Source organism: Physcomitrium patens, chromosome 24 (genome assembly GCF_059467195.1).
Source record: "Physcomitrium patens ecotype Gransden chromosome 24, ASM5946719v1, whole genome shotgun sequence".
Lineage (NCBI taxonomy): Eukaryota > Viridiplantae > Streptophyta > Bryopsida > Funariales > Funariaceae > Physcomitrium > Physcomitrium patens.
In genome coordinates this window covers 9,125,563-9,413,920 of record NC_143433.1, presented here as the reverse complement: position 1 = coordinate 9,413,920, position 288,358 = coordinate 9,125,563, and the positions used below count along the sequence as shown (strand labels likewise).

The 288,358-nt window shown below is 38.9% G+C and overlaps 11 protein-coding genes, 1 long non-coding RNA gene and 28 pseudogenes across 45 annotated transcripts; 19 read left to right on the top strand and 21 right to left on the bottom strand.

Annotated features, from left to right (window-relative positions):
- Positions 1-61,597: 61,597 nt before the first annotated feature.
- Positions 61,598-62,583, top strand: LOC112276488 (uncharacterized). Its single transcript, XM_024507865.3, has one exon. The coding sequence runs from the start codon at positions 61,750-61,752 to the stop codon at positions 62,158-62,160; it is 411 nt and encodes a 136-aa protein (XP_024363633.1). The 5' UTR covers positions 61,598-61,749; the 3' UTR covers positions 62,161-62,583.
- A 4,728-nt stretch (positions 62,584-67,311) lies between these two features.
- LOC112276463 (1,4-dihydroxy-2-naphthoyl-CoA thioesterase 2) lies at positions 67,312-68,366 on the bottom strand. Of its 2 annotated transcripts, none has more exons than XM_024507826.3 (3): positions 68,173-68,366; positions 67,686-67,873; positions 67,312-67,560 (listed from the first exon to the last, which is right to left on the bottom strand). In XM_024507826.3, the coding sequence occupies exons 1-2, from the start codon at positions 68,353-68,355 to the stop codon at positions 67,700-67,702; spliced, it is 357 nt and encodes a 118-aa protein (XP_024363594.1). In that variant the 5' UTR covers positions 68,356-68,366; the 3' UTR covers positions 67,312-67,560; positions 67,686-67,699. The 2 variants fall into 2 exon arrangements, with proteins under 2 accessions (XP_024363594.1, XP_024363595.1); XM_024507827.3 differs by having other exon boundaries at positions 68,212-68,366.
- Positions 68,367-83,148: 14,782 nt separating this feature from the next.
- On the top strand, positions 83,149-87,037 carry LOC112276901 (asparagine synthetase [glutamine-hydrolyzing] 2). Its single transcript, XM_024508706.3, has 9 exons — positions 83,149-83,521; positions 83,983-84,223; positions 84,346-84,583; positions 84,727-84,824; positions 84,926-85,087; positions 85,232-85,750; positions 85,948-86,034; positions 86,202-86,309; positions 86,468-87,037. The coding sequence occupies exons 1-9, from the start codon at positions 83,442-83,444 to the stop codon at positions 86,729-86,731; spliced, it is 1,797 nt and encodes a 598-aa protein (XP_024364474.1). The 5' UTR covers positions 83,149-83,441; the 3' UTR covers positions 86,732-87,037.
- A 7,035-nt stretch (positions 87,038-94,072) lies between these two features.
- LOC112276578 (uncharacterized) lies at positions 94,073-95,768 on the top strand. Its single transcript, XM_024507993.3, has 2 exons — positions 94,073-94,484; positions 95,100-95,768. The coding sequence occupies exons 1-2, from the start codon at positions 94,379-94,381 to the stop codon at positions 95,642-95,644; spliced, it is 651 nt and encodes a 216-aa protein (XP_024363761.1). The 5' UTR covers positions 94,073-94,378; the 3' UTR covers positions 95,645-95,768.
- A 3,457-nt stretch (positions 95,769-99,225) lies between these two features.
- LOC112276549 (uncharacterized) lies at positions 99,226-104,107 on the bottom strand. 2 transcript variants are annotated; one of them, XM_024507957.3, is made up of 9 exons: positions 103,049-104,106; positions 102,339-102,585; positions 102,013-102,042; positions 101,666-101,726; positions 101,310-101,442; positions 100,765-100,852; positions 100,491-100,559; positions 99,957-100,273; positions 99,226-99,767 (listed from the first exon to the last, which is right to left on the bottom strand). In XM_024507957.3, the coding sequence occupies exons 2-9, from the start codon at positions 102,540-102,542 to the stop codon at positions 99,644-99,646; spliced, it is 1,026 nt and encodes a 341-aa protein (XP_024363725.1). In that variant the 5' UTR covers positions 102,543-102,585; positions 103,049-104,106; the 3' UTR covers positions 99,226-99,643. The 2 variants fall into 2 exon arrangements, with proteins under 2 accessions (XP_024363725.1, XP_024363724.1); XM_024507956.3 differs by having other exon boundaries at positions 102,339-104,107.
- Positions 104,108-106,835: 2,728 nt separating this feature from the next.
- On the bottom strand, positions 106,836-109,682 carry LOC149986417 (naringenin-chalcone synthase pseudogene; annotated as a pseudogene). Its single transcript, XR_016500772.1, has 2 exons — positions 109,542-109,682; positions 106,836-109,326 (listed from the first exon to the last, which is right to left on the bottom strand). The product of XR_016500772.1 is annotated as a naringenin-chalcone synthase pseudogene (transcript).
- A 214-nt stretch (positions 109,683-109,896) lies between these two features.
- Positions 109,897-112,460, top strand: LOC149986416 (phenylalanine ammonia-lyase pseudogene; annotated as a pseudogene). Its single transcript, XR_016500759.1, has one exon. The product of XR_016500759.1 is annotated as a phenylalanine ammonia-lyase pseudogene (transcript).
- An 806-nt stretch (positions 112,461-113,266) lies between these two features.
- LOC149986415 (naringenin-chalcone synthase pseudogene) lies at positions 113,267-116,108 on the bottom strand (annotated as a pseudogene). Its single transcript, XR_016500777.1, has 2 exons — positions 115,968-116,108; positions 113,267-115,752 (listed from the first exon to the last, which is right to left on the bottom strand). The product of XR_016500777.1 is annotated as a naringenin-chalcone synthase pseudogene (transcript).
- A 214-nt stretch (positions 116,109-116,322) lies between these two features.
- LOC149986414 (phenylalanine ammonia-lyase pseudogene) lies at positions 116,323-118,886 on the top strand (annotated as a pseudogene). The gene has a single exon (XR_016500758.1). The product of XR_016500758.1 is annotated as a phenylalanine ammonia-lyase pseudogene (transcript).
- An 806-nt stretch (positions 118,887-119,692) lies between these two features.
- On the bottom strand, positions 119,693-122,533 carry LOC149986413 (naringenin-chalcone synthase pseudogene; annotated as a pseudogene). The gene is made up of 2 exons (XR_016500778.1): positions 122,393-122,533; positions 119,693-122,177 (listed from the first exon to the last, which is right to left on the bottom strand). The product of XR_016500778.1 is annotated as a naringenin-chalcone synthase pseudogene (transcript).
- Positions 122,534-122,747: 214 nt separating this feature from the next.
- Positions 122,748-125,310, top strand: LOC149986412 (phenylalanine ammonia-lyase pseudogene; annotated as a pseudogene). The gene has a single exon (XR_016500765.1). The product of XR_016500765.1 is annotated as a phenylalanine ammonia-lyase pseudogene (transcript).
- An 806-nt stretch (positions 125,311-126,116) lies between these two features.
- Positions 126,117-128,963, bottom strand: LOC149986411 (naringenin-chalcone synthase pseudogene; annotated as a pseudogene). Its single transcript, XR_016500776.1, has 2 exons — positions 128,823-128,963; positions 126,117-128,607 (listed from the first exon to the last, which is right to left on the bottom strand). The product of XR_016500776.1 is annotated as a naringenin-chalcone synthase pseudogene (transcript).
- Positions 128,964-129,177: 214 nt separating this feature from the next.
- LOC149986410 (phenylalanine ammonia-lyase pseudogene) lies at positions 129,178-131,740 on the top strand (annotated as a pseudogene). The gene has a single exon (XR_016500764.1). The product of XR_016500764.1 is annotated as a phenylalanine ammonia-lyase pseudogene (transcript).
- Positions 131,741-132,546: 806 nt separating this feature from the next.
- LOC149986409 (naringenin-chalcone synthase pseudogene) lies at positions 132,547-135,829 on the bottom strand (annotated as a pseudogene). The gene is made up of 2 exons (XR_016500782.1): positions 135,253-135,829; positions 132,547-135,037 (listed from the first exon to the last, which is right to left on the bottom strand). The product of XR_016500782.1 is annotated as a naringenin-chalcone synthase pseudogene (transcript).
- LOC149986408 (phenylalanine ammonia-lyase pseudogene) lies at positions 135,608-138,169 on the top strand (annotated as a pseudogene). Its single transcript, XR_016500770.1, has one exon. The product of XR_016500770.1 is annotated as a phenylalanine ammonia-lyase pseudogene (transcript).
- Positions 138,170-138,975: 806 nt separating this feature from the next.
- On the bottom strand, positions 138,976-142,258 carry LOC149986407 (naringenin-chalcone synthase pseudogene; annotated as a pseudogene). Its single transcript, XR_016500779.1, has 2 exons — positions 141,682-142,258; positions 138,976-141,466 (listed from the first exon to the last, which is right to left on the bottom strand). The product of XR_016500779.1 is annotated as a naringenin-chalcone synthase pseudogene (transcript).
- Positions 142,037-144,598, top strand: LOC149986406 (phenylalanine ammonia-lyase pseudogene; annotated as a pseudogene). The gene has a single exon (XR_016500769.1). The product of XR_016500769.1 is annotated as a phenylalanine ammonia-lyase pseudogene (transcript).
- An 806-nt stretch (positions 144,599-145,404) lies between these two features.
- Positions 145,405-148,687, bottom strand: LOC149986405 (naringenin-chalcone synthase pseudogene; annotated as a pseudogene). Its single transcript, XR_016500781.1, has 2 exons — positions 148,111-148,687; positions 145,405-147,895 (listed from the first exon to the last, which is right to left on the bottom strand). The product of XR_016500781.1 is annotated as a naringenin-chalcone synthase pseudogene (transcript).
- Positions 148,466-151,027, top strand: LOC149986404 (phenylalanine ammonia-lyase pseudogene; annotated as a pseudogene). The gene has a single exon (XR_016500768.1). The product of XR_016500768.1 is annotated as a phenylalanine ammonia-lyase pseudogene (transcript).
- An 806-nt stretch (positions 151,028-151,833) lies between these two features.
- LOC149986403 (naringenin-chalcone synthase pseudogene) lies at positions 151,834-154,680 on the bottom strand (annotated as a pseudogene). Its single transcript, XR_016500774.1, has 2 exons — positions 154,540-154,680; positions 151,834-154,324 (listed from the first exon to the last, which is right to left on the bottom strand). The product of XR_016500774.1 is annotated as a naringenin-chalcone synthase pseudogene (transcript).
- A 214-nt stretch (positions 154,681-154,894) lies between these two features.
- On the top strand, positions 154,895-157,457 carry LOC149986402 (phenylalanine ammonia-lyase pseudogene; annotated as a pseudogene). Its single transcript, XR_016500763.1, has one exon. The product of XR_016500763.1 is annotated as a phenylalanine ammonia-lyase pseudogene (transcript).
- An 806-nt stretch (positions 157,458-158,263) lies between these two features.
- Positions 158,264-161,110, bottom strand: LOC149986401 (naringenin-chalcone synthase pseudogene; annotated as a pseudogene). Its single transcript, XR_016500775.1, has 2 exons — positions 160,970-161,110; positions 158,264-160,754 (listed from the first exon to the last, which is right to left on the bottom strand). The product of XR_016500775.1 is annotated as a naringenin-chalcone synthase pseudogene (transcript).
- A 214-nt stretch (positions 161,111-161,324) lies between these two features.
- On the top strand, positions 161,325-163,887 carry LOC149986400 (phenylalanine ammonia-lyase pseudogene; annotated as a pseudogene). Its single transcript, XR_016500762.1, has one exon. The product of XR_016500762.1 is annotated as a phenylalanine ammonia-lyase pseudogene (transcript).
- Positions 163,888-164,693: 806 nt separating this feature from the next.
- Positions 164,694-167,545, bottom strand: LOC149986399 (naringenin-chalcone synthase pseudogene; annotated as a pseudogene). The gene is made up of 2 exons (XR_016500771.1): positions 167,405-167,545; positions 164,694-167,189 (listed from the first exon to the last, which is right to left on the bottom strand). The product of XR_016500771.1 is annotated as a naringenin-chalcone synthase pseudogene (transcript).
- A 214-nt stretch (positions 167,546-167,759) lies between these two features.
- On the top strand, positions 167,760-170,322 carry LOC149986398 (phenylalanine ammonia-lyase pseudogene; annotated as a pseudogene). The gene has a single exon (XR_016500761.1). The product of XR_016500761.1 is annotated as a phenylalanine ammonia-lyase pseudogene (transcript).
- An 806-nt stretch (positions 170,323-171,128) lies between these two features.
- LOC149986397 (naringenin-chalcone synthase pseudogene) lies at positions 171,129-173,975 on the bottom strand (annotated as a pseudogene). Its single transcript, XR_016500773.1, has 2 exons — positions 173,835-173,975; positions 171,129-173,619 (listed from the first exon to the last, which is right to left on the bottom strand). The product of XR_016500773.1 is annotated as a naringenin-chalcone synthase pseudogene (transcript).
- A 214-nt stretch (positions 173,976-174,189) lies between these two features.
- LOC149986396 (phenylalanine ammonia-lyase pseudogene) lies at positions 174,190-176,752 on the top strand (annotated as a pseudogene). The gene has a single exon (XR_016500760.1). The product of XR_016500760.1 is annotated as a phenylalanine ammonia-lyase pseudogene (transcript).
- An 806-nt stretch (positions 176,753-177,558) lies between these two features.
- On the bottom strand, positions 177,559-180,841 carry LOC149986395 (naringenin-chalcone synthase pseudogene; annotated as a pseudogene). Its single transcript, XR_016500780.1, has 2 exons — positions 180,265-180,841; positions 177,559-180,049 (listed from the first exon to the last, which is right to left on the bottom strand). The product of XR_016500780.1 is annotated as a naringenin-chalcone synthase pseudogene (transcript).
- On the top strand, positions 180,620-183,181 carry LOC149986394 (phenylalanine ammonia-lyase pseudogene; annotated as a pseudogene). The gene has a single exon (XR_016500767.1). The product of XR_016500767.1 is annotated as a phenylalanine ammonia-lyase pseudogene (transcript).
- Positions 183,182-183,987: 806 nt separating this feature from the next.
- Positions 183,988-187,266, bottom strand: LOC149986393 (naringenin-chalcone synthase pseudogene; annotated as a pseudogene). Its single transcript, XR_016500783.1, has 2 exons — positions 186,690-187,266; positions 183,988-186,478 (listed from the first exon to the last, which is right to left on the bottom strand). The product of XR_016500783.1 is annotated as a naringenin-chalcone synthase pseudogene (transcript).
- Positions 187,045-189,606, top strand: LOC149986392 (phenylalanine ammonia-lyase pseudogene; annotated as a pseudogene). Its single transcript, XR_016500766.1, has one exon. The product of XR_016500766.1 is annotated as a phenylalanine ammonia-lyase pseudogene (transcript).
- An 806-nt stretch (positions 189,607-190,412) lies between these two features.
- Positions 190,413-192,863, bottom strand: LOC149986391 (naringenin-chalcone synthase pseudogene; annotated as a pseudogene). Its single transcript, XR_016500784.1, has one exon. The product of XR_016500784.1 is annotated as a naringenin-chalcone synthase pseudogene (transcript).
- Positions 192,864-193,469: 606 nt separating this feature from the next.
- On the top strand, positions 193,470-195,944 carry LOC149986390 (phenylalanine ammonia-lyase pseudogene; annotated as a pseudogene).
- Positions 195,945-200,173: 4,229 nt separating this feature from the next.
- LOC149986389 (phenylalanine ammonia-lyase-like) lies at positions 200,174-202,621 on the top strand. Its single transcript, XM_090247240.1, has one exon. It carries the CDS (start codon positions 200,232-200,234, stop codon positions 202,275-202,277), a length of 2,046 nt encoding a protein of 681 aa, XP_090103366.1. The 5' UTR covers positions 200,174-200,231; the 3' UTR covers positions 202,278-202,621.
- An 806-nt stretch (positions 202,622-203,427) lies between these two features.
- LOC112276938 (naringenin-chalcone synthase) lies at positions 203,428-205,699 on the bottom strand. Its single transcript, XM_024508763.3, has one exon. The coding sequence runs from the start codon at positions 205,206-205,208 to the stop codon at positions 204,015-204,017; it is 1,194 nt and encodes a 397-aa protein (XP_024364531.1). The 5' UTR covers positions 205,209-205,699; the 3' UTR covers positions 203,428-204,014.
- A 554-nt stretch (positions 205,700-206,253) lies between these two features.
- LOC112276937 (phenylalanine ammonia-lyase) lies at positions 206,254-209,040 on the top strand. The gene has a single exon (XM_090247239.1). It carries the CDS (start codon positions 206,489-206,491, stop codon positions 208,694-208,696), a length of 2,208 nt encoding a protein of 735 aa, XP_090103365.1. The 5' UTR covers positions 206,254-206,488; the 3' UTR covers positions 208,697-209,040.
- An 806-nt stretch (positions 209,041-209,846) lies between these two features.
- LOC112276939 (polyketide synthase 3) lies at positions 209,847-211,402 on the bottom strand. Its single transcript, XM_024508764.3, has one exon. It carries the CDS (start codon positions 211,400-211,402, stop codon positions 210,434-210,436), a length of 969 nt encoding a protein of 322 aa, XP_024364532.1. The 3' UTR covers positions 209,847-210,433.
- Positions 209,847-220,064, bottom strand: LOC112276935 (E3 SUMO-protein ligase SIZ1). Of its 5 annotated transcripts, none has more exons than XR_016500757.1 (17): positions 218,889-220,029; positions 218,660-218,740; positions 218,199-218,259; positions 217,874-217,940; positions 217,424-217,562; positions 216,930-217,063; positions 216,732-216,800; positions 216,372-216,459; positions 215,892-215,967; positions 215,482-215,555; positions 215,218-215,325; positions 214,835-215,008; positions 214,484-214,588; positions 214,195-214,275; positions 212,927-213,868; positions 212,531-212,739; positions 209,847-212,287 (listed from the first exon to the last, which is right to left on the bottom strand). XR_016500757.1 is itself a non-coding variant. In XM_024508760.3 (17 exons), the coding sequence occupies exons 1-17, from the start codon at positions 218,913-218,915 to the stop codon at positions 212,151-212,153; spliced, it is 2,547 nt and encodes an 848-aa protein (XP_024364528.1). In that variant the 5' UTR covers positions 218,916-220,064; the 3' UTR covers positions 211,840-212,150. The 5 variants fall into 5 exon arrangements, 3 of the variants coding, with proteins under 3 accessions (XP_024364528.1, XP_024364527.1, XP_024364529.1); XR_002968205.3 differs by having other exon boundaries at positions 211,840-212,287; positions 217,874-217,943; positions 218,889-219,053; XM_024508760.3 differs by having other exon boundaries at positions 211,840-212,287; positions 212,531-212,714; positions 218,889-220,064.
- Positions 220,065-270,736: 50,672 nt separating this feature from the next.
- On the bottom strand, positions 270,737-271,449 carry LOC112276957 (uncharacterized). Its single transcript, XM_073531124.2, has 2 exons — positions 271,112-271,449; positions 270,737-270,954 (listed from the first exon to the last, which is right to left on the bottom strand). Exons 1-2 carry the CDS (start codon positions 271,394-271,396, stop codon positions 270,775-270,777), a joined length of 465 nt encoding a protein of 154 aa, XP_073387225.1. The 5' UTR covers positions 271,397-271,449; the 3' UTR covers positions 270,737-270,774.
- Positions 271,450-275,751: 4,302 nt separating this feature from the next.
- On the bottom strand, positions 275,752-276,851 carry LOC141044908 (uncharacterized). The gene is made up of 2 exons (XR_012216705.2): positions 276,344-276,851; positions 275,752-276,195 (listed from the first exon to the last, which is right to left on the bottom strand). It is a non-coding gene; the product is annotated as an uncharacterized LOC141044908 (long non-coding RNA).
- Positions 276,852-288,358: the final 11,507 nt, after the last annotated feature.

The window sequence follows — 288,358 nt, the reverse complement described above, 5'->3', positions numbered from 1 at the left end:
TGTGTTTATCATTTAATTTTTTAATATACTTTATTTTTCCTTATTTATGGTTCTATAAAGTAAATAGAAGCCCATTTTGCAAAAAAGAAGTATTAGAACTTTTTAGTTTTATTATCTTTTTGACTATTATCTATATTTTTAAGATAATTTGCTATAATATTTAAAAATAAGATCTTCTATGATTTGAATTTTTCTTCACTCCTTCGTTTATTTATTATATTATATTGTGACAATGTGCCATATATATTTGTAGCTTGTTGAATAAGTTAACTATGTGGCACTCATATAGAAAACTTGCCTTGTAAGTTAAGATATGTGCTATGCAAAGTCAATATGTTTTGAAATTTCTATAGAATATTGCTACATAGCTCCTAGATAGATAGTATATATAGTAGCAAGAGTGAAGCCTTCTTCATTCTTTTCAATTCTTTTCTTGCTTCCAATCTAGTTTCAAGAGTCTCTAGTTTTTTTATCTTTTGATAATAGCCATTTTAATTTTCTTTATATATATATATATATATATATATATTGATTTATTTTAATTTTTCATACTTCTTTGATAAAATTTTACTTATTTATTTACTTTCATCTAATTCTTGTTCTTGATATATTAATAAGGATATACTTATTATATCAAAGTTTTGTCTTTTTTTGATTAAAAGTGGATTTTTTTTTTTTTTTTTTTTTTTTAATAAGACGTAAGTATATTAGAAGTTGTGAATTATACTTTTCTAAATTGATATTATTTTTAATTTTTTTTTATTCTCAAGTTCTTTCTTTTACTTCTCTTGAGTGATATTAGACATTTTTTTTAAGTGTTATTATAGTAGAGCTTGTGAAAATGAAAATTGCAATGATACAAATGCAAAACAATTAAAGGAATTAATACTTGCAATGAATCAATTCAATTTATTATCTTATGAAAGAAGAAAAATGGCAAAAAATAGAGATATAGAGATAATTGGAATTGCTTTAATATGTGTATTAAATCATATCTCTTCTTCCATGGTGGAATACTATTCAATCATTAGAGAATCAAGAATTACCTTACTTAAGAAATTTGATGGTAGAAGATCAAAGTTACAAGGATTCTTCAATCAACTATAACTAGCAATTGTACTTAAATTCCAAAGCTATCCAATTCCAAGATCACAAGTAAGGTTTGTTAGAATACTACTTTCCAATTTTATATTGTCATGGTTTTTATCTTTTTTTTAATGACATCATCTAATATTGGATAATTTGAAAGTTTTTTTTAACAAATTTTTGATTTATATATGGAAAATATGATATAATTTATATTGCAACAAGTAAGATTTGTATTTTGTGACAAAAAAATCAATCTATAATATTGTATGTCTCACAATTTTGACAACTTATAATTGATATTAAGTGGAATGATGCTTCACTCATTAGCCAATTTCTTTATGAATTATAATATAAAGTAAAGAAATTGATGCTTAATTTATCTTATCTTCAAATATTAAGTCAAGCAATTGATTTTTTTATAAAAGTGTGATAATTGGCTTTTTAAATTTTGGTCTAAGAATTGCATAAGTAAGCATCAATGTTGTTACAATTCAATGGCAATAATAATATCTTTTCAATACATATCTTCAAAAGTACAGGATATGAAAATTAATGCAATACATTTCAAACTTCATACTAAGCAAAAAAAAACTTATCATTGTCAAGAACAATTATGTTTATATTATAGAAAATCAAAGCACATTACTCAAGATTATCCAAAAAAGTGATGCAATCATAAAATAAGAAGTATAATTATCAAAAAAGATAGTATATTAAAAAATAAATTTGTCCAATTATAATAGGAACCATGTGATTAGAACCTTATATAATACCTAATAAAGGTCTTATTCTCTTTTCATAATTATCTTTTTATTTTATAATAGATATTAGTTTAAGACCTAAATATTACAAAGCCTCTACCTTACTAGATTCAAGCGCCTCAACTTATTTTTTAGATGAAGAATTTATTAAAAGACATAAAAAATATTTAATAAAGAAAATAAAATATATTCATGTAGAAGTCATAGATAATTATTTGTTGTCCTCTAAAGCTGTTATTTATGAATTATTTCTTCTAAAAGTAATAATTAACGATCATAATAGCTTTGTGGTATTTAATATCATTAGATCTCTTTTTAATCTAGTCATTTTAGATTTATTATGGTTAAAAAAGTATAATCTTCAAATAGACTAATTTTTTTGTAGTCTTGATTTTTTTGAATATATAAATAAGAGTATAATTAATTAATTATAAAGACATAAATTTAGTACAACCAAATTTGTATTTTTAGATGGAAAAACTTTTTTGTATGTTGTAAGAGAAAGATCACCTTATGTTATTCATGCCACATCCATTTTTAATGGTAGAAAGTCTTCAAATGGCATTTCTAGCTAATATTAAAATTTTTAAAATATATTTAAAAAAAATACAAATATTCTTTCAAAACATCATCCCTATGATTGCTCAATTGACCTTCAAGAAAGAGCTCAACCGCTATTTGGACTAATCTACAATTTATCACAAATAAATTATTTCAACTCAAAAGATATGTTGAAGAAAATTTGGCTAAGAATTTCATATGCCATTTCAAATCTTGAGTAGGAGTTCAAATTCAATTTGTAAAAAAAAAGATAGATCATTTTAGATATGTGTCAATTATCAAGGACTCAACAAAATCACTATAAAAAATAGGTACTTGTTATTTTAGATATCTAAATTTATTAATTAATTAAATAAAATTAAAATCTATATAAAATAAATCTATAAGGGGTATATAATTTGGTATGCATCAAAGAAGGAGATGAATAGAAGAGTGCACTTTGAATCAAGTATGGACATTTTAAATATAATGTTATGCCTTTTGAATTAAAAAAATGTACCATTAGCTTTTCAATATCTTATGAGTGATGTCTTTTGAGAGTTTTTGGATGATTTTATTGTCTGTTATCTAGACAACATCTTAATTTATTCTAAGAACATAGAAGAACATATGAATCATCAAATTGACTCATTAATTGTTTTAAGACAAAAGAATATATGTAGAGTACGAAAATTACAATTTTTAGCTAAAGATGTGCTTAAAAGATGTTAAATGAAGGAGAATAGTATTAGTGGAGAAAAAATGGAGTCTTAGTATATCTTGGAGGCAATTATCTTAGTTGATTTAGTATTTTTTATTTATTATTGAATATTAAGGAATATTTACTAAGGTCAATATTTATATTGGCCTTCTATCTATACATATTACTTATAAGAAAAACTATAAATTTTAATTGATAGTTAGAAGAAGTATGAGAAAGAACCTCATGTCTTTTTAGTTAGTTATATAAAAAATATGATTTATAATAGATTTAAATTGATTTTATTACTATAAAAATAATAAAAAAAAAAAATCATAGAATTAAACTGATATTATTATTATTATTATAAAATCATTATAGAAATTTTTAGAATTTATTTAAAAATTTACAAAACAATTTCTGAGACTTTGGTAAAAATAAATTTTACCATTTAGGGAGCTATTATGAAGAAATGGAGCAAGATTTGAAGGCCATGAGAGGTTTCTAGGCTAATTGGGTGTTTTAAAACACCATGGTGAAGTTAGAAAAGTAAAATTATGGATTTTACTAGTAGGAAATAGGAGGACCAGCAACTAATATAGTCTTTATAAGAAGGAGGTGCACAAGTCCCATATGGGTTGTAGCATGTTGAAGGTAGTTAAGAGGATAAGACTTAGGCCTTGTGGCCTCTCTTAGAATAGGTATTTACATTACTTTTGAGGCTTGGTGAGGCTCAAACTCTTGATGTCTTAAGCAAGTTATCCTTGATGTACAAATTATTTACTGAATTTTTAAATTTATTTATTTGTTATTTTTCAAACCTTCATAACTTACTTATAGTAATTTGGATTTATATGTTTTTTATGCCATAGAAAGATTAAAAAATTAAATTTCTAAAAATATAATTTTTATTTTTATTTTTTTACTTTTTATTGGATAAAAATTCAATGAACAAATTATGACTAGTTTTGTAGTGTACAATTGCTTGATTGTACTTATTCCAATTGTTTTGTGTTTTGCTTCTTTTATTCTTATTTTTGCTACTTCCACTTCATACCACCCATTACAAGCAATTCTTAATTGAGGCCATTTTGTAATTGGTTTGAGAAGTGAATTTTACACTCATATGAATCATAGAGGTACTATTCCTATATCTATAGAAAAAATTTAGAATTTGCACCAAGAAGTTCTATAGTTGAACAATGCAAGTAAACCAACTTTTCAAACAAATCTAAAAAGATTTTCTTCTACAAGTATGATAAGAATAAGGATTAATATGCCTAAGAAGTTTGATGGAACAAGATTAAAATTTCAAGGATTTTTGCAATAAGTCAAGGTCTATCTAAGGTTGCATCCCTTCCAATACTCTTTTAGTTTGTACCTTTAATCAAAAAGGATTTGTAATTCTTTTATGATTTGAATTCATTCCTAAAAGTATTTATATCCACATTTGAAAAAAGTGATAAAAAAAGAGTAGCAAAAACTAAGCTCTTATGTTTATGGCAAAAATCATGATCAACCACCATATATGCTGCTGAATTTCAAAACCTCACTTGCAATGTAGACTGGAATGACAAAGCTCTTATCAATCAATTTTAATATGGATTAAAGAGTAATATCAAAGATTTTTTTATTAATAATGCTAAAGGCAAAATATTTAGAACAATATATTGCTTAAGGTATTAGATGCAACAATTGATTATTTTAAAGATATTAAGAATAAGGACTTGGCTAGAGAGAAACAAGTCAAATAATGACAATAGCTCACAAGTTTTTAGAAAATTATTCATCAAGGCGAGAATCAATGTAAATTGATAAGTTATATTTTAAATCCCTTATAAAGTAGGAAAAGACTTGATGACATCAAGAAGGCTTATGCTTATATTGTGGAGAAGCTAAATATACTACTCAACATTGTCCAAAAAAATAATGCATCCACAAAATGAGAAGCATAGTTACCAAAAAATACAATATATTAGAATATGAATTTTTCTTGCTACAATAGAGACTATTGTCATACTGTAAATGCTTATAATATGTAAAAATTAGTTAAAACATATTTTATATTCATAAATCTTGATATGAATTAGAATGGTTAATAAATTAATTTAAAAGAAGTAGATATAAGAAACTTTATTTTAAATTTTATCTATTTTTATTATAGTATTTAAATTATATAAGATTTAGATGTTTAGTATAGAACTTTAAGAGAAGGTGGAAGCCTAAAGATGAAAATCTAAACTACTAGGAAGCTTATGGAAAGGGATGAAATCAAAGCATGGTCGGATGAAGGCAAAAGGTAAAGATCTTTATCCCTATTGATTGAGGGCCATGCCCAATGGGTACTCAGGAAGCTATGGACGCCCACAATAAGAGTTTTGGCAACTTTAGAAAGAGAATTTGAGAATCAAAAGTAAGGACTATAAGGTTTAGAGTTTGAACTACAATTTATGTACAAATTTTAGAGGATTTGAAATTAGGGTGATAAAGTTATAGCCATTTAAAATCAAGGTATTGTTTAAGATATATTATTATTGTTTTGAAGATACAAGGAGTTTTATGATAGATTTTGGAGATCGAAATATGCAACCACAAAAATAATTTCAAGATCTACATCTTTTATAAAAGAATTTTTGTATTTAGAGTTTATATAAAGAAATTATAGAATGTCAAAGACAACACATGTAATTCAAAGGCAGTAAGTAAGTCATTTTATTGATAGTAATGTTTGGAACCATATCTTGAATTTCTAAATGGATTTTTAGCTCAAAATTTTTAAAAATATGTATTATTAAGTTTAAAAGTTATATATCAAAATTTTATGGTATTTGAATATTTGGTTTGTGAGATATGAAGAAATTTGTACATGAGTATATGTAAGCAAGGATTTGAAGCTACTATTAGAGTTTTGGCAATATCTCAAGATCCGTAATAAATTTATGATTGAAATTTATTGTGGTAGTTGTCAAAAATACATCAGTATTTCAAGTAAAATTTGGATTTATTTGGACAGTCCAATCATGAGATATGAGCTATTGAAGTTTTGAAAGAATTTATCTTAAGAATATACAAGTTTTATATGATATTTTTATCACATTTTTTGTGAAATTTGGTACTTAAGGCTTATGTATTAATATAATTGCTCCAATAAGAAAAAATCTATGTATAGACTTGCTGTTTCTTTTATCTAGAGGCTTAATTGAGCATTTAGTGAGAGCCAAAAGTCTAGTGCTTTCTTAAGGCAAATTCTTTCTACCTTAATATTATTTGGCCGAAATCTTGTATAATTCCTAGTAAAGGTCTTATTCTCTCCTCAAATCTCTCATCTTATTTTACAATAGAAGTTTATTTAAGACCAAAAAATCACAAAGTCTTAGCTTTATTAGATTTAAGAGCCTCAGTTTGTTTTATAGACAAAGATTTTACTAAAAAAAAAGATATATCATTAGTCAAGAAAACTAAATTCATATATGTAAAAGTCATAGATGATCATTTGCTATCTTTTGGAAATGTTATGCATAAGATTTTTCTTTTAGATGTAGCAATTAAAGATCATAATAGCATCATAATATTTGATGTAATAAGATTTCTATCTAATTTGATTATTTTAGGATTATCTTGATTAAAAAAATATAATCTTTCAATAGATTGGATTATTCATAATTTTAATTTTTATAGTAGTTTAATTCAAAATCTCATTAATCAAGTAGAAATACATAAGTTTAATACATTCAAATTCATATTAGTAGGTACAAGAGCTTTTATACATGTTACAAAAAAATGATCATCTTTTGCTATATATAATACATCCATTTTTAATGGTAAAAAGATGTCAAGTAATATTCCTAGCCAATATCAAGATTTCTTTGATGTCTTTGAAAAGAATAATATAAATATTATTCTAAAGCATTGTTCTTATGATTGTTCTATCAATCTTCAAGAAAGAATTCAACTACCATTGGGACCAATTTATAGCCTATGACAAAATAAGATGATTATACTCAAAGAGTACATTGATGAGAATTTGGCTATGAATTTCATATGCCATTTTAAATCTCCAACTAAGGCTCCTATCTTATTTATGAAGAAAAAAGATAGATTTTTGCAAATGTGTGTAGACTATTGAGGACTCAACAAGAGCACCATCAAGAATAAATATCCTTTACTTTTAAGTTTAGGACTTCTTGATCAACTCAATCAAGCAAAGATTTATACAAAAATAGATCTATGATGAATATATAATTTAATATGCATTAAAAAAGGAGATGAATAGAAAACTATGTTTTAAACCAAGTAAGAGGCCAAATTTCACCACATGATGAAACCTATGCCACACAACAAGTCCAAGAGATAGAATTGGAGAGCTCCCAATTGTGTAATTGTTAGATTAATTTAAATCTTTATATTAAAAATTCAATTAGTTTTAGGCCTTCCAAGCAATGGTTACCAACATTAAATTAACATGTTAAATGAAATTTACTATGCAAATACAATAAAAATAATTAACTAAGTTATTACTATTAACTAACCATAAGAATAAAAACTTAAGTTTGAATTAAAAGCTAAGTTAAAAATTAAGTTAAAAAAGTTATAGTTAAAAATTAAGATTAAAAAGTTAAGTTAAAAGTTAAAATTAAAAGGTTAAGTTAAAAGTTAAAATTAAAAGATTAAGTAAAAAAAATAAGTGAAGATTTAAAATTAAAGATTAAATAAAAAGTTAAAATTAAAAGTTAAAGTTAAAAGTTAAAGGGAGAATATTAAAGGTTAAAAGTTAAAGTTAAAATTTATTAGCCAAAAAGTGAAATGTGGAGCTTACAAGTCACTGTGAAGACGATAGTAAAAATAAAGTGAAAGAGGTAAAAGCGAAGGTATCTTGACAACACATAAGGATTGAAGGCAGTGACCCCCTTCTACTCCAAAATTCGCCAAAATTTGTAATCGGCTTCAATTTAAATGATTCTTAGCTTGTTGCAAGGATGACTTAAAGGCGCTTTTGATCCAACAATCTTTGTTGCAATTTAATGATCCAATCGTGAGAATTCCTCCTTTGAAGTTGAATGATCCAAACTACTACGGTGACCAACCCTCTTCACTTAGAAATTCACTTAACATTCAGATTGTCTTAAAATTCAACAAAACTTGTGCCTTTCAGAGCTTAGCTTAAAAAGATTGGTGCTCCCAAAATTTCAAATAAATCCAATTACTAGGCACTGAGAAATGCCTTTCCAAACTCGATTGATTCAAACTGCAAAGGCAGTCAACTCCCTCAAACTCAGAAATTCACCAAAAATTTCTTCTTACTCCAAATCAAGCAAGTCTTATCTTGTTGGAAAGCTAACAACAAAAGCTATAAAAATTCAGAATCTTACATTGAAAAAACAGAAATTGAGTGACTGATTGAAGAAAATCCGAGACCCTTGAAACCCTTGGAATATTTGAAAGGCCGAGGAGATATCTACCTCAATGAAACATATTTTAAAACTTAATGACCATCCTTCACAATTCAAAATCCATACATACACAATCACAAGGTTCACAATGAGAATTAAAATCTAAATAAAATTAAGATTAGGATTTTGGCCAAATTTTGGCATAGCTCCACCTTTCACCCAAAAGAGGAGAGAGAGAGGGCTTGGAAAACCAAGCCTCTCTTATACAATTGAGTGGAGGCTCATAGAAGGGTGGCTACATCTCCACCCTTGATTTTTAAGATCCCTAATCTAGATCTACAGCCTTCATTCATCTAAGAGCCAATCTCGTTACCAAGGCTGATGGCTCTTGTAAGTGGTCAAGAAAGCATTTTTTTGTAAATCTAACTTCACTATTGTCTTCAAAACACCTTTTTAAGCTAAGTTCGACTACTCACATGCCTCAATCCATGCTCAATTATAATTTTCATGGAAGTTTTTACTTACAAGGATCTTGGCAATTTTTGTGAAATTCTTCAAAATGAGAATTTCATTGCTTCTCTTGTATTTTGAAGGAGAGATTGCTGATCTTATTTTCTTCACTCCATGAGGTAAATCTGGTGCCACTATTGCATTAAAAAGACTCCCATTAAGTAGAAGAACCACCATGCCGCTTAAATTCGTCAAATTTGGAGGAAAATCCAAAATTATCATAGCTAACTTTCCTAAATCTTTTAGAGAATTACAATTCCAACTCCTAAATCATGTGAATGATTATAGACACACTCATAGGCTTTTAGTAAATCCTTATAGTAATGACTAACAACCTCTAAATTATTAAACTAACTAAGTTATTATTCTAATTTTCTAACTCTTATTACTTTAGTCCTAATTAATCTAATTCAAGGAATTAGACTATAATTTATACAATCAAGGATTTTAATCTTAAAAATTCTATAAAACTAAATTCTACTTATATAAATCCTAATCTAACATGTTTAATTATCATAAAATAGGAAAATAACAAAAATTTAAATTTTAGAGTATAATTAAGAACTCACACTAAGTTAGATATTTTGAATATAATTTCATGCCTTTTGGATTCATGAATGCACTAGCTATTTTTTAACATCTAATGAATGATGTCTTTTATGAATTTCTCAATGATTTTGTTATCTATTATTTAGACAATATCTTAATCTGCTCTAAGAACATATAAAAGCATGAAGTTCATATTTGTCGTGTGTTATAAAATTTAAAGATGCAGGATTGTATACTAAGTTAGAAAAGTATATATTCCACACTACTCTAGTTGATTTTTTAGGATACATCATTTCCAACAAAGGACTAATAATGGATCCAAAGAAGGTTCATACTATCATGGATTAAAAGATTTGAAGAAGAATAAGAGATGTATAATATTTTTTAGACTTTGCTAATTACTATTGCATCTTCATTAAGAATTTTTTTCAAATTGCAGTTCTATTTATATGTTTGATTTATAAAGATAAACTTAAGTGGAGTAAAGAAGCCAAAGCACTATTTTATGCTTTAAAAAAATAGTTTATTTTTTCATCAATCTTATATTTTGTTGACTTCTTCAAGATATTTTTTATGAAAATAGTTGCATCAGATTTTGCCTTGAGTGCAATATTTTCACAAATGGGAGCAAATAAAAAATTCCATCTAGTAGTTTTTTATTTCAATTTTTTTTTTAATAATCAAGATTAATTATGAGATCTCTAATAAAAAATTCCTTGTAATTATGGCTTCATTTCAAGAATGGCATCATTATCTAGAAGGCACTTTAAATCTAATCATTGTGTATATAGATCATAAGAACCTTGAGTATTTTCATGTTGGCATATGTTTTAAATCACTACTAAGCTTGTTGGAATATGTCTTTATTAAGATTTGATTTCAAAATCTCTTATTGATATGATAAATAGCAAGATTTGTCAAATACCCTTTCTAAATATTCTTATCTTACATTAAAAAAATGAAATACATCTTTTGATTAATAAAAAATAATTCTCTTAAAGCTTGAGCATTTTCATCTTCAAACAATAAAATCAATATTAACTATTGATTCAACCTTTTTCAAGCAAATTTAATTAAATATATCCTCTAATTGTCTTATCCATAATATTAAGAATTCTTTTAAAACTTATAATACTTCTAAATTTGAGTTCAAGAACAACCTATTCTATTTAAAGAGATGATTATATATTCCAAAAGATAGAATATAATTATATATTCTTCAAACTCGTCATGACTTTCTAATAGTTGGACATTTTTGATACAATAAGATTTTGAAACTAATATTAAGAGATTTTTGGTGGCTTCAAATGTAAAAGGTAATTAAATACTTTGTACAATCAAGTGATATTTGTTTAAGATCCAAAACTCCTTGCCATCAGTTTCATGAATTTTTTCAGCTATTACTTATTTAAAAATAATTATAATCTTTTGTTTCTATGGATTTTATTACGGATCTTCAAATCTCAAATTTGTATAATTCTATATTCATGATAATAGATTTTTTTACCAAAATGGCATATTTTATACTATGTAAAAAATCTATAAGAAGTGAAGTAACAACTAAACTTTTTCTTGACAACATCTATTGCTATTATAAATTACTTAAGGATATTATATTAGATAAGAAGATTCAATTTATATTAAGATTTTTAAAAATCTTTTTTAAGATTCTAAAAGTGGATATAAAGTTTTATATATATATATATATATATATATATATATATATATATATATATATTATTTAGATAATATGAATAAGTAGAAGTGGATAAAAATAGATTAATTTCATAACATCTTCTAAAAAAAATTTTAGAAGCATTCTAAATGTTATTTTGATTTTACATGTGTTTTTAGTTGATTGATAGACTAAAAATTAAGTTAATTAATTAACCACGTACCACATATATTGGTAGCTTGTAAGACAAGCTAATTATGTGGCATCCATATAAAAAACTTACCTTGTAAGCTAAAATATGTGTTATACAAAATTAGCATATTTTTAGAGGTCCTATAAATCTTCGCTACATAGATCCTAAGTAGATAATATATATAGAAGAAAATATGAAGCCTTCTTCACTCTTCTTAATTCTTTTTTTGCTTCTAATTTAGTTTTAAGAGTGTCTAATTTTTTTGTCTTTTGATAATAGCCATTCCAATTTCTTTTTTAATATATATACTTTTCTATTTCTATTTTTTCATATTTTATTGAAAGAGCCTCACTTGTTTATTTGCTTTCATCAAGTTCTTATCCTTGATAGATTAACAAGAATACACTTATAATATCAAAGCTTTGTCTTTTTTCAAATAAGAATAGATTATTTTTTTATCTTTATGAGACTTAAGTATATTAGAAGTTGCTGATTATCCTTTTCTAAATTGATATTATCCTTAGTATTTTTTCTTTGTTTTGAAGTCTTTTCTTTTATTTTTCTTGAGCATCTTGAACATTAGACATCTTCTCTTTTTTAAATATTATCATAGCAAAGTTTTTTGAAGTGAAGAGTCTAATAGTATACATGCAAGAGCAATTCAAGGAGTTAATGCTTACAAAGCATTAATTCAATTTATAGCTATAGAGAGTAATAAGAATAGCAAGGAGCAAAGATATACAGATAATAAGAATTGCTTCAACATCTATATCAAATTATATTCCTCCTTCTATAGTGAAATACCCTTCTAATATTAATAAACTAAGGATTAAATTATCTAAGAAGATTGATAGTATAAGATCCAAGTTTTTATGATATTTCAATCAAATATAACTTGTGATTTAACTTCAATCCCAAAGCTATCCAACTCCAAGATTGCAAGTTAGATTCATTAATATATTCATTTTAGATTTAACATTATCATGATTTTTATCTTTTTTTAAATAATAAAATCTAATATTAGATAATTTAGAGACTCTTTTGATGGAATTTTGATCCATGTATGAAGCATATGATGCAATTTGTATTACAACCAATAAGATCTATATTTTGCAATAAGACAATCAATCGATAACATTATATGCTTTATAATTTTGACAACTTGTAACTAATATCAAGTAAAATGATATTGCACTTATTAGCCAATTTTTCTATGGATTATAATATGAAATTAAAGAAATTGATGCCCAACTTATTTTTTCTTCAAACATTGAGTCAAGCAATTGACTTTGCTGTGAGGTGTGACAATCATTTTTTTGAATATTTAACTAAGAGTCATACAAGTAAAACTTCAACATTACCATAATTCAATGATAATACCAATGTATTTTCATTCCATACATTCGAAATTAAAAGATATATAAATTAATGTAATATATTTTAAATTTTTTATTGTACAAGAATAGACTTATTATCATCAAAAAAGATTATTCTTATATTATAGAAAATCTAACTACACTACTCAAAATTTTCCAAAGAAGTGACATAACCACAAAATAAGGAGTATGGCCATCAAAGAAGATAATATGTCAAAAAATAAGTTTATCTAGTCGCAATAAGAATTGTACAAATGGAATCTTGTACAATATCTAGTAAAGGTCCTATTTTCTTTTCAAAATCCTTTTTTTGTTTTATAATAAATATTATTTTTTGACCTAAATATCACAAAGCCTTTGCCTTGTTAGATTTAAGAGCCTTAGCATTTATCTTAGATGAAAAATTTGGTAAAAGATATAGCATATTTTTAGTAAAAAAAACTAAACCTATTTATGTAGAAGTCTTAGATGGTTGTCCATTGTCTTTAGAAAATGTTACTCATAAAATCCTTCTTATAGTAGTAATAACTAATTGTTATAGTAGCTTTGTAATATTTAAAATCATTACATCTTGCTCTAATCCAAATATTTTAGATTTATCATAGCTAAAAAAATATAATCCAAAAATATATTAAATTTTTTGTAGTCTTGAATTTTTTAAAAGTATAACTAAGAGTATAATTGATTAAGTAGAAAGTCATAAGTCTAATGCAATTAAACTTATATTTGTAGGTGTAAGCTTTCTTACATGCTACAAAAGAAAGTTTGTCTTATATCATTTATATTGCACATGTTTCTAATGGTGGAAAGACTTCAAGTAGCATTCTAAGCCAATATTAAGATTTTAAAGATGAATTTGAGAAAATAATGTAGATATTCTACCAAAATATTATTTCTATGACTACTCAATTGACCTTCAAGAAAGAACTCAATTTTTGTTTAATAATATTCAAGTCGACTTCTTAGGATATATCATTTGAAATGATGAACTTATGTTGGATCCTAAGAAAGTTCAAATGATTATAGATTGGAAGATCTTAAAAACAATAAGACATGTCTAATAATTTTTGAGATTTGCGAAGTATTACTAGATCTTCATCAAGAACTTCTTTCAAGTTATAGCTCCATTTACATGTTTGACTTGTAAAGATAAAATTTAATAGAATCAAAAAACAAAAGTAGCATTTAAAGCTTTAAAGACAACTTTTATTTCTCCACCAATCTTCTATTGCGTCAACTTTTTTAAGCCATTTTTTATGAAAAAAAATGCATTAGACTTTGCTTTGGATGTTGTATTAATACAAATGGGAACAAATAATAAACTTCACCTAATAGCTTTTTATTCAAGAAAATTTTCAATAACTAAGATCAATTATAAAATTCACAACAAAGAACTTCTTGCAATTACGAATTTATTTTAAGAATGGCACCATTATCTAGAAAATACTTTTAATTTAGTGATTATTTATATTAACTATAAGAATCTTAAATACTTTATATCAGCACATATTTTGAATCATTCTCAAGTCTATTTGAGTATATTTTTTTATCAAGATTTGATTTTAAGATCACTTATCAATTCAAAAAACAACAAGATTTATTGAACATCCTTTCTAGATGTTCTTATCTTGCATCAAAAAAAAGAGATGCATCTTTTCATCAACAAAGAATGATTTTCTTGAAGCCAAAGCATTTTCATCTTTAAGTAATAAAATTAGCATTAATTGTTGATTCAACTTTTATCAAACAAATTCAATCAAATATATCTTCTCATCATCTTATTTATAATATTAAAAATCATTCTTTTAAGTTTCATAATGCTTCCAAGTTGAGTTTAAAAACAACCTACTCTACTTTAAAGAATGCTTATACATTCCAAAAAGAGAAATATATTTATGTATTCTTCATGCATATCATGATTTTCTAGAAATTGGATATTTTGGATGTAATAAGACTTTAAAACTTATATTTAGAGATTTTTGGTGGTTACAAATATAAAAGGTAGTAGAAGCCTTTATTTAGTCATGTGACATTTATTCAAGGTCAAAAACTCCTTATTATTGATCTTATAAACTTTTCCAACCATTATCCATTTGAGAACAACCATGGTCTTTTTTTTCTACGGATTTTATCACAAATCATCCAATCTCACATTCTTATGACTCTATATTTGTGATAGTAGATCATTTTACCAAGATAGTAGATTTTGTACTATATACAAAAGCTATCATAGGTGAAAAAATAGCCAAATTTTTCCTTAATAATATCTATCGCTATATTAGATTGCCTAAGTATATTATATCAAATAAAGAAATTTAATTTGTATTAAGATTTTGAATAATAATTTTCAAGATTTTAAAAGTAGATATAAAACTATCTTTGGCTTTCTATCCTCAAATTGATAGACAAACAAAGTCTGCAAATCAAGTTTTAGAATATTATTTGAGGTGTACCATTAACTACCAATAAGATAATTGGACAACTCTTTTGCCATTGGTAAAGTTTGCTTATAATAAGACGGTACATTCTTTTATGCAATAAACATCTTTTTTTGTTAATTATGGTTATCATCCATGACTTGATGCTTTTGACTTTTTAAAAGTTGATAATCCTACAGCAAAAGATTTAGAAAATCATTTATCTAAGCTACATACAACAATGAAGGCGTGACTAAACGAGGCTCAAGAACAATAAAAGAGTAACGTAGATGCTTATTGCAAGGAACAACCTCATTTCTATGTTGATAATAAGATATGGTTAATTTGTCATATTATTAAAATTATTCATCCTTTTGACAAGTTAGATTATTGTAAACTTGGACCATTTTTTATTTATGTACAAGTCAATTCAATTACTTATCGATTACATCTACTACAATTTATGAAAATCCATCACATATTTCATGTATTTCTTTTAAAGCCATATAAGATGGTGAATATTCTAGAAAGAAAACAAATAACATCACTTCCTATAGAAATGGATTTTAATCAAGAATTCAAAGTAGAAGAAATCTTAAACTTAAGGCAGTGCCAACATAGGTTGGAATATCTTATTCATTGGCATAGATACAATATTAGCAAATGCACATGGAAGCCAAAAAAAAAATCTTACAAATGCAATAGAGAAGGTTAAAGCTTTTCATCAACAACATTCATCAAAACCAAGATGTAGGATAGAAAACTTTTGTTATAAAAGAAACACAATTTAAAAAGATTAAATTCTACCTTTTATCCATATTTGTAATTTTTATATAATTATAGCATTAAAAAGATAAATAATCAATAATCAATAAATATAACTCAAGAACCATCATTTATTATTTTATTGGATAAGATATTATAATTATCACAACCTTCAAGATGGCATAATAAGAATGATGATCTTTAAAAATAACATGTTCTTCTTAAAATAGATGGTAAGATATAAATTGTTTGATATCACAACATTAGAAGAAACTCTTGATGTTTGGTGATTTTATTCAAAGTAGAAATAACTCTTAATGGTATTATAAATATTTTAATTGAAAGAAGTTACAAAGGTTTCAACAATGATCAAATAATAGGATAATCTTTTCATCCTGAAATGAGACATTATTGATGGTTAAGAGGACTTATTAATTATCTTCAAAAAGAACAAAAATCAAAGTATGTGGCAAATTAATTTGCGGCATTGTAAACTTCCTCAACATATGATCACTGCTCCTTATAGAACTTATCTCTAGAAAGGAGAATAATATCACATATATATATATATATATATATATATATATATCTACTATAAATATTATCTAGGTAATATAAATAGTTAGAAGTAAGTAAAAATAGATTAATTTCATAATACCTTCTAGAAAAGCTTCTTAGAAGCTATGTAGAATTTTTTTTGACTTTACATGTGTTTATAGTTGATTGATAGATTAAAAACTTAATGAAGAAGCTAACCACATGTCTTATATGTTGATAGCTTACAGAACAAGTTAATTATGTGGTGCCCTGTGAGCCTAAAATCTAGCATTATATGAAATTAGTACTACACAACAAGCTCGAGAGGTAGAATGGAAGAATTTCCAACTGTGAGATTGTTAAGTTAATTTAAATGCATGTATTTTTAATTCAATTAAAATTAATACCTTTCAAGCAATGGTTATCAATATTAAATTAAAATATTAAATAAAATTTATTATATAAAAATAATAAAAAAATATAATTAATTAATTTATTATTATTAATTCATAATAAGAATAAAAACTTAAATTTAAGTTAAAATTAAAAGTTAAAAGTTAAATTTAAAAGTAAAATTTGAAAATTAAATTTATAATTTGAAGTTAAAAATTAAAGTCTAAGTCAAAAATTAAAAGTTAAAAGTTAAAGTGAGAATATTAAAGGTTAAAACTTAAAATTTAAAATTTATTAGCCAAAAGTCAAAATGCGAAGATTATGAGTCACTGTAAAGATGAAAGTAAAAATAAAATAAGAGACATAAAAAAGAAGGCACCTTGACAATGTCCAAGGATTGAAGGCAATGATCCCCTTCTACTCCAAAATTTTCTAAAAATTATAACTAGCTCCAAATTAAATGATTCTTAGTTTTTTGCAAGATTAACTTAAATATGTTCTTGATTTAATAAATTTCGTTGCAATCTAGTGATTTAATCGTGAGAATTATTCCTTTGAAGTTGAGTGATTCAAACTGTTGTGGTGACCAACCCCCTTCACTTAGAAATTTGATAAAAATCCAAATCATCTTCAAATCCAAAAAAACTAGTGAATTTCAAAGCTTAGCTTACAAAGCTCTATGCTTCCAAAATTTCAATTGAATCCAATTATAAAGCACTGAGAAATGCCTTCCCAAACTCGATTATTCCAAACTACAAAGGTAGTTGACTCCCATGCATTCAAAATTCCACCAAAAATTCAATTCAACTCCAAAATGAGTGAGCCTTGCCTTGTTGGAAAGCTAAAAACAAAAGCTACAATTACAAGGAATTTTTCATTGAAAAAAAAATAACTGACTGACTGATTGGAGAAATCTAAGGCTCTTGAAACCCTCAGAGTACTTAGGAGGCCAAGGGAGCTATCTACTACAATGAAACATGTTTTTAAATCCAATGATTTTCATTCACAACTAAAAATCCAGGCACACTTGCCTATAAGTTCATAATGAGATTTAACAATCTAAATAAAATTAAGATTAGGATTTTTGGCCAAATTTTGGCATGGCTTCATCCTTTACTAAAAGAGGAGAGAGAGAGGACTTGGAAAACAAAGCCTCTCTTATATAATGGAGGCTCATGGAAAGGTGGTTGCATCTCCACCCTTGATTTTTAAGATCTCTAATCTAGATCTATGACCTTCATTCATCCAAAAGCTAATTTCATTTCTGAGGCTGATGGCTATTATAAGTGGTAAAAAAAAGCAATTTTTGATAAATCTAACTTCACCATTGTGTTCAAAATATCTTTTTATGCTTAGATTGACCACTCACATGCCTCCATCTATATTTATTTGAAATTTTTATGAAAGTTTTTACCTCTAGAGATTTTAGCAATTATTGTAACATCCTTCAAAAATAAAAATTTCAATACTTCACTTATATGTTGGAAGAGAAGGTGCTGATCTTGTTTTCTTCAGTCCATGAGGTGAATTCAATGCCATCATTGCATTTGAAAGCCTCCATTAATTGAAAAAAACTACTTTGTCACTTGGATTTGTTGAAGTTGAAGAAGAAGCTTCAAAGCTATCATTACTAAACTTCAATAAATCTTTTAGAAATTTCTAATTCTAATTCACTTTAAATCATATGAGATGATTGTAGGTGAACTCATAGGCTCATAATCAACTATTATAGTAATGACTAACAGCCTCTAAATTATTAAAATTAAAAAAATTACTATTCTAATTTTTTAATCTTTATCGTTTTGGTCTTAATTAACCTAAGTTAAGGAATCAAGCTAGGATTTATACCATCAAAGGTTAAAATCCTAAAAATTTAATAAATTCAAATTCTACTTATATAAATCTTAATTTACATGCTTAATTATCATAAAATAAGAAAATAAAAATTAAAAAATAAAAATTTAGAATATAAATGAGAGCTCACACCCTCATATAGAAAACTTGCCTTGTAAGTTAAGATACGTGTCATATAAAGTCAATACATTTTTAGAGGTCTCATACAATGTCACTACATAGATCCTAAGTAGATAGTATATATAGAGGCAAGAGTGAAGTCTTCTTTACTCTTTTCAATTCCTTTCTTGCTTCTAGTCTAGTTTCAAGAGTCTTTAGTTTCTATTTTTTGGCAATAGCCAATTGAATTTCTTTTTTAATATACATACTTTTTTATTTCTATTTTTTCATATTTTTTTAGAAGAGCCTCACTTGTTTATTTTCTTTCATTTAATTTTTTTCCTTAATAAAAGCTCTCTTTAACTTTTTATCTTCAAATTGATGGACAAATAGAATAGATAGATTAAATTTTGGAACAGTATTTGAGATTTACTATCAATTATCATTCAGATGATTGAACAAGTCTTTTACTATTGAAAAAGTTTGTAAATAATAATTCAATATACTCTTCTACTTAAAAAATAATTTTTTTTACCAATTATGGTTATTATCTTAATACTTTTGACTTTTTAAAAGTTGATAATCTTGTGGCAGAAGTTTTGGCAAATCATTTGTTAGAGTTATATGCAATAACAAAGATTCGGTGAAAGGGAGCTCAAGAACGACAAAAGATCAATGCTAATACCTATTACAAGGAAGAACAATAATTCAACATGGATGATAAGGTATGGTTATTTTGTCATAATATCAAGACTACTTAGCTTTGTAATAAGTTGGATTATTGTAGGCTTAGACCTTTTCTTATTTGTGAACAAGTCAATCCTATTACTTATTGATTAGATCTATCAAAGTCTATGAAGATCCACTCCATATTTTATGTGTCTCTTCTCAAGTCATATAAGACAGTCAATATCTTGGAAAGAAGACAAATTTCATGTCCACTTATAGAAGTAAGTAATAAATAAGATTTTAAGATGAAAGAAGTCTTAAATTCAAGGCAACACCAAAATAGGTTGAAATATCTTCTTCATTGGTGGAAATATGATGTTAATAAATATACATAAGAGCCAATAAAGAATCTTGCAAATACAATAAAGAAAATTGAGGCTTTTCATTGATAACATCTATCAAAATTAAGTTAAAAAATAATAAATCTTCACTATAAAAGAAATAAGATCTAATGAAGATAGCATTCTACTTTCTACTCTTGTTTATAGATTTTGTATATTTATGATATTAAAAAGATAGAAAACCAACAACCAACATATTTAACTTAAGAGCTTTTATTTGCTGACTTACAAAATGAGAAATTACAATTCTAACAACCTTTAAGACAATATAATTAAGATAAAGATCTTCAAGAACAATATATTTTTTTTGAATAGATGGCAAAATACAATGTGTTTGATATCACAACCTTGGAAGAAACTCTCAATGTTTGGTGATTTTATTAGAAGTAGGAACAATTCTTGATAGTGTTTAAAATATTTTATTTGAAAGAAGTTATGAAGGCCTCAACAATGACCAAATAACATGGTAGTCTTCTTGCCTTGATATGGGACATTATTAATGGCTAAGAGGACCTATCAACCATCTTCAAAGAAAACAAAGATCAATGTATGTGGCAAATAGAATTTCCTGCATCTTAGATTTTTTCAACATATAAAGACTATTCTTTATAGAACTCATTTCTAGAAGGAGGAATAATATCATGGACATACATATTTATTCTTATATTTATCTATATGATTAAGTAAAAATATATAAAAGTAGATTTATTTCATAATATTTTCTAAAAAAGCTTTTTAGAAGTTTCAAAGGCAATGATTTGATTTTACATGTGTTTATAGTTGATTGATAGATTAGAAACTTAATCAATAAGTTAATCACGTATTTATAGCTTATAGAATAAACTAATTGTATAATATATATATATATATATATATATATATATATATAAAACTTACCTTGCAAGTTAAGATATGTGTCTTATAAAGTCAACATATTTTGGATATTCTATAGGATATTGTCATGTAGCTCTTAATTAAGAATATATATAGAAGCAAGAGTGAAGCCTTCTTTATTCTTATTAATATCTTTTTAATCTTTAATCTTATTTTAAAACTTTTTAGTCTTCTTATTTTTGGCAATAGTCATTTTAGTTTAATACTATATCATCTTTGAATGATTTTCTTGTCTTTTTGAATATCACGAGAGAGTATTGATATTTTAGTTCTTTGAAGTTTATATCCTTGAACTTAATTATTTGAATACCAAAAATATGAAGGAGCTCCAATCTATAGTAAGTAGCTTAGATCTTAGTCAATTTAGCTACAATGCCATACCACTTGCTTGTGAAGGTTATATTCAAGGCAAATAACAAACGGCTTCATTTTCAAGAAGAATTGCAACTCGTGCTAGTAAATTATTAGAGATTGTATATTTTGATGTTTGTGGACCAATGAAGATGCCATCAATTAGATTAGCAAGGTATTTTGTCACATTTATTAATGATTTTTTAAAAAAATTATAGATTTACATCCTTAAAGCCAAAAATGAATGTTTTTCAAGATATAAATAATTTAAGGCACTTATGAAAAAGCAATATGAGTGTTACATCAAAATATTGTATACAAATAATATAAGTGAATATATATCAAAGCATTTTGATGATTTTTTAAAGATTCAAGATATTATAAGATAAAATTCTATTTTTTATATTCTACAATAAAATAGAGTTGTTAAAAGAGTAAAACATACAGTTGTAGAAATAGCAAAGAATATGCTTCAAGCACAAAATCTTGGGTATGAATATTGGATTGAAGCCATGATTATAGTAGTATATACAAAAAATATATATCTTACAAGTGCATTGTGATTGCTCGTTTTACTTATTCTGGAAGAAACCTCCCAGAATAAACCCATATAGGAGGGAATTCGAACACGGGGAATGACTAGTCGCTTAAGCGTTTACGTTAGGGTCATACAATCAATTACCTCCTGAATGTGTCGTCTCTATTTCTAATATCTGAATACACAAGGAAACTATAATCTCTTCTTTCACCTTATCAGTGTCGTATTACGTGCTTTCCTGCTCGAGAACACACCAGGCTTCTGGCTGTAGAAGATAGTATGGAGATTCACTAATATTCAAGCAGTCTATCGGTTCTTGACTGTTGGAATATAAACAATTGTAAGAATATACCGTAAATCTATACGGATGTCCTTCGACTGCTCGTCGAAATCCTTTTTGCTCCAACCGGTAGGTCTCTAGACGTTACAGAGAACCCCGAACAGTCCAATCTGCTAATCTCTGATATTGCTTTATACTCATGACCTTCTATCCACTGACTGTCTTATTAGATTAATCCAAAAAATTTCATTCACTCCGCATACTCAATCCTATAGACACCCTTTTAATTCTTCAATCACAGACGTAACTTCGATTTCACAAAACAGTCAAGAGTAATCACACCCACTTCATTAAAACCCCGATTCACCAGTACAACATTGACTTTCACCAACGATTGCCTCCGTCTTTCTCAAAACCCTATGAAGAAAAAAAAAAAAAAAAAAAAAAAAAAAAAAAACCCAATTCTCTGTCTTTTCCCCGAAGCATGAAGCTAGCTCTCCGACCCTTAAAACCCTAATTCTTCTCCCCCCCCTTTATTTCTTAACCTATCCTCCCCTTTAATCTTAATTCTCCTCTCTTTCAAATCATAGCCTCTGAATTTTTTCAATCTTCCATCTTGGATCTAGAATTGGCTCCGTCGTCAGAGCTTTCTCCTCCATTTTTTGCCTTTTAAAAGGTTTTTTTTTTTCTGGAAACAACGTTCCCTGATATGGCACAGAGAACAAGACAGCCTGAAACGGAATCGAAACCCCCGTAATCGGGACCAAATTGAGTCACCCGACCAAATCAGGTCTCATATTGACTAAGAGGCCCATAGTAAGACCTAGATGTTCCCGTAATTGGGTCAAATTGGTCCTTCGCATCAGGCTCGCTCAATCATCGATTTAGTCCTTTCGATTCTGTTGACTCCCACTATTGGACTCGAATGGAGCATTTCGTTACTGATAAGTATGCCCTGACTGACTGTGATGGGCTGTCTGAACTGGCCCCTGAATATTGGCACTGGAATCGGTCGTTGCTCCCAATATTCGAGGTAATTGAACATTAATAAAAGTCCCCTTTTTTTATATTTTCATGGTATACTCGTGTTACAATACGACATCGGTCTCTTCCTCACAACAATTCAGTCATACCAATAACTACTATTTCTACCAATATATTCACCCTCATAATCTCCAATTGTAATACTACGCCCTCACAAATTTCAACACACAATTACCCTCATTCCAATCACTGGAATTCTTCACACAGAACTGCCATTCACATTATGGTGTTTCACACAAACACAGACTCAGTCTCCATGCTGAACTACAATCAAATTTCAGCATTCAATCTTTCTTCTTCTCAAATAATATCAATCACATTTTCATTCCATAATTCACTTCACAATATTCAGAAACTCTCAATCCTCTTATTCAAAGAAAATAACAAACAAAAGAAAAGAGGTAGCACCAAGCTTATCCTAGCTCACAACTATCACAACGATGGCCCTCGACTCATGACTATCACAATCTGGCATTTTCTTCCCCTCTCCCATCCTCCTTATACTATCCCGAGATACCAACTCCTATACTATATATGATAACTACTTTTCCTGACTATTCATCCATTCTACCTGCTGAACCACCTTTTCAACAGTTATCTATCCCTGTTTACAGTATACACTAGGTATCTACATTCTGAAAATAAGTACTTATTCTACATAGTCCCACTCCTGACTTTGTAGTGTCCTCCCAAACACTCAATTGATACCTATCTAAAAATTATCTAACAAATCTCTACAAAAATTGCGATCCCTCTAGCTTATCTAATTAATCAATTGCCGCAGTATCTGTTATTGGTTCCACCAATTTTGGTTCCAACTGCAAATCTTTGTCCTCCTCCAATCCTTCCATCGACTTTGGCCTCAACTGACTTGAAAGGTCTTTCTTGTACTCACCGAATTTACGGACTTGAGCTTCCAGTTTCAAGATCTGAACATCTCGAAGTTCCAATTGTTGCTGCTGTTGACTCATCCATTCTAGAACATCTTCAATCGATACTTGTGACTCACTCCATACTGTTAACTTTTATTTGGAACTACTACTCTCAAAAACACAAGAAATACAAGAAAATGGCACTCCAGCCAATCCAAAACAACACCACAAAATGACTTTAACTGGTGCCCCACTCCTATTCTTTTACTACCTAGTGATAATGACAACATGTTATCCATATTATCTGTGAAAGGTAATGAGAAGTAATTTTTCTTGGTGGCCACGTTTAACTTTCAAAAATCTTGACATATCCTGATTTTTCCATTCTTCTTTGGCACCAACACGATTGGCGATACTCATGCATTATGCGGAATAGGATAAATAAAACCCACGTCGACAAGTTTATCTAATTCTTCTTTCACTAAAAGGGAATATTTTGGATTAAGCCGATATTATCTTTGACTAATTGGCATAACACCCTCCTCCAAAATAATCTAGTGCTCACACACGTCAAATGGAATCCTTTTCAAATCTGCATACGACTACGCAAAGGTAGATTTGTGACAGACGAAAAACTATTTTCAAGCATCTAATTCTGCACTAATAATATCAGCATATATTTTAATTAGTTGTGGCATTTTGTTGGTGCTCAGGTTAATAGATTGACACACAAGGTCTTCAACAACCTCTGATTTAATTGTCTTCTCCTAATCTGAATATCTTGTATTATCCGACATATAGAAACCACCCAAATCTGGTTCCAATGTGCTAACTCTATTAATTACGGAATTATTCATCTATTCGGCAATAGCATGATCCGAGTTAGTCGCATCCTCCTGATGCAGTAAATATTAGCCAGGACTTTTACATTGGTAGACTCCTGCCTTTGCTATTGAAGTATTTTGTCCTACCCCAAATTGTGGTGAATCTATAGCATCAGCATCTTCTTCAATCCATTGACTCTCGTTGTCCGATGTAAATTTTGATTCTGGCAATTGAGATTCTCCATGATATTGTACCAGGTACATCTGTAAAACAATCTGGTCACAACCTTTTCTAATTGTCAATGTGCCTTGGCCCCAATCAATCTTAGCTTTGGCTTGATAAAGCCAAGGTCTGTCCAATACAATGGGATACGATAATGTAGAACTCTTTAATCGGAATACAATATAATCAATTTTGTATGTCAATCATGTGATTATAGTGGCAATATTTTGTAAGATTTCCATTGGCTTTATCCGATGTCGTATTACGTGCTTTCCTGCTTGAGAACGTGCCGGGCGTCTGGCTATAGAAGGTAGTATGGAGATTCGCCAATAGTCAAGCAGTCTATCAGTTTTTGACTGCTAGAATATAAACGACTGCAAGAATACACCGTAAATCTATACGGATGCCCTTCGACTGCTTGTCGAAGTCCTTTTTGCCCCAGCCGATAGATCTCTAGACGTTACAGAGAACACCGAACAACCCAATCTGCTAATCTCTGATACCGCTTTGTACTTACGATCTTGTATCCACTGACTGTCTTGTTAGATTAACCCAATAAATTTCATTCACTCCGCATACTCAATCATATAGACATCCTTTTAATTCTTCAATCACAGACGTAACTCGATTTCACAAAACAGTCAAGAGTAATCAAACCCACTTCATTAAAAAAAATCCCGATTCGCCATTACAACATTGACTTCAGCAACGATTGCCTCAATCTTCCCAAAACTCTATGAAGAAGAAAAATCCAATTCTCCGTCTTTTCTTCTCAGACCCGAATCATGAAGCTCCTCTCCAATCCCCTTGATCTTCAAAAAAATCTCCAATGAAACCAAACTAGTAACCTTGAAAAGAGCTTGAAGCTAGCTCTCGATCCAAAAAAAAACCCCCCTAAAAACTTATTCTCCCTCTAACCTTATCCTGTAAATTTCTTCAATCTTCCGTCTTAGATCCGGAATTGGCTTCCACCGTCAGAGCTTAGATCCAAAATTGGCTCCCGTTGTAAGAGCTTTTCTCCTCCGTTTTTACCTTTAAGAGATCCATTTACCGAAAACAACGTTCCCTGAAACGGCACAGAGAATAGGACAACCTGACATAGAATCGAAACCCCATACTCGGGTCCACATTGAGTCGCCCGACCAATTCAGGTCTCATATTGGGTAAGATGCCCATAGTAACCTGGATGTTCTCGTAATTAGACTGCATTGGGTTGCGCGACCAATGCAGGTCTCATATTGGGTAAGATGCCCGTAGTAACCTGGATTTTCCTATAATTAGACTACATTGGGTTGCCCGACCAATGCAGGTCTCATATTGGATAAGATGCCCGTAGTAACTTGGATGTTCCCGAAACTAGACTACATTAGGTTGCCCGACCAATGCAGGTCTCATATTGGGTAAGAGGACTCGGATTGGATTCTTGAAATTGGATCCAATTGGCTCTTCGAACCAAGCTCACCCGTCGTGTGAATTGGTCCTTTTTCTTCCTGCTGACTCCCGTTATTGGAATCGAATGGAACATTTTAGTATGCCCCGGCTGACTGTAATGGGGTGACTGAACCTGGCCACTCAGTATTTGCACTGGAGTTGGTCGTTGCTCCCAATATTCGAGGTAACTGAACATTAATAAAAGTCCCCTTTCTTTATATTTTCACAGTATACTCGTATTACAACACGACATCCACCCCCTCTGAACCTGTGCATCCTCCGATATGTACCAATTTATCCAAATGCTGTTTGATTCAGAATATATCCTCTACGTCTTTGTCCTGTTCGTCTTCGTCACCTTCATTATCCAAATCACTTTCATCTTCTTGCTGCGGAATCTCTATACCTTCATTAAGGTCTTCCATATTCATCTCCGCGTGTCTTCGTTTAAATATTTTTACTCGCTTCCCTGCAATTGGTATTTTCAATTTTGTACCATCTAACTCCCGTAATGAGTAAGTCGCATTATCATGAACAGTTGTTACTACATATGGTCCAAACCAAGGTTTTGAAAATTTCCGCAAAGTACTATGTTGATTATCCAGACTATTATCATAAACAAGTACCCAGTCACCTTCCTCGATTGCTTTTGGTCTCAATCAATGTTGCTTATCGAATCGTGCCTTATTTTGTAACCTTGCTCTTTTTAACCTTCCCAATGCTATCTGGACATCTTCCGTTCTTTGCTCCAATTGTCGAATCCTAATAGCCAAAAGTTCTTCTCTTATCAATCCATCTTCCCATGGTAGCATACTCCAAGTAAGTACCTTTTCTTCAATCGGCATAATTGGTTTCTGACCTGTCATAAGTTCTACTGGCATATATCCTGTCACCGAAGTATGTGTTGTTCGATTAGTCCATAATGCAAATGACAAAAGGCGTGGCCACTCTTTAACTTTTCCATTACAAGCTTTAACTAATGCTTTCACAATCCGTGGGTGACCGCGTTCGCTTTTTGCATTCCCTTCTGGATTATAAGCAGTAGTCAGTGATAGTTTAACTCCACATCTTTCAAAGAACTTACGAGCTTCTTGTGCATTTAATTCTCCATGATCTGTAGTGATTTTTTCTACGCATCCGTAGCGGCAAATGACATCTTCAAGCAAAAACCTACAAATCTCCTCTGTAGATTTTGTCCTCAATGCTCTTCCTTCTACTTGATTTGATAAATCTTCGCGAGCTAAAACCAAATATCTCATCTGCCATAACCCAACCGGCATAATAACCAAATCAACAACCCATTTAAAATGAATAGCCAGAGGATACGTAGGATGAAGACCATCTCGATGTCGGATATTAGAATACGATTGATAGATTTCACATGACTCTACAAATGAGAGCACATCTCGATACATATTTTTCCACCAATATCGTTCCTTGAGTTTAGCAAAAGTAGCCCAGATTCCTCTATGCCCTGTCCATAAACTATCATGAAACTCCTTTAATAATTTTAGTCTTTCTTCCTTTTTGCCTATCACTCGTTGTGGCATCCTAATTCCTTTCTTCGGTCTCTTCCATAAGAATCCATCTCGAAGTAAAAATCCATATGCTTTTTTTCTTATTTGTTTGAATTTTTCTGTAGACCAATTCCCTTTCTTAGTCAAGGTATTCAAGTAATGACCAATATCCAATAATTCTCCTTCATAAGATTCTTCAAGAAATAGCTTGTCTTCTCTGTTGAGATTTGATAATGAATAGAATTTCAATCCGACGTCATCAATGTCTTCAACCATTTCGTCCTCCCTCTCGTATCTTGCTCGAGATAGCATGTCTGCTACTAAATTGTCCTTCCCAGTGATATGCTTAAATTCTGGATTTAGTGACTTAATATAAGCAATCCATCTCAACATTGCAATATCTGGCGTTGAACAGTTAGTAATCATTCTAAGCAATGGCAAGCAATCTATTTCAATTACTACTACTGCCCCAATCAAATAATCCTTTTCACCTTTCATAGCCGAAACGACTCCCCAAAGTTCTCTTTTGACTTGCGAATATGCACGTTGACGAATACTTAAAACTTTAGCCTTAAATCGAACTGCAAATCTACTCCCATTTGAATCATCTTGACCCACAGCCCATCCAATGGCAATTGGACTAGCGTCCACAGTAAGAATCACTGGTCTATTGCACTTATAATCAACCTTCCTCAATATTAGAGGTGACATCAATAATTTCTTCAATCTTTGCATTGCCTGAATATGCCTTTCTTCCCATTTAAATCGGTAACCCTTGCGTAACAGTTCATATAATGGATCCGCTATGTGAGCAAAATGAGGGATCCAGATTCGATAAAATACACATGCACCCAAAAACCTGCGAACCTCTGTTAAAGAATCACAATCCTCTTTCATCCTTCCAATTGCATCAACTTTAGTCGGATCTGGTTTTCTTCCATAAGATCCACATAAATATCCAACAATTACAACCTCTCGTACTCCAAATACGGACTTCATACCCGATAATGTAAGATGAACTTCTCCAAGCCGAGTTAAAATCTTTTCACAATCTTGTATATGATCAACAACATATTTGTAACACCCCCTCGTATCTAAAGTTTCATCCTTGTCTCCTTCTCTGCACCCTTTTATAAGAACATCATCCAGAAAAGGCATAGTCTTTTCTGGAATAAAATCTCTCAATACCTTATTCATCCCATTCATCATATGCGTAACTGAGTTGGTCGTGCCTTGAGGAAGAGTGCACATTCTAACCAATCCAAGTGGTGTCTTCATTGTTGTCATATCTCTACTTCCTTCGGCAAGTTGAAATTGATCATAACTTGAATACAAGTCACCCATTGAATAGATCGCCCTTCCAGCAAACGCCTCAGCAAATTCATCCACAATAGGTCCAATTCTTGCAATCTTGACAGTTATTGTATTGACCGGTTGCATATCTGGAATAAACCGTAGTGACCCATTCTTCTTAGGTACCGTAAACCATCGACTAGAATACGGTGCAAATGAAGGTCCTAATATTTTAATCTTTATCTTTTCTTTTAATAGTTCAATTAATTTAGGTAAATGTGTCCTCAGTACTGGAATCGGTCTTAGATTCCAAGGTACATGCAGTACAGTGAAGATAACCATAGGTGTTATAATATTTGGATCCACACACCCAATTTCATGAGATTCGAAAGCAAACGATCTACCTTGTTTAGCCAACATTTTTTTGAAGCAAGTAATTTCCTTCGGCAATAAAGAACCATCAGAACCAATCTTCAATTCTTCAAAAGTCTCTTTAGTAAACTGATGTCTAATACTCATTGGATCTCTTAAACTTGCTTCTCTTCATGCTTCTCCCATTTGTTCTTTAGAATCTTCTGATAATGGTCCGGCAACAGGCTTTACCTTCTTATCTGCCGTTTTATATCTCGTCTCTACAGTGACTTCTGGTGCTTGAAAAGATTCAAGCATGGTATAAACCTCTCTTGAATGAATCTCAACAATCTTATCATTATCCCCTAACCCAATAGATGTAATCAATTCCAATGAATCTTCAAGTCCATTTTCTTCATAAATACCTAAAATCCTCTCATCATCTTGCAATGTACCTAACTTGCATAATTGTCCTTCAATATCATATAATCTTTTTCTTTCTTTTCTTTTAAAATCATCAACTTTCTTATACATAATATTTCCATTCTCCAATATACCAATAAAACTCGCATCAAAGGTACCTTCATCTCGCGAGAGTACCTCCTCTTTTGTACCTCCATAATCTCGCTTTACAGTGGTACCTCCCCAAAATCCTTAAATCCTTCAACAATCTTTGGCAATGGTTTCTCCCTCAATCTATCTCGATTCCGTTCATGGTTAGGAGGTACTATTAGAAATTGTACAGCTTTCCTCCCATCTTCGCTCCGTACCCTTGCATAAGCAGAACCATCGTCAAATACTTTTGTTTCCATCCGTGTTGCCATGATATAAGCTTGTCCTAAAATCAACGGATAAGACGTTGTATCTTGAATAAAGAAATGTTGCTCCGTCGCAACATCCCCAATCCGAATTTTGACATCTGGACAAGCTCCATATAATTCGTCCCGTGTGTTATTAGCTGCTCGAATTGCCCATCCATGTTCCATATCAATTGGCCATTTTTGCTTCTTATAAAGATCTTTAGACATGAGATTTATTTCAGAACCATGGTCGACTAAAGCAACTATTGGTTCTTCTATATCTCCTACTTTCACCAATACCTCAGTAGTTGCCCTTGCCCAATGTTTTCGAGTATAATGGCTCAAAGTTTTCATTTCCTTGTCACCAAAATCTTCGAAATGTACTCGTTGATTATACCCATTCTTTTCATTTGTTGGTTGCTTGTAACCAATATCAACCTCTTCTTCATCTCTATATATTCTTGCATCAATAGCATGACTCATTCCAGTTTCACCCATTAATTGTCTCTTTCGCTTAATGCTGTCAATGATAACATCATGAAACTCCTTCTTTGCAATTCCCAAAACTTCTTTCAATGTGAATTCCACCTTAGTATTTAATATACGTTCTTCCAACACCCCTTTCAAATTTATTGCTGCTTCAATGTCAGAAAGTAGCTTATAAGCAATTGATTTGTCCTTATCTTTTGTCTCCTTTGTTTTTTCTCCCAATGATGCTGAGGTATCCTTTACAAGCAATTCTTGTGAAGCTGCCTCCCGAGCCTTGTCTCCTCGAGTTTGTCTCTTAAAAGAATTTCCTTCTCTAGTATCATCAAAATTTCCTCGTCTTTTTTCTTCCATCAAAGCTTCATGTTGGCTCTTAGCAATATATGCATGAACTGAAAGAGACTCCACAGGATCCTCCCATCCTGTTCTACCTCGTATTGTAGCTGCAGTTCTCAATAACGCTTCTCAAGGTAATTTTCCTTTTTGCATTGTAGAAACGGCAGAAGCCCAAAACTCACTAGTTTCCGTATTTCTACCAATTTCATCATCTACTCTAGCACCATAACTTGCACTTTTCTCGTGCTGCTGTTTCATGCTCTTTTAGGTAATCTTGAACCAATGCTCTCATTCCTCCCTTGCCAAAATTGGTTTGAAGAAGATCCTCTCTATTTTTCAATGCTATCTTTCCATCTTTCCAGCAAATAATTTCTTGCCGTATCATATTATTAAATTCATTGCAATCTTTTCTAGTGTGTGAAGCATCATCACACCAAATGCATCTTTGTACATATCCTTGTTTTGAAACATTCTTCGAATTATTTATAGAAGTATTCTCTTCAAGTCTTGCCAATTTGATTTGAAGATCTCACATTCCTCGTATAATTTCTTCCATCCCCATATCTGCTTTCTTTGATAAGGATGTCGAAGGTTGAACTGTAGGCATTGTTGGTGGTGTTGTACGTACTGGAGCTTTGGGTGCTTGTACTGTTTTTGGAATATTGCTTCTATCCTTCCTCCTTTCTCTTTTTACAAGCAACCCCACCGCATCTTCAACGTTCTTCCACTTTGTTGTCAATCCTTCATCTTCTTCTTTGTCTTCAAGAAGAAGTTCTAATTTCCCTTGCAATTCTCCATCAGCAGCTTGAAGAAATAGATCAACTTTGTTCGGCTCTAATGTCAATTTTTCTACCTTCGATAATTGAGAGTACTGCCTCTCAAATTCCCTTAGTAGCTCTGTTGCTTGTAAATTCTTATTGGGCCGTTCAATCCATTCCAGAAACAACTTCTTAGTAACGCGATCAGCATCTTCCAAGAAATATTTGTCTTTCAATGCATGTGAAAAAACCTCCCATGAATTCCCATAACGATCCGTAATCGATGTAATGTGGTCTCTTATCTCCGGTATCATGGCAAGTCCAAATAGTGCAACCATTTTCTTCTCAGAAACCCGATTTAATTCCATTTCATGAACATAACATCTTAAATACCTTGAAATATTCCTTCCATCAAATTGATCAATTTTATTGACCACTGCTTGCAATGCTTTGGTTGCCAAAGCTTCCTTTCGATCATTGCTTTGCTATTGCTGCATTGACAATGAGAAGGCTTGAAACATACTAGCAATAGACGGATCCATGTGCATACCTTGTCCTTTAGAAGAATTCCTACTTGTTTATTGGCTTTTAACTAATTCATATCTTTGACAGACATAATATTAAACTAAGATGGCTATTACCAAAGACAAGAAGATTACAAAGTCTTGAAATAATATTATAAACTAAAAAAGCATTGACAAGAATGACGAAGGCTTCACTCTTGCCTTCATATATACTATTCAATTAAGATCTATGTACCAATGTTCTATAAGACCTCCAACATATGTTCAATTTGTGAAATACATGTTCTAACTTACAAGACAAGTTTCTAATATGTGCACCACATTGTTAGCTTATATGATAAGCTATTCACACATGTAATACATGGCTAATTTATTAGCCAAGTTTCTAACCTATCAATTAACTATAAATATATATAAAGCCAAATATGCATCTATGAAGCTTCTAAGAAGTTTTACTATAAAATAATATAATATCTATTTATATTTATCTTCTATTTAGTACTTCTTATCTAAGTAAATATATATGTCTATGACATTATCTTTCCTTCTAACGACAAGTTCCATAAAGAACAATCATCATATGTTGAAAAAGTCTAAGATGCAATAAATTATGTTTGTTATATACTTTGATGTTTATTTCCTTCAAAGTGGTTAATAGGTCCTCTTAGCCATCAATAATATTCTATTCCAAGGCAAAAAGACCACCCTATTATTTTATTATTATTAAGGCCTTTATAACTCCCTTCAAATAAAATATTTGAAATACTATTAAGAGTTGTTCCTACTTCCAATAAAATCACCAAATATTAAGAGTTTCTTCTAAGATCATGATACAAAATGCATTATATCTTACTATCTATTTAAGGAAGAATATATCATTTTTGAGGATCTTCATCTCTATTATATCATCTTATAGACTAAGACAATTACAATGTTTTGTTTGATAAGCCAAAAAATAATAGTTCTTGATTTGAATTTATTGATTTTTGATTTTTTATCTCTTTAGGGCCACAAATACACTGTCGTATTACGTGTTTTCTTATTTAGAAATGCACCAGGCACCTAGCTGTGGAAGGTGAGGTTCTGTTTCACGAGTATCCAAAAAATCCTAATAGGTTTCATCTATATAAGAATATAATTTGAATTTCAATTTAGAAGTGCTAAAAAATACTCTTCTTAGTAGTCTTAATCATACATAAATCCTAATTATCTTGTTACTTTCATATTTAAGTAATTTAGATTTTTCTTATAAATCCCTATTCTAATCAATAAGCTTTAATAAGCTGTAACATCTAATCTGACTATCCACTTGATGAAAAAATTTGCATGCAATTGTCAATGTAAGTCTTCTATATGCTCAAGAATTTTCAATCCAATCCAACTTACAAATTGTGAAAAAACCTCCAAAAATTGCACAGATGTCACTTGGCCTCCAACTTGAAAAGTGAAGCAAAAATCTCAACAATGATTTCTCCTTCTCCAACCATTAACTTTGACTCAAAATTCATATACAACTTGATCTTTAAGTCCTTCAACACCATGCTAAATTTCAGCTTGATCCGACAAGTAGATCTCTAAATATCATAGAAACCCTATCCAATCCCAAATTACCAACTTCCGAAACCCTCTTGTGCTAAAAACTAGATATCTCTAAACTACACTATTAGATTATCACAAAATTTTGTATACACTTAGCACACCCAATAATCCAAATAATATCAAATTTTGAACTATAGATGCTATACCAGTTGCACAAACTAGCCAAAATTGCTAGCCCTAATTATATTATATAAAATCCAAATCAAAAATACATACATTGACTTTGAACAATGATCTCTAATTCCTCAAAAATCTTCCAGAAACCACTCTTATGCTTCTGGAAAGAGCTTCAAGCTAGTTCTCAAACCCTATTCTTTAATCTTTGAATGAAATCCTATTTTGTTCTAGGCCGTTGTTTTAGTGGCCAGAGGTCTGATTTCAATCCTGTTTCACAAACAGTCGACCCCTGGGTATCAATCTATCTTATTCTAAGGATTTTTTAGCCCAATCCTACTCTCAAATTAATTCTAGTACCAATTATATTAATTATTTACCTCTTCTAATCTGATTTTATCAATTTATGGTCTTTCTAAGGTCGTAGAAGAGTCTCTACAACCTAGAAGATAAAATTACTAACTAACCTTCAACCTACTAACTATTAAGAAAATAACCTAAGAGGCTTTTATTAAAGTCATGTTTAGATACCTAAAATTATAATTGAACTAAGATAATTAGATATTAATTAGAAATTCAATTTTGATTATAATTTCACTATATAGTCGTATCACATCATGACAACGTAAAAACTACAAACAAAGATAGATGGTAGAATGCTATCTCTTCCACATCTTTTTCTTTTATAACAAAGATTTGTTATTCTTAATTTTGATAGATGTTGTAAATTAAAATAACCTCCACTAGTTAGAAGGCAATTCTAATTCACAACAAGTGAATAAAAAATAAAAACCTTAGAATTTTTAGTTCTTATTTAAATCTTAATCAATGCACCTTTATAATTTTTTTAAACATCCATGTAATCAAGAAAAATCTCTAATATCAACTCAAACTTATAATAATAAATTACTCAAAAATTCCATGCAATTTAAACTTAATAATATGATTTTTATTTTATTTTTTTATTTTTTAAAATTTTAATTTATATTTAATTAAAATTTATCCATTAATAATTTTCATCCTTAAATAAAAATTCATCCACATACTTCATCTATGATTTAATTTCATCCTTGAATTAAAATTCATCCAATAATTTTCATAAAAAATCTTAATTTGATTGAATTCTAAACTAACATCATCCACTCTCTATCCTTACTTCGTCCAATGTTGATTTTCTCAACCGCCTACAATGTAATCCCCTCTGGAAATTTTCATCGAGGTTGTTCATGACGAGCTTAGATGAAGGTGATAATTGCAGCACAGCTACCGCTCAAGTTGAGTCGTTGATCTCGTGGAGTATAGCGCCCAGTTGAAAATTGAGATGATCTTGCAATTGGTGGCGTGGAACAGTAATGACAAGATCAACTACGGCAAATTCTCTAACTCTTCTAGTGCATACAAAAGTATGTATTCTTTGCAAGGCAAGTGCATTAATCAATCTGCCAAGGGTAGCTACCTCACTAGGTCACTACGCTTCCCAACCAACTTGATTCTGCCAGTCATTATTCACTGTTGAAGACAAGCCCGACGTTTCCTAAGAAGAGCTTTGAAGGATCAACGAGTAATATGTAGCTCCTGGGTCTCCAGATATAATGCGCGAGGACCAAAATAAGGCAAGGCATAGAGTCCTCACACTGTCCCTAATGTGCCCTGTTCTCAAAATTGATCTACGTCACCTTTTACCACTAACCAACTTCAATAGGCTGATTATCCCTTTATGAAGTTGTCTATTAGCTGGGCAGTCACATATTTACTAACAGCAATGTGAAGAAGAACCGAGCTTCGACTTTCGCACACGAAATCGACGCGGTATACACTAGCAACCGCAAAATCACGTCCACACCAACAATCCTTGCAACTACATGGCAGCGCCACTAAATCAAGAATCTCAGCAAAACCTTGTTGAGAATGAAAGAACCAAGTGCCGAACACCAATGTGGATGAACTGTCGCTTCAAAACCGTCGCTACTAGACTCCAGCTCTCTAGCGTTGCACTGATTGAATAAGATCTCGAGCACAACACAATCGCAGGTCTTTCCCTTGGTTTCGGGACTCCACTCGGATCACTGAAGGAACAGGGTGCAGCAGGAGAGAAGAACCACTTCTTCTAGGCAGTGCGAAGCTCCACCTCTAACGAAAAAAAAAACAAAATAGGAGGAGGGAAGTGCTGCACCACAGCACCCCCACAATGCGAAGGAGACAGAAAATGTTTCGGAGCGGCCAGAGCTCGTGAATATGTCAAGAGGAAGAAGAACACGATGAAGAGAGGAGTCTCCGGCGGCCCGGACCCCTGTCGGCACACTACCCAAGATCAGAGGCAGCCTCTCATCCTTATCACCATCTTCTTTTCTTCTTCTTCTCCGTTTTTCTTTTTTTCTTTTCTTCTTCTTCTCCTTCTTTTAATTTTTTTTTTTTTTTTTGGATTGTTTTGAATTAAGAATTTTATTAAGCTCTCAACTAATTCAACTTTTAATAATAATAATAAAACTTCTATATATAAAAAAACTTAAATCTATATTAGCTAAATTTAAGAAAAAATATTTATTTTAAAATTCTTTTTCTAGGAAATTCTATAAGAGATCTAGTCTTGTATTGAAATCCTATTTTTTGCTTCTTATCTCAAAACTCCTACACTAATTCATTAAAATAGTGATTTTAAGCATCATAAAAGCATTTTTTGTACTAAAACAGATTAATGAATCAATTTTGTAACTCACATATGGCGACCATCTTAGACAATGCAAAGAGGTAGAGAATCCAAAATCTCTTGCTATTAGGCAAGTCCTTATCTAAAGTTAATTTCTCTCGTTATAATATCCTATTAAAATTAAGAGAAATAGTACTAAAGAACCAAAATAAAATGCTTATAAAAGATTATGATTAGTATTAGGTTTATTTTATCTTCTAATATTTTTTTCTTAAGATAAAAAGATTCTTAATAAAAATAGTCTACTTACTAAAGCAAGATGAAATAATTCTATAGAATAAGAAAAAATAAATAAATAAAAGAGATAGAACAATAGGAAAGAGAAGAAAAATAAAATACTTGGAAGTAAAAAATCTAAAAGCTAGTGCAATATAATTCTTATCTAAGAAAAAGAATTTAGGTTAGAAGCCATGAAGCCTATATATCCTTTAGATTAACTAGATTGGCTACTTTCTTGCTCACACACTAGCTTGTATGGATAAATGCCTATGTGGACCAAATTTGAATCCAAATCACTCCTTTCATAACTACATTTGTAGCCAACTTCCAACAATCCTAAGATATTAATCTATTCTAAATTATATCTAAATACTATAAAATAAAATATATATATATATATATATATATATATATATATATTTAGATTTATTACCTTTTTATAAGTAAAAAATTAATATTCTAGTAGAATTAAAATCATGTAAAGAATTATTCTTACCTTCTTGATGAATCAAGATTTCAAATTTTCTTGATAAAAATCAAATTTGATGTTGTATGGCTAGAATTCCACTTAATTTTAGTAATAAGAGTATTTTTTTTTTTTTTTTACTATATAATAATTTTTTCACACTCTATATTCTATAAATCTATTTTCAAAAGTTTTTGTTGGAAATATATACCATTTAATGTTTATAACTATAAAAATTTATTATCAAAAACTTCCAAAACATAATAAAGACCTAATTAGAGAGCATCAAATTTTCCAGGAAAATCCATTCTTCTTGCATCTTATAATAATACTAGCATTTTTAATTATAAAACTCTCTTCTTTTGTTTTCTTTATCAAAACCAATTTTTTTTCTTTGAATTGCTTCTATATATTGAGTTCAAATCCTTTGAATTTCAACAAGACCTTCTAATTGTTTTAATCTATTATTCAAGGATTTTTGGATAGTTAATCTATCATTTATCGCTATCTTAAAAGAATTTATTTCAAATTCTATTCATAGTATAGTTTCTACTTCATATACTAAGAAAAATGGAGTGGCCTTAATTGTGACCTTAAAAGTTGTATGGTAAGTCCATAAGGTTGCTACTAATTTTGTGTTCCAATTCCTTTTAGAGTCTTATACTATTTTTCTTAGGATATTAATTAAGATTTGGTTCATTCTTTTTGTATGACCATTAATTTGTGGATGATAAAGAATAGTTATATGATAATTTACATTAAATCTATTAGTCATTTTTTCTATCACATTATTCAAGAGGTATATACCTCAATCACTAATCAAGATTTTAAGACAGTCGAATCATGTAATAATTTGATTATATATAAAATTAGTTATATAAATAGTATTATTGGTTTTGACAACTATTGCTTTTGCTAATTTTGTTAGATATTCTATGGCCACTATAATATACTTTATCCTTCTTGAAGAATCTGAATAAAAAAAATTTATGTAATTAATTCCTTATTTTTCAAAAAAAACTAAAAATAAGAATATGTAGACAAGAAGTACCATATACAAATCATTTTTGTAATAATGTTGGCAAGCATTAAATTGTTTAGCATAATCATGCATATCTTAAAATATAGTAGGCTAATAATATCCTACTTTTATTACCTTTTGAGTCGTCAATCTATCTAAGAAGTATCTTTCATATGCACTATCATTGTATGCTATTAATATGGCTAATATTTCATTAACCACCACACATTGTTTAAGTAGACCATCTATTCCTTGATAATATAATTTTTTTCTATAATAAAAAATTAAGTACTATTAATTCAAATCTTATATTATTTCTATTTAAATAATTTTTATAGAAATTGATTGGAATTTAAAAATTCTACAATGTGGTTGTATTAAATAGGATAGATGGAAATAATAAAAAAAAAAATCATCTATCAAGTTGTCATCAATAAGAATAGGACTTAATTCACCATCTAACCTTGAAAGATAGTTGGTTTGGTTATGTAATTTTTCACATTTATATTCTATCTTGTAGTTAAAATTTCTTAATAATAATATCCATTAAGCTATACAACTATTCAAATTTTCCTTGTTGATTAGATATTTGATGGCCATATATTCAACAAAAAACACCACAAAATTTAGTAGAAAGTAATGTCAAAAAAAATTCACAAAAAAGAAACTAGCAAAATATTTTTTTTTGGTACTATGATTTTGTTCTATTGCATTTAATTTTTTGCTAACAATTGCCATAGGATAATATTTATGTCCACTTTCCATTGATTGGCATAATACACTATTTACTACTGAAGATAAAGAATCATAATAGATATAGATAAAAAGATTCTAATTAGATGGTTTTAAGATAAATTAGGAATTTAATGTTACCTTTGTCCAATCAAAGACTTCTTAATAATCTTTTTTTTACTCAAACTTAATCAACTTCCTTTGAAGTTGGTAATAGATAAAGTTTTTGTGGCATAGTTGGGAATTAATTCTTGTTACTATCTAAAATGTTCAAAGATTGTCAAAGACAAGAACATGATAAAAATAAATAAACAAATGAAACTTCTCTCAAAGAAAGATGACAAAATAGAAATAACTTGATATGTATATTAAGAAAGAAACTAGAATGGCTATTGCCAAAAACCAAGAAAACTAGAGACCCTTGAAACTAGACTGGAAGCAAGAAAGAAGTTGACAAGAGTGAAGAAGGCTTCACTCTTGTCTCTATATATACTATCTAACTAAGGCTATGTGGCGATGTTCTATAAGACCTCCAATATATGTTGACTTTGTAGGACACATGCCTTGACTTACAAGGCAAGTTTTTCTACGTGTGGGCCTCATAATTAGCTTGGTCTTCAAGCTAACAACATATGTGGTACATGGCCAACTTGTTGACCACGTTTCTAATCCAAAAAGTCAATTAAAGACACCTATAAAGTCAAAATAGCATCTATGAAGCTTTTAAGAAGCTTTTATAGCAAATATTATAGAATTAACTTATTTTTACTTATTTTTACTTACTTCTATCTATTTATACATGTAATTACTGGCTAACATATGTATGTCCATGACATTACTTCCTCCCCTTCTAGGAACGAGTTCTACGATGAGCGGTCATCATATGTTGAGAAAATCTATGATGCGACAAATTATATTTGCCACATACTCTGATCTTTGTTCTTTTCAAAGATGATTGATAGAGCTTCTCAACCATCAATAAAGTCTTATACCAAGGCGAGAAGACCACCCACTTATTTAATCATTGTTGAAGCCTTCATAACTTCCTTCAAATAAGACATTTAGAATACCATCAGGAGTTGTTCCTACCTCTACTAAAATCACCAAACATCGGGAGTCTCTTCCAAGGTCCTGATACCAAACGCATTGTATCTCGCCATCTATTCAAAGAAGAACATGTTGTTCTTGAAGATCATCATCTCAATTGCATCGTCTTGAAGGTTGTGATAATCATAATATTTCATCTGACATGTGAACAAATAAAGACTCTTGAATTGAATCCGCTGGTTATTGGTTCTCCATCTTCTTAGCTTCACAATTACAAAGAAGCTACAAACAAGAATTGAAAGTAGAATTTTATCTTGCCTAGATCTTGTTTCTTTTATAAAGAAGGTTTTCATCTTGATTTTGATGGATTTCATTGATAACAAGCCTCCATCGCCTTTGCTGCATTTGTAAGATTCTTTACTGGCTCCCATGTGCATTCACTAATATCATATCTGTGCCAATGGACAAAATATTCAAATTTATTTTGGCATCGCCTTGAATCTAAGACTTCTTCCACTTCAAACTCTTCATTATTGTCCACATCTATAGGAAGAGGTAGAGCTTGTCTTCTTCTTGGTATGTCCACCATCTTGTATGGTTTAAGAAGAGACATGTGGAATATTGGATGGATTTTCATTGACTCTGGTAAGTATAAATGATATGCAACTAGATTGATTTGTACAGAAATAGAAAATGGTCCAAGCCTTTGATAGTCCAACTTGTCACAAGGATGAGTGGTCTTAGTATTGGAACGAAGTAACCATATCTTATTATACATATGGAATGGTGGTTATTCCTTTTGATAGACATCTGCATTTACCTTTTGTTATTCTTGAGCTTCTTTTAACTACACCTTCATCATTGCATGTAGCTCTAATAAATGAATTACTAAATCTTTTGCAGCAAGATTATCAACTTTTGAAAAGTCAAAAATATCAAGTCGTGGATGATAACCATAATTGGTAAAGAAAGGTATTTGTTTTGTAGAAGAATGTACCAGGTTATTGTAAGCAAACTCTGCCAGTGGCAAAAGGGTTGTCTAATCATCTTGTTGGTAGTTGATGGTACATCTTAAATACTGCTCCAAAACTTGATTAACACACTCCATTTATCCATCAATTTGAGGATGGAATGTCAAAGATAGTTTTATATCCACTTTTACAATCTTAAAAAAAATCCGCCAAAATCTTGATACAAATTGAGTTCTCCTATCTGATATAATATCTTTGGATAATCCATGATAGCAATAGATATTGTCAAGAAAGAACTTAGTTGTTTCTTCACCTGTGATGGATTTTGTATATGATACAAAATGTGCCATCTTGGTAAAACGATCTACTATCACGAATATAGAGTTATAAAAACTTGAGATTGGAAGATCCGTAATGAAATCCATCACAGGTGATAAGTGATATTGAATTTGAATCTTGATAAAGACATACTCTAACGAGCTTTGCAACGATTCAAAGACGTGCTGATATAAAATATTTAAGGTTCTTCTGATCCATATATACTATGACTAGGCTAGAAGTACCTTCTAGATAATGGCACCATTCTTGAAATAAATCCACGATTGCAAGAAGTTCTTTGTCGTAGATCTCGTAATTAATCTTGGCTACTAAAATTTTTTTGGAATGAAAAGGTATTGGATGAAGTTTATCATTTGTTTTCATTTGTAACAATACGACATACAAAGCAAAGTCTAATGCATCTGTTTCTATAAAAAAAAATAACTTAAAAAAATTGATGCGATAGAAGATTGGTGCAGAAATAAAGGTTGTCTTCAAAGCTTTAAATGTTACTTCTGCTTCTTGATTCCATTGAATTTTGTCTTTATAAGTCAAACATGTAAATGAAGTTGCAACTTGAGAGAAGTCTTTGATGAAGATCTGATAATAGTTGGCAAATCCCAAAAAGCATTGGATATCTCTTATCGTTTTTGAGATCTTCCAATACATAATAGTTTGAACTTTTTTAGGATCCATCATAAGTCCATCATTTGAAATGATATATCCCAAGAAGTCGACTTGAGTAGTGTGAAATATACACTTTTCTATCTTAGTCTCACATCTCTTAGTTTTTGTAATACATGACAAATATAAAATTCATGTTCTTCTATATTCTTAAAATAGATTAAGATGTCGTCTAGGTAATAGACAACAAAATCATCTAAAAACTCCCAAAAGATATCATTCATTAGATGTTGGAATACTGCTGGTGCATTTGTAAGTCCAAAATGCATGATGTTGTATTTGAAATATCCATACCTTGTTTGAAACGCAATCTTTCATTCATCTCCTTCTTTGATACGTACCAGATTGTATGCTCTTTATAGATCTATTTTTGTATAGATCTTAGCTTCATTCAGTTGATCAAAGAATCCAGATATCAAAAGTAGCAGATACTTGTTCTTGATAGTGATTTTGTTGAGTCCTCGATAATCAGTACACATCCGCAATGATCCGTCTTTTTTCTTCACAAATAAAATTGGAGCTCTTGCTAGAGATTTGAAATAGCATATGAAGTTCTCAGCCAAATTCTCTTCAATATACTCCTTGAATTCAGCCAACTCATTTTTGAGATAAATTGTAGATTGATCCAAATAGCAGTTGTGCTCCTTCTTGAAGGTCAATTGAGCAATTATAGGAACGATGTTCCAAAAGAGTATCTACATTCTTCTTCTCAAATACATCTTGAAAATCTTGATATTGGCTTGGAATGCCACTTGAAGTCTTTCCACCAGTAGGAATAGGTGTGGTATAAATAACACAAGATGATCCTTCTTTTGCAACATGCAAGAAAGCTCTTGCATCTACATATATAGGTTTAATTATACTAGACTTATGACTTTCTATTTAATTAACTACGCTCTTAGTTATACTTTTAAAATAGTGAATACTACAAGAAGTCTATTCTATTTTAGGATAATATTTTTTTAGCCATGATAAACCTAAAATGATTGGATTAGAAGGAGATCTAATGATATTAAATATTACAAAGCTACTATGACTATTAGTTGTTATTTCTATAGGAAGGATTTCACGAGTAATATCTCGTGAAGACAACAGACGACCATCTATGATTTCTACATGAATAGGTTTAGTTTTCTTCACTAAAAATATGCTATGTCTTTTAGCAAATTCTTCATCTAAGAAACATGCTCAGGCTCCGAAATCTAGCAAAGCAAAGGCTTTGTGATATTTAGGTCTTAGAATAACATTTATCGTAAAACATGGAGAGGGTTCTAAAGAAAAGATAGGACCTTCACTAGACATTATACAAGTTTCTAGCCGCACAGTCCCTATTGTAGCTAGCCAAATCCATTTTCCAACATGCTATCTTCTTTGATCACCGTACTCCTCATTTTATGGTTGTGCCGCCTCTTTAGGCAATATTAAGTAGTGTGCTTAGGTTCTCCATAATATAAGGACAATCCTTCTAAACAATGATAAGTCTTTTCTTATTTAGTAAGAGGTTTGAAACATACTGCATCAATTTACATATCCTCTACTTCCAAATATATGTGTTGAAGAGATGTTGATATTACCATTGAATTATAGTAACGTTGAGGTCTTCTTGTACGGTTCTCAGATCAAAATTCAAAAAGACAATCATCGCACTTCACAGCAAAGTCAATTACTTGACTCAATGTTTGAGGATCAAATAAGATGAGCATTAATTTTTTTTACCTCATATTATAATCTATAGATAAATTGGCTAATAAGTGTAGCATCATCCTACTTGATATCAATTGCAAGTTGTCAAAATTGTGAAGCATACAACGTTACTGATCCATTGTCTTGTCGCAAAATATAGATCTTATTGGTTGCAACACAAATTGCATCATGTTCTCCATACATGGATCAAAACTCTGCCAAAAAAGCCTCTAGATTATTCAATATTAGATCTTGTCATTCAAGAAAAGGTAAAAACCATGATAATGTTCAATCTAAAAGAAGCATATCAATGAATCTAACTTGCGATCCTGGAGTTGGATAGCTTTGGAGTTGAAGTTCAATTACAAATTGTACTTGATTGATAAATCCTCTAAACTTTGATCTGGTGCCATCAAACTTCTTGGGTAGGGTAGTTCTTGTTTTTCTAACACTGAAAGGACGTTCCACCATAAGAGAAGGGACATGATTTGATACAGATGCTGAAGCAATTCCAATCATTTCTATATCTTCACTTCCTACCAATCTTATTTCTCCTTATGGTCGTAAATTGAGTTGATGCATCACAAGTATTAACTCTCTCAATTGCTCTTGCATTTGTGCCATTGCACTCTTTATTTTAGCAAGTTCTGCCATGATAACACTTAAAAAAGAGAAGATATCTAATATTGCTCAAGACAAATAGAAGAGAGGACTTAAGAACAAAGAAAATACTAAGGACAATATCAGTTTAGAAGAGGGTAATCTATAACTTCTAATATGCTTATGTCTTATCAAGAGAAAGGGATAATCCACTCTTAATCAAGATTAGACAAAGCTCTAATATTGTAAGTTTACTCTTGTCAATTTGTAAAGGATAAGAACATGATAAAAATAAATAAACAAGTAAAATTTCTCTCAAAGAAAGATGGCAAAATAGAAATAACTTGATATGTATATTAAGAAAGAAACTGGAATGGCTATTGCCAAAAACCAAGAAAACTAGACACCTTTGAAACTAGACTGGAAGCAAGAAAGAAGTTGACAAGAGTGAAGAAGGCTTCGCTTTTGTCTCTATATATACTATCTAACTAGGGGCTATGTAGCAATGTTCTATAGGACCTCCAATATGTATTGACTTTGTAGGATACATGCCTTGATTTACAAGGCAAGTTTTTCTACATGTGGGCTACATAGCTAGCTTGGTCTTCAAGCTAACAACAAGTGTGGCACATGGCTAACTTGTTGACCACGTTTCTAATCCAAAAAGTCAATTAAAGACACCTATAAAGTCAAAGTAGCATCTATGAAGCTTCTAGGAAGCTTTTATAGCAAATATTATAGAATTAACTTAATTTTACTTATTTTTACTTACTTTTACTTACTTCTACCTATTTATACATATAATTATTGGCTTACATGCATATGTCCGTGACAAAGATCCTCTCTATTATGGTAATATTTTTAAGCAATTGAATTTTAGTCATAACTTCTATTTTTTTTGAGTTGGATTTTTTTTTTTTCTTTTTAGATACCACTTAATCCAATAAGACTTCTTTTTAAACTAACAAGCAAATTTTATTGTAAATTACGTGCTAAAATCATCTATAAATATTTTCATTGATTTGTATAGCAATTTTAAAAAGACAAAGGTTATAGTTCTTTAAAACATAGAAGGGATATTATAAAATCCAAATGGCATGATTAAAAAAATGAAGGTATCTTAGGGAGTAATAAAAAAGAATTTATGGCAAGCTTCTAAAGCTATAGTAATTTGATTATAATCCAAATAAACATCTATAAACATGTAGGTTTTATGATTTGCCACTTTATCTAAAATACTATTAATAAAAAAAAGAAGCAAATGATTTTTTTTAAGTATAATCCTTGAATTTTTTATAATCTATGTACACTTTTAATTTATCATTGTTCTTTTTTTATAAAAACCATAAGAAATATCCAATTTTTTTATTTCCATTGGTTTAATAATATCAACTTGTAATAGTTTTTCTAACTCTCTTTTAATAATTACTTGGAGTTGGAGATTCATACATCTTTTTTTTGTGTAATTTCCTTAGTATCAAAAATAAGAGGAATATGGTGTTGAGCTACTTTAGGTAGTATATCTTTCAAATCTTTGTATGTTCATGCTAAAATATCTTAATATTTCATGATCAAATCACAATATCTAAAGACTTTTCTTAATTTAAATGAGTTCCAATCTTAATATTTTTGAACTCTTTTTCTTTGTGAAATATATTTATGAATTTTTATTTAGATTTTCATATTGGAGATTATTTTAAAGAGTTCTTATGACAATCATTAGTTATAAGAGAATATTTGATAACTCCATTGCCAATTAAAATTCCTTATGAAGTATTTTAAAATCTAAGAGGTAGAAGTAAGTTGTTATCTATTTTAAGGACTTCAATTTTTCTTCTAATATCCCATCTATGTTAATATTAAGGACTTGGATTTTTTCAACTTCTACAATCTCTAATATTTCTTTCATAAAATTAATTGATTCAAAATAATCAAATTTGGAGTCATGATAATTATTTAATTATTTTTTAAATTTTCTATCATCTTTCTAATAATAAAGGTTAAGACCTAAGTATTCTATTTTCTTTAAATCTTAATCAATTAAATTGACCACCTTTGTTAATTTATTTAGTATTTTAGATAGTTGGTTATCTTTTCAAAAGTCAATAGAATTATATTTTTTATGATCAAATATTAATCATATAGAGATTTTGGTTCTATTTTTGTATGAATCAAAGATAATGTGGAGCTTATTTCTTTCCTAGTTGACTATGGCTTCTAAATCCCTCAACTATGGCCTACTAAGCAATAAGAAAAAAACATATTTTGATGTATATATCAAAATGACATGATATATCAAAACATATTCTTCTCTTTGAATCTAAGTCTTACAATTTTTTATTTGGTCCAGTGAAATTGATGGACTTTGATTTGCCATCTTGATAACAAAAAGAGACATCCAAGTGATATTCAATCCTAATTTTTCCATAGTTTGGAAGGACATAATGTTTAAACCATTGCCACTATTTATAATGATATAAGGTATTATTTTGTCCATAATATAAATCTCAATTTCTATTGCTTTCACCTCACTTTATTTAGTATTGGCATCTATTTTTGCTGCCATCTTAATCTTATGTCTTCTTTGGTTTTTCATTGGAATGTAATTTTTTAGTGCCTTCTTTACCATTGGAAAAATTTCCAATAGTTAAGCCAAAGTGATATTATTCTTTAATTTGCTAAGATTATCCCATAAATTATACTTTTATAAATTAGATTCTTCTAAATTCTTGTATTGAGGGATTTTACATGTTAAAATTTTAGGATCCTTTCAACTATGATTGTCTAAATTAACACTTAGCTTGTGTTCAATTTCAAGATTATTCTTCTATCAAAGAATCAAATCTTACAAATTTAATAGTATTATTTTGAGTTTCCTTAATTGTGTCCTTTGTGACTTATTTTAAATCCAAGAAGTAACGTGGACTCTCTGAGGTATTAATTTCTTCTTCTTGATAGATAGATAAAGATGCAGCTTTAGATTTAGTCATTATTGTAAGAACTAGTACTAAATGTAAGTTTTTTTTGTCTTTGATTAGTTTTTTTTTAAATTTATCAAATTTAATTTTTTAAAAAAAACTTAATAAATACTAGATTATACATGATTTTAAATAACTTCCAAATTTTCTATAGGCTAAGATACAAATTCCATGTCTTAAGATCTTTGGCCTTATCTTGGTTGATTAGAAGGATTTTGACCTTCATTAGGATTTAGTAGAATATATTGAAAATCAATTTGAAGCCTTTTAGTTATATTTTGGTTCTATCTATTATTTTCATAGTCATAGTACAAATTTGGATGTCTTAAGTTGTTATATATTGAAAGTTGTCTTGCTCTCCTATGATTGTCAAATGATTATTATAGATAATTACTAGGTAGAGGTTGTAAGAGAACCACTCTATCTAATTTTCTACAAAATTCTATGGAATAGTTAGCACCAAAATTTTCACACTTTATTAAAGTTCTTCTTATTATAGTTGTTTAATTTAATCTAAAAATATACCAATTAGATATCATAGTATTTATAAGTATAAAAGTATAAACAATTTTATAGAAGAAGACATCTATATGACTATTTCTAAATATTTATCTACTATACATATTAATATAGTATATAAGTTAAACAAATCCTTATATGGTCTAAAACAATCTTTTAAGGCATAGTATCAAAAATTAGATCAATACTTAATTCTTCACAAATAACAGTATCTAAAATCAGATGCAAACATATATATATATATATATATAAAGATATAATGATAAGAATTTTATCATAATAATAGTCTAGAATGATGATTGTATAATTATCAATAGTAAGATTATATTAATTTAGTATGTTCAAGATATTCTACAACAAGAATTTGACCTATGAAATGAAGGTGAAATCTATTACATTTTATACAATGCATCATAAGGAAAAAATAAATAAATAAATAAATAATCTATTATTAAGAAAGATATTTAATAAATAAACTTAATAAATTTAATATATTGAATTGCAATCCATTAAGTATATCAATCCAACCAAGAATTTATTTAAATGATGAAGAAAATCTTATGTCACAAGATTAATCATATTCTTATGTCGTTGGAAATTTCATGCATGTCATTGTTAATTCAACACCAAATTGTACTTATGCCATTAGCAATTTAGTACAATATCTCTCTAAACTAAGATCCATACACATTCAAACTTCAAAAAAAAATAATAAGAATTATAAAATATATATTAAATTTTAGAATAAAATATTAAAAATTATCACAAGGCAATTTTTACATTGATATTTTGATGTTGACTAGACAAAATAAAAAAAAATGATATCCATTGCTCTACTTTTGGATTTTGCTTCTTAGCAACTAGAGGAAATATCTTTTAAAGCAGTAAGAAACAACAATCTATTACTTTATCATCTACAAAGTCAAAATATATGGCCTTAACTAAAGCAACAATTAAAGTAATGTTGTTGCAAAAATTATTATATAAACTTAGATTTTTCCAACATGAATTAATAGTAATATATTTCAATAGTCAAAGTATAATTATTCTTAGTAAAAATTTCAAATATCATTCTAAAAGCAAATATGTGGATATACAATACAATTTTGTAAGAAAAATATACTTATCAAGGAAATAAAACTATACATATGTCAACAATTATATGTGCCAACCATACATATGTCAACAAATTTATTTATTAAATCTCTTCCAAAAAAAACATTTCCAATATATATTTCAACTTGGTATATATAAAATTCTTCTACATCCAAAACAAGAAACTTATATTACAAACATTCAAACATTCATGGTCTACTCTAAACAATCATAATATAAACAACTTCTATATTTTGATATTTCATAGAGTAGGAGACCACTTAATAAGCCAACTTACTCAATATGCATGAAATATCAAAATATACAACGAAATCCAAACAACTGTTGAGAATACATGTACTTGTAGTTGCACCATAGCATACCTTAGTAGCCATACCAATATCTAGATAAGTAGTTGTAATGGTTGCATCAACAACTAAGCTTGCACCAACAAATATATTAATAACAGAGCTTGTAGTGGCACCTACATCTATAGACAATCTTTTTGTAATACTTGCATTAGCAAATAACTTTGTAATAGAAACTAAATTGGTAAGAAGATCAATTATAAAGCAAGCAATGAAGTACATGCAGACTCAAATGTACATGTAGATATTGAACTAGCAACCTTTATAAGACTAATAGTAGTATGTTTTTGCAGTTTGATTTATTGATGAAGCCCACTTTACAACCCAAAATCTATTGATGAGAATGCACATGAGTTTGTTGGCAAAAGAAAGAAAGTTCAATATCTCCTCAAATCACATTACCTTCTCAAATTTGAAGAAGTAGTGAGAAAGCTGCAAAAGAACATCCCATCAATACAAGACAACAACACAGAAAAGAGGCAAAAATCCTAAATCTTTCATATATATCCATTTTCAATGCATGAACTTGTGCTATGGATGAAGTTTAATATGAGGATGAACACTAAAGTTCTAGTGGGAGTGTTGGGAGTATTATATAGTTTAGTACACTAGTCTTCCAATATAGTAAACAATCTACTAGTTGTGACTCTACACCAAGAGTCACACTCTTGTCACACTCCAATATTATGTGTGATGTTGATTACATATAATATAACATATGATGTTTGCAACACATCTAGTATCACATTAGGATACTGGAGACCTCGCTTAAATTGGAGAAGGGCTTCCATCTCACTTGTAGTCGCCTCCTCTAATCGTCATGCAGCCAGCACCTCCACTCTGTCACCCAACCTCTTTGTCATCAACAAAAATCCATCACTGTAATGTCCTGCGTCTCTTCCGGAAAACACGTGCTCATTGTGGTTGCTGCCTAGAGTCAACCTCACGTGCACAGGTTCGGTGTTCTCATGACCATTGACCTGCATCGGCTAAATTCCGGTTTGACAGCACAAGAGAACACACTTCCCTCACTTGACACGCACTAGCTACGCACACAAATTCTCATTGATAGAAGAACTTTACCACCTTATGCTTTTATGGTCACAATTAGTTGGATTGCATTGAATTTGTAAACATCAACTTCCATTCAAAGCATGCAAGGTCTTTACTTTTTATATAGTTGAGAGACTCTCCGTCCAAAAAAGAAACCTTTGTATGAGTTGTTTGAATGAAGAGCAATATTTATTTTCTGATGTTGTTGTATTGTCTCTGAGCTTCTGGAGACTTTTGTTACATTGTGGTTTGTTTTTGCGGTTGTTCTAAGCGTCCAATTTGATTACTTGACTTGTTTAGTTATTTTCTTTCATGAGAGGCGTGTGAGTTGCTTTCAATGGCAAGAAACACAGCCCTAGAAGATAAAGCAGCTTTGGTTGGAGCCTACTCGTGAGGTTGGGAAGGGTGGAAAATCAAGGAGAAGCCTCAGAACATTGCTGAGGTTGTGCATTCGGTGGAGTGGATCCCGTAGCGAGGAGCGAGAATGAGAAGCTGAGGTACAATTGTTTTTGATGTGGACATTTGCAGCGACATGTAGAAGAACGGTGTGTGAGAAATCCGCGCATGGTGACACGGAGGAGATGCGGCGTTATGGGTTATTTGACAATTTGGCTACCAGCTGCTCACTAACTTGGCTTGCAGTTGCACATCTCGCATCCATCCCTCATCGTCTGCACGCTTTCTGCGCTTGCTCCTCCAGCATTTCTTCTGAAAGGGAACAAAACGGAGGACTCATGGGGCACCGCATCTTTCATTGAATCCGATGGCAAAAGAGCAAAGAGCACGTTGTGTCCTCGAACTCGTCGCGGTCGCCACACCCACTTCACGGAATGCGACGCTGAGGGAAGATATTATAAATATGGTATGCAAACATCATCGTGTTCTACTGGCAATAATGTTTGGGAGTCTTTCATCCCGGAGGATTTTAGACATTTTTCTTCTGTGATTGTATGAAAGATTTTGAATTAAAAATCGTCAAGATGTTTTATACTGTTGACTATTTATAAAGTTAGAAGTACTTTGATTAATTAAATTATCAACTCACATGTAGAAATAGTTACAAGAAACTTACTTTTAAAAATAAAAGATATAAATAGAACCTTATAAAATTTATATACTTTCACACACTCTTTTTTAGATTTTTACAACTTAAAAATAAAAGTTATAAATAGAACCTTACAAAATTTACATACTTTCACACACTCTCTTTTAGATTTTTACAACTTAAGTTTTATGAATCTCAAGAATAACTTTTTGATAATTGTAGATGATTTTAAATAGAGTTAAAATTTAAGATGGTGTTGTTTATTATTATTGAAATATTTTTTTACCATATTTGAAAAGATCCAACTTTTACTTTGATTATTAACCTTTATAAATATAAAATATTAATATAAAATTTTAATTAAATTTAAAATTTCTAAAAAATAGATTCAAAAGAAGGAGAGAAAGAGATAGAAGAATGTTAAATAGATCCAATTTTATTAAATCAAAGTATCTATAATGAAGAATATGATAATCATGATGAATGTAGTTGGTTTTTATTCGTTTTTAATTTGATAGTAGAAAAATAAATCTAGAGGTCATTTTTTTTTCCTTTTATTATGGTTAAAATTAATGGATAAATTTAATAGAATCATAGATCTATTGAAAAATTTCCTATACATATATGTAACTATATTTATATATTGCAATCAAATTTACATGAAAATTATCAACTTCATAATAAAAGACAATATAAAAAGATCATAAGAACTAACTTAAAAAAAAAAAAAAAAAAAAAAAAAAAAAAACTAAAAAAAAACTAAAAACTAAAAACTAAATATATAAAACTATCAAAGAATTTTTTATTAGAATTATTTTTAATATATAAAAATAATAAAAAACAAAAAAAAAACAAAATTATTAATCACAATTGTTATTCTTTTAAATTCTTCTTTCTTATGCTGGAATCTTTTAATTTACAGAGTGCTTGTAATTGCGGTCTTTTTCTTCCGACATATTGATTGAAATTCCAATTCTTTGCTAGTAAATTGATTAGTGAGTTTTTTTAATCTTAGGCATCAAAAACTTGACATATATATATATATATATATATATATATATCATTACTCTTATAATAGAGTGTTCTAAAATTGCTACATTAGGATGTGACAACCTATCTATGGTGTTTAAATATCTAGAATCAAATCCATGTTTTAAAGTCTTGATATAAAAGATAGAATTGGTATGAATTTTTATGTAGGATGAATTTCGTTTTGTTCTTCAACAAGACCTTCAACAAGATCTTAATTGTATGTGACTCTAAAATTGTTTAGAACATGGTGTACACAGCTACTTTTAGAGCTAACATCATGCATCAGTTCTACAAATATATCATATATTTAGATTCTAATACAATGATGGCCATCCACAGCAACCACTCATTTCCACACTAATGTATTATATGTCTTTATTGATATTTCATTCATCTCATGGATGATGACTATTAATCAATCTCATTCTCATCTTAAGTATTATTGGATTCAAACAAACAAAGTCTTATATGGCTTTAATCACAATTCTTTGGCTTGCCTAGTAATTGTTCAAAAGACCTTGTTTTCTTTCTTGCCTGCATTTCCATACCATATGTCTGATATTGCTCTCTTTGGTGCAAGTAACAACATTATTAGAATAGTTGACAAAGATTGCTTATCTCACTTGCTACCTCTAAAAAAATATATAGTTATATGAATTTTCTTAGACTAAAAATTTTTACTTTGATTTATATTGCAAAATTACATGGTTTTTTGAGTTGTCAAATAATTTCTAAATTAAATTTTGTATGTTGGTTTTATTGGTACAAGTAATAATGTTGTTAGAGTAGACAACAAAGATTTCTTTTGGCTTGAATGTCTTTTCCAAAAAAAAGAGATAGTTGCATAAATTCTAGAGAATAGAAAGTGGTCTAATGAGGATATAATAGAACAAATGGATTACAATTTAATGGCAAGTATTTGAGAAGAACATCCTCAAGATTGAATTTATCTGATAGTTGATATCACAACAAGTTTCTAAGAAGATTTGCATTAGTAGTAGCTTAATTTGCATATATTTTTTATTAAATAATTACGCCTTGGCTTTAGTTATAGAATCATATCATTTATTGGAGAGTTGTTGAACTAGGTTTTATATATTGCTCTTATTGGTGCAAGTAGCAATGTTGTTAAAATAGTCTATGAAGATTGTTTTGACTTACCTATTTCTTCTAGATAATAGACAATTGTGTGAACTCGTTTGAACTAAGGATTTATACCTTGGCATGAGTTGCAAGTCACATAGTTTGTTGAATTGTTTAGCAATTGTTGAACTAAATTTTGTATATTATTCTTATTGGTGTGAGTAATAGTATTGTTGGAATAATCAACAAAGATTTCTTTACTTCACATGTTTTATCAATATCTTAATTTATATATATTTGTTCATAAGGATTTGTAGCTTGGCTTGAGTTTTAGGATCACATAGTTTATTGAGTTGTTAAGATAGTAAATGCTAGTAAAATTTCTATAATTATTTATAAAAACATTATATCTTATTTTGGTTTTTCAAAAATCTTTATAAGTAATAATGGTATTTATTTTTAAAAAAAATAATATAAAAACCATGTTATTTATCATCAATTATAGAAAGTTTATTTTCTATAATTTTTAAATAAATAGTCTTACAAAAAGAGTCAATCAAATCTTAATTTGGATATTTAAAAAAATTATGATGGATTCTAAGTGTGATTAAGATCTCAAGTTTAATTTTGTGCTTTGGACTTATCAAACTACTTACAAAGTTTCTACAAGGGCTACACATTTTTTGTTGGTATATGGAATAAAAGTCATTCTATCCATAGAATTTGAAGTTCCATCTTTAAGTATTGACAACAACAAAAGATTGAATATTTTTCAATCTTTAAAAGAATGATTAGAGCATTTTTAAGGACTAAGTAAAATCCAAAGTTCTGCAGCCTAATATATAGAAACTACTTATATGAGAAGAAATGAGAACTTTTATAAAAAAATAATAAAAATAATGAAACATTTTCTTACTTCATAGATGTAGGTGATGGTACAAGATACAAGAAAATTAGAATTTTTCGCTAAATTCAATATACTTCGAAAAAGATTGTATATTATTAAAAATATATTTGATAACTATTTAGTCCAATTCAAAATATTCAATGGAAAGGATTTTTTTATACAAACTAATGGAAATCATTGTAAAAAATATATGGTATAAATATTGGTTATAATACCAATATATCTAATTATTTAATAATGATTTAAAGTCAAATCTATGAATTTCTTTTATTTCTATTAAAATTTGAAGTTAGACTTAAGAAAAAAGCAACAAGTATTGTTAATTACTTTTTTTTTAAGTCATAGTCATTTCTAATGTGGCTCTTAGAACTAGATTAAATTGTTAGGAATTTATTACGATGTAGTTTTTAATTCAAATATCAATAGAAATATATGTACTATTAAATTTTAAGCTAGCAATTAAGTAAGAAATTGCTATATGTAGAGATATATTGAATTAAATAAAAACAATTATTTTTTCTTTATATACTCTATTTCTTTGAATAAAAAATAATGTTAAATTTTTTATATGTTTTTATAAATTATATAAAAAAATAAAAGTATATTTTTCTATTTTTATAAATAATCCTAGATGGTCACCATACATAAATTCTACTAATTGATTTTAATTGGTGGAACTATTAAAAATATAATTTTAAAGTATTTAAATACAAAATATCAGAATTAAAGAATTTTTTTGATTAATTAAGTATTTATTAGAATTTAGATGGATTTATAAGTTTATAGAGTGTTATGAGAGAAAATATTATAAAAATAGAGTCTTAATAAGTCTTAGAGGCAATTATCTTAGTTGGATTTTTATATTTACTTATTATTAAATATTAATATTTATTTATTAATATCACTATCTATATTGACTTTCTATCTATATAAATCACTTATATAAAAATCCATAACTAATAGTAAGTAGGTAGAAGAAGAATAAAAAATAATTTTATATTTTATTTAATTATTTATATAAGAAATAAGATTTTTAATTGATTTAAATTATTTTTATTATTATATAAAATTATCAAGGTATAAATATAGCTTTAATTTAATATTATTATTTTAAAAAAATATATTATTATTTTCAGAATTTATTTATAATTTATTTAGAATTTATTTAGAATTTAAAAAAATAGAGTAATTTTAAAGATTTTGATTAAAAAAATAAGATTTATTACTTTGGAAGGCCATTATAAAGAAATAGAGCAAGACTTGAAAGACTTTTAAGATTTCTAGACCAATGTTTTATTTGTGAATACCATAGTAAAGTCAAAAATTTAAAAATATTAGTTATTTTATTAAAATATAGAGAGACTAGTATAGTCTTATGTGGATTATAGCACATTGGATGTAGGTAGAAGAATAAGACTAAACCTCTCTATAACATCTATATTCACTACTTAGAAGCTTTAATGAGGCTTGAACTCTTAATCTCTTAACCAAGTTATCCTTTAGATAAAAATTATTTACTTAAATTTATATTAATTATATTTTATTTTCAAATTATTATAACTTTTTCATAATAATTTAAATTTATATGTTTCTTAAGTCACTAAAAAGATAAAAAATTACATGTCTAAAATAATTTGTATTCTTACTTTTTAAAGGATACAAATCCAATAAATAAATTGTGATTAGTTTTATAGTATGCAATTGCTTGATTATACTTATTTTACTTGTTTTGTGTTATCATTTTTTTTTATTAATTACTTCTTTTACTTTACATTATCAATTAGAAGCAACTATTAAATAAGGCTATCTTATAATTTAGATTGAAGGGTGAATTTTATCCTTACATGAAATTCATCCATGTAAAATCTACCTATGTAAAACTCTTAGGTTCAATTCTAATTTAATGAAAGCAAGAAGGTGAGAATCATCATTATGGTGTTCAAGAGCCAAAATCTAAGAGTGCAGTAGATAGCACTAATATTATACCAACTTAACATTATAGACAAGGTATTGAAGATTAGTAATAAAGTTAGGATAAATTTTCCAAGCAAGATTTTTTGGATATTAGAATTAAAATTCCTTCTTAATAGTAATGTGAATTCATGTTTGATAATAGATGGGCAAAAGAGATGTGTAGATAAAATTATTAAAGTTGGTGAATTAAAAATTATTTGATTAATACTTTGAAAGGTGAAAGTTGAAAAGACTTCATATAATTAAGATAGTCTTTGTCATCATTACATAGTTATTAAGTAAGAAAGTAAGAATTAGTAACTATTTATACTTTGTTATTTAATAAAAATAAACTTTTAAGTTCTAAGGCTTCTTTTTGTATTTTAAATTTCATTCTACTTAATAGTTTAGTAAGAAATTTTGTTGGTTGTGCATTGGTTTTAATACAATGATCAATATATATATATATATATATATATATATATATAAATCCATATATAGACCTTTACAATCTCCAAGAACAAAGTTATTGGAATTCTACAAATTTCAATAATTGCTTCTTGGTTCACTAAGATTGTGGCTCAAGTACAAAGTATTGTACTTTAAGTTGTATTGTGTTTTCTATTTTCAATTGTATTATGTTTTTTAAGATCTTATAGCATGGCTTATAAAGGCTCTTGCAAAAAGCAATAGCCTTCCTTGAATTAGAGTTGTTGATTAAGATGAAGATGTACATTTGCAGATTTTTTAATATAAAGAATGAACTAATTCCATATTAAATGGACTAGAGAATGGATGCAATATTTTTTATAATGGCACATGAGACATAATGCTATTACCATGTATTTGAATATAGTTGGTATGATTTTTTCATGACCATTTCTAGAGCTATAGAACCAAGATTATTGAAATATACCACAAAGTTTTGAAGAAAGTAGCTGCATCTATTGCCATTGTAACAATCAATGTATTGATATTTAATATCACTAAGAATGTACAAATAAAGCAAAGAAGGCTTAGAAATTTAACACAAGAAATTTCTAATGGAATACAAAGTAACTTGAATTTTATGACAAACTATATAAAATTCCAATATTTTTTATTTTAAACATTGCAAAAAAGTTTTAAAAATAAAGCTATTGACATATGCTACAATAAGTCAAGTGCTGAAATCCTAGTATTTATGACAAGTATATCTTATTTGTAGCATAAATATAATCCAATACTCTAAGAAAAATGCCATATCTTATAAAGCTATGATATTTGATGACAACATAAGTATATCAATGATAAGAGTCATTAGAAATTAATGTTTTCAAACTTGCCATTCTTTAATTTACAATTTCACTTTTTTATTAAAGGAAAAATTTCATAGCATGTTGCATAACTAAAAGATACAAGCAATTAAACCTCTTTAGCTTCATAATGCATCAATAGAATATATTTCACTATTATTGCAAATATAATCATCTTCAAATAGCTTGAAAGTGCTACCACTATAAGCAAATTTGACCATCTCAAGCAATCTATGATGATCAAAATATAAATGTTATATATTTTAAATTTGGTCCATAAAAACAACTATAGCAAAGAAATGCTTTAGGCATGATTGTTGAATGAATTGACTTATTTGGACTTTACATGGAGTCCTAGATTTAGTAGTGCATAAGCTAATACCAATACCATAATTAAGAATACTACATTAATCAATCCTACTTTGGCTAAAATCTACAAAATTCTACTAACAAGGATTATATGTGTATCTATACACTGAAATTTGAATCTATAATTATAAAGTGCTAAAAGATTGATATGTGATAAAATCATAGTGTACACATTATGTTGAATGCTTTGAAACATCTAATGTATATACTAACATATAACGTGCATTTAGACATGTATAAGTGCACATATCCTCAGGTACTTGGCTATGGTGCAAGTTCCAAGATGTTATAGTAGAAGATGAATTGGCAAATGTGAGATGATATCTAGCTTCATGCCATGATTCTATAAAGAGTAGCACTACTCCAAATTGTTGGCAAAGTACATGAATAGCAAGCAATTGCAATGATTACCTTGCATGGGTATGCAAACGAGCCAAATATATAAATGGTGGTGCCAATGAATCACATGGCAAGTAGAAGTAGTGCATACATGTGGAGATACTAAGGGCCTAAATAAATAACAAAAGTTTTGGCATAGAGATTATGATTGTGTGGTGCAATTGTGAGAATTTGATTAAGTTGTGGAAGTGGTTTAGAAGAACAAGTGTGGTATTATTAGTCTTTGAGGGGGTAAAAAAATAAGGAAAAATATCATATATCCTTTACATTTATTGAAATATCAAGAATACCCCTCATATTGATAATAGTAAGTATACCCCTCAAAATTTTGATAATAGCAACAATACACTTGATAGCATATTTCCAATTTGTCAAAATGATAAGTTATTTCCAATTTGACAAAAGCCCCTAGATTCAGTTACTTTTTTTTTGTTTTATATACAGCACAAATCTAGTGCCCTAAATGTTTTGTTTCTTTTGCACTCTCGGGCAGCTGCGGCTGCAGCCTCCCTAGTCATCCGTCCTCCTTCCCCACAGTGCCTTAGTCATCCGTCCTCGCTTCTGTCTGTGGAATTGACAAGGAGTTGAGAGCTCTTGGTCTGGAATTTCACATTGTTCATGCACACAACTTGCGAAGTGATAGTTTCAAAGTTTTGTAAAGCGGACGTTTTGATCCTTACTTGAGCATTAGCCACAGTTCATTACAGTTGTCTAAATCTGAAATTTATCTAAAAAGACAAAGACACAGAGCTGGCTGCATGTTATTATCACGCGAAGCTATTGGTCGTGACCAGGTTGCAAGGGATTTGCAATCCACCCACGCGCCTCTCCTGGAGCCGATTTGCAAAACTTTGCCGTTGTTTTGCAGTCACTAACGAGCTCTTCAGCGACCCTTATATTTTTATATCAACCCCATGCAAACATGGCCTCACCAAATTACACAAAACGTCAAAGGTCTCATCCCGAGTCACGGCATCAATCTTCTCCAGCGGTGGTGGCCCTCGTCATTGTGAGCGCATCCCTTCTCCTACCCCTAACCCACGCCCAGCTCCTGCATCCAGTTAATATGCTTGCGCTGCGCTCCACCAAGGCCACCATGAACAATCTCCCTGGTGGAAGCTTCTCTCCACATGGGTCATTGCACTACAAATCAACCTTGCCAGTCATTCGCTGGGTTGCAGTGCGTCAAGGTCGGCAGCTTCAACCGCGTCTCCTTGCTGTAACTTGGCCCACCTACCGTCGGCTTACCGGGCATCAGCGGCTCCTTTCTTCACTCCCTCGGTGACCTCTTCTACCTCCAGACCCTAACAATCTCATCCGGAGCTCTTGGTGGATCTATTCCCGACTTCATTGGCAGCCTTCAAAACCTACGCACCTTCTCCCTCAGTCAAATTATCACTCGAGACCAATCCCCACCTCCTTCGCAAACCTCCACAACTGAAAAACCCTCCAGATCCACATCCACATGCCCAGCGAGCACACAATCATGAACCAATGGTATGTCACGACATGCTGCCACGAAGTTGCAGGTTTTTTTTGGGAATTGAATTAGTTTGTGACTACGAGGTCGGTGTGTGTTCATTGCAGACGCGCGAACCACTGTTAGGTTGGCACTGCTCCAGTTTCCCTCTGGAGTTCCACTTGGTGCACAAGTCTGATGATGGGAAGCTTACGGTAATCGGCTTCTTGTTTGCGGAAGGAGGGAGAGCGAATTCTTGGCTCAGGTATGACGGAGGATGGATGACGAAGGTGTTGTGGAGAAGGAGGACGGATGACTAGGGGGGCTGCTGCCTCAGCTTCCCGAGGGTGCAGAACAAACAAAACATTCAAGGCACAAGATTTGTGCTGCCTATAAAACAAAAAAAAAAGTAATGGAATCTATGATCCAGGGCTTTTGTCAAATTGGAGGTAACTTGTCTTACTCAAGGGTATTTTTGCTATTATCAAAATTTTGAGGGATACATTTGCTATTACCAAGAATGTAGGGTTATTCTTAATATTTCAACATGTTTGAGGGGTATGTATGATATTTTCCCAAAAAACAATGAAAACGACGAGGGGCCTTAATGCGAAAGCGCATGGTGGTGGTGCAAAGAAAGAGTGATGCTGAAGAGTCGTTCAAGGAGTTTATAGATTCAAATTACAAAAGAAATCGTACACCCAATTGGTTATGAAATGCCTTTACTAAATTTAAAACTTTCATGTACTCCATGGAATCGTAGCATTGCTCAGGAATGGATGATTGTAAACTGCATTGCAGGATCTTAGGAAAGAAGTAATATTCTTGAACCATGCAGCGCTGGACTTTCTTCAGAAGCAAAAACTATTTTGGCGTATGTCCAACTCTTTTGCGTCCAATCTTAATTTTGCCTCAAACTTTGAGATCTATGTTCAGGCACTGTGTGTGGTTGAGTTATGTCACCCTTTCTAATCTATATTACTTTCAAAACTATTTCCTCAAAATCCACCTCCAACGAAGTTGCATAAGGTCTGCTTTCGATTATCAATACTGAAGACAAGGCAAGGGCAGCGTACATGACCATATATAGAGGAGTTATGTATAGGTTCATTTTCGCCATAGCTCCTTGTTTTAGCATATATATATGTACATTTATATATGTAATGAAAATGGCTTTAAAATCCTCATTTCATTACATTAAATGACATTTTGAAAAGACTGAACAGCTGGCTTGGAACGGATAGGAGCTGATCTCGCGTTCACACCTACGCCCACTGATCTTCGCGCCAACCCCAATCAGGTTCGACCCCAATCTCAGGTTCGGTCATAGCTTCGGAATCGCGCCAAAAAGCAAAGACCCTGTTCGAACTTCCCGCTCAAAATTCCCGCGCTGGGCGGTGGTCTCTTTCACCACCAGTCCATCACCCGCCCTCCTCACATAAGTAGACGGAAGCCCCCCCCTTTCTACACCATCCTCCTTTACTTGCTCTCTTATCTCTGTACTGTCTTTCGCTGTCAACTTCAGTCGCTTTAGGTGCCTTCCTGTGTCATTTTGTTCTAAAGTTCGTGCGTTTAGGGTTTCGGAAGTTAGATATGGCGCGCACCAAGCAAACTGCCAGGAAGTCCACTGGAGGCAAGGCGCCCCGGAAGCAGCTGGCGACCAAGGCAGCCCGCAAGTCTGCGCCGGCTACAGGAGGTGTGAAGAAGCCTCATCGCTACAGGCCCGGGACGGTGGCCCTACGAGAGATCCGCAAATACCAGAAGTCGACGGAGCTATTGATTCGTAAGCTGCCCTTCCAGCGGTTGGTGCGTGAGATTGCGCAGGACTTCAAGACAGATCTCCGATTCCAAAGCTCCGCGGTGCTGGCCTTGCAAGAGGCGTCGGAGGCGTATTTGGTTGGTTTGTTTGAGGATACGAATCTGTGCGCTATTCACGCGAAGCGGGTGACCATCATGCCAAAGGACATCCAACTTGCTCGTCGTATCAGAGGAGAGCGGGCTTGAGGCGGAGGTAGTCCTGTTGATCTGCGATGCAATGGTGTTTGATAACACCACCACCGTATCGGAATTGTGTCGACTCTGTGTTCTAACCCTAGGCTTGTTGCATTGCTTAGACACTTTCTTAGGGGTATTTAAGTGGGGGCCATTACTTACAAATCTCTGACTTGTGCACCTAAGTGGCCAGTTGTTGGATGTTGCTACTACGAACGACATTGATCTGTAACTCCTAGTACTAACCAGTCGTCGGGAATCCTAGGAAATTAAGCGCGCGTCTAATTGAGCTCAATTGTATTAACCAGTTCGCTCGCACAGCCAACCCGCAAGAACACCGTGACTTTTAGCACACAGAGTTCCTGCAAGATACTTAAGTAAATGTCATTATGAACAAGTCTGTTTAAAAGTGGTACCATTTCGATCTACCTATAACTTTGTGAAAATACAATTGTTGAAATATCTTCAAAAGTTAATCGGTCCATTTCTGGCAGAACTACCGAGAAACAAACTCCTAATTCTAGATATTCTCCTAAACTATCAATAGGCCGTTTCGAAATAGAATGAACTTATTTAAAAAAGCCGTAATTAATATTCAATACTTGATCTAAAATCTATTGATGTTAAGTAACATGTTAATGTTGATGTCTACTCAGACAACTATCCTGACATGTATTGAAACATGCGCCGTGAACCTCTGAAATCTAAGTTTAGTGAGTTATACCAATACCAATACTTTGGTAGAATCTTTCAAATGTACCTTGAAGATCATTTGTATGCGTAAATTCTACTTACCCACAATCGAATATAATAATTTCTTATTAAATAATGCAATTCTAAAATAAATACACTCTAAAATTTTACTCTTGGGAGAGTATCATTTACACCCCCCTAATATGTTAAAATATCAAAAATACCTTTAAACTCTTGATAATATCAAATCTACCCATCAATACTTTTGATATTATCAAAAGTATCAAAAGATTGGAGATTGAGTATAATATCTCCAATCTCACAAAAGACAATGGATTCTATTATTTTTTGTGTTTTATATGATGTGCCTTGAATTTTTTGTTCGTACTGCACCCTCGGGCAGCTGCAGCCTCCTCGTCATCCATCGCCCTCCATCCACCTCCGCAGCGCTCGCGTGGACTGTTCAAGCAAGATTGTGATGTCCCCTAGTTTTCCATCGCAGCACAGATGCGGCCAAACAATTATTGAGTGACAGTGCTGGTCTGCATGTCCAACTGATGCATGACTCCAACCAATGCTATCTAGAGACTCCCTCGATCTTGTAGAAGTGACGAGCTTCGCGGGAAAATCGCAGATGGCGCTTGCAACCTCGCGGACCTTAATATCTGCTGCAGACACCGAAATTGACCTTCATGACAAAACAAAGGCTTTAAATGTCAACTACGAACTGCTACTTGCAGAGCTGGAGGCACTGCGGGGAGAACCTTCTCAATGGGTGCTGGATACGAAGAAATGTCACTAAACTAATTCCTCTGTTTCAAGCACGACACACCACAATCCAACTGAAACCTCAAAGTCTGGGTCTTTAAAAGACTGCTCCAAAATGTTAAAGAAGGAGGTTGATAACATGAAACATGAAAATGAAAATCTATGGGCTCAAATGTACGATAAGGACAACACTGTCATATCATTGCGCATGGAGCTGCATGAACCATTGAAAATAGTAGGCAGGTTGAAGGCGAATTGAAATGCTGTTTTGATGAAAGGAACATCCTCGAACTGGAGATCGAGAGCATTGGCAGAGCTCTCACAAATACCGAAGATGAAGTTCGAAGCAGAGAGTTGCAAGTGGATCAATTTGACACTGAGTTACAAAAAGTGATAGCATTGCTGGTGGAGACCGAAGAGAAAACGGATGAATCGGCACGTGAGTGGCTCAAGCAGATGGAGGAAGTGAAGGCTGAGAGAGAAGCTGCAAAACACTGTGCAACCGAAAAGGGCAGAGAAGTGACCATGCTAAGGAGACAATGAGGAAGGACAAGCTACTTTGCCGGAAGCAGAAATCCTTGTTAATGCCTTAGTTAGAGTGAATGAAATCTCTAAGCGCGATGTATACGAATGGAAGTTAAGGAAAGAGGAAGCGTCTCTTTAGAGTATTGAGATGCTTAGCATCATTCAAGAAGAAATGTCTGTGACCATGGATCTTGTGGAGAAATACATGGAATTCCTGGGTTCAGAGAATCATGGAAACATTCGGTTGTTTGAAAGGAGTATTTGCATTAGAGTTCCGATTCTCTCAACTCCGTTGTGCGATCCGTGATGGGTGGCGATGGCTCTGGGAACTGATTACAGCACCAAGAATCCTGAATTAAGAGTACCTTCTTTGTTTTCTTGCACAGCCTTGTGTCCCATTGAAGTCCTTAGTTCATCCTATTCTTGAAAATCTTTGATAGTTGAGTTGGACAGGGACGATCGTTCCCTTCAGTTGCACAATGTATTTCGTCATTTGTGATTTTAGGTGGCGTTGTACTATAGATGTCATGAATTGAAAGCAATCAGCTCAGTGATCAATTCAATGAATCCCAGTTCGCGACAAGGGGATGGTGTAGACAAATTACTTGTAGTTTCTGCACCATTTACGTGCAGGATTCACCACCTTTAGGTTTCGTCATCTGCGCTAGTGCTCTGGCTATGAACAGAAGAATGAGGACAGTGTCCAAGAGGTAATCAAGTCAATACCTCGTCAAACAGGAACATGATGCTTGGATGGAAGTCTGTGCGTGGAGGGTGTCACGGAGGACGGATGACAAGGGTGTTGCGGGGATGGAGGACGGATGACGAGGGGGCTACAGCCGCAGCTGCCCGAGGGTGCAGAATAAACCAAAAATTCAAGGCACAAAAAAAAAATGGAATCCAGTGACTTTGTCAAATTGGAGACAAATTCTCATATTCAACGCTATTTTTACTATTATCAAAACTTTGAGGGGTACATTTGCTATTATCAAGAATGTAGGGATATTCTTGATATTTCAACATATTTGAGGGGTATAAATAATATTTTCCCTTTATTCTTTTCTTTCTCTACTGATACAATAATTAATGATAACACTATATGTGTACACTTCTAAAACAAATATACTAGAAATGTAGAAGAATTTAATTAGATTTTTTATTTTCTTTTTCATTTACTAAAATTATATAGTAAAAGTAGAAAATAAAAAACACTGACATAAACACACACACACACACACACACACACACATATATACATATATATATATATATATATATATATATATATATATATAAATACTGTTTTTAAAATTTTATATTATGAAAAAATTATGGTTTTAATAGTTTGTAATTAAAAAGCATAAATAATATCCATCAAGAATATAAAGTTTTGTATGACACCAATTAAGTTAAATATAATATAACTATAATAATGTCATTGATACATTCCTCAATGATAATTCACAACCTTAGGGCATATAAAATCCATAAGATGTTGTTCAACATGTTACAAATTTAATTTCATAAATTTAATTTAATATAATTTAATTTTATAAATAAAATATATTAAATTTAACAATCAACCTTCATTATAGTTAATGTGTTTGTTATCATTTAGTGTTTTAAAAATTACATTTTTGTTTGAGATATTTATACTTGCACAATTGTAGCATGAGTAAGATGTTAGAAGACATTAATTTTTTAAATTTTTTCTAAATACTTGGAGGCAAACAAAATCCTGTATGCAATTTATATATATATATATATATATATATATAGAAACTTATTTGCTAGCCATTTGAAAATATCTTATTTCTATTTAATATTCTATATTTTATTAGTTTTTTATACCTTGTTGCAAAAAAAATTTATTTTTATTTTTATTTTGTTTTATATTGATTTTATTAACCAAAATGAAACTTCTATAAAATTTAAATTTAATATTTGAACTTTACATTGGGATGTATTAATCAATAAAGAGAGAATTAAAAGAGTATATATATATATATATATATATTAATATTTCTAATGATACATAATATTATTTAATTTTAAAAATATTAATTTAAATTATAAATTTTTATCTCTTTCCGTATGATCACTAATGCTATAGATTCTTGTTAGTAATCTACCAAGTTTTTTTTCTCAAGTTTGATACAAGTGGTGCACAACAATGAATTACAAGAATTTGTCTGTAATAGTAAAAAAATGACGCATCAAAAGAATGAGATAATTTGTAAAAATTCTTTATTTAATAGTTTTGAGATTTTGTTATAAAATTCCAAGTACTTTAATAAATAAATAAATAAATAAACAATAGGATGTTATTCTCAAGTTGCTCATGCGTACCAACGATCGTATGATTTTCGACTTGGCTACTCTGTGCTTGAGCATCCAAATTGTGTTGGCTGCAACCTGGAACTGACCATGTCTCGTCGCAATCCAACACTTCATCCCTGAATGCTCTCCATTGAAAGTCTTGGAGTTGGGGTTGCCGTCATCGTTCCAATTTTGAGTGGCCTCTAGGTGAGTGAAGCATGGGCATGACGATGGATAGGACAATGCGCTGCTAAGATGAGGCAGCAGCCGAGGAAGTGAGAGCAGGTATATTCTGCCTTCTTCGAGCTCCATGTGTAAGGGCAGCATGCTACTGTGGTGAAGAGGTCCAGTTGAGCTGGGCTCGCAGACGAAGTGATGAGGGTGACATTTAAGCAAATCTCCCACTGTTACCGGTCGAGTTAGGCTTCGGACATGATCGTCACCATGCATCACTCGGACTGGTTACATAAAAATCTCCTCCTTTCCTGTGAACACGTCTAGGTTGCCAGTCATCATCCTCTGAGATCTCCTTATAACAAAATCTTTTGGAGAGTCTCATGCTCCACTGTGCGCTGATTAAGCAGCCTCGTATGTTATTGCAGGTTTCAAGCATATCGGTTAAGGGAGGACAAATTTATTGGGCTGCAGACAAGATGATTTGCTAGAATTGACACGATGCAGTTTCGTAAAAGAAAACTTGTTTGTGATGCCTTCAAAGCCGCAACACTTCAAGACGTGAATCAGGAAGATTGAACACCACACTGTTGAGACACGATTAGGATTCATCATTCGGGCCATCCCTATGAAGGATTTTCTTTACAGCGCATTGGTTGTACACATCACGATGACACGAGAAACTGTTTGGAATGATACACTTCAAGTGAAATCGTGTTACATTCTTTGCTACAGCTTTGGTACATGGGACACCGATTCCGCTTTTCTTCTGCTAGAAAGAGCCAACAGATCCTCCAAAACTTTGGGCAATCTAATCGGAGCAGGTCGTCCTACAATCAGAATCAGACGTGCAACCGCGATGGTTGTGAATTCTTGAGCTTCATTTGGTGATGAATCCCTTGATTTGGAAGTAGTGAATTTGACATCCCAGACCTGCAATACATGGAAGCATAGGTCACCACTCATCCTACAGGAAAAACCCAAATCGTAGGACATGGTAAAAGGGATGTGATATATGGTATTAAATACACGATTTGGAGGATAGACCACAGTCTCACCTGAACATTTTTGCCTACTCGGAGTGGAACCGCCTTAGCTCTGTCCTCGGCACCAATGGGCGCAGACTGCAAATGATTGACAGCTCAAGCCCGGAGACCGCATACTCGCGAGCAGCAATTCCGGCTCCGAAGCTGGCCAATGATTCGGCCAGAAACGCTGTGACGCCACCATGAAGGACTCCAAACGGCTGCGCTAACAAGAACTGTGGTCAGGGACGAAACAGAACATGGTCCGTCTACTACATTATTGCTCACAACAGGTTTCACATACAGCAAAACAATTTCACACATATACGTTACGTGGGTTAAACCCTGTGTTGCCTACGCAAATGTATAATGAAACGCTTCTGATTCTTAAGTTCAATCAAACAATTTACCGATACGAATCACGCGGGGCACAAAGCGGAGAACACGCCAACACTCGATCTCTGGAAGCATGAATGTGGGGATGGCGCGAGGAGAACTGAATGCATCAGTGACCACTCACTTGAGAGGAATTTGGCTTGACGAGTAAGCTCCCACTGACCTCTGTGGCAGAAAGTTCAGCCCACACGAATCCAAGATAATTCAGCAAATCGAAACCAGAACCCTTCCCATCCCCACCTTCGCCATCTTTCACAGCGCCATCTCTCACGCCGGGAATCTCACCCATGGCGGCCCCGCTGGCCATCCCTCGCAATTACAACTACAACTACATCTCAAGCCAACGAAGCAGCTTTAAGACCTCAAGCTTCGTCGTCTTCTTCTTCTTGTTCACCGTGGTATCGATTTCGAGAGAGGTCACCGTAACCCAACAATCGGCGATACAATGCACCGAAACGATGCTACGTGCAACACAAATAATTAATGAATTTTACTAGGAGAAGATCTTTGTTGGTGGACTTGGTCGCTGAATTTGACTTGCCGCACTATTTTGAGTAGCTGAGATGAGTCCCTGGTTGTTGGATCGACGAAGTCCTATCGACGGCTTGTGGAGTTGATTCGTACCTCCCCGTTCACACCTGACTCTTGCGAAATGGGATGTGCTGACGGTGTGAATGTCTTGAACCAATGTAATATGTTGTCGTCAATGGCATTACGTCATCATTTTATCATCTTAATTTTTTCATTATTTTGTTCTTTATTTACAGGGTTAATTTTATCATCTTAAATAAATCATTTTTTTATTTTTTATTTTTCTAATTACATTATTAAATCTTCAAATAGATTAATAAGTTGGAAATATAGACATAAAACACCTTATTTTAAAATCTAAAATCGAATTTTTCAAATCAATTTTTTTTATCATTTTAATAAAATATTTGGATTTTAAATATTTTTTGGTGTCTCAAGCCTTAAAATATTATGAGAAAAAATGTTTGTAGATTGAAATGATTTTCTTAGAATTTTTTTGATCAATACCTAGATTTAAATATATAAAATTTGAAGTTAAGAACTTGGTTTTCAATTGAAAATATTATAATACTTCAAATTAGGTAATTGAAATCACTATGCAAGCTAATGGAAGTATATATGTTGAAAATCTAATGTTATAAGAGTATTTTTTTATTTTTTTATTTTAAATTCTTGATACCATAGTTTTAAAACTTGTACTGATGTTATAATTTTTTGTAAAAATTAATGTGCAATGAAATTGTAAAAAACATAATACTAGTGAAGACTTCAAAGTATAAGTGTGTGCATTTTAAGAAATGGATAAATAAGGTATTTTAAAGATATAACTTATGCAAAGTATATTTCTTTTAAATAGAGATTAAAAAATCTTTTCACATTTTTATCTTCACAATTTTAAAGTATATTTAAATTAAATTATATATAATTATTATATGTATATTTTTTAAAATATAATTATAAATTTGTTATATATATTTAGATTTATTTATTTATATAAGATATTATATTTTAATGATTAAATATCTTTTTAAAAAATTGACGTCGTAATTACTATATATTTATAGTAGTAAAAAAATTCAAATATTATATAAAATAATAATACAAAGACTTATAAGTATCTTACATTAATTTTTATAGAATGTAGAAAATCAAGATTAAAAGAAATGTACTACCTTCTTAATAAAGATTAGATTTATTAAATGAATATATACATATAATTATTTTCTAATTTCAATTGTAATTCTTCAAATCTAAAGCAATAAATAGAAGTATCTAGAAACATGTTGGAAAGATAGATTTTTTATTAAGAAGCTTTAATAAAATTTCTTAGATTTAGCTTACATATTCAAACAATTATAGATATGTCATGTAGCTATAGAAACTTTTACCACATGTTTCTTTCTTTTAGGAAGTCAAGTTGGAAGTGACCAATAACTAGACAATTGGACAATAAGCCTTACAATCCTTTAAAAGCGTTTATTACATCTTCTTTATAGTTAGTTTATATAGAAGCAAAATTGGGACTATCTTCAATCTCATCAATACCTTTCTTATACTCTAGTTATAATTCAAGATTCTCTAGTTTTTTTCTTTTTTTCAATAGCTATTTTAGTCTTTATGACCATTTCTTCTTTTATTAATGTTTTTTAGTAATATATAAATTTATTGTTTCTTCAAGGTTTTATCAAGATTTATGTCCTTTATAAGATCTAATAACAAGTTCACGGAATCATCCATTTTAATAGAGGTATTTATAAAGACTATTTAAATAATTCTTTAAGCTAAAAAAAACAATAAACTTTAATATACTTTAAAAGTTAAAAAAATATATAAAAGAATTAGTAAAGGCATCTTGAAGATATTACAATAAGTCTTTGATAATTCTAAAATATATTATTAGAATATAAAATTTGATTTAATAATATATATAGTAAATATAAAAAAAAGACATGTAATAATTAAATTATATGGAAGCTAAATAAAAGATACTATTAATTAGTATTATTTTAAATTTTAAATTTGATTTAAATACACTATTTGATTTCATTTTATAATAAGAAAATAAGCCATATTAGTATAATTTATATTAGATAGTAGTTTTGCAAGAAGTGCATGGAAGTTATAATCTAATTCTAATATTTTTTAAATTTATCTTTTTTAATTGCTCCAAAAACAAGAAAAAATTAATTATAGATTTTCAATCTACTTAAAAGCCATAAAATTTTAGAATTGGTTTACTCAATTATTCTAAAAGCTAGAATTAAATATTGAGAATTAAAAACCTTATAAATATTTTAATGTAAAAAAAATTATTTTATCTTACAAAATTATAGATAGATTTAAATAATTTAAGATATTAGTTTCTTCTTTAATAATCGTGCTAGTAACACATATGCATTTAGTAGAATATGGTTATGTTTAAGGATTTTTAGAATGATATTTACACAAAAAGAAAAATTTAAAAGAATCTAATAGAATATAAAAAATAGAAAATATGATATATAATAAATTATAAAAATAACTACATAATTGCAATGATTTCTTATCACAATAGCTTAAGATATATTTTAAACACAAAAATTATGAAAATATAATAAACTCTTAGATTTTTTTCTAGTGATACAAAAGATTGCAAAGTAAATATATTATAAAAAAATAGATGTTATTAAATTTTCTATAAATAAAATATTTTAATATCAATTTGATGTTTTTTTTCTCCACTATTGTGTTATAACATGGCTATTAGGTGAAAGAGTAAATAGACACAAATAATCTAAAAGAGCTTCATTAAAAAAATAGTTGAAGATCACTTTAGAAATTATAGGTAAAAGATAGGTAGGTACTAAATTTTTTGGTGTATGATTCTATTTTTTATTTATTAAAAGATCTTTTATTTATTTTTTAGGACCACAAAAATAAATAAATACATAAAATTTAGTAACAAAAATAATAATACATCCATTTTTAGATTAAAAAAAGATATTTTTTTGTAAAATTTATAAAAATAACCTTAGATTTCTACCTACAAAATATTAGTTTTAAACTTTGATAACAATAAAATCCCAAGGCATAAGACTATGCACTTATAATAGAAGCAAGGTTCTTTGTTTTCTTAGAGAATATGATTAAAGTAAAAATTAAAGAAGATTTTTATGAATGTTAGTATGGAGAGTTTTGGATTTGTATTAACTTTGTAAAAAGTATACAAACTTAGGATTATATAAAGCTTTATTATTTAAGAAAACTTTATAAGTTTGATTGTATATCTAAGATGAAATTTTATAGGTTTATAAGAATAGTTGTGGTAGATGCATTTTATATATTTGAATTTGATTAGATAGGAACATTAAGAGTTATTAGAGTTTAAGTGGATAAAGATTTTTAAATTTAGAAATTTTAAGAGCTAATAAAGATTTCTAAGATCTAATTTTTTTTTATAATTGGATTCAAGTAAAATTTAATAGAGTAATAGAAAATATAAATTTTAATGAATATGCATGTTGTGAAAAGAAAATTAATATTTTAAAAAAGAGTTATTAGAAATAGGACTTTAACATTTAGATTAAATAAAGAATGCCACTTAACCTCCAAACAAATATTTTGACTTATCTTTCATTTAGTATATATGATTCTTATATATCTTATATTTTTTTATAATTAAGAATTGAAAATTAGTGCATAATAATAGATAAAATTAATGATTGATTAGAAAGTAATAATTTATTGATTTATTTTATTTCACTTTATTTAAAAAGATTAATTTTTAAAAAATTAGAATTTTTTTAGGATTGATAAAGGTTTGATTAGAATTTAGTTTGGATTTAGATAGGACTTTTAAAGAACTTAATTAGGATTTCATTAGAATGTTTTTAGAGATTGATTAAGATTTAGTTAAGATTTGGTTAGGATTTTTAAAAAATTAATTTAAAATTAGTTATAATTTAATTAAGTTCTAATTATATTATAGTTAGAATTTCTTTAGGATTTTGCTAAAATTTTAAAGATTTGATTAGGTAATTTTTTAAAGATTGATAAGATTATTTTATGACTTTTGCAAGGATTGTTTTAGACTATTTGGAGTTTGCTCAAAGGTTATTTGTTGTTTGTGGTAGATTATATAATATTAGTAGAGTTTACATGTGAGTTTGAAATACATTCAATTATCTTAAAGATAAATAAAGGCCATGTAAATGATCTTAAAAGTTATCTAAATAATTTTGTTTTAAAATAATGTTGATAATGGCCTAAAGAGTGCTAATAGAGGTCATATTTGGCAATAGTCATTTTAATCTCTTCTTGAATATAAATACTTTTTCAATTTTTTTCAACTTTCTTTGAGATATATTTCACATATTTATTTCCACTCTTAAAATTCTTATTTTTAGTATATTTCTATAAATATATTTGTAATATCAAAGCTTTGTCTTTTCTTGATTAAGAGCAGATTTTATTATTTTTTATTTTTATTTTTTTATATATAAGACAAAAGAATATTAGAAGTTGTAGATTACTCACTTCTAACTAATATTTTTTTAGAATTTCCTTTATTCTTTAGTCTCTTCTACTTATCTTAAGTGACATCAAACATCTTTTTTTTAGTTGTATTTTTGAAATAAAAATTACATTGGCACAAATGCAAGAAAAAATGAAAGCATTAACTTTTGCAATGCATCAATTCAATTTATGACCATAAGGAGCAATAATATTGAGTAGAAATAAAGATATAAAAAATTTTAGAGTTGCTTCAACATTTGTACCTAGTCATATTACTTCTTCTTTGGTAGAACATTGTTTAAGCTTTAGAAAATCAAGAGTTACATTCCTTGAGAAGTTTGATGGTACAAGATTAAAGTTTTAAGGTTTCATGAATTAAATACAAATAGTAATTGAACTTTAATCTCAAACTTATTCAAATTCAAGATTATAAGCTGAATTTATAAAAATACTTCTTTTAGGTTTTATTTTATTTTATTTTATTTATAATTATCACCTTTTTTTAAAAAATATGATTTAATATTGGATAATTTAGTGGTTTTTTTTTTTGAAGGATTTTGATCCATGTATAGAAAATAGGATGCAATTTATATTGCAATCAATAGGATTTATATTTCATGTCAAGATAATTGATCAATAATGTTATATATTTCACAATTCCATCAACTTGCAACTTATTTTAAATAAGATGATATTGCAATTATCAACTAATTTTCCTATAGATTACAATATGAGGTAAATAAATTCATATTATATTTTCTTGATCTTCAAGGATTGAATTGAGTGATTAAATTTGTATGAAGACATCAATTCTTTCTCAATGCATACTTTAGGAAGTAACAAATTTTTCTAAAAAAATAACATAACTACAAAATGAAGAGCATGATTTTCAAAGATAATATGTTGGATAACTACTTTGTTTAGCTACAACAAAGATCATGTAGCTTGAATCTTGTGCAATACCTAGTAAAGGACTTTTTTTCCTCAAAATTCTTTCTTTATATTACAATAGATGTTTGCTTAGGATCTAAAAAATACAAAGCTTTTATCTTGCTAGATTTAGAAGCCTCACATTATTTTTGTAGTTAAAGACTTTCTAAAAGATATAGAATATCTTTCATAAAGAAAATAAAACTATTTCATATAAATATAACAAAAAATTATCATAATAGGATTGTGATATTTAATATCAATACATATCTTTTTAACTTAATTATTTTTGATTTATAGTGACTAAAAAAGTATGATCTTTGGATAGATTGAATTTTGTGCAATGTCAAATTTTTTCAAAGCATAACTAAGACTTTTGCCTAGCAAGTAAAAAGTCACAAATCTAATATAATCAAATCTTTATTTGTAAGTACAAGAGCTTTCAAACATATTACAAAAAAAAATGAAAACTTATATTATTTATACTATAGCTATTTTTAAGTATAAAAAGACTTCAAGCAATATTTCAATTTAATATAAATAATATTAAGATGTATTTAAGAAAAAAAAATGCAGATATTCTTCTTAAGCATTGTTCTTATAATTGTTCAATTAATCTTCAAGAAAGAACTTGATTGCCATTTGGATAAATCTATAACTTATAACAAAATGAATTAGCTCAATTTAAGAAGTATATTGATGAGAATTTAACCAAGAACTTTATATGCCATTCAAAATTTTTAATTAGAATTTCTATCTTGCTTATAAAGAAAAAAAATGAATAATTACAAATATATGTAGATTATTAAGGATTTAACAAGATCACCATTAAAAATAGGTGCTTCTTAACTTTGATATCATAAAATTTTGATTAATTTAATCAAGCTAAGATCTATACATATTAAAGAGTTTTGGATAAGATATAAATTTTTGTAACTTAATTACCTTGAATTTTTTTTAATTAGCTTCTAATTAATACTAATAGAATTTATAGAAGCTCTCTATTAAAGTATTCCAAAGAGCCTTGAATATTTTTCTAAGCTTATTTATATTTGAATTGCATATGATTTGGTCTAGTTTTAATTTTGATAGATAGTTGATTAGATCTAAATTTACTCTGAATAATAGAAAATAAATCTATAAAGAGCATATAATTTGATATAGATCAAGAATAAAAGACTATATTTTGAACCAGATATAGGCATATTGAATATAATGTCATGACATTTGAAGTAATAAATACACTACTTATTTTTTAACATCTAATGAATAATGGTTTTTAAAAAGTTTTAGATGATTTTATTGTTTGTTATTTAGATAACATTTTAAACTACTCTAAAACCACATAAAAGTACAAACTTTATATTTATTAAATGTTACATAATTTAGAAATGTAGGATTATATGTCAAGATGGAAAAGTGTCTTAGATATATTATACAAAAGATTAAATAAGAAGTTGAAGAAAAACGTTTCAACAAGAAAGCTAACAAAACTTGATTAAACCATATGACTACAAGATCAATATCAAGAGAGGTGAACTAAAGCTCCAACAAATATGTTGTCAAGACTAAGGATCTTCTCAGCCTCGACTCCAATATATATTAGGTATTAAGAACCTTCTTAAGAAGTTTTCATGTTGCTTGGAGATAAAGCAATGCTAAGGAGCTTTTGGAGAAGTTTTGATGTTGCTTGAAGATATAGCAATCTTAAGAAGCTTTTTAGACAATTTCTTTAATCTCTCTAGAACTTTTTGTAATTTGTTAGAATATTTTAAGAACCTTTTAAAATCTTCTAGAATCTAATAGAATATTTTAAAAATATTTCCAAAATCTACTTGTTGGATGTCTATAACAAAAAGTATGTATTTCACATAAAAACTCAAGTTGGTTTTTTAGAATATATTATTTCAAATAATGGCATTATAATGGATCTTAAAAAAATTCAAACTATCTTAGATTGAAAGATTTCTAAAACAATGAGAGACATCTAATAATCTTTGAGATTTGTCAATTATTATTAGATTTTTATCAATTTTTTTTTTGAAGTTTGACTTCAAAAGACAAAGTTTGGTAGATAAAAGAAGTTGAAGCAACATTTGAAGCTTTAAAGTTAGCTTTTATTTTTCTATCAATCTTATAATGTATTGATTTTTTTAAGACAATTTTTATAGAAACAATTCCATTGGACTTTGCTTTAGTTGTAGTATTGGCATAAATAGGAGCAAATGCCAAACTTCATCTTGTAGCTTTTTATTCAAGAAAATTATTCAGCAGCACATGCCAAGTCTACGCTTCTTACAAAATATATGTGGTGTTTGCAGAAAATGAGAAAAAAATTATACGAAAAAATAAAACTAATCCTTGCTATTCCATAGTGCCTTTCAAATTTTATTGTTTTGACAAAAAATCATTTATTGAAAACTTTTCATTTTTGAAAGAAAATTTTTAGCTAATTATTATAAGAAAATAAATTATTATCATTGTCAGCATTGTATCTTACTTGATACACACAAGCACAAAATAGCTTGTCCCGTTATGATCAGCACAAAGTGTTTTTCTTAGTTCTTTTTCTTCCTTTTATATTCTTTATAATGTTTATCGATTTTATTTTATTTTATATTGAGCCATAATTTGCTCATATTTCTTAAACGAAGCAGGCCTTGATAAATAATCCTAACGCTTATTCACAGACAAGATCTGTTTGATCACAACCTCATGGAAACCACACAAAATTGCAACTAGTGTTCAATATCCACATCCCATGGCTTTGGTTTTGCACAAATCAAAATTTTCTAGAGGTTGAAAAACAAGGGAATGGGTTGAAAGAAATTTTTTCTTTCATTTCTCTCTCTTTTTATATATATATATATATATGGTATTTTTTTTCATAAAGAAAAATGCAACATTTAGATAATTTCCACATAAAGAACTCTTCTTTGTTATAAAATAAATTAAGTTTTAAATTTCAACTTATTATGCTCTTCAATATATTTACTTATAATATGCTCACTCTCTTCTTAACTTTAGCAAAAGAGGAGAAGAAGAAAATTTCTCTACTTGATGTCCACTTAAGATGTTTGGGAAAATGGGGGCCCTATGTTTTGAGTTCATCACTTTGCCTTCATTTTTAATTTTTTTTTCTTACAATCCTAAAAGTTGAATATGACATGGGGTGGGGTGAGGGTGGCCCTTTGACAAGAAAAATTCTATTCCCACAACATGGAATTGTCTTTGGATAAACGCCCCCTATGAACAAACATCCATGGGGATGTTGAAACCAAGCCCAAAAAATCAATATAACTCTTTAACCTGCACATAATTTGCTATCATCAAACCAAGATGAAGATCATGTTGTGTAGTAAGTAATGCAATTTGAAGCCCTACCACCAAGAATACAATACACCACCTCTGAGTAGTTTATGCATATTATATTGCTAAGAAATAACACCACTCATTTTTTTTTGGTATTGAAATATGAGTGATGTTATTTCTTAATTTCAATAAGGAATATTTCTATACAGATCAGATATTGAAATTGATTTGTGTAATGAAATATAAAATGTGAATCTATATATATATATATATATATATATATATTCAAAATACAACATTCCTAATAAAAAAAAGAAAAAAAGAAACCATCTGATTTCTTGTTTCTATCTTGACATGAAAAATTGAATTTAATTGTGCCTAATACAATTCAAAACACAAAATGGATGATTCTCAACACCCTTCTTCTACCAACCTCGTTCACGTGTGCATTGAAATAGCACAAAACATGTTCTAAAACTATTCAAAATGTTGAATCCAGTCCTTGTCTTGTCACGATACAGCCTAAGTGGCGCATCTGGCCGATGAGCGGGCAGCCAGGTCGAAGAATTTGGAGCTCTGCCCAAACCCTCCGGATGGATGGATGGGTGGATGAATGGATGAGGTGTTCATCCATGTAGATAAGTTAGAGCCCCTGTTACCACGACTAATTTCCACATTCGTATAATCTAAACAACACAAGACCAAAGAGTCAATAGCAAGCAAACCCCTTCTTTATGGCCCTGACCAAACCAAGGGGGCACCGTCAGATGGCGGCTTTAGAGGAACCCAGCCTCCAAGCCAATGGTGCCGGAGCAATTTTCCAATTTTAATACACCATAGGGAGATAACAAAGCCTGCCCGGAAAATGACATTTCCAAAAATTAAAAATTCTCTATGGATGAGAGGGAATGATACCCTTTGCTTGGGGACAGGACACTAACTGCCCTTGTCTTCAGGGGCCGGGCAGTCTGCCCGGATTGGGAGAATGGGGGCGTGCTAACGAAAGAGGGCTTTGATTGGAATGATGATTACGATGATGAGGTCATTCCGTGCAGGTGGATAGAACCAGGGGCCTTAACCAGTGGGTGATTTCCACGTGGCACGCGACGGGATTGGTCCAGGTTGGCGAAGGTGGAGACAGCATCGAAACAGAAATTTATCCAAAATAGTTCGGATGGGTTGTGGTTGGGGCAATAGATTCGTGCCTCGTGGCTGGCTCACGTCCAGCTGGACCTGCCAGCGTGACTGGTTTATGACCAGCTGGACTTGCCAGCGTGGCACGGAAAAGAGAGAGTGCCTGCTGGAACCTTGTTCCTCCTAAAACAAACTTTCGTGATACGTTTTGTTCAGCTTACGTGAACTTTGAAGCAAAGGAAACAAAAAAGGGTTGAAAAAGGGTTGATTGGCCACAAGTGGTTGTAGACAAATACTATTATATGTACCGATAGTTCAAGCACATTTTTCATGATGTTTACAAATGAATACACGTTGTATCAAAGTTAGATTTTCAATTTTCATTCCTTTTGTTTCATAAAAATACTGAAAATTACACAGTTGTATGTGGTTTTTCCTTCTTCTTTTTCTTTTTCTCTTCTTCTTGAGTTTATACAATGATAATTCTGATTATTTGACATTGAAAAATGAAAAAATAAAATAAAACAAAACATACATGCAACATAAAACATGTGTTTGGTGTAACGAGGAGGAGATATTCACATTTTAAATTTACATTTGAACAAAATAAGACACCCTGTTTTCCAAAGAAAATGGATCTATCACTATTTCATTCAACATCACTAACTTTAACCAACCTATCAGAAGCATCCATAATTATACAAGTTACAATCCTAGTTCCCCTTCAGCGCTAACCAACTGTTACAGTTGATTAGTTTTGTTAATAAAAACTTAAAATACAATTAACATGTTATCAAGTTATCTTTAAACGCAGGATTTAATAATACATGCTTTGGAAAAAAATAATGTAGAATAAAAAAGGCTTTCATAATAATTATAAAAATTAAAACTCAAAGTTATTTTTAGTGTAATAACAAGGACCTTTAATTATTATTACATATGTAACTGTTCAATTTTATCACATTCAATGTTTTTCAAAAAAAATCGCTTTTTATTTTATTTTATTTTATTTTAATATTGTTACAATCACATCTTATGAAATAACATGGATGACTTGTATTCTATTCCATTACACAATTTGTAGTGTGTGTAGTTGAGATTGAAAGTACCAATCTTTTTCAGGGCTAATTGTGATCATTGTAGATACAAAGTGTCATTCTCTCTGGTAGTCTACCGTCATTTTGGACCAAATATACACGTCTTGATTACAACTTGAACTTTAAATTTTAAAAGTCTTTCCCATGCTGGACATTCTGAAAAACCAACTACTTGGAAAATGTTAAAGGTAGTAATATACACGTTCATCATTGTAAAACTCACCATCAGTTAATAGTACAAGTAGCATCTAAAGAATGATGCTTTACTAATTTAATGATGGACTGGAACATTATTAATCTAATTTCAATGAGAAGTTAAATATGAGTTTTAAAATTATATTCAACACATCAACAGCACTATGGAGTGAATGAATGTAAATTTAAACATACTATTAGTATGAAACTCATGGGAGGATTCAAATATAAATATAGAGACACAGAATTTTGTTTATGTGAACTTAACATGTTCGAAACAGTAGTATCTGTACATGATTTTTTATATTTCACAAAATTAATACACAAACAAAATATGTTGAACCAATATTATCTTCTGAAAAAATGAACAATCAAAATGTATTTTTGTTGAATGTATAGTTGATCAACATAATATTTTGATTTGGACTTTATAACTTCACCGATAATAACAAATATTTGTAGATGTATTTTTTTTTTGATCTCAATAATTTATTTATTTTTTAAATATAATTTTTTACATGTTGAAAACCTAGAATCTAATTTACAAGTGCAACATTAAAAATAAAACTAAACTAAATTGATGGACACTAATGAGAAGAAAGCATGAACATTTCAAGCTTCGTATTGGTAAAAGAAAAGAAAAGAAATGTAGGTTATAGTAATTAAGGTAAAAATATGATTCAACTTTCTAATGGAATTAATTTATTATACTTGATAAGTTAATTAAATCAAAAGGTATATGGCAATATTATTGAGTGTTCAAACAACCATAAAAACATTATAAGCCACGTAATTATGTGGACAGGTTTTTCATGAATTATCATAAATTTTTATTTTTTATAGTTTTCCTAACAAGGAGTTTTTTTATTATAAAAAATTATAAAAAATATTTGGAAAACGTTTTTTTTAATCTTATTAAGATATTTAACTTTATCTAGTTGAATAAAATACCACCTTGTATTTTTACTTCAAAAGCTAGAGTTTTCATTAAAGTATAAAAAAACATGGCTAGAAGAGCATAAATATCACGTGACTCAATGCAAAAGTCTTTGGTCTATGTTTATTAATTCTTAAACTATAAATTTAAGAGAAATTTCTATCCTGAAAATAAAATTTGAATCAATCATATATATACATTTCTAAAACTTGAATGGAAAATGATTTTTTATAATTTTTAAAAAATATCAATAAAAAAAATTTAAGTAAAAAACTTAAAATATCACTTTTATAGAAATTTAAATGTTTTTATTCTTAGTTGTACTTTTTGCAAATCAAATCCATTCATAATATGACTATACTTTTCAAGGACATTTGTAACAGATATTTAAATGTATTATGAATTCAAATTTTACTAAATTATTTGAATTCTAAGTTCCACCTTTCTTTTAAGCAAGAAAAAATAAAATAGGACATGAGAGACAAGAAATAAGAGATTGAAGAAAAATAATGGAAAATATAATTTTTTAAAAAATATATTTTTAGCATAATCTAACATATTTTTATTCTGAGAGACATAGATTCCTCGAACAATACTAAAATTCTATAGAAAAATTTAAAGATCTCTTCACAAGCTACAAAATGATGTTCCTTAAAAAAACAATAGAGGAAGGTTATTTTTTGTAATATCATTTCCTCAAAGAAAGAGAGGAGTTTTCTTGGAAAGAAAGAAAAAGATATTCTGTCAAAGGAGAGTGATGTAAATTCTTTTACAAGAGAGACAAAGATTCTTCCTAAACAAGTGCATTTTAAAGATAATAAGACATATTGCATGAATGACATACAATTATAAAGAATAAGGGATGGGATTGAATTTTCTTGCTATAATAGCTAAATTCACAACTTCAGAACAAAACCTTCATAAGATGCACCTGTTTAAATATGAACATTGAAATTGACATTGTCATTGGTTGTATTAATACAAGAAAACACTCCTTGCAATGAGTATCACAAGAACTTTTATTCTTTAAAGACTAAAAAATACAAAGGAATGTCAACAACGCACTTTATCGAATACTTTTGTAGCAAGGCAAGGGCCCTCAACGTTAGTACTTTATGAGAGATTGAATGACTTTCACGAACAAATGAGGAATCTATTATCAAATGACAAGCAAATGAGGATTCCATGGGATTTTCCCACGTGTCCGAGGATATATTAACTCTCTATAGAAGGTAGGTAAAAAACCCATCACATTTAAGGTGAGTAGCAGACACCCAGGCGGTGTATAAATCTAGGGGATCCCCCATCACTGGAAAAGGCCCCCAAATTTTATCCACAGTAGACTTTGGGGGTGAAAGAGATGCTCGGTGATAGGAACCGTGGTAACCGTGTGGAGACTGCATTCCCGCACGAAGTTGCACAATCCCTTCCTCGGTGAGATCAATGACGTGGCACATGGGACCTTTGAGTGTGGGGCAAAACTTCCACTCTCGCAATAAAAAAATACCTCTATTCTCCCTCACGGCCTCCCAATCTTTCAGTACAATCATCTACAGTTCAATTGACAGTTTTAAAAAATGACGGAAAATTGGTACCCTTGATCCTGGATTGGTGCGCATCTTCAAAGGCTGTGAGAATACATACGTGGATGAGTGGCGAGGACGCGGATCGACAGTGACTGTAAATCCGAACCTCGTCGAGCCTGAACAAACAGATGAAGCTTCAAACGGATTCCATAATGCGGATGATGAGCGAATTACGTCATCCAAGAATTTGCGTTTTCGGGATGAATGTAGACATGTGGATGTAGTATACGGAATTTCGTTCATCAAGGGATGGTAAGTGGATGAGGGATGTCATCCATCTGGGGGGATAGGAAAGGACTGACAAAGGGGAGAAGTCCAGGTCAGCATTCGTCTGACTTTCCATTTGGAATGCACCGAGGGGCCACTCCACGTTTCATCGACGAGACAGTGCTTATGAGATTACTCATTAACACATATTCATCCATTTTCATCCATCTGGTAGCAACGATCTTCGACCTCGGCGGAGAGGAGGGACAAGGATTCGTGAGCCGTCTGGAGAGCGAAGGTGCAGGCAAGGGCTGAAAGAGATCGACCCAAGTGGCAATCTGCACAAAACCAGTGGCCATTTTCTTCACTCATAAAGGACAAGACCATCTATTCCTGTGCACTGACGGGCTGGTCGCCTCTGCATGGAAAGAGTTGGAGAAAACTGAGACAAAATTATTATAAAATTGCAAAAAAATGGAGGAAAAACAAACCAAAGGCATCCAGTGGTTGAATTTGGAATGCTGTGAGTAACGGGTACCGAACAACTTCCACACGAGAAGCCACAGAAATTACTCCTCGATTCCGCTCACGTCTCGGCACCCGAGGATCCGTGCACAGCTTCAGTGGCAAATATAAGGTCGCGTCGATGCAGCACTCACAACAACTTCCTGTCACCTCTCTCGCGGTAGTTTCTTCTCAGAGGGATCGATCCATGCGCAGCTCTCAGTTCCATCTGTGGTCGCAATTCAATCAGCAACTGGATTGTTAGCTAGTCTGTTTTTGAGATACTTTTTGTAACTTGTGAGTTGAGCCAGTAGTTCGAGAGCGAAAAGTTTCGTGCAAGACCAATCATTGTTGTTGTTGTCAGTTTGGAAGAACGTAGTAGTGGGGGAGTGATTGCACTAGAGATTTTCGTTGCAAGCGTTGATCTTCTTCTGTGAAGCTTTGTTGATCACACGGAGGAGCGGTCATGTGCGGAATTTTGGCTATTCTCGGTTCCCACGACGCGTCGCCTGCGCGACGTGATCGCATTCTGGAGCTTTCCCGCAGGTGATGCCTGGATCCTGGTAGTGTTTACTGCTTTGTACTACTTTGGAGAATTGGGATTACTAGTTGGTGCTAGCTAAGAAGTCCTGGAATGCGTGGTGGAATAGAACACCGTCGATTGCGTTCTCAGCGTCTTTAGCTACCGTGATTGCTTTTATGGCATGCAAGTTCTGGGTCTCTCATCAGCCTTTTGCGGAGTCCTGGAAGCGTCCTCATTGTGGAAAAGACATGCGTCCTGTTCTTGAAGTAACGCATGCAGCAACGTGGTGAACTGAATAGAATTTGACCATTTGCGGTTGCATTAATGAGTGCGATCACGGAGGAATGAGGGTTTAGAGAGGAGTATCTTTGTATTGCGGAATCACGATCAAGAAGGTGCAGCAGTGTGCAGATTTTTTTTTTTTTTTTTTTTTTTTTTTTTTTCTTTCTTTCTTTCTGTCTGCTTTTTGACGAGGTTCTTGCAGGCTGCGCCACCGCGGTCCCGACTGGAGTGGGCTGTTCGCAGGGCAGAAGTGCTGGTGTTATCTGGCTCATGAGCGCTTGGCCATCATTGATCCCGCCTCGGGCGACCAACCTCTGTACAATGAGAACAAAGATATCGTCGTCGCTGCCAATGGAGAAATCTACAACCACGAGGCCTTGAAGAAGAGCATGAAGCCTCACAAGTATCACACGCAGTCCGACTGTGAAGTTATTGCTCATCTCGTAAGCATCCTCCTTTAGCTGATTGGTGACTCTGTTGCTGTAAGCATATTCGTTGAGCTTTTAAGCCTACAGGAACCTTGGGGTAGATTTCAAAGGATTTCTCAATCTGCGCATGATTGCAGTTTGAAGATGTCGGCGAGGACGTGGTCAACATGCTGGACGGCATGTTCTCATTCGTGTTGGTCGACAACCGCGATAATTCCTTCATCGCCGCCCGGGATCCCATTGGCATCACCCCTCTCTACTACGGCTGGGGTGCGGATGGAAGTGTTTGGTTTGCATCGGAGATGAAGGCCTTGAAGGACGATTGCGAGCGGTTCGAGATTTTCCCACCCGGTCACATCTACTCTAGCAAAGCTGGTTAGTCCTTGGCCTGCTAAAGGGTCTCGCCATTTTTGGTTGCCAATTGTGATGCTAACTCAAGCTCGGAGTGACTTTCTATAATTTTTAGAACTAGAATCGATGTTTCCTTATGTTATTTGTCGGTCGTTGGGGTTTTGAAGGAGGGCTTCGGCGATATTACAACCCAGCTTGGTTCTCTGAGACTTTTGTCCCCAGCACCCCTTACCAGTCTCTTGTTCTCCGCGCAGCCTTCGAGAAGGTAGGTTGCTGAGATTCAATTCCTCCCAAAAGACTCGTACTCCATTCTCAACCCTCCCAGGTTGAGCAACGTTTTAACATGCGCATTTGCTAATCCTCCAGGCTGTAATCAAGAGACTGATGACCGACGTGCCCTTCGGTGTACTCCTATCCGGAGGGCTGGATTCTTCATTAGTGGCAGCAGTGGCATCCCGTCATATCGCAGGAACTAAAGCTGCCAACATCTGGGGCAAGCAGCTTCACTCTTTCTGCGTCGGACTTCAGGTACATTGAGCCCCAAACATTTGCGACGATCTCCCTCGTTGTTCCTAATTTTACTCGAAAGGCTGGAGCCTCCGGTCGCCATTCGGATTTGCAAGAGTATGGCACCTGACACGCATGCTGAGATTTTGGATTGTCAATCTGCAGGGTTCTCCTGACCTGAAGGCTGCTCGGGAAGTCGCCAACTACATCGGCACCCAGCACCACGAGTTCCACTTTACTGTCCAAGAAGGTTTGGACGCTCTGTCGGATGTGATCTATCATGTGGAGACTTACGACGTGACCACCATCCGAGCTAGCACGCCCATGTTCCTCATGACACGCAAGATTAAGGCTCTGGGTGTAAAGATGGTGTTGTCTGGGGAGGGATCCGATGAAATTTTTGGTGGTTACCTCTATTTCCATAAAGCGCCCAACAGGGAGGAGTTCCACCATGAGCTTGTTCGCAAGATCAAGGCGCTGCATATGTATGATTGCCAGAGAGCCAATAAGTCGACGTCTGCCTGGGGTTTGGAGGCGCGTGTTCCCTTCCTAGACAAAGAATTTATGGAAGTTGCCATGGCTATCGATCCTGCGGAAAAGCTGATCAGGAAGGACCAAGGAAGAATAGAGAAGTGGGTGCTCCGAAAAGCTTTCTACGACGAAAAGAATCCTTACCTGCCCAAGGTGTGTAACCCGTTTCCCGACACAAAGAAAATCATTTTTGTTTATCGTGGATTCCTTCGAGATTTGTTCACAAGATTTAAATGCGTGTGTTTCTCATTTGGTGCTTCATGCGTGTCTTTTGTTAGGCTGTTGGTTTGGGAGAGATTTTCCCCGGTCGATGAGCTGAAACTAAACTTGTTGCACGGTTTTCTGTGCAGCACATTTTGTATCGCCAGAAGGAGCAATTCAGCGATGGCGTTGGCTACAGCTGGATTGACGGCCTCAAGGCTCATGCACAGAGCCATGTACTGAATCTCCCCGTTCATTTTCTCTTCCGTCAAGATTGAGTTTGATCAATTCTTTCCACGCAACCAGTTCAAAGTTTCTCAACAGAAACTACAAAACCACAAACTGCTGGGACTAATTCATACCTAACACCTTCAATTGTCCTGCTCTTGTGCTGCTAACCTAGGTATCCGACCAAATGCTGAAGCATGCAAAGCACGTGTACCCCTACAACACGCCGCAGACTAAAGAAGCATACTATTACCGAATGCTCTTCGAGAAACACTTCCCGCAGGTGAGCCCTGCCGACTATCTCTCCACACTCTGTTCATTCCTGCAGGCCTTTTCCCCCATCCCCCAAAGCTCTATCAATACAAAAGAAAACATCTTGAGCACAAAATGCAGCCACGGACTCATCACTAACCAGATCTCTCAACTCCTGTCCGTGTGCAGCAATCCGCTCGCTTGACGGTCCCCGGAGGTGCTAGCGTCGCATGTAGCACGGCCACAGCAGTTGCATGGGACAAGTCCTGGGCGGGCAACCTGGACCCATCTGGCCGAGCAGCATTGGGATGCCACGACGCGGCCTACACGGAAAACAGCGCTGCAAGTAGCACATCCACTGTAGCAGCTCAGGAGAACGGCCACCCGAAGGCCTCATTCTCCAAGTCCAAGTCCATTGACGCCACGGTCCTGACACCCCAAGCGGTGCACTGAAACACACCATCACCAGGGGAGCTCACACACTCCCTCTCAATTTAGCGAAGTGGCAGCAACGCCTGCACCCGGAGCGTCACAATGCAGCCACCCAACAAGCTGGGTGGGCCTTGAGCTGCACATATTTCCTGTAACAACACTGCTTTCTCATTAACTAAAGCACCTAAGCCATTACTATTAAAAGGAACGGGCTCAAGCTCGGAGCATGCTGGACATGCTGCACATGTACCCAGTGCAGACTGAGACCAAGCTTTAGCTTCTTTTTTTCAATACAATGCTCTCATCCTGTGTGTGGATTCTTTCTGACTCTTTTTTGTTAGTTCGGGCTTGCACTTGCCATGTTTGCGAGTTTGAGACTGCTCTTGATCTTTTGGAGCATTGCACTGTTGGTCTTCCCTCGTGTTGTTGCTGCAGCTGCTGCAAAGTTTTGCTCATGGGCTTCCTCCGGCATGATTGTTGTCGTATGATTTTAGCTTTTGGGTATCGATGGAGTATTGTGTTGCAAAGGCAGACATTGGGTTTGACTTCTTTATGCTGAAGTTGCAAAAATAAATAAAAGAAGAAGACTGGTTTGTCATGACTATGTGTTATTTAGTTGGAGAAATTTATATTCACTAGTGCATTGTAATTTTACAATTTTATGTTTATTGATTGTATGACCTTGTGAATTTTATATTTGAGTTACGAAACTTACCAAAAGGACACTTTGGCTTCTAATGAAAACAAGCAATATTATTGGAAGAAAGAAGTTGGTGTTGCAAAGATTCAACTAATAATTCTTTTGGAATAAGAGCCATCAAAAATTTTAAAAGTAAGATAAGTTGTATCTTGCAGTACATAATAAGTTGGCAAGTTTCTTTAGTCTTATAAGAGTGATTTGAGGTGTACAATACAAGGAATCATAATTGGTTTAAATAAAAAGTTTGATCATCAAAATACCAAGAAAAATCTACAACATTGTTGTAACAATAAGATAAAAATGGTTTTATGTTCGTAATTATATTTATTTTATTTATTTGTTGCATTCAATGATTTTAAGCATTGTAGTAGCTTTTATAATAGTCAATTATGCAAAGAAAGCACAAGATGGCCTTAATATTAGAAAGTAAAATTACTTTTTCTTAAAAAATATTAGATTTTTTATGCACAACAAAAGGTAAAAAAGAAGTAGATTTATTAGAAGTTGTAGGACTACATTAAAAAATCTACTTCATTTATTCTACAAAACTTATACCAAATACGATCTTTCTTTGAGATTTTTGAAAAGCTATTTAGATTCTCTAATTTAAATACAACTTATTATGGTGAATCTTAAAAATAACATGATTTGCTCAAAAATAGATTTTTTTAAAATTATATTATTATCTTATATTTTATTTATTTATTTATTTATTTTATCCATATCTTATGTAGCTATCTAAGCTTAAAAAAGTTGGTAGATTTAGTTTAAAAAAAAAACTAAAAAAAATATTAAAAAAAAAAAATATTATAATACAATCACCATACCAAATTACAACCAATTTATTTACTTTTAAAGGTTAGAATTAAATATCAACTCTAAAGCAATTTAAAATTTTAATGATTCTAACATCTTGAACATGATTATTTTTGTAAAATATTTGAAAAATAATATAATGGAAGAAAAAAATCTAATAACAAATATTTGTATAAGTTAAAAATTTCATTCTAATAATGACACTTTAATTAGTTTTAAGGTAATTTCAATGAAATTTTTGTTTGGACATAAATCTGAAAAAAATCCAAAAGACAATATACTTTTATATTAGTGAAGAAGGAAGAAAGTAAGAAGAAAAGATACATATTTAAGATAGAAAAGAATTGAAATGATTGTTGCTAAATAGAAAGAAATTAGAGAGTCTTGAATTAAGACTTCAATATAAAAAAGAAATTGATAAGATTGAAGATAACTTCATTCTTGCCTCTATATATACTAACTACCAAAAATGTCATATAGAAGCTTCCCAAAAATCACAAGACTTGTGGCCTAAATATCAAGTTCTAGGTTGTTCCTAAAACGACTTTTTAAAAGTAGAAAATGTATGGAATAAGTTTCAATAGGTATGTAGCATATCTATAGAAAGCTGAGATCTAATTCATATCTAGGAAACTCCCTAAAAATTTCTTAAAGAAGATATTATCAACCTAATATGTTCTACCTACCTCTACTTCTTTTATTTATTTATATTTATTTAAGTAAAATAAACATTAATTATACAAACTTATAAGTGTCATAAGCAAATATACTAACATACCTTAAATCTACACTATTGATTTATAATTATAATGTATAAATAATCACATTAAAAAAAGATTATTCACAAAATATATTACAAAAAAATAAAGTATAAATATAAATGGTGGTTTTAAAATTTTTATCTTAGTTGTTGAATATATTGACTATATAAAATCTATTATCAAGAACAAGAGCTCAAATACAATAAATAAACAAGTAGGATGTGTCTCAAAGAGAAATGAAATATATATAGAAAAATTATAATGGCTATTGCCAAAGACTAGAGAACTAAAGGCTTTTGAAACTAGACTAGAAGTAAGACAAGAAATGATAAGAATGAGCAAGGCTTCATTTTTGACTTCATATATACTATCTAACTAGGAGCTACACAACAACATTTTATAAGACATCCAACACATGTCTAACTTACAAAATACATGTCTAACTTGTAAAACAAGTTTTTTATATGTGTGCCACACGGCCAACTTGTACCATAAGAGACCAACTTTTTGGCTAATTATTTAACCTACCAATCACATATTAATACTAAGAAAGTCAAATCCATGTCTATGAAGCTTTTAAGAAGCTTTTTCATAAGATATTATTAAAATTATTTACTTTTACTTACTTCTATGTAAATTCTCTAATTTAGATAGTCAATATTATAAATATGTATGTTTGTAATACCTATTTTTCTTTGCAATATAATAAACTATACATTTTCTAAAAAATGGTGATATAATATAATATTTTAACTTAGATCAACTTTTAATAAAAATCTAGCATTGTATCAAAGTCAAGCAGATAATAAATATATTTTTGTTAATAAAAATTTTAAACATAATTATAAAAAGAATAGAAATATAATAAATATTTAGATATTATTAAAAATAATTTAAATAAATAAAATAATAAAATTTTATCTCTACAAATAAATAGAAGAGAAATTTGGATATAATAATCATTAAAATAGATATTTGAGGCAAAAAAATCATAATTTTTTTTTATAATTCTAATTCTAATAAAAATAAAATATAAATATTTAGACTAAACCACAAGGATATAAGAAATTATCACATGATAAAGATAAATAGCTTAAGGTAGAGGAAAGACACTACCATTGTAAATATAGTGAAAGATAAATAAAAACCAAAAACAATAATCCTTGTATAATTGGCAAGATAATAGAGATATATTATTCAATAGAAAAAAATATTAAAGATTAGTATATATTGATGAATGAAGCTTGATATTGACATATTCTATTACTCCAATTAGATAGTAGATTATTAGTCTATATTCTACCTTGATCTTTTGATGTACATATTTTTTTTTTTTACTTTTTTTTTTTATTTTTACTTTTTACATTAAATACTTCAAATACTAAATAATTTAAAATAAAAAAGTTTTTTTTTTTTGGTAGCCTATAATTATTACATTTTTGTAAAACATGAAAGGTCTTTAATTCAAAAGACAACTTAAGGGAGAAAAAAAAGTTTTTGTTATCTAACTTTTAAGTTCTATAAATAATTTATATTTTTTATAATAAAATATTTATAAATAGAATATTACATTAAAATTTTATAAATTAAATAGAAATCTAAATAATAAAAATGTAGATGTAATATATTATTATTTTAAGAAGTTTAATTTATTGATTTTTTTTTTATAAATAAATAGATTATTGTGGAAAAAGTTAAGTTTTGATATTTTAAAAGCTAATTTAGGTTATATAAAAAGAAATTAATGAAATTAGAAAATAAAAATTTCAACATTAAATTATATTTTTATATTTAAAAATTAAATAAATATAGCATTATTTGATCATCTATTTATAAAATATTTCATTTAATTTTACCAAGATCCTTCAAAACTTCCAATGCTTAAGATAAATTTTGATTCCTTTAAAAACTTCAAGATTTAAGTTTAAGTCTTAAAAGATTGGTCCAATTTATCACATGCAATATTTTATTTTATTTTATGTGTTTAAAAATAAATTTAAAAAATATTAATAAAAGAAGTAAAATATAAAAATAGACTTTAAAAAGTATAGTTTTTCTTTTGAAAAAATTAAAATATTAAATTCTTATAATAGACCTTTAAACAAGTCTAAAAAACTTTTGATATATATTTGAATTACAATTAAAAGAAATTATAGTAATTTTTCTAAAAATTTAAAAATATTGAATATTTTTGATTATTTTGAAATATTTTAAAAAATTTATATAAAATAATATGAGTTATATATATCTATATATATATTACATTTAAGAAAATAAGGTAAATATGCAATAAAATCTTAAAATGATTAGTGCATACTTCTATAAAATTACTTATAAATTAGTAACAACTTCTTTAGAGCCACAAAATCTTTTTCGATTGAAATTTAGACAATAACTAAAGAATAAAAAAATTACGCCAAATTAAATCTCTAATGATAGCAAAAATCTATATCATATCAAAATTATTTCCTTCATTTATTATTCTTGATAAACTGTACAAAAAAATTAAATTTTAAATAAAATAGTAATATAATAATTTATCCAATTCAAACGACTTTCTTCTCTCTTAGATGTATTTTAGATAACCTCTTATTTATCTAATAATTTTTTGTTTAAATCAAAAATCTAAGTTTTTATTCTTTATATTAATTTTATAAATTACATAAAATAGTATTTTAGAAAAAATTATTTTAATCTAAAAAATATATATATATTTTTATATATAATTAATAATGATGGCTAAAACTCTTTTCAAAAATCCATGGCCCCAATGTATGTTTTAAGTCACACTAATTCATCTAAATTGGTGGATTTATAAAATAAATAATAAATAAATACATAAATATATATATATATATATATATATATATATATATATCTTAGATAGGAAAATATTAAGATTTGAGAGTTAATTAAATCATCAAAGTATTTATGAAGATTTAAAAGTTTTGTAATTTATAAGAATCTTGATAAATAAAAGAATAATAGAAATAGAGTCTTTGTAACTCTTGAAGGCAATTATATTAGTAGATTTAATACTTTCTCTCAATTGTAATAATTTGTATTTGCATATTGAAACTAATATCTAAATTTATCTTCTTTGTAAAACCATCTTTAATCTAAAAGATGTAATATAGAGAAGAAAAAATGATATTGTAGTGAGGTTTGCTAAGTTATACAAAATCTTATCTTGTTATAAAGGTAAAGATTGCAAATAAGATAGCCTTAAAATCTTCCATGTTTTCATACAAGAATTATGATTTGATATTAAAAAAAATAGAATACATGGAGCTTTGGTTTAGATTTAATCTGATATTTGCCAAGTTTAAAATATAACTTATAGAAATATTTATATTTATCTTTGAGCTTAGCACTGGGGAAATAGAAGGATGATTCATATTGAAAATATTATATAATTATAAAGATATTTAATTTGAATTTAAGGCTTAAGAAAAAGTAAAGATAAAAATAAAAATATATGTTCTTAATCTGGAATTACAAGTTATAAATAAGTAAATACAAAAATACATACATTATTTTTGTTTTATAGATTATATGTGAAAAATTCTATGGAATATTATATTTATATATTTACAAAATTACTAAAGTCCTTACATATCAAAATTTATAATCTCAAAATTAAAATATATATACATATATGTATTTAAGAATGAATATTTTAAACTAATTTAATAACTTTTATTATATTTTTTTGCAATCACTATTTAAAGATTTTTTTTACAATTATAGTTTTTGGATTTTTTAAAATTTATGTATATAAAAGTAATTAGTTTAACTTAATATATAAAAAAATTCTTACTCACATATCTTATAAATCCTAAGATTTGAACCTATAGATTTGCTAAGCTTAGATTATAAGCTAATCAGGCTACTTTAAGTTCACGGTTATATTTTATTTTTTAAAAAATATATTTAAAAAAATTAATCTTCTCAAAACATATCCATGAAGTTTTATGTTAAGGAACTACCTAGTCATTTATAACAGATAAAATTGAAAATCCCTCTTCATTTATATCAAAGAAGAAGTTAAATTAGTGTTCTAAGTGGATGTTCTACTTTTCTAAGTCATTTTAGTTGTTTTTAAAACAATCTTAGCCATAAAAATATATAGAATCTTTTATCCTTATATTCATATTTTAAAATAGAAAAACTAAATCTTAAGATATTTTATCTTGAATTCTTTAAATCTTCTTTCTTTGTCACCTTGTGGCTAGCAATAAGCCTTTGAAATTAAAACTTTAAGAAATTGTTGGTAGTTAGGATTTCAGTCACTACTATTTCTACAACCACTTGCCATAATTTTTTCTAATCTAAGTTTGTTTGTTTTTCCTTCTTTTAATATAAGATCCAATTGTTAAGTAAACTTGAATACAAATAAAATTTAAAAATAAAAAGTAACACCCTACTTAAAGAAATTACAAACATGCATAAATTTTTAGATATCAAATATTATCTAACATCATAAGAGTATTTATTTATTTATTTATTTTTTTTATTTTTTATATTTGATCAATAGTTACATAACAAAAAACATGTCAAATGTTGGACAAAAAATGACCATACATTGAAAAATTACAATTTTTTCTTTATAGAGATCTAATAATACATAAATGAGATAGGAATTAAGTGGATCTAGTATAAGAAATGTTTTAAAAGAATCTAACAAATTTAGCTTGGGACCAAATAAAAAATCAATTTTGGTGCAACTTCAAGAATGTCTTTAAAATTAAAAAAAATTGTCTTCAAAAACTCAGTATCATACTCTCATTACACTTCAAGCCATATTCAAACGATTTATTAAAAGTAATAAAATTGGGCAACAAATTGCAACTTTCAAAACATGACTTGGACACTTAAAAAGTAAAGCCCTATAAAACCAACCTTAGTATATCAACGACAGGATTGAATTTTGCCCTTCGCCCTGGTATTCAAATGACCTTGACTCGAAATATAAAAAGCAGCCTGTAGTGGAGGATTCACACTCCTCGACGGTAACCCTAAAATTAGATTGATGTCTTCAAATCCAGATGAGCTAAATATGGCCAAGCAGGAGGTGCCGGCTCATATTGTTCCGACGATGCTTGGGAGCCCCGTCTCATCGCTTGACTGTGAGCTGGACAGGGGCCTATATGAGAGAGAGAGGAGGGGGATGGATCAGAATAGCAAGGGCGAATGCGTCCGGGGAGTGAGTCGCGCTCCTTCGGGAGTGGAGACTCATTCCGCCGTCCCCCGCAGTGGGGGAAGCCTAGGTGCAGCCGAAAGAACGGCGACTCGGTTCATGTCCTCTCCAAGCTAAGTGCAGTGTTGCCGGAGCAGTAGCAGCATCAGAATCATTCCGTGTTTTCATTCCATGCATCCGTCTTGTTCCTGATGTCCTGGCATCGCAGCTGCTCCTCAAAGTCCCCTATATCATTCCATCTTCGTGGTCTCTGTCATCCTCAATTGCTCTTCTCCATTCTTGCTTCTGATCCTTCAGGTCCGTGCCACGAGACAGTCGTTGATGTAGTTTGGAATTGCTGATACCGTCTTTGTCCAGGTAAAGTTACTGTTCTTGAATTTTTTGGTAGCATTCTGGTCGCTACTTGTGGCTTAGTTCCTGTTGTTGCTGTTGTTGTTATAGTAGCTACATATATCGCTTCTCTGGTCTCCCTGTAGGAGTTCGAAGTTTATGATCCTGCATTTTCGAGGACAGTAATCTTTTAGTTTTCTCGTTCAATACATTTTTGTGGTCAAGTGTAGTTGTCTGAGTTGGATGTTTCGGGCTTGTACGTCGAGGAGATCTGTAATTTTGAATGTCGCAGTTGCAGCAAGTGTCGTTGTGGACGTTTTCGTTGTGCGTTTTCCGTTGTTTGTGAATTCTTGTAATGATGCGGCATTGTCTGTGTTCCACAACACTCTCATTTTGCATTGTGTGCCCGGGCTAGAGTGGTATCACGATGTGTGTCTCGCACATTGCTTGTCCCTGACCAGTTAGTGATGTCGTTTTGCGACGTACATCAGGCCAGAGAAGATGCTGCTTTATGTTCTTCACGTCCTGCATTGGAGATGTAGTGTGTTGATTCTAATGAATCAGAATTTGTTCATTCTGCAGTATTTCACAAAGTTTCTCAGAATCAAGGAAGGTTCGCACGTCCGTTTTTTAGGGGTATAGTCTTGATTTTTTCAAGAACGATCCTCATGGCTCCATGCTTGTGTTCACCTACGAATCATCAGGGCTCTTTTCGATGCCGACTTCATCGGGGAGCCAGACAAAGCGCAGCGATCGATTCTAGTAGCTGGACCGCAAGAAGTCGATCATCGGCAACTGTTCCTTGTCTTTGTGCACCGACCAGTCACGTTGGCTCTTTTCGTTGCCGGTTTCATCGCAACAAGGAGACAAGCTGGGGAGGACGTCCGCTTCGACATTCGCCGAAATCTAAAATTCTAGCAAGCTCCGAGAGCTTTGCAGCCAAATTGAAATCTGGAGACACCGCTGGTCTTAAAATGAACGTAAGAATGAACCGACCATTTTCGGAGGCCAAGCTTCGCAACGAGCAGACCAAGGTTCAACCCCAGATAACAGCGGCAGCTGAAGATCTTGGAATCATGTCTGTGAAAATGTGTGTTCTTAAGGTTGTACAAGATCACTTATTGTAGATAATTTTAATCATTTCCCCCCCCTGTTTGCGTGGAATGATTTTTATGGAGTACTATCACGTGTATGTTGTAACTGTAAGTTTAAAAAAGGTCAAGCAATTTTCTGCTCCAGATCTTCAATCGATGACGATTAAAGCTGTGAACAAGTTTAATGATGAAAACTCCGCTGTCAGTGATGATGCCTCAGTCAAATTCACATCTCAATACTTATCAATTTTAGTTCCCACTATCTCAGATAAGTGTATGGGAACAGAATATTCTTTATGAAGTACTTCAAGGTTAACGGTGCTATAAAATTAGCGGCGTAAATTCTAGGCATCTACCCATTTAGTAAATCAATAACTGTAGAACTTGTCGTTGACACTTCCAAGTAGGTTCCATTCTACCTGATGAAACGGCGATCTTTGTCGTTTATTTACTATAAATATACAAGGACAAAACATTTTGATGCAATAATAGTTACCTTGCAAATACGATCGGAGCTGAAGAATACCTTTATTGACCTGTACAAAGGTGGAAAACTTGCCGTCTATCAGATATTGATACATGTTTTTTTTGAAAGTTGACTATTCAAATCCCACAAATCACACAAATCTTACAAGTCGAAGAAGTGAAGTCCCCTGTTCCTTATCTCCAAATGCGACATATACTAAAAAACTAATACACTGTCCTTAATATTATAAAATAAACAAAGATTTTCAAAGATAACATGGAATAATAATCATGAGTGTTGAGGAACAATATTGGTTCATTTGTTGACAGAAGAATGTGAGCATTTTTGACGCTGGATACTGGTTTTGAAAATGGCACTAAAGGAGATGCCGGTGATACTGTGATTATTCCATAATGATCCAGAGGCAGACGCCGACGCAGACGTTGATGAGCTTGACGTGCCTTGGAAGTCACATGGAAAGCCGAAACTCCGCAGGACAAGATGTGTTTGCTAACACAGGACGAGATGCCACATAAGCACTAGAGGTGTCCAAAAAGTTGCTCTGCGAAATTCATAGCCTAGTGACGTGGATGTTGCTGTCTAAAGCGTTGCTTCATACTGCTATTGTTTTCGCCGACGATGTCAGTTTTCCCTGATGAATTCCCTTGTCCCGCCTTTTCAGAACCGGGCTTATGGTTTGTTAAATGTGCTAGCGCTATTTTGTATTCGAAATTCCTGGCAATGGTTCAATTAAATGTAGGATGGGATGCGGTTTCATGAATATTTTTGGAATTTATTATCAATGTGTTGGAATTTGGAATGGTACCGCTGCGGCCTTCAAGCGAGCTCCACAAGGGAAGTCTTTGCTATTCTTATTAAAGACTCTCAGGAAGGAGTGCAGAACTTCAAGTGGACTTGTACAGGAAAGTTGGCAATATGGATGCTTCGATTATACAACTGACACTGTTGTCAGCAGAAGTGAGTTGATCAGTGTATTTTAACCACAAATGCCAACTGTTGACGTGAACATTGTTCTTCTTTTCGGTAAAAATTTCGCGAGGGTTTTACTTCAGTTGTCATAAGCTTCCATGCTGGAAGTATCAGATATGTGGAGCCGTATTATACGGAGGCACATGATATATCAATTAGCGAATATTACTTGACATGCTTTTTGGATTTCAGGAGATGTTTGACTTTGATGAAGAACCATGCTGTAATAATGGCATGATAGGTGAGGTACTCGGAGTGTTACGTATTCCATGTTTTGAAGGCCACGATGACTGAGCTAGAAGAGAGCTTTCGAATGTGTAATGTGGAATAGAAGTGAATTATTTGATGAAGAAAGAACAAATTTGTCTAAACTTGTAAAGACGTTTTCCTGACGCTGATTATGGCATCCATCATGTGAATTTTTTTCTCTAATTGATGTATAAGAGCAGGGTCCTGGAACAGCCGGCATGGTAAATAAGGTTTTGTCTGTAGGTTTATACTACATCTTGATATACGACTTTCATTCCTAGAAAGCAATTATGTTATCATGGGTATTGAATGCGTCGCGTTTCTTTACAGCTTGTGTCTGATCAGGAAACAGCAATTTTTTATCCTTTCAGATGAGAAAATTATATTGTATATTCTTTAGCATGTAGGTTTCCTTTTACCATTGATTGTTCATGGTGCTGTTAGGATGGAATGTTGGGTAGGATTTATGTTACATTATATCATTCTATTTTTTTTTTGGAAGATCTATCCTTGATAACTAAGTTCCATTCCCTTTTCCAGCTTGGAAGATCTTAGCGTCACAATTGCTGGCTTGAAGGTGTGAGTCCTGATTCAATTCTTATAAAACATTGGGGATGCACAGACAATTTTCGTGGTGATACACATGGATTTGAGGTCTTTTCATTTCATGCACCTCAATGTTTCTTCTTGCTGTCGATCATGGTTCCCACTTCGTCTGTTCCGAATATAATTTCGTTGGCCTTAATTGAGTCGTCTCCCCTTAGCAAGCCCGACATGATGACTAATACAGAGTCCCTATTTTTCCAGATCCTGGAGAGGTCGTCCAAACAATACAAACTCTTCTGACCTTAGAGACTCAATTGAAAGAGAAGGACAGTTTACAATCCTGAGTGCGTACAATCTGCAGTACAATTTATCTGGTTCCAACTAATTGTTTCTCGGTTAAGCGACATTTTTCCTCGAAAAGTTTATTGTATTTTGCGATAGTGTATATTAGGCAACTGCTATATTTTTTCAATCACGATTAGTTGCAAATATATTTACATGCCTCTTTGGGTGGCTCATGACTACAACAAGGAGGGAAGGCGTGATGGTTGTGAAACTTGGCAACGAAGAGCAGGAAGTTTTGGATTTGAAGGTGGGCCTTTGAAAGTTTTCAGCCTCCATCAATTGGATTTTGCGCTTGCTTTGTGTGTAATTTTATTACACTCAGATCTTGAATTGCTATTATACTCGGCCGTATAATGTGTGAGGCCAGTTTATGACATGTGCAGAACACGGTCCATGACTTGAGGTATGTTGGTGAATTTAACTACGTAACAGGGCTTGACTTTTATGTTGGGGCAGGTTCACGAGTGAGGGACCCGGGTAGCAGTCCAAAAATCTCTTATTGCAGAACTTAGACGTTGTTATAAAGGTTCAATGCAGATAATCCCTTTGCGTGTGATTTTAATGCTGATGTAAGGTTGGGGTAGGTAATCTAAGCATTCTTCATTGCAAGTGTCGTGAACAATGAATCTGATGGCCACCCTTCCCTGGACTTGTTCTGTAAATTTTTACCTTTAAGCAGAAGCAATCGGTAACATACATCCTCAACATATGAGAATGTTACGATCCCTTTTGGTCAGTCTTGGCTCAAGCCGTGGTAGTTTGTATATCTGGTGTTAGTATACATCTCGTTTCAGCTATTTTTGTAGTACAAACCATTGGTAAATGAATTCGGAGGGTTCAATTAATCAGAACGAGACAGGGAGCACAAACATTATAAGGCCGGCAGTATTATCAACATTAAATGGACAAATTCAAGTTCTACAGAAATTCGGCCTTGGTTGGAGGGTTAGGAGTAGCTTGTATGATGGCAGCAATTCTGATTTTGAATTTCTAAGCCTGAAGCAGAAAACCTGAAGAGTTTTTCCTCGAAGCAATTTGTTTCTGAAATTGAATTGCATTTTTGTCATCAGTGTCACATGTTTTGGAAGCTAAGGATTGGACTCTTCGTCTGTGGGATTTCCGAGCACTGTAATCCCACTCTGCTTTATTATTCTTTTCTACCTATCATCCCTTCATGAATTTAATACCCTCTGCGGAATGCGTGGTCAAGGCCATGGAGACGCACTTTCTTTGCATATGCCTGAGAGGGTCCCAAATGCATGCAGGGCTGTATCGAATTCCAAGTCCTACTTGATGTCTTATTAGGTTTGATACTCAGTCGTACACAAGAAACAAAATATCTAAGTACAGAGAAACATTATCCAGATCCAAAAGAATATTCAGCTACAACAGCAGCTGACATCAGGGTGCAAGGAATTAGCCCTTTTTAGCGTTATTCACATAGTGGAGAATCTTGGCAACATTTTAATCATTTGGATGTGGTCCATCAAGCAATAATTTCGATCCAACTGCAGGCGTACTTCATGGGGCGGGTCGCCCATCATGTAGATATTCAAGTTTCTGTATGTAACCAAGAAAAGACAAACCACATGAAGTTAAGATTGACCCATACCTTGTGTACAGAAAAATCGTGAACGGAAAACATCTTCTACTCCTGCCATTCCTGGATATGACGAATTTTTAGGGACTATCTGGGAAGATACCGGGAGATAAAATTAGCAAAAGTGAAAAGTTGCAGAAGGGACTTACGCATCTGGATTAGTTGCCAGCATCACGAATGGAAGATGCAAGAGTTTTGATGTGCATAGCCGTTGCTGGTTCACTAAATACTCACAATCTAAGTTGTTCAGCTCGGCATAGATGTCACGGTCCAGTATAATTTTGCTAAACTCCATTCCTGGCCTAACCGAGGCAACTTCGGTATTGGTGCTAGCCCTTTCTAATGAACGGGGCATGCGCAAGTGCGCAGGGAACTCGACTTCGGTGCAGCCCATGCTACCCGAAGCGCACTGATTCAAACGGCATTGACTCTGATTTTGTTCCATAAGTTTTTGGAGGATCGCTACCTGAAAGATGACAAACATGTTCAAGTTGTTAGCACAGAATTTTTCAGCTCGACTCTTTGCTCTAATACCTTGAAGTCGAATTAAGGCCCTCAGTACCTTGACCGCCAGGACTGACCTTGAGATTAACTTTTAGGTACCTGTATGAATAAATATACAGAAGGATACCAATCATAGAAAGACTTGTTCAAGGGCAGAAATCAGAAAGCTGAGGGCATACCTGCTTGCTTAAGGTGTCACAGACCCTCTTCTTCTGAAGTATCCTCTCAAAAGTTTCTCTCCTTTCCGTCTGTGTTAGAAAAAATAACTTCATTTCCATGTATGTAGCAGAAACAATTCGTCTAATAAAAATGGTATCATTATTCAAGAAATGATACAAAAAAAATGCAAGAATTATCAGTCTCTTTAACAACAGTTGTTCGTTAATTGGGGCAGACTCGATGTTTTCCTGGTGCTATAAAAAAGAAGCCCACAGATAGGTCAAGATACAAGACCTCGAGCAGAATCTTGCGACTCTTGCAAGGGCTTGGCGGACTGCTGTCACTTTCACCAAGAATGTTATAGGAAGAGGCACTCAACCATCTGCCAACACCCTTAAAAAAGTTAAAACGTTATTCAGCGGGGTCGATGCTAGAACTACGTCATAGAAGATCGGAATGACATCTACTTCAAAATATATTAAAAATTATAAGAGGAAAAAGAAGAGGAAGAGGAAGAAGAATGGTGCGCAGTACACATGAACCTTATATTACAAAGCCAAGGGGACAGCTAGAATTTAAAATAGCACTCTAGGACAATAACCAGGCAATATGAATCTTGAGCAAACATATACCTTCTATTGATACCATGAATTAGTTTTTTGCCATCTAGAACGAACAGCAGTGAAATTGATCTGAAACGCAGAATTTCTATCTGAAAACTAGGTGAGATCCATTGAAAGGAACTTTCACTTTCGCTCCGAATTTGCCAGACTGGCTTTACCACTGAGATTGTGTCAGTAAGTCTAGGTGGGGACCTTGATGGATCCATGACGACTTACTGGATTGTGGCTCCACCCCTAAGACTCCTCTTTCCTGTTCGCCGGGAGGGGAAACATTTTGGAGGCACGATGTGACCAGAGGCCGATGCTTTCTTCGATTTTGGAGATCTTTGCCCTGTTCGAACGATTACCCCTAATGCAAAACCAACCCCAGTGATACAATTTTAAGCATCGGTACCAAGAGCCTCATCAAAAGCACCGTTAACTGTTGACACAGAAAATTTGAAGTATGAAGAGACGTGATTTTCTCTCAACATCCTCCTCACCTGATTTTCCTGACAGCACATAATATAGCAGCGGAACCCCATTTACCCCTTCACAGAAGTCATGAAATCAGATTGGAGTATGAGATCTACCTGCTCCTTCACAGACATTCACCACATCATAAATCCTCCGTAAAGTTGTATTGTGCTTATCCTGCACCATCACCGACGAAGACGGATGAACCCTTCAGAATTGAGCTTGTCTTCAAAGTCAACTAGGATTCTAGAACACCAACCTCATCGGGCCCCTAACATTGGAAACATCTAGCATGCATTTTTTTCAGTGCATTGCATGCATTTACTTAACTTCAGCAGGTAATAGGACGTGCATAGTAAGTTCGAAACATTAACCTTACAAAATGTACTACAAAGAAGGGACGACCAAAAGACTCATGCCGGAACGACACAGTATCCAAGCAATTAAAGTGTGATCAGTATACCTCTGCTTGTGAATGAATTTCTGTGGCAACCTGAAACACAGCAACCCATGATGCACACCTCAAATTCAATCGTCAGATTCCGTTCACACACTCTTACAATCTGTTAACTCTGACAACATAAGCCGATTGGAGCTCTTGTGGGTTACCACATGCCTGCCGACTACGAGGTAAATGCACTTGTGGCCATTTTCAATGCGGGTCAATTAGTGCTAATTGCTTGGAATTCATCTACAAAATGGAGGGAACGGTTTCGGGTGCTTGGCGCGCACTAAAAAGTTAAGCAAAAGTAGGAAGCAACATGAGGCCATATTTCTAGCACTCTGTACCTGAAGCAAATTGCATGGACCGCCCTGAGCAGCCATTAGTTTCTCATGCAGAAGAGATGCTAGGTGTTTCAAGGGATTAGCTCTAATTCGCCCACAAATTGAGCCCGGGCTAACCACCACAGCAAGTGGTATCCTGGGTTCATGAGCGGATGCTTTCTCTCTCACATTTAGTTCCTCAGCGATTGTGTCATCATTCGTGGCCATAGTTGCAGTCAATTAATCTCAGCTTCTCAGTTGGTGCCTATGCCTGGAATAAACCCATTCCAGCCACTCCGGTTGTGAGTTCCCTAAGATATTTCGCATTCTAGGAAGACCATACCTCCCCGATTGAAGTTTCCTCTGCATTATGAGGCTGAAAAGGAAGGACCACGAAATCGATCTAACATCCACTAGTGGTCAGCAAATGGAATCGTCACAATGCTGAAGAACATTTAGTTCTACCAGCATGATGAACCCTCGTCAACTTCATCGGACATAGTCAACAATTCGTCTCAAAATGGTGGAATCAATTCGCACATAAACATATATTATACAAAAGCTCTGTCTCGTATAATGATATAGGAATGCACATAATCTCCTCTACTTCGGGCCGAGCACTTCTCATCATATCGCAACCTCTCGAGAATCGACCCAACCTGCAAGTCCTGTAGCCGAACTCCGGGCAGAAGCAAACAACATGAGAATCCACCGACGAAGTAACCAAAGCTTACCTACGCATACTCGACCATCGATGAGAATCGATGAGAAGAGTAATGGACCCGCGCTCTCGATATATATCCGCAACCGGCAACAAACGCTACGCCCTGCAACCTAAGTTTTGCTCATGAACAGAAACTGCGATAGGAGATGACCTCATGGCCGCCAAAATGAGGAGAAAACTGGGAATGCAATGCAACTGGGAAGGCAGGCAAGGAATTGTCATGGCAATGCGGAGAGTTGGAGAAAAAGCTTGGTAAAGAAAGAGGCACAGCCGGAGGGTACCCAATTGCTCACTAATCGTGCTACCTCAAACTAACTATTTACGATTACGGTGATAATCTCATTTGTTCGGTCAGTAATGCGCAAATTTCCTCAACCCCTCCCAGCACTGATCATGCCTCGGCGTCAATTTGCGATGAACACCATATATGCTTCTCTACCGCGGCCAAGATGGAGAGATCTACAATTACCCACCATTTTATATTTGATGAGAATCAAGATTTATACGTTTTTCTAAAATCCATAACGATCACCCTTCATTTATTGGACAGGAATAAATGACATCCAGCGGAGAGGCTTCTCTTATCGTAAAACTGGAAAGCTATTGCAGTAGACATAAAAATTAACCGTCACAAATTCAACGATTATAGGCACGTCAAGGATGTAATCTGCATAAAGACATATCACTGCAGTGGGGTGATGGAACTTGACACAACACTGCTCTTCGTACATCGGCTAATTTAGTAATTAAATGTCCACTAATTTGTTAAGAATCAATGACCTATAGTGATCTTATACCTATGCTCCGTCGCAACAAATGTGTGAACATTAGAAACAATTTTTGTCACGTTCGAGGTGGTTTATCGCTTCAATTCTGTTTGATCTTGCACTCTGGCTTAGCCATGATCCATCGACTTATACCCTCGTATACTGAAAACATGGCCCTGGAGGGCAGCTTTCCACATCAAGGATCTCTACTAATTCTGAGAAAGTCTAAGGAGCCGTCTCCACATTGCCAATGGTCTTTGGCCAGAACCCTACTTGTGAAGTTTATCTTACAGATACAGAGTAGTCGACAGTAGGAATTATCATTACTAGAGTTGAAAAACTGACAAAAATATCAATACAGAACTCACTTTAGAGAAGACCATCATTGATCTGTTTGACAAGCAAGGAGCCCAGGTCGTTCCTTCACGATTTCACTTCATCTTTACACCATGTGTGTGTGGATGAGAAGGAGCAGTCCAATATTTTGTGGGCAACTTATTATTGAGCAACCAAATATTACGCTACAGGTAAAATATTGGACCGACTCTAACCAAACCCAAAAAAATACATGAATTTGATAAAATAGACATGTATAAAACATAGGTGTAATTAAGAGAATTGTAAAACTTAGCATTTAGGCAACTTAGTATTGAGGTTTAGAATAGCCTCTCCACAAGACACTCCATAACAATAGGTTTAGCATTATAGCAAGGGGCACAAAATACCATCTTTGTCTTACACCAATTTTTTGTTTTTTTTTTTAATTTTCTTTAAGTTTCATTATTATATTCTGTTACATTAAAATTTTATTAAATCTTAGTTCAAGTGTAGTTTAGAATCTAGACAACAATAGTTGATAGTATTGAATCTTGATAGTAATAACACACACCTATCTTATTAGTATGAATTGCAAAATAAAATTTTATTCAAAGTATATTTGTAATAAGTATGGTATGCAATTATGTAATTTTAAATTACATTGCAATTGTTATCTAAGAAAGTTGTAACTACTTGTCTTATAGATTTTGTGTACTTCTCTTTATTATAATACAAGTCAAATGTTAAATTAAATGAGTATTTGTATGAGTTGAGAAATTATATTATTACTCATTTCGTATCTAAAAATAAATAAATTTAGTTGCATATTGATTGCAATTATCAAAGTCATTCAATATCCATGATGTAATCTCCTTCTTTCTCATTGAGTCTTTCATTGCAATTAATAACCCAAAAAGAAAGTAATTACCAATATCTCCTACAAAAATACATAACTAAGAGTTTGAAATAAAAGAAGTTTTAAACTCAAGGTAATGTTGTATCATAACACCACTATTAGGTGAAAGTAAGAGGGAAGTATTATATTATAGAAAATTTTATTTTAAAATAAATCAACAAAGTAAAATTTTATAGATTTGTAATTATAATTGAATTATAAGAGTATTGTAAAATTGAACTCGATAGAATGGTCAAATAAAATATTATTAAAATTCTAGTAAGTAGGATTATAGAAATTAGGTTTCTAAGATAAATGAAGATTTCTTAGATTTTAAGCAACATGGCGATTGATTTAGAACATTATAATTACTAAGTCCATAATTAACTAACTTCAAAAAAAAGACCAAAACACTTTCATTGCAAAAAAAACACAAAGCTATGAGCTCAGTTCGCATTACATCATACACAAGATACACAAATACCAAAAATTAGTAATATTATAAGTGATAAAGTCAACTAACCATAGGAAATGTTGTTTTCACACCAACTTCCTATAACAACATTCCAATTAATAAAGTTTTAATGCACCACTCAGTTAAAAGAAATGAAAACAAAACTAAAGTGACTTAAAAAACCACTTATCAATAAAAATGACTACGTCTTCATGCTAAATAAGAAGTTACATCCGAACAATCTAACTACCTGATACAAGAAATTAAAGCAAATCTAAATATTAGAAAAACAACATAAAAAGGAAATAAAATCAAAAGGAGTATATAAAGAAAAAGCTTATAATCGAAGTTGTGTGGTACATTCACCCAAAACCTCTGTTATTGCAAAGAGCATAAGCCTAAAGCACTAGAATCCATTCAGGGCTTTTAAATTGCAATTGCAATGCGTAGTTGTGTATATATTTCCTAACTTTAGAAGTAGAAGAGGAAGAAAGGTTCTATTATGGTGAGTCTCTTGTTTGCAAGCAAAAATGAATAAGAGTTCACTTTCAGCAACAGCCAAGACATCTACTTGAGTGGTCATGGATTGTTCAAATTTGTTTAGCTGTCTTTGTACGTTTAGTGGAGTTTCAGGAGGATGGATGTTCAGCGATTGATGTGATGATCTTCCCTTTATTTTATTTTGTGACTTTGCTTCCGTTGTGTCCAAGCTTCCCTATTGGTGTGCCAAACTTTCATGAATTTGTTCAAGCATTGGTTAATTTGAATGTTATCATTAGCACAAGATACAGCTGTTTTCAAAATTTTCTGATCAGATGATTTTAACCTTATTTATTAACCCTATGCATGTTACACCAGGCCCAAAATTTTGGATATTATATTACACCATGCCCAAAATTTTGGATGTTTTATTCCACCATGCCCAAACTTTGGATGTTATATTACACCATGCCCAAAATTTGGATATTATATTCCACCATGCCCAAAATTTGGATTTTATATTCCACCATGCCCAAAATTTGGATATTACATCACACCATGCCTAATATTTGAATTTTATGTTACACCAAGCCCAAAATGTCTTGAATACCACACCATTTAACACATTCCAACTGCATTTGAATTTTGAGAATTTAGTGAAACACCCACTGTTTGTGTCCAGATATCACTGAAACTGGTGGAGGATTAACTTTCTCAATGACCGACAGACAACAAATCACAGTTTTCATTAATTGTTGGCTGGGCCATGCTACCATGAGTTCAATGCAACCAACCAATTCCTTGCAGACCCTTCTCTTCTCAGTTTCCAATGCTACAGCAACAGATTCAAAAGTGACGAGAAACAGCTCAAAGAAACAGTGGGTAGTGTCGAACAATCGCAGCTGACTTAGAGGCTGCAATTATAAAAGCTCAAACGAACACATGGTCCGGAGATTCACCGATGAATTACATTCCTGATGAATTTCAGATCCATCGGCACAATGCGCACTACACACTCCCACTTCATCTTCTTCCAGCCCTAATTTTCTAAATAAGACTGTACTTCGCACCTCTGATTGCATTGTGACTATACATTGCCAAACTCCTGTCTTCCAGAAATAAATTGAGTGAACAATAAGAACGCTAGAGTAGATGCACTGCCAATTTAGCACAGCGAGAGAAATATACCCACAGGCGCCAGATCGTTCAGGTTCCGGATACGAAACAGTGGAACCCTAGATTTCAGAGTGTGTAAAGAGCTCGCTGAAGCAAGAACGTAGGTTGATTCGATAACCTGATTTCTCTTTTAAAATTAAGCGCGAACTCTAGCTCAGGAAGCAATACCATTGAAATTGAATTGCACACTTCTATGCTATGCTATGCTATGCTATGCTATGCAATGCTATGCAATAATATGATATGATACAAATTGGTGAGAATGGGGAGTAAAAAGGAGAGGTGGGGTGGAATCTAAGCGGAGTTGGGAGCGGCGCGGAGCACAAGCACTTCCAGTGTCAGTCCTGGTCCGAAGCCAATGAAGAATCCGAACTCGCTGCCCTCGCCCAAAGTGGACGCACCCATCTTCACAGACCTGTGCCGAATCTGATCCAACACAAACAGCACAGAGGCGCTAGACATGTTGCCAAACTCGGACAATATGTCCCTGCTCCCTTGCATCTTGTCCTTCGTCAGCTTCAGCTTCGCCTCCACCTGATCGAGAATGGCTGGACCTCCGGGATGCACCGCCCAGAACATCTCGTTCCATGCCGGTGATCCCACTGGCTTCCTGGCCTCGTTCAAAAACTTCTCGATGTTCTTGGAGATGAGCCCGGGTACATCCTTCATGAGGTGGAAGATGAGCCCCGCTTCGGTGAGATGTCCATCGATGGCTCCGTCGCTCTCTGGCAAGATGGTCTCTCCAGCCCAGTGCACTTCGAACAATGGCTTCTCTACCTCAGGCTTGGGGTCGGATCCAACCACGTACACGCCGGCGCCATCGCCGAACAGAGCTGAGCCCACAAGCCCGTCCAAGTGGTTCTCGCTCGGGGCTCGGTATGTGACTGCGGTCACCTCGCTCGCTACTGCCAGCACTCTGGCGCCCTTGTTGTTTTCGGCTAGATCCTTGGCCACTCTGAGCACGGATGCACCGCCGAAACACCCGGTTTGGTACATCATGACACGCTTCACAGTGGGCTTCAGGCCGAGCAGCTTGGCCAGGGCGTGGTCGGCTCCGGGCATGTTGACGCCCGAGGTGGTGGCGAAGACGATGTGGGTAATGTCGGACTTGCGGCCGCCCCATTCCTTGATGGCCTTCTGGGCGGCCTCGGCGGCGAGCTTGGGGACCTGGACGACCACGATGTCGTGGCGGACGTTCAGGGAGGGCTCCATGTACGTGCAGATGCCTGGGTTGGCCTTGAGCACCTCCTCCGTGAGGAACATGTGGCGCTTCCTGATGCCCGACTTGTCACAGATGCGCTTGAATTTGGCCTTCAGGGCTTCCTTCTCGCCGCAATTGGTGATGTTGAAGAAGAAGTCGGGGTACTCACTCTGCAGAAACTCCGCGGGAGGCACCGCAGTGCCGATGCCTAGCACGCAGGCTGGCCCTTCAGCGCGGGGCTGGGCCCTGGGAAGCGCGGCCCTCGTAACATCCCCAGCAGAAGCCATTGGACAACCCCGGTCGATCTCCTCACTCTAGTTCTCAATCTGTGCTGCCAAACGTATTCCGACTTTGTCTGTCTGCTAATCCTGCAACAAGAGAGGTTGTTCTACGCACCGATTCAGTTATGCTACCAGTCGGGATCTGCGGAGACACCCCCACTCTCTTAGTTCGCCACGAGCTAGTTTATTTTCGTAAGTAACTTGAGTACAACGATCGGAGAGATTGCCAGAGAAATGATAGACGGTGTAGTTGGGTGGCGACTTCCGTTTTCAAGCTCGTATCGACCCTGCTATTTTCATGCACAGCGTGTGCCCTTTAAGAGCATCGCGATGTTGGCACTTTCATCAGGAACTTTCTGCGGAGTCATCGCTGTTGAAAGCGGTTGACCTTTTTTCTGCTTTCACCCCACCACTCTGCTACTCCATGTGTACACATCCCGTCTGGAGGCGAATTTTGAATTTCACAATTGCACGACAATTTTTGAATTTCGCAATCGAGTTTTGCACAGAACTCCTGGTCTTGACTTGGCCCTTTGAAATCTTATATTTTGGTCAGTTTCGACATCAGCGGAACGATCCATTCCAGCACACCAGCGTGACTGGGAGACTCTGAGAGTCAGGCTGAAGACCACGAAGAATCGCAGCGCCTTCGTCATTCCAAACAAGAACACGCGTCCGACTTTCCTCCAATAGAAACTGGGTCCACCCCAGAGAACCTGCGAATCACCGACAAGAACATGAGGGGAATTGTAGTTTGACCTAGTGTTGAAGTAAACGACAGGCGAACTAAATTTCAAACAACCGTGTATCATGAACCAATCTGGAGGACTCTCATCCTTCATGTGGCAGCAGGAGGCTCATAGGTCCAGGAAGGGCACCACTTTCAACATTTCAACGCCACCTCGGACTGCTTTCACCGCAATACACCCACCTTTATGGACTAGGGCCAGCCGCTAGGATACCTCTCGACGGCGAACACCGCGCTCTAGCCAGAGGCATTAGTTGCATAAAGAGCATTCCCCGAATCTCATTAATCTTCACTTCGCCCTGAGGCCCATTCAAGCAGCGAATGCCGGACAGGGCCTGCATCCCACCCTTCAGCAATTGATTCACCTCCCATCTCTTGAAAGATCAGCAAAGTTTGCTACTGCTGCTTGGTTGAGATTGTTTCCTGAAGTAGGCGTTCAGGCACGACTTCGAACTCTCAGTACATCACAGTCTTGCGTAGCTCCGCGCACCCAGTAGATCTCGACAGATAGTGTAATTGCAGGTCTTCAATACCAACAATGGCACCACGAGCTGGGGAGCTTAATGTCGTCGGATCAGGTGAGCAAATTGATGCGGCATCTTCAGACATGATGATGCTCGATGATAACACATCTCCGTACTGCATTGGCCTACTCGGTAATGGAGCAGTTCATGGTGCGGATCCTCTCAACTGGGCCAAGACCGCCAAGGCCATGGAATGCAGCCACCTCGAAGAAATCAAGCGGATGGTCGACACTTACCAAAATGCCACCCAGGTCATGATCGAGGGAGCCACCCTCACCGTACCTCAGGTAGCAGCCGTTGCTCGCAGACCCGACGTGCATGTCGTGCTCGATGCTGCCAATGCCAAGAGTAGAGTGGACGAGAGCTCCAACTGGGTGCTCGACAGGATCATGGGCGGAGGTGACATCTACGGCGTTACCACCGGGTTCGGAGCGACCTCTCATCGTCGCACGCAGCAAGGAGTGGAGCTCCAGCGCGAACTCATCCGCTTCCTGAATGCGGGAGTCCTCAGCAAGGGTAACTCCCTGCCATCCGAGACTGCCCGAGCGGCGATGCTAGTGCGTACCAACACGCTGATGCAGGGCTATTCTGGCATCCGCTGGGAGATCCTCCAAGCTATGGAGAAGCTACTCAACGCGCACGTCACCCCCAAGTTGCCCTTGCGGGGTACCATCACGGCATCCGGCGACCTCGTCCCCTTGTCGTATATCGCCGGCCTGCTTACCGGTCGCCCCAATTCCAAAGCCGTCACCGAGGACGGACGAGAGGTTTCCGCGCTGGAGGCCTTGCGCATCGCAGGCGTGGAGAAGCCCTTCGAGCTGGCGCCCAAGGAAGGGCTCGCCCTTGTCAACGGCACCGCAGTCGGTTCCGCCCTCGCTTCCACCGTGTGCTACGATGCCAACATCATGGTGTTGCTCGCCGAGGTTCTGTCCGCGCTCTTTTGCGAGGTAATGCAGGGCAAGCCCGAATTTGCCGACCCCCTGACTCACAAGCTGAAGCACCACCCCGGACAGATGGAAGCTGCGGCTGTCATGGAGTGGGTGCTGGACGGGAGTTCCTTCATGAAGGCTGCCGCCAAGTTCAATGAGACCGACCCCCTGCGCAAGCCCAAGCAGGACAGATACGCGCTGCGAACTTCCCCGCAGTGGCTGGGCCCTCAGGTGGAGGTCATCCGCAACGCCACCCACGCCATCGAGCGGGAGATCAACTCTGTGAACGACAATCCCATCATCGACGCTGCCAGGGGCATCGCCCTGCACGGCGGCAACTTCCAGGGCACGCCCATCGGCGTGTCTATGGACAACACGCGCCTGGCGCTGGCCGCCATCGCTAAGCTCATGTTCGCACAATTCTCCGAACTTGTGAACGACTACTACAACAACGGATTACCGTCCAATTTGAGCGGGGGACCCAACCCCAGCCTGGATTACGGCATGAAAGGGGCAGAGATCGCCATGGCCTCGTACTTATCTGAGATTAACTACCTAGCCAACCCGGTCACCACCCATGTCCAAAGCGCGGAGCAACACAACCAAGATGTGAACTCACTGGGATTGGTGTCAGCCCGCAAAACGGAGGAAGCCATGGAGATTCTCAAGCTCATGAGCGCCACCTTCTTGGTAGGCTTGTGCCAGGCTGTCGACCTGCGTCATGTCGAAGAGACCATGCAGTCGGCCGTGAAGCAAGTAGTGACACAGGTGGCCAAGAAGACGCTCTTCATGGGCAGCGACGGATCACTGCTGCCATCACGCTTCTGCGAAAAGGAACTACTGATGGTAGTGGATCGTCAGCCGGTGTTCAGCTACATCGACGATTCCACCAGTGATTCATACCCTCTAATGGAGAAACTGCGAGGGGTGCTGGTGAGCCGTGCCTTGAAGAGTGCCGACAAGGAGACCTCCAACGCAGTGTTTAGGCAGATTCCAGTGTTTGAGGCAGAGCTGAAGCTGCAGCTGAGCCGTGTGGTGCCCGCGGTGCGAGAAGCATATGACACAAAGGGACTATCCTCGGTTCCCAACAGGATTCAAGACTGTAGGACGTATCCATTATACAAGCTAGTGCGCGGAGACTTGAAGACGCAGCTCCTGTCCGGGCAGAGGACGGTGTCTCCTGGGCAAGAGATTGAGAAGGTGTTCAATGCCATTTCTGCAGGCCAATTGGTGGCTCCTTTGTTGGAATGCGTTCAAGGCTGGACCGGCACACCAGGGCCCTTCCCCGCTCGCGCCTCTTGCTAGTTGACACTGCTTCACCTCCCAATTTTGTTCCGTTCATCTTCGTGTGGGTCACATTGACGTTACAATTAACTAATATTGTACATTAGTAGGAAGTGCGTCACATTGACGTTACAATTAACATTGTACATTAGTAGGAGATTCTTGTGTAAATGCTTGGAGTTGAGGTTGTGTGGTGCCTTCACCCTTGACCACCTCTGTTAACTCACACAGCTTTTAAATTGCAATTGCAATGCGTAGTTGTGTATATATTTCCTAACTTTAGAAGTAGAAGAGGAAGAAAGGTTCTATTATGGTGAGTCTCTTGTTTGCAAGCAAAAATGAATAAGAGTTCACTTTCAGCAACAGCCAAGACATCTACTTGAGTGGTCATGGATTGTTCAAATTTGTTTAGCTGTCTTTGTACGTTTAGTGGAGTTTCAGGAGGATGGATGTTCAGCGATTGATGTGATGATCTTCCCTTTATTTTATTTTGTGACTTTGCTTCCGTTGTGTCCAAGCTTCCCTATTGGTGTGCCAAACTTTCATGAATTTGTTCAAGCATTGGTTAATTTGAATGTTATCATTAGCACAAGATACAGCTGTTTTCAAAATTTTCTGATCAGATGATTTTAACCTTATTTATTAACCCTATGCATGTTACACCAGGCCCAAAATTTTGGATATTATATTACACCATGCCCAAAATTTTGGATGTTTTATTCCACCATGCCCAAACTTTGGATGTTATATTACACCATGCCCAAAATTTGGATATTATATTCCACCATGCCCAAAATTTGGATTTTATATTCCACCATGCCCAAAATTTGGATATTACATCACACCATGCCTAATATTTGAATTTTATGTTACACCAAGCCCAAAATGTCTTGAATACCACACCATTTAACACATTCCAACTGCATTTGAATTTTGAGAATTTAGTGAAACACCCACTGTTTGTGTCCAGATATCACTGAAACTGGTGGAGGATTAACTTTCTCAATGACCGACAGACAACAAATCACAGTTTTCATTAATTGTTGGCTGGGCCATGCTACCATGAGTTCAATGCAACCAACCAATTCCTTGCAGACCCTTCTCTTCTCAGTTTCCAATGCTACAGCAACAGATTCAAAAGTGACGAGAAACAGCTCAAAGAAACAGTGGGTAGTGTCGAACAATCGCAGCTGACTTAGAGGCTGCAATTATAAAAGCTCAAACGAACACATGGTCCGGAGATTCACCGATGAATTACATTCCTGATGAATTTCAGATCCATCGGCACAATGCGCACTACACACTCCCACTTCATCTTCTTCCAGCCCTAATTTTCTAAATAAGACTGTACTTCGCACCTCTGATTGCATTGTGACTATACATTGCCAAACTCCTGTCTTCCAGAAATAAATTGAGTGAACAATAAGAACGCTAGAGTAGATGCACTGCCAATTTAGCACAGCGAGAGAAATATACCCACAGGCGCCAGATCGTTCAGGTTCCGGATACGAAACAGTGGAACCCTAGATTTCAGAGTGTGTAAAGAGCTCGCTGAAGCAAGAACGTAGGTTGATTCGATAACCTGATTTCTCTTTTAAAATTAAGCGCGAACTCTAGCTCAGGAAGCAATACCATTGAAATTGAATTGCACACTTCTATGCTATGCTATGCTATGCTATGCAATGCTATGCAATAATATGATATGATACAAATTGGTGAGAATGGGGAGTAAAAAGGAGAGGTGGGGTGGAATCTAAGCGGAGTTGGGAGCGGCGCGGAGCACAAGCACTTCCAGTGTCAGTCCTGGTCCGAAGCCAATGAAGAATCCGAACTCGCTGCCCTCGCCCAAAGTGGACGCACCCATCTTCACAGACCTGTGCCGAATCTGATCCAACACAAACAGCACAGAGGCGCTAGACATGTTGCCAAACTCGGACAATATGTCCCTGCTCCCTTGCATCTTGTCCTTCGTCAGCTTCAGCTTCGCCTCCACCTGATCGAGAATGGCTGGACCTCCGGGATGCACCGCCCAGAACATCTCGTTCCATGCCGGTGATCCCACTGGCTTCCTGGCCTCGTTCAAAAACTTCTCGATGTTCTTGGAGATGAGCCCGGGTACATCCTTCATGAGGTGGAAGATGAGCCCCGCTTCGGTGAGATGTCCATCGATGGCTCCGTCGCTCTCTGGCAAGATGGTCTCTCCAGCCCAGTGCACTTCGAACAATGGCTTCTCTACCTCAGGCTTGGGGTCGGATCCAACCACGTACACGCCGGCGCCATCGCCGAACAGAGCTGAGCCCACAAGCCCGTCCAAGTGGTTCTCGCTCGGGGCTCGGTATGTGACTGCGGTCACCTCGCTCGCTACTGCCAGCACTCTGGCGCCCTTGTTGTTTTCGGCTAGATCCTTGGCCACTCTGAGCACGGATGCACCGCCGAAACACCCGGTTTGGTACATCATGACACGCTTCACAGTGGGCTTCAGGCCGAGCAGCTTGGCCAGGGCGTGGTCGGCTCCGGGCATGTTGACGCCCGAGGTGGTGGCGAAGACGATGTGGGTAATGTCGGACTTGCGGCCGCCCCATTCCTTGATGGCCTTCTGGGCGGCCTCGGCGGCGAGCTTGGGGACCTGGACGACCACGATGTCGTGGCGGACGTTCAGGGAGGGCTCCATGTACGTGCAGATGCCTGGGTTGGCCTTGAGCACCTCCTCCGTGAGGAACATGTGGCGCTTCCTGATGCCCGACTTGTCACAGATGCGCTTGAATTTGGCCTTCAGGGCTTCCTTCTCGCCGCAATTGGTGATGTTGAAGAAGAAGTCGGGGTACTCACTCTGCAGAAACTCCGCGGGAGGCACCGCAGTGCCGATGCCTAGCACGCAGGCTGGCCCTTCAGCGCGGGGCTGGGCCCTGGGAAGCGCGGCCCTCGTAACATCCCCAGCAGAAGCCATTGGACAACCCCGGTCGATCTCCTCACTCTAGTTCTCAATCTGTGCTGCCAAACGTATTCCGACTTTGTCTGTCTGCTAATCCTGCAACAAGAGAGGTTGTTCTACGCACCGATTCAGTTATGCTACCAGTCGGGATCTGCGGAGACACCCCCACTCTCTTAGTTCGCCACGAGCTAGTTTATTTTCGTAAGTAACTTGAGTACAACGATCGGAGAGATTGCCAGAGAAATGATAGACGGTGTAGTTGGGTGGCGACTTCCGTTTTCAAGCTCGTATCGACCCTGCTATTTTCATGCACAGCGTGTGCCCTTTAAGAGCATCGCGATGTTGGCACTTTCATCAGGAACTTTCTGCGGAGTCATCGCTGTTGAAAGCGGTTGACCTTTTTTCTGCTTTCACCCCACCACTCTGCTACTCCATGTGTACACATCCCGTCTGGAGGCGAATTTTGAATTTCACAATTGCACGACAATTTTTGAATTTCGCAATCGAGTTTTGCACAGAACTCCTGGTCTTGACTTGGCCCTTTGAAATCTTATATTTTGGTCAGTTTCGACATCAGCGGAACGATCCATTCCAGCACACCAGCGTGACTGGGAGACTCTGAGAGTCAGGCTGAAGACCACGAAGAATCGCAGCGCCTTCGTCATTCCAAACAAGAACACGCGTCCGACTTTCCTCCAATAGAAACTGGGTCCACCCCAGAGAACCTGCGAATCACCGACAAGAACATGAGGGGAATTGTAGTTTGACCTAGTGTTGAAGTAAACGACAGGCGAACTAAATTTCAAACAACCGTGTATCATGAACCAATCTGGAGGACTCTCATCCTTCATGTGGCAGCAGGAGGCTCATAGGTCCAGGAAGGGCACCACTTTCAACATTTCAACGCCACCTCGGACTGCTTTCACCGCAATACACCCACCTTTATGGACTAGGGCCAGCCGCTAGGATACCTCTCGACGGCGAACACCGCGCTCTAGCCAGAGGCATTAGTTGCATAAAGAGCATTCCCCGAATCTCATTAATCTTCACTTCGCCCTGAGGCCCATTCAAGCAGCGAATGCCGGACAGGGCCTGCATCCCACCCTTCAGCAATTGATTCACCTCCCATCTCTTGAAAGATCAGCAAAGTTTGCTACTGCTGCTTGGTTGAGATTGTTTCCTGAAGTAGGCGTTCAGGCACGACTTCGAACTCTCAGTACATCACAGTCTTGCGTAGCTCCGCGCACCCAGTAGATCTCGACAGATAGTGTAATTGCAGGTCTTCAATACCAACAATGGCACCACGAGCTGGGGAGCTTAATGTCGTCGGATCAGGTGAGCAAATTGATGCGGCATCTTCAGACATGATGATGCTCGATGATAACACATCTCCGTACTGCATTGGCCTACTCGGTAATGGAGCAGTTCATGGTGCGGATCCTCTCAACTGGGCCAAGACCGCCAAGGCCATGGAATGCAGCCACCTCGAAGAAATCAAGCGGATGGTCGACACTTACCAAAATGCCACCCAGGTCATGATCGAGGGAGCCACCCTCACCGTACCTCAGGTAGCAGCCGTTGCTCGCAGACCCGACGTGCATGTCGTGCTCGATGCTGCCAATGCCAAGAGTAGAGTGGACGAGAGCTCCAACTGGGTGCTCGACAGGATCATGGGCGGAGGTGACATCTACGGCGTTACCACCGGGTTCGGAGCGACCTCTCATCGTCGCACGCAGCAAGGAGTGGAGCTCCAGCGCGAACTCATCCGCTTCCTGAATGCGGGAGTCCTCAGCAAGGGTAACTCCCTGCCATCCGAGACTGCCCGAGCGGCGATGCTAGTGCGTACCAACACGCTGATGCAGGGCTATTCTGGCATCCGCTGGGAGATCCTCCAAGCTATGGAGAAGCTACTCAACGCGCACGTCACCCCCAAGTTGCCCTTGCGGGGTACCATCACGGCATCCGGCGACCTCGTCCCCTTGTCGTATATCGCCGGCCTGCTTACCGGTCGCCCCAATTCCAAAGCCGTCACCGAGGACGGACGAGAGGTTTCCGCGCTGGAGGCCTTGCGCATCGCAGGCGTGGAGAAGCCCTTCGAGCTGGCGCCCAAGGAAGGGCTCGCCCTTGTCAACGGCACCGCAGTCGGTTCCGCCCTCGCTTCCACCGTGTGCTACGATGCCAACATCATGGTGTTGCTCGCCGAGGTTCTGTCCGCGCTCTTTTGCGAGGTAATGCAGGGCAAGCCCGAATTTGCCGACCCCCTGACTCACAAGCTGAAGCACCACCCCGGACAGATGGAAGCTGCGGCTGTCATGGAGTGGGTGCTGGACGGGAGTTCCTTCATGAAGGCTGCCGCCAAGTTCAATGAGACCGACCCCCTGCGCAAGCCCAAGCAGGACAGATACGCGCTGCGAACTTCCCCGCAGTGGCTGGGCCCTCAGGTGGAGGTCATCCGCAACGCCACCCACGCCATCGAGCGGGAGATCAACTCTGTGAACGACAATCCCATCATCGACGCTGCCAGGGGCATCGCCCTGCACGGCGGCAACTTCCAGGGCACGCCCATCGGCGTGTCTATGGACAACACGCGCCTGGCGCTGGCCGCCATCGCTAAGCTCATGTTCGCACAATTCTCCGAACTTGTGAACGACTACTACAACAACGGATTACCGTCCAATTTGAGCGGGGGACCCAACCCCAGCCTGGATTACGGCATGAAAGGGGCAGAGATCGCCATGGCCTCGTACTTATCTGAGATTAACTACCTAGCCAACCCGGTCACCACCCATGTCCAAAGCGCGGAGCAACACAACCAAGATGTGAACTCACTGGGATTGGTGTCAGCCCGCAAAACGGAGGAAGCCATGGAGATTCTCAAGCTCATGAGCGCCACCTTCTTGGTAGGCTTGTGCCAGGCTGTCGACCTGCGTCATGTCGAAGAGACCATGCAGTCGGCCGTGAAGCAAGTAGTGACACAGGTGGCCAAGAAGACGCTCTTCATGGGCAGCGACGGATCACTGCTGCCATCACGCTTCTGCGAAAAGGAACTACTGATGGTAGTGGATCGTCAGCCGGTGTTCAGCTACATCGACGATTCCACCAGTGATTCATACCCTCTAATGGAGAAACTGCGAGGGGTGCTGGTGAGCCGTGCCTTGAAGAGTGCCGACAAGGAGACCTCCAACGCAGTGTTTAGGCAGATTCCAGTGTTTGAGGCAGAGCTGAAGCTGCAGCTGAGCCGTGTGGTGCCCGCGGTGCGAGAAGCATATGACACAAAGGGACTATCCTCGGTTCCCAACAGGATTCAAGACTGTAGGACGTATCCATTATACAAGCTAGTGCGCGGAGACTTGAAGACGCAGCTCCTGTCCGGGCAGAGGACGGTGTCTCCTGGGCAAGAGATTGAGAAGGTGTTCAATGCCATTTCTGCAGGCCAATTGGTGGCTCCTTTGTTGGAATGCGTTCAAGGCTGGACCGGCACACCAGGGCCCTTCCCCGCTCGCGCCTCTTGCTAGTTGACACTGCTTCACCTCCCAATTTTGTTCCGTTCATCTTCGTGTGGGTCACATTGACGTTACAATTAACTAATATTGTACATTAGTAGGAAGTGCGTCACATTGACGTTACAATTAACATTGTACATTAGTAGGAGATTCTTGTGTAAATGCTTGGAGTTGAGGTTGTGTGGTGCCTTCACCCTTGACCACCTCTGTTAACTCACACAGCTTTTAAATTGCAATTGCAATGCGTAGTTGTGTATATATTTCCTAACTTTAGAAGTAGAAGAGGAAGAAAGGTTCTATTATGGTGAGTCTCTTGTTTGCAAGCAAAAATGAATAAGAGTTCACTTTCAGCAACAGCCAAGACATCTACTTGAGTGGTCATGGATTGTTCAAATTTGTTTAGCTGTCTTTGTACGTTTAGTGGAGTTTCAGGAGGATGGATGTTCAGCGATTGATGTGATGATCTTCCCTTTATTTTATTTTGTGACTTTGCTTCCGTTGTGTCCAAGCTTCCCTATTGGTGTGCCAAACTTTCATGAATTTGTTCAAGCATTGGTTAATTTGAATGTTATCATTAGCACAAGATACAGCTGTTTTCAAAATTTTCTGATCAGATGATTTTAACCTTATTTATTAACCCTATGCATGTTACACCAGGCCCAAAATTTTGGATATTATATTACACCATGCCCAAAATTTTGGATGTTTTATTCCACCATGCCCAAACTTTGGATGTTATATTACACCATGCCCAAAATTTGGATATTATATTCCACCATGCCCAAAATTTGGATTTTATATTCCACCATGCCCAAAATTTGGATATTACATCACACCATGCCTAATATTTGAATTTTATGTTACACCAAGCCCAAAATGTCTTGAATACCACACCATTTAACACATTCCAACTGCATTTGAATTTTGAGAATTTAGTGAAACACCCACTGTTTGTGTCCAGATATCACTGAAACTGGTGGAGGATTAACTTTCTCAATGACCGACAGACAACAAATCACAGTTTTCATTAATTGTTGGCTGGGCCATGCTACCATGAGTTCAATGCAACCAACCAATTCCTTGCAGACCCTTCTCTTCTCAGTTTCCAATGCTACAGCAACAGATTCAAAAGTGACGAGAAACAGCTCAAAGAAACAGTGGGTAGTGTCGAACAATCGCAGCTGACTTAGAGGCTGCAATTATAAAAGCTCAAACGAACACATGGTCCGGAGATTCACCGATGAATTACATTCCTGATGAATTTCAGATCCATCGGCACAATGCGCACTACACACTCCCACTTCATCTTCTTCCAGCCCTAATTTTCTAAATAAGACTGTACTTCGCACCTCTGATTGCATTGTGACTATACATTGCCAAACTCCTGTCTTCCAGAAATAAATTGAGTGAACAATAAGAACGCTAGAGTAGATGCACTGCCAATTTAGCACAGCGAGAGAAATATACCCACAGGCGCCAGATCGTTCAGGTTCCGGATACGAAACAGTGGAACCTAGATTTCAGAGTGTGTAAAGAGCTCGCTGAAGCAAGAACGTAGGTTGATTCGATAACCTGATTTCTCTTTTAAAATTAAGCGCGAACTCTAGCTCAGGAAGCAATACCATTGAAATTGAATTGCACACTTCTATGCTATGCTATGCTATGCTATGCAATGCTATGCAATAATATGATATGATACAAATTGGTGAGAATGGGGAGTAAAAAGGAGAGGTGGGGTGGAATCTAAGCGGAGTTGGGAGCGGCGCGGAGCACAAGCACTTCCAGTGTCAGTCCTGGTCCGAAGCCAATGAAGAATCCGAACTCGCTGCCCTCGCCCAAAGTGGACGCACCCATCTTCACAGACCTGTGCCGAATCTGATCCAACACAAACAGCACAGAGGCGCTAGACATGTTGCCAAACTCGGACAATATGTCCCTGCTCCCTTGCATCTTGTCCTTCGTCAGCTTCAGCTTCGCCTCCACCTGATCGAGAATGGCTGGACCTCCGGGATGCACCGCCCAGAACATCTCGTTCCATGCCGGTGATCCCACTGGCTTCCTGGCCTCGTTCAAAAACTTCTCGATGTTCTTGGAGATGAGCCCGGGTACATCCTTCATGAGGTGGAAGATGAGCCCCGCTTCGGTGAGATGTCCATCGATGGCTCCGTCGCTCTCTGGCAAGATGGTCTCTCCAGCCCAGTGCACTTCGAACAATGGCTTCTCTACCTCAGGCTTGGGGTCGGATCCAACCACGTACACGCCGGCGCCATCGCCGAACAGAGCTGAGCCCACAAGCCCGTCCAAGTGGTTCTCGCTCGGGGCTCGGTATGTGACTGCGGTCACCTCGCTCGCTACTGCCAGCACTCTGGCGCCCTTGTTGTTTTCGGCTAGATCCTTGGCCACTCTGAGCACGGATGCACCGCCGAAACACCCGGTTTGGTACATCATGACACGCTTCACAGTGGGCTTCAGGCCGAGCAGCTTGGCCAGGGCGTGGTCGGCTCCGGGCATGTTGACGCCCGAGGTGGTGGCGAAGACGATGTGGGTAATGTCGGACTTGCGGCCGCCCCATTCCTTGATGGCCTTCTGGGCGGCCTCGGCGGCGAGCTTGGGGACCTGGACGACCACGATGTCGTGGCGGACGTTCAGGGAGGGCTCCATGTACGTGCAGATGCCTGGGTTGGCCTTGAGCACCTCCTCCGTGAGGAACATGTGGCGCTTCCTGATGCCCGACTTGTCACAGATGCGCTTGAATTTGGCCTTCAGGGCTTCCTTCTCGCCGCAATTGGTGATGTTGAAGAAGAAGTCGGGGTACTCACTCTGCAGAAACTCCGCGGGAGGCACCGCAGTGCCGATGCCTAGCACGCAGGCTGGCCCTTCAGCGCGGGGCTGGGCCCTGGGAAGCGCGGCCCTCGTAACATCCCCAGCAGAAGCCATTGGACAACCCCGGTCGATCTCCTCACTCTAGTTCTCAATCTGTGCTGCCAAACGTATTCCGACTTTGTCTGTCTGCTAATCCTGCAACAAGAGAGGTTGTTCTACGCACCGATTCAGTTATGCTACCAGTCGGGATCTGCGGAGACACCCCCACTCTCTTAGTTCGCCACGAGCTAGTTTATTTTCGTAAGTAACTTGAGTACAACGATCGGAGAGATTGCCAGAGAAATGATAGACGGTGTAGTTGGGTGGCGACTTCCGTTTTCAAGCTCGTATCGACCCTGCTATTTTCATGCACAGCGTGTGCCCTTTAAGAGCATCGCGATGTTGGCACTTTCATCAGGAACTTTCTGCGGAGTCATCGCTGTTGAAAGCGGTTGACCTTTTTTCTGCTTTCACCCCACCACTCTGCTACTCCATGTGTACACATCCCGTCTGGAGGCGAATTTTGAATTTCACAATTGCACGACAATTTTTGAATTTCGCAATCGAGTTTTGCACAGAACTCCTGGTCTTGACTTGGCCCTTTGAAATCTTATATTTTGGTCAGTTTCGACATCAGCGGAACGATCCATTCCAGCACACCAGCGTGACTGGGAGACTCTGAGAGTCAGGCTGAAGACCACGAAGAATCGCAGCGCCTTCGTCATTCCAAACAAGAACACGCGTCCGACTTTCCTCCAATAGAAACTGGGTCCACCCCAGAGAACCTGCGAATCACCGACAAGAACATGAGGGGAATTGTAGTTTGACCTAGTGTTGAAGTAAACGACAGGCGAACTAAATTTCAAACAACCGTGTATCATGAACCAATCTGGAGGACTCTCATCCTTCATGTGGCAGCAGGAGGCTCATAGGTCCAGGAAGGGCACCACTTTCAACATTTCAACGCCACCTCGGACTGCTTTCACCGCAATACACCCACCTTTATGGACTAGGGCCAGCCGCTAGGATACCTCTCGACGGCGAACACCGCGCTCTAGCCAGAGGCATTAGTTGCATAAAGAGCATTCCCCGAATCTCATTAATCTTCACTTCGCCCTGAGGCCCATTCAAGCAGCGAATGCCGGACAGGGCCTGCATCCCACCCTTCAGCAATTGATTCACCTCCCATCTCTTGAAAGATCAGCAAAGTTTGCTACTGCTGCTTGGTTGAGATTGTTTCCTGAAGTAGGCGTTCAGGCACGACTTCGAACTCTCAGTACATCACAGTCTTGCGTAGCTCCGCGCACCCAGTAGATCTCGACAGATAGTGTAATTGCAGGTCTTCAATACCAACAATGGCACCACGAGCTGGGGAGCTTAATGTCGTCGGATCAGGTGAGCAAATTGATGCGGCATCTTCAGACATGATGATGCTCGATGATAACACATCTCCGTACTGCATTGGCCTACTCGGTAATGGAGCAGTTCATGGTGCGGATCCTCTCAACTGGGCCAAGACCGCCAAGGCCATGGAATGCAGCCACCTCGAAGAAATCAAGCGGATGGTCGACACTTACCAAAATGCCACCCAGGTCATGATCGAGGGAGCCACCCTCACCGTACCTCAGGTAGCAGCCGTTGCTCGCAGACCCGACGTGCATGTCGTGCTCGATGCTGCCAATGCCAAGAGTAGAGTGGACGAGAGCTCCAACTGGGTGCTCGACAGGATCATGGGCGGAGGTGACATCTACGGCGTTACCACCGGGTTCGGAGCGACCTCTCATCGTCGCACGCAGCAAGGAGTGGAGCTCCAGCGCGAACTCATCCGCTTCCTGAATGCGGGAGTCCTCAGCAAGGGTAACTCCCTGCCATCCGAGACTGCCCGAGCGGCGATGCTAGTGCGTACCAACACGCTGATGCAGGGCTATTCTGGCATCCGCTGGGAGATCCTCCAAGCTATGGAGAAGCTACTCAACGCGCACGTCACCCCCAAGTTGCCCTTGCGGGGTACCATCACGGCATCCGGCGACCTCGTCCCCTTGTCGTATATCGCCGGCCTGCTTACCGGTCGCCCCAATTCCAAAGCCGTCACCGAGGACGGACGAGAGGTTTCCGCGCTGGAGGCCTTGCGCATCGCAGGCGTGGAGAAGCCCTTCGAGCTGGCGCCCAAGGAAGGGCTCGCCCTTGTCAACGGCACCGCAGTCGGTTCCGCCCTCGCTTCCACCGTGTGCTACGATGCCAACATCATGGTGTTGCTCGCCGAGGTTCTGTCCGCGCTCTTTTGCGAGGTAATGCAGGGCAAGCCCGAATTTGCCGACCCCCTGACTCACAAGCTGAAGCACCACCCCGGACAGATGGAAGCTGCGGCTGTCATGGAGTGGGTGCTGGACGGGAGTTCCTTCATGAAGGCTGCCGCCAAGTTCAATGAGACCGACCCCTGCGCAAGCCCAAGCAGGACAGATACGCGCTGCGAACTTCCCCGCAGTGGCTGGGCCCTCAGGTGGAGGTCATCCGCAACGCCACCCACGCCATCGAGCGGGAGATCAACTCTGTGAACGACAATCCCATCATCGACGCTGCCAGGGGCATCGCCCTGCACGGCGGCAACTTCCAGGGCACGCCCATCGGCGTGTCTATGGACAACACGCGCCTGGCGCTGGCCGCCATCGCTAAGCTCATGTTCGCACAATTCTCCGAACTTGTGAACGACTACTACAACAACGGATTACCGTCCAATTTGAGCGGGGGACCCAACCCCAGCCTGGATTACGGCATGAAAGGGGCAGAGATCGCCATGGCCTCGTACTTATCTGAGATTAACTACCTAGCCAACCCGGTCACCACCCATGTCCAAAGCGCGGAGCAACACAACCAAGATGTGAACTCACTGGGATTGGTGTCAGCCCGCAAAACGGAGGAAGCCATGGAGATTCTCAAGCTCATGAGCGCCACCTTCTTGGTAGGCTTGTGCCAGGCTGTCGACCTGCGTCATGTCGAAGAGACCATGCAGTCGGCCGTGAAGCAAGTAGTGACACAGGTGGCCAAGAAGACGCTCTTCATGGGCAGCGACGGATCACTGCTGCCATCACGCTTCTGCGAAAAGGAACTACTGATGGTAGTGGATCGTCAGCCGGTGTTCAGCTACATCGACGATTCCACCAGTGATTCATACCCTCTAATGGAGAAACTGCGAGGGGTGCTGGTGAGCCGTGCCTTGAAGAGTGCCGACAAGGAGACCTCCAACGCAGTGTTTAGGCAGATTCCAGTGTTTGAGGCAGAGCTGAAGCTGCAGCTGAGCCGTGTGGTGCCCGCGGTGCGAGAAGCATATGACACAAAGGGACTATCCTCGGTTCCCAACAGGATTCAAGACTGTAGGACGTATCCATTATACAAGCTAGTGCGCGGAGACTTGAAGACGCAGCTCCTGTCCGGGCAGAGGACGGTGTCTCCTGGGCAAGAGATTGAGAAGGTGTTCAATGCCATTTCTGCAGGCCAATTGGTGGCTCCTTTGTTGGAATGCGTTCAAGGCTGGACCGGCACACCAGGGCCCTTCCCCGCTCGCGCCTCTTGCTAGTTGACACTGCTTCACCTCCCAATTTTGTTCCGTTCATCTTCGTGTGGGTCACATTGACGTTACAATTAACTAATATTGTACATTAGTAGGAAGTGCGTCACATTGACGTTACAATTAACATTGTACATTAGTAGGAGATTCTTGTGTAAATGCTTGGAGTTGAGGTTGTGTGGTGCCTTCACCCTTGACCACCTCTGTTAACTCACACAGCTTTTAAATTGCAATTGCAATGCGTAGTTGTGTATATATTTCCTAACTTTAGAAGTAGAAGAGGAAGAAAGGTTCTATTATGGTGAGTCTCTTGTTTGCAAGCAAAAATGAATAAGAGTTCACTTTCAGCAACAGCCAAGACATCTACTTGAGTGGTCATGGATTGTTCAAATTTGTTTAGCTGTCTTTGTACGTTTAGTGGAGTTTCAGGAGGATGGATGTTCAGCGATTGATGTGATGATCTTCCCTTTATTTTATTTTGTGACTTTGCTTCCGTTGTGTCCAAGCTTCCCTATTGGTGTGCCAAACTTTCATGAATTTGTTCAAGCATTGGTTAATTTGAATGTTATCATTAGCACAAGATACAGCTGTTTTCAAAATTTTCTGATCAGATGATTTTAACCTTATTTATTAACCCTATGCATGTTACACCAGGCCCAAAATTTTGGATATTATATTACACCATGCCCAAAATTTTGGATGTTTTATTCCACCATGCCCAAACTTTGGATGTTATATTACACCATGCCCAAAATTTGGATATTATATTCCACCATGCCCAAAATTTGGATTTTATATTCCACCATGCCCAAAATTTGGATATTACATCACACCATGCCTAATATTTGAATTTTATGTTACACCAAGCCCAAAATGTCTTGAATACCACACCATTTAACACATTCCAACTGCATTTGAATTTTGAGAATTTAGTGAAACACCCACTGTTTGTGTCCAGATATCACTGAAACTGGTGGAGGATTAACTTTCTCAATGACCGACAGACAACAAATCACAGTTTTCATTAATTGTTGGCTGGGCCATGCTACCATGAGTTCAATGCAACCAACCAATTCCTTGCAGACCCTTCTCTTCTCAGTTTCCAATGCTACAGCAACAGATTCAAAAGTGACGAGAAACAGCTCAAAGAAACAGTGGGTAGTGTCGAACAATCGCAGCTGACTTAGAGGCTGCAATTATAAAAGCTCAAACGAACACATGGTCCGGAGATTCACCGATGAATTACATTCCTGATGAATTTCAGATCCATCGGCACAATGCGCACTACACACTCCCACTTCATCTTCTTCCAGCCCTAATTTTCTAAATAAGACTGTACTTCGCACCTCTGATTGCATTGTGACTATACATTGCCAAACTCCTGTCTTCCAGAAATAAATTGAGTGAACAATAAGAACGCTAGAGTAGATGCACTGCCAATTTAGCACAGCGAGAGAAATATACCCACAGGCGCCAGATCGTTCAGGTTCCGGATACGAAACAGTGGAACCCTAGATTTCAGAGTGTGTAAAGAGCTCGCTGAAGCAAGAACGTAGGTTGATTCGATAACCTGATTTCTCTTTTAAAATTAAGCGCGAACTCTAGCTCAGGAAGCAATACCATTGAAATTGAATTGCACACTTCTATGCTATGCTATGCTATGCTATGCTATGCAATGCTATGCAATAATATGATATGATACAAATTGGTGAGAATGGGGAGTAAAAAGGAGAGGTGGGGTGGAATCTAAGCGGAGTTGGGAGCGGCGCGGAGCACAAGCACTTCCAGTGTCAGTCCTGGTCCGAAGCCAATGAAGAATCCGAACTCGCTGCCCTCGCCCAAAGTGGACGCACCCATCTTCACAGACCTGTGCCGAATCTGATCCAACACAAACAGCACAGAGGCGCTAGACATGTTGCCAAACTCGGACAATATGTCCCTGCTCCCTTGCATCTTGTCCTTCGTCAGCTTCAGCTTCGCCTCCACCTGATCGAGAATGGCTGGACCTCCGGGATGCACCGCCCAGAACATCTCGTTCCATGCCGGTGATCCCACTGGCTTCCTGGCCTCGTTCAAAAACTTCTCGATGTTCTTGGAGATGAGCCCGGGTACATCCTTCATGAGGTGGAAGATGAGCCCCGCTTCGGTGAGATGTCCATCGATGGCTCCGTCGCTCTCTGGCAAGATGGTCTCTCCAGCCCAGTGCACTTCGAACAATGGCTTCTCTACCTCAGGCTTGGGGTCGGATCCAACCACGTACACGCCGGCGCCATCGCCGAACAGAGCTGAGCCCACAAGCCCGTCCAAGTGGTTCTCGCTCGGGGCTCGGTATGTGACTGCGGTCACCTCGCTCGCTACTGCCAGCACTCTGGCGCCCTTGTTGTTTTCGGCTAGATCCTTGGCCACTCTGAGCACGGATGCACCGCCGAAACACCCGGTTTGGTACATCATGACACGCTTCACAGTGGGCTTCAGGCCGAGCAGCTTGGCCAGGGCGTGGTCGGCTCCGGGCATGTTGACGCCCGAGGTGGTGGCGAAGACGATGTGGGTAATGTCGGACTTGCGGCCGCCCCATTCCTTGATGGCCTTCTGGGCGGCCTCGGCGGCGAGCTTGGGGACCTGGACGACCACGATGTCGTGGCGGACGTTCAGGGAGGGCTCCATGTACGTGCAGATGCCTGGGTTGGCCTTGAGCACCTCCTCCGTGAGGAACATGTGGCGCTTCCTGATGCCCGACTTGTCACAGATGCGCTTGAATTTGGCCTTCAGGGCTTCCTTCTCGCCGCAATTGGTGATGTTGAAGAAGAAGTCGGGGTACTCACTCTGCAGAAACTCCGCGGGAGGCACCGCAGTGCCGATGCCTAGCACGCAGGCTGGCCCTTCAGCGCGGGGCTGGGCCCTGGGAAGCGCGGCCCTCGTAACATCCCCAGCAGAAGCCATTGGACAACCCCGGTCGATCTCCTCACTCTAGTTCTCAATCTGTGCTGCCAAACGTATTCCGACTTTGTCTGTCTGCTAATCCTGCAACAAGAGAGGTTGTTCTACGCACCGATTCAGTTATGCTACCAGTCGGGATCTGCGGAGACACCCCCACTCTCTTAGTTCGCCACGAGCTAGTTTATTTTCGTAAGTAACTTGAGTACAACGATCGGAGAGATTGCCAGAGAAATGATAGACGGTGTAGTTGGGTGGCGACTTCCGTTTTCAAGCTCGTATCGACCCTGCTATTTTCATGCACAGCGTGTGCCCTTTAAGAGCATCGCGATGTTGGCACTTTCATCAGGAACTTTCTGCGGAGTCATCGCTGTTGAAAGCGGTTGACCTTTTTTCTGCTTTCACCCCACCACTCTGCTACTCCATGTGTACACATCCCGTCTGGAGGCGAATTTTGAATTTCACAATTGCACGACAATTTTTGAATTTCGCAATCGAGTTTTGCACAGAACTCCTGGTCTTGACTTGGCCCTTTGAAATCTTATATTTTGGTCAGTTTCGACATCAGCGGAACGATCCATTCCAGCACACCAGCGTGACTGGGAGACTCTGAGAGTCAGGCTGAAGACCACGAAGAATCGCAGCGCCTTCGTCATTCCAAACAAGAACACGCGTCCGACTTTCCTCCAATAGAAACTGGGTCCACCCCAGAGAACCTGCGAATCACCGACAAGAACATGAGGGGAATTGTAGTTTGACCTAGTGTTGAAGTAAACGACAGGCGAACTAAATTTCAAACAACCGTGTATCATGAACCAATCTGGAGGACTCTCATCCTTCATGTGGCAGCAGGAGGCTCATAGGTCCAGGAAGGGCACCACTTTCAACATTTCAACGCCACCTCGGACTGCTTTCACCGCAATACACCCACCTTTATGGACTAGGGCCAGCCGCTAGGATACCTCTCGACGGCGAACACCGCGCTCTAGCCAGAGGCATTAGTTGCATAAAGAGCATTCCCCGAATCTCATTAATCTTCACTTCGCCCTGAGGCCCATTCAAGCAGCGAATGCCGGACAGGGCCTGCATCCCACCCTTCAGCAATTGATTCACCTCCCATCTCTTGAAAGATCAGCAAAGTTTGCTACTGCTGCTTGGTTGAGATTGTTTCCTGAAGTAGGCGTTCAGGCACGACTTCGAACTCTCAGTACATCACAGTCTTGCGTAGCTCCGCGCACCCAGTAGATCTCGACAGATAGTGTAATTGCAGGTCTTCAATACCAACAATGGCACCACGAGCTGGGGAGCTTAATGTCGTCGGATCAGGTGAGCAAATTGATGCGGCATCTTCAGACATGATGATGCTCGATGATAACACATCTCCGTACTGCATTGGCCTACTCGGTAATGGAGCAGTTCATGGTGCGGATCCTCTCAACTGGGCCAAGACCGCCAAGGCCATGGAATGCAGCCACCTCGAAGAAATCAAGCGGATGGTCGACACTTACCAAAATGCCACCCAGGTCATGATCGAGGGAGCCACCCTCACCGTACCTCAGGTAGCAGCCGTTGCTCGCAGACCCGACGTGCATGTCGTGCTCGATGCTGCCAATGCCAAGAGTAGAGTGGACGAGAGCTCCAACTGGGTGCTCGACAGGATCATGGGCGGAGGTGACATCTACGGCGTTACCACCGGGTTCGGAGCGACCTCTCATCGTCGCACGCAGCAAGGAGTGGAGCTCCAGCGCGAACTCATCCGCTTCCTGAATGCGGGAGTCCTCAGCAAGGGTAACTCCCTGCCATCCGAGACTGCCCGAGCGGCGATGCTAGTGCGTACCAACACGCTGATGCAGGGCTATTCTGGCATCCGCTGGGAGATCCTCCAAGCTATGGAGAAGCTACTCAACGCGCACGTCACCCCCAAGTTGCCCTTGCGGGGTACCATCACGGCATCCGGCGACCTCGTCCCCTTGTCGTATATCGCCGGCCTGCTTACCGGTCGCCCCAATTCCAAAGCCGTCACCGAGGACGGACGAGAGGTTTCCGCGCTGGAGGCCTTGCGCATCGCAGGCGTGGAGAAGCCCTTCGAGCTGGCGCCCAAGGAAGGGCTCGCCCTTGTCAACGGCACCGCAGTCGGTTCCGCCCTCGCTTCCACCGTGTGCTACGATGCCAACATCATGGTGTTGCTCGCCGAGGTTCTGTCCGCGCTCTTTTGCGAGGTAATGCAGGGCAAGCCCGAATTTGCCGACCCCCTGACTCACAAGCTGAAGCACCACCCCGGACAGATGGAAGCTGCGGCTGTCATGGAGTGGGTGCTGGACGGGAGTTCCTTCATGAAGGCTGCCGCCAAGTTCAATGAGACCGACCCCTGCGCAAGCCCAAGCAGGACAGATACGCGCTGCGAACTTCCCCGCAGTGGCTGGGCCCTCAGGTGGAGGTCATCCGCAACGCCACCCACGCCATCGAGCGGGAGATCAACTCTGTGAACGACAATCCCATCATCGACGCTGCCAGGGGCATCGCCCTGCACGGCGGCAACTTCCAGGGCACGCCCATCGGCGTGTCTATGGACAACACGCGCCTGGCGCTGGCCGCCATCGCTAAGCTCATGTTCGCACAATTCTCCGAACTTGTGAACGACTACTACAACAACGGATTACCGTCCAATTTGAGCGGGGGACCCAACCCCAGCCTGGATTACGGCATGAAAGGGGCAGAGATCGCCATGGCCTCGTACTTATCTGAGATTAACTACCTAGCCAACCCGGTCACCACCCATGTCCAAAGCGCGGAGCAACACAACCAAGATGTGAACTCACTGGGATTGGTGTCAGCCCGCAAAACGGAGGAAGCCATGGAGATTCTCAAGCTCATGAGCGCCACCTTCTTGGTAGGCTTGTGCCAGGCTGTCGACCTGCGTCATGTCGAAGAGACCATGCAGTCGGCCGTGAAGCAAGTAGTGACACAGGTGGCCAAGAAGACGCTCTTCATGGGCAGCGACGGATCACTGCTGCCATCACGCTTCTGCGAAAAGGAACTACTGATGGTAGTGGATCGTCAGCCGGTGTTCAGCTACATCGACGATTCCACCAGTGATTCATACCCTCTAATGGAGAAACTGCGAGGGGTGCTGGTGAGCCGTGCCTTGAAGAGTGCCGACAAGGAGACCTCCAACGCAGTGTTTAGGCAGATTCCAGTGTTTGAGGCAGAGCTGAAGCTGCAGCTGAGCCGTGTGGTGCCCGCGGTGCGAGAAGCATATGACACAAAGGGACTATCCTCGGTTCCCAACAGGATTCAAGACTGTAGGACGTATCCATTATACAAGCTAGTGCGCGGAGACTTGAAGACGCAGCTCCTGTCCGGGCAGAGGACGGTGTCTCCTGGGCAAGAGATTGAGAAGGTGTTCAATGCCATTTCTGCAGGCCAATTGGTGGCTCCTTTGTTGGAATGCGTTCAAGGCTGGACCGGCACACCAGGGCCCTTCCCCGCTCGCGCCTCTTGCTAGTTGACACTGCTTCACCTCCCAATTTTGTTCCGTTCATCTTCGTGTGGGTCACATTGACGTTACAATTAACTAATATTGTACATTAGTAGGAAGTGCGTCACATTGACGTTACAATTAACATTGTACATTAGTAGGAGATTCTTGTGTAAATGCTTGGAGTTGAGGTTGTGTGGTGCCTTCACCCTTGACCACCTCTGTTAACTCACACAGCTTTTAAATTGCAATTGCAATGCGTAGTTGTGTATATATTTCCTAACTTTAGAAGTAGAAGAGGAAGAAAGGTTCTATTATGGTGAGTCTCTTGTTTGCAAGCAAAAATGAATAAGAGTTCACTTTCAGCAACAGCCAAGACATCTACTTGAGTGGTCATGGATTGTTCAAATTTGTTTAGCTGTCTTTGTACGTTTAGTGGAGTTTCAGGAGGATGGATGTTCAGCGATTGATGTGATGATCTTCCCTTTATTTTATTTTGTGACTTTGCTTCCGTTGTGTCCAAGCTTCCCTATTGGTGTGCCAAACTTTCATGAATTTGTTCAAGCATTGGTTAATTTGAATGTTATCATTAGCACAAGATACAGCTGTTTTCAAAATTTTCTGATCAGATGATTTTAACCTTATTTATTAACCCTATGCATGTTACACCAGGCCCAAAATTTTGGATATTATATTACACCATGCCCAAAATTTTGGATGTTTTATTCCACCATGCCCAAACTTTGGATGTTATATTACACCATGCCCAAAATTTGGATATTATATTCCACCATGCCCAAAATTTGGATTTTATATTCCACCATGCCCAAAATTTGGATATTACATCACACCATGCCTAATATTTGAATTTTATGTTACACCAAGCCCAAAATGTCTTGAATACCACACCATTTAACACATTCCAACTGCATTTGAATTTTGAGAATTTAGTGAAACACCCACTGTTTGTGTCCAGATATCACTGAAACTGGTGGAGGATTAACTTTCTCAATGACCGACAGACAACAAATCACAGTTTTCATTAATTGTTGGCTGGGCCATGCTACCATGAGTTCAATGCAACCAACCAATTCCTTGCAGACCCTTCTCTTCTCAGTTTCCAATGCTACAGCAACAGATTCAAAAGTGACGAGAAACAGCTCAAAGAAACAGTGGGTAGTGTCGAACAATCGCAGCTGACTTAGAGGCTGCAATTATAAAAGCTCAAACGAACACATGGTCCGGAGATTCACCGATGAATTACATTCCTGATGAATTTCAGATCCATCGGCACAATGCGCACTACACACTCCCACTTCATCTTCTTCCAGCCCTAATTTTCTAAATAAGACTGTACTTCGCACCTCTGATTGCATTGTGACTATACATTGCCAAACTCCTGTCTTCCAGAAATAAATTGAGTGAACAATAAGAACGCTAGAGTAGATGCACTGCCAATTTAGCACAGCGAGAGAAATATACCCACAGGCGCCAGATCGTTCAGGTTCCGGATACGAAACAGTGGAACCCTAGATTTCAGAGTGTGTAAAGAGCTCGCTGAAGCAAGAACGTAGGTTGATTCGATAACCTGATTTCTCTTTTAAAATTAAGCGCGAACTCTAGCTCAGGAAGCAATACCATTGAAATTGAATTGCACACTTCTATGCTATGCTATGCTATGCTATGCTATGCAATGCTATGCAATAATATGATATGATACAAATTGGTGAGAATGGGGAGTAAAAAGGAGAGGTGGGGTGGAATCTAAGCGGAGTTGGGAGCGGCGCGGAGCACAAGCACTTCCAGTGTCAGTCCTGGTCCGAAGCCAATGAAGAATCCGAACTCGCTGCCCTCGCCCAAAGTGGACGCACCCATCTTCACAGACCTGTGCCGAATCTGATCCAACACAAACAGCACAGAGGCGCTAGACATGTTGCCAAACTCGGACAATATGTCCCTGCTCCCTTGCATCTTGTCCTTCGTCAGCTTCAGCTTCGCCTCCACCTGATCGAGAATGGCTGGACCTCCGGGATGCACCGCCCAGAACATCTCGTTCCATGCCGGTGATCCCACTGGCTTCCTGGCCTCGTTCAAAAACTTCTCGATGTTCTTGGAGATGAGCCCGGGTACATCCTTCATGAGGTGGAAGATGAGCCCCGCTTCGGTGAGATGTCCATCGATGGCTCCGTCGCTCTCTGGCAAGATGGTCTCTCCAGCCCAGTGCACTTCGAACAATGGCTTCTCTACCTCAGGCTTGGGGTCGGATCCAACCACGTACACGCCGGCGCCATCGCCGAACAGAGCTGAGCCCACAAGCCCGTCCAAGTGGTTCTCGCTCGGGGCTCGGTATGTGACTGCGGTCACCTCGCTCGCTACTGCCAGCACTCTGGCGCCCTTGTTGTTTTCGGCTAGATCCTTGGCCACTCTGAGCACGGATGCACCGCCGAAACACCCGGTTTGGTACATCATGACACGCTTCACAGTGGGCTTCAGGCCGAGCAGCTTGGCCAGGGCGTGGTCGGCTCCGGGCATGTTGACGCCCGAGGTGGTGGCGAAGACGATGTGGGTAATGTCGGACTTGCGGCCGCCCCATTCCTTGATGGCCTTCTGGGCGGCCTCGGCGGCGAGCTTGGGGACCTGGACGACCACGATGTCGTGGCGGACGTTCAGGGAGGGCTCCATGTACGTGCAGATGCCTGGGTTGGCCTTGAGCACCTCCTCCGTGAGGAACATGTGGCGCTTCCTGATGCCCGACTTGTCACAGATGCGCTTGAATTTGGCCTTCAGGGCTTCCTTCTCGCCGCAATTGGTGATGTTGAAGAAGAAGTCGGGGTACTCACTCTGCAGAAACTCCGCGGGAGGCACCGCAGTGCCGATGCCTAGCACGCAGGCTGGCCCTTCAGCGCGGGGCTGGGCCCTGGGAAGCGCGGCCCTCGTAACATCCCCAGCAGAAGCCATTGGACAACCCCGGTCGATCTCCTCACTCTAGTTCTCAATCTGTGCTGCCAAACGTATTCCGACTTTGTCTGTCTGCTAATCCTGCAACAAGAGAGGTTGTTCTACGCACCGATTCAGTTATGCTACCAGTCGGGATCTGCGGAGACACCCCCACTCTCTTAGTTCGCCACGAGCTAGTTTATTTTCGTAAGTAACTTGAGTACAACGATCGGAGAGATTGCCAGAGAAATGATAGACGGTGTAGTTGGGTGGCGACTTCCGTTTTCAAGCTCGTATCGACCCTGCTATTTTCATGCACAGCGTGTGCCCTTTAAGAGCATCGCGATGTTGGCACTTTCATCAGGAACTTTCTGCGGAGTCATCGCTGTTGAAAGCGGTTGACCTTTTTTCTGCTTTCACCCCACCACTCTGCTACTCCATGTGTACACATCCCGTCTGGAGGCGAATTTTGAATTTCACAATTGCACGACAATTTTTGAATTTCGCAATCGAGTTTTGCACAGAACTCCTGGTCTTGACTTGGCCCTTTGAAATCTTATATTTTGGTCAGTTTCGACATCAGCGGAACGATCCATTCCAGCACACCAGCGTGACTGGGAGACTCTGAGAGTCAGGCTGAAGACCACGAAGAATCGCAGCGCCTTCGTCATTCCAAACAAGAACACGCGTCCGACTTTCCTCCAATAGAAACTGGGTCCACCCCAGAGAACCTGCGAATCACCGACAAGAACATGAGGGGAATTGTAGTTTGACCTAGTGTTGAAGTAAACGACAGGCGAACTAAATTTCAAACAACCGTGTATCATGAACCAATCTGGAGGACTCTCATCCTTCATGTGGCAGCAGGAGGCTCATAGGTCCAGGAAGGGCACCACTTTCAACATTTCAACGCCACCTCGGACTGCTTTCACCGCAATACACCCACCTTTATGGACTAGGGCCAGCCGCTAGGATACCTCTCGACGGCGAACACCGCGCTCTAGCCAGAGGCATTAGTTGCATAAAGAGCATTCCCCGAATCTCATTAATCTTCACTTCGCCCTGAGGCCCATTCAAGCAGCGAATGCCGGACAGGGCCTGCATCCCACCCTTCAGCAATTGATTCACCTCCCATCTCTTGAAAGATCAGCAAAGTTTGCTACTGCTGCTTGGTTGAGATTGTTTCCTGAAGTAGGCGTTCAGGCACGACTTCGAACTCTCAGTACATCACAGTCTTGCGTAGCTCCGCGCACCCAGTAGATCTCGACAGATAGTGTAATTGCAGGTCTTCAATACCAACAATGGCACCACGAGCTGGGGAGCTTAATGTCGTCGGATCAGGTGAGCAAATTGATGCGGCATCTTCAGACATGATGATGCTCGATGATAACACATCTCCGTACTGCATTGGCCTACTCGGTAATGGAGCAGTTCATGGTGCGGATCCTCTCAACTGGGCCAAGACCGCCAAGGCCATGGAATGCAGCCACCTCGAAGAAATCAAGCGGATGGTCGACACTTACCAAAATGCCACCCAGGTCATGATCGAGGAGCCACCCTCACCGTACCTCAGGTAGCAGCCGTTGCTCGCAGACCCGACGTGCATGTCGTGCTCGATGCTGCCAATGCCAAGAGTAGAGTGGACGAGAGCTCCAACTGGGTGCTCGACAGGATCATGGGCGGAGGTGACATCTACGGCGTTACCACCGGGTTCGGAGCGACCTCTCATCGTCGCACGCAGCAAGGAGTGGAGCTCCAGCGCGAACTCATCCGCTTCCTGAATGCGGGAGTCCTCAGCAAGGGTAACTCCCTGCCATCCGAGACTGCCCGAGCGGCGATGCTAGTGCGTACCAACACGCTGATGCAGGGCTATTCTGGCATCCGCTGGGAGATCCTCCAAGCTATGGAGAAGCTACTCAACGCGCACGTCACCCCCAAGTTGCCCTTGCGGGGTACCATCACGGCATCCGGCGACCTCGTCCCCTTGTCGTATATCGCCGGCCTGCTTACCGGTCGCCCCAATTCCAAAGCCGTCACCGAGGACGGACGAGAGGTTTCCGCGCTGGAGGCCTTGCGCATCGCAGGCGTGGAGAAGCCCTTCGAGCTGGCGCCCAAGGAAGGGCTCGCCCTTGTCAACGGCACCGCAGTCGGTTCCGCCCTCGCTTCCACCGTGTGCTACGATGCCAACATCATGGTGTTGCTCGCCGAGGTTCTGTCCGCGCTCTTTTGCGAGGTAATGCAGGGCAAGCCCGAATTTGCCGACCCCCTGACTCACAAGCTGAAGCACCACCCCGGACAGATGGAAGCTGCGGCTGTCATGGAGTGGGTGCTGGACGGGAGTTCCTTCATGAAGGCTGCCGCCAAGTTCAATGAGACCGACCCCTGCGCAAGCCCAAGCAGGACAGATACGCGCTGCGAACTTCCCCGCAGTGGCTGGGCCCTCAGGTGGAGGTCATCCGCAACGCCACCCACGCCATCGAGCGGGAGATCAACTCTGTGAACGACAATCCCATCATCGACGCTGCCAGGGGCATCGCCCTGCACGGCGGCAACTTCCAGGGCACGCCCATCGGCGTGTCTATGGACAACACGCGCCTGGCGCTGGCCGCCATCGCTAAGCTCATGTTCGCACAATTCTCCGAACTTGTGAACGACTACTACAACAACGGATTACCGTCCAATTTGAGCGGGGGACCCAACCCCAGCCTGGATTACGGCATGAAAGGGGCAGAGATCGCCATGGCCTCGTACTTATCTGAGATTAACTACCTAGCCAACCCGGTCACCACCCATGTCCAAAGCGCGGAGCAACACAACCAAGATGTGAACTCACTGGGATTGGTGTCAGCCCGCAAAACGGAGGAAGCCATGGAGATTCTCAAGCTCATGAGCGCCACCTTCTTGGTAGGCTTGTGCCAGGCTGTCGACCTGCGTCATGTCGAAGAGACCATGCAGTCGGCCGTGAAGCAAGTAGTGACACAGGTGGCCAAGAAGACGCTCTTCATGGGCAGCGACGGATCACTGCTGCCATCACGCTTCTGCGAAAAGGAACTACTGATGGTAGTGGATCGTCAGCCGGTGTTCAGCTACATCGACGATTCCACCAGTGATTCATACCCTCTAATGGAGAAACTGCGAGGGGTGCTGGTGAGCCGTGCCTTGAAGAGTGCCGACAAGGAGACCTCCAACGCAGTGTTTAGGCAGATTCCAGTGTTTGAGGCAGAGCTGAAGCTGCAGCTGAGCCGTGTGGTGCCCGCGGTGCGAGAAGCATATGACACAAAGGGACTATCCTCGGTTCCCAACAGGATTCAAGACTGTAGGACGTATCCATTATACAAGCTAGTGCGCGGAGACTTGAAGACGCAGCTCCTGTCCGGGCAGAGGACGGTGTCTCCTGGGCAAGAGATTGAGAAGGTGTTCAATGCCATTTCTGCAGGCCAATTGGTGGCTCCTTTGTTGGAATGCGTTCAAGGCTGGACCGGCACACCAGGGCCCTTCCCCGCTCGCGCCTCTTGCTAGTTGACACTGCTTCACCTCCCAATTTTGTTCCGTTCATCTTCGTGTGGGTCACATTGACGTTACAATTAACTAATATTGTACATTAGTAGGAAGTGCGTCACATTGACGTTACAATTAACATTGTACATTAGTAGGAGATTCTTGTGTAAATGCTTGGAGTTGAGGTTGTGTGGTGCCTTCACCCTTGACCACCTCTGTTAACTCACACAGCTTTTAAATTGCAATTGCAATGCGTAGTTGTGTATATATTTCCTAACTTTAGAAGTAGAAGAGGAAGAAAGGTTCTATTATGGTGAGTCTCTTGTTTGCAAGCAAAAATGAATAAGAGTTCACTTTCAGCAACAGCCAAGACATCTACTTGAGTGGTCATGGATTGTTCAAATTTGTTTAGCTGTCTTTGTACGTTTAGTGGAGTTTCAGGAGGATGGATGTTCAGCGATTGATGTGATGATCTTCCCTTTATTTTATTTTGTGACTTTGCTTCCGTTGTGTCCAAGCTTCCCTATTGGTGTGCCAAACTTTCATGAATTTGTTCAAGCATTGGTTAATTTGAATGTTATCATTAGCACAAGATACAGCTGTTTTCAAAATTTTCTGATCAGATGATTTTAACCTTATTTATTAACCCTATGCATGTTACACCAGGCCCAAAATTTTGGATATTATATTACACCATGCCCAAAATTTTGGATGTTTTATTCCACCATGCCCAAACTTTGGATGTTATATTACACCATGCCCAAAATTTGGATATTATATTCCACCATGCCCAAAATTTGGATTTTATATTCCACCATGCCCAAAATTTGGATATTACATCACACCATGCCTAATATTTGAATTTTATGTTACACCAAGCCCAAAATGTCTTGAATACCACACCATTTAACACATTCCAACTGCATTTGAATTTTGAGAATTTAGTGAAACACCCACTGTTTGTGTCCAGATATCACTGAAACTGGTGGAGGATTAACTTTCTCAATGACCGACAGACAACAAATCACAGTTTTCATTAATTGTTGGCTGGGCCATGCTACCATGAGTTCAATGCAACCAACCAATTCCTTGCAGACCCTTCTCTTCTCAGTTTCCAATGCTACAGCAACAGATTCAAAAGTGACGAGAAACAGCTCAAAGAAACAGTGGGTAGTGTCGAACAATCGCAGCTGACTTAGAGGCTGCAATTATAAAAGCTCAAACGAACACATGGTCCGGAGATTCACCGATGAATTACATTCCTGATGAATTTCAGATCCATCGGCACAATGCGCACTACACACTCCCACTTCATCTTCTTCCAGCCCTAATTTTCTAAATAAGACTGTACTTCGCACCTCTGATTGCATTGTGACTATACATTGCCAAACTCCTGTCTTCCAGAAATAAATTGAGTGAACAATAAGAACGCTAGAGTAGATGCACTGCCAATTTAGCACAGCGAGAGAAATATACCCACAGGCGCCAGATCGTTCAGGTTCCGGATACGAAACAGTGGAACCCTAGATTTCAGAGTGTGTAAAGAGCTCGCTGAAGCAAGAACGTAGGTTGATTCGATAACCTGATTTCTCTTTTAAAATTAAGCGCGAACTCTAGCTCAGGAAGCAATACCATTGAAATTGAATTGCACACTTCTATGCTATGCTATGCTATGCTATGCTATGCAATGCTATGCAATAATATGATATGATACAAATTGGTGAGAATGGGGAGTAAAAAGGAGAGGTGGGGTGGAATCTAAGCGGAGTTGGGAGCGGCGCGGAGCACAAGCACTTCCAGTGTCAGTCCTGGTCCGAAGCCAATGAAGAATCCGAACTCGCTGCCCTCGCCCAAAGTGGACGCACCCATCTTCACAGACCTGTGCCGAATCTGATCCAACACAAACAGCACAGAGGCGCTAGACATGTTGCCAAACTCGGACAATATGTCCCTGCTCCCTTGCATCTTGTCCTTCGTCAGCTTCAGCTTCGCCTCCACCTGATCGAGAATGGCTGGACCTCCGGGATGCACCGCCCAGAACATCTCGTTCCATGCCGGTGATCCCACTGGCTTCCTGGCCTCGTTCAAAAACTTCTCGATGTTCTTGGAGATGAGCCCGGGTACATCCTTCATGAGGTGGAAGATGAGCCCCGCTTCGGTGAGATGTCCATCGATGGCTCCGTCGCTCTCTGGCAAGATGGTCTCTCCAGCCCAGTGCACTTCGAACAATGGCTTCTCTACCTCAGGCTTGGGGTCGGATCCAACCACGTACACGCCGGCGCCATCGCCGAACAGAGCTGAGCCCACAAGCCCGTCCAAGTGGTTCTCGCTCGGGGCTCGGTATGTGACTGCGGTCACCTCGCTCGCTACTGCCAGCACTCTGGCGCCCTTGTTGTTTTCGGCTAGATCCTTGGCCACTCTGAGCACGGATGCACCGCCGAAACACCCGGTTTGGTACATCATGACACGCTTCACAGTGGGCTTCAGGCCGAGCAGCTTGGCCAGGGCGTGGTCGGCTCCGGGCATGTTGACGCCCGAGGTGGTGGCGAAGACGATGTGGGTAATGTCGGACTTGCGGCCGCCCCATTCCTTGATGGCCTTCTGGGCGGCCTCGGCGGCGAGCTTGGGGACCTGGACGACCACGATGTCGTGGCGGACGTTCAGGGAGGGCTCCATGTACGTGCAGATGCCTGGGTTGGCCTTGAGCACCTCCTCCGTGAGGAACATGTGGCGCTTCCTGATGCCCGACTTGTCACAGATGCGCTTGAATTTGGCCTTCAGGGCTTCCTTCTCGCCGCAATTGGTGATGTTGAAGAAGAAGTCGGGGTACTCACTCTGCAGAAACTCCGCGGGAGGCACCGCAGTGCCGATGCCTAGCACGCAGGCTGGCCCTTCAGCGCGGGGCTGGGCCCTGGGAAGCGCGGCCCTCGTAACATCCCCAGCAGAAGCCATTGGACAACCCCGGTCGATCTCCTCACTCTAGTTCTCAATCTGTGCTGCCAAACGTATTCCGACTTTGTCTGTCTGCTAATCCTGCAACAAGAGAGGTTGTTCTACGCACCGATTCAGTTATGCTACCAGTCGGGATCTGCGGAGACACCCCCACTCTCTTAGTTCGCCACGAGCTAGTTTATTTTCGTAAGTAACTTGAGTACAACGATCGGAGAGATTGCCAGAGAAATGATAGACGGTGTAGTTGGGTGGCGACTTCCGTTTTCAAGCTCGTATCGACCCTGCTATTTTCATGCACAGCGTGTGCCCTTTAAGAGCATCGCGATGTTGGCACTTTCATCAGGAACTTTCTGCGGAGTCATCGCTGTTGAAAGCGGTTGACCTTTTTTCTGCTTTCACCCCACCACTCTGCTACTCCATGTGTACACATCCCGTCTGGAGGCGAATTTTGAATTTCACAATTGCACGACAATTTTTGAATTTCGCAATCGAGTTTTGCACAGAACTCCTGGTCTTGACTTGGCCCTTTGAAATCTTATATTTTGGTCAGTTTCGACATCAGCGGAACGATCCATTCCAGCACACCAGCGTGACTGGGAGACTCTGAGAGTCAGGCTGAAGACCACGAAGAATCGCAGCGCCTTCGTCATTCCAAACAAGAACACGCGTCCGACTTTCCTCCAATAGAAACTGGGTCCACCCCAGAGAACCTGCGAATCACCGACAAGAACATGAGGGGAATTGTAGTTTGACCTAGTGTTGAAGTAAACGACAGGCGAACTAAATTTCAAACAACCGTGTATCATGAACCAATCTGGAGGACTCTCATCCTTCATGTGGCAGCAGGAGGCTCATAGGTCCAGGAAGGGCACCACTTTCAACATTTCAACGCCACCTCGGACTGCTTTCACCGCAATACACCCACCTTTATGGACTAGGGCCAGCCGCTAGGATACCTCTCGACGGCGAACACCGCGCTCTAGCCAGAGGCATTAGTTGCATAAAGAGCATTCCCCGAATCTCATTAATCTTCACTTCGCCCTGAGGCCCATTCAAGCAGCGAATGCCGGACAGGGCCTGCATCCCACCCTTCAGCAATTGATTCACCTCCCATCTCTTGAAAGATCAGCAAAGTTTGCTACTGCTGCTTGGTTGAGATTGTTTCCTGAAGTAGGCGTTCAGGCACGACTTCGAACTCTCAGTACATCACAGTCTTGCGTAGCTCCGCGCACCCAGTAGATCTCGACAGATAGTGTAATTGCAGGTCTTCAATACCAACAATGGCACCACGAGCTGGGGAGCTTAATGTCGTCGGATCAGGTGAGCAAATTGATGCGGCATCTTCAGACATGATGATGCTCGATGATAACACATCTCCGTACTGCATTGGCCTACTCGGTAATGGAGCAGTTCATGGTGCGGATCCTCTCAACTGGGCCAAGACCGCCAAGGCCATGGAATGCAGCCACCTCGAAGAAATCAAGCGGATGGTCGACACTTACCAAAATGCCACCCAGGTCATGATCGAGGAGCCACCCTCACCGTACCTCAGGTAGCAGCCGTTGCTCGCAGACCCGACGTGCATGTCGTGCTCGATGCTGCCAATGCCAAGAGTAGAGTGGACGAGAGCTCCAACTGGGTGCTCGACAGGATCATGGGCGGAGGTGACATCTACGGCGTTACCACCGGGTTCGGAGCGACCTCTCATCGTCGCACGCAGCAAGGAGTGGAGCTCCAGCGCGAACTCATCCGCTTCCTGAATGCGGGAGTCCTCAGCAAGGGTAACTCCCTGCCATCCGAGACTGCCCGAGCGGCGATGCTAGTGCGTACCAACACGCTGATGCAGGGCTATTCTGGCATCCGCTGGGAGATCCTCCAAGCTATGGAGAAGCTACTCAACGCGCACGTCACCCCCAAGTTGCCCTTGCGGGGTACCATCACGGCATCCGGCGACCTCGTCCCCTTGTCGTATATCGCCGGCCTGCTTACCGGTCGCCCCAATTCCAAAGCCGTCACCGAGGACGGACGAGAGGTTTCCGCGCTGGAGGCCTTGCGCATCGCAGGCGTGGAGAAGCCCTTCGAGCTGGCGCCCAAGGAAGGGCTCGCCCTTGTCAACGGCACCGCAGTCGGTTCCGCCCTCGCTTCCACCGTGTGCTACGATGCCAACATCATGGTGTTGCTCGCCGAGGTTCTGTCCGCGCTCTTTTGCGAGGTAATGCAGGGCAAGCCCGAATTTGCCGACCCCCTGACTCACAAGCTGAAGCACCACCCCGGACAGATGGAAGCTGCGGCTGTCATGGAGTGGGTGCTGGACGGGAGTTCCTTCATGAAGGCTGCCGCCAAGTTCAATGAGACCGACCCCTGCGCAAGCCCAAGCAGGACAGATACGCGCTGCGAACTTCCCCGCAGTGGCTGGGCCCTCAGGTGGAGGTCATCCGCAACGCCACCCACGCCATCGAGCGGGAGATCAACTCTGTGAACGACAATCCCATCATCGACGCTGCCAGGGGCATCGCCCTGCACGGCGGCAACTTCCAGGGCACGCCCATCGGCGTGTCTATGGACAACACGCGCCTGGCGCTGGCCGCCATCGCTAAGCTCATGTTCGCACAATTCTCCGAACTTGTGAACGACTACTACAACAACGGATTACCGTCCAATTTGAGCGGGGGACCCAACCCCAGCCTGGATTACGGCATGAAAGGGGCAGAGATCGCCATGGCCTCGTACTTATCTGAGATTAACTACCTAGCCAACCCGGTCACCACCCATGTCCAAAGCGCGGAGCAACACAACCAAGATGTGAACTCACTGGGATTGGTGTCAGCCCGCAAAACGGAGGAAGCCATGGAGATTCTCAAGCTCATGAGCGCCACCTTCTTGGTAGGCTTGTGCCAGGCTGTCGACCTGCGTCATGTCGAAGAGACCATGCAGTCGGCCGTGAAGCAAGTAGTGACACAGGTGGCCAAGAAGACGCTCTTCATGGGCAGCGACGGATCACTGCTGCCATCACGCTTCTGCGAAAAGGAACTACTGATGGTAGTGGATCGTCAGCCGGTGTTCAGCTACATCGACGATTCCACCAGTGATTCATACCCTCTAATGGAGAAACTGCGAGGGGTGCTGGTGAGCCGTGCCTTGAAGAGTGCCGACAAGGAGACCTCCAACGCAGTGTTTAGGCAGATTCCAGTGTTTGAGGCAGAGCTGAAGCTGCAGCTGAGCCGTGTGGTGCCCGCGGTGCGAGAAGCATATGACACAAAGGGACTATCCTCGGTTCCCAACAGGATTCAAGACTGTAGGACGTATCCATTATACAAGCTAGTGCGCGGAGACTTGAAGACGCAGCTCCTGTCCGGGCAGAGGACGGTGTCTCCTGGGCAAGAGATTGAGAAGGTGTTCAATGCCATTTCTGCAGGCCAATTGGTGGCTCCTTTGTTGGAATGCGTTCAAGGCTGGACCGGCACACCAGGGCCCTTCCCCGCTCGCGCCTCTTGCTAGTTGACACTGCTTCACCTCCCAATTTTGTTCCGTTCATCTTCGTGTGGGTCACATTGACGTTACAATTAACTAATATTGTACATTAGTAGGAAGTGCGTCACATTGACGTTACAATTAACATTGTACATTAGTAGGAGATTCTTGTGTAAATGCTTGGAGTTGAGGTTGTGTGGTGCCTTCACCCTTGACCACCTCTGTTAACTCACACAGCTTTTAAATTGCAATTGCAATGCGTAGTTGTGTATATATTTCCTAACTTTAGAAGTAGAAGAGGAAGAAAGGTTCTATTATGGTGAGTCTCTTGTTTGCAAGCAAAAATGAATAAGAGTTCACTTTCAGCAACAGCCAAGACATCTACTTGAGTGGTCATGGATTGTTCAAATTTGTTTAGCTGTCTTTGTACGTTTAGTGGAGTTTCAGGAGGATGGATGTTCAGCGATTGATGTGATGATCTTCCCTTTATTTTATTTTGTGACTTTGCTTCCGTTGTGTCCAAGCTTCCCTATTGGTGTGCCAAACTTTCATGAATTTGTTCAAGCATTGGTTAATTTGAATGTTATCATTAGCACAAGATACAGCTGTTTTCAAAATTTTCTGATCAGATGATTTTAACCTTATTTATTAACCCTATGCATGTTACACCAGGCCCAAAATTTTGGATATTATATTACACCATGCCCAAAATTTTGGATGTTTTATTCCACCATGCCCAAACTTTGGATGTTATATTACACCATGCCCAAAATTTGGATATTATATTCCACCATGCCCAAAATTTGGATTTTATATTCCACCATGCCCAAAATTTGGATATTACATCACACCATGCCTAATATTTGAATTTTATGTTACACCAAGCCCAAAATGTCTTGAATACCACACCATTTAACACATTCCAACTGCATTTGAATTTTGAGAATTTAGTGAAACACCCACTGTTTGTGTCCAGATATCACTGAAACTGGTGGAGGATTAACTTTCTCAATGACCGACAGACAACAAATCACAGTTTTCATTAATTGTTGGCTGGGCCATGCTACCATGAGTTCAATGCAACCAACCAATTCCTTGCAGACCCTTCTCTTCTCAGTTTCCAATGCTACAGCAACAGATTCAAAAGTGACGAGAAACAGCTCAAAGAAACAGTGGGTAGTGTCGAACAATCGCAGCTGACTTAGAGGCTGCAATTATAAAAGCTCAAACGAACACATGGTCCGGAGATTCACCGATGAATTACATTCCTGATGAATTTCAGATCCATCGGCACAATGCGCACTACACACTCCCACTTCATCTTCTTCCAGCCCTAATTTTCTAAATAAGACTGTACTTCGCACCTCTGATTGCATTGTGACTATACATTGCCAAACTCCTGTCTTCCAGAAATAAATTGAGTGAACAATAAGAACGCTAGAGTAGATGCACTGCCAATTTAGCACAGCGAGAGAAATATACCCACAGGCGCCAGATCGTTCAGGTTCCGGATACGAAACAGTGGAACCCTAGATTTCAGAGTGTGTAAAGAGCTCGCTGAAGCAAGAACGTAGGTTGATTCGATAACCTGATTTCTCTTTTAAAATTAAGCGCGAACTCTAGCTCAGGAAGCAATACCATTGAAATTGAATTGCACACTTCTATGCTATGCTATGCTATGCTATGCTATGCAATGCTATGCAATAATATGATATGATACAAATTGGTGAGAATGGGGAGTAAAAAGGAGAGGTGGGGTGGAATCTAAGCGGAGTTGGGAGCGGCGCGGAGCACAAGCACTTCCAGTGTCAGTCCTGGTCCGAAGCCAATGAAGAATCCGAACTCGCTGCCCTCGCCCAAAGTGGACGCACCCATCTTCACAGACCTGTGCCGAATCTGATCCAACACAAACAGCACAGAGGCGCTAGACATGTTGCCAAACTCGGACAATATGTCCCTGCTCCCTTGCATCTTGTCCTTCGTCAGCTTCAGCTTCGCCTCCACCTGATCGAGAATGGCTGGACCTCCGGGATGCACCGCCCAGAACATCTCGTTCCATGCCGGTGATCCCACTGGCTTCCTGGCCTCGTTCAAAAACTTCTCGATGTTCTTGGAGATGAGCCCGGGTACATCCTTCATGAGGTGGAAGATGAGCCCCGCTTCGGTGAGATGTCCATCGATGGCTCCGTCGCTCTCTGGCAAGATGGTCTCTCCAGCCCAGTGCACTTCGAACAATGGCTTCTCTACCTCAGGCTTGGGGTCGGATCCAACCACGTACACGCCGGCGCCATCGCCGAACAGAGCTGAGCCCACAAGCCCGTCCAAGTGGTTCTCGCTCGGGGCTCGGTATGTGACTGCGGTCACCTCGCTCGCTACTGCCAGCACTCTGGCGCCCTTGTTGTTTTCGGCTAGATCCTTGGCCACTCTGAGCACGGATGCACCGCCGAAACACCCGGTTTGGTACATCATGACACGCTTCACAGTGGGCTTCAGGCCGAGCAGCTTGGCCAGGGCGTGGTCGGCTCCGGGCATGTTGACGCCCGAGGTGGTGGCGAAGACGATGTGGGTAATGTCGGACTTGCGGCCGCCCCATTCCTTGATGGCCTTCTGGGCGGCCTCGGCGGCGAGCTTGGGGACCTGGACGACCACGATGTCGTGGCGGACGTTCAGGGAGGGCTCCATGTACGTGCAGATGCCTGGGTTGGCCTTGAGCACCTCCTCCGTGAGGAACATGTGGCGCTTCCTGATGCCCGACTTGTCACAGATGCGCTTGAATTTGGCCTTCAGGGCTTCCTTCTCGCCGCAATTGGTGATGTTGAAGAAGAAGTCGGGGTACTCACTCTGCAGAAACTCCGCGGGAGGCACCGCAGTGCCGATGCCTAGCACGCAGGCTGGCCCTTCAGCGCGGGGCTGGGCCCTGGGAAGCGCGGCCCTCGTAACATCCCCAGCAGAAGCCATTGGACAACCCCGGTCGATCTCCTCACTCTAGTTCTCAATCTGTGCTGCCAAACGTATTCCGACTTTGTCTGTCTGCTAATCCTGCAACAAGAGAGGTTGTTCTACGCACCGATTCAGTTATGCTACCAGTCGGGATCTGCGGAGACACCCCCACTCTCTTAGTTCGCCACGAGCTAGTTTATTTTCGTAAGTAACTTGAGTACAACGATCGGAGAGATTGCCAGAGAAATGATAGACGGTGTAGTTGGGTGGCGACTTCCGTTTTCAAGCTCGTATCGACCCTGCTATTTTCATGCACAGCGTGTGCCCTTTAAGAGCATCGCGATGTTGGCACTTTCATCAGGAACTTTCTGCGGAGTCATCGCTGTTGAAAGCGGTTGACCTTTTTTCTGCTTTCACCCCACCACTCTGCTACTCCATGTGTACACATCCCGTCTGGAGGCGAATTTTGAATTTCACAATTGCACGACAATTTTTGAATTTCGCAATCGAGTTTTGCACAGAACTCCTGGTCTTGACTTGGCCCTTTGAAATCTTATATTTTGGTCAGTTTCGACATCAGCGGAACGATCCATTCCAGCACACCAGCGTGACTGGGAGACTCTGAGAGTCAGGCTGAAGACCACGAAGAATCGCAGCGCCTTCGTCATTCCAAACAAGAACACGCGTCCGACTTTCCTCCAATAGAAACTGGGTCCACCCCAGAGAACCTGCGAATCACCGACAAGAACATGAGGGGAATTGTAGTTTGACCTAGTGTTGAAGTAAACGACAGGCGAACTAAATTTCAAACAACCGTGTATCATGAACCAATCTGGAGGACTCTCATCCTTCATGTGGCAGCAGGAGGCTCATAGGTCCAGGAAGGGCACCACTTTCAACATTTCAACGCCACCTCGGACTGCTTTCACCGCAATACACCCACCTTTATGGACTAGGGCCAGCCGCTAGGATACCTCTCGACGGCGAACACCGCGCTCTAGCCAGAGGCATTAGTTGCATAAAGAGCATTCCCCGAATCTCATTAATCTTCACTTCGCCCTGAGGCCCATTCAAGCAGCGAATGCCGGACAGGGCCTGCATCCCACCCTTCAGCAATTGATTCACCTCCCATCTCTTGAAAGATCAGCAAAGTTTGCTACTGCTGCTTGGTTGAGATTGTTTCCTGAAGTAGGCGTTCAGGCACGACTTCGAACTCTCAGTACATCACAGTCTTGCGTAGCTCCGCGCACCCAGTAGATCTCGACAGATAGTGTAATTGCAGGTCTTCAATACCAACAATGGCACCACGAGCTGGGGAGCTTAATGTCGTCGGATCAGGTGAGCAAATTGATGCGGCATCTTCAGACATGATGATGCTCGATGATAACACATCTCCGTACTGCATTGGCCTACTCGGTAATGGAGCAGTTCATGGTGCGGATCCTCTCAACTGGGCCAAGACCGCCAAGGCCATGGAATGCAGCCACCTCGAAGAAATCAAGCGGATGGTCGACACTTACCAAAATGCCACCCAGGTCATGATCGAGGAGCCACCCTCACCGTACCTCAGGTAGCAGCCGTTGCTCGCAGACCCGACGTGCATGTCGTGCTCGATGCTGCCAATGCCAAGAGTAGAGTGGACGAGAGCTCCAACTGGGTGCTCGACAGGATCATGGGCGGAGGTGACATCTACGGCGTTACCACCGGGTTCGGAGCGACCTCTCATCGTCGCACGCAGCAAGGAGTGGAGCTCCAGCGCGAACTCATCCGCTTCCTGAATGCGGGAGTCCTCAGCAAGGGTAACTCCCTGCCATCCGAGACTGCCCGAGCGGCGATGCTAGTGCGTACCAACACGCTGATGCAGGGCTATTCTGGCATCCGCTGGGAGATCCTCCAAGCTATGGAGAAGCTACTCAACGCGCACGTCACCCCCAAGTTGCCCTTGCGGGGTACCATCACGGCATCCGGCGACCTCGTCCCCTTGTCGTATATCGCCGGCCTGCTTACCGGTCGCCCCAATTCCAAAGCCGTCACCGAGGACGGACGAGAGGTTTCCGCGCTGGAGGCCTTGCGCATCGCAGGCGTGGAGAAGCCCTTCGAGCTGGCGCCCAAGGAAGGGCTCGCCCTTGTCAACGGCACCGCAGTCGGTTCCGCCCTCGCTTCCACCGTGTGCTACGATGCCAACATCATGGTGTTGCTCGCCGAGGTTCTGTCCGCGCTCTTTTGCGAGGTAATGCAGGGCAAGCCCGAATTTGCCGACCCCCTGACTCACAAGCTGAAGCACCACCCCGGACAGATGGAAGCTGCGGCTGTCATGGAGTGGGTGCTGGACGGGAGTTCCTTCATGAAGGCTGCCGCCAAGTTCAATGAGACCGACCCCTGCGCAAGCCCAAGCAGGACAGATACGCGCTGCGAACTTCCCCGCAGTGGCTGGGCCCTCAGGTGGAGGTCATCCGCAACGCCACCCACGCCATCGAGCGGGAGATCAACTCTGTGAACGACAATCCCATCATCGACGCTGCCAGGGGCATCGCCCTGCACGGCGGCAACTTCCAGGGCACGCCCATCGGCGTGTCTATGGACAACACGCGCCTGGCGCTGGCCGCCATCGCTAAGCTCATGTTCGCACAATTCTCCGAACTTGTGAACGACTACTACAACAACGGATTACCGTCCAATTTGAGCGGGGGACCCAACCCCAGCCTGGATTACGGCATGAAAGGGGCAGAGATCGCCATGGCCTCGTACTTATCTGAGATTAACTACCTAGCCAACCCGGTCACCACCCATGTCCAAAGCGCGGAGCAACACAACCAAGATGTGAACTCACTGGGATTGGTGTCAGCCCGCAAAACGGAGGAAGCCATGGAGATTCTCAAGCTCATGAGCGCCACCTTCTTGGTAGGCTTGTGCCAGGCTGTCGACCTGCGTCATGTCGAAGAGACCATGCAGTCGGCCGTGAAGCAAGTAGTGACACAGGTGGCCAAGAAGACGCTCTTCATGGGCAGCGACGGATCACTGCTGCCATCACGCTTCTGCGAAAAGGAACTACTGATGGTAGTGGATCGTCAGCCGGTGTTCAGCTACATCGACGATTCCACCAGTGATTCATACCCTCTAATGGAGAAACTGCGAGGGGTGCTGGTGAGCCGTGCCTTGAAGAGTGCCGACAAGGAGACCTCCAACGCAGTGTTTAGGCAGATTCCAGTGTTTGAGGCAGAGCTGAAGCTGCAGCTGAGCCGTGTGGTGCCCGCGGTGCGAGAAGCATATGACACAAAGGGACTATCCTCGGTTCCCAACAGGATTCAAGACTGTAGGACGTATCCATTATACAAGCTAGTGCGCGGAGACTTGAAGACGCAGCTCCTGTCCGGGCAGAGGACGGTGTCTCCTGGGCAAGAGATTGAGAAGGTGTTCAATGCCATTTCTGCAGGCCAATTGGTGGCTCCTTTGTTGGAATGCGTTCAAGGCTGGACCGGCACACCAGGGCCCTTCCCCGCTCGCGCCTCTTGCTAGTTGACACTGCTTCACCTCCCAATTTTGTTCCGTTCATCTTCGTGTGGGTCACATTGACGTTACAATTAACTAATATTGTACATTAGTAGGAAGTGCGTCACATTGACGTTACAATTAACATTGTACATTAGTAGGAGATTCTTGTGTAAATGCTTGGAGTTGAGGTTGTGTGGTGCCTTCACCCTTGACCACCTCTGTTAACTCACACAGCTTTTAAATTGCAATTGCAATGCGTAGTTGTGTATATATTTCCTAACTTTAGAAGTAGAAGAGGAAGAAAGGTTCTATTATGGTGAGTCTCTTGTTTGCAAGCAAAAATGAATAAGAGTTCACTTTCAGCAACAGCCAAGACATCTACTTGAGTGGTCATGGATTGTTCAAATTTGTTTAGCTGTCTTTGTACGTTTAGTGGAGTTTCAGGAGGATGGATGTTCAGCGATTGATGTGATGATCTTCCCTTTATTTTATTTTGTGACTTTGCTTCCGTTGTGTCCAAGCTTCCCTATTGGTGTGCCAAACTTTCATGAATTTGTTCAAGCATTGGTTAATTTGAATGTTATCATTAGCACAAGATACAGCTGTTTTCAAAATTTTCTGATCAGATGATTTTAACCTTATTTATTAACCCTATGCATGTTACACCAGGCCCAAAATTTTGGATATTATATTACACCATGCCCAAAATTTTGGATGTTTTATTCCACCATGCCCAAACTTTGGATGTTATATTACACCATGCCCAAAATTTGGATATTATATTCCACCATGCCCAAAATTTGGATTTTATATTCCACCATGCCCAAAATTTGGATATTACATCACACCATGCCTAATATTTGAATTTTATGTTACACCAAGCCCAAAATGTCTTGAATACCACACCATTTAACACATTCCAACTGCATTTGAATTTTGAGAATTTAGTGAAACACCCACTGTTTGTGTCCAGATATCACTGAAACTGGTGGAGGATTAACTTTCTCAATGACCGACAGACAACAAATCACAGTTTTCATTAATTGTTGGCTGGGCCATGCTACCATGAGTTCAATGCAACCAACCAATTCCTTGCAGACCCTTCTCTTCTCAGTTTCCAATGCTACAGCAACAGATTCAAAAGTGACGAGAAACAGCTCAAAGAAACAGTGGGTAGTGTCGAACAATCGCAGCTGACTTAGAGGCTGCAATTATAAAAGCTCAAACGAACACATGGTCCGGAGATTCACCGATGAATTACATTCCTGATGAATTTCAGATCCATCGGCACAATGCGCACTACACACTCCCACTTCATCTTCTTCCAGCCCTAATTTTCTAAATAAGACTGTACTTCGCACCTCTGATTGCATTGTGACTATACATTGCCAAACTCCTGTCTTCCAGAAATAAATTGAGTGAACAATAAGAACGCTAGAGTAGATGCACTGCCAATTTAGCACAGCGAGAGAAATATACCCACAGGCGCCAGATCGTTCAGGTTCCGGATACGAAACAGTGGAACCCTAGATTTCAGAGTGTGTAAAGAGCTCGCTGAAGCAAGAACGTAGGTTGATTCGATAACCTGATTTCTCTTTTAAAATTAAGCGCGAACTCTAGCTCAGGAAGCAATACCATTGAAATTGAATTGCACACTTCTATGCTATGCTATGCTATGCTATGCTATGCAATGCTATGCAATAATATGATATGATACAAATTGGTGAGAATGGGGAGTAAAAAGGAGAGGTGGGGTGGAATCTAAGCGGAGTTGGGAGCGGCGCGGAGCACAAGCACTTCCAGTGTCAGTCCTGGTCCGAAGCCAATGAAGAATCCGAACTCGCTGCCCTCGCCCAAAGTGGACGCACCCATCTTCACAGACCTGTGCCGAATCTGATCCAACACAAACAGCACAGAGGCGCTAGACATGTTGCCAAACTCGGACAATATGTCCCTGCTCCCTTGCATCTTGTCCTTCGTCAGCTTCAGCTTCGCCTCCACCTGATCGAGAATGGCTGGACCTCCGGGATGCACCGCCCAGAACATCTCGTTCCATGCCGGTGATCCCACTGGCTTCCTGGCCTCGTTCAAAAACTTCTCGATGTTCTTGGAGATGAGCCCGGGTACATCCTTCATGAGGTGGAAGATGAGCCCCGCTTCGGTGAGATGTCCATCGATGGCTCCGTCGCTCTCTGGCAAGATGGTCTCTCCAGCCCAGTGCACTTCGAACAATGGCTTCTCTACCTCAGGCTTGGGGTCGGATCCAACCACGTACACGCCGGCGCCATCGCCGAACAGAGCTGAGCCCACAAGCCCGTCCAAGTGGTTCTCGCTCGGGGCTCGGTATGTGACTGCGGTCACCTCGCTCGCTACTGCCAGCACTCTGGCGCCCTTGTTGTTTTCGGCTAGATCCTTGGCCACTCTGAGCACGGATGCACCGCCGAAACACCCGGTTTGGTACATCATGACACGCTTCACAGTGGGCTTCAGGCCGAGCAGCTTGGCCAGGGCGTGGTCGGCTCCGGGCATGTTGACGCCCGAGGTGGTGGCGAAGACGATGTGGGTAATGTCGGACTTGCGGCCGCCCCATTCCTTGATGGCCTTCTGGGCGGCCTCGGCGGCGAGCTTGGGGACCTGGACGACCACGATGTCGTGGCGGACGTTCAGGGAGGGCTCCATGTACGTGCAGATGCCTGGGTTGGCCTTGAGCACCTCCTCCGTGAGGAACATGTGGCGCTTCCTGATGCCCGACTTGTCACAGATGCGCTTGAATTTGGCCTTCAGGGCTTCCTTCTCGCCGCAATTGGTGATGTTGAAGAAGAAGTCGGGGTACTCACTCTGCAGAAACTCCGCGGGAGGCACCGCAGTGCCGATGCCTAGCACGCAGGCTGGCCCTTCAGCGCGGGGCTGGGCCCTGGGAAGCGCGGCCCTCGTAACATCCCCAGCAGAAGCCATTGGACAACCCCGGTCGATCTCCTCACTCTAGTTCTCAATCTGTGCTGCCAAACGTATTCCGACTTTGTCTGTCTGCTAATCCTGCAACAAGAGAGGTTGTTCTACGCACCGATTCAGTTATGCTACCAGTCGGGATCTGCGGAGACACCCCCACTCTCTTAGTTCGCCACGAGCTAGTTTATTTTCGTAAGTAACTTGAGTACAACGATCGGAGAGATTGCCAGAGAAATGATAGACGGTGTAGTTGGGTGGCGACTTCCGTTTTCAAGCTCGTATCGACCCTGCTATTTTCATGCACAGCGTGTGCCCTTTAAGAGCATCGCGATGTTGGCACTTTCATCAGGAACTTTCTGCGGAGTCATCGCTGTTGAAAGCGGTTGACCTTTTTTCTGCTTTCACCCCACCACTCTGCTACTCCATGTGTACACATCCCGTCTGGAGGCGAATTTTGAATTTCACAATTGCACGACAATTTTTGAATTTCGCAATCGAGTTTTGCACAGAACTCCTGGTCTTGACTTGGCCCTTTGAAATCTTATATTTTGGTCAGTTTCGACATCAGCGGAACGATCCATTCCAGCACACCAGCGTGACTGGGAGACTCTGAGAGTCAGGCTGAAGACCACGAAGAATCGCAGCGCCTTCGTCATTCCAAACAAGAACACGCGTCCGACTTTCCTCCAATAGAAACTGGGTCCACCCCAGAGAACCTGCGAATCACCGACAAGAACATGAGGGGAATTGTAGTTTGACCTAGTGTTGAAGTAAACGACAGGCGAACTAAATTTCAAACAACCGTGTATCATGAACCAATCTGGAGGACTCTCATCCTTCATGTGGCAGCAGGAGGCTCATAGGTCCAGGAAGGGCACCACTTTCAACATTTCAACGCCACCTCGGACTGCTTTCACCGCAATACACCCACCTTTATGGACTAGGGCCAGCCGCTAGGATACCTCTCGACGGCGAACACCGCGCTCTAGCCAGAGGCATTAGTTGCATAAAGAGCATTCCCCGAATCTCATTAATCTTCACTTCGCCCTGAGGCCCATTCAAGCAGCGAATGCCGGACAGGGCCTGCATCCCACCCTTCAGCAATTGATTCACCTCCCATCTCTTGAAAGATCAGCAAAGTTTGCTACTGCTGCTTGGTTGAGATTGTTTCCTGAAGTAGGCGTTCAGGCACGACTTCGAACTCTCAGTACATCACAGTCTTGCGTAGCTCCGCGCACCCAGTAGATCTCGACAGATAGTGTAATTGCAGGTCTTCAATACCAACAATGGCACCACGAGCTGGGGAGCTTAATGTCGTCGGATCAGGTGAGCAAATTGATGCGGCATCTTCAGACATGATGATGCTCGATGATAACACATCTCCGTACTGCATTGGCCTACTCGGTAATGGAGCAGTTCATGGTGCGGATCCTCTCAACTGGGCCAAGACCGCCAAGGCCATGGAATGCAGCCACCTCGAAGAAATCAAGCGGATGGTCGACACTTACCAAAATGCCACCCAGGTCATGATCGAGGGAGCCACCCTCACCGTACCTCAGGTAGCAGCCGTTGCTCGCAGACCCGACGTGCATGTCGTGCTCGATGCTGCCAATGCCAAGAGTAGAGTGGACGAGAGCTCCAACTGGGTGCTCGACAGGATCATGGGCGGAGGTGACATCTACGGCGTTACCACCGGGTTCGGAGCGACCTCTCATCGTCGCACGCAGCAAGGAGTGGAGCTCCAGCGCGAACTCATCCGCTTCCTGAATGCGGGAGTCCTCAGCAAGGGTAACTCCCTGCCATCCGAGACTGCCCGAGCGGCGATGCTAGTGCGTACCAACACGCTGATGCAGGGCTATTCTGGCATCCGCTGGGAGATCCTCCAAGCTATGGAGAAGCTACTCAACGCGCACGTCACCCCCAAGTTGCCCTTGCGGGGTACCATCACGGCATCCGGCGACCTCGTCCCCTTGTCGTATATCGCCGGCCTGCTTACCGGTCGCCCCAATTCCAAAGCCGTCACCGAGGACGGACGAGAGGTTTCCGCGCTGGAGGCCTTGCGCATCGCAGGCGTGGAGAAGCCCTTCGAGCTGGCGCCCAAGGAAGGGCTCGCCCTTGTCAACGGCACCGCAGTCGGTTCCGCCCTCGCTTCCACCGTGTGCTACGATGCCAACATCATGGTGTTGCTCGCCGAGGTTCTGTCCGCGCTCTTTTGCGAGGTAATGCAGGGCAAGCCCGAATTTGCCGACCCCCTGACTCACAAGCTGAAGCACCACCCCGGACAGATGGAAGCTGCGGCTGTCATGGAGTGGGTGCTGGACGGGAGTTCCTTCATGAAGGCTGCCGCCAAGTTCAATGAGACCGACCCCTGCGCAAGCCCAAGCAGGACAGATACGCGCTGCGAACTTCCCCGCAGTGGCTGGGCCCTCAGGTGGAGGTCATCCGCAACGCCACCCACGCCATCGAGCGGGAGATCAACTCTGTGAACGACAATCCCATCATCGACGCTGCCAGGGGCATCGCCCTGCACGGCGGCAACTTCCAGGGCACGCCCATCGGCGTGTCTATGGACAACACGCGCCTGGCGCTGGCCGCCATCGCTAAGCTCATGTTCGCACAATTCTCCGAACTTGTGAACGACTACTACAACAACGGATTACCGTCCAATTTGAGCGGGGGACCCAACCCCAGCCTGGATTACGGCATGAAAGGGGCAGAGATCGCCATGGCCTCGTACTTATCTGAGATTAACTACCTAGCCAACCCGGTCACCACCCATGTCCAAAGCGCGGAGCAACACAACCAAGATGTGAACTCACTGGGATTGGTGTCAGCCCGCAAAACGGAGGAAGCCATGGAGATTCTCAAGCTCATGAGCGCCACCTTCTTGGTAGGCTTGTGCCAGGCTGTCGACCTGCGTCATGTCGAAGAGACCATGCAGTCGGCCGTGAAGCAAGTAGTGACACAGGTGGCCAAGAAGACGCTCTTCATGGGCAGCGACGGATCACTGCTGCCATCACGCTTCTGCGAAAAGGAACTACTGATGGTAGTGGATCGTCAGCCGGTGTTCAGCTACATCGACGATTCCACCAGTGATTCATACCCTCTAATGGAGAAACTGCGAGGGGTGCTGGTGAGCCGTGCCTTGAAGAGTGCCGACAAGGAGACCTCCAACGCAGTGTTTAGGCAGATTCCAGTGTTTGAGGCAGAGCTGAAGCTGCAGCTGAGCCGTGTGGTGCCCGCGGTGCGAGAAGCATATGACACAAAGGGACTATCCTCGGTTCCCAACAGGATTCAAGACTGTAGGACGTATCCATTATACAAGCTAGTGCGCGGAGACTTGAAGACGCAGCTCCTGTCCGGGCAGAGGACGGTGTCTCCTGGGCAAGAGATTGAGAAGGTGTTCAATGCCATTTCTGCAGGCCAATTGGTGGCTCCTTTGTTGGAATGCGTTCAAGGCTGGACCGGCACACCAGGGCCCTTCCCCGCTCGCGCCTCTTGCTAGTTGACACTGCTTCACCTCCCAATTTTGTTCCGTTCATCTTCGTGTGGGTCACATTGACGTTACAATTAACTAATATTGTACATTAGTAGGAAGTGCGTCACATTGACGTTACAATTAACATTGTACATTAGTAGGAGATTCTTGTGTAAATGCTTGGAGTTGAGGTTGTGTGGTGCCTTCACCCTTGACCACCTCTGTTAACTCACACAGCTTTTAAATTGCAATTGCAATGCGTAGTTGTGTATATATTTCCTAACTTTAGAAGTAGAAGAGGAAGAAAGGTTCTATTATGGTGAGTCTCTTGTTTGCAAGCAAAAATGAATAAGAGTTCACTTTCAGCAACAGCCAAGACATCTACTTGAGTGGTCATGGATTGTTCAAATTTGTTTAGCTGTCTTTGTACGTTTAGTGGAGTTTCAGGAGGATGGATGTTCAGCGATTGATGTGATGATCTTCCCTTTATTTTATTTTGTGACTTTGCTTCCGTTGTGTCCAAGCTTCCCTATTGGTGTGCCAAACTTTCATGAATTTGTTCAAGCATTGGTTAATTTGAATGTTATCATTAGCACAAGATACAGCTGTTTTCAAAATTTTCTGATCAGATGATTTTAACCTTATTTATTAACCCTATGCATGTTACACCAGGCCCAAAATTTTGGATATTATATTACACCATGCCCAAAATTTTGGATGTTTTATTCCACCATGCCCAAACTTTGGATGTTATATTACACCATGCCCAAAATTTGGATATTATATTCCACCATGCCCAAAATTTGGATTTTATATTCCACCATGCCCAAAATTTGGATATTACATCACACCATGCCTAATATTTGAATTTTATGTTACACCAAGCCCAAAATGTCTTGAATACCACACCATTTAACACATTCCAACTGCATTTGAATTTTGAGAATTTAGTGAAACACCCACTGTTTGTGTCCAGATATCACTGAAACTGGTGGAGGATTAACTTTCTCAATGACCGACAGACAACAAATCACAGTTTTCATTAATTGTTGGCTGGGCCATGCTACCATGAGTTCAATGCAACCAACCAATTCCTTGCAGACCCTTCTCTTCTCAGTTTCCAATGCTACAGCAACAGATTCAAAAGTGACGAGAAACAGCTCAAAGAAACAGTGGGTAGTGTCGAACAATCGCAGCTGACTTAGAGGCTGCAATTATAAAAGCTCAAACGAACACATGGTCCGGAGATTCACCGATGAATTACATTCCTGATGAATTTCAGATCCATCGGCACAATGCGCACTACACACTCCCACTTCATCTTCTTCCAGCCCTAATTTTCTAAATAAGACTGTACTTCGCACCTCTGATTGCATTGTGACTATACATTGCCAAACTCCTGTCTTCCAGAAATAAATTGAGTGAACAATAAGAACGCTAGAGTAGATGCACTGCCAATTTAGCACAGCGAGAGAAATATACCCACAGGCGCCAGATCGTTCAGGTTCCGGATACGAAACAGTGGAACCCTAGATTTCAGAGTGTGTAAAGAGCTCGCTGAAGCAAGAACGTAGGTTGATTCGATAACCTGATTTCTCTTTTAAAATTAAGCGCGAACTCTAGCTCAGGAAGCAATACCATTGAAATTGAATTGCACACTTCTATGCTATGCTATGCTATGCTATGCTATGCAATGCTATGCAATAATATGATATGATACAAATTGGTGAGAATGGGGAGTAAAAAGGAGAGGTGGGGTGGAATCTAAGCGGAGTTGGGAGCGGCGCGGAGCACAAGCACTTCCAGTGTCAGTCCTGGTCCGAAGCCAATGAAGAATCCGAACTCGCTGCCCTCGCCCAAAGTGGACGCACCCATCTTCACAGACCTGTGCCGAATCTGATCCAACACAAACAGCACAGAGGCGCTAGACATGTTGCCAAACTCGGACAATATGTCCCTGCTCCCTTGCATCTTGTCCTTCGTCAGCTTCAGCTTCGCCTCCACCTGATCGAGAATGGCTGGACCTCCGGGATGCACCGCCCAGAACATCTCGTTCCATGCCGGTGATCCCACTGGCTTCCTGGCCTCGTTCAAAAACTTCTCGATGTTCTTGGAGATGAGCCCGGGTACATCCTTCATGAGGTGGAAGATGAGCCCCGCTTCGGTGAGATGTCCATCGATGGCTCCGTCGCTCTCTGGCAAGATGGTCTCTCCAGCCCAGTGCACTTCGAACAATGGCTTCTCTACCTCAGGCTTGGGGTCGGATCCAACCACGTACACGCCGGCGCCATCGCCGAACAGAGCTGAGCCCACAAGCCCGTCCAAGTGGTTCTCGCTCGGGGCTCGGTATGTGACTGCGGTCACCTCGCTCGCTACTGCCAGCACTCTGGCGCCCTTGTTGTTTTCGGCTAGATCCTTGGCCACTCTGAGCACGGATGCACCGCCGAAACACCCGGTTTGGTACATCATGACACGCTTCACAGTGGGCTTCAGGCCGAGCAGCTTGGCCAGGGCGTGGTCGGCTCCGGGCATGTTGACGCCCGAGGTGGTGGCGAAGACGATGTGGGTAATGTCGGACTTGCGGCCGCCCCATTCCTTGATGGCCTTCTGGGCGGCCTCGGCGGCGAGCTTGGGGACCTGGACGACCACGATGTCGTGGCGGACGTTCAGGGAGGGCTCCATGTACGTGCAGATGCCTGGGTTGGCCTTGAGCACCTCCTCCGTGAGGAACATGTGGCGCTTCCTGATGCCCGACTTGTCACAGATGCGCTTGAATTTGGCCTTCAGGGCTTCCTTCTCGCCGCAATTGGTGATGTTGAAGAAGAAGTCGGGGTACTCACTCTGCAGAAACTCCGCGGGAGGCACCGCAGTGCCGATGCCTAGCACGCAGGCTGGCCCTTCAGCGCGGGGCTGGGCCCTGGGAAGCGCGGCCCTCGTAACATCCCCAGCAGAAGCCATTGGACAACCCCGGTCGATCTCCTCACTCTAGTTCTCAATCTGTGCTGCCAAACGTATTCCGACTTTGTCTGTCTGCTAATCCTGCAACAAGAGAGGTTGTTCTACGCACCGATTCAGTTATGCTACCAGTCGGGATCTGCGGAGACACCCCCACTCTCTTAGTTCGCCACGAGCTAGTTTATTTTCGTAAGTAACTTGAGTACAACGATCGGAGAGATTGCCAGAGAAATGATAGACGGTGTAGTTGGGTGGCGACTTCCGTTTTCAAGCTCGTATCGACCCTGCTATTTTCATGCACAGCGTGTGCCCTTTAAGAGCATCGCGATGTTGGCACTTTCATCAGGAACTTTCTGCGGAGTCATCGCTGTTGAAAGCGGTTGACCTTTTTTCTGCTTTCACCCCACCACTCTGCTACTCCATGTGTACACATCCCGTCTGGAGGCGAATTTTGAATTTCACAATTGCACGACAATTTTTGAATTTCGCAATCGAGTTTTGCACAGAACTCCTGGTCTTGACTTGGCCCTTTGAAATCTTATATTTTGGTCAGTTTCGACATCAGCGGAACGATCCATTCCAGCACACCAGCGTGACTGGGAGACTCTGAGAGTCAGGCTGAAGACCACGAAGAATCGCAGCGCCTTCGTCATTCCAAACAAGAACACGCGTCCGACTTTCCTCCAATAGAAACTGGGTCCACCCCAGAGAACCTGCGAATCACCGACAAGAACATGAGGGGAATTGTAGTTTGACCTAGTGTTGAAGTAAACGACAGGCGAACTAAATTTCAAACAACCGTGTATCATGAACCAATCTGGAGGACTCTCATCCTTCATGTGGCAGCAGGAGGCTCATAGGTCCAGGAAGGGCACCACTTTCAACATTTCAACGCCACCTCGGACTGCTTTCACCGCAATACACCCACCTTTATGGACTAGGGCCAGCCGCTAGGATACCTCTCGACGGCGAACACCGCGCTCTAGCCAGAGGCATTAGTTGCATAAAGAGCATTCCCCGAATCTCATTAATCTTCACTTCGCCCTGAGGCCCATTCAAGCAGCGAATGCCGGACAGGGCCTGCATCCCACCCTTCAGCAATTGATTCACCTCCCATCTCTTGAAAGATCAGCAAAGTTTGCTACTGCTGCTTGGTTGAGATTGTTTCCTGAAGTAGGCGTTCAGGCACGACTTCGAACTCTCAGTACATCACAGTCTTGCGTAGCTCCGCGCACCCAGTAGATCTCGACAGATAGTGTAATTGCAGGTCTTCAATACCAACAATGGCACCACGAGCTGGGGAGCTTAATGTCGTCGGATCAGGTGAGCAAATTGATGCGGCATCTTCAGACATGATGATGCTCGATGATAACACATCTCCGTACTGCATTGGCCTACTCGGTAATGGAGCAGTTCATGGTGCGGATCCTCTCAACTGGGCCAAGACCGCCAAGGCCATGGAATGCAGCCACCTCGAAGAAATCAAGCGGATGGTCGACACTTACCAAAATGCCACCCAGGTCATGATCGAGGGAGCCACCCTCACCGTACCTCAGGTAGCAGCCGTTGCTCGCAGACCCGACGTGCATGTCGTGCTCGATGCTGCCAATGCCAAGAGTAGAGTGGACGAGAGCTCCAACTGGGTGCTCGACAGGATCATGGGCGGAGGTGACATCTACGGCGTTACCACCGGGTTCGGAGCGACCTCTCATCGTCGCACGCAGCAAGGAGTGGAGCTCCAGCGCGAACTCATCCGCTTCCTGAATGCGGGAGTCCTCAGCAAGGGTAACTCCCTGCCATCCGAGACTGCCCGAGCGGCGATGCTAGTGCGTACCAACACGCTGATGCAGGGCTATTCTGGCATCCGCTGGGAGATCCTCCAAGCTATGGAGAAGCTACTCAACGCGCACGTCACCCCCAAGTTGCCCTTGCGGGGTACCATCACGGCATCCGGCGACCTCGTCCCCTTGTCGTATATCGCCGGCCTGCTTACCGGTCGCCCCAATTCCAAAGCCGTCACCGAGGACGGACGAGAGGTTTCCGCGCTGGAGGCCTTGCGCATCGCAGGCGTGGAGAAGCCCTTCGAGCTGGCGCCCAAGGAAGGGCTCGCCCTTGTCAACGGCACCGCAGTCGGTTCCGCCCTCGCTTCCACCGTGTGCTACGATGCCAACATCATGGTGTTGCTCGCCGAGGTTCTGTCCGCGCTCTTTTGCGAGGTAATGCAGGGCAAGCCCGAATTTGCCGACCCCCTGACTCACAAGCTGAAGCACCACCCCGGACAGATGGAAGCTGCGGCTGTCATGGAGTGGGTGCTGGACGGGAGTTCCTTCATGAAGGCTGCCGCCAAGTTCAATGAGACCGACCCCTGCGCAAGCCCAAGCAGGACAGATACGCGCTGCGAACTTCCCCGCAGTGGCTGGGCCCTCAGGTGGAGGTCATCCGCAACGCCACCCACGCCATCGAGCGGGAGATCAACTCTGTGAACGACAATCCCATCATCGACGCTGCCAGGGGCATCGCCCTGCACGGCGGCAACTTCCAGGGCACGCCCATCGGCGTGTCTATGGACAACACGCGCCTGGCGCTGGCCGCCATCGCTAAGCTCATGTTCGCACAATTCTCCGAACTTGTGAACGACTACTACAACAACGGATTACCGTCCAATTTGAGCGGGGGACCCAACCCCAGCCTGGATTACGGCATGAAAGGGGCAGAGATCGCCATGGCCTCGTACTTATCTGAGATTAACTACCTAGCCAACCCGGTCACCACCCATGTCCAAAGCGCGGAGCAACACAACCAAGATGTGAACTCACTGGGATTGGTGTCAGCCCGCAAAACGGAGGAAGCCATGGAGATTCTCAAGCTCATGAGCGCCACCTTCTTGGTAGGCTTGTGCCAGGCTGTCGACCTGCGTCATGTCGAAGAGACCATGCAGTCGGCCGTGAAGCAAGTAGTGACACAGGTGGCCAAGAAGACGCTCTTCATGGGCAGCGACGGATCACTGCTGCCATCACGCTTCTGCGAAAAGGAACTACTGATGGTAGTGGATCGTCAGCCGGTGTTCAGCTACATCGACGATTCCACCAGTGATTCATACCCTCTAATGGAGAAACTGCGAGGGGTGCTGGTGAGCCGTGCCTTGAAGAGTGCCGACAAGGAGACCTCCAACGCAGTGTTTAGGCAGATTCCAGTGTTTGAGGCAGAGCTGAAGCTGCAGCTGAGCCGTGTGGTGCCCGCGGTGCGAGAAGCATATGACACAAAGGGACTATCCTCGGTTCCCAACAGGATTCAAGACTGTAGGACGTATCCATTATACAAGCTAGTGCGCGGAGACTTGAAGACGCAGCTCCTGTCCGGGCAGAGGACGGTGTCTCCTGGGCAAGAGATTGAGAAGGTGTTCAATGCCATTTCTGCAGGCCAATTGGTGGCTCCTTTGTTGGAATGCGTTCAAGGCTGGACCGGCACACCAGGGCCCTTCCCCGCTCGCGCCTCTTGCTAGTTGACACTGCTTCACCTCCCAATTTTGTTCCGTTCATCTTCGTGTGGGTCACATTGACGTTACAATTAACTAATATTGTACATTAGTAGGAAGTGCGTCACATTGACGTTACAATTAACATTGTACATTAGTAGGAGATTCTTGTGTAAATGCTTGGAGTTGAGGTTGTGTGGTGCCTTCACCCTTGACCACCTCTGTTAACTCACACAGCTTTTAAATTGCAATTGCAATGCGTAGTTGTGTATATATTTCCTAACTTTAGAAGTAGAAGAGGAAGAAAGGTTCTATTATGGTGAGTCTCTTGTTTGCAAGCAAAAATGAATAAGAGTTCACTTTCAGCAACAGCCAAGACATCTACTTGAGTGGTCATGGATTGTTCAAATTTGTTTAGCTGTCTTTGTACGTTTAGTGGAGTTTCAGGAGGATGGATGTTCAGCGATTGATGTGATGATCTTCCCTTTATTTTATTTTGTGACTTTGCTTCCGTTGTGTCCAAGCTTCCCTATTGGTGTGCCAAACTTTCATGAATTTGTTCAAGCATTGGTTAATTTGAATGTTATCATTAGCACAAGATACAGCTGTTTTCAAAATTTTCTGATCAGATGATTTTAACCTTATTTATTAACCCTATGCATGTTACACCAGGCCCAAAATTTTGGATATTATATTACACCATGCCCAAAATTTTGGATGTTTTATTCCACCATGCCCAAACTTTGGATGTTATATTACACCATGCCCAAAATTTGGATATTATATTCCACCATGCCCAAAATTTGGATTTTATATTCCACCATGCCCAAAATTTGGATATTACATCACACCATGCCTAATATTTGAATTTTATGTTACACCAAGCCCAAAATGTCTTGAATACCACACCATTTAACACATTCCAACTGCATTTGAATTTTGAGAATTTAGTGAAACACCCACTGTTTGTGTCCAGATATCACTGAAACTGGTGGAGGATTAACTTTCTCAATGACCGACAGACAACAAATCACAGTTTTCATTAATTGTTGGCTGGGCCATGCTACCATGAGTTCAATGCAACCAACCAATTCCTTGCAGACCCTTCTCTTCTCAGTTTCCAATGCTACAGCAACAGATTCAAAAGTGACGAGAAACAGCTCAAAGAAACAGTGGGTAGTGTCGAACAATCGCAGCTGACTTAGAGGCTGCAATTATAAAAGCTCAAACGAACACATGGTCCGGAGATTCACCGATGAATTACATTCCTGATGAATTTCAGATCCATCGGCACAATGCGCACTACACACTCCCACTTCATCTTCTTCCAGCCCTAATTTTCTAAATAAGACTGTACTTCGCACCTCTGATTGCATTGTGACTATACATTGCCAAACTCCTGTCTTCCAGAAATAAATTGAGTGAACAATAAGAACGCTAGAGTAGATGCACTGCCAATTTAGCACAGCGAGAGAAATATACCCACAGGCGCCAGATCGTTCAGGTTCCGGATACGAAACAGTGGAACCCTAGATTTCAGAGTGTGTAAAGAGCTCGCTGAAGCAAGAACGTAGGTTGATTCGATAACCTGATTTCTCTTTTAAAATTAAGCGCGAACTCTAGCTCAGGAAGCAATACCATTGAAATTGAATTGCACACTTCTATGCTATGCTATGCTATGCTATGCTATGCAATGCTATGCAATAATATGATATGATACAAATTGGTGAGAATGGGGAGTAAAAAGGAGAGGTGGGGTGGAATCTAAGCGGAGTTGGGAGCGGCGCGGAGCACAAGCACTTCCAGTGTCAGTCCTGGTCCGAAGCCAATGAAGAATCCGAACTCGCTGCCCTCGCCCAAAGTGGACGCACCCATCTTCACAGACCTGTGCCGAATCTGATCCAACACAAACAGCACAGAGGCGCTAGACATGTTGCCAAACTCGGACAATATGTCCCTGCTCCCTTGCATCTTGTCCTTCGTCAGCTTCAGCTTCGCCTCCACCTGATCGAGAATGGCTGGACCTCCGGGATGCACCGCCCAGAACATCTCGTTCCATGCCGGTGATCCCACTGGCTTCCTGGCCTCGTTCAAAAACTTCTCGATGTTCTTGGAGATGAGCCCGGGTACATCCTTCATGAGGTGGAAGATGAGCCCCGCTTCGGTGAGATGTCCATCGATGGCTCCGTCGCTCTCTGGCAAGATGGTCTCTCCAGCCCAGTGCACTTCGAACAATGGCTTCTCTACCTCAGGCTTGGGGTCGGATCCAACCACGTACACGCCGGCGCCATCGCCGAACAGAGCTGAGCCCACAAGCCCGTCCAAGTGGTTCTCGCTCGGGGCTCGGTATGTGACTGCGGTCACCTCGCTCGCTACTGCCAGCACTCTGGCGCCCTTGTTGTTTTCGGCTAGATCCTTGGCCACTCTGAGCACGGATGCACCGCCGAAACACCCGGTTTGGTACATCATGACACGCTTCACAGTGGGCTTCAGGCCGAGCCGAGCAGCTTGGCCAGGGCGTGGTCGGCTCCGGGCATGTTGACGCCCGAGGTGGTGGCGAAGACGATGTGGGTAATGTCGGACTTGCGGCCGCCCCATTCCTTGATGGCCTTCTGGGCGGCCTCGGCGGCGAGCTTGGGGACCTGGACGACCACGATGTCGTGGCGGACGTTCAGGGAGGGCTCCATGTACGTGCAGATGCCTGGGTTGGCCTTGAGCACCTCCTCCGTGAGGAACATGTGGCGCTTCCTGATGCCCGACTTGTCACAGATGCGCTTGAATTTGGCCTTCAGGGCTTCCTTCTCGCCGCAATTGGTGATGTTGAAGAAGAAGTCGGGGTACTCACTCTGCAGAAACTCCGCGGGAGGCACCGCAGTGCCGATGCCTAGCACGCAGGCTGGCCCTTCAGCGCGGGGCTGGGCCCTGGGAAGCGCGGCCCTCGTAACATCCCCAGCAGAAGCCATTGGACAACCCCGGTCGATCTCCTCACTCTAGTTCTCAATCTGTGCTGCCAAACGTATTCCGACTTTGTCTGTCTGCTAATCCTGCAACAAGAGAGGTTGTTCTACGCACCGATTCAGTTATGCTACCAGTCGGGATCTGCGGAGACACCCCCACTCTCTTAGTTCGCCACGAGCTAGTTTATTTTCGTAAGTAACTTGAGTACAACGATCGGAGAGATTGCCAGAGAAATGATAGACGGTGTAGTTGGGTGGCGACTTCCGTTTTCAAGCTCGTATCGACCCTGCTATTTTCATGCACAGCGTGTGCCCTTTAAGAGCATCGCGATGTTGGCACTTTCATCAGGAACTTTCTGCGGAGTCATCGCTGTTGAAAGCGGTTGACCTTTTTTCTGCTTTCACCCCACCACTCTGCTACTCCATGTGTACACATCCCGTCTGGAGGCGAATTTTGAATTTCACAATTGCACGACAATTTTTGAATTTCGCAATCGAGTTTTGCACAGAACTCCTGGTCTTGACTTGGCCCTTTGAAATCTTATATTTTGGTCAGTTTCGACATCAGCGGAACGATCCATTCCAGCACACCAGCGTGACTGGGAGACTCTGAGAGTCAGGCTGAAGACCACGAAGAATCGCAGCGCCTTCGTCATTCCAAACAAGAACACGCGTCCGACTTTCCTCCAATAGAAACTGGGTCCACCCCAGAGAACCTGCGAATCACCGACAAGAACATGAGGGGAATTGTAGTTTGACCTAGTGTTGAAGTAAACGACAGGCGAACTAAATTTCAAACAACCGTGTATCATGAACCAATCTGGAGGACTCTCATCCTTCATGTGGCAGCAGGAGGCTCATAGGTCCAGGAAGGGCACCACTTTCAACATTTCAACGCCACCTCGGACTGCTTTCACCGCAATACACCCACCTTTATGGACTAGGGCCAGCCGCTAGGATACCTCTCGACGGCGAACACCGCGCTCTAGCCAGAGGCATTAGTTGCATAAAGAGCATTCCCCGAATCTCATTAATCTTCACTTCGCCCTGAGGCCCATTCAAGCAGCGAATGCCGGACAGGGCCTGCATCCCACCCTTCAGCAATTGATTCACCTCCCATCTCTTGAAAGATCAGCAAAGTTTGCTACTGCTGCTTGGTTGAGATTGTTTCCTGAAGTAGGCGTTCAGGCACGACTTCGAACTCTCAGTACATCACAGTCTTGCGTAGCTCCGCGCACCCAGTAGATCTCGACAGATAGTGTAATTGCAGGTCTTCAATACCAACAATGGCACCACGAGCTGGGGAGCTTAATGTCGTCGGATCAGGTGAGCAAATTGATGCGGCATCTTCAGACATGATGATGCTCGATGATAACACATCTCCGTACTGCATTGGCCTACTCGGTAATGGAGCAGTTCATGGTGCGGATCCTCTCAACTGGGCCAAGACCGCCAAGGCCATGGAATGCAGCCACCTCGAAGAAATCAAGCGGATGGTCGACACTTACCAAAATGCCACCCAGGTCATGATCGAGGGAGCCACCCTCACCGTACCTCAGGTAGCAGCCGTTGCTCGCAGACCCGACGTGCATGTCGTGCTCGATGCTGCCAATGCCAAGAGTAGAGTGGACGAGAGCTCCAACTGGGTGCTCGACAGGATCATGGGCGGAGGTGACATCTACGGCGTTACCACCGGGTTCGGAGCGACCTCTCATCGTCGCACGCAGCAAGGAGTGGAGCTCCAGCGCGAACTCATCCGCTTCCTGAATGCGGGAGTCCTCAGCAAGGGTAACTCCCTGCCATCCGAGACTGCCCGAGCGGCGATGCTAGTGCGTACCAACACGCTGATGCAGGGCTATTCTGGCATCCGCTGGGAGATCCTCCAAGCTATGGAGAAGCTACTCAACGCGCACGTCACCCCCAAGTTGCCCTTGCGGGGTACCATCACGGCATCCGGCGACCTCGTCCCCTTGTCGTATATCGCCGGCCTGCTTACCGGTCGCCCCAATTCCAAAGCCGTCACCGAGGACGGACGAGAGGTTTCCGCGCTGGAGGCCTTGCGCATCGCAGGCGTGGAGAAGCCCTTCGAGCTGGCGCCCAAGGAAGGGCTCGCCCTTGTCAACGGCACCGCAGTCGGTTCCGCCCTCGCTTCCACCGTGTGCTACGATGCCAACATCATGGTGTTGCTCGCCGAGGTTCTGTCCGCGCTCTTTTGCGAGGTAATGCAGGGCAAGCCCGAATTTGCCGACCCCCTGACTCACAAGCTGAAGCACCACCCCGGACAGATGGAAGCTGCGGCTGTCATGGAGTGGGTGCTGGACGGGAGTTCCTTCATGAAGGCTGCCGCCAAGTTCAATGAGACCGACCCCTGCGCAAGCCCAAGCAGGACAGATACGCGCTGCGAACTTCCCCGCAGTGGCTGGGCCCTCAGGTGGAGGTCATCCGCAACGCCACCCACGCCATCGAGCGGGAGATCAACTCTGTGAACGACAATCCCATCATCGACGCTGCCAGGGGCATCGCCCTGCACGGCGGCAACTTCCAGGGCACGCCCATCGGCGTGTCTATGGACAACACGCGCCTGGCGCTGGCCGCCATCGCTAAGCTCATGTTCGCACAATTCTCCGAACTTGTGAACGACTACTACAACAACGGATTACCGTCCAATTTGAGCGGGGGACCCAACCCCAGCCTGGATTACGGCATGAAAGGGGCAGAGATCGCCATGGCCTCGTACTTATCTGAGATTAACTACCTAGCCAACCCGGTCACCACCCATGTCCAAAGCGCGGAGCAACACAACCAAGATGTGAACTCACTGGGATTGGTGTCAGCCCGCAAAACGGAGGAAGCCATGGAGATTCTCAAGCTCATGAGCGCCACCTTCTTGGTAGGCTTGTGCCAGGCTGTCGACCTGCGTCATGTCGAAGAGACCATGCAGTCGGCCGTGAAGCAAGTAGTGACACAGGTGGCCAAGAAGACGCTCTTCATGGGCAGCGACGGATCACTGCTGCCATCACGCTTCTGCGAAAAGGAACTACTGATGGTAGTGGATCGTCAGCCGGTGTTCAGCTACATCGACGATTCCACCAGTGATTCATACCCTCTAATGGAGAAACTGCGAGGGGTGCTGGTGAGCCGTGCCTTGAAGAGTGCCGACAAGGAGACCTCCAACGCAGTGTTTAGGCAGATTCCAGTGTTTGAGGCAGAGCTGAAGCTGCAGCTGAGCCGTGTGGTGCCCGCGGTGCGAGAAGCATATGACACAAAGGGACTATCCTCGGTTCCCAACAGGATTCAAGACTGTAGGACGTATCCATTATACAAGCTAGTGCGCGGAGACTTGAAGACGCAGCTCCTGTCCGGGCAGAGGACGGTGTCTCCTGGGCAAGAGATTGAGAAGGTGTTCAATGCCATTTCTGCAGGCCAATTGGTGGCTCCTTTGTTGGAATGCGTTCAAGGCTGGACCGGCACACCAGGGCCCTTCCCCGCTCGCGCCTCTTGCTAGTTGACACTGCTTCACCTCCCAATTTTGTTCCGTTCATCTTCGTGTGGGTCACATTGACGTTACAATTAACTAATATTGTACATTAGTAGGAAGTGCGTCACATTGACGTTACAATTAACATTGTACATTAGTAGGAGATTCTTGTGTAAATGCTTGGAGTTGAGGTTGTGTGGTGCCTTCACCCTTGACCACCTCTGTTAACTCACACAGCTTTTAAATTGCAATTGCAATGCGTAGTTGTGTATATATTTCCTAACTTTAGAAGTAGAAGAGGAAGAAAGGTTCTATTATGGTGAGTCTCTTGTTTGCAAGCAAAAATGAATAAGAGTTCACTTTCAGCAACAGCCAAGACATCTACTTGAGTGGTCATGGATTGTTCAAATTTGTTTAGCTGTCTTTGTACGTTTAGTGGAGTTTCAGGAGGATGGATGTTCAGCGATTGATGTGATGATCTTCCCTTTATTTTATTTTGTGACTTTGCTTCCGTTGTGTCCAAGCTTCCCTATTGGTGTGCCAAACTTTCATGAATTTGTTCAAGCATTGGTTAATTTGAATGTTATCATTAGCACAAGATACAGCTGTTTTCAAAATTTTCTGATCAGATGATTTTAACCTTATTTATTAACCCTATGCATGTTACACCAGGCCCAAAATTTTGGATATTATATTACACCATGCCCAAAATTTTGGATGTTTTATTCCACCATGCCCAAACTTTGGATGTTATATTACACCATGCCCAAAATTTGGATATTATATTCCACCATGCCCAAAATTTGGATTTTATATTCCACCATGCCCAAAATTTGGATATTACATCACACCATGCCTAATATTTGAATTTTATGTTACACCAAGCCCAAAATGTCTTGAATACCACACCATTTAACACATTCCAACTGCATTTGAATTTTGAGAATTTAGTGAAACACCCACTGTTTGTGTCCAGATATCACTGAAACTGGTGGAGGATTAACTTTCTCAATGACCGACAGACAACAAATCACAGTTTTCATTAATTGTTGGCTGGGCCATGCTACCATGAGTTCAATGCAACCAACCAATTCCTTGCAGACCCTTCTCTTCTCAGTTTCCAATGCTACAGCAACAGATTCAAAAGTGACGAGAAACAGCTCAAAGAAACAGTGGGTAGTGTCGAACAATCGCAGCTGACTTAGAGGCTGCAATTATAAAAGCTCAAACGAACACATGGTCCGGAGATTCACCGATGAATTACATTCCTGATGAATTTCAGATCCATCGGCACAATGCGCACTACACACTCCCACTTCATCTTCTTCCAGCCCTAATTTTCTAAATAAGACTGTACTTCGCACCTCTGATTGCATTGTGACTATACATTGCCAAACTCCTGTCTTCCAGAAATAAATTGAGTGAACAATAAGAACGCTAGAGTAGATGCACTGCCAATTTAGCACAGCGAGAGAAATATACCCACAGGCGCCAGATCGTTCAGGTTCCGGATACGAAACAGTGGAACCCTAGATTTCAGAGTGTGTAAAGAGCTCGCTGAAGCAAGAACGTAGGTTGATTCGATAACCTGATTTCTCTTTTAAAATTAAGCGCGAACTCTAGCTCAGGAAGCAATACCATTGAAATTGAATTGCACACTTCTATGCTATGCTATGCTATGCTATGCTATGCAATGCTATGCAATAATATGATATGATACAAATTGGTGAGAATGGGGAGTAAAAAGGAGAGGTGGGGTGGAATCTAAGCGGAGTTGGGAGCGGCGCGGAGCACAAGCACTTCCAGTGTCAGTCCTGGTCCGAAGCCAATGAAGAATCCGAACTCGCTGCCCTCGCCCAAAGTGGACGCACCCATCTTCACAGACCTGTGCCGAATCTGATCCAACACAAACAGCACAGAGGCGCTAGACATGTTGCCAAACTCGGACAATATGTCCCTGCTCCCTTGCATCTTGTCCTTCGTCAGCTTCAGCTTCGCCTCCACCTGATCGAGAATGGCTGGACCTCCGGGATGCACCGCCCAGAACATCTCGTTCCATGCCGGTGATCCCACTGGCTTCCTGGCCTCGTTCAAAAACTTCTCGATGTTCTTGGAGATGAGCCCGGGTACATCCTTCATGAGGTGGAAGATGAGCCCCGCTTCGGTGAGATGTCCATCGATGGCTCCGTCGCTCTCTGGCAAGATGGTCTCTCCAGCCCAGTGCACTTCGAACAATGGCTTCTCTACCTCAGGCTTGGGGTCGGATCCAACCACGTACACGCCGGCGCCATCGCCGAACAGAGCTGAGCCCACAAGCCCGTCCAAGTGGTTCTCGCTCGGGGCTCGGTATGTGACTGCGGTCACCTCGCTCGCTACTGCCAGCACTCTGGCGCCCTTGTTGTTTTCGGCTAGATCCTTGGCCACTCTGAGCACGGATGCACCGCCGAAACACCCGGTTTGGTACATCATGACACGCTTCACAGTGGGCTTCAGGCCGAGCAGCTTGGCCAGGGCGTGGTCGGCTCCGGGCATGTTGACGCCCGAGGTGGTGGCGAAGACGATGTGGGTAATGTCGGACTTGCGGCCGCCCCATTCCTTGATGGCCTTCTGGGCGGCCTCGGCGGCGAGCTTGGGGACCTGGACGACCACGATGTCGTGGCGGACGTTCAGGGAGGGCTCCATGTACGTGCAGATGCCTGGGTTGGCCTTGAGCACCTCCTCCGTGAGGAACATGTGGCGCTTCCTGATGCCCGACTTGTCACAGATGCGCTTGAATTTGGCCTTCAGGGCTTCCTTCTCGCCGCAATTGGTGATGTTGAAGAAGAAGTCGGGGTACTCACTCTGCAGAAACTCCGCGGGAGGCACCGCAGTGCCGATGCCTAGCACGCAGGCTGGCCCTTCAGCGCGGGGCTGGGCCCTGGGAAGCGCGGCCCTCGTAACATCCCCAGCAGAAGCCATTGGACAACCCCGGTCGATCTCCTCACTCTAGTTCTCAATCTGTGCTGCCAAACGTATTCCGACTTTGTCTGTCTGCTAATCCTGCAACAAGAGAGGTTGTTCTACGCACCGATTCAGTTATGCTACCAGTCGGGATCTGCGGAGACACCCCCACTCTCTTAGTTCGCCACGAGCTAGTTTATTTTCGTAAGTAACTTGAGTACAACGATCGGAGAGATTGCCAGAGAAATGATAGACGGTGTAGTTGGGTGGCGACTTCCGTTTTCAAGCTCGTATCGACCCTGCTATTTTCATGCACAGCGTGTGCCCTTTAAGAGCATCGCGATGTTGGCACTTTCATCAGGAACTTTCTGCGGAGTCATCGCTGTTGAAAGCGGTTGACCTTTTTTCTGCTTTCACCCCACCACTCTGCTACTCCATGTGTACACATCCCGTCTGGAGGCGAATTTTGAATTTCACAATTGCACGACAATTTTTGAATTTCGCAATCGAGTTTTGCACAGAACTCCTGGTCTTGACTTGGCCCTTTGAAATCTTATATTTTGGTCAGTTTCGACATCAGCGGAACGATCCATTCCAGCACACCAGCGTGACTGGGAGACTCTGAGAGTCAGGCTGAAGACCACGAAGAATCGCAGCGCCTTCGTCATTCCAAACAAGAACACGCGTCCGACTTTCCTCCAATAGAAACTGGGTCCACCCCAGAGAACCTGCGAATCACCGACAAGAACATGAGGGGAATTGTAGTTTGACCTAGTGTTGAAGTAAACGACAGGCGAACTAAATTTCAAACAACCGTGTATCATGAACCAATCTGGAGGACTCTCATCCTTCATGTGGCAGCAGGAGGCTCATAGGTCCAGGAAGGGCACCACTTTCAACATTTCAACGCCACCTCGGACTGCTTTCACCGCAATACACCCACCTTTATGGACTAGGGCCAGCCGCTAGGATACCTCTCGACGGCGAACACCGCGCTCTAGCCAGAGGCATTAGTTGCATAAAGAGCATTCCCCGAATCTCATTAATCTTCACTTCGCCCTGAGGCCCATTCAAGCAGCGAATGCCGGACAGGGCCTGCATCCCACCCTTCAGCAATTGATTCACCTCCCATCTCTTGAAAGATCAGCAAAGTTTGCTACTGCTGCTTGGTTGAGATTGTTTCCTGAAGTAGGCGTTCAGGCACGACTTCGAACTCTCAGTACATCACAGTCTTGCGTAGCTCCGCGCACCCAGTAGATCTCGACAGATAGTGTAATTGCAGGTCTTCAATACCAACAATGGCACCACGAGCTGGGGAGCTTAATGTCGTCGGATCAGGTGAGCAAATTGATGCGGCATCTTCAGACATGATGATGCTCGATGATAACACATCTCCGTACTGCATTGGCCTACTCGGTAATGGAGCAGTTCATGGTGCGGATCCTCTCAACTGGGCCAAGACCGCCAAGGCCATGGAATGCAGCCACCTCGAAGAAATCAAGCGGATGGTCGACACTTACCAAAATGCCACCCAGGTCATGATCGAGGGAGCCACCCTCACCGTACCTCAGGTAGCAGCCGTTGCTCGCAGACCCGACGTGCATGTCGTGCTCGATGCTGCCAATGCCAAGAGTAGAGTGGACGAGAGCTCCAACTGGGTGCTCGACAGGATCATGGGCGGAGGTGACATCTACGGCGTTACCACCGGGTTCGGAGCGACCTCTCATCGTCGCACGCAGCAAGGAGTGGAGCTCCAGCGCGAACTCATCCGCTTCCTGAATGCGGGAGTCCTCAGCAAGGGTAACTCCCTGCCATCCGAGACTGCCCGAGCGGCGATGCTAGTGCGTACCAACACGCTGATGCAGGGCTATTCTGGCATCCGCTGGGAGATCCTCCAAGCTATGGAGAAGCTACTCAACGCGCACGTCACCCCCAAGTTGCCCTTGCGGGGTACCATCACGGCATCCGGCGACCTCGTCCCCTTGTCGTATATCGCCGGCCTGCTTACCGGTCGCCCCAATTCCAAAGCCGTCACCGAGGACGGACGAGAGGTTTCCGCGCTGGAGGCCTTGCGCATCGCAGGCGTGGAGAAGCCCTTCGAGCTGGCGCCCAAGGAAGGGCTCGCCCTTGTCAACGGCACCGCAGTCGGTTCCGCCCTCGCTTCCACCGTGTGCTACGATGCCAACATCATGGTGTTGCTCGCCGAGGTTCTGTCCGCGCTCTTTTGCGAGGTAATGCAGGGCAAGCCCGAATTTGCCGACCCCCTGACTCACAAGCTGAAGCACCACCCCGGACAGATGGAAGCTGCGGCTGTCATGGAGTGGGTGCTGGACGGGAGTTCCTTCATGAAGGCTGCCGCCAAGTTCAATGAGACCGACCCCTGCGCAAGCCCAAGCAGGACAGATACGCGCTGCGAACTTCCCCGCAGTGGCTGGGCCCTCAGGTGGAGGTCATCCGCAACGCCACCCACGCCATCGAGCGGGAGATCAACTCTGTGAACGACAATCCCATCATCGACGCTGCCAGGGGCATCGCCCTGCACGGCGGCAACTTCCAGGGCACGCCCATCGGCGTGTCTATGGACAACACGCGCCTGGCGCTGGCCGCCATCGCTAAGCTCATGTTCGCACAATTCTCCGAACTTGTGAACGACTACTACAACAACGGATTACCGTCCAATTTGAGCGGGGGACCCAACCCCAGCCTGGATTACGGCATGAAAGGGGCAGAGATCGCCATGGCCTCGTACTTATCTGAGATTAACTACCTAGCCAACCCGGTCACCACCCATGTCCAAAGCGCGGAGCAACACAACCAAGATGTGAACTCACTGGGATTGGTGTCAGCCCGCAAAACGGAGGAAGCCATGGAGATTCTCAAGCTCATGAGCGCCACCTTCTTGGTAGGCTTGTGCCAGGCTGTCGACCTGCGTCATGTCGAAGAGACCATGCAGTCGGCCGTGAAGCAAGTAGTGACACAGGTGGCCAAGAAGACGCTCTTCATGGGCAGCGACGGATCACTGCTGCCATCACGCTTCTGCGAAAAGGAACTACTGATGGTAGTGGATCGTCAGCCGGTGTTCAGCTACATCGACGATTCCACCAGTGATTCATACCCTCTAATGGAGAAACTGCGAGGGGTGCTGGTGAGCCGTGCCTTGAAGAGTGCCGACAAGGAGACCTCCAACGCAGTGTTTAGGCAGATTCCAGTGTTTGAGGCAGAGCTGAAGCTGCAGCTGAGCCGTGTGGTGCCCGCGGTGCGAGAAGCATATGACACAAAGGGACTATCCTCGGTTCCCAACAGGATTCAAGACTGTAGGACGTATCCATTATACAAGCTAGTGCGCGGAGACTTGAAGACGCAGCTCCTGTCCGGGCAGAGGACGGTGTCTCCTGGGCAAGAGATTGAGAAGGTGTTCAATGCCATTTCTGCAGGCCAATTGGTGGCTCCTTTGTTGGAATGCGTTCAAGGCTGGACCGGCACACCAGGGCCCTTCCCCGCTCGCGCCTCTTGCTAGTTGACACTGCTTCACCTCCCAATTTTGTTCCGTTCATCTTCGTGTGGGTCACATTGACGTTACAATTAACTAATATTGTACATTAGTAGGAAGTGCGTCACATTGACGTTACAATTAACATTGTACATTAGTAGGAGATTCTTGTGTAAATGCTTGGAGTTGAGGTTGTGTGGTGCCTTCACCCTTGACCACCTCTGTTAACTCACACAGCTTTTAAATTGCAATTGCAATGCGTAGTTGTGTATATATTTCCTAACTTTAGAAGTAGAAGAGGAAGAAAGGTTCTATTATGGTGAGTCTCTTGTTTGCAAGCAAAAATGAATAAGAGTTCACTTTCAGCAACAGCCAAGACATCTACTTGAGTGGTCATGGATTGTTCAAATTTGTTTAGCTGTCTTTGTACGTTTAGTGGAGTTTCAGGAGGATGGATGTTCAGCGATTGATGTGATGATCTTCCCTTTATTTTATTTTGTGACTTTGCTTCCGTTGTGTCCAAGCTTCCCTATTGGTGTGCCAAACTTTCATGAATTTGTTCAAGCATTGGTTAATTTGAATGTTATCATTAGCACAAGATACAGCTGTTTTCAAAATTTTCTGATCAGATGATTTTAACCTTATTTATTAACCCTATGCATGTTACACCAGGCCCAAAATTTTGGATATTATATTACACCATGCCCAAAATTTTGGATGTTTTATTCCACCATGCCCAAACTTTGGATGTTATATTACACCATGCCCAAAATTTGGATATTATATTCCACCATGCCCAAAATTTGGATTTTATATTCCACCATGCCCAAAATTTGGATATTACATCACACCATGCCTAATATTTGAATTTTATGTTACACCAAGCCCAAAATGTCTTGAATACCACACCATTTAACACATTCCAACTGCATTTGAATTTTGAGAATTTAGTGAAACACCCACTGTTTGTGTCCAGATATCACTGAAACTGGTGGAGGATTAACTTTCTCAATGACCGACAGACAACAAATCACAGTTTTCATTAATTGTTGGCTGGGCCATGCTACCATGAGTTCAATGCAACCAACCAATTCCTTGCAGACCCTTCTCTTCTCAGTTTCCAATGCTACAGCAACAGATTCAAAAGTGACGAGAAACAGCTCAAAGAAACAGTGGGTAGTGTCGAACAATCGCAGCTGACTTAGAGGCTGCAATTATAAAAGCTCAAACGAACACATGGTCCGGAGATTCACCGATGAATTACATTCCTGATGAATTTCAGATCCATCGGCACAATGCGCACTACACACTCCCACTTCATCTTCTTCCAGCCCTAATTTTCTAAATAAGACTGTACTTCGCACCTCTGATTGCATTGTGACTATACATTGCCAAACTCCTGTCTTCCAGAAATAAATTGAGTGAACAATAAGAACGCTAGAGTAGATGCACTGCCAATTTAGCACAGCGAGAGAAATATACCCACAGGCGCCAGATCGTTCAGGTTCCGGATACGAAACAGTGGAACCCTAGATTTCAGAGTGTGTAAAGAGCTCGCTGAAGCAAGAACGTAGGTTGATTCGATAACCTGATTTCTCTTTTAAAATTAAGCGCGAACTCTAGCTCAGGAAGCAATACCATTGAAATTGAATTGCACACTTCTATGCTATGCTATGCTATGCTATGCTATGCAATGCTATGCAATAATATGATATGATACAAATTGGTGAGAATGGGGAGTAAAAAGGAGAGGTGGGGTGGAATCTAAGCGGAGTTGGGAGCGGCGCGGAGCACAAGCACTTCCAGTGTCAGTCCTGGTCCGAAGCCAATGAAGAATCCGAACTCGCTGCCCTCGCCCAAAGTGGACGCACCCATCTTCACAGACCTGTGCCGAATCTGATCCAACACAAACAGCACAGAGGCGCTAGACATGTTGCCAAACTCGGACAATATGTCCCTGCTCCCTTGCATCTTGTCCTTCGTCAGCTTCAGCTTCGCCTCCACCTGATCGAGAATGGCTGGACCTCCGGGATGCACCGCCCAGAACATCTCGTTCCATGCCGGTGATCCCACTGGCTTCCTGGCCTCGTTCAAAAACTTCTCGATGTTCTTGGAGATGAGCCCGGGTACATCCTTCATGAGGTGGAAGATGAGCCCCGCTTCGGTGAGATGTCCATCGATGGCTCCGTCGCTCTCTGGCAAGATGGTCTCTCCAGCCCAGTGCACTTCGAACAATGGCTTCTCTACCTCAGGCTTGGGGTCGGATCCAACCACGTACACGCCGGCGCCATCGCCGAACAGAGCTGAGCCCACAAGCCCGTCCAAGTGGTTCTCGCTCGGGGCTCGGTATGTGACTGCGGTCACCTCGCTCGCTACTGCCAGCACTCTGGCGCCCTTGTTGTTTTCGGCTAGATCCTTGGCCACTCTGAGCACGGATGCACCGCCGAAACACCCGGTTTGGTACATCATGACACGCTTCACAGTGGGCTTCAGGCCGAGCAGCTTGGCCAGGGCGTGGTCGGCTCCGGGCATGTTGACGCCCGAGGTGGTGGCGAAGACGATGTGGGTAATGTCGGACTTGCGGCCGCCCCATTCCTTGATGGCCTTCTGGGCGGCCTCGGCGGCGAGCTTGGGGACCTGGACGACCACGATGTCGTGGCGGACGTTCAGGGAGGGCTCCATGTACGTGCAGATGCCTGGGTTGGCCTTGAGCACCTCCTCCGTGAGGAACATGTGGCGCTTCCTGATGCCCGACTTGTCACAGATGCGCTTGAATTTGGCCTTCAGGGCTTCCTTCTCGCCGCAATTGGTGATGTTGAAGAAGAAGTCGGGGTACTCACTCTGCAGAAACTCCGCGGGAGGCACCGCAGTGCCGATGCCTAGCACGCAGGCTGGCCCTTCAGCGCGGGGCTGGGCCCTGGGAAGCGCGGCCCTCGTAACATCCCCAGCAGAAGCCATTGGACAACCCCGGTCGATCTCCTCACTCTAGTTCTCAATCTGTGCTGCCAAACGTATTCCGACTTTGTCTGTCTGCTAATCCTGCAACAAGAGAGGTTGTTCTACGCACCGATTCAGTTATGCTACCAGTCGGGATCTGCGGAGACACCCCCACTCTCTTAGTTCGCCACGAGCTAGTTTATTTTCGTAAGTAACTTGAGTACAACGATCGGAGAGATTGCCAGAGAAATGATAGACGGTGTAGTTGGGTGGCGACTTCCGTTTTCAAGCTCGTATCGACCCTGCTATTTTCATGCACAGCGTGTGCCCTTTAAGAGCATCGCGATGTTGGCACTTTCATCAGGAACTTTCTGCGGAGTCATCGCTGTTGAAAGCGGTTGACCTTTTTTCTGCTTTCACCCCACCACTCTGCTACTCCATGTGTACACATCCCGTCTGGAGGCGAATTTTGAATTTCACAATTGCACGACAATTTTTGAATTTCGCAATCGAGTTTTGCACAGAACTCCTGGTCTTGACTTGGCCCTTTGAAATCTTATATTTTGGTCAGTTTCGACATCAGCGGAACGATCCATTCCAGCACACCAGCGTGACTGGGAGACTCTGAGAGTCAGGCTGAAGACCACGAAGAATCGCAGCGCCTTCGTCATTCCAAACAAGAACACGCGTCCGACTTTCCTCCAATAGAAACTGGGTCCACCCCAGAGAACCTGCGAATCACCGACAAGAACATGAGGGGAATTGTAGTTTGACCTAGTGTTGAAGTAAACGACAGGCGAACTAAATTTCAAACAACCGTGTATCATGAACCAATCTGGAGGACTCTCATCCTTCATGTGGCAGCAGGAGGCTCATAGGTCCAGGAAGGGCACCACTTTCAACATTTCAACGCCACCTCGGACTGCTTTCACCGCAATACACCCACCTTTATGGACTAGGGCCAGCCGCTAGGATACCTCTCGACGGCGAACACCGCGCTCTAGCCAGAGGCATTAGTTGCATAAAGAGCATTCCCCGAATCTCATTAATCTTCACTTCGCCCTGAGGCCCATTCAAGCAGCGAATGCCGGACAGGGCCTGCATCCCACCCTTCAGCAATTGATTCACCTCCCATCTCTTGAAAGATCAGCAAAGTTTGCTACTGCTGCTTGGTTGAGATTGTTTCCTGAAGTAGGCGTTCAGGCACGACTTCGAACTCTCAGTACATCACAGTCTTGCGTAGCTCCGCGCACCCAGTAGATCTCGACAGATAGTGTAATTGCAGGTCTTCAATACCAACAATGGCACCACGAGCTGGGGAGCTTAATGTCGTCGGATCAGGTGAGCAAATTGATGCGGCATCTTCAGACATGATGATGCTCGATGATAACACATCTCCGTACTGCATTGGCCTACTCGGTAATGGAGCAGTTCATGGTGCGGATCCTCTCAACTGGGCCAAGACCGCCAAGGCCATGGAATGCAGCCACCTCGAAGAAATCAAGCGGATGGTCGACACTTACCAAAATGCCACCCAGGTCATGATCGAGGAGCCACCCTCACCGTACCTCAGGTAGCAGCCGTTGCTCGCAGACCCGACGTGCATGTCGTGCTCGATGCTGCCAATGCCAAGAGTAGAGTGGACGAGAGCTCCAACTGGGTGCTCGACAGGATCATGGGCGGAGGTGACATCTACGGCGTTACCACCGGGTTCGGAGCGACCTCTCATCGTCGCACGCAGCAAGGAGTGGAGCTCCAGCGCGAACTCATCCGCTTCCTGAATGCGGGAGTCCTCAGCAAGGGTAACTCCCTGCCATCCGAGACTGCCCGAGCGGCGATGCTAGTGCGTACCAACACGCTGATGCAGGGCTATTCTGGCATCCGCTGGGAGATCCTCCAAGCTATGGAGAAGCTACTCAACGCGCACGTCACCCCCAAGTTGCCCTTGCGGGGTACCATCACGGCATCCGGCGACCTCGTCCCCTTGTCGTATATCGCCGGCCTGCTTACCGGTCGCCCCAATTCCAAAGCCGTCACCGAGGACGGACGAGAGGTTTCCGCGCTGGAGGCCTTGCGCATCGCAGGCGTGGAGAAGCCCTTCGAGCTGGCGCCCAAGGAAGGGCTCGCCCTTGTCAACGGCACCGCAGTCGGTTCCGCCCTCGCTTCCACCGTGTGCTACGATGCCAACATCATGGTGTTGCTCGCCGAGGTTCTGTCCGCGCTCTTTTGCGAGGTAATGCAGGGCAAGCCCGAATTTGCCGACCCCCTGACTCACAAGCTGAAGCACCACCCCGGACAGATGGAAGCTGCGGCTGTCATGGAGTGGGTGCTGGACGGGAGTTCCTTCATGAAGGCTGCCGCCAAGTTCAATGAGACCGACCCCTGCGCAAGCCCAAGCAGGACAGATACGCGCTGCGAACTTCCCCGCAGTGGCTGGGCCCTCAGGTGGAGGTCATCCGCAACGCCACCCACGCCATCGAGCGGGAGATCAACTCTGTGAACGACAATCCCATCATCGACGCTGCCAGGGGCATCGCCCTGCACGGCGGCAACTTCCAGGGCACGCCCATCGGCGTGTCTATGGACAACACGCGCCTGGCGCTGGCCGCCATCGCTAAGCTCATGTTCGCACAATTCTCCGAACTTGTGAACGACTACTACAACAACGGATTACCGTCCAATTTGAGCGGGGGACCCAACCCCAGCCTGGATTACGGCATGAAAGGGGCAGAGATCGCCATGGCCTCGTACTTATCTGAGATTAACTACCTAGCCAACCCGGTCACCACCCATGTCCAAAGCGCGGAGCAACACAACCAAGATGTGAACTCACTGGGATTGGTGTCAGCCCGCAAAACGGAGGAAGCCATGGAGATTCTCAAGCTCATGAGCGCCACCTTCTTGGTAGGCTTGTGCCAGGCTGTCGACCTGCGTCATGTCGAAGAGACCATGCAGTCGGCCGTGAAGCAAGTAGTGACACAGGTGGCCAAGAAGACGCTCTTCATGGGCAGCGACGGATCACTGCTGCCATCACGCTTCTGCGAAAAGGAACTACTGATGGTAGTGGATCGTCAGCCGGTGTTCAGCTACATCGACGATTCCACCAGTGATTCATACCCTCTAATGGAGAAACTGCGAGGGGTGCTGGTGAGCCGTGCCTTGAAGAGTGCCGACAAGGAGACCTCCAACGCAGTGTTTAGGCAGATTCCAGTGTTTGAGGCAGAGCTGAAGCTGCAGCTGAGCCGTGTGGTGCCCGCGGTGCGAGAAGCATATGACACAAAGGGACTATCCTCGGTTCCCAACAGGATTCAAGACTGTAGGACGTATCCATTATACAAGCTAGTGCGCGGAGACTTGAAGACGCAGCTCCTGTCCGGGCAGAGGACGGTGTCTCCTGGGCAAGAGATTGAGAAGGTGTTCAATGCCATTTCTGCAGGCCAATTGGTGGCTCCTTTGTTGGAATGCGTTCAAGGCTGGACCGGCACACCAGGGCCCTTCCCCGCTCGCGCCTCTTGCTAGTTGACACTGCTTCACCTCCCAATTTTGTTCCGTTCATCTTCGTGTGGGTCACATTGACGTTACAATTAACTAATATTGTACATTAGTAGGAAGTGCGTCACATTGACGTTACAATTAACATTGTACATTAGTAGGAGATTCTTGTGTAAATGCTTGGAGTTGAGGTTGTGTGGTGCCTTCACCCTTGACCACCTCTGTTAACTCACACAGCTTTTAAATTGCAATTGCAATGCGTAGTTGTGTATATATTTCCTAACTTTAGAAGTAGAAGAGGAAGAAAGGTTCTATTATGGTGAGTCTCTTGTTTGCAAGCAAAAATGAATAAGAGTTCACTTTCAGCAACAGCCAAGACATCTACTTGAGTGGTCATGGATTGTTCAAATTTGTTTAGCTGTCTTTGTACGTTTAGTGGAGTTTCAGGAGGATGGATGTTCAGCGATTGATGTGATGATCTTCCCTTTATTTTATTTTGTGACTTTGCTTCCGTTGTGTCCAAGCTTCCCTATTGGTGTGCCAAACTTTCATGAATTTGTTCAAGCATTGGTTAATTTGAATGTTATCATTAGCACAAGATACAGCTGTTTTCAAAATTTTCTGATCAGATGATTTTAACCTTATTTATTAACCCTATGCATGTTACACCAGGCCCAAAATTTTGGATATTATATTACACCATGCCCAAAATTTTGGATGTTTTATTCCACCATGCCCAAACTTTGGATGTTATATTACACCATGCCCAAAATTTGGATATTATATTCCACCATGCCCAAAATTTGGATTTTATATTCCACCATGCCCAAAATTTGGATATTACATCACACCATGCCTAATATTTGAATTTTATGTTACACCAAGCCCAAAATGTCTTGAATACCACACCATTTAACACATTCCAACTGCATTTGAATTTTGAGAATTTAGTGAAACACCCACTGTTTGTGTCCAGATATCACTGAAACTGGTGGAGGATTAACTTTCTCAATGACCGACAGACAACAAATCACAGTTTTCATTAATTGTTGGCTGGGCCATGCTACCATGAGTTCAATGCAACCAACCAATTCCTTGCAGACCCTTCTCTTCTCAGTTTCCAATGCTACAGCAACAGATTCAAAAGTGACGAGAAACAGCTCAAAGAAACAGTGGGTAGTGTCGAACAATCGCAGCTGACTTAGAGGCTGCAATTATAAAAGCTCAAACGAACACATGGTCCGGAGATTCACCGATGAATTACATTCCTGATGAATTTCAGATCCATCGGCACAATGCGCACTACACACTCCCACTTCATCTTCTTCCAGCCCTAATTTTCTAAATAAGACTGTACTTCGCACCTCTGATTGCATTGTGACTATACATTGCCAAACTCCTGTCTTCCAGAAATAAATTGAGTGAACAATAAGAACGCTAGAGTAGATGCACTGCCAATTTAGCACAGCGAGAGAAATATACCCACAGGCGCCAGATCGTTCAGGTTCCGGATACGAAACAGTGGAACCCTAGATTTCAGAGTGTGTAAAGAGCTCGCTGAAGCAAGAACGTAGGTTGATTCGATAACCTGATTTCTCTTTTAAAATTAAGCGCGAACTCTAGCTCAGGAAGCAATACCATTGAAATTGAATTGCACACTTCTATGCTATGCTATGCTATGCTATGCTATGCAATGCTATGCAATAATATGATATGATACAAATTGGTGAGAATGGGGAGTAAAAAGGAGAGGTGGGGTGGAATCTAAGCGGAGTTGGGAGCGGCGCGGAGCACAAGCACTTCCAGTGTCAGTCCTGGTCCGAAGCCAATGAAGAATCCGAACTCGCTGCCCTCGCCCAAAGTGGACGCACCCATCTTCACAGACCTGTGCCGAATCTGATCCAACACAAACAGCACAGAGGCGCTAGACATGTTGCCAAACTCGGACAATATGTCCCTGCTCCCTTGCATCTTGTCCTTCGTCAGCTTCAGCTTCGCCTCCACCTGATCGAGAATGGCTGGACCTCCGGGATGCACCGCCCAGAACATCTCGTTCCATGCCGGTGATCCCACTGGCTTCCTGGCCTCGTTCAAAAACTTCTCGATGTTCTTGGAGATGAGCCCGGGTACATCCTTCATGAGGTGGAAGATGAGCCCCGCTTCGGTGAGATGTCCATCGATGGCTCCGTCGCTCTCTGGCAAGATGGTCTCTCCAGCCCAGTGCACTTCGAACAATGGCTTCTCTACCTCAGGCTTGGGGTCGGATCCAACCACGTACACGCCGGCGCCATCGCCGAACAGAGCTGAGCCCACAAGCCCGTCCAAGTGGTTCTCGCTCGGGGCTCGGTATGTGACTGCGGTCACCTCGCTCGCTACTGCCAGCACTCTGGCGCCCTTGTTGTTTTCGGCTAGATCCTTGGCCACTCTGAGCACGGATGCACCGCCGAAACACCCGGTTTGGTACATCATGACACGCTTCACAGTGGGCTTCAGGCCGAGCAGCTTGGCCAGGGCGTGGTCGGCTCCGGGCATGTTGACGCCCGAGGTGGTGGCGAAGACGATGTGGGTAATGTCGGACTTGCGGCCGCCCCATTCCTTGATGGCCTTCTGGGCGGCCTCGGCGGCGAGCTTGGGGACCTGGACGACCACGATGTCGTGGCGGACGTTCAGGGAGGGCTCCATGTACGTGCAGATGCCTGGGTTGGCCTTGAGCACCTCCTCCGTGAGGAACATGTGGCGCTTCCTGATGCCCGACTTGTCACAGATGCGCTTGAATTTGGCCTTCAGGGCTTCCTTCTCGCCGCAATTGGTGATGTTGAAGAAGAAGTCGGGGTACTCACTCTGCAGAAACTCCGCGGGAGGCACCGCAGTGCCGATGCCTAGCACGCAGGCTGGCCCTTCAGCGCGGGGCTGGGCCCTGGGAAGCGCGGCCCTCGTAACATCCCCAGCAGAAGCCATTGGACAACCCCGGTCGATCTCCTCACTCTAGTTCTCAATCTGTGCTGCCAAACGTATTCCGACTTTGTCTGTCTGCTAATCCTGCAACAAGAGAGGTTGTTCTACGCACCGATTCAGTTATGCTACCAGTCGGGATCTGCGGAGACACCCCCACTCTCTTAGTTCGCCACGAGCTAGTTTATTTTCGTAAGTAACTTGAGTACAACGATCGGAGAGATTGCCAGAGAAATGATAGACGGTGTAGTTGGGTGGCGACTTCCGTTTTCAAGCTCGTATCGACCCTGCTATTTTCATGCACAGCGTGTGCCCTTTAAGAGCATCGCGATGTTGGCACTTTCATCAGGAACTTTCTGCGGAGTCATCGCTGTTGAAAGCGGTTGACCTTTTTTCTGCTTTCACCCCACCACTCTGCTACTCCATGTGTACACATCCCGTCTGGAGGCGAATTTTGAATTTCACAATTGCACGACAATTTTTGAATTTCGCAATCGAGTTTTGCACAGAACTCCTGGTCTTGACTTGGCCCTTTGAAATCTTATATTTTGGTCAGTTTCGACATCAGCGGAACGATCCATTCCAGCACACCAGCGTGACTGGGAGACTCTGAGAGTCAGGCTGAAGACCACGAAGAATCGCAGCGCCTTCGTCATTCCAAACAAGAACACGCGTCCGACTTTCCTCCAATAGAAACTGGGTCCACCCCAGAGAACCTGCGAATCACCGACAAGAACATGAGGGGAATTGTAGTTTGACCTAGTGTTGAAGTAACAGGCGAACTAAATTTCAAACAACCGTGTATCATGAACCAATCTGGAGGACTCTCATCCTTCATGTGGCAGCAGGAGGCTCATAGGTCCAGGAAGGGCACCACTTTCAACATTTCAACGCCACCTCGGACTGCTTTCACCGCAATACACCCACCTTTATGGACTAGGGCCAGCCGCTAGGATACCTCTCGACGGCGAACACCGCGCTCTAGCCAGAGGCATTAGTTGCATAAAGAGCATTCCCCGAATCTCATTAATCTTCACTTCGCCCTGAGGCCCATTCAAGCAGCGAATGCCGGACAGGGCCTGCATCCCACCCTTCAGCAATTGATTCACCTCCCATCTCTTGAAAGATCAGCAAAGTTTGCTACTGCTGCTTGGTTGAGATTGTTTCCTGAAGTAGGCGTTCAGGCACGACTTCGAACTCTCAGTACATCACAGTCTTGCGTAGCTCCGCGCACCCAGTAGATCTCGACAGATAGTGTAATTGCAGGTCTTCAATACCAACAATGGCACCACGAGCTGGGGAGCTTAATGTCGTCGGATCAGGTGAGCAAATTGATGCGGCATCTTCAGACATGATGATGCTCGATGATAACACATCTCCGTACTGCATTGGCCTACTCGGTAATGGAGCAGTTCATGGTGCGGATCCTCTCAACTGGGCCAAGACCGCCAAGGCCATGGAATGCAGCCACCTCGAAGAAATCAAGCGGATGGTCGACACTTACCAAAATGCCACCCAGGTCATGATCGAGGAGCCACCCTCACCGTACCTCAGGTAGCAGCCGTTGCTCGCAGACCCGACGTGCATGTCGTGCTCGATGCTGCCAATGCCAAGAGTAGAGTGGACGAGAGCTCCAACTGGGTGCTCGACAGGATCATGGGCGGAGGTGACATCTACGGCGTTACCACCGGGTTCGGAGCGACCTCTCATCGTCGCACGCAGCAAGGAGTGGAGCTCCAGCGCGAACTCATCCGCTTCCTGAATGCGGGAGTCCTCAGCAAGGGTAACTCCCTGCCATCCGAGACTGCCCGAGCGGCGATGCTAGTGCGTACCAACACGCTGATGCAGGGCTATTCTGGCATCCGCTGGGAGATCCTCCAAGCTATGGAGAAGCTACTCAACGCGCACGTCACCCCCAAGTTGCCCTTGCGGGGTACCATCACGGCATCCGGCGACCTCGTCCCCTTGTCGTATATCGCCGGCCTGCTTACCGGTCGCCCCAATTCCAAAGCCGTCACCGAGGACGGACGAGAGGTTTCCGCGCTGGAGGCCTTGCGCATCGCAGGCGTGGAGAAGCCCTTCGAGCTGGCGCCCAAGGAAGGGCTCGCCCTTGTCAACGGCACCGCAGTCGGTTCCGCCCTCGCTTCCACCGTGTGCTACGATGCCAACATCATGGTGTTGCTCGCCGAGGTTCTGTCCGCGCTCTTTTGCGAGGTAATGCAGGGCAAGCCCGAATTTGCCGACCCCCTGACTCACAAGCTGAAGCACCACCCCGGACAGATGGAAGCTGCGGCTGTCATGGAGTGGGTGCTGGACGGGAGTTCCTTCATGAAGGCTGCCGCCAAGTTCAATGAGACCGACCCCTGCGCAAGCCCAAGCAGGACAGATACGCGCTGCGAACTTCCCCGCAGTGGCTGGGCCCTCAGGTGGAGGTCATCCGCAACGCCACCCACGCCATCGAGCGGGAGATCAACTCTGTGAACGACAATCCCATCATCGACGCTGCCAGGGGCATCGCCCTGCACGGCGGCAACTTCCAGGGCACGCCCATCGGCGTGTCTATGGACAACACGCGCCTGGCGCTGGCCGCCATCGCTAAGCTCATGTTCGCACAATTCTCCGAACTTGTGAACGACTACTACAACAACGGATTACCGTCCAATTTGAGCGGGGGACCCAACCCCAGCCTGGATTACGGCATGAAAGGGGCAGAGATCGCCATGGCCTCGTACTTATCTGAGATTAACTACCTAGCCAACCCGGTCACCACCCATGTCCAAAGCGCGGAGCAACACAACCAAGATGTGAACTCACTGGGATTGGTGTCAGCCCGCAAAACGGAGGAAGCCATGGAGATTCTCAAGCTCATGAGCGCCACCTTCTTGGTAGGCTTGTGCCAGGCTGTCGACCTGCGTCATGTCGAAGAGACCATGCAGTCGGCCGTGAAGCAAGTAGTGACACAGGTGGCCAAGAAGACGCTCTTCATGGGCAGCGACGGATCACTGCTGCCATCACGCTTCTGCGAAAAGGAACTACTGATGGTAGTGGATCGTCAGCCGGTGTTCAGCTACATCGACGATTCCACCAGTGATTCATACCCTCTAATGGAGAAACTGCGAGGGGTGCTGGTGAGCCGTGCCTTGAAGAGTGCCGACAAGGAGACCTCCAACGCAGTGTTTAGGCAGATTCCAGTGTTTGAGGCAGAGCTGAAGCTGCAGCTGAGCCGTGTGGTGCCCGCGGTGCGAGAAGCATATGACACAAAGGGACTATCCTCGGTTCCCAACAGGATTCAAGACTGTAGGACGTATCCATTATACAAGCTAGTGCGCGGAGACTTGAAGACGCAGCTCCTGTCCGGGCAGAGGACGGTGTCTCCTGGGCAAGAGATTGAGAAGGTGTTCAATGCCATTTCTGCAGGCCAATTGGTGGCTCCTTTGTTGGAATGCGTTCAAGGCTGGACCGGCACACCAGGGCCCTTCCCCGCTCGCGCCTCTTGCTAGTTGACACTGCTTCACCTCCCAATTTTGTTCCGTTCATCTTCGTGTGGGTCACATTGACGTTACAATTAACTAATATTGTACATTAGTAGGAAGTGCGTCACATTGACGTTACAATTAACATTGTACATTAGTAGGAGATTCTTGTGTAAATGCTTGGAGTTGAGGTTGTGTGGTGCCTTCACCCTTGACCACCTCTGTTAACTCACACAGCTTTTAAATTGCAATTGCAATGCGTAGTTGTGTATATATTTCCTAACTTTAGAAGTAGAAGAGGAAGAAAGGTTCTATTATGGTGAGTCTCTTGTTTGCAAGCAAAAATGAATAAGAGTTCACTTTCAGCAACAGCCAAGACATCTACTTGAGTGGTCATGGATTGTTCAAATTTGTTTAGCTGTCTTTGTACGTTTAGTGGAGTTTCAGGAGGATGGATGTTCAGCGATTGATGTGATGATCTTCCCTTTATTTTATTTTGTGACTTTGCTTCCGTTGTGTCCAAGCTTCCCTATTGGTGTGCCAAACTTTCATGAATTTGTTCAAGCATTGGTTAATTTGAATGTTATCATTAGCACAAGATACAGCTGTTTTCAAAATTTTCTGATCAGATGATTTTAACCTTATTTATTAACCCTATGCATGTTACACCAGGCCCAAAATTTTGGATATTATATTACACCATGCCCAAAATTTTGGATGTTTTATTCCACCATGCCCAAACTTTGGATGTTATATTACACCATGCCCAAAATTTGGATATTATATTCCACCATGCCCAAAATTTGGATTTTATATTCCACCATGCCCAAAATTTGGATATTACATCACACCATGCCTAATATTTGAATTTTATGTTACACCAAGCCCAAAATGTCTTGAATACCACACCATTTAACACATTCCAACTGCATTTGAATTTTGAGAATTTAGTGAAACACCCACTGTTTGTGTCCAGATATCACTGAAACTGGTGGAGGATTAACTTTCTCAATGACCGACAGACAACAAATCACAGTTTTCATTAATTGTTGGCTGGGCCATGCTACCATGAGTTCAATGCAACCAACCAATTCCTTGCAGACCCTTCTCTTCTCAGTTTCCAATGCTACAGCAACAGATTCAAAAGTGACGAGAAACAGCTCAAAGAAACAGTGGGTAGTGTCGAACAATCGCAGCTGACTTAGAGGCTGCAATTATAAAAGCTCAAACGAACACATGGTCCGGAGATTCACCGATGAATTACATTCCTGATGAATTTCAGATCCATCGGCACAATGCGCACTACACACTCCCACTTCATCTTCTTCCAGCCTAATTTTCTAAATAAGACTGTACTTCGCACCTCTGATTGCATTGTGACTATACATTGCCAAACTCCTGTCTTCCAGAAATAAATTGAGTGAACAATAAGAACGCTAGAGTAGATGCACTGCCAATTTAGCACAGCGAGAGAAATATACCCACAGGCGCCAGATCGTTCAGGTTCCGGATACGAAACAGTGGAACCCTAGATTTCAGAGTGTGTAAAGAGCTCGCTGAAGCAAGAACGTAGGTTGATTCGATAACCTGATTTCTCTTTTAAAATTAAGCGCGAACTCTAGCTCAGGAAGCAATACCATTGAAATTGAATTGCACACTTCTATGCTATGCTATGCTATGCTATGCTATGCAATGCTATGCAATAATATGATATGATACAAATTGGTGAGAATGGGGAGTAAAAAGGAGAGGTGGGGTGGAATCTAAGCGGAGTTGGGAGCGGCGCGGAGCACAAGCACTTCCAGTGTCAGTCCTGGTCCGAAGCCAATGAAGAATCCGAACTCGCTGCCCTCGCCCAAAGTGGACGCACCCATCTTCACAGACCTGTGCCGAATCTGATCCAACACAAACAGCACAGAGGCGCTAGACATGTTGCCAAACTCGGACAATATGTCCCTGCTCCCTTGCATCTTGTCCTTCGTCAGCTTCAGCTTCGCCTCCACCTGATCGAGAATGGCTGGACCTCCGGGATGCACCGCCCAGAACATCTCGTTCCATGCCGGTGATCCCACTGGCTTCCTGGCCTCGTTCAAAAACTTCTCGATGTTCTTGGAGATGAGCCCGGGTACATCCTTCATGAGGTGGAAGATGAGCCCTGCTTCGGTGAGATGTCCATCGATGGCTCCGTCACTCTCTGGCAAGATGGTCTCTCCAGCCCAGTGCACTTCGAACAATGGCTTCTCTACCTCAGGCTTGGGGTCGGATCCAACCACGTACACGCCGGCGCCATCGCCGAACAGAGCTGAGCCCACAAGCCCGTCCAAGTGGTTCTCGCTCGGGGCTCGGTATGTGACTGCGGTCACCTCGCTCGCTACTGCCAGCACTCTGGCGCCCTTGTTGTTTTCGGCTAGATCCTTGGCCACTCTGAGCACGGATGCACCGCCGAAACACCCGGTTTGGTACATCATGACACGCTTCACAGTGGGCTTCAGGCCGAGCAGCTTGGCCAGGGCGTGGTCGGCTCCGGGCATGTTGACGCCCGAGGTGGTGGCGAAGACGATGTGGGTAATGTCGGACTTGCGGCCGCCCCATTCCTTGATGGCCCTCTGGGCGGCCTCGGCGGCGAGCTTGGGGACCTGGACGACCACGATGTCGTGGCGGACGTTCAGGGAGGGCTCCATGTACGTGCAGATGCCTGGGTTGGCCTTGAGCACCTCCTCCGTGAGGAACATGTGGCGCTTCCTGATGCCCGACTTGTCACAGATGCGCTTGAATTTGGCCTTCAGGGCTTCCTTCTCGCCGCAATTGGTGATGTTGAAGAAGAAGTCGGGGTACTCACTCTGCAGGAACTCCGCGGGAGGCACCGCAGTGCCGATGCCTAGCACGCAGGCCGGCCCTTCAGCGCGGGGCTGGGCCCTGGGAAGCGCGGCCCTCGTAACATCCCCAGCAGAAGCCATTGGACAACCCCGGTCGATTTCCTCGCTCTAGTTCTCAATCTGTGCTGCCAAACGTATTCCGACTTTGTCTGTTTGCTAATCCTGCAACAAGAGAGGTTGTTCTACGCACCGGATCAGTTATGCTACCAGTTGGGATCTGCGGAGACACCCCACTCTCTGAGTTCGCCACGAGCTAGTTTATTTTCGTAAGTAACTTGAGTACAACGATCGGAGAGATTGCCAGAGAAATGATAGACGGTGTAGTTGGGTGGCGACTTCCGTTTTGAAGCTCGTATCGACCCTGCTATTTCATGCACAGCGTGTGCCCTTTACGAGCATCGCGATGTTGGCACTTTCATCAGGAACTTTCTGTGGAGTCATTGCTGTTGAAAGCGGTTGACCTTTTTTCTGCTTTCACCCCACCACTCTGCTACTCCATGTGTACACATGCCATCTAGAGGCGAGTTTTGAATTTCACAATTGCACGACAATTTTTGAAGTTCGCAATCGAAATTTGCACAGAACTCATGGTCTTGACTTGGCCCTTTGAAATCTTATATTTTGGTCAGTTTTGACATCAGCGAAACGATCCACTCCAGCAGACCAGCGTGACTGGGAGACTCTGAGAGTCAGGCTGAAGACCACGAAGAATCGCAGCGCCTTCGTCTTTCCAAACAAGAACACGCGTCCGACTTTCCTCCAATAGAAACTGGGTCCACCCCAGAGAACCTGCGAATCACCGACAAGAACATGAGGGGAATTGTAGTTTGACCTAGTGTTGAAGTAAACGACAGGCGAACTAAATTTCAACAACCGTGTATCATGAACCAATCTGGAGGACTCTCAACCTTCATGTGGCACCAGGAGGCTCATAGGTCCAGGAAGGGCACCACTTTCAACATTTCATCGCCACCTCGGACTGTTTTCACCGCAATATACCCACCTTTTTGGACTAGGGCCAGCCGCTAGAATACCTTTCGACGGGGAACACCGCGCTCTAGCCAGAGGCATTAGTTGCATAAAGAGCATTCCCCGAATCTCATTAATCTTCACTTCGCCCTGAGGCCCACTCAAGCAGCGAATGCCGGACAGGGCCTGCATCCCACCCTTCAGCAATTGATTCACCTCCCATCTCTTGAAAGATCAGCAAAGCTTGCTACTGCTGCTTGGTTGAGATTGTTTCCTGAAGTAGGCGTTCAGGCACGACTCCGAACTCTCAGTACATCGCAGTCTTGCGTAGCTCCGCGCACCCAGTAGATCTCGACAGATAGCGTAATTGCAGGTCTTCAATACCAACAATGGCACCACGAGCTGGGGAGCTTAATGTCGTCGGATCAGGTGAGCAAATTGATGCGGCATCTTCAGACATGATGCTTGATGACAGCACATCTCCGTACTGCATTGGCCTACTCGGTAATGGAGCAGTTCATGGTGCGGATCCTCTCAACTGGGCCAAGACCGCCAAGGCCATGGAATGCAGCCACCTCGAAGAAATCAAGCGGATGGTCGACACTTACCAAAATGCCACCCAGGTCATGATCGAGGGAGCCACCCTCACTGTACCTCAGGTAGCAGCCATTGCTCGCAGACCTGACGTGCATGTCGTGCTCGATGCTGCCAATGCCAAGAGTAGAGTGGACGAGAGCTCCAACTGGGTGCTCGACAGGATCATGGGCGGAGGTGACATCTACGGCGTTACCACCGGGTTCGGAGCGACCTCTCATCGTCGCACGCAGCAAGGAGTGGAGCTCCAGCGCGAACTCATCCGCTTCCTGAATGCGGGAGTCCTCAGCAAGGGTAACTCCCTGCCATCCGAGACTGCCCGAGCGGCGATGCTAGTGCGTACCAACACGCTGATGCAGGGCTATTCTGGCATCCGCTGGGAGATCCTCCAAGCTATGGAGAAGCTACTCAACGCGCACGTCACCCCCAAGTTGCCCTTGCGGGGTACCATCACGGCATCCGGCGACCTCGTCCCCTTGTCGTATATCGCCGGCCTGCTTACCGGTCGCCCCAATTCCAAAGCCGTCACCGAGGACGGACGAGAGGTTTCCGCGCTGGAGGCCTTGCGCATCGCAGGCGTGGAGAAGCCCTTCGAGCTGGCGCCCAAGGAAGGGCTCGCCCTTGTCAACGGCACCGCAGTCGGTTCCGCCCTCGCTTCCACCGTGTGCTACGATGCCAACATCATGGTGTTGCTCGCCGAGGTTCTGTCCGCGCTCTTTTGCGAGGTAATGCAGGGCAAGCCCGAATTTGCCGACCCCCTGACTCACAAGCTGAAGCACCACCCCGGACAGATGGAAGCTGCGGCTGTCATGGAGTGGGTGCTGGACGGGAGTTCCTTCATGAAGGCTGCCGCCAAGTTCAATGAGACCGACCCCTGCGCAAGCCCAAGCAGGACAGATACGCGCTGCGAACTTCCCCGCAGTGGCTGGGCCCTCAGGTGGAGGTCATCCGCAACGCCACCCACGCCATCGAGCGGGAGATCAACTCTGTGAACGACAATCCCATCATCGACGCTGCCAGGGGCATCGCCCTGCACGGCGGCAACTTCCAGGGCACGCCCATCGGCGTGTCTATGGACAACACGCGCCTGGCGCTGGCCGCCATCGCTAAGCTCATGTTCGCACAATTCTCCGAACTTGTGAACGACTACTACAACAACGGATTACCGTCCAATTTGAGCGGGGGACCCAACCCCAGCCTGGATTACGGCATGAAAGGGGCAGAGATCGCCATGGCCTCGTACTTATCTGAGATTAACTACCTAGCCAACCCGGTCACCACCCATGTCCAAAGCGCGGAGCAACACAACCAAGATGTGAACTCACTGGGATTGGTGTCAGCCCGCAAAACGGAGGAAGCCATGGAGATTCTCAAGCTCATGAGCGCCACCTTCTTGGTAGGCTTGTGCCAGGCTGTCGACCTGCGTCATGTCGAAGAGACCATGCAGTCGGCCGTGAAGCAAGTAGTGACACAGGTGGCCAAGAAGACGCTCTTCATGGGCAGCGACGGATCACTGCTGCCATCACGCTTCTGCGAAAAGGAACTACTGATGGTAGTGGATCGTCAGCCGGTGTTCAGCTACATCGACGATTCCACCAGTGATTCATACCCTCTAATGGAGAAACTGCGAGGGGTGCTGGTGAGCCGTGCCTTGAAGAGTGCCGACAAGGAGACCTCCAACGCAGTGTTTAGGCAGATTCCAGTGTTCGAGGCAGAGCTGAAGCTGCAGCTGAGCCGTGTGGTGCCCGCGGTGCGAGAAGCATATGACACAAAGGGACTATCCTCGGTTCCCAACAGGATTCAAGACTGTAGGACGTATCCATTATACAAGCTAGTGCGCGGAGACTTGAAGACGCAGCTCCTGTCCGGGCAGAGGACGGTGTCTCCTGGGCAAGAGATTGAGAAGGTGTTCAATGCCATTTCTGCAGGCCAATTGGTGGCTCCTTTGTTGGAATGCGTTCAAGGCTGGACAGGCACACCAGGGCCCTTCCGCTCGCGCCTCTTGCTAGTTGACACTGCTTCACCTCCCAATTTTGTCATCATTCTTCGATTCATCTTCTCGCGTCACATTGACGTTACAATTCATATTGTACATGAGTAGGAACTGCGTCACATTGAAGTTACACTTAATATTGTACATTAGTAGGGACTTGTAGGAGATTCTTGTGTAAATGCTTGAAGTTGAGGTTGTGTGGCGCCTTCACCCTTGACCTCTATTAAGGGCTTAAAGCATAAAGCGCTGCAATCCATGAAGAGTTTTTCAATTGCAATGCGTAGTAGTTGTGTATATATTTCCTAACTTTAGAAGTAGAAGAGGAAGAAAGGTTCCATTGTTTGCAAGCAAAAAAAAATGAATAAGAGTTCACTTCAGCAACAACCAAGACATTTACTTGAGTGGTCATGGATTGTTCTAATTTGTTTAGATGTCTTTGAATGTTTAGTGGAGTTTCAAGAGGATGGATGTTTAGCGATTGATGTGATGATCTTCCCTTTATTTTGTGACTTTGCTTTTGTTCTGTCCAAGCTTCCCTATTGGTGCGCCAAATGATCATGAATTTGTTCAAGTATTGGTTAATTTGAATGTTATCATTAGCACAAGATATAGTTGTTTTCAAAACTTTAAGATTAGACAAGATCATGAATTTGCTAGAAGATGATTTTAACCATATATATTATTAACCCAATGTGCTTTACACCATGCCCAAAATTTGGATATTATATTATTCCATGCCCAAGACTTGGATATTATATTGCACCATGTCCAAAATTTGGATATTCCATCACACCATGCCTAATATTTGAATTTTATGTTACACCAAGCCCAAAATGTCTTGAATACCACACCATTTAACATATTCCAACTACATTTGAATTTTGAGAATTTGGTCAAACCGGTGGAGGATTAACTTTCTCAATGACCGACAGACAACAAATCACAGTTTTCATGAATTGTTGGCTGGGCCATGCTACCATGATACCATGAGTTCAATGCAACCAACCAAATAAGAGCCAATTCCTTGCAGACTCTTCTCAGTTTCCAATGCTACAGCAAGAGATTCAAAAGTGACGAGAAACAGCTCAAAGAAACAGTGGGTAGTGTCGAACAATCGCAGCTGAATTAGAGGCTGCAAATATAAAAGCTCAAACGAACACATGGTCCGGAGATTCACCGATGAATTACATTCCTGAATTTCAGATCCATCGGCACAATGCGCACTAGACACTCCCACTTCATCTTCTTCCAACCTAAATTTTCTAAATAAGACTGTACTTCGCACCTCTGATTGCATTGTGACCATACATTGCCAAACTCCTGTCTTCCAGAAATAAATTGAGTGAACAATAAGAACGCTAGAGTAGATGCACTGCCAATTTAGCACAGCGAGAGAAATATACCCACAGGCGCCAGCTCGTTCAGGTTCTGGATACGAAACAGTGGAACCCTAGATTTTAGCGTGTGTAAAGAGCTCGCTGAAGCAAGAACGTTAGGTTGATTCGATAACCTGATTTCGCTTTTAAAATTAAGCGCGAACTCTAGCTCAGGAAGGAATACTATTGAAATTGAATTGCACACTTCTATGCTACGCTATGCAATGCAATAATATGATATGATACAAATTGGTGAGGATGGGGAGTAAAAAGGAGAGGTGGGGTGGAATCTAAGCGGAGTTGGGAGCGGCGCGGAGCACAAGCACTTCCAGTGTCAGTCCTGGTCCGAAGCCAATGAAGAATCCGAACTCGCTGCCCTCGCCCAAAGTGGACGCACCCACCTTGATAATGTGTATCGATATCATAGTCTATCAGATGATATCGTATCGGATCGAGGAACCCAGTTTGTGTCAAAGTTTTGGAAATCTCTTTTTGAGATATTGAAGGTGGATATCAAGCTTTCTTCGGCATTTCATCCTCAAACGGACGGCCAAACAGAACGGGTGAATCAAGTTTTAGAGCAATATTTACGTTGCACCATCAACTATCAACAAGATGATTGGGCCGCATATCTACCGCTAGCCGAGTTCGCATATAACAACACCCTTCATGCGTCAACTCAACAAACGCCATTCTTTTCCAATTATGGATACCATCCAAAGCTTGACTTATGGAGTTCGTCAACGATTAACAATCCGGCAGCTGAAGGATTGGTGAAGGAGCTTTCGCAACTTCAAACTACATTGAAGCTTCAATTGTAAACTGCCCAAGAATCTTACTGGCGTCCGTGGACAAATTTCGAATCGGCACCTAAATTCACGATTGGAGACAAAGTTTGGTCGCTTCGACGAAATATTAAGACCAAGCGGCCATGTGAGAAATTGGACTATCGGAGATTGGGACCATTTGTTATCCGTAGCGGATCAATCTCTCCAGCGTATCGTGCAGTTACCGAACTATGAAGGTACATCCTGTCTTTCATGTTTCTTTGTTGGAGCCTTATCGAAAATCGTCTTTTCCCATGGAAGAGATAATGTCCACCACCTAAAGCATAGAAATAGAGAACCACAAAGAATACGAGGTGGAAAAGGTCCTGGATTCACGACAAAGACGGGGTAAATTAGAATACTTTGTGCATTGGAGCGGTTACGATATTAATGAACGAATATGGGAGCCGACCAAAAATCTCGCGAATGCGCCGCAAAAGGCTACAGGAGTTTCATCGACGATATCCCGAGAAACCCAAGCCGGTTCGACGATAGCTTCTTCAAGCTTGCTCATCCGTAAAAACGAAAAAGAAGAGAGAGCACCACCAAAATCCATAGTTGATGTAGTCATTCTCTCCAAGATAGCGTAGAACTTTGTTAGTAGCCCAAGTTTGTTCTTATTGTTTTAGCCTTTGAATATGGATAGCTAAGATACTACACTTGTCATGTCATCTCAAGCAACTAGCTCACGAAGACGACCGCGAGATGAAGAATCGCCTGCACCACGACGACGTCGAAGGATTCTGAGCAACAAATCGCTGGTGATTGTATTTGAGGTCGAGCCTGCCTACAATGGTCAGCTAGAAGGAGTGTTTGTAGGACAATTTCACAATGAAGACACGGAGGTTCAAACTGGGTCAGAAGTTGAAGGCGTGGGCCACTACCGGGGCTTCAAGGACCATTGAATCACTTGCCCTCGTGAACAACAATTGAGCCATAGCGAGAGGTTATGCGACGATCTTCATTTTCTTGCGTTGGTATTGATCGACGATAACATTGCTTCTCTGAGACCTCGAAGCTAAAGGAGAGGTGATGTTAGGGACATAGTCCTTAGACCTTTTAGAGACAAGTTTCTAGAACCTTCTAGAAAGAAGTCTCTAGAAACTTCCGCCAGATTCTTTGAATATTTTCTTAGAATATTCTTTAAAGATTTCCTAAAGATTCTATGAAGATTCCCTAAAGATTCCCTTAGAAGGCTCTAGAAGATTCTTAGAATATTCTAGTAGATTCTAGGAAGTTACTTGAGAAGCTTCATAGCTCTATTTTCATGGGTAGTTGCTCGAGAAGCTTCATAGTTCTTGGGAAGCTTCTTGATGCGCTTCCTTAGAACCATAGGCCAAGTCAGTATATATAAGTCGAGGTGAAGAGTTCTTCGCTTTCGACAACACATCTCTTGAAGCTCTAGCTCAATCCTCTTGGCGTTGAATTTCACACTCATCCGATAATCTAGTTCTTGTCATTTCTTCTTGAACTTCTTGTTTAGATTTCTTGTTTGTATTTTTGGTCCGTGACATAAAGAACATTCTACATCAACATATTGAAGAATCGTTGGCGCATGTCTGAGGATGCACTCGGGAGGATAGATGTCATGATATAACACGATTAATAGATGAAAGAGTGTGGAGATTATTATAATTTAAGAGATCTTAGTTCAAAGTATTAGAACAAATTATCTTAGAAATATAGTTAATAGCCAAAGGGATAGAAAAATTAAAAGGTATCAATGCTGCCTTTTAGAAAGGTGATTTCTACTTACTTTGTAGTACCATAAGTAAGGCAAATCAAAGTAGATTGAGAAAATAAATCATATAGGAATCTTTAGAAGAAAGTTAAGAGTAAATTCTAGAAAAAAATTACTTAGAAAAACTAGATATTGATACCCGGAGAGACCCGGTTATGAACCAGGGTGGAAATCAGACCTTGAGGCACAAAACCGAGTCTTGACGACGACTCCGGGACTCTTTGGCAGATCAGAGAGTGGGGTTGGAGAGAAGGTTGGATAGAATTTCTATGGGCGTTGATTTTGGGTGATTTGGAGTTGATATGAATTTGTAAGAGCTTTGCAAAGTTGAGTTATTTTTCGGATGACTTGGGTTTTATGAAATAAAATGGGGTTTATGTTTTGAGTGATTTCGAGAGTTTTGTTGCAGATCTATAGGTGAATTTTTTTTACTGATGCTTGAATTGAGATTGTTGAAGTAGGCGTTCAACGACTTCGAACTCTCAGTACATCACAGTAGCTCCGCGCACCCAGTGATCTCGACTTGTAATTGCAGGTCTTCAATAATTGAACTGAGAGATATTGAGGTTTAAGTGAGTCATGGTGCGGATCCTCTCAACTGGGCCAAGACCGCCAAGGCCATGGAATGCAGCCACCTCGAAGAAATCAAGCGGATGGTCGACACTTACCAAAATGCCACCCAGGTCATGATCGAGGGAGCCACCCTCACCGTACCTCAGGTAGCAGCCGTTGCTCGCAGACCCGACGTGCATGTCGTGCTCGATGCTGCCAATGCCAAGAGTAGAGTGGACGAGAGCTCCAACTGGGTGCTCGACAGGATCATGGGCGGAGGTGACATCTACGGCGTTACCACCGGGTTCGGAGCGACCTCTCATCGTCGCACGCAGCAAGGAGTGGAGCTCCAGCGCGAACTCATCCGCTTCCTGAATGCGGGAGTCCTCAGCAAGGGTAACTCCCTGCCATCCGAGACTGCCCGAGCGGCGATGCTAGTGCGTACCAACACGCTGATGCAGGGCTATTCTGGCATCCGCTGGGAGATCCTCCAAGCTATGGAGAAGCTACTCAACGCGCACGTCACCCCCAAGTTGCCCTTGCGGGGTACCATCACGGCATCCGGCGACCTCGTCCCCTTGTCGTATATCGCCGGCCTGCTTACCGGTCGCCCCAATTCCAAAGCCGTCACCGAGGACGGACGAGAGGTTTCCGCGCTGGAGGCCTTGCGCATCGCAGGCGTGGAGAAGCCCTTCGAGCTGGCGCCCAAGGAAGGGCTCGCCCTTGTCAACGGCACCGCAGTCGGTTCCGCCCTCGCTTCCACCGTGTGCTACGATGCCAACATCATGGTGTTGCTCGCCGAGGTTCTGTCCGCGCTCTTTTGCGAGGTAATGCAGGGCAAGCCCGAATTTGCCGACCCCCTGACTCACAAGCTGAAGCACCACCCCGGACAGATGGAAGCTGCGGCTGTCATGGAGTGGGTGCTGGACGGGAGTTCCTTCATGAAGGCTGCCGCCAAGTTCAATGAGACCGACCCCCTGCGCAAGCCCAAGCAGGACAGATACGCGCTGCGAACTTCCCCGCAGTGGCTGGGCCCTCAGGTGGAGGTCATCCGCAACGCCACCCACGCCATCGAGCGGGAGATCAACTCTGTGAACGACAATCCCATCATCGACGCTGCCAGGGGCATCGCCCTGCACGGCGGCAACTTCCAGGGCACGCCCATCGGCGTGTCTATGGACAACACGCGCCTGGCGCTGGCCGCCATCGCTAAGCTCATGTTCGCACAATTCTCCGAACTTGTGAACGACTACTACAACAACGGATTACCGTCCAATTTGAGCGGGGGACCCAACCCCAGCCTGGATTACGGCATGAAAGGGGCAGAGATCGCCATGGCCTCGTACTTATCTGAGATTAACTACCTAGCCAACCCGGTCACCACCCATGTCCAAAGCGCGGAGCAACACAACCAAGATGTGAACTCACTGGGATTGGTGTCAGCCCGCAAAACGGAGGAAGCCATGGAGATTCTCAAGCTCATGAGCGCCACCTTCTTGGTAGGCTTGTGCCAGGCTGTCGACCTGCGTCATGTCGAAGAGACCATGCAGTCGGCCGTGAAGCAAGTAGTGACACAGGTGGCCAAGAAGACGCTCTTCATGGGCAGCGACGGATCACTGCTGCCATCACGCTTCTGCGAAAAGGAACTACTGATGGTAGTGGATCGTCAGCCGGTGTTCAGCTACATCGACGATTCCACCAGTGATTCATACCCTCTAATGGAGAAACTGCGAGGGGTGCTGGTGAGCCGTGCCTTGAAGAGTGCCGACAAGGAGACCTCCAACGCAGTGTTTAGGCAGATTCCAGTGTTTGAGGCAGAGCTGAAGCTGCAGCTGAGCCGTGTGGTGCCCGCGGTGCGAGAAGCATATGACACAAAGGGACTATCCTCGGTTCCCAACAGGATTCAAGACTGTAGGACGTATCCATTATACAAGCTAGTGCGCGGAGACTTGAAGACGCAGCTCCTGTCCGGGCAGAGGACGGTGTCTCCTGGGCAAGAGATTGAGAAGGTGTTCAATGCCATTTCTGCAGGCCAATTGGTGGCTCCTTTGTTGGAATGCGTTCAAGGCTGGACCGGCACACCAGGGCCCTTCCCCGCTCGCGCCTCTTGCTAGTTGACACTGCTTCACCTCCCAATTTTGTTCCGTTCATCTTCGTGTGGGTCACATTGACGTTACAATTAACTAATATTGTACATTAGTAGGAAGTGCGTCACATTGACGTTACAATTAACATTGTACATTAGTAGGAGATTCTTGTGTAAATGCTTGGAGTTGAGGTTGTGTGGTGCCTTCACCCTTGACCACCTCTGTTAACTCACACAGCTTTTAAATTGCAATTGCAATGCGTAGTTGTGTATATATTTCCTAACTTTAGAAGTAGAAGAGGAAGAAAGGTTCTATTATGGTGAGTCTCTTGTTTGCAAGCAAAAATGAATAAGAGTTCACTTTCAGCAACAGCCAAGACATCTACTTGAGTGGTCATGGATTGTTCAAATTTGTTTAGCTGTCTTTGTACGTTTAGTGGAGTTTCAGGAGGATGGATGTTCAGCGATTGATGTGATGATCTTCCCTTTATTTTATTTTGTGACTTTGCTTCCGTTGTGTCCAAGCTTCCCTATTGGTGTGCCAAACTTTCATGAATTTGTTCAAGCATTGGTTAATTTGAATGTTATCATTAGCACAAGATACAGCTGTTTTCAAAATTTTCTGATCAGATGATTTTAACCTTATTTATTAACCCTATGCATGTTACACCAGGCCCAAAATTTTGGATATTATATTACACCATGCCCAAAATTTTGGATGTTTTATTCCACCATGCCCAAACTTTGGATGTTATATTACACCATGCCCAAAATTTGGATATTATATTCCACCATGCCCAAAATTTGGATTTTATATTCCACCATGCCCAAAATTTGGATATTACATCACACCATGCCTAATATTTGAATTTTATGTTACACCAAGCCCAAAATGTCTTGAATACCACACCATTTAACACATTCCAACTGCATTTGAATTTTGAGAATTTAGTGAAACACCCACTGTTTGTGTCCAGATATCACTGAAACTGGTGGAGGATTAACTTTCTCAATGACCGACAGACAACAAATCACAGTTTTCATTAATTGTTGGCTGGGCCATGCTACCATGAGTTCAATGCAACCAACCAATTCCTTGCAGACCCTTCTCTTCTCAGTTTCCAATGCTACAGCAACAGATTCAAAAGTGACGAGAAACAGCTCAAAGAAACAGTGGGTAGTGTCGAACAATCGCAGCTGACTTAGAGGCTGCAATTATAAAAGCTCAAACGAACACATGGTCCGGAGATTCACCGATGAATTACATTCCTGATGAATTTCAGATCCATCGGCACAATGCGCACTACACACTCCCACTTCATCTTCTTCCAGCCCTAATTTTCTAAATAAGACTGTACTTCGCACCTCTGATTGCATTGTGACTATACATTGCCAAACTCCTGTCTTCCAGAAATAAATTGAGTGAACAATAAGAACGCTAGAGTAGATGCACTGCCAATTTAGCACAGCGAGAGAAATATACCCACAGGCGCCAGATCGTTCAGGTTCCGGATACGAAACAGTGGAACCCTAGATTTCAGAGTGTGTAAAGAGCTCGCTGAAGCAAGAACGTAGGTTGATTCGATAACCTGATTTCTCTTTTAAAATTAAGCGCGAACTCTAGCTCAGGAAGCAATACCATTGAAATTGAATTGCACACTTCTATGCTATGCTATGCTATGCTATGCTATGCAATGCTATGCAATAATATGATATGATACAAATTGGTGAGAATGGGGAGTAAAAAGGAGAGGTGGGGTGGAATCTAAGCGGAGTTGGGAGCGGCGCGGAGCACAAGCACTTCCAGTGTCAGTCCTGGTCCGAAGCCAATGAAGAATCCGAACTCGCTGCCCTCGCCCAAAGTGGACGCACCCATCTTCACAGACCTGTGCCGAATCTGATCCAACACAAACAGCACAGAGGCGCTAGACATGTTGCCAAACTCGGACAATATGTCCCTGCTCCCTTGCATCTTGTCCTTCGTCAGCTTCAGCTTCGCCTCCACCTGATCGAGAATGGCTGGACCTCCGGGATGCACCGCCCAGAACATCTCGTTCCATGCCGGTGATCCCACTGGCTTCCTGGCCTCGTTCAAAAACTTCTCGATGTTCTTGGAGATGAGCCCGGGTACATCCTTCATGAGGTGGAAGATGAGCCCCGCTTCGGTGAGATGTCCATCGATGGCTCCGTCGCTCTCTGGCAAGATGGTCTCTCCAGCCCAGTGCACTTCGAACAATGGCTTCTCTACCTCAGGCTTGGGGTCGGATCCAACCACGTACACGCCGGCGCCATCGCCGAACAGAGCTGAGCCCACAAGCCCGTCCAAGTGGTTCTCGCTCGGGGCTCGGTATGTGACTGCGGTCACCTCGCTCGCTACTGCCAGCACTCTGGCGCCCTTGTTGTTTTCGGCTAGATCCTTGGCCACTCTGAGCACGGATGCACCGCCGAAACACCCGGTTTGGTACATCATGACACGCTTCACAGTGGGCTTCAGGCCGAGCAGCTTGGCCAGGGCGTGGTCGGCTCCGGGCATGTTGACGCCCGAGGTGGTGGCGAAGACGATGTGGGTAATGTCGGACTTGCGGCCGCCCCATTCCTTGATGGCCTTCTGGGCGGCCTCGGCGGCGAGCTTGGGGACCTGGACGACCACGATGTCGTGGCGGACGTTCAGGGAGGGCTCCATGTACGTGCAGATGCCTGGGTTGGCCTTGAGCACCTCCTCCGTGAGGAACATGTGGCGCTTCCTGATGCCCGACTTGTCACAGATGCGCTTGAATTTGGCCTTCAGGGCTTCCTTCTCGCCGCAATTGGTGATGTTGAAGAAGAAGTCGGGGTACTCACTCTGCAGAAACTCCGCGGGAGGCACCGCAGTGCCGATGCCTAGCACGCAGGCTGGCCCTTCAGCGCGGGGCTGGGCCCTGGGAAGCGCGGCCCTCGTAACATCCCCAGCAGAAGCCATTGGACAACCCCGGTCGATCTCCTCACTCTAGTTCTCAATCTGTGCTGCCAAACGTATTCCGACTTTGTCTGTCTGCTAATCCTGCAACAAGAGAGGTTGTTCTACGCACCGATTCAGTTATGCTACCAGTCGGGATCTGCGGAGACACCCCCACTCTCTTAGTTCGCCACGAGCTAGTTTATTTTCGTAAGTAACTTGAGTACAACGATCGGAGAGATTGCCAGAGAAATGATAGACGGTGTAGTTGGGTGGCGACTTCCGTTTTCAAGCTCGTATCGACCCTGCTATTTTCATGCACAGCGTGTGCCCTTTAAGAGCATCGCGATGTTGGCACTTTCATCAGGAACTTTCTGCGGAGTCATCGCTGTTGAAAGCGGTTGACCTTTTTTCTGCTTTCACCCCACCACTCTGCTACTCCATGTGTACACATCCCGTCTGGAGGCGAATTTTGAATTTCACAATTGCACGACAATTTTTGAATTTCGCAATCGAGTTTTGCACAGAACTCCTGGTCTTGACTTGGCCCTTTGAAATCTTATATTTTGGTCAGTTTCGACATCAGCGGAACGATCCATTCCAGCACACCAGCGTGACTGGGAGACTCTGAGAGTCAGGCTGAAGACCACGAAGAATCGCAGCGCCTTCGTCATTCCAAACAAGAACACGCGTCCGACTTTCCTCCAATAGAAACTGGGTCCACCCCAGAGAACCTGCGAATCACCGACAAGAACATGAGGGGAATTGTAGTTTGACCTAGTGTTGAAGTAAACGACAGGCGAACTAAATTTCAAACAACCGTGTATCATGAACCAATCTGGAGGACTCTCATCCTTCATGTGGCAGCAGGAGGCTCATAGGTCCAGGAAGGGCACCACTTTCAACATTTCAACGCCACCTCGGACTGCTTTCACCGCAATACACCCACCTTTATGGACTAGGGCCAGCCGCTAGGATACCTCTCGACGGCGAACACCGCGCTCTAGCCAGAGGCATTAGTTGCATAAAGAGCATTCCCCGAATCTCATTAATCTTCACTTCGCCCTGAGGCCCATTCAAGCAGCGAATGCCGGACAGGGCCTGCATCCCACCCTTCAGCAATTGATTCACCTCCCATCTCTTGAAAGATCAGCAAAGTTTGCTACTGCTGCTTGGTTGAGATTGTTTCCTGAAGTAGGCGTTCAGGCACGACTTCGAACTCTCAGTACATCACAGTCTTGCGTAGCTCCGCGCACCCAGTAGATCTCGACAGATAGTGTAATTGCAGGTCTTCAATACCAACAATGGCACCACGAGCTGTCGTCGGATCAGGTGAGCAAATTGATGCGGCATCTTCAGACATGATGATGCTCGATGATAACACATCTCCGTACTGCATTGGCCTACTCGGTAATGGAGCAGTTCATGGTGCGGATCCTCTCAACTGGGCCAAGACCGCCAAGGCCATGGAATGCAGCCACCTCGAAGAAATCAAGCGGATGGTCGACACTTACCAAAATGCCACCCAGGTCATGATCGAGGGAGCCACCCTCACCGTACCTCAGGTAGCAGCCGTTGCTCGCAGACCCGACGTGCATGTCGTGCTCGATGCTGCCAATGCCAAGAGTAGAGTGGACGAGAGCTCCAACTGGGTGCTCGACAGGATCATGGGCGGAGGTGACATCTACGGCGTTACCACCGGGTTCGGAGCGACCTCTCATCGTCGCACGCAGCAAGGAGTGGAGCTCCAGCGCGAACTCATCCGCTTCCTGAATGCGGGAGTCCTCAGCAAGGGTAACTCCCTGCCATCCGAGACTGCCCGAGCGGCGATGCTAGTGCGTACCAACACGCTGATGCAGGGCTATTCTGGCATCCGCTGGGAGATCCTCCAAGCTATGGAGAAGCTACTCAACGCGCACGTCACCCCCAAGTTGCCCTTGCGGGGTACCATCACGGCATCCGGCGACCTCGTCCCCTTGTCGTATATCGCCGGCCTGCTTACCGGTCGCCCCAATTCCAAAGCCGTCACCGAGGACGGACGAGAGGTTTCCGCGCTGGAGGCCTTGCGCATCGCAGGCGTGGAGAAGCCCTTCGAGCTGGCGCCCAAGGAAGGGCTCGCCCTTGTCAACGGCACCGCAGTCGGTTCCGCCCTCGCTTCCACCGTGTGCTACGATGCCAACATCATGGTGTTGCTCGCCGAGGTTCTGTCCGCGCTCTTTTGCGAGGTAATGCAGGGCAAGCCCGAATTTGCCGACCCCCTGACTCACAAGCTGAAGCACCACCCCGGACAGATGGAAGCTGCGGCTGTCATGGAGTGGGTGCTGGACGGGAGTTCCTTCATGAAGGCTGCCGCCAAGTTCAATGAGACCGACCCCCTGCGCAAGCCCAAGCAGGACAGATACGCGCTGCGAACTTCCCCGCAGTGGCTGGGCCCTCAGGTGGAGGTCATCCGCAACGCCACCCACGCCATCGAGCGGGAGATCAACTCTGTGAACGACAATCCCATCATCGACGCTGCCAGGGGCATCGCCCTGCACGGCGGCAACTTCCAGGGCACGCCCATCGGCGTGTCTATGGACAACACGCGCCTGGCGCTGGCCGCCATCGCTAAGCTCATGTTCGCACAATTCTCCGAACTTGTGAACGACTACTACAACAACGGATTACCGTCCAATTTGAGCGGGGGACCCAACCCCAGCCTGGATTACGGCATGAAAGGGGCAGAGATCGCCATGGCCTCGTACTTATCTGAGATTAACTACCTAGCCAACCCGGTCACCACCCATGTCCAAAGCGCGGAGCAACACAACCAAGATGTGAACTCACTGGGATTGGTGTCAGCCCGCAAAACGGAGGAAGCCATGGAGATTCTCAAGCTCATGAGCGCCACCTTCTTGGTAGGCTTGTGCCAGGCTGTCGACCTGCGTCATGTCGAAGAGACCATGCAGTCGGCCGTGAAGCAAGTAGTGACACAGGTGGCCAAGAAGACGCTCTTCATGGGCAGCGACGGATCACTGCTGCCATCACGCTTCTGCGAAAAGGAACTACTGATGGTAGTGGATCGTCAGCCGGTGTTCAGCTACATCGACGATTCCACCAGTGATTCATACCCTCTAATGGAGAAACTGCGAGGGGTGCTGGTGAGCCGTGCCTTGAAGAGTGCCGACAAGGAGACCTCCAACGCAGTGTTTAGGCAGATTCCAGTGTTTGAGGCAGAGCTGAAGCTGCAGCTGAGCCGTGTGGTGCCCGCGGTGCGAGAAGCATATGACACAAAGGGACTATCCTCGGTTCCCAACAGGATTCAAGACTGTAGGACGTATCCATTATACAAGCTAGTGCGCGGAGACTTGAAGACGCAGCTCCTGTCCGGGCAGAGGACGGTGTCTCCTGGGCAAGAGATTGAGAAGGTGTTCAATGCCATTTCTGCAGGCCAATTGGTGGCTCCTTTGTTGGAATGCGTTCAAGGCTGGACCGGCACACCAGGGCCCTTCCCCGCTCGCGCCTCTTGCTAGTTGACACTGCTTCACCTCCCAATTTTGTTCCGTTCATCTTCGTGTGGGTCACATTGACGTTACAATTAACTAATATTGTACATTAGTAGGAAGTGCGTCACATTGACGTTACAATTAACATTGTACATTAGTAGGAGATTCTTGTGTAAATGCTTGGAGTTGAGGTTGTGTGGTGCCTTCACCCTTGACCACCTCTGTTAACTCACACAGCTTTTAAATTGCAATTGCAATGCGTAGTTGTGTATATATTTCCTAACTTTAGAAGTAGAAGAGGAAGAAAGGTTCTATTATGGTGAGTCTCTTGTTTGCAAGCAAAAATGAATAAGAGTTCACTTTCAGCAACAGCCAAGACATCTACTTGAGTGGTCATGGATTGTTCAAATTTGTTTAGCTGTCTTTGTACGTTTAGTGGAGTTTCAGGAGGATGGATGTTCAGCGATTGATGTGATGATCTTCCCTTTATTTTATTTTGTGACTTTGCTTCCGTTGTGTCCAAGCTTCCCTATTGGTGTGCCAAACTTTCATGAATTTGTTCAAGCATTGGTTAATTTGAATGTTATCATTAGCACAAGATACAGCTGTTTTCAAAATTTTCTGATCAGATGATTTTAACCTTATTTATTAACCCTATGCATGTTACACCAGGCCCAAAATTTTGGATATTATATTACACCATGCCCAAAATTTTGGATGTTTTATTCCACCATGCCCAAACTTTGGATGTTATATTACACCATGCCCAAAATTTGGATATTATATTCCACCATGCCCAAAATTTGGATTTTATATTCCACCATGCCCAAAATTTGGATATTACATCACACCATGCCTAATATTTGAATTTTATGTTACACCAAGCCCAAAATGTCTTGAATACCACACCATTTAACACATTCCAACTGCATTTGAATTTTGAGAATTTAGTGAAACACCCACTGTTTGTGTCCAGATATCACTGAAACTGGTGGAGGATTAACTTTCTCAATGACCGACAGACAACAAATCACAGTTTTCATTAATTGTTGGCTGGGCCATGCTACCATGAGTTCAATGCAACCAACCAATTCCTTGCAGACCCTTCTCTTCTCAGTTTCCAATGCTACAGCAACAGATTCAAAAGTGACGAGAAACAGCTCAAAGAAACAGTGGGTAGTGTCGAACAATCGCAGCTGACTTAGAGGCTGCAATTATAAAAGCTCAAACGAACACATGGTCCGGAGATTCACCGATGAATTACATTCCTGATGAATTTCAGATCCATCGGCACAATGCGCACTACACACTCCCACTTCATCTTCTTCCAGCCCTAATTTTCTAAATAAGACTGTACTTCGCACCTCTGATTGCATTGTGACTATACATTGCCAAACTCCTGTCTTCCAGAAATAAATTGAGTGAACAATAAGAACGCTAGAGTAGATGCACTGCCAATTTAGCACAGCGAGAGAAATATACCCACAGGCGCCAGATCGTTCAGGTTCCGGATACGAAACAGTGGAACCCTAGATTTCAGAGTGTGTAAAGAGCTCGCTGAAGCAAGAACGTAGGTTGATTCGATAACCTGATTTCTCTTTTAAAATTAAGCGCGAACTCTAGCTCAGGAAGCAATACCATTGAAATTGAATTGCACACTTCTATGCTATGCTATGCTATGCTATGCTATGCAATGCTATGCAATAATATGATATGATACAAATTGGTGAGAATGGGGAGTAAAAAGGAGAGGTGGGGTGGAATCTAAGCGGAGTTGGGAGCGGCGCGGAGCACAAGCACTTCCAGTGTCAGTCCTGGTCCGAAGCCAATGAAGAATCCGAACTCGCTGCCCTCGCCCAAAGTGGACGCACCCATCTTCACAGACCTGTGCCGAATCTGATCCAACACAAACAGCACAGAGGCGCTAGACATGTTGCCAAACTCGGACAATATGTCCCTGCTCCCTTGCATCTTGTCCTTCGTCAGCTTCAGCTTCGCCTCCACCTGATCGAGAATGGCTGGACCTCCGGGATGCACCGCCCAGAACATCTCGTTCCATGCCGGTGATCCCACTGGCTTCCTGGCCTCGTTCAAAAACTTCTCGATGTTCTTGGAGATGAGCCCGGGTACATCCTTCATGAGGTGGAAGATGAGCCCCGCTTCGGTGAGATGTCCATCGATGGCTCCGTCGCTCTCTGGCAAGATGGTCTCTCCAGCCCAGTGCACTTCGAACAATGGCTTCTCTACCTCAGGCTTGGGGTCGGATCCAACCACGTACACGCCGGCGCCATCGCCGAACAGAGCTGAGCCCACAAGCCCGTCCAAGTGGTTCTCGCTCGGGGCTCGGTATGTGACTGCGGTCACCTCGCTCGCTACTGCCAGCACTCTGGCGCCCTTGTTGTTTTCGGCTAGATCCTTGGCCACTCTGAGCACGGATGCACCGCCGAAACACCCGGTTTGGTACATCATGACACGCTTCACAGTGGGCTTCAGGCCGAGCAGCTTGGCCAGGGCGTGGTCGGCTCCGGGCATGTTGACGCCCGAGGTGGTGGCGAAGACGATGTGGGTAATGTCGGACTTGCGGCCGCCCCATTCCTTGATGGCCTTCTGGGCGGCCTCGGCGGCGAGCTTGGGGACCTGGACGACCACGATGTCGTGGCGGACGTTCAGGGAGGGCTCCATGTACGTGCAGATGCCTGGGTTGGCCTTGAGCACCTCCTCCGTGAGGAACATGTGGCGCTTCGTGATGCCGGATTAGTAAACGACATATGAACTTAATTTCAACAACCCTGTATCATTAATATATGTGGAGGTATCTTCTCCTTTATTTGGCACGAGGAGGCTCATCTAATTGAATTGTAAGAACCATTGGCTTCCAGATGCAGACAATATTCATGGGTCAACTAAGTGGTAATCCAGTTCATGTTGGAGAATGTTTAGGATAGAATCTGTCAGAAAGTACATAGACTTGAAAGTAGGTCGCCTGCATTCTGTCAGTACGGAAGTAGGCTTGAACATATGTTGCAGCTAATTTCCACAGTCAAGACTCTTTACGTGCTTTTAAGTTCTGCAGTCTCAATTCAGGTATATTATTTACAGTAAGCATAAACATCAGTGAAACCTTGAACTTGATTTTAGCAGATTTAGTTATGGTTTGGAGATGAGCCAAATGTCATAATTATTTGTTAATAATAAAGAAATTATCGTGTACAAAAGTTACTGCGAGAAAATTAGGTACCGACAACAGAGCGGAAGTAGAGCAGAAACTGGAAATGATGTCCAGCAAATCCGCCTGACCCGGATGTCCATTATATTCCTTTCATTCCCATCAGAATAGCTCTGCTTCGTTATAGTACAACAGCTGCTGCATGGAAGGATCGATGTCGGAGGGAAATCGAGAAGCAATTTGCCCAATCTTGACACGCCCTGCTAACAGACGAAAGTAGGAACCTCTAAGCTACTTCGAATTATCCATCCGAACTTAACGGGAAACTCTCCGTGCATGAATGTGGCCACTGCAGGGCCTTACTGGAAAAGGATAACCGTCTGCGGTAAAATGACCGCGCAATGGATGTCTTGAGTCCATTAGGTGTTGGGATGATCCATTGCTACCCAGACCTAGCATTACAGTCAATAACAAATCAACAACAGCAATGATAAAGCCACATTACATTGTCGGAAAACTGACTTTCACGAAAGAATTGAAGAGATATCTGGTAAATGAACAATTACTACTCACAAAACTCAAGCTAATCTACAGAAGTATAGGACCTGATTAAAAAGACATGAGTTAAACCTTCTAAATCCTTCAAACAGAGAACTTAGATAATCCCTTTGAGCTAGAATTTGGCTTTCCTTTACCATGAGGATCGTATTCATTGACTCCTGGTTGAGAAATTGGCGAACACCATTCTATTGAAGTAGTAAATAAACTTCGTTCTGGAGTTGGTTTTACCACATTTCCTATCCCGCCAAGGCTAAGTGAAAACCAAGAGTTGTCCATAACTTCTGCAGGGAGTGTTAGGTCCCGTAAATTTTCTTGGACCTGCAAAAATTTCCATTATTGACAGCTGAACCTTGATATTTTAGCATTACGAGTGACATCAATGGCCGTGAACAGAACTGCAACTTACTGATGTACCAAACAAACAGAAGGAAAGCAAGCACTTCAAGGCAGCTTCCACACAAATAAAAACGTAACTATAATGTTTGAGCCAAAGATTCCTCTAATGAGTGGTAATATTCCAGTAACATTACCTCAGATCGAGCTGGTTGGGATGGGAGAAGATTTTGCAAAGGCGAACCATCTTTGTTAATGTCTATACTCTCGCTATCAATAACTTCATAAAGTGTGGGGGTATGTGACTGCCCAAAACTTTCCCAGTCTAATTGCGATGGATCATTCCCGATCAAAGAAGTGCACAGGAAATCGGAACTTCCTACAACTTCCACTGGTGTTGGTTGCAAAGGAGGATGTTGCAGCGCAACCGCCTCTGTTTGTGACCCATAGTACTCATATTGCCCTAAACCAAGGGCAAACCGTGATGGATCACCATTTATATCATTGGGTACCCTACCCTCTGAGAAACGAACTCCTCCATTGCCGATGACGTCCGAGTACATCGAAACATGAGAAGACCCGACAACTGTTACTTCATCTTCTCCATCATCTGAATCACTGAGAACTATTATATCACCTCCATTCGCAGGATCATCACCACTGGCTTGCCACGTTCCTCTAGCTGCTTCCTGAAGTATTGATAAGAATTCCACATCGGTGTCATCCATGGATACAGTGTTTTTCTCACTTGCATCTTGATTTACACTATTTTCATCCTCGCCTACTTTAAGATTGCTACCAGTCGCGCTGCTACTTCTTGAAAGTCTGGGCAAGGGCATAACTTGCAGGCTTGGGCCACCATTTCGGTAATTCCTGCCATTCACGACTCTCTGAACTTCAGGTGTCCATTTCAATTGCAAAGAGCCATGATCATGAGAAGAACGGCCCGCCTCAATTTTGACATGATGGCTAGAAAATAGAACAGGTGCTGATTTGTTCCCATTAGAGACAATTGCTACGGCAGCCGCTGGTGATGGACTCCAAGGCTCTCCGTTCTTAACATTCCCTTCCAGTTTGGGCCGCCACGAGCCATCAGCTTTGAGCTCCACCTCAGTGACGTCTTCATCCAGAGTTCTCAACTGGTACAAAACCCATGTAGATCAGGAGGCTTAAGCCACAAGATGAAAAATAAAAATAAATCTGGTATCTTAATTCGTCCAAAAAGCATGCTATGCAAAACCGTTTTTTTAATACATCATATAAATCCTGTATAGAAATCAGTTACAAGAATTCAACTAGATCTTTCCACTAGATAAGAACGCCTAAAAGTATTGATATTTTCACTTGCATTTCTCAGGTGTCAATGATAGTAATGACAATTCTACTATCAGTGAAATATATCCTAATTTATTTTAAAATTCATCCAGAATCCATCATGATATAAAAGAAGACGTTTGACGCATACCGCATTTGTAATCCGATTGAAAAAAGGGTCGATGATCAGATGTTCTATAGAGTAGTTCTTCAAACAAATAGGACATTGCCACTATATCACCCACAAAATGTACCAGAAAAATGTCAGTGAATAAACCACATCCTTTGATCTGCACATCCCTACCCTTTGAATACAGATATTATCCTGAATACTAATTTGTTTTGCTAAGAATGACTGACATTCTGGTATTCCAATAAAATAAAATATGTAGCAACGCGTAAGGGTTGACAATTGATGCAATTAAGATTACTAAAAATACCTTCCGCGTTCGCTGATTCATTTCCACATATGTATCAAGATCAAAGCAACCCATGTGTGGGCATGGCTTAAAACGACCTGCAACTTTGATTTGGGACCCACTCATCTGTACATCACAAACCCAAATACATCAGAATATGCACCGGTCTGTCACCACAAAAAGAACTAGACAACACTTAGAACCTGATAAAAAAACTCAGTACCACATGTACTTGCATCAAAATCCCAAAAGTGAACAGAACTGTAAAAGCATGCTTTAGGCAGATAAAGCAGGATAATACAATAATCAGAAGATTAAGGTAGCAAACAATTACTGAAATCAACTACAGCTCACGAAATTGTATGTTCTCACCGGGCAGCGCAAGTTAACAGTGAGAGACTCCGCCACAATTTCCAAATCGCTATCGGCACCGTCATCATCACTGCCTAATCCCTGACCACCCCCTCCATTTATACATCGCCGTACTCGAGCTACGGCCTCGTCAAAAGGCTCTCCATCCTTCTCATTTGGAATCATGTCCATAACCTAAAAATCAATCAACATCCTGTCTGTAAATTCAGAGAGGATACTGCAAAAGAGTATAAAATCTTAACTCGTCAGACTTTATAATATGAACAAACAAAAACTATGACTAATTATGGACACAAAACAAGCACATCTTTTCGATTGCAGCTAACAAAAAATCACATGTTGATATCAGTGTAATAAATATTGCCGGCTATCTCAAAACACACCTCCTCAAGGGAACGGCGGCGGATGATTCGCACTCCTAAACAGAATGGGCGAGCATCATCACATGACATGTTCAGCCTGTTCAGTCCCTCTCTGGTATATGAAGTGATCTGAAAAGCCGAAGAATGACCTTATGCCAGTATTAACAAAAATGATAACAATTGCTAATGTGCCAGAGAGAACGATCCAAAAATGTATCCCAACCAGCTTAACCTTTCATAAAACAGAGAAGAGACAACTTGGTGTAGGTTTATGAATACACTTACACTATGTCCTTCATCTCGACTATTTGCGCCTAAAGGTTGTTCAGCAGGTCGATTAGTAACCCGCACATTTGCATCTGACATAGAGAACGTTACGAGTCAATTGGAATAAATCACTGGAAATACAAGTCTTCCATCCTACCCTTGAATATTCTGTATTTTGATCAACCCAATCAAACGCTTAAAACCGTAAACAAATCGATGCAATCCTCAGAAGCGACATAGTTTTCGTTGTTCGTAGTACCAAACATCAAGACATTTAACTCGGTTCCAAACAATCAAGACGACCATTAATAACAGTGCAAGTAGGACTCTCCTGGGCAACTTTGTACGGAATATTCCGTGCTCTCGATACAAAGTAAGTGAAGTGCTCAAGCATACACAATGCATCAAGATATCGGAATGAAAGGTACCATTAACACGTAAAACAGCTGAAAGAGGCCAGTGCATGCGAAAGGAAACCTTGTCACTCAAGAGCACACACCAGACCTGAAAAACGTCCATCACGTCAGTAAGACCTAAATGTTATAAATAAAATCAAGTTTTCAAATGTTAATGTCTAAAGATGTACCTGAAAACAAAGTTTATGGTATCCCCACAACTATGAAAAAAAGGATTGCTAAAGTAAAACGAGTTCAAAATACTCTCCTCACAACCATACTATTTGAGAAAACTCATTAAACAGTCATGACCTGTACAAAATATTAAATAAGAAAAAACAAAAGCCTTAGCACATATTGATACATGAAGGTATAAAAAACTCAACCCTGATGAGACAACACGTCCTTGGATGAAGTTAAAGGGAGGAAAAATGAAACTCAAAAACCTAATGCCATTGAAATGGAACAGAGAGCTCAATGAAAATAAATTCCAGCAACCTGCTGGGGGAATACCTGCAGATCGTAATTTGGACTCTGAAGCAGTTCCTGGTGCGCAAGACTCAAAGTAAACTGCTCATCTATGCTCTGTAGAGTAATAGCTCTGCAATCCAATTATCAACCAGAGAATTCTGTCAAAATGACAGACTAACGCTAGCAACGAAAAAACAGGAGGTTCATTAAAGTACCTAACAATCCTTAAACACAAAATCATATTACTTGTTCACGCTAAACTCAGACAAAGGCAGGATACACAAACACAATAATATTACATATAAACTCTATCACATAAAAATTGTCCATGATCAAATAACTTTTCTCATGATGAGCTGAATACATGAAATAACAAACAACCTGCCCGACATTAAGACATACCTCTCCGATTTGGCTGTGGAAGAAGGAAACTTTACAGGCAGCAGAGGGTGAAAAAGTGCTTCACAAAATCTGATAAGATCGAGAAAAATTTTCAAATCAGAAATAACCAAATAGAACAAACTTCACTACCAAAGCCATCCTAACAACCTTAAGCAAAACTACAGATAAAAAAAAGAAGCATTTATGACGGAAACGCACGGATCTCCCTGAGATATGCGGCAAAGCTCGCAGTAGAAATTTGGCGGAGTCTCAACTGGAACTCCATCTTTTGGCTTCTTGGGAAAATCGACGCAACTCCTATGTTGCCAGATCCGACATCCATGACTATCACACTGCAAAAGATACCACTTACCCATTCAAGTCAAAATTTACATTATCTAAACCTTCCACAATACAAATAAAATTATAATAAAGTTGGAGATGAAGCGGTAGACTTAAACTCCGGGTACCAACATACAAGGTGGATGAAGGGAGGATCATGATTAGTTCCCCTTAATTCTACACCTCACCCTCACGTGGCAAGTTGTATACGCAACTTAGCCTGTGCTTCACCTCATGCCCGCAGGGGAACGGAGCGGAGAGGGAGGAATTCTGGTCCCGGTTCAATCAATATATTGACTGCCACTTCAACTTTTTAGAAAATAATTGAGCGATTAAGGAAATAGTCCTGAAAACATATACTGAGAAAAGACCTGAATCATGCGTCCAGCTTCCACGCTACTTCCACAAGGACAACGACTTTCATCAAGCCCAGGTGAAGGATATCCACTGCTGGATGCAGACTTAGCAGATTTATGCCTAGATAAATCAGTTCCAATACTTCGAAGTTTCCTGTAAAAATTCGAACAAATCTCGGCTATGAGAAAAATCCAATGCAAATTATAATCAAACTTGAACATTCTACACCTAAACTACCTGTCAGTTAATATCCTAACAACTCAAAAATGGCCTGGACTTCTTACGTTGATCTTTGGGAAGTATTCGTCACTATGTTTCCTTGAAAGAGCTCCAAAATGTTTCCACTCAAGGTAACTACTCGTGATTCTCGCAAGAACAACTGCTGAATATAGACCTTCATGACAAATCTCCGAAAGACGCTCCAATGAATAAACAATAAATAAATAAAGCAGGTGGCTACGCACCTGTATTGCTCGTCAACAATAGCAATTGCTTCATCTCCTGAAATGGCTTTTTTGCTACTTTTAGAGCCTGCTAAAGCAACATAGATCGCAAGTTCAAGCTCAAGGATAAACAAACCAATTCCTGATTATACTCAGATGAAACAGTGTAACTAAAAACCACTCACAACCTTCGTATCCAAAGACCCGCCACTTCAAACAAAAGTATGCCAGAAATACGACAGAACCAACAAGTTTCTAGCGAATACGACTGTATCCCGAAATCCTGTCATCTACTCATCAAACACTACAGCAGAAGAAAACTGACTCCGAATCTAAAATATCTCACCTTTCGCTAGCGATTCCTTCTCTGCAGGATTGATCAAATCCATGATCTTGTCAATGAGGATCTGCAAAAACACAGTGCAACATGTTATGAGATTGAACTCGCTAAGACTAGAGCATGATGCGCGAGAGGGAAGATCGAACAGTCGCGCAAACCAACCTAGGGGCATTTCATAGAATTATAAGTAAGAGAGGAACCGATCTTGACACTGCAAAAAACTTATCACATTACCTCAAAGATAAATCATCTTCTACCGCGTGCAAAAACCTCTCCTATAGATTTGAACCGTATTATATTAACTTAAACCACCTAATGCTCTAATTTCAGAAGGGAACTATGAATGATAGTCGACATAATTCGAGAGAAGAAAAACCGGATATCTCCACTCCAATTGCTGATTCTTTTCTCCATATACGGACTAAGACGTTGTTGCATGCAAACAAGTCATGGGATTTCAGACGCACCTGCTTCTTTCCTTGTTTAGGAAGACCCAGTCGCGCCAGGACATCTTTCAGTTCCCTGATGCGAAATGAGCCCAACTGGCTCTGCAAGCACCCAATTTCACAATTATCAAATCGTCCGCCATAAAAATCAACTAAGCGAGAAATATAAGTACTAAGCTGTTCAGTACATACAGGAGACAGAAGCTACAGGCTGTCTTGGTATTCTTCAACCAACAGTAAGGAAACATACCTGACAGCGAGACGCTACGTCCGCCATTACTACCGATGGCAAAGCTGCAGTTCTAGTTTTTGAATCTAACTTTGTTGTGCTCAAGTTTTTGTTAGGCAAAAAATTACTGCCCTTTGAAATATGTAGCTACTTCAATTGCAATTCTCAAATTTGTTGTTCTTTCCGCCATCAAATCATAATTCCATATTGAGAACACAGAGATCAGCCAACTGACACCAGAGGGCATCCCAATCATGTGGCTGAATCGCTCAAATTGAAGCCGAGGGATTGTTTGCATGATGCTGAGCTAACTTAAATTGAAAACGCAAGACTGCACATAATTTTAAGACTAAGATCCTGCAAGTTTGAACAATACTGAAAGATAACAGGACTTATTGTCAATGGTAGCGGTGGTGCCAGTGATACGACAGCACCCACTGGTCATTCAGGTGTATCGGAAGACATTAAACTTACTGACAGCACAGCACAATCCACTCCACAGCGTTGAAGGGTACAGGTTCTAACAACACAATCTATTCGGTGCGAACATGTAAAACTCCAGTGGAAAGCTGTCGATGAGAGATACAAACTCCTAAGTGCTAAATTTATACAGATACTTGCAGGCTCTGTTATCCTTCAACGTTACAACTCCGGGATGTAGATAAAGTATGCAAGTGCTTCATGCGCACTAAACCAGAAGCAACGTTTCGCTAACATGGATATTGACGAGAAAACGAGGTTCTTAACAACCAGCTCCGCAAATGCGATAACAAGGTCGACAATCTGGAACTTCAGGATTAAAAGCTAGCAAGGGTTGTAATCAGCCGATCCCGTGCAGCTCTGGAGGTTGCCTACTTCACTCAACAAAAAATTACGGTACCACTACTTCACGAGTCACAATAAAACCGCTCCAGCAGTCGCGAATGTCGGTAATTTTTCTCCTCCGTGATGCCCTGCACCACCAACCCTAGTCACTCCACCACACACCTAACACACTCCACCACAAAAGCCACCTCACAGCGCACCTTGCGCGCACGTTTCTCACTTCACTGCTCACTCCAACTACGCCTCCCATCAGCGCGACCATAATCAACTGCAACAAACTTGATCAGACGCTCCAATTATACCCTGGAGCACAACCATTCCATCAGGAAAAGCGTCCCAGGATCTCTCCTGCTTGCTGGTACCGGCAAGCAAACAAATACCGACACTAAGTCTATTCTGGGCAGTGCAGACAAAGTTCCCCGTAAGCGTAATCCGACGAGATTGCTCATGCAAGCGGGAGGTTGCTCCGGGGATACGATGCAGACATATGACGTGGCCACATCGACGATGGCGACAACGATGATGAAGCCCTAACGTACAGTACCCCTCCAAAGCTGTTGCTTCTCTCCCGGCTTCTCACTTTTCTCTCCCTGCCCGCTTCTGCCTGCCCCCCTCTGCCCGACTCCGGTCAACGGGATCTATTGGCAGAGTGAATTTCCTAGAAGCAACTATGTCCTATTCTTGAATGGCCCTTGTATTAACTATATGTTGTATTAATGAGCTTTTGCTTTTTAGAGTTTTCTTCTTCCTTCCACCACCCCCATTTCTTCTACAATGCTGGTTTCCGGCTTCTTCTTCTTCTTGTTCTTCTTCTGCTCACTTCTTTCCAAGCTCTTCGTTCTTTTTGTCTCCTTGCAGTGGGCTCCTCCATGATTTACAATTGGGGTATGTGCGGTGGACAATTGGGGGAGAACCAGACTTGATTCATTAACACTGGACAAAGTACTGCGCATCTAGATACACTGTGTTACTAGAAAATAAAATTTCATTCTTTTTGTTCAAAAATTGCAAAAAAAAAATTGTATATGTATGTATATATAAATTACAATTCAACTTTCTATGAGAGATATATATATATATTTCATGAACAGTTTTTTTAATAGTACAGGTAATCAAAATATTTGAAAATGAAGGTTTGATAATTAGATCCATATGCATAAAATTGAGGTATTTGTGCAAGAAATATATACAAAAAAATAAAAAGAAATGATAAAACAATCCAAAAATGTTTTGATGGATCTATAATAAATAAATAAATAAAAATAGAAAATTCATGATGCATCAAAATCACTACTTTTTGCTAAATGCAGACGTACATCAAGTTTTTTTTTTGAATACTTTTGTGTGCCATGCAATTGAATTAGCATTTAAAGCATTGAGATCAGTTTATTAATGGTTTTATAATGTTGGCCAAAGAGATGGATATAATGGAATTCTAAAATACAAACTTTGAGAATGCATAACTTCACTATTTTTTTGTCAAAGCCTTGGCAACATAATATACAAATAATGTGAGATGTTGATAATTTTGTAAAACCTGGATGAAATTAAAGAAGTCTCTTTTTTGGAATTATTGAAAAATAATTTTTTAGAAATTAAAAGATAAATATTGTAATAATTTTTCAAAATAAAAATAAAAAGTTGTAGGTATCAAGAAAATTCTTAAAATGTTAGAAATTTAGAATTGTGATATATTCTCCACTGTACCTTAATATGCCTATTGATTTAATAATTTGAAAAAAAAAGTATATTTTTTCTTTCTTTTGATTTTGTTTACAAAAAAGGGATACAGTAAAAATGTAAAGTAAGAATAAATTGATTTTACATGCTTTATAATTTATATAATGAATGAATATGGATTTTGTGTGATAAAACATACATAAGATAAATGATGTATACATTACTATACATTGATGTATAGTATAGTAAGGTGTTCAGATAAAATCTTTGTCGAAGCAAAAACAAAAAATTTAATGTGAATATGTTTAAGTTCAACATTGAAGGTGTTAAAACCAAGTTGTTATGTAAAAATTCAATTGTTTGTTGATGTGGATACAAATTGCAGGTTTTATTGTGTTATTGTATAGTTTCAATAAATTGATTTGTCTCATTGTTTATTGGATTTGTTTATCGTTTTTGGCCATTCTATCCCAAAATGCCACATAATAGGGAGATACAACCTCATTCTATCCCGAAAATACAAAATGAAAGAAATAATATACTACATAATAGGGAGATAAAGAAATGAGTAGATGACAACTTACAAACTTTAGATGGATACAATTTTCTAAATTTTATGATATTTTTCTTAATAACTAGCTTTGTATACATTCATATAATGCACATTGTTTATCAATCTATTACCATAAAAAAAACCCAAATACTGCAATGCAACAATCTCTTAGTCAAGAGAAGCTCTACATTCTAGGAATTTGACACTGGTCATGAACATGATATATGTGAAAACTGAACATTATCTTAAAAGAAAATTTCTGCAAAAATAATAATTAGCTTGGAAATTAATGGTCAGGATTGAACTCCCACCTTGCATATATTGAAGAGACAATTGGAGAATCTCCTCCAAAGACAACTTGCTTGACACAGTAGCTCATTTTCATACAAAGTTCTTGCCCAAATTTGTGTATGGTACAAATAAAAAGGCACTAACTACTACATATTATCAGATACCTAAGAGAACACTATGCCACAGAAGCCAAACCAAGGTTCCACCAACTTGGTTTCTACTACATTAAAGACAAAGAAGATGGACAAATCATCTTGGGTCCATCAAAATGATTGTTACAAGGATGATAATAAAATGATACATATTTCGGGAAATATGACTCATCCATCAAAGGAGAAAATTGTAAGAGTCAGTTCTATGTAGACTTCTGTGCTTTTTATACCACTTGAAGCTGCATAAAATCTTGAAGCTCTAGCACAAAAGGGAACTCCTTTGCACTTACACATTAGAAGCCGTCATGGATAGTAAAACCCACTTCAATAGCTGCACTTAAATGATGAAAATGCTTCAAGCTGAGTATCCTTTCAGTCATGCAACAGTATCAGCTCTCTGCCTTTGCAAGTACCGACAAAGATGTGTTGCACTTTGTCTTCTACCTCCCACAAGCTTAGCACATTGTCTCCTTGGCAACTGTCAAATGAAGATTTGTATTTAATATCCAACACATTTCATCCAAGCTTATCCTTTCCCAACAATCTTGGTACACAGTCTAATGCTTCAATGACAACTCCTTATAGCAATTGTCTAAATTGATTTAAGTTCCATTCGTCACTCCACAACTTAAGTAAAAATTGAAAATCAAGTCTTAATGAAAAAAAACTTGTCTAAGATTGGTTCAGTGACAACTCAAATGGTTTGGACTTAAAATGGAGGTAGTAGCTTCAACCAGCAAACATTCTTGGTTTTTTCCTTCTCAACACCCTAAAGTCTTTTGTAAACAATGATAATCCAAAGTTAGGTGTAATCCATCTTGATATCAAATATTAAAATAAAGTTGACAAATCTCACATGATCCTACAAATTTAGCTACATCTTTACACATGCCTTTTTATTAATACTTATCCTTCAATTTAGTATAAGTTGTCCAAATTTCTTTATAATGTCCAACAAACTCTTTTGGAATTCCTTCATAATCTTTTGTTGAGGTTCTAAATCACATATCATCCAATGTTGTACTTCTTTCCTTTGCTTTGGATGCTTCTATAAATATCCATCATGTAAATAGTATACATAGGCCTTTCTATAGATTTTCTCAAATTCTTGATATGTCCAACTTTCTAATCACTTTAATGTGTTTAGGTACTTCCTGATATCTATTCATTTACTTTCATATATATCTTTTAAAATAATTCCAATGGTATATTCAAACATACACCTTCTCTTTTTGATAACGTATTAGAATAAAAAAAATTATCCATATTATCTTTCAAATTAATCATATTTTTTTAATCATATTACCTTTTTTTTAATAATATATTTGTAACTAAATTATCTTTCCTTGCAATATGCTCAAGCTTTGGATTTTTAGATTTGATGTATACTATCTATTTTAATATAGTAATATTTGAAGTAAAAAAACTTATAATTATATCCAATAAAAGAAGACAATTTATTTCTATAATTATCAATCTATCAATTAAATATTTATTTTTATTCTTCACAAAAATCAAAATACTTCATAATTCTCTTTTCATTTTTGCATATGACTTTTTTTTAGCATTCAAAAACTTTGATCTAAATCTTATAACATATCTATTTTTATATTTTATATTTTTTTGAATTGTCCAATCTATATCTATTAGACTTATATCAATACTTTAAATCACAAACTTTGTACATTTATAATTCACTTTTTTTAAAGTTAGAGATAAAAAAAGAAGTTTTTTTAACCTTTTATATTTTTTAAATTTTTTTTATATTAAAATATTTGATTTTTTTTCAATAATTTATATAATAGATATACTATATGTGAAAAATATAATATCTACATATGATAGAAAGTATAATCTTCTAAAAACCTTCTAACTTCTATTGTGTTTGCACATTCTTTCATTGTTTTTTTTTAATAATATCTACCTTTTCAATACTTGACTTGCATCTATATAATCTACATGTCTATGTAACAATAAGAATCTCATTCATTCGAAACATATACTTTGTAATTGGCAAAATCAAATATTCATCTTCTAACTTTGATAAAATCTTTCACAATCCATTATGTGATTTATAATAAATTTATAATAGTTTCTTTAATCCAATATTGCATTCTTTTTTCTTTTGTACATTCCTTAATTAAAATATCATCTAAAAATCACATATTTTTTGATATAAAATCCTTTATTATTTTATTTATTTTATTTATTATATAATCTATGAAATTAATAGCCCTTAAAAGAAATTTATACATTTTTATTAAATCCTATAGAATCTGTATAGTAATTAAATTTATATTTTTTTAATTTCAATTAAATTTTATTTTATTTTAAATAAAAATTATCTAATATAAAAATTTCTCTTCAATCAAATACATTTGCAATTTTATCTACAATTAGACTTAAATCCATATTTTTAATAGTTATCTTATTTACTTTATTATATGTTTTAAATAAATCTTGTTGTTCTATTCTTCTTTGGTATAAAGAACCATTGTTTAGAATAAAGTGCAATAGATAGTTCTAAAATCTCTATTTTAATCTTTTTATTGAGTAATTCTATTAACTTAAAAAAAATATGTTCTTGATACTAGAATTGGTTGTAAGTTCTATGACTTATGAAGAATAGTGAAAATAACTATATATGCTAATAACTATATAACTATATATGATTTGATTAGGATTTGATTAAGGTTTGATTAAGATTTGATTAAGATTAGACTAGGATTTGATTAGAATTTGTCTAAGATTTATCTAAGGTTTAGAATTTCATTGAGATTTTATTAGGATTTCATTAAGATTTGATCTAAAGTTTTAATTAAGGTTCATTAGGATTTCAATTAAGATTTGACCTATAATTTTATTAAGGTTTATTAATTTTTTAATTAAGATTAAATTAAAATTTTATTAAAATTTATTAAATATTTTATTTTTAGTATTTTTTAATTTTTTTAATATTATTTTAAGATTATTATTATTTCTTTAGAATTTTATTTTTTATATTACTTTAAGATTTCTTTGTAATTTCTTTTAAATTTATTTCAGATTGATTAAAGTTTAATTAAGGTTATTAAATATTATTTAAAGTTTATTTAAGATTCTATTAGAATTAGTAGAATTATTATTATATTTTTACTTATTTTTTATAGTTAGATGCTCAGTGCATTTTCAAACAATAACACACGTAATACAACATTGTCATCTTTTTGAAGAAAGACTTGTTGTTCTTAAGAATCTTCTATCAAGGACATGAATCTCAAAGAAAGAAAATCCTCAATACACTCTTATATCACTAAAAAAAACTAGAAAGTCACTCAAAGATGATGTAATATTGAACTAGAATGACTATTGCCAAAAACAAAAAGATTAGAAAGTCTTGAAACAAGACTAAGGACTAGAAAGACGTTGACAAGAGTGAAGAAGGCTTTATTCTTGCCTCCATATATACTCTCTAATTAGGAGCTACATGACAATATTCTATAGGACCTCTAACATATATTGACTTTGCTAGCCACATGTCTTAATTTGCAAGGCAAGTTATCTATGTAGGTGCTACATAGTTAGTTTATTTCACAACCTATTATATAAAGTTAATTTATTCTACAAGCTACTAATACGTGGTTAAATTGTTGGCCAAGTTTTTAACCTATAAACACATCTAAAATAAAAATCATGTCTATGAAGCTTCTAAAAAGTTATTCTAGAAGTCTTTATAAAAATAATCTATATTTATCTATTTCTATCTAATTATATAAGTAACTATTCGAGTAAATATATATGTCCATAACATCTTCATCTTCATTATATTGTCTAAAAGGTTGTGATAATTTTAATATCTTATTTAGTAAGTTATCAAACAATAGCTCTTAAGTCAAATTTATTAGTTGTTGATTTTCCATCTCCTTAGTGCCACAAATATATAGAAGCTACAAATAAGAATAGAAAATGGAATGATATCTTCTTTAGATCTTGTTTCTTTTATAGCAAAGATTTTCTATTCTATATCTTCATTTTTATGGATGTTGTCAAAAAATTGCCTTAACCTTCTTTATTGTATTTACAAGATTCTTTGTTGGCTTCCATGTACATTCATTAATATCATATCTATGCCAATAAAAAAGTTATTTCAGCCTATTTTGGCATTGCCTTAAATCTAAGACTTCTTTAACTTCAAATTCTTGATTATTATCCACTTTTATAAGAGGAGATGAGATTTATCTTCTTTTTGAGATATTCACTATCTTATATAATTCAAAAAGAGATACATAGAATATGGAATGGATTTTCATAGACTTTGATAAATGTAATTGATAAGAAATATAATTGACTTGTTCACAAATAAGAAATGGTCCAAGCCTATAATAGTCCAACTTGTCACAGAGATGAATAGTCTTGATATTGCAAAAAAATAACCATACCTTGTTTCATATGTTGAATTGTAATTATTTCTTGTAATAAACATCCATATTAATCTTATGTCATTCTTGAGCTTTTTTTAACTATGCCTTTATTGTTACATGTAGCTTTGATAAATGATTTTTTTAATCTTTTGCCTTAAGATTATCAACTTTTGAAAAGTCAAAAGTATCAAGTTATAGATGATAATCATAATTGGCAAAAAAAGGTGTTTTTTGAGCAAAACAATGTATCAAATTACTATATGCAAAATTTACCAATGACAAAAGAATTATCCAATCATCTTAATGATAGTTAATTTTAAACCTTAAATACTATTTTAAAACTTGATTCATTGATTCTAATTTCTTATTAATTTTAGAATGAAATATCAAAGATAATTTTATATCCACCTTCAATATCTTTAAAAAGATTTTTTAAAATTTTAATGTAAATTATATCCCTCTATTTGAGATAATATCCTTTGGCAATCCATCATAGTAATAAATATTATCTAAGAAAATTTTAGTTATTTCTTTACTTAAAAAATATTTTTTTCATAAAACAAAATGTGTCATTTTAGTGAAGTAATCTACAATCAGGAATATAGAGTCATATAAACTTGAACTTCGAAGATCCATAATAAAATTTATAGAAATAGAAGACCATGGTTGTTTTGATATAGGTATTAGTTGGAGAAGTCTATAGCGTTGATGACTAGGAGTTTTTTATACTAAACAAATGTCACATGATTTTACAAAGTCTTTCATAGTCTTTCTTATTTGAGACTACTAAAAATATTTAGATATAAACTCCAAAGTCTTGTTGTATTCAAAATGTCCTATCACTAAAAAGTCATAGCATGCTTAAAGAACATGTAAATATATTTTTTCTTCTAGAACATATAGGCAACCATCAAAGTAAAGTAAGTTGTTCTTAAACTCAAACTTAGAAGTATCATAAGACTTAGAAGAAGTATTCTTGATATCATAAATAAGAAGATCAAAGAACGTACTTGATTGAATTTTCTTGACAAAGATTGAATCAACAATCAATGTTGATTTTATTATTCAAAGATGAAATTGCTTAAGCTTCAAGACAACCATTTTTTTTTATTAAAAGCTACATTTCTTTCTTTTAATATAAGATGACAATGTTTAGAAAGAAAATATGACAAACCTTGTTGTTTTCTAGATCAATATATAATCTTAAAATCAAATCTTGATAATGATATGTTCCAAAGAGCCTAGTGACAATTCAATATCTATGTTGAAATAAAGTACTCAAGGTTCTTAAGATTTGAATATGCAATAATTAAATTGAAATCCTTTTCTAGATAATGACACTATTCTTAAAAAGAATCCACAAATGCAAGAAGTTCTTTATTGTAGATTTTATAGTTGATTTTTATTACTAAAAACTTTCTAGAATGAAAAGTTATTAAATGGAGTTTGTCATCTATTCCTATTTGTGATAATATCACATCTAAAGCAAAGTCTAATGCATCTATTTCTATAAAAAATGTCTTGAAAAAGTTGATGTAATACAAAATTGATATGGAAGTAAATTCCTTCTTCAAAGTATCAAATAATACTTCAATTTCTTTATTCCACTTAATTTTGTCTTTACAAGTCAAAAATATAAGTAGAACTATAATTTTAAAAAAAATCTTGATGAAGATCTAATAGTAATTGATAAAGTTTAAAAATCATTATACATTTCTTACTATTCTTCAAATCTTCTAATTTATGATAGTCTAAATCTTCTTTGGATCCATCATGAGTTTTTTATTGGAAATAATATATCATATGAAGTTAATTTAAATAATATGGAATATACACTTTTTTATCTTCACATATAAATCTATATTTCTAAGTTTTTATAATACCTAAAAAATATAAAGTTTATGTTCTTTTATATTCTTAAAATAGATTAAGATATTGTCTAAATAGCAAATAAATAAAATCATCAAAAAACTCACAAAAAACATTCATAAGATATTAAAAAGTAGTTGTTACATTCGTGAGTCAAAAAGGCATGACATTATACTTGAAATGTCCATATTTAGTTCAAAAAATAGTCTTTTATTCATTTTTTTTAATGAAAATTAGATTATATACTTAGTAGATTTAATTTTGTGTAGATCTTTACTTTATTGAATTTGTAAAGAAGTTCTGAAATCAAAAGTAAGAGATACCTATTTTTGATGGTGAACTTACTAAGTATCATAGACATACGCATGTAAGCCAGTAATTACTAGTATAAATAAGTAGAAGTAAGTAGAAGTAGGTAAAAGTAAGTTAATTCTATAATATCTTCTATAGAAGCTTCCTAAAAGCTTTATAGACACTGCTTTGACTTTATAGGTGTTTTTAATTGACTTTTTGGATTAGAAACATGATCAACAAATTGATATCACGGACATACTCATGTAAGTAAGTAATTACATATATAAATAGGTAGAAGTAAGTAAAAGTAGATAAAAGTAAGTTAATTCTATAGTATTTGATATGAAAGCTTCCTAAAAGCTTTATAGATGCTACTTTGACTTTATAGGTGTCTTTAATTGATTTTTTGGACTAGAAACGTGGTCAACAAGTTGGCCATGTGCCACACATATTGTTAGCTTGAAGACCAAGCTAACTATGTAACCCACATATAGAAAAACTTACCTTGTAAGTCAAGGCATGTGTCCTACAAAGTCAACACTTATTGGAGGTCCTATAGAATGTCGCCATGTAGCCCCAAGTTAGATAGTATATATAGAGACAAGAGTGAAGCCTTCTTCACTCTTGTCAACTCCTTTCTTGCTTCCAGTCTAGTTTCAAGGGTTTCTAGTTTTCTTGACTTTTGGCGATAGCCATTCCAGTTTCTCTTTCAATATACATACTTGTTTATTTATATTTTGTTACCTTTCTTTGAGTAAAGGCTCACTTGTCTGAATTGTTTTTTCATCGAATTCTTGTCCTTGACAGATTGACAAGAGTACACGTATAATATCAGAGCTTTGTCTAATCTTGACTAAGAGTGGATTACCCCTTTTTCTTGATAAGATAAGCATATTAGAAGTTACGGATTACCCTCTTCTAAACTGATATTGTCCTTAGTATTTTCTTTGTTCTCGAGTCCTTTCTTCTATTTGTCTTGAGGGATATTAAACATCTTCTCTTTTCTAAGTGTTATCATGGCAGAACTTGTTGAAATGAAGAGTGCAATGGCACAAATGCAAGAGCAATTGAGGGAGTTAATGCTTGCGATGCATCAACTCAATTTACCACCACAAAGAGCAATAAGATTGGCAGGAAGCGAAGATATAGAAATGGTTGGAGTTGCTTCAACATCTGCACCAAATCATATCCTTTCTCCTATGGTGGAACACCCTTCTAGTGTTAGAGAATCAAGAATTGCCCTACCTGAGAAGTTTGATGGTACCAGATCCAAGTTTCGAGGATTTATCAATCAAGTGCAACTTGTGATTGAACTTCAATCCCAAAGCTATCCAACTCAAGGATCTCAAGTTAGATTCATTAGTACGCTTCTTTCAACATTAGTATTATTGTGGTTTTCATCTTTTCTTGAATGACAAGATCCAATATTGGATAATCTAGAGGCTTTTCTAGCAGAATTTCGATCCATGTATAGAGAACATGATGCAATTCGTATTGCAACCAATAAGATCCATATTTTACGACAAGGTAATCGATCAGTAACATTATATGCCTCACAATTTTGACAACTTGCAACTGATATCAAGTGGGATTATGCGGCACTCATTAGCCAATTTTTCTACGGATTACAATATGAGGTAAAAAAATTAATGCTCAACTCACCTGATCCTCAAACATTGAGTCAAGCAATTGACTTTGCTGTGAAGTGTGACAATCGCCTTTTTGAATTTTGATTTAAGAACCGTACAAGTGGACCTCAACGTTACTATAATTCAATGGCAACACCAACACCTCTTCAACACATACATTCGGAAGTAGAAGATATGTAAATTGATGCAGTACATTTCAAACCTCTTACTGAGCAAGAAAAGACTCGGCGTCGTCAAGAAGTATTATGTTTATATTGTGGAGAACCAAAACACACTACTCAACATTGTCCAAAGAAATGACGCAACCACAAAATGAAGAGTATGGCTGTCAAATAAGACAATATGTCAAAAAATGCGTTTGTCCAGCTACAATAGGGACCGTGCAGCTGGAACCTTGCACAACATCTAGTAAAGGTCCTATTCTCTCCTCAAACCCCTGTCGTTGTTTTACATTAAATGTTATTTTAGGACCTAAACATTACAAAGTCTCTGCCTTATTACATTCAAGAGCCTCGGCGTGCTTCTTAGATGAAGAATTTACTAAAAGACATAGCATAACTTTAGTAAAGAAAACTAAACCTGTTCATGTAGAAGTCATAGATGGTCGTCCATTGTCTTTTGGAGATATTACTCACAAAATCCTTCCTATAGAAGTAATAATCAATGGTCAAAATAGCTTTGTAGTATTTAATATCATTAGATCTCCCTCTAATCCAGTCATTTTAGATTTATCGTGGTTAGAAAAATACAACCCTCAAATAGATTGGATTTTCCGAACTCTTACTTTCTCTAAAAGTATAACTAATAGTGTAGTTAATCAAGTGCAGAGTCATAAGTCCAGTTCAATTAAACTCGTGTTTATAGGTGCAAAAGCTTTTTTGCATGCTGCTATGAAAGAATCACCATATATTATTTATGCCACACCCGTTTCTAATGGTGCAAAGACTTCACATGGCATTCCAAGCCAATATCAAGAATTTTAACATGTATTTGAAAAAAAAAATATAGATACACTCTTGGAACATCTTTCCTATAATTGCTCAATTGACCTTCAAGAATGAGCACAAATGCCATTTGGACCAATCTATAGTTTATCACAAAATGAGTTGACTGAACTCAAGGAGTATATTGAAGAAAATCTAGCCAAGAATTTCATACGCCATTCTAAATCTCCGGCAGGAACTCCAATTCTATTTGTGAAGAAAAAAGATGGATCATTGCGGATGTGTATTGATTATCGAGGACTCAACAAGATTACCATCAAGAACAGATATCCACTACTTTTAATATCTGGACTTCTTGATCAGCTGAATCAAGCTAAGATCTATACAAAAATAGACCTGCAAGGAGCATACAATCTAATACGCATCAAAGAAGGAGATGAATGGAAGACTGCGTTTCAAACTAGGTATGGACATTTTGAATACAACATCATGCCTTTTGGACTTACAAATGCACCAACAACTTTTCAACATCTAATGAATGATGTTTTTCGAGAGTTTTTGGATGATTTTGTAGTTTGTTATCTAGACGACATCTTGATCTATTCTAATAATCGAGAAGAATATGAACTTCATGTTCGTCGGGTGTTACAAAAATTAAGAGATGCAGGACTCTATGCTAAGATAGAAAAGTATGTATTCCACACTATTCAAGTCGATTTCTTAGGTTACATCATTTCAAATGATGGAATTATGATGGATCCTAAGAAAGTTCAAACTATTATAGATTGGAAGATCTCAAAAACGGTAAGAGATGTCCAATGCTTTTTGGGATTTGCCAACTATTATTGGATCTTCATTTAAGACTTCTCTCAAGTTGCAGCTCTACTTATACGTTTGACCTATAAAGACAAACTCCAATGGAATCAAGAAGTAGAAGTTGCTTTTGAATCTTTGAAGACAGCGTTTGTTTCTGCACCAATCTTATATTGTGTTGATTTTTCCAAAGCGTTCTTTATGGAAACAAATGCATCAGACTTTGCTCTGGGTGCAGTTTTGTCACAAATGGGAACAGATGACAAACTTCATCTAGTAGCCTTTCATTCAAGAAAATTCTCAGTAGCAAAAATCAATTATGAGATCCATGACAAAGAACTTCTTGCAATTGTGGATTCTTTTCAAAAATGGCATCATTACCTAGAAGGTGCTTTCAGTCCAGTCACCGTATATACGGATCATAAGAATCTCAAGTATTTCATGTCAGCACGTGTATTAAATCGTCGTCAAGCTCGTTGGAGCATGTCTTTATCAAGATTCGAGTTCATCATCACTTATCGGCGAGGAAAACAACAAGGTTTGTCCGATGCCTTGTCTAGACATTCTTATCTTGCACCAAAAGAAGGAGATGCAGCTTTTGAACAACAAAGAACGGTTCTCTTGAAGCGGGAGTAATTTCATCTTCGAGCAATAAAATCAACTTTGACTGTTGATTTAACTTTTCTCAAGCAAGTCCAGTTAAGTATGTCTTTAGACCCTCTTATTCATGATATCAAGAATAATTCTTTTAAACCTCATGATCCCTTTAAATTCGAATTCAAGAATAATCTACTCTATTTTGAAGGACGCCTATATATTCTAGAAGGAGAAGCACGTTTACGTATTCTTCAAGCTCGTCACAAATTCCCAGCAGCAGGACATTTTGGATACAATAAGACTTTGGAGCTGATATCTAGGGATTTTTGGTGGCCTCAAATGTGGAAGGCAATCAAAGATTTTGTACAATCATGCGATGTTTGCTCAAGATCAAAAACTCCTTGTCATCGACCTTTTGGACTTCTTCAGCCATTACCCATTCCAAAACAACCATGGTCTTTTGTTTCTATGGACTTCATCACAGATCTTCCAATCTCAGGTTCTTATGACTCTATATTTGTGATAGTAGATCGTTTTACCAAGATGGCACATTTTGTACCATGTAAAAAATCTATCACAGGTGAAGAAATAGCTAAGCTCTTTCTTGACAATATCTATCGCTATCATGAATTACCCAAGGATATTATATCGGATAGAGGAACTCAATTTGTATTAAGATTTTGGTGGACTCTTTTCAAGATTCTAAAAGTAGATATAAAACTATCTTCGACATTCCATCCTCAAACTGATCCGTTTGTCCATCAGTTTGAGGATGAACAACCACCATTCCACTTGGGTGATAAGGTATGGCTACTTCGTCGCAATATCAAGACCACTCGTCCTTGTGATAAGTTGGACTATCGAAGGTTGGATCCATTTTCTATTTCTGCACAAATCAATTTAGTTGCACATCGGTTATATCTACTAGAGTCAATAAAAATCCATCCAGTATTCCATGTATCTCTTCTTGAACCATACAAGACAGCGGACATACCAAGAAGACGACAAGCTCCACCTTTTCCTATAGAAGTGGACAATAATGAAGAGTTTGAAGTAGAAGAAGTCTTAGATTCAAGGCAGCGCCCAAATAAATTAGAATATCTTGTCCATTGGCACGGATATGATATTAGTGAATGTACATGGGAGCCAGTAAAGAATCTTACAAATGCAGCAAAGGCGGTGGAGGCTTTTCATCGACGACGTCCGTCAAAATCAAGATGAAAACATTCTTTATAAAAGAAACAACATCTAAGCAAGATAACATTCTACTTTCAATCCTTGCTTGTAGCTTCTTTGTAGTTGTGACGCTCAAGAGATGGAAAACCAACAACCAGCGGATTCAACTCAAGAGCCTTCATTTGTTGATTTATTAGACAAGACATTACGATTGTCACAAGCTTCAAGACAATGCAATTGAGATGAACATCTTTAAGAACGACATGTTTTTCTTCAAATAGATGGCGAGATAAAAACGCATTTGGTATCATGACTTGGGAAGGGACTCCCGATGTTTGGTGATTTTACTAGAGGTAGGAACAACTCCTGATGGTGTTCCAAATATTCTATTTGAAGGAAGTTATAAAGGCCTCAACAATGATCAAATAACTAGGTGGTCTTCCCACCCTGATATGGGACACTACCAATGGTTGAGAGGCCCTATCAATCATCTTTAAAGAGAACAAAGATCAGAGTATGTAACGAATATAATTCGTCGCATCATAGACTTTCTCAACATATGATGACCGCTCCTTGTGAAACTCGTCCCTAGAAGGAGGGGTAATGTCATGGACATACTCATGTAAACAAGTAATTACATATATAAATAGGTAGAAGTAAGTAAAAGTAGATAAAAGTAAGTTAATTCTATAGTATTTGATATGAAAGCTTCCTAAAAGCTTCATAGATGCTGCTTTGACTTTATAGGTGTCTTTAATTGACTTTTTGGACTAGAAACGTGATTAACAAGTTAGCCATGTGCCACACATGTTGTTAGCTTAAAGACCAAGCTAACTATGTAACCCACATATAGAAAAACTTACCTTGTAAGTCAAGGCATGTGTCCTACAAAGTCAACACTTATTGGAGGTCCTATAGAATGTCGCCATGTAGCCCCAAGTTAGATAGTATATATAGAGACAAGAGTGAAGCCTTCTTCACTCTTGTCAACTCCTTTCTTGCTTCCAGTCTAGTTTCAAGGGTCTCTAGTTTTCTTGACTTTTGGCAATAGCCATTCCAGTTTCTCTTTCAATATACATACTTGTTTATTTATATTTTGTTACCTTTCTTTGAGTAAAGGCTCACTTGTCTGAATTGTTTTTTCATTGAGTTCTTGTCCTTGATAGTTGGCCATGTGCCACACATATTGTTAACTTGAAGACCAAGCTAATTATATGGCCTACATGTAGAAAAACTTACCTTGTAAGTCATGGCATGTGTCTTACAAAGTCAACACATATTGGAAGTCCTATAGAACATCGCCAGGTAGTCCCTAGTTAGATAGTATATATAGACACAAGAGTAAAGCTCTCTTTACTCTTATCAATTCCTTCCTTGCTTCTAGTCTAGTTTCAAGAGTCTCAAGTTTTCTTGTCTTTTGATAATAAGCCATTCCAAATTTTGAAGATTTATCAAACAAGTATAACTTATGATTGAACTTCAACCTCAAAGCTATCCAACTCCAAAATTACAAGTTAGATTTATTGATACACTTCTTTCAGATTCAGCACTATTATAATTTTCATCTTTTTTTAAACGACGAGATCCAATATTAGATAATTTGGAGGCATTTTTGGCAAAATTTTGGTCCATATATGGAAAACATGATACAACTTACGTTGTAACCATCAAGATCAATATTTTGTGATAAAAAAATCGATTTATAATGTTATATGCTTCATAGTTTCAACAACTTGTAACTGGGATATCAAGTGGGATGATGCTATACTTATTAGACAATTTCTCTATGGATTATAATATGAAGTAAAGAAATTGATATTCAAATTACTTAATCCTCAAACATTGAGTCAAGCAAGTAACTTTGCTGTAAAATATGACAATCAACTTTTTGAATTTTGATCTGAGAGTTGTATAAATGGACCTCAACATTACTACCATTTGATGGCAACACCAACCTCTCCTCAAAACATACATTTGGAAGCAAAGGATAAACAAATTGATGTGGTATGTTTTAAACCTCTTACCAACCAAAAAAAGATTCATCATTATCAAGAAGGATTATACTTATAGTATAAAAAATCTAATAATTATAAAGCCTCTGCCTTGATTGATTCAAGAATCTCAGCTTATTTCTTAGACATAGAATTTTTTCAAAGTCATAAAATACTATTAGTATAAAAAATAAAATCTATTCATGTAGAAGTCAAAGCTGGTCATTTATTGTCTTCTAGAAATATTACTCATGAAACACTTCCTATAGATGTAGCAATAAATGATCATAGTAGTTGCATAATCTTTATTATAAATAGATCTTCCTATAGTCCAATTATTTTAGGTTTATCATGATTAAAAAAGTATAATCCTTGCATAGATTAGATTTTTTGTATCCTTGATTTTTTTAAAAGCATAATTAAGAGTAAAATTAATCGAGTAGAAAGTTAAAAGTCTAATACAAATAAATCTATGTTTGTATGTGAAAGAGCTTTCTTGCATGTTGCAAAAGAAGGATCACCTTGTATCATTTATGTCACACCTGTTTCTAATAATGCAAAGACTTCAAGTGGCATTCCCAACCAATATCAAGAATTTCAAGATATATTTGAGAAGAAGAATGTTGTCACAAATCTAGAATACTAACTAGGAACAAGAAGCTCAAGAAGAATTGGCAAGAACTAGATTAATTAGATGAATACAAGAACAACACTACAGAGGTAAGCTAGAGCTTTAAGAGGTGTTTTGTCCAGACTGAGGATCCCCTCAGTCTCAGTTCCTATATATACTACTAACTAGAATGCTTCTCAAGTAGCTTCCACAAACGAAGAAGCTTTTTAAGCAACTTCCACAAACTAGAAAGCTTCTCAAGCAACTTCTACAATCTATGAGACTTTCTTAGAATCTTCTAAAATCTTCTAGAATCTTCTACCACTTCCTAATATATGTCCTTGACATCACCTCCTCCTTTAGCTTCGAGGTCTCCGAAAAGCACTTTTATTGTGAATCAGTACCAAGATCATTGCAAAGGCTTAGGTTTCTGAGGATAGCATCGATGAAACTCCTGTACCTTTTGCGACACATTGGTAAGATTTTCCACTAGTTCGCATGTGCGCTCATTGATGTCAACACATATTAGAAGTCCTATAGAACATCGCCATATAGCTCCTAATTAGATAATATATATAGAGACATGAGTGAAGCCATCTTCATTCTTGTCAACTCCTTTCTTGCTTCTAGTCTAGTTTCAAGAGTCTCAAGTTTTCTTGTCTTTTGACAATAAGCTATTCCAATTTTCTCTTAATATACATACTTTCTTATTTTTATTTTGATACTCTTTCTTTAATATGGATTTCATTGGTTTATGCATTATCTTTTACTTCATGTCCTTGACACTAAGTCCTCAATAGTCTATACACATTCACAAAGATCCATCTTTTTTCTTCACAAATAAGATAGGAGCTTTTGCTAGGAATTTTGAATGGCATATGAAGTTCTTAAAAAAATTCTTATCAATGTACTTCTTTAGTATAGCTAACTTATTTTGCAATAAGCTATAGATTGATCCAAATGGTATTAAGATCCTTTTTGTAAATCAATTGAACAATCATAAGATGAATGCTTTAGAAGAATATTTATATTTTCTTTCTAAAAATAATCTAAAAATCTTGATACTAGTTAGGAGTACTACTTGATGTCTTTTTATCATTAAAAATAGATGTGACATATATAGTAAAAGATGATTCTTCTTTTGTTGCATATATAAAATCTTTCACATCTATCAATAAAGATTTGGATATACTACATTTATATATTTTTATTCAAGTAATAGAATTTTGGATTAAACTATAAAAAAAATTAAAATTACAAAAAATTTAATTTATCTAAGAATTATAATTTTTTAACCATAATAATTCTAAAATAATTAGATTTAAGATAGATTTTATCACATTAAATATCACTATGTTATTATGAACTTTAATTGCCACATCTAAAAAAATAGTCTCATACATAATATCTTTAGAAGACGACAAAAAATCATCTATGACTTCTACATATATGGATTTAATTTTTTTGATTAATAATATATTTTATTTTTTAACAAAATCTTTATTAATAAAACCAGTTGAGATTCTTGAATCTAATAATGCAAAGACTTTGTGATTTTTAGATACTAAATATATATCTATTATAAAATAAGATGAAGGATCTAAAAAAAGAATAAGATCTTTATTAAATATTGCATAAAATTTCAACCACATTGTATCTATTGTACTTGAAGAAACTTGTTTTTTAATACATTATTTTCTTTAACAACCATATTCTTCATTTTGTAATTACATTGCTTCTTTAGATAGTATTGAATAGTGTGCTTAGCTTCTCTATAATATAGGCTCAAACCCTCTTCATGATATTGAGTCTTTTCTTGCTCAATGAGAAGTTTAAAATGTATTATATTAATTTGCATTGATTTCAACCTTAATGAATAGATTTTTGAAAGCTTAAGAACTATTGTCATTACTTGATTTATTCTTCTATAGCCAAATCTTCATTCTTAATATCTTTCAAATAGTCGATTATTGTATGCAATAACTTGAGAAATAAATTATTTTAAAAATTCTACTTTTGATATTTTTAATAATAAATATTTGACATTTTCCTCCAATTTTATCAAAAATGATTAATAAAAGCTTTGCCATTCCAATCCATGTTGTAAGCAAGCTTTTGAAATTTAGTAGCATATATGGTGGTTGATTGTGATCCTTGTTGTAAAGATAAGAGCTTGATCTTTGCTACTCTTTTTCAATTATTTTATCCAATTGTGGCCATAAACACTTCTAAGAATGAATTCAAATCATAAAAGAGTCATGAATTCTTTTTTATTAAAGGTACAAATTAAAAGAGAGAATTTCTAAATGGAAGTATCCTTGTAAATTCAACTTGAGTAAATCCATACAACTATTAGAAAGAAAACAATCTTAAATAGAGCTTTATTTATTGCAAAAATCTTTAAAGTTTTGATCTTATTTCATCAAACTTCTTGGGTATACTAATCCTTGTCTTCCTTGTACTTATAAAAGCAAGTTTTTTTGAATTTGGTTGCGAGGCTAATCTAATTACTTCTTTCAACTGGATAATTTTTTGGCATAGATTCTGGACTTTTTTCATAGGTATAGGAATAGTGCTTCTATAGTTGACATAAGTAATGCCTGAAATTTCTATCCTAAAAGTGTTGACAAGCTCATGAAGATCTACAATCGTTGCAAATTTATTCTTACTTCTATCAAGTATAATATCTATGATTTTTTTCTTTATTTCAAAAAAATTAATAAATCTAAAAATCAAATTAGAAAAAAATTTGTAACTTTTAATGTCAAATAAAAATTTCTACAAAGAAAAATAATCTGTTTTTTTAAGAAAAAATAAATATTAAAAAATTAAATTATTTATTTAAAGGTGGATAATCTACAATCTTTAAAATATAATAATAAAAGTGAGGTAATTGACTTATTTCTAAAATAAGATAAGAACAATGAATCACCACTCTTGTCAAACTATCAAGGATATGAATCTTAAAAAAAGAAAACTCAATACATTCTTATGTCACTCAAAAAGATTAGAAAGTCATTCAAAGATGGTAACATATTGAATTAGAATGACTATTTTAAAAGATAAGAAGATTAGAAAGTCTTAAAACAAGACTAAAGACTAAAAAGGTATTAACAAGAGTGAAGAAGGCTTCATTTTTGCTACCATATATACTCTCTAATAAGGAGCTATATATCAATGTTCTATATGACCTCCAATACGTGTTGATTTTGTTAGACATATATTTTATCTTACAAGATAAGTTATCTATATGTGGGCCACATAATTAGCTTGTTCTATAAGCTACTAATACATGTGATATGTGACTAACTTATTGATTAAGATTCTAACCTATCAATCAACTACAAATATATATAAAGTTGAAGTAGCATCTATAAAACTTTTAAAAAGCTTCTCTAGAAGGTATTATAAAATTAATCTACTTTTATTTATTTCTACTCAATCATATAGGTAATTATTGGAATAAACATGTATATCCATGATAATTAGTGATAAAGCTATTGATTTAAATTTTTTTCTATTAATTTATATTTAACTTATATCTATAAAATTCTATAGAATAATTATTAATAATTCTATATTCTTCTTTTAATCCACTTTTTAATTAATAATTTAATTCTTTAAAAATATCTATAAATTCTACTTTCTCAAATACTTCTAAAATAAATTTATTATCAATCAATTCTTTATATTCTTTTAAGTCTTGTTTAATATTTTTAATATAATTTTTTTTTAATTTTTTTTTAATATTTTTAAATAATAATAAATAATCTTGTGTCAATCTAATAAATCTAATAGACAATATCTTTTCTTTGAACTTAAATAAGAACCATTTTTTATTTAAACTATTACAATTCAGCTTTATAATGTTTTGTAATAAAAATATTTGAGATCTATATAATCTTTAAATTATTTATTTTTATTTGATAATAACTTTTTTTCTTAAATTATTCCAATTTCTTTTATTATTTGCACAAATATTTAAAGATTACATTGCCTTCTTTCTATTTTAACTTCTTATCTTTAGAAAAGCCAAACCATCATTCATTAATTTTATTTCTATTTATGAAATAATAATATATGATTATTTTAATATAATAAGATATATAAACATATCTTATATAAAGAAATTTTATTCATAAATAATATTTTATATCATCACCTTAATATTTGATTAAGCTCCATAAAAATCTATCTTTAAATTATTTGTTGATATTATTATCTAGTCATAAGGAATTATTTATTGATCTTATCATCTAATAAAAGAATCTTTTAAGCACTTGATTTTTTCAAGTCTTTAGCTAAAAAAGTATAAATGCATTAAACTTATAGCTCTTCAATTCTTATTAAGAGATGAAAAATTAATCTTTTTACGACTTTATAGGTTAAATATCTTCAAGAAAGTTGGTATCTAAACTTGCTATCAAGAATTATTATCTATTAACTTGATTGAATATTTTAATGATAAATATACTTATCCTACAATTATGATTTCAAAGAAGGATATTTCTGGTAATTAAACAAAAAAATAGATGTGAAAAGACTATTATTTAGTTAATTATAAGACCAAATTTGATTGATATCCAATGCCAATGCTAGAAGAGCTTTTTGATGCAATAGGATTCTCTCAAGTATTTAGCACTTTAGAGTTAAAAGCTTATTATTACCCATTATTATTACTTCTTAAACATTAAATAAATATAATATTTTAAAAAGTTAACTAAGAAGGCAAAGATTAATTCTATGACTAGAAATTTCTTCTGTTTAGCTTCAAAAATGCATAGCTAAGTTTAGAGGGTAATGGATTAAATATTGGTAGGCTTATAATTTTTAGATGCTACATTAATAATGTTATTATTTTTAATAGGATTCCATAAGATCATGTGAAACATTTATAAGTAATATTTGAATAATTATGGCATTAAAAATTGTGCTTATATCATCGGAAGTATAAATTCTTCCATGAGTGATTACCATCAATTTTTAAAGTGGTTTAAGAAATAAATAAGTTTATTTGCAAGCTTTCTAGATTAGCTTTATTACTTCAAGAATATGACTTTGAAGTTGTATATTTGAGAAGCATTACCAATTTGGATGTAGACAAATATTTTTATAATCTAAATTCTTTAAAAGACGACTTAATTAGAGTTTGATAATATGGAGATTATAATAGAGAGATAGTTTTTAAATGCCATGTAGTCACATATTTGACTTTGATGTCAAGTTTTACAACTATGATACTTGATTAAAGCTCAAATGAATCTACTAGGATTCAAGTGATTAGCTATGTAAAGAGAGACCTTGTAGACTAATACAAGCTTCAACAAGGAAATTTTTTTTTTATCTATATCTACTATAGAAAGAGATATAATTTGTTATAAAATAATAAGATTTTGTTGAAAGAATAATTTGTTATTTTGTGTGTGACTTGATGGAACTAGGCAAATAGTTCTAAAGTTAGATCAAATAGCTTTCTTGATACAATAAATACATAAAGAACTTGAATATTTTGAAATGCATATGATATATCTTATATTGCACAACCAACATTGATAGATTAGTAAATATCAATAAGTAGCTATTTAAGTTTCTTGATGTGAAGTGTATGATTGAGTCAAATCAAGCTTTAATAATTTTTTATCTCAATTGATGCCTTTATCTATCATAAAATTTGAGCTACAATTGGTCTTTGGACTTTATTGGACTACTTGTTGTCACTTTATAAGGAGCTAAATATGTGTTGGTGATAACAAAGCATTTTAGAATATAGATTAAGCTTGTGAATTTGCCACAAATTCTTCAAAATTGGTACTCTTAGTTTTTTCTTAATCACCTATTGGCATGTTTTAGAGTACTTTCTGAAGTCATAACATATTAAAAAAAAAAAGTTATTTAGAGCTTTTAAGACTTCATATACTAAAACTTCAATAGATTATTGTATCACCTCTGAAAATCATCTTAAAAAAAATGGCTTATTTGAATAAGTTATTCAAATTATCAAATGTGGTTTACAAAAGTATGAATTAATTTATAGCAATCATTATACCAATAATTTTGATAAATTATTGTTTTACTAAGTAGACATCTTTAGCATCTTATAATTTTTATTAATTTTTGTATGGACTTAAGCCAATCCTACGAAGTTTAGTACATGAAAAACTAGCTTTAGTTGTAGATTTAGATGACCTTTGTATTTGGGCTTAATCTCTATAGGATTAAATAAATTTTTTTAAAAGAGCCATGTGCACAACTATGGAAAATTTATCTATTATTTAATACTTTAATATCTTATAATATGCTTGCATTTATAGTAGAAATTATCAACTTCAATTGTAAAGATTGTCTAAAAATAATTATGTATATATATAATGTAAAGTATTTAAAATACTTAATATTGAGGCATGGTACATAATTCTATGTATAAAGGATGTGTTGCCTAATGGTATTATATTGCTTGAAAGTAATGATGGACAAGAATGTTGGGAGTATTAAAAAAATTGTGCTCCTTGTCATCTTTTTATTGGTGATTTTGTACATCTTGAATTGGTAGTTGTGCCAATTGGTCTTCCTTATTTGGTATATAGTTAAAAGAAATGGATTGCTACTATGCTTTTGTATGATCAATGCTAATATAGATGGCATATGACATGCTTAATACCACCTTTTTTTACTCTTCTTTTAAGAGATTGGATTTGTCCTTGTTATAAGAAGTCTTCTAGCCATGTATCAATTATTAATAAGCATTGAAGCTTTCTTCTATTATATTTGTCACATATTTTAATGGTCTAACTACTACAATGTTGGCTTAGATGAGTATAATTCTACAGCAATATCATTGTAGCATTCATCTTTGACTATGTATATTTTATTGATTTAGTTGAATGAAGGAGCTTCCAACCAACTAAGATAAGCACTTAAGAGTGTGTTAGTTGCACATTTGTATTTGGTTTAGTTGCATATTTTGTAATTGATTTGTAGTACTCAATGTATTATATGTAATAATCTTTGTTTATACAACAAAGACCATAATTCACTTTAATTTTAATTAATTTTTCTAAATTTTTTTTATTGAGATATATTTTATAATACATATTTATTATAACTAGATTTATAAATATAAAAAATTATACATATATATTTTCTAAAAAATTCAAACTATCCATCAAAATTTAATCTTTTTTTTATTCAACACAAAATAGAGTCACTCAAAACAACCATGTTTTATAAAGCTCTTACAAAGTCACTATACTTTCAAGTACTTCAAAACCAATAATTAATAAAATATTATCAAATTTTTTTCAAATCTTGCATTTCAATAAACAAAACAAATCTACATCTATTATAGGTGTGCAATTTTTTGCTTCAATTTCTAATTTCAATCATGGTTTATAACTAATCTCTTTTAATCAATCTGAGGATTTTCTAAGTAAATTTTGCTAAAAGCTAATCTTTTCTTTTATTTTATGATATCTATAATTTGTTTTAATTAAAAAAAAAAAAAAAAAAAAAAAAAAAAAAAACTATAAAGTTTATAAAATTTATTTTTATTAAAAGCCAATATTAGTACCAAATTATTTTTATTTATTTTTTAAATTTTACCTTTTTTTTTAACTAATATAATATTATAAGATCTTTTATAATGTAATATTTGCATCAATTTCAAACTCAAGGAATTTTTTGTCTTTTTTTTATGCTATAAAATTAGTTTCAATTCAAGTCAATATTTGTAGAAGAATAATTTTTGTAAGAACCTAAAACGAAAAAAAGTGGAATATAGTAAGGAAATAACCACATGCCTATAATTTTTTAATTCATCCATTTTAAAATTTTATTCTTTAAATACTTTCCAAATTAAACCACTAATACAAAGGACTTGAAACCTAATCAGTAACAATACAATCCTCTAAATATGAAAAAATTAAGTTCCAAAATAATTTTCATTGTTAATATTCTTGCTTAAATTTTACTTGAGATTTTAATCAAAAAGTACTTGAATAATATAATCTATCAATATTAAGAAGGACAAGCTATGATTTTTATTATACATAAGAAATTGGCACAAGAAGCTCTTAAGCTTTATATGTATAGCTTTAGCCAATAATCTTAGTCTTTCCAAAATTAACATATGAAAAAACATACGAGACAATAATTCTAAATAATATATAGAAATAAAATGAGCTAATAGATAAAAAGTGATTAAACTATAGACATTACAAAATACATCAAATTCTAAACATCTTAAATAAGAGATACAAATAAAAATATAAATATTTTTTAAAAAATACAAAAATAATTGGTGTTACTTTAAAAAATAAATATAAATTAGAGAAGGATGTTTTATAACAATTCCAATGTAAATCTTATAATTTGATGTGATTTAAAAGATTTTTTATGCCTCAATAATTGACCTACTAAAAATATAGCTTATTAATTTAAAATATCTATAAATACCAATTTATCATTGTTAAACTAGTTAAGTATAAGTTTCTATTTAATAAAACTAGGAGTATCACTATTCAGTTTGTACAAATAAGAATAAATAAAAGCACAATTTATGAGTCATAATAAAATGATTTATTTAATAAAACTCAATCTCTTGTATCAAAAAAATAGTAAGTTCATGAATATAAGTATATAAGCAATCACCATTTTTAAATAAAGAATATTATCTCTCTATGCAATTATCTTTTATATCTATAAGTACCTTAGTTAAAGGATAATTCATTGCAAAACCTCTACTTCCACAAGCTTAGCTATAACTATAGTGATCATCTTGTCTATGACTCTTAAAGCTACTAATAATATATCACATCTAAGATGGATCATATTTGTTCAAAATTTAAACAAGTTTATTTGTATTAAAAAAAGTGTCATCGTTTTTTGTGACAAATCAATGCACATTTGGTAGTCTAGGCCAAAAAGTTTTATAGACTATTTGGAATATACAAACTCTAACAAGATACTTCAGTAGATGAGTATAAGTGAAGATATTAATATCTTTTGAATATGTCAAAAATATATATATATATATATATTTTATAATCTTAAATCTTCACAACTTCTTTTAAGTATACAAAACCTTAAATCTTTTCATTATGCTACAAAAGCTCAATAAAATCTTTACTCTTATTCTAAAATTTCACAATACTTACAATTCTAAATACAATTTTGTTGATTGCTAATCTATTAATTTTTAGACTTGAGTAAATGTATAAATGTATTGATAACAAAGTAGATTTGTTTTAATAACTAACAAGAAAAGATCAATAATTAGAAGGAAGAAAAGAGATGTTATGCATATTTATAGTGTAAAAGAACTTATGTAATAAGAATATTAAGAAGAGCCATATGATAGTACTACCAACTAGGAAAACAATCACTAAAAGTACAATATTCTACAAGGCTTTTTATCTCAACCTTCTTGCCAATTAATTCCTTGTAAATATTAATTTATCATACTTATTTATAAATCTTTAAATTCATCTTTAAAAAAAAATTCCTATTATATCAACATCTCTTTCTTTCTATTCTTTTATCTAGCATATAGACAATCCTCGGATTATATGCACATCCACATCAATAATGCACCTTTTGTACATACAAAAAAATAAAGCCAAGTTAAGCTAATCCAAGATAAAATAAGCCAAGTTAACATTCAATAAGAGCTGATTTACAATAGTGAACCACATATATCTTCTAAACTTCTACGCATATACAAACTTTGATTATGTTTACAAAAGAAACTTATAATTTACAAGTAAGAGCAGAATCAAGTCTTGCTAAGTGATTCACCTGTAACAAATGTCCATATAATAAAAAGAGAGCAGCTAGTTCTAAACTCACAGAAGAATTGCTAAATATAATGCTATGTATAATTTAACAAGAATTCTACTTGCAATAGTTTATATAAAATTCTTTAACATGGATAGGACTTGAGCACAAGCTACACAAACATAAAGGTCTTCCAAGACTTAGAAAAGCTCCTATAAGATCCAACAAAGCCTATTGGAGCCCTATTAAGCTTTTTGCTCTTTGTTACTAATCTTGCCTACATTTATTAACAAAGTATTCTCTCTTTGGCTCTTGACTCCATATTTCCTTGGCTTGTATTCTATACATATGTTTTTCCTTTGTGATAGAAAGTTTCTAATAATATCAAGAAAGCTTCTTGCTCAAATTAATCCTTAAAGTCCTAATTTTTATTTTAGACATGTAAAAAAGAAAATTAATCGTTTTTTATAACATTGATCCTTAAAGTGTAATAAAAGAGTTATTGTTTATTTGACCATAGTTAGAATTTGGTGGTAAAATGAATTATATGTAGTGGATGATTTAATAAAAAATAATAAAATATATGATATATTATGAAATATTACTATAAATAGTAATAATATATAAAATTAAAATATTTAATTATAAATATATTTTATTGTGTTGATTTTTTGTTTTTTTTGTATATTTTATAATATTTTATGTTTATTGACATTTTTCTTATCCTTTAAAATGTTGTTAAGTGTTTTTGATAAAAATTCCTAGATAAAATTCTTTGATGCAAAGTAAGTTTATTTTATTCATAAAACTCTATCAAATGGCTTAATCACCATATTGTGAAAAAATCAACCAATAAAATTTGAATATCATTTCTTAAGATACATTGACTTTTCAATACACTAAAATATAAAACAAAGTTTGAATCATATTATGAGACTCATAGAATCTTTAAAAATGATGTCAAATCATTGAACAATATTTCACTAGATTTTGCTCCATTAGACATAGACTGGTTCATAAATATTCTATATTATAACATAAATTTTATATCTTAATATTCAATATTTTGACTCTTTCAAAATTAAACAAAGTTTTTGATGTCGCAACTCTTCATAATCTTCAATTCTACCATCAATCTTGTAAATCAATGTCACAATGATTTTTAAAATATTTCAAATAGTTTTTTTTAAATATATAAAAATCACTATCTAAATTCATATCAACAAGGTTTTAGATGCTTGGAAAATAAATTTATAGTGTTATAAATATATGTATATATATAAGAAAAACAAACACTATTTTTTATCTCATGGATCTTATGTTTAGTTTTTGTTTATTATATAGCTTATAACTTCATATATTTGTAATAAAACAAAATTTGTGCTAATATCAGTCATTATCAATCATTATATTTACCTTTAATTGTGAGTTTTAAAGTTCTTTGAATTTTTTTTTGTTATAAAGAGTAGATCTTATGGTTGTTGCTCATGTTAAGATTTGATATCATCTAATTTTATTGTTATATTTAATTATTGATGTAATTTTGCTCTTACATATTGTAAAGTACATTCATGGTCTTAAATATTGTTAGATTCTTTAGAATGAGGTTTTAAAACACTAGTATTGTATTTTTTTTGCTGAATTACATCATTTATGATCTAACATTGTGCTTTTATGTAGTAAATTTTTTAAGAGATCTTCTTATAGTGATAAGAAGTATTTTGTAAAGTTAGAAGTATTTTATGAAAGAAGAGGGATGATTGAAGAGTGGCAAAGCATATACAAGAAGTTTAGATAGAGTATAAGACTTGTGACAAGTATTATAAGTGAAGTTGAGAGATATTAAAGTATGAAATCATTAATTTACTCACAAAGAAGGCATTCAATTGATCAAGAAGTCTTAGAATCAAAAGTAGAGGATATCTATTTTTAATCGTGATCTTATTAAGTCCTTGATAGTCTACACATATCCTTAGAAATCCATCTTTTTTCTCCATAAATAAGATAAGATCTCCTACTAGAAATTTTAAATAATATACAAAGTTTAGCCAAATTTTTATTAATGTACTTTTCTAATGCATTCAATTCATTCTGTCATAAGCTATAGATTATTCCAAATGATAGTTGAGTTCTTTCTTGCAAATCAATTGAACAATCATAAGGTCAATGCTTTAGAAGAATATCTATATTTTTCTTTTAAAAAATGTTCTATAAATCTTAATGCTTACTAGGAATATCACTTAATATCTTCTCACCATGAAAAATGGGTGTAGCACATATAGTAAAAGATAACCTTTCTTTTTAGACATGCATGAAAGTTCTTGCTTCTACTGATAAAAATTTGGATATAGTAAACTTATATATTTCTACTTGACTAACAAAATTTTGAATTAAACTACCAAAAAAATTAAGGTTATAGGAAATCCAATCTAAAATAAGACTAATCTATTTCAAAAATCTAAGATCTTTCTAATCCATAGCAATATAAAGCTTGATCACAAAATAAGACAAAACAAATCTAAATAAAACTGAATAGAACTAAATAAAATAAGACATGAAAAATAAAATTGAGCAAATGAAAATAGAAAAAAACTGAATTAAATTAAAAGATGCAAAACCAAATTCTACTAAAAAAAAGGTCAAAAGCCATACTTGATCACATGCCTCAAAAAGCCTTAGCTAGTCCTATTTATATCTTATTCTACTACCTTGGACTTTCTAAAATATTCCTAGGTAGTAGATCCTACTTAGATAACTACCTTAAATTTCTTTTCTAGAAGGTTTTACAGTAGGTTCTATCTAAACACCACCTTAAATTCTTTCTCGAATGTTCCATAGTGGATCCTACTTAATCTACTAATCTAATCTCAATTCTAAAAACTTTCATAGTTCTAACTATCTATCCCTATATAAATATCTTATTTATATCCTGTTATAATTAATTCTCTTCCACTAATACAGAACATCCTCGTTTCACTCCCAATGGTATTTTCAAATTGTCACTTGCCAATGAGTGAGGTTTTATGCAGATTCTCATGTTGTATCTTGAATAGAATAATCTTTCTAAAGAACTTTGTATTGAAGTTGTTGACATCCACTACTATAGCAAATGTAGTGATGCTCTAAAATGCTATCTATTTCATATTCTTATTGGTCATCAACTATAACTAGTGGTGGAAGTAGTAGTTGGTGTCGATTTTAAAAGCGCTTTGGCTCGGTATGAAATTCCTTCAGTTGTAAGATATGGAAGATTGGATGGACTTAAATATATGGCAAAAGCTCAGTGCAATATGTGATATTAGAAATCACTGTAGAAATACAAAAAGATCCAGGCCATCGAGGTACTAATTTATGGATTTGGATTGATGTAGCAAGTTGGCATTAGAAAGTAATATATTATTACCTTTGTAGAAGATCTTATGTTACCATTGATTATCTGCATACTACTTCTGTTGATTTTATCCAGTAAGAAGGCAATGCCATATCTCTTGTAAGGCCATTGTAAGCCATTATATAAATTCCTCCGTGGTCAGATTGTTGGTATCAATGGAACTATGGAGAGTTGTTGGGATAATCAAATACTGACCAATATTAAGAAAAAATGATAAATAACTGATACTTGCTTAAATATTATCATTATAAACAAACTCCAAGAGTGTCAAATATTCATTCCAATGATTATGATGAACCACTACAAATACCTACAACATATCCTCTAAAGTCCAATTTGTATGCTCTATTTGCCCATCTATTTAGAGATAGAAGGTTGTAGATATGGCAAGTTGTATATCTAATAGCTTAAATAAGGCTTGCCAAAAACTTCCTACGAAGCATGAATTCCAATCTGAAATAATAACATGAAGTAATCCATGGTGATAAAAGATGGTATCAAAGAAGACTCATGCAAGAGTTGAAGCATTAATATTCAAATGAATCATGGGCAAGTAAAGTTGCTTTGACAGCAACCACGGTATGATTATGAGGCATTTGTAGCAAACACAGAATAAGATCCATAGTTTCATACTCTCAATATGTCGTAAATAATAAAATTAGTTGCAATAGTCTAGAAGACGCTATGTTGTATGCTTTACTATGTTGACATGATTTATAAGAGCATACAAAGGCTCAAACATCAGGATCCAAATATGCCCAAAACCATATCCTCGAGATCCTTTTTAAAGTCTTTTTTTGTCTCAAATATCCAGATATTGAGATGTCATATTAGTCTTGAAGTATGCACATCCAGAGTATAGCATTGTTGAATATATAAATTTACTTCTTAAATAGAGTAAGCCATCATTAAGAATGTAATCTTAATACTATATATTTCTAACTTTCAATCGATTGCTAATCATCTTAAAATAAGCATTCCAGTACATAACTTTCTTCCATTCTACCTCTTTTATTAGATTTAAAATGATACTATTAATTTTAGTGACTTTTGCCTTATCTCTTGATTTTTCTTTTAAATTTGGTTCCTATGATAAGTTGTCTCACATAGTATGTTATTGCCCTTTCTTATATTCAAGCTAAATATCAAAAAGCTACAATTATTTTTTTCAACAATGATGTTACAATTTCATATTTTTTAGATGCAAATCATGTAGCAAAGATTGATGGTTAGTCTGAACAATCATTGGCTTCTCTAACAAATAGTATCACCACATCTTTGTAGCATGTACAATCACTAATTATTCTCAATCACATGTAGAGTAATTGTACTCTATTCTTTTGAGCTTATGTGATTCATACTCCATTAGTTGAAGGCCCCCTATCAAAGTCTTATTAAAGAAGTACTCTAATAGCAAAAACGAAAGCATCAATGTCAAGCTTATAAAGAAGATTAGAATCATATGATTGTAATATTGGAATAGTAATAAATGCCTCCTTCAACTTATCAAAGGCATTTTGTTACTCCAATTTCCATTCATATGGGGCACCTTTCTCTAATAGGTTTGTCAATGACACAAAAATATAAGAAAATTGTTGAACAAAATGGCAATAGTATCTAATAAGGCCTAAAAATGAGCAAACTTCAAAAGCATCTTTGGAGGTTGGTCAATCTTTGACTGCTTTTATCTTATCTTACTCCATATGCACGTCTTTGAATGATACTACATGCTTCAAAAAGGTAACTTCCGACTTCCAAAGTTTACATTTTGATTGCTTGCAATAGAAGTGACTATCTTATAGCCGACACAGTACTTCTCATAGATGTTGCTTATGGTCTTCAAGACTTTTACTATATACAAGGATATCATTTAAGAATACAACTACATACTTATGCAAAAGATCCTAAAACAATTTGTTCATATGACTCATGAAAGAAACTGGAGCATTAATAAGGCCAAAAGATAAAACTAGTCATTTGAAATATCTATAGTACATATGAAATACTATCTTTTCCACATCCTCTCTTGCAATAGATGTTTGCCAATAGCAGCTCTAAAGATCCAATTTACTAAAGATGATCACACCTCAAAATTGCTCAAGAAGATCATCTACACAACAAAGTAGATATGCATTTTTAATAGTCTACTTATTGATGCCTTGATAGTTCATGCAAAAGCAAATTCCACCATCTTTCTTAGGTGCAAAGAGTACAAGTACTCTCCATGGTGATATGCTTTCTCAAATGTTGTTTTTTTCTAAGAATTCATCTAATGTCTTCCACAGCTCTTTAAGTTCTTTTCGTAGTAGGTGATAAATTAGTCGACTTATTAGTTTGGCTTTAGGCAATAGTTCTATTTGAAAGAGGGCACTTCAATCAAGAGGCATGCCACTAAGTAGGTCGGTTGGAAAGACTTTTTGATATTCTTGTATGAATTTTTTTGTATATTCTACCCCTTTAGTTGTCTTTTCGACCACTGAGGCAAGATTTGGAATCACCATATATACCAATTTTTTATGTTGTATTTTCTTTTTATAAAAGTTATCTCTGCAAATAAGTCTTTAGTTGTAAATTATCTTTTCTCTTCACTTGATGTAGATGTACAAAAAGTCACCTTGCATCTTCCATCTTTAAAAGATATTGTGCTTGCTAACTAATTAACTTGCTTATTTCTCATCTCTAGCCATAGCATACTAAGGATAATATCATACCTTAGCTTTATCACCTTCATGCTCTTTCTTAAGACGTAGGCATCTATCAATCTAAAGATTTTTTCTTCACACGTCTCACTTAATATGTTCTCTTGGTCATCTTTTAGGCATATACTTCCTTTTTTAATTGCCTTAATTTTAATTCTAAGTCAGTCAGCAATTTCACTCGAGATGCAATTTTTTATAAAACCACGATCTACAAGCACTCAATATAGTTGCCCTCTTAGCAGTTCCATTAGATATACCAGTTGACTCTTTTTCTAGTTCTCTGAGGCCATGCCATTTGTCTCTAAAAGATAGTAGCTATCTCTAGTACTAGCCCTTATCACCTTTATTAGGAAGCCCTGTTTTCTTGCTCTAACTCATTATCGATTTGGTGAGTTTTGAGACTATGAATCAACCTTATCTTACTAGTGCTTGAATTTTGACATTTTGGATAACCTTCAATTTGATGATTTAGATTTTTATAATAGAAACATAATCTCTTTTGTACCAATATTTATCATCTTTGTGGTATCAATGATCTTTGTAGGACATTAATCTCCATTGGTGTTGGTTGTTGTGCCATAGTATTAGATATCTACATAAGACTTTGTACTATAGGTCGTGTTCCATGATTTTTGAAATCTATAGTATTGATCCTCATTGCCATCCAAATTGCCTCTTCAAATGTTTATAGATCCTTTAGCTCTATTTCTTATTCAATCCCAGATTTCAAACCTCATAGGAATTGATCCATCATCTTTGCCTCCAAAACATTATAAATTTAGAAGAATAGGAATTTGAATCAGGAGACATAATCTTACATTGACCTAGCTTGTGTAAGATTTTTCAACTAATTGCATGCTATCTTCTCTACATTAATGGGCTGAAGTTGATCCCTAAACTTCATCTCAAACTTCTGCCAATCTTAGAATCCACCTTGAGCTTCATAGCTTTAAACTTGATATTGCCGCTAAATAGTTGTTGCATTTCTCAAATAGTTGGTTGCATATATAAATTCTTCAATGATATTTGTACTAGATAGTTAGAGGTACTGTCGCATGTTAAAAAGCCATTAACATACATCTCCTTGTCTTAAAGTCCCAAAATATGTATTAAGCTTACTCAATTTCAACCTAGTAGATGTCGACTCTCTTATACTTGAGGCTTTTATTTGCCCTTGCAAAGTACCTATCTAGCCTAAGAGGTGTTGTATTTGAACATCTATTTGGGATTGCTCTATTGTATCTCCCATATTGTAATTTCTTCACTAGATTCCACTATTATAATGTCTTTTTACCTCTGAATTGATTTTTTAGGAATAGCTTGTGGTAGCCTCAACATAATATCCAATGTAACTACAACAACTAATTTTAGATTAGATGATGACTATTGATACATATATTTTATAATAGATCCTACTTGGTCTACTAACTTAATTCCAATTCTAAAAACTTCCATCGTTCTAACTATCTATCTCTATACAAATATCTTATCTATACCTTATTACATAATCCACTTAAGGGTTATATTTTTTAAACTACAATAATCCTAAAATAACTAAATTAGAAGAAGATCTTATCACATTAGATAATACTATGTTATTATGATCTTTAATTGCTACATCTAAAAGAACAATTTCATGGATAATATCTCCAAAAGACAACAAACAACCATCTATAACTTAGATATGTATAGGTTTAATTTTCTTGAATAAGGATATTTCTTGTTTTTTGATAAAGTCTTCATATATAAAAGAGGTTGAGGATCTTAAATCTAATAGTGCAAAGACTTTGTGATTTTTAGGTCCTAAATATACATCTATTGTAAAGCAAGGTAAAGGATCTAAAGAAAGAATAGGGCCTTTACTTGGTGTTGCACATGATTCTAGCCTCACTGTCTCTATTGTAGTTGGAAAAACTTGTTTTTTGACACATTGTCTTCTTTGGCAATTATACTCCTCATTTTATAATTATGTTGCTTCTTTAAACAACATTGAATAGTGTATTTAGCTTCTATACAATATAAGCACATACCTTCTTGACAATATTGAATCTTTTTTTGCTCCATAAAAGGTTTAAAACGCACCATATCAATTTGCATTGATTCCAACCTTGATGAATAAGTTTTGGAAAACTTGAGAGCTGAGATTATAACTTGACTTGATCCTCTCTAGCCAAATCTTTGTTCTTGATGCCTTTTAAATAATTGATTATTATATGCAATGGCTTGAGTAATAAATTGTTCCAAAGATTTTGCTTTTAATATTATCAATAATAAATTTTTGATGTTATCCTTCAATCCATATCTAAATTAATTAATAGGAATTTTGTGTCACGGCCATAATCATGTAAGCTAATAATTACATATAGAAGTAAGTAAAAGTAGATAAAAGTAAGTTAATTCTATAATATTTAATATAAAAGCTTCCTAGAAACTTCTTAGATGCTGCTTTGACTTCATAGGTGTCTTTAATTGACTTTTTGGATTAGAAACGTGGTCAACAAGTTGGCCATGTGCCACACATGTTGTTAGCTTGAAGATCAAGCTAACTATGTGGCCCACACGTAGAAAAACTTACCTTGTAAGTCAAGGCATGTGTCCTACAAAGTCAACACATATTGGAGGTCCTATAGAACGTCGCCACGTAGCCCCTAGTTAGATAGTATATATAGAGACAAGAGTGAAGGCTTCTTCACTCTTGTCAACTCCTTTCTTGCTTCTAGTCTAGTTTCAAGGGTCTCTAGTTTTCTTGTCTTTTGGCAATAGCCATTCCAATTTCTCTTTCAATATATATACTTGTTTATTTATATTTTGTTACCTCACTTTGAGTAAAGGCTCACTTGTCTGAATTGTTTTTTCATCGAGTTCTTGTCCTTGACAGATTGACAAAAGTACACTTACAATATCAGAGCTTTGTTTTTCTTGAGTAAGAGTGGATTACCCCTTTCTCTTGACAAGACATAAGCGTATTAGAAGTTTGCGGATTACCCACTTCTAAACTGATATTGTTCTTAGTATCTTCTTTGTTATCAAGTCTTTCTTTTCTTTTGTCTTGAGCAGTATCAAACAAATTTTTCTTTTTAGTGTCATTATGGCAGAGCTTGTTGAAATGAAGAGTGCAATGGCACAAATGCAAGAACAAATGAGGGAGTTAATGCTTGCGATGCATCAACTCAATTCACCAACACAGGAAAGAACAAGAATAGCAAAAAGTGAGGATATAGAGATGATCGGAGCTGCTTCAACATTTGCAACAAATCACGTTCCTTCTCCAATTGTACAACACCCTGTAAGCACTAGAGAACCAAGAATTGCCTTATCCGAGAAATTTGATGGTACGAGATCAAAGTTTCGAGGGTTCATCAATCAAGTACAATTGGCAATTGAACTTCAACCACAAAGCTATCCAACTCCAGGATCATAAGTCAGGTTTATTGGCACTCTACTTTCTGGTTCTGCATTATCGTGGTTTTCATCTTTTCTTGAACAACGAAATCCAATATTGGACAATTTGGAAGCTTTTTTGGCGGAGTTTCGATCTATGTATGGTGAACACGATGCAACTCGTGTTGCAACAAATAAGATCCGAATTCGGCGACAAGGAAATCGCTCAGTAACAGTGTATGCTTCACAATTTCGACAACTTGCAATTGACATCAAGTGGGATGATGCTGCACTCATCAGTCAATTTCTTTATGGGTTGCAATACGAAGTAAAGAAATTGATGCTCAACTTACCTGATCCTCAAACTTTGAGTCAAGCAATCGATTTTGTAATAAAATGTGATAATCGACTTTTCGAATTTCGATCCGAGAATCATTCACGGAAACCTCAACGTTATTACTCAATGGCAACATCAACATCTTTGCCAAACGTACATTCGGAAGTAGAAGACATGCAAATTGACGCGGTACGTTTTAAACCCCTAACTGAGCAAGAAAAGATTCGTCGTCGTCAAGAAGGATTATGTTTATATTGCGGAGAATCTAAGTACACTGCTCAACATTGTCGAAAGAAATGACGCAACTATAAAATGAGGGGTACGACGATCAAAGAAGACAACATGTTAGAAAACGGATTCGTCCAGCTACAATAGGGACCATGCAGCTGGAACCTTGTACAATTCCTAATGAAGGTCCTATCCTCTCCTCAGAACCCTCTCCTTGTTTTATAATAGACTTATATTTAGGACCTAAGAATTACAAAGCCTCTGCTTTATTAGATTCGAGAGCCTCAGCATGTTTTTTAGATGAACAATTTGTTAAAAGTCGTAAAATACCTTTTCTACAGAAACCTAAACCAGTACATGTAGAAGTCATAGATGGTCGTCCCTTGTCTTCTGGAGATGTCACTCATGAAACTCATCCTATAAAAGTAACAATAGACGGTCATGATAGCTACATAGCTTTTAACATAATTAAATCCCCATCCAATCTAGTTATTTTAGGTTTATCCTGGCTAGAAAAATATAACCCTCGAATAGATTGGAATTCGCGTAAACTTGACTTTTCCCAGAGCATTATTAATAGTTCTACCAACCAAGTAAAAAATTATAAGTCTAGTATAGTAAAACCCGTACTGATAGGTGCAAAAGCATTTATACACGTAGCAAAAGAAGGATCAACTTTTGCTATTTATGCTGCACCTATTTCTGAAAACGTAAAGACTTCAAGTGGCATTCCAAGTCAATATTAGGAGTATCAAGACGTTTTTGAGAAAAAGAATGCAGGTATTCTTCCTGAGCATTGCCCATATGATTGTTCAATCGACCTCAAGGAAGGAACTCAGCCACCATTTGGACCAATTTACAGTTTATCGCAAGATGAGATGGCTGAACTCAAGACATATATTGACGAGAATTTAGTGAAGAATTTCATACGCCATTCAAAATCTCCAGCAGGAGCTCCAATTCTATTCGTAAAGAAAAAAGATGGATCTTTACGAATGTGTGTTGATTATCGAGGACTCAACAAGATCACAATCAAGAACAGGTATCCATTACCTTTGATATCAGGACTCCTTGACCAGTTGAATCAAGCTAAGATCTATACAAAAATAGATCTAAGAGGAGCATATAATCTAGTACGGATCAAAGAAGGAGATGAATGGAAGACTGCGTTTCAAACCAGGTATGGACATTTCGAATATAATGTCATGCCCTTTGGACTCACGAATGCACCAACTACTTTTCAACATCTCATGAATGATGTATTTCATGAATTCTTAGACAATTTTGTCGTCTGCTATCTAGACGATATCCTGATCTATTCTAAGAACGTCGAAGAACATGAAATACATGTTCGTCAAGTATTACAAAAACTTAGAGATGCAAGATTGTACGCCAAGATAGAAAAGTGTGTATTTCACACTACTCAAGTTGACTTTTTAGGATACATCATTTCAAATGATGGTCTCATGATGGATTCTAAGAAAGTCCAAATAATCATGGATTGGAAGATTCCAAGGACAGTAAGAGATGTCCAATGTTTCTTGGGATTTGCCAATTACTATCGGATCTTCATCAAAGATTTTTCACGAGTTGCAGCTCCACTTACATGCTTGACTAGTAAAGATAAATTCCAATGGAATCAAGAAGCGGAAGCAGCATTTGAAGCCTTGAAGACATCGTTTGTCTCTGCACCAGTCTTATATCGTGTTGACTTTTCCAAGGCATTTTTTATGGAAACAGATGCATCAGATTTTGCCTTGGGTGCAGTTTTATCACAAATGGGAACAGATGACAAACTTCATCCGATAGCTTTTCATTCAAGAAAATTCTCAGCAGCCGAGATCAATTATGAGATCCACGATAAAGAACTTCTTGCGATCGTGGATTCCTTTCAAGAATGGCATCATTATCTAGAAGGCGCTTCTAGTCTAGTCACTCTGTATACAGATCACAAGAACCTCGAGTATTTCATGTCAGCACGTGTGTTGAATCATCGTCAAGCTCATTGGAGTATGTCTTTGTCAAGATTCGAGTTCATTATCACTTATCGGCCAAGAAAACAACAAGATTTATCCGATGCCCTATCTAGACGTTCTTATTTTGTACCAAAAGAAGGAGATGCAGCTTTTGAGCAACAAAGAATGGTCCTCTTGAAACCGGAGCAATTTCATCTCCGAGCAATGAAATCAACATTGACTGTTGATTCAACTTTTCTCAAGAAAATCTAGTCCAGTATGTCCTCAGATCCTCTTGTTCATGATATCGAGAATAATTCTTCCAAGTCTCATGATCCTTCTAAGTTCGAGTTCAAGAATAATCTATTATATTTTGAAGGACGCCTATATGTTCTAGAAGGAGAAGCACGTTTACGTGTTCTTCAAGCACGTCATGACTTTCCAACAGTAGGGCACTTTGAATATAATAAGACTTTGGAACTCATATCAAGAGATTTTTGGTGGCCACAAATGTGGAAGTCAGTCAAAGACTTTGTACAATCATGTGATATTTGTTCAAGATCAAAAATTCCTCGTCATCGACCTTACGGACTTCTTCAGCCATTATCTATACCAGAACAACCATGGTCTTCTGTTTCTATGGATTTCATCATAGATCTTTCAAGCTCAAGATCTTATGATTCTATATTTGTGATAGTAGATCGTTTCACCAAGATGGCACATTTTGTGCCATGTACAAAATCTATCACAGGTGAAGAAACAGCTAAGCTTTTCATTGATAATATCTATCGCTATCATGGATTACCTAAAGATATCATATCGGATAGGAGAACTCAATTTGTGTCAAGATTCTGGAGGACCCTTTTCAAGATTTTAAAAGTGGACATAAAGCTATCTTCGGCTTTCCATCCTCAAACTGATGGACAAACAGAGCGCGTAAACCAAGTCTTGGAGCAATATTTAAGGTGTACTATCAACTACCAACAAGATGATTGGACAACCCTTCTGCCATTGGCAGAGTTTGCTTATAATAATATGGTACATTCTTCCACGCAACAAACACCTTTCTTTACCAATTATGGCTATCACCCACGACTTGATACTTTTGATTTTTCAAAAGTTGATAATTCTGCAGCAGAAGATGGCAAATCGGTTGTCAGAGTTATATGCAATAATAAAGACGCAATTGAAGGAAGTTCAAGAACGACAAAAGATAAACGTAGATCTATATCGTAAGGAGCAACCACAACTCAACGTGGGTGATAAGGTATGGCTACTTCGTCGCAATATCAAGACTACTCGACCTTGTGACAAGTTGGACTATCGTAGGCTTGGCTCCTTTTCTGTTTCTAAACAGATCAACCCAGTTGCATATCGGTTCCATCTACCGGAGTCAATGAAGATCCATCCTGTATTCCACGTGTCTCTTCTTGAACCATATAAGACAGTAGATATACAAGGAAGAAGACAAATGCCACCGCCTCCTATAGAAGTAGATAATAATGAAGAATTTGAGGTGGAAGAGATATTAGACTCAAGGCGGCGCCAAAATAAGCTGGAATATCTTGTTCATTGGCGCGGATATGATATTAGTGAACGCACATGGGAGCCATCCAGGAATCTAGTAAATGCATCAGCTAAAGTCAAAGTTTTTCATCAACGACATCTATCAAAACCAAGATGAAAATCTCTCTTATAAAAGAGACAAGATTGAGGCAAGATAACATTCAATTTCCTATCCTTGTTTGTAACTTCTTTGCATTTGTGACGCTAATTAGATGGAGAGCCAATAACCAGCGGATTCAACTCAAGAACCTTCGTTTGCTGACTTACCGGATGAGACATTGTGATTGTCACAACCTTCAAGACGACGCAACCGAGATGAAGACCCTCAAGAACGACATGTTCTTCCTCGAATACATGGTGAGATACAATGCGTTTGGTATCACGACCTTGGAAGAGATTCTCGATGTTTGGTGATATTACTGGAGATAGGAACCACTGCTGAAGGTATTTCAAATGTATTATTTGAAGGAAGTTATGAAGGCCTCAATAATGATCAAATAACAGGGTGATCTTCTCGCCCTGGTATGGGACACTACCGATGGTTGAGAGGCCCTATCAATCATCTTCGAAGAGAACAGAGATCAGAGTATGTGGCGAATATAATTCGTCGCATCATAGATTTCCTCAACATATGATGACCGCTCCTCGTGGAACTCGTCTCTAGAAGGGGGGGTAATGTCATGGCCATAATCATGTAAGCTAATAATTACATATAGAAGTAAATAAAAGTAGATAAAAGTAAGTTAATTCTATAATATTTAATATAGAAGCTTCTTAAAAACTTCCTAGATGCTGCTTTGACTTCATAGGTGTCTTTAATTGACTTTTTGGATTAGAAACGTGGTCAACAAGTTGGCCATGTGCCACACATGTTGTTAGCTTGAAGATCAAGTTAACTATGTAGCCCACACATAGAAAAACTTGCCTTGTAAGTCAAGGCATGTGTCCTACAAAGTCAACACATATTGGAGGTCCTATAGAATGTTGCCACGTAGCCCCTAGTTAGATAGTATATATAGAGACAAGAGTGAAGCCTTCTTTACTCTTGTCAACTCCTTTCTTGCTTCTAGTCTAGTTTCAAGGGTCTCTAGTTTTCTTGTCTTTTGGCAATAGCCATTCCAGTTTCTCTTTCAATATATATACTTGTTTATTTATATTTTGTTACCTCTCTTTGAGTGAAGGCTCACTTGACTGAATTTTTTTTTCATCGAGTTCTTGTCCTTGACATTTTGTCATTTCAGTCCACTTCACAATTAAGGTTTTGGAATTCAACAATATATATAGTGGCTGGTTGTGAACCTTATCATAAAGATAAGAGCTTAGTCTTTCCTATTTGTTCTTGATCACTTTCTGTGAATGTAGTTTTAAACACTTCTAAGAATAAATTTAAATCATATAAGAGTCGCAAATCTTTTTCTATCAAAGGTATAAATTAAGAGAAACCACTTCTAAAAAGAAGTGCCCCTATGAAATCCATCAAGTCATTGGAAGAGATGCAATCTTAGATAGAACTTGAATCATAATAAAAATCCTCAAAATTTTGATCTTGTTCCATCTAACTTCTTGGATATATTAATCATTGTCTTTGTCATACTTCTAAAAGCAAAACTTCTTGAATTTGGTTGTGAGGTCAATTTACTTACTACTTTCAACTGCACAACTTCTTGATATAGACTATGAACTTCTTCCATAGGCATAGGAATAGTACCTCCATAATTCACATTATAAACACATGAGATTTTGACACTTAGAATGTTGATAAGATCGTGAAGATTTGCAATAGTTATAAATTGATTTTCATTTCCACATAGAATAGCATTCATAATCTTTCATTTCATAGATAATTCAAATAAATTCAAAAAATTAAATTAGAAGAGGATAGTATGTAACTTCTAATATCAAATGAAATTTCTACAAAGAAGGATAATATATTCTCTTTAAGAAAAAAATCAGTGTTAAAAATAAGATTATTTGTTTAAAAGTGGATAATTTGTAACCTTTAAAACACAACAATAAAAGTCGGATAATTCATTTACTTCTAAAATAAAATAAAATAAAAAAATAGTGAATTGATACTCTTATCAAATTATCAAGAATTTTAATCTTGAAAAAAAAAAAAAAAAAAAAAAAAAAAAAACCTCAATACTCTCTTATGTCATTCAAAAAAACTAAAAAGAACCTCAAAGATGATATAATATTAAATTAGAATGGCTATTGCCAAAGTAAAGAAGACTAAAAAGTGTTGAAACAAGACTAAGGACTAAAAAGGTATTGACAAGAATGAAGAAGGCTTCATTCTTGCCTCCATATATATTCTTAATTAAGAAGTATGTCGTAATGTCTTATAGGACCTCTAAAACATGTTGACTTTGCAAGACATATATCTTAACTTGCAAAGCAAGTTTTCTATATATATGCCACAAAGTTAGCTTGTTCCGTAAGCTATCAATACATGGTTAATTTGTTGATTAAATTTCTAACCTATCAATCAACTATAAAAACATATTTAAAAACATAATAGCCATTATAAAGCTTTTAAGAAGTTTCTTTAAAAATATTATGAAATAAATCTACTTTAATCTACTTCTACTTAATCATATAGGTAAATATTAGAATAAGTATATATGTTTGTGACATATGGAAAGAAGACGAGGTCAAGGACCAAAAATCAAAGCCAAAAAAAAAAAAAAAAATGATTAATAAGAAAAAAGTCAAAGACTAGATAAGAATAATTAATACTTGGTATAAGATACAATTATAGTTAGTGAGATGCCAAAAGATTAAGACATCATGTATATAAAGTGAATGGATAGAAGTTGTCTTTTATGGTAGCAACCACCATCTATAAGTATTGGATGTTAGAAGTGAAAGACATCTTATTTTACACTTGACTTTGATTCTTCAAAGTCATTTTATTCAATAAAAACTATGTAAGATAAAAAAAAAAAAAAAAAAATTCTAATACACATCAAAAATACTTAAGTAAGATAAAACTATCACCCATGATATATATAAAAAAAACATTACTACAAATACATGATAACATATATTTGTACATAATATGACAATGTTTTTAAAATATATATCTCCATATATATAAAAAATCATAATAAATACTCAAAAAGATCTATCAATTTAAAATTTTAATAAATAAATCTGTTCAAATCTGTAAAAAATTAATAAAATTAATCTTTCATATTTTTTATAATTTGTCAACAACAAAGATCTTGGCTAACTAATTAATTAATAAAAATTTTGTAAAAATCTTCTATAAGAAAGAATTCAACTTCTACTTCCTCACCACACAAAACAAGATGGCCTACTGGAAATCATCAAATTATTTTGGATATGATATTTTGCCATTTATACAATACATACAAAATTAAAATGGTTTTAGTGGGTGTTTTCAAAACTCTAAAAATTCCAATTTATCGACCATGATCATTAAAGGAAAAGACCCGATTCTTGCAATTGACCATAACAAGTAAATTTTATTTCTTAAAAAGAAAGATGAAATTTCCTTTCTACAATTTCAAAAAATACATATATAAGAAGAAAATCGAGAAGAGAAGAAAAAACTAATTGACACACTAGAGATCAATCCAAAATTTCAAGCACAAACACATGTATGAGTAAAATTTGAGGTTGTTTGGATAGTCCAATTGAGTAATATGAACTGTTGAAGTTTGAAAAAAATTCATCTTAAGGATATATAAGGGTTTAAAATATTTTTATCATCTTTTGGATGTTCTTTGGTATTTAAGACTTATGTATTGATGTAATTGCCCTTAAAAGGACAATATTATATATAAACTTGGTGCTTTTATATCTTGAGACTTGATTGAATAATTAATGGAATTCAAAAGTTCAACGCTTTTTTGAGGCAAACTCTCTCTACTCCAATAGTGGACCATTCAATTTATTATATTAAAAACCTATAGTCTGGATATGATGGATTTCAATTTGCAACAAAAAATAGACATTTGACCATTATAAAGATACCTTCAAGCTTGGTTCAAATATACATGCTACATTATGAAGCCACCAATTCTATGGCTCATATACAAAGTGCTATGAACTAGATTTTGAAGGAATTTGTGTTTGAGAAGACCATATCATATGTAGATGATATTCCAATTAAGAGATGCAAAGAAGAAGTCGAGGATGAAGCTAAAGATAATATTGGATATAAGAGTTTTATTAGGCATCTTATTAGAGATATAAAAATGATCCTATAAAGGCTGGAAGATATAAATATAACCTTCTCTATTAACAAATCAAAACTTGGAGTTAGAAGAATTGTTGTAGTGGAACATTTATATAAAAATTATAAAATAAAATAAATACTATTATAAGAATGAAGCCTTGTAAGAGCATTATTAAGGTTTGGAGTTTTTTAGGAGCTTTTGTTTTCTATCATATCTTGATTCTTCATATTTTTCATATTTCAAAATAATTATATAAATTTTTAAGAGAAAAAAAAAAAAAAAAAAAAAAAAAAAAAAAAAAAAAAACCAAACCAAACCAAACCAAACCAAACCAAACCAAACAAACAAACAAACAAATAAATATAATTCAAAAAAAGAGCAAGAAGAGGCTATAAATGATTTAAAGAAAATATTAGATTTGTCATCCATTTTAGGGTAGATTAATTATGAAGAAAATCAATCTATGATAATTATAGTTGATATAAGTCTCATTTCCTTTGGTTGGACTATTAGGCAAGGAGATAGCAATAATAGGAGATATGCTATTTAATTTAGAGCTAAAATTCTAATTGAAACATCAAGAACCTATCTATAAATGAAGAAGGAGCTTTAGAGAGTAGTTACGATCCTAAAAATATAAAATAACTATCTTATAGGGATACATGTGGTTTTTAAGACAAATGATCTATTTTTATTTCAAATTATTTCAAATTGTACAACCCTTAATATTACTATGTTGAAATGGGTGGCTTATATTGAATCTTTGAATCTAATTCTAAAACACATAAATAAAATAAAATAAAAATATAATTACACATATGTTGTCTAAGGTTAGGTTTAAAGATGAAGAAAGTATGGTATCATGTGAAGATAGTGAAAATAAAAGTAAACAAGGTTGTATTTACTTGCATACCTATGCTATTGGAATAAAGGATGAAGATACACTACCTTTTGAAAGGAATTTATATGAGGGCAAAATGAAGAATATTGAACTTTACTTTAGCACCTTGAAAAGACAAGAAAGTGGGATTGACAAGGATTTTAAAGAAGTTGATACAAATCCTATGGTTGTCTTTTAAAGAATGGTCTTTTGAGAAAGAAATAATAAAAATAAATAAATAAATAAATAAATAAAATGATGGATTTCTTCTAAGAGTAGTGGAGAATTCTTTCACCATGACTCAAGTTCTCAAAAAATTCCATGATGTGAATTGGTTGAAACACAAAGGAATCTAAGCTATTTATATCAAGATCAAAGAAAAATATTGGTGGAAGGAATTCTACAAGGATGTGAAGGACTTTGTAGGACCATGCCAAGAATGTCAGTTCCAATCAAAAATAAGATATCATGATGAACTTTATCCAACTTATCTACTTTCTTTATATTTTCAATGGATGATAGACTTTGTTGCAATGTCACTTAGAATATTAGACATGAATTACTTAGTTTTGATTTGAAAAGAATTCTCAAACCATGTAGGAGGTAGGGCTTTAAAGACCAAAGAAATTGAAAGGATTTATAGGTTCAACCATGAAGATATCTTTAGTAGGTATGGATGCATAGGAAGGATGAGGGCTAACAAAAGAGAATTAGATGCTATTGAAGCTAAAAGTTTCTTTGATAGATACAATATTGAATTAAAATGAACTATGACATATAATTTAGAAGCCAATAGAAAGATTGAGTAAGGACATTTTTGAATTGTCCATGCCTTAGTTAAAGCTTTCAAAAGAAATTCTAAGAAATAATCTAAATTATTATCCTTTGCTTTGTAGGCAGATAAGGCAACTCTTAATATTATAACTAAATATATGCAAATAGAATTAATAATAGGACAAAAATCCCTCATGCTAATTTAAGGATCCATTTCTTCATAGATATATCTACTATAGAAAGATCACATTTTTAAAGAAAAAATTCTATAACTTCACATTATTCAGATGGATAAAATGTTTAAGGATCATCTTCTAGTGATGGAAAGGCTAAAAAAAGGAAGATTGGTTAATAAGGATGGATTTGATGGAACACATCATCTGAGGTTGAAGTCAATTAAAAGAGACTAAGTGATGATATTTGATAGCTCATTAGAACATCAACATAATGCACAAAGGAACTTTACACAAAAGTAGTTAGGTCCTTATGTGGTGGTTAAGGTGCATGATAAGACAACCTATTCATTTCAAGAATTAGATGGGATCATAATAAAAACACCAATTGTAGAAAAAAAGATAAAAGTATTTAAGACAAGAGATGCCAAATTTTCAACAAAGGATATGGAGGAGCATTCATTTGATCCAAAATGGAACTTAGAACATGGAGATGATGATTTAGAATTGGAGATGGAAAAAAAATGAACAAAAAAATGAATTTTGGCATATGCCAAAAGATGTGTAGACTTGAGGGAATGGATGACATGATGTAAATATTTATAGAATGTAAAAAAAACAGACCAAGTCATATATTATTAGTTTTTTTAAAATCATAGAAATTAAAAAGGATTTTATACATTTTTACTAACATTTTGGGTTTTTAAAAGGATCTCAGTTCCTTTCGAAATAATGTTTTACTATTATTGTATGTTTCATTTCCTTACCATTATGTTTACAAGGACTTCCTCGTATTTCTTATATTTTTCTCATAATTTTTCTAAACTTTTGAAGGTTAGTTTGGGGTTTTTTAGAAATTTTCAATTTGTAAATAAAAAGGGGGGGGAGGGGGGTAATAAAGGTGTAATCGAACTTTTAAGTTCCGATTTAAATTGTTTTGAAAGATTTCCGTAAAGGAATCTTGTGAAATTTGGCGGCTGCCATCAAGGCGGCAGCCAATTTGACAGCTTGGAGAGAGGAGAAGCGGACACAAAGAAGACAAGGAGAGGCGGCCCTGGGAGCAGTTGAAAAAATGAGGAGGAGGGAGCGGAGGGAGCGAAAGTTTTTGGAGGGCAGGCAACGATAAGTCTCCCTCGTCAGAGTCGCTTGAAAAGGTGGTTACACTATACTGAACAAAGCTGCGTACGAGGATATCTTACGCCATCAAACGCTTTCCCCACCCGAACTCTCATCATATCTTGCAAAAGGTCCTCCAATCTCTCGCGCTCTTCCATCTGCGACTCCTTATTGTTGCTGCGCTTCGCAAAGCCGAAATCAACAAGGCGGACAGAAGGCTGTGTACCCCGCACAACCATAATGTTCCGCGCCTCAACATCCCCATGAAGTAACTTACACTTGTGGACAGCATCAAGCCCCTTAAGTGCCGCATTGGCCACCTCCTCGGTCACTGTTCCTGAGAACCAAAGGCAATACATTGAAACGTAGATAAGTGCCTACTCTGCCTGTTGATTGTAGAGCGCCACAGATACTGTTCCGGCACCATGATTAAGCTGCAAGAAGCCCTCGGGAAAGGAGGAAGACGACCACACCCCCCATTTGCTGGTTTCAAGAGCTTATTACTTACCAGGTCCGAGTGGACTGCCATCGATCAACTCTGTCGCTATGAAAACAATTTGGCCATTGGCTGTGGTTCCAAATCCTACTAATGGGGGCACGAATTCCCCCCAATACTTCTGCAGCTTTAGGTAGGCGTCCACCTCGTTCAGCAGAGCCTGTACAAAGCACGGCCAGAAGACGGTACATACACAACAAGATCAGAAGCCGGTAAGGTGTCGCAAACTGCATTCACTTCATCACAAAAATGCCCTCATGTTGCGTCTAGCAAAGACTGCCTGCTACAAAAGCAATCGCTGGCAGGACCACTCCAGGTCAGCCCCGATTTAGACCGGGCCATAGTGAACGTTTAGACGGGCGCGCAACAATTCCACATCACAACTCCAGCTCACCTCTGCACGCTCCGAATTGCGGGGAGCCAACTTCACTGCAACACGACGACCATTCAAAATGCCGCCAACCACGGAGCCGCTCCATCCCCCACTGCTGATGGGGCGGTCGTCCAGATGCAGGTCCGGCGCAGGAATCTCCTGCAATTGGTTCTGTGTCGCGTTTGAGGATCCCCTTCGAGTCCTGTACATGCACTTGCCATCATTCCACCGTTTGTTCTCTTCTATGTATCCATGACAAAGAACATGTCAATGTTTGGGTAGCTGGCTAGACAGGTTACCTAGCTGGAGACGTTCTGTAACCACCAATTTCGCGCTCGTTTGGTTTGTAGGTCCTATCCTCGTCTTCATCATCTTTAGAGCCGCTACTGGGACTGGCGCAAGGGGAAACCTCCCAGCTCCAGGGACGCTCACCCTTCCTGGGTAAAACATCAAACTCACCGCGGGCATCAACAGCAGAATTGACCAAATAAGCAATTGCAGCAGGTACAGGCGGTTTCCGGTCATCCAACTTGAACCTGTTGAAATATAGAGGCAGCCACCATGATCCCTTTTGCAGAGATACCAGTTCTGGATATCGGTGAGAACGCCATACCCAACCTTCGCCCTGCAACTCGAGGGAAAAGAACGTAGGATGAGGACCACCTCACACTACTCATCAGCTTCTCATCTGTAGACCATTTCAATTTAAGACACGTCCCTGTGGATACCACGATTTGAAATTGCTGAGCACTTCGAACTCCAGGAACATCTGCTTCCTAAATATCTTGCGAGTAAACCTCACAACCTCAGTACTAAAAAGCAAAAAATCCGCCGGAAGCCAACGGTGAGGGGGAAAACGGGGTGCCTGTCGGGGCCCCTTTGTTTTCTGAACGTAAACCATGGGATGCGCGAAAAATTACACAAAAAGCATGATGGAACAACAAAGGAGTGTAGACAACAGCAAAGACTAGCTGAACCTGCCTGAAGAATAAAACCAGGTTAGAGCACCAAAAACCTGCCCAGGCAAAACGAAGTTTTGCTAAACAGGACTGCCCTTTTGCTGAAATATTATGACAAAAGGCAGATGTAGACCTGGCGACACTGAGCTCTGAGCTGAGCTAGCCCCACCCGAATAATCCCGAGGTAGGTTAATGAACTGCTTACAAAACCAGGTATTCATACACCTGCAGACTGCAATTGAGAATACTCCTGGCATGTCCTTTCGAGATGTTAGTATGGCACCAGCAGTTGGGGTCGATTCCTGAGGAAATGCAGCCTCCATATCAGCAGGCTTGACAACTGAGCATCCTTAACAAATCGTGAAGACGGGAATCAACCAAAAATCAAATGAGATCTGCCGTACTGAACCTGTCTGACATGAGCATCTTGTCCACAGTTTGTAGATCGGCACGGGACATCCCAGACCTCCATTCTTGAGCTCAAGAACAGCAACGGCCTCATCGTTGGATTGAATTAACACATCCACACGAGGAGGACTGGCATAAAAGAAACACTTTTGAACGTCTCTGCCCGCGGCCTTTGATCCGTCTGTGTTCGTCGACTCTCCTCCCTCTGCTAAGGGTTCTGGTAGCACTTCAAGGTTCACTTTCGCGGCGTATGTTGCCGAGGAATCTGGCCGCTTCTTACTAACGAATTCGCAGGTTTTGTACACGACAAATTGAGCGAGGGCTACTCCACTTCGCTTTCCTGCAGTGAATACAGAGTCATCCACTTTCCGATATATACGCTTCAACTTATCCGCCTTGTTCAGATAGTGTTCGATGTCTTTCACCACATCCCAATACTCCACTCTCACGGGCGTGTACATCCGCTCCTTCTGCTTGGCGCTTGGAGGCTTGGAGTTCCCTGAGACCCACGACGGCAAGTCCTGACGTAGCCAATCAAACTCTGTGCATTTGTCTGCACATGCAATCCAGTAATTCAAATAAAAAACCAATGGTTAAACTAAACATCCAGGGGCCTCGCACTTGCAAGAGTAGCGCTTCTGCCGCTTCTCAAGATAAATTGCACCCTTCAAAACGTGCGATGAGAGATAATAGAGGTTTCTAAGTTTGGAAAAATCGGACACCTAAAATTAGTCAGCACCAAAGTTGCCAAAGAATGGAACAAAGATGTCAGGAAACACTACCTGCTATTCAAAACCCGACACCCCAGGTGATGATAATGCGTACACAACGCAGGGCAAACTGAAGCAAACTAAGTGCCAAGAATAGAGTACTATCTGACACCCTGATGGGTGAACGCAGGGAAGAAACTTATACCAGACCTGCTTATTCTGCCTTCAACCCTAATCAGTCCACCACAAAAGCATGTTCTCACAAGCGTAAGTAAGCATACTACCCTAAGCAACAAGTAGGCATACAAGAGCACACAAGAATCATCTGACAGATCCAGGATCCAGATTCTTTCTAAGATTACACACCTGACGATGCCGCCGCTGCTTGCAAAGACCGAAGACTGACTACCTGTTGATCGCGGCTGCTAATCTGTGAGCCAAGGCTGCTAATCTGTGAGGTAAGGCTGACTATCTGCTGATCGCGGCTGCTAATCTGTGAGCCAAGGCTGACTATCTGTTGGCGTAGGAATTGCAGCTTTGCTTCAAGAGGCTTTTTCGCTTTATCTCCCGAAGCAGCAGCAATCTCCGATTCCACAACTCTGATCTCCGCACTAAGCTCACTTATCTCCGCTCTGAGCTCACTTATCTCCGCTCTGAGCTCTGATTTCCGCCCTGAGCCCTCTTATCTCCTCTTTCTTCGCTCTTATCTCATGTTCCGTCGCTCTTATCTCCTGTTCCGTCGCTCGTATCTGGTCTTGCAGCGCATCCTCTAGATCCTCCCCCTCACCGACGACCTTTCGCCGACGACCTTGGTCCGTCTGAAGCAGGAAAACCCAACAGTACGTGCTGCTCAATACCTCAGCAAAAATACTGCTGAAAACCCGAGCTGAAACCACAACGGAACCCCGATCCGAAATCCACGTTAGAATCTAAATTGCGCATACCTAATGAAGCCCAAACGTTTCAAGAACTCACCTCATCAGGAGCCATCGCCTCCATAACTTGAAATCGCTGAGGGCGTGCTAACTCCTGCAGAAAAATGCCGGAAAAGAACGGAGGGAGCGCAACCCCCCGGGGAGGGGAAGGGAGAGAGAAGCAACCGAAACGGAGAAATGAGAAAAAGGATGTGCCACCGAAAGGAGGGCAGGAAGAGGGGTGGAAGCAGGCAGACGAGAGGAAGAGGGCAGAGAGAAGGCCGCAATGAGGAGGATGGAGAACGCAGAGAGACACGGCCTCGCACAGCAGAGACAGGCAAATCATGGAACCCTGGTTCTGCACACAACCCCGGGCCCTGAACACTAACTCGGCCGCATTTGTGGCAGTTAGTCAGGGCGGGCCCAACCCCACCGTGGCCCGCCCTCAGCACTGAGTCCCATTCGCGTGTGAGATTTCGCTGCGGCGGGGCCCGCCCCACAATTGCCCGCCGGGCAGCCTCTGCTGCGCCGCTCCACCGGCCCCCAGAAGCCCATGCCCCACCGCCCCGCCCGACCCGCTCACTCTCCTGCTTGCTTCCATCGCCTTGCTCGCTCGCGCGCCTCTTTATTTTCGTTTTGTTCTGGATCGAGGAAGTCAGAGTTGAACCTCACTCTCCATTCTCGGCTCCAGCCATTCTTCTTACTTTCGCTAGAGGACTGGCTTTACTTGGTTTTATAATTTGGAAAAGCTGCGCATGATATCCACTTGTGAAACCTGATTGGTTTTCTTTAAATTGAGTTGGGTTTACGCTGCTTCAATTGGAAAGTGAAGTTAATTGCGATCTCTCCAACCCCAGCTCCTGAATGTTTATTTTTACTTTTTTATGTTTTTTTCTTAATAGTCTTTGAGATTCTTACAGTTGTTTGTGTGTGCCGTTTTGCAGACGAACTGATAGCTGCAACCATGGGTTTTTGTACGTTATGCTGGATAGTTACTTGTAGTGCTAGCGACAAATAAGCATTCTTTCGATTCTTCCGTCTATTTTCCTGATTGTTTTGGAGCCATATACAACTGCTTTGTTCATTCCTAGACTTAGTTCTGAGGAGCCACCAGATTTAGTCTTTTTATTGGTTTGACCAATTTTTTAACATGTAGGAATTTACTCATTTGTTTTCGTTTAGTAGCACTTAAGTTCTTGTGAGCTAGCCTTCCATTGTTTTCAGTTGTTGTTAATATTGGATTGATTCATTAGAAATGGCTGCCTTGTGTATGTATTAGTTATATCAACTGCGGGGTTTGCGTGTTATAATTTGGCTTAATTTAGAAATTCTTATTTTCTTTGGAAGGTCTTGGAGAATTTCAGCGTGGTTTAGTTTTCAAATGGTACCACCAAGTGAATTTTAACTACTTTGAAAGCGGATGGAGTGAAGATATTATTTAGTGAAAATTTCAGTCTTTACAGAATCTAGAATACTGTCTACTCTTGGAGATTATTATTCTGCTTACTTCCATCACACTAGATCTGCAGAGTAGTCGACTTTTCGGATGCCAGAGGATGAAGGGAGCAGAGTTACGGAACCCATGCCGATCTCTTCATGACGACAAGCTTACTCGTTGTAGATGAAGGGTCGTGAAGAGAACTAACGACGCTTCTCTCGCTGTTCTTTCATTAGTCGATGGTGATAACATGAATGCACCCTTTTGCAATGCATAAAAAGTCATGAAGGAATCGAGCCTCGTGAGTTGAGTCCATAATCTAAATGGGAATAGGCAAAACAGTCGAAGCATAGAGGGTCACCTCATCAAGACTAAATTGTTTTCTTAAGACTATTTACTCCTCCATATTGCGCTTTGTTGCTCTTCCTTGTAGCTGTTCTGTTTTATTTATCAGGTTGAGTACTAAGAAGATCTGGGGATTAGCATTTCACTTTTTGCTGCGAATTCAACTTGCGACTCTCAACACCAACAGCAGCTTGGAAAGTGTAGCTCACAGACAATTCACATCTTCCGCAACCCGAAGTTGCTCATTTCCTCAAAATACCATACCGTTCTGAATTGCGATTGCGGGCATGTGCAACTACAAAATCACACAATACGAGGCTGATGTTGTTTGAGAAGAGCCAGCTCAAAAGATGAGGCAGATATTTCTTCTGTGTAGATGCCATGATTTTGAAAGTTGCTGGAGCAGGCCAAGCAAACATTTAAGCGCAAGCAGTGAATTGAATCCTCTGTTCGGAATCAAGTGCTCCGCAATAGTCCATGGCCTCTGCTTCCATTTTGTGGACAGTGCTGCTCATCTACTCAACAAAAATAATTCCACTGAGATGGGTTCATAAGTTTGACATCGATTCACCGAATCAGCATATTTCACGCACACTTTTTATGCACCTCATGCACGCATCTCACCCTTTTCCCGAGGTTATATCAAGTGAAAGCGATTCACAGCTTTACAAGCAGACCGTAGATATCACCAACAAGTGGCGATCAAGCACGCGGCCAATCTCGACCAGGTCCCACTCAGTCGCATCCCGGTGACAACCCAGCGAACCCACCCCACACAACACCATCGAACTCTCACTCTCGACACTGGAATCATGTGACGAATGCGTGCATAGACAAGGACTGGACCCATCGATGAGAGTCGACGTCAGGCCAGAGCTCGGTCTGAGGAGGCAGCAGTCGCACAGCAGATGACCGTGGAGCTAAATGCAACGAGCCATCCGAGCAGGTGAAAGCAACGGGCGAGGGTGACGACGACTGGACGTGCTTTTGCAAAAACAAAAAATGCTGGGAAGTTGACATGGGCGTGTGCAGCCATTCTCTGCTTCTTTTCGCCATCGCTCCATCTACGACGACGAATACGATGAGGAGCAAACTAGACCAGAAGTAGAGTATCCACAAACTTGTGACCGATTTCTAGACATCGGTATCGGTGTTTGTGCATCGTTGTCGGCGTGTTTCAATCCGTTCCGCCGTGTGTGGATGGATCTACCGACTTTATGTGTGGGTCCTTGTTGTAAGCTTAGGAAGTATATGTGAATGTTTTATTCTTCTTCTTCTTCTTCGATGTAATGCTTGACAACCAAGTCTTTTCTGTTGTGTGTTAGTTGTGTTTCTGAAGTTCGGTTGTTGAAGATCTTTGTTATATATGTTGCTTTTTTCATAGTTTTTGTGTGCCTTCTTCGACGTTTTGAAGTTCATTGCGGTTGATGTTGTCGATACAACTATGTTTGGTGATTTATATTTTTGTACTGTAAGATTAAACTAAAAGTAAACTAATCCTGCTTTGATTGTGTTGATTGGTGTCTGATGCTCATTGTGATGATTGTACATTGGTGTGGAAAGTGTATAACTGAAGATACATTTAGAAGAAAATGGGTTTATTTAGAAAAAGCGGTGAATGCTTGAGTGGAGTGATTTGAGATAGCAGTTTTAATGGTATCTGATATTATGATTTGATACGAGTTTAAAATCATGTTATGTATAAGACTGGTTGGGGTAATTGTACAAACTGATAATCTAATGGGATTTACAATTATGTTAGAAAATAAAGACATTAATTTTATTATTTCATTCAAATATTGGTTTGTTTAGGGAAAATGCATTGATCTTGAAACATTATGTGTTTATGCTTATTTTTTTAATGCTTGAAACTTAATTTTAAAAAAATACATAGCATACCAATAAATGAATAAATGTTGGAAAACGTTTTTTTAAATTGACCATTTGCATCATAAATATTTTTTAAAATATTCTTAAAGATATGACACATAATTGTATTTTTCTCAATATCTTAATGATGCAATTTTATCAATAACTTAAATAATATTTTTTTTGTTTCCAAATTTTTCAAATTGTATTTTACAGTTTAATCAATATTCCAAGTTTAAATGTGTTTATTTAAATTTATCTTATATATATATATATATATATATATTTATATTTATATTTATTTATTTATTTATTTCCTAATTTCTGTCTCATTTTATAAAATTAAAAAAAGTACATAAATCCAAACATCTGAACACAAAAAGTGAGTAAAAGTGTGGATTGGATTCTTGAAATTGCAATAAAATAAATTATCTAATCATATATGTCAAAAATAAATAAATAGATAAAAATTATAAAATATATGTTGTCCAATCTCCTTTGATTAAATTGAATCTCTGTTAATATGTTTTGTAACTCTCTAAATTATCTCCATATAGATCTAAAAGTGGCTGAGACAAGAAATATAAAGCCTAAATACCCAATGGATTCACTCTGAAATTTGTTACTACTAACAACAAAAAAAAAAAAAAAAAAAAACAAAAACAAAAACAAAAGATTGAAAAGATTCTGAAGAATACCAATCTTATATGGACAATGAATGCTCTAAAATAAAATCAACACTATTCATTATGAGGTTCTTTGAAGTCTATTCTCCAACCTATTTTTTACTTTGATGTTCTTTAACACATTCAAAACTATTGAATATTCAAACTTAAAACATTCAAATTGTATATCCAAAAATAGCATTTAAAGAAAACAAAACAAAATAAAAAAAAATCATTAAATAAATAAACATGGCCCAACTCCCGTACAATGGATTGAACCCCCAATAATGCCTTCCAAAGTTTTTGTAAAATTGAAGTTTCAAAAGCAACCAATGCATAAGTTGTAGAACATAAATGCTTCATGTCACACCTTGACACTAGTTGTTTTAAATAACACACAAATAAATAAATTTTTATATTCTTGAAAAAAAAAAAAACTAACTAACTAACTAACTATCATTTCCATAAGTTATTACTTTTTTGTAAATACTACATTTTTTTTGTAAATCTATTTTAGAAGTTATTCGTCATTACAAGATTCTTATGATTTTGTACTATAATCTATTTTTCTCATCTAATGATATCTACTACGCATGAATTAATAATGCATAAACCTTGAACAATTAAACCCTGAATTCTGTTGAAGCTCGAGGAATTACAATTTATGAAATGCCAACAACGAAACCCTAAATTTCACGAATACAGCTCTTGGTAGGCCTCGAGACTCAATCATCGGAATTTCTATAACCTCTGCCAAAGGGCTCTCGTTCTCGTCAAGAGTGAAGTCCGGAGCCTCTATCACGAAATAACAATTGATGTTGACGCACTCTGACAAGTAAGGTAACTTAAGATGCGTGGAAAGTGGCTCCAACAGCAATAACAGCCCTCGAATAAACCGCTATTTAACTAGGCATCACGAGGACTTCAAAAAGAAAGAAAAAATAAATAAATAAATAAATAAAGGTGAACTACGCACCATGCAACCAAGCCCTAGAGCCATGGTTGGTGTTGTATGAAGATTCTGCCATTAACTCTGTTTGTTGTGAAATTCCTCAGAACCTCCTCGCTAGCGCACATGAAATATGACGAGGTGAGCGTTTCTGACGAAGTTCGCGAAGGCAGAGGGACTGGGGTGCTGCTTGTCTGGCTAAATAGGAACAGGCCGCAGTCTTTCTCCCTTCATTAGCAGTGCCAGGTTACTCAAATACATACGCATTCCTCTTCGGTGGTGTTGGATTACCTATACCTCCCTAGAATACAAATTTTCCGTGTGTCAGTTCCGATGCTGTCTCGTTATCCAACGGCTGCTGGTGAGGCCAGCTTGGCTCGTTCAAACCCCAGCAGCATTTTCATGCTGATTACGTTGATCGCGGCGCTGAATTAGCGCCGAGGAAGGGGTTCCGGAATCACCGCCTTCGACGAGGAGAAGCAGGAGCTCCAGTTTGAGCCTCTTCGAAATGCGGTTGTAGGAGCTCTATTGTGACTATAAGTGACCTTGTGTTTATAGGTTATAATGCGGTTGTAGGTGATATTTCCTATAACCGGTCGGTGCACAATGTTCTTTAACCGCGCCTTCAACATCCCGTACCCGCCCTCATGGAGCCACCTATGCCCAGGAAGCCTTTGACCGTGCCCCATTTACAATTTAGTAAATAAAGGATATGTATTTGTGTTTGTATTTACTGGGAAGAAACTAATTTATATGCAAATTGAAGAAGTGTAAGTACATGTGTGTGTGTGTGTGTATATATATTACTTCTATTTTATTTGTTTGGCACTGTCAAGAGAAGGAGAAATTCCATGTAGATACAATGTTCTTCTTGGTGTGGGTCAATACACAACACAAAGATAAATAAATGAAATGACATGAATAAGTAATCATGTATTTTTCATGTGGGACATGGAGTTTTGATACAACATTGAACACAAGTGTTGAAGAAATGAAGTTGTAAAGTGTCCACCCTTCTTAGTTATTGCAATTTTTGTTTCCAAAGAGAATGATGACAATAACAACTACAATTGGGTATTAATTTAAAGTAAACCATGCCATTGGAGGAACAAAACCAACCCAACTATGGGGTTCTTTTCACATCAAACACACGACATCCTTGTTTTTCATAATCAAATATCAATCATGTGGTTGGGATATGAATGGGGTGCTTGGATTGTAGGAGATTTATGAAAGTGTGTGGGTCAACATTTTTCACATGTTAAGAAAAGGAAGGAAGTAAATTTCATGATGCAATAACACAAGGACCATGTCCAAGCAATTGCCTTAAGTTTGAAGCTATCAAATGTGGTGGAGTATAACTTTCCAACCACTTACTTTACTTCCAAGCTTGACCTTTGTTTTTAATTCCAACCTTTTTCTCGCTTACTCTATCTCTCTCTTCATCCTAACATTAATTATAACAACATTTCCAATTGTTGATTGTTGATGTTAGCAATATTTAAGAGAATAAGAAAACTTCATTCGTGCAATATTCTACCATCATGATTGGTCACAGTTGGTGGGTACTATTTGATAATATTTATTAATGATATTTCATGTTTAATTTTGTCCATTTTTAAAAAATATCTTTTAAATGATAAGATGGGAGATTGATAGAAGTATTGAATAATATTAATGACAACAATAACAACAAAAATCCCTGGTACAATTTGAATTGTCTTGAAAATTGTGAGTTTTTAATAAGTATTTCTTTAAAAACTGCTTCTTTTCAAAAAAAAATATGTTTGTGTTCTTGTTGTTAGCATTGATTTGAGCTGTTTGGAGAGTAAAGGAAACTAGTAAAACGTGGACTTTGATAATAATTTTATGATGAATCTATTTATAACTTATTCACTCCTCTACAAGCACATTTGTATTAAATAAATTTATTATTTTCTTTCTTTTACAACAAGCATTATAAGATGCTTTAGGTATAACTTAAAAATCACTTTGTGACCAAATGAGGAATAATAAAACGAGGCATAAAGTTCATAAGCTATGTACTTAGTTAAAATAAGAATTCACATTTTAAAAAGGCTTAAATTAAAGATGCGATTTAGAATAATTATATATATATATATATATATATACACACACACACAAAATATATTATGAATGCATACATTTTTTAACAAACATACAAAAAAATCATGATTTGTGATTTCTAACCCGAGGTGCAGTAAAAGCACATTCATGCATGAGTGCATGAGGCAAGTTTTCAACAATATATTTACAAAACTAAATCTTAATGTTACATATTTTTAATTAATATATAAATATTTATTATTCAATAATTTATTCTTCCTATTAATAACTTTCTTAATGATAATAAGCTTTTCATTCTTATTTTTTACAAGTATGTTCATACTTTGAGTATTGGGATAAATAGAATTAAAAGATTAATCTATTAATAAACTATTTCAAATATATGATAGTTTATCTTAAATTTGTGTATGAAAGAACCCATCTTAATTTATGCAAATAATTGCATTAATTTCTTTAGTTTAAATCCTTTTTCCAATTGCAAGTCATTTAAATTTAACATGTAACTAATATTTATCTACTTTTTCTTCTTATAAATTTAAAAATACTTGTATTTGAATGATCTGTGAATACGAAAGTAGCAATGATATTCAATAATATAATATAAAAGCATGAATTATTACGAAATAAAATAGATTGGATATTTAATTTTTAAATCTATCCCTATCAATAAGTTGTGATGATTTCTAAATAAAATCTCGACCTGGGAAAATAAAAATATTATGTGTTTCAAGTATTATCTTAGCATAAAAATTGAAATGAGCATGCATGAAAAATGGCAATAAATATATATATTGTTGCACATATTTCCTTAGTTTAGTTTTATATATATATTTATTTTGTATATTTCAGTTTTGGTTTTTTGGTAAATCAGAAATTTCCCAAGGTTTCATAAGTAAATTGTAGCACATTCAGATGCACTAAAAGAAGGTTGACTTGGCTAACAAATAAAAGACAAGAGAACTTAAAGCGAAAGTTGGATTTGGATACAAGTGATACCTACTCCCAAATTATGAACAATGTTTTTGCTGCTATTGTGCCAATAAGATCAATAAATTGGAACCCCTTTTACTTATAATTGTAAGCAATGAAAAAAAGAATACAATTACAACCCAAATCTAAAGCAAAGGCACCTATGAGCGTACAATCCAACGAGGGGTTGACCATGCTTGTTCAAACATAATAATACTCCTACTAGTGTGAATCAGACCCACCCAATTAGTGTACAAGGTTTGATTAGACGGTGTGAAAAGGGATGTTTTGGTCAGCACTGGTGTCTTTGTCTCAGCGGGAACGCAGTGGCACCAATTCTACAACAGGGTACGCACGTTCCCCGTTACCCGATCCCCGCTCCCCGCTCCGCTCGAGACGCTTGTAGCAGTAGACCACAGGAGGAGTACATTCCAAAACGTAAACGTGAAAAAAGAAACTACAGGGAAAAAGGAAAAAGGAAACGAGAATGGAAGGACGGTAACAGGAGCCGTGCATGGCACCCCCGTTCTCCGTGTCTCGTGGAGTTCACCACGTAGGGAACGGATCCCAACCTTCGGGAACAGGGACGGGTTTGGGGATTGGGACATGGGAACAGAGTGACGTGGGAGCGTTCATTAGATGATGGGGCACAAAAATTGGCCTCAAATATGAAAAAAAAAAACATTTAAGCGTATTAAAAAAAAACATCAAAATAGAATACTTCTTTTTCGAAATTGGTGTTTTGTATAAAGCATACAAACATTCCAAACAAATACGTTTGGACTATTTGATGAAAACTTCAATTTCGTGAATTTTCCAATTTAAAATATATCAAATTCACTTCAATGAATATTAGAATTAACTATATTTTTTATTTAATAAAAAACCTCAATCTATTCTTTTTATTTCCAACATCACCTATATATATATATCTATATATATATATATATATATATATATATATATTTGATTTAATATATACTAATTTTGATAGTAAAACATACATGATTTATGCTTGTAATAAAATGTATTACACATTTTTATAAGCAACGGCTTATTTGAAAGTGTATTTAAATTTATTATTTGTACAGTGTAGATGAACAAATTTTCTGCAAGTCTACATTATATCTAAAACCTCACTCACTAAAACTAAATCAGAATGCAATAATTAATATAAGAGTTCAAAAAAATCAGGTTAAAAATTACACTTGTTGTTATATGAATGTACATATACATGCACAAAACACAATATATATATATATATATATATATATATTCATATAATAAAAAAAGCCAAAGATGCTATAGGACAATGTTTAAATGAATTTGCAACATTCTGATACACATTGTTGAAAATTGTCATTTGTCTATCATTTTTATTTATTTGTTTAAATGAATTAGTCAATTTCTTATTGGTGATATAAATAACATTCAATAATTGCTGCAAAATCAATGAGTTCACCATATTGGTTTTGAATTGTACTTCTGCTGTAACATTGATTTAAATATATGTAATTATATAAATATTTATATATATGTATTACACAAGGTGACAATAACGCACCAAATAGTTGTAAAACATCAACCAAATTTATTTGTTTCAATGTTAACTTGTACATTTGTTTGGTATTGATTGTTTTTTTTCTAATTTCCAATAAGGTTCTATTCATGATGGCACAGCTTAAATTTTTGCAATTGCTCTATAAAACTTTCAAACAACTTTATATCAGTGACTTATCAACGTTGTTTATATTCCTTAAAAATTATCTTACACCTTAGATAAACCCATTCTTCTATTAAATTTTGATCCAAAGACATTGTTATATATTTGGATTACTTCAAATGTCAAAGAATTGATGCATTAAATTATCATAGCAAACCTCTATTTCGTCCAAATAAACAAGACTCAAAGTTATTCAAAATTCTCATTCGAAATTTTATAGATATTATTCAAATTGGGAAGTCATCCATCTTCTAAAGATATTTTAATACTTATAACTAATTCAAACGAACTTTTAATTGATTGCATAGCAATGAGTTGTTTTTTTGGAATTTTGGAATTTTTGTGCAGAAATAATAGTCACATTGGTTTTGATATTTTGTGAAAACTTACTAAGTTTGGGTTACAAAAAATAAAATAAAAGTATCTTTATTTTTTAAATTTTGTGTAGATTATGTTTAATAGTGATTGAAAGTTAATTAGGTGGTGTTCTGAAGTTGCAAAAAACAGGATGACAAAGGGTTATTTTAAAAATCATGGGTGAACAGGTTTGTGATAGAGTAATATCATTGCAAATTTTTAAACTAGAGTTAAAAGTAGTTGTTACTATTTTAAGAGCTAGTTGGTTGATTGCAAAATAAATCAATAGTTGATGTAACTAATAATAAGGTTCAAATTAGTAAAGCATATTGATTATTAGATCTTTAATGTTTATGCATGTATAGATTACATCAGGTGATTAAGATATTTTAAAATTTCACTTTTAAAATTTCCAAAAAAAACAAAAAACACATCTGAGAAGTAGCTAAATATGAAAAATAATAGTTATTGATAATTAATAAGATTAATAATTACATGTAATCAGACAGTTTCAAGATTTACAGTTGATAACTCACGTGGCAAAAGAAATTAAGCTCAAGAATCCAACTAAATGTCTATTTTTCATATACAAATATTCCCAAAGTTATTTATTGTAATTACATTATTTAAATAAAAATAATAAAAATAATCTGAAAGCAAAGATTATCTAAATAACAATGTAAGGTGTAAAAGCCAATTTGTTTCTTTTTCTGTTCCTTTTTTGTAAAGGTTCGAGTTATATATATTCTTAAGTATCTTTCCATGGTTTTGAGCTTTTTATTTAGATATACAATATCATTTTTTGAGATTCAAGGTTCATCAACAACACTTAATATTTTTAATTTAATTTTTCTTATGCTTAATAATAAAATTATTTATCTGCAAAAAATAGTTTTTTGCCTTTATACACAAGTCTTTGTAATAACTTTTAAGTATTTAAAGTCTACTTTTGGTGATTTGTATATTAAATACTAATTATTGATTGATAAATAGGAATATTATTCTTTCCTAATTTAAATGTTATGTATATTCTAAGCTTGAAAAGATTTACTTATTTCAGAAAATCATATTTGTATACATTTTCATTATCAAATAATCCATTCAATATTTATTTTTTATAACTTAAAATGAATTTTTCTAATGATGTCATTTTTATTAACATTCGAGCAAGCATAGAGTAAAATGTTTTTATTTTTCTTATTTTCTTATTTTTTTTAACAAGTTTATCTCCTACATTCAATTTATTTTATTTTATTTATGTCTAAAAGTTCCTCATAAGTCTTATTTCTACAACCAATATTGATTTTTAATCTTTTGTTAGTGCAAAAACATACAATATATATATATATATATATGAGCTTATGATTGTAGAAAAGTTATACATCTTATTGTTGTAGTTGTGTTTTGTGGTTTAGTCTATTAAATATAGACAATATAGTAAGCTTGTCCACGATCAATAATCATCCATGTGAAAGTTTCAAGAGAGAGAGAATTGTAGAATTGTTCAGCCTCGCTTTGGCTTTGAGTGCATAAGCATTGCCTCCATATGTTGTACATCATATATAGTGGGTGTGCAAAAATTTAGTTCTATTGGTTTTCTTGACAGGATCTGCATTGCGTGTGTCTTCAATTGAGTTTTATAAAAACAACTTCATCATGTCTTTGGTCTTTGGTATGCATAAAAATCTAGCAATTTATTTTTGTTAGAGGATAAAAACATCGTTATAAAATATTTCATACATTACTATTTACCCATTTATAAATTGATGTTTTATGTATATTAGTTTTTCTACTTATCTTAAAATGCTATAATGAATGTTTATTTTTTATTTTTAATTTTTATAAAGTTACTATGCAAAATTGGTAATTAAAATCTATGCTAAGTAAGCCTCAAGATATAAATGATTTACAGCTATAGTAAATAGCACTATTATGCAAATAACTGGACGCATGGTAAGTAAAAATAGAATAAGTTTAAATGATTGTTCTGATCACAAATTACAATTTGAGAAAGATATTTTAATCTGGGCATTGATATATATATAATAAAAGAAATCAAAACGTTGCATTCAAAATTTTGATGTTTTTTAATGAAATTCGGCTACAAATTATTATACACATTTAGATTGTTATTATCTGTTTTGTGATGTTTTGTGATTGTATACTATTTTGAATATATTCATCTCGAATTTATATTGAACACACAACTAATATTATTAAAATAAAATATAATAAAATTTTATAACCACAAAAAAAAATATTTGGATATTAGAATTATTTTTTGATGTTCGAAAAATCATAAGAACTTTAAATTGAAATAAGGCAGTCTTGACATTTTTTTCTTTACTTTTTACTACTATTGTCGAACAATGGTTTATTACATACAATTTGAGTCTACCATATGATGTGAATTTCAACATTACCAAAATAGCTATAATCGTTTTATAAGATTCTGCTGCCCTGCTGTTGTCAGTATTGTTTGGCATATGATTTACATGTGGACACCCAACTATCTTGCTACAGTTCCCGTTCAGATGCAATTGATGATTTTGATGATAGTCAAAAAAAAAGAAAAAAAAAGGGAAATTACCAAAATCCTCTTCTAAGGTACAAAGAGGATCATGTCTATTTCCACCATTATCACAACAACAACGGGAAAATTTAAGAAATAAATAAGAAGTGAACGATAGCATGACAATAATGAGGCCTTCAATATGCACACTGACCAAGACAATGAATAAAGAAAAAGCCATGACACCAAACTTTTTCACATTGTTGATTTTAAAGTTTTACCCAATATGGGGTTTGATTTCCCCCAACGAACATGCTATTAAAGGCTTGGCAATAGGGTCAGTCAGTTAACCGATTATTGCCGTGAATGGCCCCAATAAAAAGGGGGGCTGGGGAGTGTCAACTCTGACTCTGCAAGTGGTACTACTCTCTGCCACTGAGTTAAAACCACGATTCAATTTTTTATATATATATATATATATATCACAAACATGAACGAGCCTGGGCATTGAAGTTTGAGTTTTATTGAGCATTTCACGCTCCAGAAGAAACTAAATGTTGTACCTTCTGAATTGTGTGTTTTGACTGATTAGCTGCAACATGCAACATGAGCAGTGGAATTTTAACTTTTAAAGGTGAAATGTGGAAAAGTAAAGTATAATGGGAAAAAATATCAAACCAAATTAAATAATACAAAAGCAAGTGAACATGGACAGTTTGTTTATTTTATTTGTTTATAATTATTTATCAGTTTTTTTGAGTTATTGTACAGAGTAATTCATGTGATGATTTCTTCTTCTTCTTCTTCTTCTTCCTCTTTCTTCTACTTCTTTTCTTCTGTCTTAATGTTTATTATTGCTGTTCATATTGTCCATGTTGGCATTGTGATAATTACAATAATACATTTTGCGGAAATTAATGTGGGTACGTCAGAAAATAACTTTTTGAGAGTTTCTTTTCAAGCTTGAGGGTGTACTCAATTTTATTTTTGAATAGAAAATTTCAGTTTGGTTGTGCGTGTCTCTCATTATGTAAATATATTTTACACATGCACGGCATTTCCTTGCACTCTACAAAATTTACACTTTTGAAAGCAAGTCATTTATTTTTATAAAACTCTTTCATGAAATCTATATTTTTTTTTCAAGTTTGTGATGATTGCTGTTAAAATGATTATGCCAAAGTACCATTTCAGCAAAATGCAAAAGTGAGTGTTTCTCTTTACCCACACAATTTTAAAACAAATAGAAATATTAACCATGTCACAAAAAATTGCATGTCATATGTCGAAATCATAATTTCTCATAATTTAAATATTTTTGGTTAAAAAAATAAATTTGGTGGTTTAAACGCTCCAAATTTTACAATGCTGCAAACCACATTATTCACAAGAGTACACAAAAAATATGGACCACTGAAGTAAAAAGTGCCAATTGGCAACAAGATAGCTAAGTATTTGAGATTCTGTAGAAAAACATAAATGTAAAAAATTTCTAATTAAATTTTTTTTTGTTTACAAAAGAAGGTTTTAAACTTTGCATGTAAGACAGATTTGACACTTGATTCTGCCAAAAAACTGTGAAATATGTGTGCCACCTTAAAGCAGTATAAAAGGTTCTATATACCCAGTTAAACTAGCTGAATATTAAACAAAAAAATTGCTTGAAGTCTTCATTGTAGTTGCCAGTTGACATGTGCATGGCATGTGTTGGTTGATATAAAATGTTGTTGTTGTTGTTGTTTTATTTTATTTTCAATTTTTTCAATTTTTTTCTAATAATTTTCAAAGGTGCTGGAACTAAGATTTCAACACCACCACTGGTTGCAATTTTTTTATTTAGAAATATTTTAAGAGTGGGATCTACATTTTTGACAACAATAAGGAGAAGCACTATAAAACAAATAACCATTTAATGTTCTCTACAATAAAGAATATTTTAGAATAATAATAGTTGTAATAATAATACTTTTTTGGTTTGTTATCTCAAAATACATCCAATCAATATAAATGTCCTATGACAGGAGTTATATTATACTTTTCATTTTATTCATCTTAAATATTCATTACACTAACACCAAAAAGAAAAGAAAAGGACCAAGTGTCTTCTACATTTTATGTTAAACAACAAAGAAACTCTCACACTTAATTAACAAGTTGCATTTAGGTTGAGAGTTGGCACTAAATGTCACAATTGTAGGACCTTCTCAAGAAGTCACATTGTGTTGTGAAACAAAGCAGACATCAATTCCAACATGCAATACATCAAAATAAACAACTTTTATCACACACCACATCAATTACACACTTGTCTTCTTCCACCCCCCCCCCCCCTTTCCCCACACTGCCACATTAATAGAAACTAGCTTCCAAAGAATATAATAGTAAAACTTGGAACTCTCTCTCTCTCTCTCTCTCACTCTCTCTTGTTCCTCAAATCTTCGCCCCATTCACTCCCCAAATATATGGGCTTGTAAAGAGGGGGTAGAAAAATGGACCCACCATGATACTTACAGTTCCAAAGGCTCCTTTGTTTTCATTCAAACCAGTTGACTATTGTTGCAAGGCTATTGAATCAAGCGGGAATACACAACTGAGCCCTTGTGCAGCCTCCTCCATTATGCACAAGAGGGGGTGGTATCATTTTTTCCACTGGGTGGGCAGGTGGAGCAGTGATGCAATACATGAAACCCTAATTTGTGGGGGGGGGGACAAAAACAAAAAACGAAAAAACAAACACACCCAACTGGGCATGGGGGAATGAGGAAGAAGAAAGTGGGAGTTGGGGTGGTGGTGATTTAGTGTGTGACTGTGTTGAGCTCTTACTCTCCACATTGTGATAAAAACCCGTCAGAAACAATCAGGCACTGACACAGTGAGGGAGAAAGTGAATGTGGGTGGGGGGTGGGGTAATTAGGGTTTGGAGATGGAGTGAGTGAGTGAGTGAGTGAGCTAATGAGGCCACACCCCTGCTGCTGCCAAGGTGTGTGACAGATCCCACACACCCCATGATTGATTGTTTCCCCATAGCTTTTATGTTGTTGGGCTTGTCTGTTTGGAAGACCATGATGGTCAAGAAGAAGATACAAAAAAAAAAAAAAAAAAAAAAAAAAAAACACTGGAAATCTCAGGGTTTAAAAATATTGGTGCCTGAACCAACACCTGCACTGCCTACCTGCCTCCTCGCTCCAGGGAATCTTTTTATAAAACAAAATACATAAAAATAAATAAAATGTAATTTTGGGTTTGTTTGTTCCATGAAACATGCTAAAACATGGTCTTTGCTCAAGTTGAGAAATGAGTTATAGTTTTTTGTAGGTATGGAAATAGAATTAAAGTTTTATGTTGGAGTGTTTTCATGTCAAGAATCATGAACAACTTTATGTAAAGAATTGTAAGCATTTTAAAAGTGCCTTGGGGATTTTGACTACACAATGGAGATGCAAAACTGACACTTCTAACTTGGACTCATGTTTAAGTTTTGGTTCTATAATGACTTTGATATTTGATACAATGTTCTTTACTGTTCTATTATTAATTTATTTTGGTGTTCTTCATTTGGTCTGTAGGTCATCAAATAAAAGTATGATCTGACATACCCTCACAACAAGCTCATAGAGCAATGCTACAGATTTGCTTCATAACCAGATGTAAAACAGGGAGCTTGGAGTTTCATGAATTGAATTTAGCTATAAATGACTTCACCTTGGGAACCTCAAATAAACCTGAGTTTTTTCAAATTATAAAAACTTTCAAAGTTTGTTCAATTCAAAAACAATTACGTGTTACTAATATTTTTGGAAACACACACACACACACATATATGTATATATATATATATATATATATATATATAATTGCTTACGTCACTTGAGAAGCTATCATTGAAAGTTTAAGCCACAAAATGGTTTTAAATTTTAGAATCCTAATTCTATGTTATTCTTTAAAAAAAATACTACTAATAACAACAATAAAATATACATTGTTATAGTTCAAACTGGCTTTTACGTATAGGAGAAGAAAAGAAAAAGAAGCTGTTTATGTGCTAACTTTGAATTGAGTCACATAAATCCTTCAAAAGTTGTGGAAGCACAATAATAATTACACAGTGAAACATCCTCTAAATATCAAATGCTCAAGATAAACCTAATAATGATAATATTAATAATAATAACAATAATTTGTCATAGCCTTTGTCAGTGTGATAACAAAGTCTAAATAATTGTTGCACACCACCAACTTTACACAAGTTACATATGTGCAAGTGTCTTAGATATTCTCAAAATGAAACAAAGAGATGAGAAGAAAGACAATTCTTGTACAATGTCCTCTAAAACCTATGTCAACCATCCCCTTTCACTCTCTCTCTTTGTACAAACTATATAATTATTCTTCA

Excerpts from the sequence above, each read along its gene's own strand:
- LOC112276488 (XM_024507865.3), top strand. The coding sequence starts at position 61,750 with ATGGCGCGCACCAAGCAAACTGCCAGGAAGTCCACTGGAGGCAAGGCG.
- LOC112276463 (XM_024507826.3), bottom strand. The coding sequence starts at position 68,355 with ATGGCCAGCGGGGCCGCCATGGGTGAGATTCCCGGCGTGAGAGATGGC. Across the intron at positions 67,874-68,172 it reads TCAAGCCAAATTCCTCTCAA|CCGTTTGGAGTCCTTCATGG; the intron begins GTGAGTGGTCAC and ends TTGTTAGCGCAG.
- LOC112276901 (XM_024508706.3), top strand. The coding sequence starts at position 83,442 with ATGTGCGGAATTTTGGCTATTCTCGGTTCCCACGACGCGTCGCCTGCG. Across the intron at positions 85,088-85,231 it reads CTTTCTGCGTCGGACTTCAG|GGTTCTCCTGACCTGAAGGC; the intron begins GTACATTGAGCC and ends GTCAATCTGCAG. Across the intron at positions 85,751-85,947 it reads AGAATCCTTACCTGCCCAAG|CACATTTTGTATCGCCAGAA; the intron begins GTGTGTAACCCG and ends TTTTCTGTGCAG.
- LOC112276578 (XM_024507993.3), top strand. The coding sequence starts at position 94,379 with ATGTCCTGGCATCGCAGCTGCTCCTCAAAGTCCCCTATATCATTCCAT. Across the intron at positions 94,485-95,099 it reads TCTTGCTTCTGATCCTTCAG|TATTTCACAAAGTTTCTCAG; the intron begins GTCCGTGCCACG and ends TTCATTCTGCAG.
- LOC112276549 (XM_024507956.3), bottom strand. The coding sequence starts at position 102,542 with ATGGCCACGAATGATGACACAATCGCTGAGGAACTAAATGTGAGAGAG. Across the intron at positions 101,443-101,665 it reads GAATGTCTGTGAAGGAGCAG|GGGTAATCGTTCGAACAGGG; the intron begins GTAGATCTCATA and ends GTTTTGCATTAG. Across the intron at positions 100,853-101,309 it reads AGGGGTGGAGCCACAATCCA|ATGGTTGAGTGCCTCTTCCT; the intron begins GTAAGTCGTCAT and ends GGGTGTTGGCAG.
- LOC149986389 (XM_090247240.1), top strand. The coding sequence starts at position 200,232 with ATGGAATGCAGCCACCTCGAAGAAATCAAGCGGATGGTCGACACTTAC.
- LOC112276938 (XM_024508763.3), bottom strand. The coding sequence starts at position 205,208 with ATGGCTTCTGCTGGGGATGTTACGAGGGCCGCGCTTCCCAGGGCCCAG.
- LOC112276937 (XM_090247239.1), top strand. The coding sequence starts at position 206,489 with ATGGCACCACGAGCTGTCGTCGGATCAGGTGAGCAAATTGATGCGGCA.
- LOC112276939 (XM_024508764.3), bottom strand. The coding sequence starts at position 211,402 with ATGTTCCTCACGGAGGAGGTGCTCAAGGCCAACCCAGGCATCTGCACG.
- LOC112276935 (XM_024508759.3), bottom strand. The coding sequence starts at position 218,915 with ATGGCGGACGTAGCGTCTCGCTGTCAG. Across the intron at positions 217,563-217,873 it reads ATTGTTGACGAGCAATACAG|GAAACTTCGAAGTATTGGAA; the intron begins GTGCGTAGCCAC and ends GAATTTTTACAG. Across the intron at positions 212,288-212,530 it reads CAATGAATACGATCCTCATG|GTCTGGGTAGCAATGGATCA; the intron begins GTAAAGGAAAGC and ends CTGTAATGCTAG.
- LOC112276957 (XM_073531124.2), bottom strand. The coding sequence starts at position 271,396 with ATGATTTGCCTGTCTCTGCTGTGCGAGGCCGTGTCTCTCTGCGTTCTC. Across the intron at positions 270,955-271,111 it reads AGGCGATGGCTCCTGATGAG|ACGGACCAAGGTCGTCGGCG; the intron begins GTGAGTTCTTGA and ends TTCCTGCTTCAG.